We start from the raw sequence: 288,358 nt of genomic DNA, 5'->3' as shown, positions 1-288,358 counted from the left end.
TAAATTAAATGTTTAAATTACCTATATTAGCTTTAATTGTATAATTATAGAGTCAACGAGAAATAAATTTATAAAGGGGAAACTCTAATCTAAAAAAGGACTTGCCCTCACTTCGAAGTGGTGAACACGCCAGTGGAAATGGTACAGACTGTAACCTTTGTAGGAAAGCCAGCTCATTCCAAGCTTTCCTCAGCTATAGTCATGTAACAGAAATGATACCAGATTGTGTAGTCATCGAGGGCAAACATTCTCATATTATTTCAGTGTTTTGCAGTCATGTCCAGAAGAAAACAACAGCTTCCTGGGTATGCGCTGGGATGGGAAGATAGGAAAAGCCTTCCTCTGAGGCACATGTAGACTGCAGGCAGAGGTCAGGAGAGATGAACAATGAATAGGAAAATTTTAGTACTACTAGGAATGTCTTAAAATAGGTTTGAATTGTTTTCAATGTGAACAGTCTAATTAGAAGCTTAATTTAATGTAATTAAATTTAATTAAGTTTCATTAACTTAGCTTTAACTTGGTTTAACTATGCCCTTTCACAATGCCAACAGCAGTCTCACGTATCTCCATTTACCTGCAAATTGTCTCTGTGAATAATGGCAATTGGGAAGAAGAGTTTTGTCCGGTTTCATAGCACCTTGGCATTCACTTTTAGGGGACTGAGCGTGGGGTCAAGACTAAACCTGTCTCCCTGTGTATAGGGCTCTAGGTGCAGGTGCACCCCAGGGAACGACGGGGAAGTTACACATCGGCAAAGGCAACTTGCAGAGGGTAACAGGAGCTCAGTCCTTTGCCTTTGTACTTTTCTCCCTGCAGTTCAAGACCACCTGGCAGAACGATAGGAGCTGTCAGAGCCCTGTGTCTCCAGCCGTACTGTGGAGCTCAGGAGCGAGTGGGCAAGAGTGACGTGCCCTGTGAGAGCCGACGGCAGTACCTACCAGTATTTGTCTTCAGTTTTCTCCTGTTACACTAGGGACCTACTGCAGCTGGCCTCCATGTCTGAGTGGTTAATAAAGTTGATTTACACTGTTTATTTCTGTCAGGAGTCCATCAGGCATATTTTATTTTGCCTCTGGTAGGTCCCCGATTTGTTACTCTATAGTCTGCATCCCCAGACTCATCGATTCCATAAAAAGAAAAACATCTTTACAACATACAGCTGAACTAGCCGTTCACGGAGGAAAGAAGGGTATTTAATATTAGCACTTACTAATACTTAACTCTGTTTCTGTGGCCACTACCCTTTCGTTGCTAAAATATACATGGAAGGTATGTGTAATGTGAGGCTCATGCCGATTACAGTGATTTTGACTGTGGGGTGCCATATCTTGGTTTGCCAGTCAGTTTAACTAAAAATTGTGTTAAGGAGGTAAAAAGGCCTCCTTCCCTTTCCCATGAATTCTTTTCACCATCAGTTAAAATTTGTCATTAAAGGGTTTCCTTTTTTCCCTTAGCTCTGCTGCAGATTTTTGCTGATGATCCTCCCTGGTGCCCTGTTCCCACCCTCCAGGAAGAGTGGAAAAAACAGGGGAGAAGAGTAACTTCTTGCACCTGCAAAGCTGGGAATCACAGTTGCGAAGACATCCTGTAGCAAAAGGGGAGAAGAAACCCTGTTGTCTCCCCCGACCCAGCAGCTCCTGGGAACGAGGATCACACTTTTATAAAGACAAACTGTCGTTGCATCACATATACTGAAAAACAAATTGCAGGGAAGCTGGGGTATGAATTGATTCTCATTGATTAAATTCTCATCTCAGTGTGCTGGAATAGTGAGGAAGATCCAAAGGATCCTGTTGTGTGACAGGGCTACATAAATCCAAGGATTTATGTCAGCACTTTATAAAGCACCTTGGAAGGATCCAGTTTTGGGCTTTCTATTTGAATATAAAACTGGGGCTGGTTTTCAAAGGAAAAGTTAGTTAAAGCCTCAATTAAAACTGTAAATCAGTGGAAGCTGCCACTACTCTTACAAAAGTCTTGTCGGTGTCCAGAGTGATGTTTTTGGTAAATAAGATTATAAATGGAATAGGGAGAGTTAAAAAAAAGATTAATTTAGGTCTCAGAAAATGGAAAGCTGAGAAATTTGTCCACATAGCTTAAATGACCTATATGCAAAGGTCATCTAGATTTTTGAGGTGTTGGAGTGGTGTATAGGAGAATTCACCTGAAGAATATCTTTTCCACATAAATTCAGCTGTTATGTCCAGGTAACTCATGCCCTCTCCGCTTCAGACCAACAGCCAAACATCCAAAATAAAACACACACATATCCAAAGCCTACAACAAAGAATGCTGCAGAGACCTCCAACTGAGCTCTGATGGAAGCCAGTGAGTCCATACAGCACAACACCTTAAAACCCTATCACTTCAGGTCCAGAAGAATATAGCCCTCAGTGCAGGAGACTGAGCAATGCTGTGCCTTCATGCAAACTCTCACATCACCTATGGTGTCATTCTTCATGGAAGTCACTTGGCTCAAACACAGGAAGGCCGAGTTGCAAAACCTAAGTTGTTGCTTTTCAAGCTAAAGCTGTATTTTTCACAGTTGTTTTTGAGGATAGTTTACTACCGTCTGTGGGAGTGCAAAGATACTGATACGTATCAATACCAGGAAGACTTTGTCAGAGCTTTAGCCAGTGCTGCCCTTCATGTGGTGATGGATACTCACCATCCACCCTCATATTGCACTGTACAGTTCTTTTGTGCTGGGAAGCCAACAAACAAGGTTGACAACGTTCAAGCTGCTAATGGATGACTTGATTTGCTTTCAAACTGATCAACTACTACACGGCTCTTTTTTGTTGTCCATGACAGAATTAATGTTTTATCTACACTGTATGCTTCCTGGAGACTGCTGCTTCTTTTGTATGGCTCCTTGCATGCTGGAGTCCTGGGCTGGTTTTTTTTTCTGGTGCTATGTTATTACAAGGGGTGCAGTTGCTACATTATTACAAGAAATAAATGTCAGCAACAGTGAATAAATTCAAATGAAAAATAACGGAAAGCAGAATTAAAATTATATTCTAGAAAGCTGAAGGAACGAATGCTAACATGGTGCAGTTGACTAAACTTAACCAACAGTGAATGATTAAAGTGTATTTTTAGCAAGCTGAAGGTACACTTGTCACAGCTGTTTTTGAAGATAGTTTACTACCTTTTGTGGGACCTGGAAGGTACTGATATATGTCAATACCAGCAGGACATTGTAAAAACAAGAGCTGATTTTATTTTTTATGGAAAAATGTTGATTCCATAGCAATTGGAAAAAAGCCAAACAGAATGCTTGAACTTTTAATGTTCTAAAAAGATACAGGATAAAGACAGGAATGTTGTCTTTGACCTGTCACAGGTTCCAAGGCACTGTGATTTACCTAGTTTCTCAAGAAAATGTCAGTCTCATATGAATTATGAGTACTTTCTTGTTTAAAAAAGAATAGACCTGGAAGCATTCAATGAGCATTTTGTCTTTCACAATTAGCCACATATCAGCCGTTGGCAGTCAGATTTGCCACACATTTTCATGTTTGGTGGTGGTGTAATCGTTAGTGAAAAGAAGGGATGCTTTTGTTCTGGAAAAATTTCTTGACACATTAATTTTTTTGTGTTGTGTGACAAAGAACTAACTTTATTGTATGTTAAGTTTTTGTGTTTTGAGTTCTGTTGCAAACAGAACGGTTTGCAGTCTTGGAAAGGTTCAGTATGTGAGTTAAAGTCATTTCAGAACAGCTCTAACTTGCATGATTGCTCACATAACCAATCACGAAAGGCCTTCTTGATGCTGACCTCTTCACAAAAGGTAGATTTTCCAACTCAGATTGGCCTTTATTGAATTAGTTTATTAATGAATTTGGCTTAAATAAATTAAAAAATAATCATGGACTTAATAAAAAATGAAAGACTAGTTAATTTTTTTTCAAAAACTTTTCAAAAACTATATATATATAAAATGGAAGACACTTTTATTTTTAATAAATTAAAAGGTCACATGAACTCTGTTCTATGAAAAGGCTTAAATTCAAATTTTAAAAATTCTTACATCTGATAACCCAAATATATCAGTTTGGACATGTCACCAGTGTGCTCCATTACTGCTCAGTTTCAGATGTCCCACCTGAGCCCTAGGGTTGGGCTTTCTGGCTTTAGTATGTCTTTCACAGTACATGATACCTGGGAGCTCCCATGATACACTGCCTTCTTTTGCTTGGGAGAGAGCTCCTGGTGCATCACATCCCATGTGAGGACAAGTTTATAATGGGAAACACAATCAGGGAATTTTTATAGCATAAAATAACTCTTCTGCTTTCAGTTGGACTAATTTGGGGTTTTGATCAAAGTCTTATCTTCCATTTTTCACCAGCATTGAAGTGTTGACCTGCTTTAGCAAACAAACACCTTTTGATTAACTGTCAGAAATGGATGTCTTGTCTTTACCTGATTTCTAAAAATGACATACTGATTGTAGTCAATCCTGGATCAGCCTAACTTCTAGATCATATTTTTGTGGTACCCTTTATATGGAGCAATGTACAAGAATTTGTTTCATATCTTTCATTTTGACAAATTCCTTCATGATTCCACTGCTGCAACCACATAGACAGTATTTCTGGATCCTTTTATAAACAGTTTTTTTCTTTTCCTCTGGGACATTTGTTATTCACAGTTTAATACATAAAAATACAGAATGTGCCCATTTTCTTTTGCTCTTATTCCTATATTCACATTTGCATCATAAGACAGGACAGATTACATTGCATGAATTTGCTATGAACAACACAGATGGTGCAGATGGGGAGTTTAAATTCCTTTCAAAAAAAAAGGAACAGGTTTGGAAGAGTCCAGGATGCTGGAGGGAGAACAAAAGCAAAGGAGAACTTGTTTGCAGCATGGAGGGAGATTCTGTGAACAGGAAAAAGATGGACATAAGGGATTTCCATGGACAAGAAATAGATGATCACCAGAGGGAGCAAAGCTGGAGGGCAGGTTAGTGTACTAATGAGTGGCTGTGTGAGAAGTCCATAAGTGAAAGGCAAAGAAAGGGGGAGCGTGAGACAGGATATTGAGGAAAGTAAAACAGGTGGATGACACGCACATATCAAAACTCCTCTAGGAAAACCACCCTGATTTGCCCATTTTTCCCTTTCCCAAAGCACTCAACATTGCATATTGCCAGTTTCAAACCTGGGAAAATTTGACTGGCTGACAAGGAGATGCTGGAAGACTTTCACAGAGCTAATATTAATTCTGCTTAATAGCTGCTGCTGCGAAAGTGCACCAGTCAACCAACCTAAAATTCAAATCAGTCTCCAAAATGACACTTTCCCATTTCAAAAAGGAACACCTGAACAGGTTATGACTTCTATTACCATGTTGTCTATGCACAGAAAGCAGACCAGAGAAATGCTTATGTAAAATTGTGTATCTAATGAATGTTCTGAGCAAGTAAGGGGAAAAAAGTAGAAGTTGTGCGTGATTTTGAATACATTCATTCTGGAATTGCCAAAGGAAGTGAGCTTAAAAAGAGATGATGTTGAAAAGAAATGTTGCCCCTCATGTCATCTTCACAAACCAGTCATGAAGATTTAGAAATCTGAGGTTAGGTAACTAAAATCTGAATCATTTACAGTCTCCATACACTTCTGAAAATCATAGCCAAAGTCTTTTCTTAAAAGTGAATTATCTTCACCAGCATAATAGGTACTTTGTGTTTTAGCATTTTTAGGAAACCTTATTGACAAAACCACGATGTTCTACCAGTGGTTAACATGACAGCATATACTAAGAAAAAATCCTTAAATGCAGACTAAATGGTCACTGTAGTTTTTGGCCCCGTGGAGGAGCAAAACTCTCTGCTCCCAACACAACAACTTCAGAAATGTGGAAGATTTTTTCCTCGTCTTCTCCAGAACCCCCCTGTTGTATAGTATTCCAAGTATCTAGGCTATTGCTTCAGCAATATTTAATTTCTTATCAAAGAATGGACCTGTCTGTGAATAGAAAGAGGGAGGAATGAAGTGCCCTTGTGCTAAGACACTTTGTGGGATTGTACCACATAATATCCATATAGTATAGGCTCCAAGGCTGTGGTGTCAAGCGGTTGTCCCTGCCTCTGCGTAAGTTTCCTGGGAGAGTTGAAAGGATACAAATTGCAAATGCAGAGAACACTATTTGATCAGAGTGGTGAGGGGCCTGGCAAAATCCTAAAGTCCTCCGTCAAAAAATAAATGTGAGCTGAATTACCTTTTTCTGTATTGAGCCTTTGCTAGAGACTTCATTAAAGCATGAGAAGTCAAGAAGAAACAACCTCAGATTTTACTATCTTCAGTTGTTGGGATAAATGTAAACATTAGTGTTTCTCCACTTGCTACTAACTCATATCATGGAAGTGTCACAAGGGCATGCTACTTCATCAGTCAAGTCTTTTGGATGAGGACATGAAGACAGACTTACGCATATGCATGGAAACCATCACTACTGATTAATGGCATGCAAATCCTCTACAGTTTATCTCATATTTGTACCCACGGCAGCAGGATTGGAGTGGCACATGCAAATACTTTATTTTTAAAGAGGAAGAAGTGAGAGGAGCAGCCAGCCTGTGTCTAATCGACATTGGTCAGTAATGACCACTGGTCAAACTTTTGGAATGCAGGAACGCAAGATATTTGCCACATTGGTAATCTCACATTCTGTCAATTCAAAGCACAAGGGAACAAATGATAGAGGTCCCAGATGGACTAAACCAGGAAGCCAAAGACAAAGGGAGGAGTATTTCTCAAGCTAACTTATCTTACTAATATGCTTTGCTTTGCTGCAGCGTTCTATGTCTTTGGTAGGAAAAATGCACAACAGAGTGAGGAGGGAGTTTTGTATGCATAGTACTTGTCTGTTTTATTCAGTTATTACTTTTCTTCATCTTCTTTGTCTTTCAAAAATGTTTGATTTATGCTTTTACAGAAAAGATGACAATTAATCTATGTGGTACACAGATTGAAAGTAGAAGTGAAGATACTGCTATGATTTACAGGACACAAATTGTCTTGGCTACTGTCTGAGCAATATTTGGTTTACTCTAGAAGAATAGACCCATCTTTGAAGACTAATAGTGAGAAAGGAAGTGTCCTTATCTTAAGAGACTTTTTAGTTTAAATACTAGAGAGGAACTATAAATGCAAAGAAAATAGCAAGCATAAAATCAAGTAGATGAAGACAGGTTCAAATAAGAATTTGCCATTAGCAGAAATGCTTATGGCTAGATTTAGGCAACTATTGGGATATGAAGAAAACTGTTTTTGCTATAGGGCAAGAAAGTAGGCTACCTGATTCCTCTTGAAACTAATATCTAAATATTTATGAAGATGTAGTTAAGACTCTGTGAAAATATAATAAGGTAATGGAACTCATTTGGGTGGCTTTGGCAAAAAGATTGTTCATTAATGTTATTGATGTACACTGGAAGACATCTGATGTGAAGTTCATAATTGAAATGTTACAAACACTTCAGCATATGGATCCTTCACATTCACTTAATTGCCAGTTTAGTAATAATTTTATGTAATGAGGAATTATTAATAATACGTGAAATACTAAATTGACGTAATCACCAAAAAACGTAATATGACATCCACTGTGCAAAGGACGTTATAATTCCAGGTGTCTTTGTTATATTTTAAACAAGGAATATAACTGGCCACATTAATCTTTCAAAACTATTGACGCTATAAAGTTTTGATAATTTTTTATATAATTGTGTTTAAAGGTAAGGCTATTAATCAGATGTTCTTTTTCCTCATTCTTAATATCCCTTATTAGCATCCAGTTATGACAAAAAACTTGACAAATGATCATTAACAAACTGCCTTACAGTTTTGTAACACAAATCCCACTGTGAAATAAATCTCTATATGCTGCCTCTTTGATTATGTAGGCAGATACCAATACCCTGTTCAGATAGGTGAGGAATGGGGACCAAATTTGTCTCTTTCCCAGTTGCAGTTTAATCATTGTGGAATATTGTGGTATTGGGACAAGAGATCTTTTATCTCCAGCCACCAATAAAAATCTTCCCTAAGTTTGCAATTACTGAAAGTCAATAGCCTATTGGTATGAGAAATGTACTCTTCGAGGACAAATGTCCACAACACAGTTATCACCCCTACTGCCACACAGAACAGATTGAGCGGGCACGGAGAATGTCAGGCACCTCCCCAGGTAATCCTCATCACAGCAGGATCGGCACACACTGATGTGGGGACCAGTGAAGTGTGCAAGGCCACTCATTCTCTGGGAGCCTTGTCTAGTCTACGACTTCATTTTCCTGAGCCATTATTCTGACATATCTCATGGGCAACATCTTCAGTGAAAGGGAAGAGCCAATATGAGTTTTTACTTATACTGGTATAAATCAAGAGAAACCCTACTGAAGACAATGACTTTCTATACAAAATCATAAAAGCAAGAGGTAAACTGAAGCTATTAATGAACAGCAAAATAGAAAGCAAAGTCTTCAATTCCATCTGACCTCACTTCAGGTTTAAGTTAGAGACATGGGAATTCAAGTTCTCTGCTTCACCTGATCTGGGAGCCGGAATTTTGAGACTTACACTTCAGCATATAAAATACATTGCATTGCACACATCCAGTTAAACAAATCACATATCTGAGTGACCTTATCCAGAATTGCTACATATGCTTTTAGCTCTTCTGGTCCTTTTTCATAACATTAAAGTCAGCGATGAACTCCAGATTAAATTGAAAGGATGAAGACTGGTATATTTACTGGAAGAAGGCATTTTCCAAATATCATTTAAAGAAACAAGATGACAACCATGAAAATGTAAATTAGAGGTCAATTTTGTTTCAGTTTTAGGTGGACACTGCTCTCAAAAAGTAATAATCCTTTGATAAAGGAGATGCCACTTAGTACCTAAGGAATGTTCCACTCTAGATGTTAGTCACTCTGACCAATCGGTGAGTCTTCACAGGGCAACGGCTGTATGCAGAAAGTCTCAGGACTGGAATTTATTCATTATTTCATGCTTACTTGAACATATTTTAATCAAATATTATAATAAAATATGAGTATTAGTACTTCCATTACCTTTTAAAATACTAAATTATGGGACCTGAAGAGTTGCTTTCTGATCTTCTCCTTGGAATAGTTTATCTAGGAATTACGTGAACTATATTCAATAGCAAATAGCACACAGCCTTTAGAGAGATCATACATATATGTTTCATATGGGAGATAAAATGAGTTATTTGTAAGTCACACTGTAACAAAGTGAAGGATTTTTTAGGCTATGTAAAAAGTCTGTGCTCTTTGGGTGATATAATTTCAATGCTAGTACATATGCTATGATTTGATGAATTGCAATAATTACTATGTGCATTGTACTCTTTCCTTCTTGTTTTCACATTTGCAGATTTTTTCTGTGAGGCTCACTAATGGTTTGTGTTTTAACCAATTTAATACCTCTTTTCTTAAAGTATTTAGAAGCATTTGTTTATATAAAGAAATTGCTGTTGAACAGGCAAAAAGGATCTATTATAATATTTTAGAAATCAGCAAAATAGTACTGAAGAAAAACAAAGCATTACATATTCTAAGAAATGGTACAATAGAGTATCTTATTTCTTGTAAAACATATTAAGCAATAGCAATCATTTTAGGCAAATGTTTATTTTATATTTGATCACTAAGCAAGAGAGAGTTTAATTCATCTTCATTTTTGCATTTTTAAGTCCACATAATTTAGTTGACACTGGAGCACAAAGCTGAATGTTAATAATTTTTCTTTGTGTATTGTATTAAGTGAAAGACAAAGTATTTTTCTCTCTCTTTTTTTTTTTGTTTTGTTTTGCTTTTTCTTCTGACTCAGGAAGTGAGTGAAATACTAAAATGAAGCAGTCAACAAGCTGGAAAGCGGGGAATTCTGAAAACTTGTTTTCAGATATGGTTTGATTCCTGGTAGTCTAGGATTACAATTAATATTACTTATTTTGTTCAGCTCTTCTCCTTTCTCTGTACTTAGCTGTAGGATTTGTATTCTAATGAAAATCAGAGGATGATACTCTTTGCTTATATTAAATAGTCTTTTGAACGCTAAGGAGACCCACTGAAATAAAACACCAACTCATACCGAGTTATGACACCACAATCCTGCAAATTCCCTGCAGCCTTTTTTATCTTAAGTACAATTCTATAGAATACAGTAATGAAGTGTACGAAGTAAAAAATATGCACAATTAAAAACATAAATAAATGCTGTACATTTCACCCAGCTCGTCAAGAGAAAAATCCCTAAGATGACACAAGCGGGAGAGTAGGCACAGTTTCCTGAGGGTGTAACCTATAATAACCATAACAGAAAAATACAAGCTATCAAGAATTAGTGATTAGGATCCAGTCCTGAGGATACCTAGCAATCCCAAATTTTATTGAAGTCTATGGGAGCTCTGGGTGCTTGAATCTCTATGAAGCATGTCCTAGATGACAAGCTGAGGATTTAATCTTATAAGAAAAGAGAAACAACAAATATTATCCTTACAGAAATGACAGTGACACTGGGAGGTTTTTTACATTAGGGCTGAGTGAACATTTTATTTGCTGAAAATAATTCCACCGATGTTACCTTTATTTCTCTTTGTAAACTGCCCACAAAGAGATAGTAACATCGTCAAATTCTCAGAAGTACTTCTTATTCAAAATTAGTCACACACTTCTTCAGTGAATTTTCCCTTCAAAATCTGCTTTTGGTGAATATTTGAGCTTGCATTCACTTTTTCATGAGTTATTCATACTAATAAAGCTTGAGCACTCAAGTGTTCCTGGAAAGCAAACGTGAAAGCATTGCAAACATGGTCTAATTGAAATCCACTTTCCACTTTGAGCAAATATTCGCGGAACATTTTTCCTACTATTCACTTCGTTTTAGTTGACATTATGGGCTAAAATCTCACTGATGTGCACTAAAGAGAGACGTCACAGCAGAACCCTTTTCAATAATGCAGGTGCAATATTCCTGGAACAGTCAGGTCTCTTGAACAGGCGTAGCATGATTTAACCTGCTCTGTCATTTTATTTCGTTCAGAGGGCAGCCTGAAAGTAGGCTGTTCAATGGCTACGCGAACCCTCCTTGGTGTTTCAGCCACACATCAAAATATAAGACCCCGTGCTGTACCTTGCTCTAAGCTCCCCTTCAGAGCCAATCAATAAAGTTATTCATCTAGTTGCTTTCATAATTACCAGTGATCAGCTTACCGCTCGTGTAAGATAGGCTTCTTCAGGACATGTTATTTGTTGCTGACATGAGAGGTCACCATACAAGTAGTGACCAGCAGTGTAACTTCTTTTATATTCATATGGTAGATAGATAGGTAGGTAGGTAGGTAGGTAGGTAGGTAGGTAGGTAGGTAGATAGATAGATAGATAGATAGATAGATAGATAGATAGATAGATAGATGGTAGGTAGGTAGGTAGGTAGGTAGGTAGGTAGGTAGGTAGGTAGGTAGGTATGTAGATAGACAGACGGACAGACAGACAGACAGAGCGAGCTATTGCACCTGAAATATCTTGCTCTTTGGAAACAGGCAAAAGTGGCCAATCAGGATCCACCCAACCTTCCTGTAGACACTCACCTCAAACATTTCTCAGTGCATTAGGAACCAGAGTGTCCAGAGAGCAGCCCTGATCTTGGGTAGTCAGACCTACTTCCTGGATGTGCCCATCTTTCCCCATCAAGGAGAAGAGGGCCCTACAGTAACAAAACACTCAATGGAAGTGCCTCAGAAAAGTGTCTGTGTTGAGAGGGAGAAATCAAGACACTGTTTTCTCCAGTGACAGATTTGTAAGAATTTCCACAGTTCTGCTATCAAACCCTCTTGTAAAACCATCATCTTCCTTGTGTCCTCCTTGAGATGTGGAAAAGTCTAGTGAGCATCACTCTCATGTCAACAGTTCCCTGCTACTTTGATTGCCTTTTAAGCTCATGTCCTCTTATTTACTCATTCATTACAGACTGTTAAGGAAAGCACGGAAAGGGATAAGAGGTATAACAGCTTCTCTCAGAGGAAGAAAACTTCAAAAAAGTTTGTTACAAGTTTTCCTTATATTTCTCAGTGCGAACACTGCATTGCTAATGTCACAAAACATACTGACAGATTGTTTTTTTTCTTAAAACCAGGCTCGTAAGGGTTCTCCTGCAACCTGGTGAACATAAACTTTTCATTACTTCATGCGTGGCCCCTCAGGGTCACTGCTCAGCCACTTAGATGAGTGACCTTATGTCCCTCCAGATTTGTAATACACACAAAATCAAGCTACTGGCTGCTATGAAAAAAAAAAAAGTAGTTTTCTCATAATCCTCAACATAATATATACAAAACAGTTTATGGCAACACACCCTTCCTGTTGTACAACTTTGTGGGTACCAAACATTTTTATTGGTACATACATGCTATCGCTCCAAATATATCTGTTGAATACATGCAGATAAAAAATTTTCACTATGATAAATCTTCCTTCAATACGACATATCTCGTTGCAAGGAATTTTCTTCAACAAGGCTGTGAGATATGAAATAATGTCTCTCTAGCTGTTTTTTTCTTTTCATTTCTAACTACTCAGGACTTACTTAAAAATAGTTTTTTTCATACTAAATTGTGGCACCCGGTCATTTTCATATAGTTAAAATAAAGCACTACAGCTTGGATTTTAGGTCCAATGGTCACACCATAAGAATACAATTCATTCACTAATTAAATGCCCACTACCTCCGTCACTAGCGCCTGCCAACTCCAAATTTATATTGCAAAGAACTTCCATTTTATATGATGCATATAAAAGAAGAAGGGGGGAAAAAAGACCAAGAATATTAATAGGTAAGAAATTACTTCCTTAAGGTCAGGAACACCTCAGACTGTACCACAGATAGAGCCACTAGAAACAGAAAGGAAACTCCTAGATTTGCGACAATATAGTAACTATATAAATAATAGCTCTGACTTTATCTATATATTACAAATAGCTAGTTGACATGCTTTTGATGCTACTCTGCTACTACTGGTTTATTGCCCTATTGGATGGGGGCAGAAAGGCATGTCATTTTTATGTGGCTTATTGTCTAAGTGTTCATAAAGCTAGATTAGGCTGCGTTCTCATTATGTTTGCTCCTCCCTTGCAGCACAGCTACATACTATTGTTCCTAGACATAAGTGTGAAAAATAATAGGAATATTTATTTTAAGACCACTTTGCAGTTTCCCTCTACCTCTACTATCTCCACATATTCATACACACACCTTATTTAGTGACATTTTTTAGAGTCTGTGTTTATATTTTTAATTGTTTGGTAGACTTAGGATATGTAACAATGGATAACCGTGCAATACATTAAATACTTATGGGTATGTTGTGCCTTCTGTTATAATATAAAATCCATCTATTCTGGTTGATGGGTTTTAACCTCACACAGAATACTTTAAACTCCATTTGGACTTGTGCCTACAATCACCTTAGCAAAGTCTCTTAAGTAACTGCGCACAGCCTAATTAGTATGCATTATCAATTAACAAACTTAATAGCCGGCAGATTGATTAGATCCTCTGTTGCAGGGGCAGAGCTGAAGCGAAACAGAATGAAAAATCATTGCATGCATACACTGCTGCTTTGTTATTTTCTCAGATCCCCTCCTCCTCCTCCACATTCCTTTAATTAATGCATACATATGGTTCTGAATATCTTGTAAACTAGAGCTTGCTCTAACTCTTTAATAAAACTCACTCGTAGATGAGAAAGCCATAGTCCATGCCTTATTTATTTCTGGCTGAAAACATAAACCATTTGTTTTCACCCAGGTCTTTCCCCTCTAAATGGTGCAAGTTTTAGAGATCTGCTGTCTCCAAGCTGCTTGTTTTCCCAGTGACTGATAGGGGAAAACCAGGTAAGTTGGAGCTGTGTGCACTACTCCGGATGACCCGTAGCTGAGAAGATGGTTCAGGTATCACATGGATGGTATGTTGACACCTATCACAAGGTCAATTCCACAATTATTGTTAAAATAAAATAAGAACACAAAACATGAAATGTCATTTTATATATTCTGTTATATTGATGAGCTGGAAAATAAGAGTACAGGAAAAAAACCCCCTTCCTATTTGGAAAGCAGAAAATCAGACTAAAAATGCGTACAGTAAATTTTAAATAAAATGCTGGTATTGGACAGGATTTGCACCTTTAACAATAACTTGATGCAACCCCCTTGAAGACTACTGAAAACAACATTGGAGACTATCAGTTGCTGCCTTGCAGTGGTGGCAAGGTCTAAGTTTGGCCAAAGCCTCTTAGCCTTTATACATTGGGAAAGAAAGTGGTGCTTATCATGGTGATGTGAGCACTAGCAGCAAGTTGCAGAGTTAATAACTATTTAGCATTTATATAGCATTTACATATGCAAATCACTAAAGAAATATTAGCTAATTAATCCACACAACAGAGTGGTGGGGCAGGTCCTGTAAAAATATCCATGATTGTTGATATGGTTAAATCCGATAAAGGTGCAAAATTACTTTCCCAAAGGTGTAAAATATGCTATTGTCAAGGCCTGGATCAGTGCTAAGGGCTCCCTGATTCACTCATCTGCATCCCTTCATGAGAGTGACCTTCCACAATTGTTGTTATTTTCACAGAAAAACACAACCCAGTGATTGAGGTTTGAAGGGACCTCTGGAGGTCATCCGGTCCAAGGCCCCTGCTCAGGTGACATCAGTTGCCTGAAAGGAGAGTAGTGGTATCAAAATGCCTTGAAGAATGAGTGCTCTTCCGAGCAGTCATATCTGAAGAAGCTGATGGTTATAGCCTCGTCTTCATAACAAGGCACTGAAGGACTTAATTCTCTAGTTGAGAAAATGGCAACAATTAAGGGTGATGTGCCAAACTGTATTTGTCTTTCCCAAATGAGAAGTTAAGCACACTGATACAAACTCAGTGAGATACTTTGACAGTACATTTCTAAGAGGAAAAGTGGTGCTTATCACTGGATTGAGACAACCCTGCTTCCAAAAAAACAGGAGCTCACAGACCCTGCTGAGTTCAGGACTTTCTCTGGGCCAAGAGACATTGCCTTTCTCGAACTTTGGCACTTAGAGTTCCTGCTACTCCACTGTCCCATTGCAAGCCATTCAAGGTGTTTCCATGGGTGTTTTTCACTCCAATGTCATAGATTTCTCTAGATCATCATTTTTTGCATTGTAAGCATGTTCTCCTAAATAAGCAGACTAAAAGAGGCATAAAGCATGTGGAAGAAATCTCTGCTCTGTACTGCTTCTGTAGTCTATTATATGCTTTGGCATGGCTTTTTTTTTCCATCCCCAAAAGGCAAACACAAAGAGGTGAAAACTCTGAGGTGAAAACAAACCTATATGATTTAGATAAAAACAACTCAACTGAATTTAGAGACTATCCTTCTCCCAGGTCCTGCTGATGTCACTTGGGTTTTATATAAGGGTCACATACAGTCTTATTCAGCTCTACCATATTGTCAAACTCAACTAATTCAGACTTTTTCCATTGCTATGTAGATTTTTCCTTCTTTTCCTCTAACAGTGGCCTGATACTGCTGAAATAGAAGTGATTTTCCAAAAAAAAATACAACAAACATTGTTCTATATTTTGATTTAAAGAATTAGAAGAACCACAGAGATTCAGAAATGAAATTTAAAATGGTTTACATAAAAAAACCTTCTTTGGATTCTAAAGAGATCTGAAATACTGCTAGAAGAAACAATAATATCTAAAATATCAAGGATATAACTTTCCCCTGAAAAAGGCTTCCCTTGTTAAAAAAAATTCTTTAAGTAATAAGAAGACTGAAATTCCTTTGAGTCTAGGTAAGGATGGAGCATTAATTAGCTGCCAGAAAATGGTCTCTCAACACTGCAGTAAGAAATATGCCTCTAATTCTCATTATGTGACCCAAGAGAGGGGCATTAGGTCTGTAACCAGTGAAACTAAAATGTGAAAACTTTTTTTTTTAATGATTGGACCACTCAGAGAGCAAGAGGTGAATAATCATCTGCTGTCAAAGTATTCTCTTCTCTGGATTAGCAGTGGCTCCATACAGCCCCTTTCTCCTCACCTAAAACTGATTGTACCCTGTTTAAGGTAGATCACTTCATTCAACATGCAATTTCTGAAAAAGTAAAGAGATCATAAAAAATACAACAAATAGGTTAATATAAAAAAAGTCAAAAGGCAATGCAGTGACTTTATATTACCTTGCTGGGTATTGTTACAGTTGTTCTACACTCCTACAGCTGTTCTGTAACACTCTGTGGTTGTTTAAATTACAGTTGTATTATTCAATACCTTTAATTTACTTTCCATGTAACACCAGGTCCTTTAAAGACTCTCATTTTAGATTGGTATTCCTTCTTCTTCAATTCAAGTCTAACTCCAACAGTTCTAAAATAATTAACGCCCCATATACTTCAAAGTGTTTTCTTTTTGCCAGAAATTCTTTTTCAAATAATTAGGAAACATGTGTGATTTTTGCTGCCCTATGCTGTACTTTGCCCTTTGCTGCATATGCTTTTGACAGGTGTCTGAAACTGAGCACAGTGTTCCAGTAGTCTCTGTGCCATGCTGGCGGCATGAACTGGTACCCAATTCAGTTTTAGTACCCAGTTCCTTTGATCCAAAATATATTTTGTAACTTCTCTTCCCAGTGCCACTCTAGAAAATATAGCAATGAATGTAAAAATATTTATACATTTATCTTTCTTGTTATACTCCTTACTAGACTGATGTTAAGTGATGTATCGCTTCATTGTTAAGATTTGGCCCTGTTAGGGGCTGGTTGTGCTACCTGCTCTTTATCTCCTTCTTTATACTAGGTACCACCATGTACCACATCTTATTTTCAACTATTTTTTCTTATATGTAATGATGTTACTGTTCATATTCCTAGGCAAGATTACATGACTCGTATCTTCTTATATTTTTAAGGATTTATCATGCAAAAGAAGCAACTGGACGTCCTTTAATATGAACATTACCAAACTTGACAGGATAAACAACAACATGCTCTCACATATCTGGGAGCAGACGCATAGCATATTGCAAAATGATTTATCTACATTTTGAAGACACTTTACTACATTTGTATTAGTTTATGTCCAATGTTTAAAAAATTGCAGTTGGATTACTCATCTGCCATAGCCTTAACGATAGTAGTATTTTAAGCGTAATTTTTCAAAGCGACTAGTAATGCCGGCTACTTAACATTTGGAAGGAGCCCAAATTTAAAAGGGTAGATGTTCAGCACTTTCTGAAAATCAGTCCGTTTTATATGTCAAATGAAATTATTCCTGCATTTCTTGTGGAGAATTTGGTCTACCTCTTATATCAGCAAATGGACCTTGAGGGGAAGAGTGGAAGAGATGGTAGAACAGGGCACAGAGAAAACTAGCAATAACCACCAGCAGACAATATTAGACAAACTCCACAACTGGCTTATTGTTTGTTGCTACTCCAGAATTTTTTGCTCAGAAACTTGTAATATGTGTTTCACCTGTTCTGGAAAACAACCTGCAACTTCAGACAATCCAGTTAGACTGGGTGCATCAATTTTTGTTTTCCTTTCAGAGGGCACTATCAGGCAGGGGCAATGACGTTAAAGGATTAACCTTCAGTTAAAGAAGTGTCCACCTCCAAAACTGAAGAGACACCATGATCTGGTTTTCAATGCTGTGCTAAAACGAGAGCATTTGAAGAAAATCCCAAGATCATTATTTAAATCACAGTTCAGAGTCATGTTCTTACCTGTCAACATAGGCTCCTGATACTTTTTCAGCACTGACTACAACAGGAGCACAACAAATTCAAGTAGCCAACTGAGCAGAGGTAATTCAGTGCCCAGTGCGAGAAGTGCCGTTTTCTCCTCTCCTTCCCCAAGACTACAAACTGTAAACCAGCTAGAATGGGGCCTCAACACTCTCCATGCAGCTGACTTTTCAGACCTCTGAGAAGCACAGACCTCTCCACCACCTTGGCTTTTGACTACTGCTCCATCAACAGGAAGCTATTTGCAAGAAACGCCCTCACATAGGTCAATGAGCCTTATGACTACGACGGGTTAACCTTCACAGGACCTTGAGCCCACAGGCAAGATCACATCTAGCTTGCTCACTTTGGAGAACTCAAATCTGGGATAGTTGCATTTTTGCCCCCCTGTGGTGATGAGGCTGTAGGAAGCCCTTTTTAGGCTGCACAGGGACCTCGGGTGCTGAAGCACTGAAAGAACCTGGGCTTGGAATATGCTGTGCAGACGTGGCCCTGCTGTAGCAAAAGGGGAAATACAGCAGACATCTGGAGGTTTAACTACTGTTGTTGCACCAAAAAAGACTTGAAAAGAAACTTAAAGCTGCGGCCTATCTAATTCTAACCAGACGGGAAAATGTTGTGCACATATAAGTAGCTGTTGTACGCTCTTGTTATTGCCATTGTTATGACGTGTAAAACATTAGAAAGTTCTATATATCAGAACTTCCTAGTCCAAAACACCTTACACCAAAAGCGTGTTTAGGCCATATGATCATGACTGAAAAGGCTACAACAAAGAGTTCCTCTGTAAATCTAATCTATCTTCTTTATAGTAATACATTATGAGAGATATTAATTACAAAATAACATACTTATTTCTACAGGAACCAGGTCTCATTCAATATACTGGATGCATGGCTATTCATTATTTCTTTTATTCTCACCATTCAGTCTGTGACTTCTTATATTATTTACTATAAACCATTCCAACCAAGTACTAATTCATTCTGAGCTTTTTAACAATGCTCCTGCAGTGTTTTCATTGGGATTTACAAACACAGCTGAGTTTATCTTCACAAAACCCCTGTGAGGTGAAGTGTGCTGACTTGTATGTTATAGATAGGAAACACGCCACATAGTTGAAAGAAAGACATAAAGTAATTCTGGGTACCCAATTTGAAAAACTTGGGGTCTAATTCTTCAGAATAAAAAAATATATCAAAAATACTCTATCTGTTCATAAGAAAGTTCCTGTTGTTCTGGGGTTCAATTATAAATGCTGACTGTTCCTTCAGATCAGAAGGCTTATTCTGCATACCCAGAAAGTTGAGGATCATGCGTATAATCCCCTCAGTCATGTAAGAGGAGACATGATCTCTGAGTATATGACCTAATGCAGTAGATGGAGCTGAGACTAGAGTCATGGTCCTCATCCCTGTTTCATTGTCTTCTGTGACATCGTGAATGTATAAATTGGAGGCAGACAACAACCTCACTCCTTCCCATTGCCCTGTATGAAGTGGGTCCCTGCAGATAAAAGTATTAAGTAGCAAAGCAATCGTAAAAAGTGAAACAAATTCATACTGGACATGCAACCTTCTAGAGACGTTTTTAGAATATTTTGTGTGCTCAATTTTGTGAGAATGGTAATGTAGTATTTATTTCACAATATGTTTTGTTCCACTAGACATAACAGCAGCCTTTGGTAGCAGATTTTTATTGCTATAACCTTTTTTCTTTCCCCAGACAGATTCCACTCTTCTGTTATTTCCCTCCTGCCTTGTGCAAGTTCTTTGATGCAGAATATGCTTTGCTTCCTTTTAACATAGTTGCATACAGAGCACACTTCTGAGTTGCGAATAATTCACATCAAGGAATCCCTGTTAGAGCATTTGTACCCAGTATCTGCAGAAGACACAGGAAATCACATCATTATGACCTCTTGATAGAAGAACTGCTTTAGAAATTATTGAGTTATTCTGACCATAACCTAAATGCACTGACTTTTTCCCATAAGGAACTAGGAAATGCCACCCATTTAATTTTTTTTAATACAGAGGCGCAATCAATATTCTTCTCTCTCTTTCTGTGGAAGACCCTTTATTCATGATTCCAAGCCTAGCTAAATAATAGGTAGGACAATGATTTATTTTTAATATGAAAATCTTCTTATCTATCGAATACTTTAGCCCCACAAATGTCAAGTCATTTATTCAATTGTTAAGGTGACTGCTCATTTTCCATATTTTCAATGGAATTATTTCCACTTCAGTGCTAAAATATACTAAGCTTGAAGTAAATCAATTCCCTCCTTGTGCTAAAAATTAGCATAGCACAAACTAATCAATGCTATCAAACACTAGTGCAAAAGCTGTGACAATAACCGTATCAGTGAGGAAGTAAATTGCTTATTATGCCAAACTGGGAAAAAAGCCTCATCAGTCACAAACCATCTGATTCACAAAAATACAGGCTGTGGGTCTATTGTTCTTAGAGGTGGGCAAGTTTGTTCTCCACGTTACTCGAAATACACCTCCTGTAATAACGCAGGGCCCTGCAACTTTGCAGCAGCACCTTCCCCATGCACCAGTACAAATGCTTAGAAATATTTACTGAGCAAACACTATACAGGCATACAGCAGGCTGCAGTTGCGCATCCTGCATTACGCGCCAGCTCTCCTTTGGTGGAACCCTCGCTGTCGCTCCGACGAGCCGGGGAGGTGGCATTGCAGCGAGGGTTGAATCAGGAGAGCGGGACCTAGTGCTCACCTTTGTCTCCAACTTCCCGCATGACTAAGTACAGCTGCTCTATACCTCTGCTCCTCCATCTGCAGGCAGGGGGAAATATGTCCCTGCTGACCGCTGGTGTTGTGAGGACAATATGACTAATATCTGCAAGGCATTTGGGTGCTTGAGCGTAGGGGTATAATAGAAAACCTGTATAATAGTTCATTAAGGCAGGGCTGCTTCCACGCCTGTCTAACAAGACTGTCAGCAAGGATGGCAATTAGTGCCAGTGACTGGACCAAGACCACCAACTCGTTTCCTCTGGGCCCCCAAGCAGCCATCTGATGATAATAATTTTGGGTCTTTACCAGGCAGGGATGGACATGAACGGATGAGCTAGAAGGGAGAGGTTCTATGTTCCATTACTAATATCCTGAGCCATCCAGTCCTACTATAAAAATTCACTTTTATTAAAAGGTTATTTCTGTCACTTGCTATAGTATCGCTATCATTCTCTGGGAGAGGAATGATGAAATATCATTTTAAATGTTATAAATGCAATATTTAAACAGCTTTTTTTTCCCTCAGAGAAAGTGCTTTGAAAAGACATCCCTTCCAGCATGTGTTAGTTCTTAACGGGGGCCAGCCTTTTTTAATCTCACAGTTCCTTGCACATTGTAGGGAGAAGAAAAAGAACAAATCTGCAGTATGCTCTGCTAGGTTAAAGGTTGTACTTCTCACGGTCTGAAGGGACACTTCTTTATTTATCCTTAATAAATTGTCACACACAAACAGAAGTTACTGAAGTATGTGGATATTGATTTCCAGTAATACAGTGACATTGACATAAAATGGATGTAATTTTAATAATAATATAATACACTTATAATAACACTTTTTGTCCCAGAAGGAAAACAAAATGCTTTCCGGGGATCACCTCGTTCTTGGCTGTTGTGCAATGGCTGCATTATGGGTTAGCATTTGTTTTCTTCATAAAGACAACTCTCTATGACACGTTTTAGCCATTCACAGCTAGAAGTGACTACCATTGCCCAGATGAAATTGTAGACAAGAAGTAAATGTACACATTACAATTTTTAAGACCCTGGAGCTGACACTCATACACTTCAACCCAATCTTCTCAGCAAGTAATGCTTCCCTCCCTTTCTGCCTGCGGAAGTGAAGGATGCGAGCTAGCAGGTCGTGGCTTTACGCTCTTCTGCAGACAGGACTTCCCCTAACAACACGCATGGATTTCCATTACGTTCTGATTCAGCAGAAAATCGCATCATCAGCACCACTTGTGCAGCCAAGATTATCAGAGTAGTCCAGGGGATTGAAACACACGGCTTCCGTTAAAATTAATTAAATACTTTAAAAATTCTGCCAAAGCGCTTCCTGGAAATGGACCTTCAAGTCACTGGCCCAGTCCAGTTCTCTGTAAGAGACAGTATGTACTTCGGGGAAGAAGGAGTGATGGAGTACAAAGAGGACAACCATAAAACAGATTGCAGCAAGTCAGGAGTTCCCTGCAGGAGAAAGAACCTTACCTTATGACAAGAATATTCCAAAACACTGGATCGTACAAAACCACTATATTTTGTAGTGTAATTACTCAATGTCTGCCTTTGCTGTATTTCACATGCTGTGGTGTGGAGACTGTTTAATGTTCTCCATTTATGCGGAACGCAAGGGTACTGATTATTTTCAGGCCTTCTGCTAAAAGATAACATAACAGCATAAAAATTAATAATGTTATTTTTTAAGAAAGTTTTAAATAAAAAGTTTCTCAGGCCAACTATAGCCATTGCTGAGGAAAACACAGTTTTGCAATTACAAAAGTTGCTAAGAAGGAGGGTAAAATCCTTGAGATGTGAATCTAACTTGCTGCAGTGCTCTAAGATATAGTTAAATCACCCTGGTAATGAATATGCTAATGTATGTTTTTTTAGATGAACTTAAACTGATGACTTTGATTGTGAAAGAATAAAATTGTTCTCTTCAGGAAAAATGATAGCAGCACTAAATCAAGTGTCTAATACAAAACTATAATTCTACAGACCTTTCCAATATAAATGTCTTTAGATATGATGTGCAAAGTGCAGCAGACTCCTTAAGGCTCACTCTTGTAATGCTGAAGGCACTGGGAGGTTTGCTATTAGCTTGGTTCAGAGTGCTGTGACAAGAGATACAGGGAAGGAAACGCTATCCATTCGGGTGTCATGAGTATGCATGCAAATGCTTCCGCTGTTATGCACATCCATACCAAAATTTGATCCATACCAAAATTTTGCTATTTTCAGTAATACTCACAGCTTATCGGAGTACAGCTATCTAGACAGTATATCCATAAATATTTCTTTGCAGCACAAACTTCCTGTTTCTGTCAAAAAACCCAAGCCCACATCTGCAGCAAGGTGAGCTTTTTTCAGCAGGATCCGCAAAAACTTTTTTTTAGTGCACGTGCCTAGGTGGCAATACCATCAGTGCCTTGACTGCCCCAGTAGGCTTTACTTGTCCTAACCAGCTTCCTGTGGGACCTCCACCCATGCACCCTGTGCCCATGGGGTCAGGGAGCTCCACTAAAGCTCAGACCTCAGGATCCACTTGGATCCTTGTTGAGTAATGCCATAGCTATATCTGTGTCCAGCTCTGTCTGCTGCTGACCTGACCTACTGGCTGCTCTTCTTGCATAGACCTCAGACCTACCCTGTGATTGTGTCCCCTAGGTGGACCTCAGGTTCATGTTGTCCAGCCCCATCTCTAGCTGCTCCTGGCAGGACCCCAGAGCTGACACGCTGCCTCACTTTGTCCAAGACTGCCAAACAGCTCAGCCCTGCTTGAGGACAGTGGAACGGTGCCTGTTGGCAAGGATGCTGCCTATGCTGGGGTCAGCATCAGCTCTGTCTTGTCTTCCCTCATGGAGCAGCCCTGGTACTGACATTCATCGACTTTCCAGCACTTCTTACACCACAAGAAGTGGTAGGGTTTTGAAGTAAAAAAACATAGACTCATGTTAGAGACTCAAAACTGAGCCGTGTGAAAATCCAGTAACTCAGTAAATAGTCTTAAAACATCAGAACATCCTCACATGGGAAAGGTTTACCCACGTGAATAAAGACACATGAGAACAGGCAACGGCTCGTCTGTGGCCTGTCGGGCGCTGTGCACATTTGCAGTCCAAGAGGTGAAGCAAAATTTGATTAACCCTTTGTTTTTTCATAGGTAGATCCTGCTGTCATGAGAACAATGAACAGAATACAGCACAAGGGAGCCTGACAGTCTCATAGAGAGCAAGAGTGAAGCAGTAGGGTGGATACCGCTCTCCAAACCATCCTTCTTCTCTGCACATGCAAAAGATACCTGCTTATGGTGCAATCTGCCTGGTGCCTATCACAGACCCTAAACTCAGTCCCCAGGGAGGAGAATATTAACATTTATGTGGTTATTTATGCGACAGACAAGAGTACAGTACAGGTAAGTATGACAGAAAGAGTTACCGAGTGAACATGCAGCTAATCAATGTGTGTGAACAGATCTACCATGCTTATTCATAAATGTGTAAATGTTGTAAGTAATGAACACACAAAATATGAACACACTCATTTGTCTATTTATGAAGAATCAATTATTTCCTTATCACTTTCTCTATTCCAGCCCATACTGCAGAGGATCATTTTGTCTTACTTCACTGAAAATATAATAAATCTTCAATACATTACTAAATCTAATAAATTACTACAAATCTTGCAGAATTCTTTATTTTCTTATCTAAAAAGGACATTTGCAAGACCAAACCTCCAAAGCAACCCATCTCTTGCTTCTTAGTTCAAGTCCATTTAATTTTATAAATTCATTACTCCTTGCACGTAAAATTACTTCTCTTGATGTTTTAAAATAATTTTTTTCTGATTTCACTGCATTCATACAAATATTTTCACAGGTGTAGGATAGTAAACCCAAATCTGCTCCCTGTTAAATAAGATCTAGATGTCTAATTTAATTTATTAGTACTAGGACTGAGGTACCTGTAGTGCTTCACGTAGTGTTAAACTTGATCTCCTGTGTTTTTCCATGTGTTTGAAGAGCTTTTGCCCCGCAAATCTATCTGTAAGTCTAAATCACTAATTAATCTAAATCAGAAGCATACAGTGAAACCATACAAAATATGGAGCCTACTTTGTCTGTTTCAGGAGGATTTTAAAAGATGATTCCCAAAGTTCTCAAGAAAACAGGAAAAATTTTAAGAATTTGGTACAATAGACTAATATTTCTTAATGAAGAGTTGCATTTTGAAATTAAATTGATAATAATGAAAGTCACACACCTAGCTAAATTCATGGTCATCTCTTTGGTACCTGTACATCTATCCATACATCTGCTCTTATAACACAGGAAAATATCATTACCTTTTTGCTTGTGTTTCCTCTGTGTTGCAGGGACTTTCTCATTTATTTATGATTTTGCATATGCAGTATGGTTCCTGGGAGAATGTCCTGGTAGAGCTCAACCAAAGAAATGGGTTTCATATTTTGATCTACAAACTCTTTGTCTATCTCTTCTAGAGTCATGAGCAAGTGGCTACACCACCGTTGTTTTCCACATAATGTGTTTTTTTCTTTGAAGGTAACATTTCCAGGAGAAAGAAATTTCCAGCGGAGCTTGCAGCAGGATGCCTAGCATTGAGGCTGAGCTCACAAACATCACCACATCGCATATCACATTGCAGAAGTAAACGTTATACTCAGAAGTATGTGCAGGAGGGTCATCTGAGCCAAGAATGAGCCTTTGGGTCTGTTCAGAACTCGTATGGTTGGCATGGATTTTGGACAGGTACTGTCCCATCCTGATACCTGTTCAGATGATTGCACATGGCTGTGTCTACACATGTGGAAGTGTAATCAGTTCATACTCTGAAGAGACTGTGGATTTCTGCTCTTCCACAGAACTCTTGCTTTAGCAATGAAGGCAAATTAAGAAGTGGGACCTGCTCCTGCCATTGGCTGCTTGTCCCCACCTCTTATGTCACAATTTGCCCTCCCAGCAGCTGTACCAACAGCTCAATAAAGTATAAAACAAGAAGGGAAAAAATAAGTTTAAGAAGTTTAAAACAAAATAAGCAATAAACCTAGAAATGTGTGTTAAATTTACCTGAGCATGAAGTGTTTATTCTTTCCTTTCAGTATTTTGTTATCATCACCTACACAAACATAATTTCCAAGAGTTTCCCTTTATGATTGACCTTGGGATGTCTGCTGAGTTCCCTACTGTCAAGTGTCTCCTCTCTTGGAGTTTTGTGCCATGCTGCAAAAACGTTCAGCTACTCATGAAGTATCTGCTGAATCTCCATAGTTTACCATCTGGTATTCCAAGGGAAACAGGCACAGGTTTTAATTTCCCTTGATAAGGCGGGCTGTAATTCACAGGATATCAGGAGCTGATATACAAGCTGCAAAGTGGGTTGTGGAGACACAGGAGCAATTCCAGCAACACCAGGATTAGAGTCCTTGGGCACAAACAGTAGGCTTGTAAAGATAAAGGCAATTATTCAGCTGTTAGAGAAGCAAGTCTACCTAGGCAAATTATAAGTAACTTTACAGTTAAAAAAGCACCCTATTTTTACATGATTTATATAATTTTCCTTCAAAATAAAGAATACTGTTCTCACCCTAAACTGTATATAAATTTTAGATAAATCCATATAGAATTCATTCTGTGTAAATTCATAAGCAAAATGGCATTATATTAATTAGAATAATCTAAAATGTAGTCTGAAGGTATGTCTGCTTTTGCCTTCAGGTTTATCAAGCACCAACAATATGACTGTATGAAGTTCTGTGCAGCCAGGTTCTACTCTCATTAATTTGAGTAAGAATAACACGAAAGACAAACCACCATGGGCTTCAGGCTAAACTAGGAACTAACCAGCCTACACTAAAAACTTTGCAATGGAGTCTTCAGCACAGCTGTTTCCTGAAATATGCAAGAGGAAACTAGTGCTGATATACTGACCAGTATCTTAGTGTAATTAGTCATCCCATGACAATCACATAGGCATCTTCTTAAGAACAGTTTGCATGTATAGTATCATGTAATGTCAAAGAAATGATGCTTGCTTACTGAATCCAACTCTAGATCTTGCACCATGGTTTTTTAAATTGGATCACTAAGAGAATATACGCACAATACTTTTGGCCAATAATAACCTCATTTCTAATGAGAAAAAGGAAGAAGAAAATTATGCATAATTCTTACGATAATGGTGAAAGAAGTCAAAGAAGGCAATTCATGAACACAAGAAAAGCATAAACTTTTTTTAAATGTCCCAACAAACTCTAAATTAACTAGATCACTGGAAAGAAAACCAAGCTTTAAACAACTTTAAATTTCACCTTTATGAGAATGCAGAATAAATCAAGTCTGCTAAATGTTCTCTCAGTTATTCTCTCACTTCTTTCTTTTTTATTTTCTATATGTGAATAAGTACATATACAAAGATGCATTCTCCATCATACAATTGCCATGATTATAAACTGCCATTTTCTATTTGTACAACACACTGTACAAAGAAGCATGAACCATTAATATGCCTTCTGCAGTCTACAAAATGGATAAATGCATGAACTCACATTTCAATGTGTTTTGTCCAAAAATATAAAGAAACTGAAACCATATAGAAATATAACACTTCACTAGTAATTTTCATCCACAAAATCTCCCCAATAAATTTATTTTCAACATACTGCACTGGAATTTTTTTCTATATACACGCAAGTTGCTATTTGCCCTGGTCAATCTCAGTTTCTTCCCTCACAACCTGTCTGTCAGAAAATCCAGACACACAGAGCAAGTAATTCTGAAGGAAGCACTCAGAGATTCGGGAAGCACACCCTACCTCCCTTCAATCAGTTGTCATTCTCTCCTCACGCTGAGATTGTTGTCATCACTTTGGACTTAAGTTAGTTTGACACTAGATGCATTTGTGCATGTTGGTCTTCAAATTTTCTGGTTAAAGTCTGGGCCTTGAGTCTTGGCTTATTTTGATCTGATACTCACAAGAGATAGAAAATTTGCAAACAAAGCCTAGCTTCACCAGTACCTAGAGTGCCAACAGAAGACCCAGGCTCTTGATCATCTCAAATTGATAGGAAGATGGTGAATGGCTGCAAGAAGTTCATAGATTTTGCACCGTTTTGCTTAACAGTGCTGAATTTCATACCAATGAGCAGATGTTAAATCTTTCTCTTTGTGCACACTATAATATGAATCATATTATTTTATGTACTTAAGAGGCCATTGTAAACTTTTTTTTTTTTAACTCACCAACAGAATCTGGCAAACTCCATTTTCCTGTCAGGTTTAAGGAACAGAACTTCTTCACTGGCTTGACCTGTTCATTTCCATTCAGTAATACTGCTGTCAACTGTCATCCGCAGTGTCTGAGCCCGCACGAGCTTCAGCCACTTGCATTACCAGTGCTAGAAACCACAGACTCAGCAATAAGGATGTCATCAGCATACTTGAGATTACAACATCTCCTTCTGCCAATGTTAATACCACTATGGCAACCATCAACAGCAATACACATTATTATTTCACTATAAATATTGAACAGATGTGACAGCCTTGTCAAACTCCTTTCCTGGTGTCCAACCACTCCGTTATACCTTTTGCTGCTTTGACTACTCTTCTCTGGCCGTCAAAAGAGATGGCACAAGTTGACCATCTGTGCAGGAAAGCACTTCTGCAACACCCAGTACTGGTCCATATTTCTGTATGACATACTAAACTAACACTTTTAAAAACAGTTGCTGAAGTATAACTGCAACACATTAATGCATTTGTTTTTTTTTTTATAATAACTTTGTGATTAAAATCAATGCAGATTATGCAGCTTTTCACCAGTTTCACCAAGATCAGGATGTAGCCCAACTACTATAGGGCTCTATTATAGCAAATAGGTTTCTTACTATGTTTTGGCCATTTTTTCCTGAGATGATCCAGTTTCTTGAAAGATAAATAAAAAATGAAAATTGTGTTACAGTTCGTATTTAACACTTTATGTACATTCACTTCCTTAATCTTTCAGCTTAATTTTAAATGCCCTAAAAATGTTCTTGCAGTTTAGTCAGAAGAAACTAAGTTCACACAGACTAGGAAATCGAATGTTACTTGTTGTTCTTTTTAAGGGTTTGCAGTATCTCACCTAGGGAATATGGCTGGGGAACTATGAACTAGAAGAGGGAGTTAACTTATCCCAAGATCAGGTCGGTAGGTGAATGAGAAATAGGCAGGAACAACTTAATCCAATTTTCCATCCATTTTCCTGCTCAACCACATACCATTAAAAAAAAAACACCAAAAGGTTATTCAACATCTAATTTTGTAGCCATTAGCCTTTAAATCAGAGCAAAGCAACTCACAGAACCTGGGGAACGACCTGCTGAGTTCTGCTTCACCTCCACAGGCATAGGTTTTCTCTCTGAGGGCTTCAGAAGAAACAACACAATGGTTATGTGATAGCATGACTTTATCTTGTAAAATGTACGCAGTATGTGTCAGAAAAGGGAGTCTGACAATTTTCTAGGTGTGACCATCCTGAAGAAGCCAATGTTTCAGCCAACAGTTCTGATTTCTTTTTTTTTTCCTTCTGAGTTGACTGGGGTGGCTGCTGGAATTGTCACCTTATGATAGAGATGTGCAAAGCTGGGCAGACTTGGTGGGGTTGGATCCTCCACAGGCAGGGGAAGGTGAGAGCTGAATCCAACAGCTAGATATAGATGTTCTATCCTGAGCTAAGGATTACGCATTGCTGAAGCTAATATAAATGTTTTATGTGGAAGAAGAGGTAGGCAGACACTATACCCTCTCCATTGTTAGATCAATAATGTTGTGGTGTGCTGCCAAAATCCAGCTGCATGTCTGCTCTTTTTTTTCACCTCTAAGTCTAATCAATAAAGAAAAGGTGAAGAGGAAAGGCACAAACAATAGTTGGAAGCAGCTTTGATTCTCACTGATGATATTCTCTTTAATTTGGGTGGCATCAAACTTAGGATAAAATTCTGGAGATATTTGCTGGCAACCATAAGACTCAGCTCTTTTCTGCAAAGGATTCAACCTTCATGTTCTCCTCCTCTCCATCCATAAAAGCAACGACAAAGCCTCTGGATTGATGCAAAAAGTTATCTTTGGTTTGTTGTAATTATTGTTATTGGTATGTATTATGCAAGTATTTGACAAATATATTTGGTTTCCCTTGAAGAAAGCTCCAAGGAATTGTTTACTGGAAGTAGGAGATAGGTGTGATAGCTTCAAGATTGATGAGTCATCACATGGTGGTGCTCAATACAAAAGACAAAACCAAACCATAAGAGTACAACAATGTTTGAGCAGTCATATTCTAGCACCAGCTGAAAAGGAAATGGGATTGTTTTGCTATTTTTAAAGGATAGCCAGTGTTTTATTGCTTTGTCTTGCATTTTTTTCCTTAAGTGACTCCTAAACACTTACAGAACTCATTGACTATACACTGCTTAATCTTAAATGCATTCAGAAAGACACATAAATAGATGCATATAAAATGTCAATGAAGGAATAAAACAAAAAGAATGCATCCTAAATTTAAAAATGTACACAGCCATTTATTTTTTGGGAAAAAAATCTTATTACAGATGAAGATATGATAAAGACAGGGGCTTTGAACATATGTGACAATCTCATTTTGGACAGAAATGTCTAAACTTGCTACTTCAGTTGTAGCTTTGCATAACTAAAGACAATGCAGGCATGACCAGGTTAATTTCTGCATTTGGACAGGTCTTTGGCATAGTACAACACAGGAGAGCAAACGGCTTCCTCATTTTCCAACTGTTCCACCTAAGACCAACAATAATAACCATCACAGTGCTGCATCCTAGCATCCTCCCTTCAGGCCAATGTCCTCACAGTGCTTCATGAAGAGAAATTAATCATGCCTCAGAAAGGTACCTGAGCTGCAAGTATTTATCACTTATTTCAGCCCATCCCGGATTTACATGTCTTGCAAATCCCACTTACTGTATTCTACTATATTACTATATTACACTATGTTCTTATGTGACCAGGAGTGACCAGAGACGACATTATCCAACAAACCACAGGTCCTGGTTAATGTTAAGAAAAAGTAGTTGCACTGAACCTAGTGGGACCCCTCACATCCTCAGAAACAATACAACAGGTGTTCTCAGTGTCACGTTCATTGAGAGCCCCTGAATGGGTTGGACAATAGACTGGGGACCACACAAAGAAATTAATTTACTGTGTAACATGTTCAAAAGATGCCACATGAAGAATGGTCCCTTGTGGGTCACATGCGAAACCTTTCTAGGACACAGGTGGCTGTGGGTTCCACTCTGGGAGACCTTGATACAGCAGAAACTAAACCACTTAGCTGTTGACATAGAATAATTAAGTACTACCACAGAATAAAGGTTGATCTATATGCAACTTTTAAGGTAATACAGGCTTGGGTTGGTTGAAACTAGTAAAGATGCAGATTTTGTGAATCTCTAAGGTTGATATTTTAGGTTCACAAAACCAATTTGAAGTCTTTCAGAGTTTCCATTCCTGATGCTTGATGCTATTTTCCCCCCGCCTGAGAGATATTAGATTAAAAGAGAAAGTACACCACCTTACTCTCCAGCCAAGAGGAAGTCTATGCTATTTATCAAGCTCAGGGAATGAAGCCATTGTTGCATTTGAATGAAAGGAAAACTCCCAGTTGTTTTCAGTATAGGCCAGGATTTCACCTTCTAAGGAAATGAACACTTTGGTAGCTCAGGGGTATTACTAATTACGATGCGTTATATAGGGTATATATCACCTTCAGGTTTTCACTACAGATTATGTCTATACCCTTTTCTTACTTCCCTTCTGAATTTTGTTTTTTCCCATTCCTTCTTTGTCCTTTCCCCCCCTTCCTCCTTCTCCTCCCTCCTTCTCTCCCCTTCCCACGGCCCCTGCTTTTCTTTCGGTTTCTTCCACTCTCCCTCCTACTCCTTTCACAGCATCCGCAATGTGGAATGCAAACCCATAAAATTAACATTCCAGTTAAACTTTCAAGCTCTCAGCATCTGAATGGGTTTGAATAGAGGCAATGCCACTAAGCCACCCCTTTTGCAGACGTGGTATAAAATGGTGGTATCAGGACCAGCAGGACAATTCCCCCCACAGCAGGGTGTGCAGGAGATTATAAAACTTATGTTTGGCTTCTGCTATCTTTTTATTTTTGTTGTCTATAACAAAATATGAGAGGAACTTCCTTAATTTTCACGTCAATGTTTGCAGCTCAGGACTCCATTAATGCACCCCTCTCCCCGCTGCTGTTCTGTGCCCTAGTTTGCAGTCAGTTCATTCTGCACTGATGTATATTTCATTGCCCAAGGCTTAATTTTGATTTATTGTCCATCCATAAATTAGAAAAATATGCTCTGGAATTCCATCCCGCTGAAAAGCTGTGCCTGATGTCAGGGGACTGGGTGATATTTAAGATGTCAGAAATACATATTGGATTAGTGTGCTTTGTTTCCCCACAACAGCAGGTGTTTAATCATAGCTGATGGCTGAAGTTAAATGCATTAGGACAGGATCAGCCAAGAAGATGGAGTTTTTCTAAACCGTACAAACTCCAGATAAATAGCTCAAAACTAATTGTGTGTCCACATCTTAGATACATTTTTATTTACTTTAATACATTAAACAATGAAAATAGCCCCTGGCACTTAACTCCTCATTTAAGATCTGTACAAGCCTTTGATGCTAACGAGTGTGTGGCTTTTGCACCGTATTACACTGTCCCTTCTTGGGCCTTCAGTGGCTTAAAAATATTTTCTAAAGGAAAGATAACTAAGAAATAAATAAAAAAGAGTGAAGCAGCTATAGAGATGGTACATAATTTTTTGAGGCTGGGGGGTTCTTCCCGTACAAAATTCAACACCTGAACGTAAAAAAAGATTGTTTACTATACACGGGATCCTGAATAACACAGACCACGTTCTGTGTCCAAGGGTTCTCCCGAATTTTCTTTTTCTACTGCTGATTTTTGTTTGTTGCAGTTAAGCTTGCTGCTCTGTTTATGTTAATGAGAAGTCTCTGTGTATAGAAAAATGATCAGGCCTGGTCTTGAGCAATTTAGCTGGAGGCCGGAGAGAAGACGCTTAGGAGAGCAAACATTTTCAAGGTCAGCCGGTGAACTGTAACAAGCCAGTGAGATTCATGGCGAGAATTGTATATTTTGACACAACAGCGATTTGATTAAAAGAGAAAGTAATGGGTTTAAACAGTCGCTATGAGGATGTAGCCAGACTTTGTTAGCTTTTCGCAAATTACTTAACAGAGCAGTGATGGAACTGGAAATAGGGCTGTTTTGTGTAAGGTAAAGAAAAGACAGTTACATTCGAAACAGGAATAATAAAGGATGTTAATGTTTGGTGTTAAATGCATTTCACTTCATTCATCTTTCAATGATTTCTAGGAATTTCGGAACATTATAAATGTTATGGACAGCTATAATAAAGCTGACGAGTTTTAAGTTTTCTGATATTCAAAACACAGTTGCTGTTACCATATTTATAAAACCTCAGCCCTCTATGAATAAATAATACTCTGTGCGAGTAGGACCCTTCTCACAGAGATACCAAATCAGTGCAAAGGCAGGCAGTGGGAGCCACTGTTCACTTTATATGCTGCACAGAGAAACTGAGGCAGGGAGCCTTTGGCTTGCAGAAAATGGGTGAGTCAGAGGGAAATGTATGATACAGGGCCCCATTTCCCAGTCTTAAGGTTTATGGCCTGATTGCACATAATATTTAAGCGTAAGCTTGTAGTCTAATATCTAGTTACCCCAAAATAAAGTTAGGCACATCTTTCAAACCCTTGCTGTATCTGTATCCCATCTACAGAGGGAACACTAACCCAAAAAGGAGGTATTATACTGACATTGTGCCTCTCTTGCCTTCCCGTTTTAAAAGTATTTTTAACAGCATTTTGAAACCACGGGCTGAATTTAACACTTATCTCACAGTTTACACGTGCCCCAGAAAAGACTCTCTTCTGCAGGCAGATTCCACCCCACCTCAAAGCAGGGACTTCCCAGACTCTGAACCTCAAGAAGAACAGTAAAATTTTATGTGCATTATGAACATTTTATCAGGCTGGATGTTCTGAGAGACTCATACTCCAACAAAAAACTATCCCTTTACTTTTCCTCTTAGCTCTGCATCTACTGTTGTTGTTGACTTTGCTTCTTTCCACACACACAGGTTATGTGACTGCTTCAGGGCAGGTCTGTTTAAAAACAGCTCAGTGGCTTTAAGAAAAAACAGAAAATTTCCTGTTAATGATGAAAGACTGCTGCCTTACAACAACAGAGTTGGGGTAAGTGCTGGAATCTTCCCGGGCGTAGAGGCTGGAAGAGAGGACCATGAAAGCAGGGAGTCAGAAATGATTAAATGTGACCATAAAAACCAGAATCATCACCTCTGTGGCTGTAGGTTGCATTTCATAAACAACTTGTTCTAAAAAAATTGTTATATTTTCTTGATTGGTGTTGCTTAAGCTCCCAGCATTCAGTGTATGGTATCAAGCTGTGAGGTAAAGCTTCACAGCTGGATTAAGCCCATCTCAGGCCAGGCTGCCATCAAAAAGGGGTAGTCCTGCCTTACTGAGTACATTGTGCCAGTGTTATCTAGAGTGGGACCACGCAAAGAGAAAAACCAGTTCTCTAACCTGCTTGAAACTCTTGATGGTCAGCTGGGACACTGAGTTGATCCAATTCACCATGTGATGACATGATCACTACCAGTTACCCTCAGGAAGTGGTGGGAACATGTCGCTGGGTCTTAGACAGGGAGCAGGACTGAAAAGCAGCAGGCTGACCTCTGACCAGCTTTTCTAAAATTACCTTTGATTTTGGTTCTGTCACTCCAGCACGGCTTCAAGATTTGTTCTTCTTTGTCTCAACGCACAAGAAGAAGATGAGGAAAATCTGTTAAAGATTAAGGCTCGGATGGGAATCGTCAAATAATATGGCTTCAGTTTGCTTTAAAACTGTCTGTTTAGAATTAGTGTGATGTTGTAGCTGCGCTCAGCAGACAGAATTTGCTAATAAATCCCCTCCTTACTAAGGCTGAATTAGGTTGAATTCATACTCCTTGCAAGGATTCTGTAGAGGGAGAAGATGTTTTTTATTTTGAGGAAAATATAAACATTAAATTCCCAATTCTATGCCATTTATTCAGCCAAAATTTCCACTGAATTGCTCCCAGTAAGTAAGAGCTTAAGGATATAGCCCTAATTCAGATTTCCTGGGAGAATTAGAGAATGTAGTTCACAAATTAATGCAAAACTAACTTATCTAAGGAGTGGTAATTCTGACTGGAGACTGGAAGGCAAAGGCTGATGGGAAACCATGTATAAAAATACATAAATATTAAATCACAGCTTATCTCTAGGGGAAAAAATCCAACATGGCAATCAACATCTTTCAAATACTGGTTAGTTTAAGTGAAAAAATATTAACAACAATAAAACTGAATACCAGTAAGAAGTGTCCAAGGAAGATTCCAGACTACTCCTCTATGCAAGAGCAAACTACATCTAGCTTCACTTGATCTTCAGATTCAACCTTTCACAATTTAATGCCAGTTGAAACAGCTTCCAGTTAATAAGTCCTTTAACCTCTACATCCCAGAATATTCTACCCCTTAGTATATGTAGCAGATTCCTCCAATTGTCACCAGTCTTGAAAAATATTTTCCAGTGGAAGATTTTGGGTTGAGCGGGGTATTTATCAGGAGTCACAATTCCTGATTTCTCAGCTCTTCCACAGACTCCTTGTGTGACCTTGAGTAAGTCACCACACTTCCATTTCCATCTCTGAACAAAGGGTATCCTACTTACTTATCTCCCAGGGGCCTTGTGTGTCTTAATCAATCAATATTTTTCATGACATTTTGAGATCCACAGATAATTAGAGATTCTATGACAATAAAAAATAAGTATTGTACATAGCTTATGGGCTGTTGTCCCCCGCCGCCGCAGTGTCTTGTAAGTCCAGTGGGACTGATGAATATCTGTACATGTTTTTAGTGTACATTGAAAGGAAATAACTTACTAAAAAAGAAAGCCCAAACAAGTCCCAAATGTATCTCCTGTTTCATTATCCAAGATGTCCTATGAAGGAAAATAGAAATTTTGATGAGCTCTGACCTCTAACTCTACCTGTAGAGTTACAATAGCAAAAGGAAAGTGACTTATCAATTTGAAAAGGAAGCACAGAAATTTTGATCATGCTGGAAGTCTAATGATAAGCTTAAAGTTGATTGAACAGGTTCTCAGCAAAACTGTCAATTAGATTATCCCAAGCAGTAGTACCATACAACATTCCTTTGGGGGTATACACAGGGAGGGTCCCACACTGTTTGTGTGGTCAGACACTACGTGTTTCAGTGAGATCTGTAATTAAATGATAAATGATATTGTGGTCTGCTATGTTTCCACTTGCTATAGTAATAAATCATTGGGACATTGAAACGTCCTAGATTTTGCTGCTACCAGGCCTGCTTCTCCTTTCATGTATATGGCAGAACTTTGAACTATGAATTTTCTCATCTGCATCAAACGCTGTACATTTCACATGCAAGAACAAAGGGCAGAGTTTCATATGCAAACTTACCCAGGCACTATTTATCCTGTAGAATTGTGGTTACATACTTTATGCTGTAGGGTCAGCATGGTACAGAGGTTTTGGACAATTGATAGAGAAAACAAGCAAAACATTTCTGACTAGTCACATGTTACATTATATCATAGTGCCAGACTTAATTAGAAGTGAAAATATGCGTCAGAAAGACAAACTATTATCAAAGTTTTTTTCCTTTCTGGAGTGCTACCTATCTAGAGATTGCAGCAATAATCATTGCTTCCAAAATAACAAAAAGAATCTGGATCCCAGCTAAACTGAGGTGATAAAAATAAAATTTTTGTTCTAGCCCTAAGCAAAGCCATGTTCTTCATTGTTAACTGGGCAATTTCTCTATCTGGAATAACTGAATTTAATAAGAATAACAATGACGATAATAAAGGCATACCTATTATTCCAGACTGAAGACAAAGAAATGACTACAGATAATGAAAAGTAAGATGCATATTTTTTCTCTATTGGTTTGAAAATTATAGTAATAATGAGCTGTTTAAATTATCAAAGGAAGCTCATCACTTTCTGGATATGCTTCTAGTCACATTTACAAGCTTCTAAATGTTTAGTAACTAATTGGTCTTTCACATTGCCTAGTGGCACAAGTGCTTCTTTAAATTTTATTTTAAACCGTTCCCGCTGATACAGACATGACAGCATTAAGATGAGACATTTCAGAAGTATCCATATCATCCATTCCAAAATGCAAGTGCCTAAAATGTAGTCCTCTCAGAAAAGTCAATTAGGAAAATCAGACATTGACGGTTAATTGATTTATTCATTTAAAAATACTAAACAGACCCAAAACTGGAATGGTTTATAATTTAATTTATTATTTAATGCTCTAGTTGCATATGTACAAGTATGGTCAAGTTGCTAGTCCCATATTTTTTAAAGTAGGGCCTTTGTTCCACCAAAATTCTGCTGACAACAGGCACAGACTACAACTATCTCTGCAGCAGTTTAGTTGTCTCTTTGCAGACAGAACGCATTTGGCCTGATGGATGGAAATCTTTCAGGATTTCAGTCGAAATAGGATTAAATCTGACTACTTTGAGATTTTGTCACAAGTCCAAAACTCAGACCAAATTTATGGATGTTGTAAGTATTAAACTTGAGCCAAAAAAATGTTTTTGAATAGAAAACTCATATCAGTAAGTTTTGATCAAAATCAAGCTAAACTTTCCAAGGCTGGAAGGTGATTTTGCTAGTCTAAAATTTGGCAAAATCTGCTGGGTTACAGTTGAATTTTATTTTGACATTGTTACTACTCTCTAGAACAGAGATTCAAACCATGTCCAAAACAGAGGTTCAAACCTTCTAAGGAAATGGAAATCCTTGCAAACAGAAATGGATAATAAATTAAAAACATAGTGTTTCATGCACCTCTGCTTTTACCTGACAGAGTGTAACAATTTCAAAGGAGTATTTATACTTATTCTACTAAAGATTACAGACAAAACAATGTTCTTACCCCCTGGAACTAGTAAGACCCCTAATTATTTCCTCTACATGCTGCACAAAACCAACCTTCATTTCTAAGCTTTGTGAGGGAGGAGTATGTTTTCTTTCAGGGTTAGGCAGCTCTGTAGTAAGTTGGGAGTGGAGAAAATGAGGAGTACAGATTAGTGTACAGAATTTGAGTAACACCTATAGCTCCTCCTTCTTCTTGGAGATTTTATTAATCAAACCCAAAACTTCTATGTGGCAAAAATGTCAATGTACAGTCCCCACACATCTACTTCATTGTATTAGACTCATCTATTTATGCTTAGTACATGTTGCTTATCAAAGGACCATGACTCACTCCTGTCTTTGTACTGGCTGTTTTAATTTCTACAATTTCACTTCAAGTGCATGTTTTGAAGAACCTCAGGTACTGATGAGGGCAAAAGTGGTGGTCATATGCATGGAGCAGCTTCCAGACAAAGACATTTCAGCTCGGAAAAGAGACAACTGAGGCAGGAGATGGTGGAGACAGGTAAAATCAGGAGCTGATGAACTGATAAATACAGAATCACAACCAGAGTCAGGCAAGTAAAAGATTGGACAGTAGGTTTGAAACAAATTACAGAGCATGAACATGACCTGCAAAGAAGCAGTTGAGGAATCCCCAAGAATATCTATGTCTAAAAGGGGATTAGACACATTCATAACAGGTAGGGCTACCAAAGGTAAATAAATTGGTGTTGAGTGGTGTCCCTCAGGGGTCCGTACTGGGACCAGTACTGTTTAACATCTTCATCAGTGACATAGACAGTGGGATTGAGTGCACCCTCAGCAAGCTTGCAGATGACGCCAAGCTGAGTGATGTGGTTGACACACCTGAGTGCCATCCAGAGGGACCTGGACAAGCTCGAGGAATGGGCCCAGGTGAACCTCAGGAGGTTTAGTAAGGCCAAGTGCAGAGTCCTGCACTTGGATCAGGGCAACCCCCGGTATTGGTACAGGCTGGGGGATGAAGGGTATGAGAGCAGCCCTGCCAAGAAGGACTTCAGGGTAGTGGTGGATGAAAAACTGGACAGGAACTGACAGTGTGCAGTCCAGCCCAGAAGGCCAACCATACCCAGGGCTGCATGCAAAGCAGCGTGGCCAGCAGGTCAAGGGAGGTGATTCTGTCCCTCTACTCCCCTCTGATGAGACCTGACCTGGAGTCCTGCGTCCAGCTCTGGATCCCTCAACAAAGGAAAGGCAGTGACCTGTTGGAGAGAGTCCGGAGGAGGCCACAACAATGATCAGGGGATGGAACACCTCTCCTGTGAGGACAGGCTGAGAGAGTTGGGGTTGTTTAGCCTGGAGAAGAGAAGGCTCCAGGGAGACCTTATGGTATCATTGCAGTAATTAAAGGGGGCTTATAAGAAAGATGTGGAGAGACTTTTTAGCAGGACCTGTTGTGACAGGACAAGGGGTAATGGTTTTAAACCAAAAGAGAGTAGTTTTAGACTAGATCTAAGGAAGAAATTTTTCACACTAAGGGTGGTGAAACACTGGCACAAGTTGCCCAGAGAGGTGGCAGATGCCCCATCCCTGGAAGCCTTCAAGGTCAGGTTGGATGGGGCTCTGAGCAACCTGATCTAGTGGAAGATGTCCCTGCTCATTGCAGGGGGCTTGGACTAGATGACCTTTAAAGGTCCCTTCCAACCAAAAGATTCTATGATTCTATGAAATACCTGGTTCCAACACTAAATGGCTGATTACCAAAAATAAGAGGGATGACAATATTGCCTTTAAACTTCCCATAAGCAGGTGCATCTGGCCACTGTTGGAGAGTAAACTACACCAGACAGATCTTTCACAGAGTTTTTCTCATGTATTTTACATTAACTAATGTAGTTTGGTGTATAAACTGAAAACATCCCTAATCTGCTAAAAAAAAAAAATCCCTAACAAGCTTTTGCAAAATGCCAAGTCCTGCAAAGTTCTTTTCATAAGACTATGATCTAATACGCTCCACCAGACTACAGAAGCAAATGGGAGCTGAGACATCTCATCTGGGAGTGCTCTGCTCATGCTGTTCAGGCAAACACGCTACAGGTGATCACTCTGCTGCTGCATCTCACACACAAAGTTAATGAACAGTGAAGGTAAAATAAGTCTGACCTTCATACCAGGACGTGTTTCAGGGCTCTTCTCCCTGTAGCTCTTCTGGATCTGCTGTAAACCTGATTTGCAGCCCTGTGAATGTTGTCCTCCTCCCATCAACCTGAGGTCTAACTCTGAGGTCATCCATACCTGCCGTGCTCTGCTGATGTCATGGAAACAGTGAGAATTTCCATGGCATGAAAGTCTGGCCCTGGGTGCTTTTTCAGCTCTGTGACCAACCTTGCACCATCAACCTGCATTATGGCTCTTCACAGGGAAGAAACAAAGTGTTGGTAGAAGAACAACTGCAGAACTCTGATTAGAGAATAAAGAGGCCTGAAACTTATCCTACATTAGGGAAATGCTTATTTCTACGTGCAGCCCTTTTCTTGGCAAAATACTCTTACTACTGCTTAATGCTCTCCTTCTCCTTTTATTGTTACTAATTATCACCCCTAGAGCTGGGTGTATCAAGAAGAGAGGAATGAACTCGAATCAATCTTGTGCCCCCCTCCCAAAAATGGACCCTACACACCTCTCTGGTGGTGCCAGGAAAGCTGAAGGGAAGGGTAACATGGGCATGGTCCCTGCAAGTCAGGGGCATGGTAACAGGGCATGGGGCCACAGAGCCCACAGCTCAGTGCTGCTGCATTCTCCTTATTTATGTTTTCTATCATTACTCAGTTCAGCCACACAAGGCAAATTGTGTTTAATAAATTAGCCTAATGGATTCCGCAAGTGGTTTGTGAGCGGGGTGCTTCCTCCGGTTAAGGAAAACATTTATATTCCCTCTCCCTCTGCTTTTCACAACCGTGAGGGTAAGCAGAGGGCAGGGGACAGTGGGGAGGGGGGGAGCGAGCCCGCCTCTTGTCCCCGGGGCCAGGGGGACCATGGGGGCCAGCCCCAGAGGAGGCACGGGAGCCCGGGGGCGCCGGTGGCCTTTGTCTCTCCGCCGGCGGCCGGGCAGCCCGGGGCGGCCGTACCTACCACAGCTTCCTCCCTCCCCTTCCCCGCGCCGCACATTACACTCTTCCAAAGGGGCCTCTTTAACAGCTCCCCATGAAATAATAATTCATTATGTCACCAGGAGGGAAGAAAGGGAGTGTAAGTGTCTTGATGGGATTAGCGGAAACCCCCGCAGAGATGATTTAGGAGCCGTGATAATTCATTTAATAGGGGCCTGAGGTAAATTGCTAGACAGGGAAATGTAACTGAACCAGCTTAGAAAGGGCGCATTACAGGTCTGTATATGATAACTGGCTTCATTAGCAATATTTAAGAGATTTCATTTAAGAATGAGTCATAAAATGCAGAACTATTTCATCCACCTGGTTTGGTGGCCTTTAGCTTTACTCTGTCTGAATATTAAATTGGAAATGGCACTACAGCAACACATTTTGGAAACTGTTCTTTTGGCTGTTATTTGTATGGTTGGTTTAGCTTCTCGTTTGTTAACCTTTTAAAATGAGTATCATCGAAGCGGCTAACGGTACATCCAGAACTCAGAGAGATGAGGAAGGCTTCAACGGCTGGGAACACACTGCTGCGAAACTTAGCGAAAACTCCAGGTTCCCATTGCGGCACGCACACGGCTCCAGAAAGTGTCGGCAAATGGCAGATGATTTCCGCGAAGCTCCGTAAGCTCTCCCCTTTCCCGCTGAACATGTCTGATTATGCAACAGCTTGGATGAGTGGAACAACAAGCACACACAGAGAAATAATCAGCTGGACTTGGGAAGCCTACCATCCTGTACCAAGGAGCTGGAGCTTGCCTCAGGTCCTATTATTAGTAAACAATGAGTTTGGTTTTGGAAAGATAGATACAGTATTTTTCTCCCGCTTAGCAACATTTTAAAATCAGTAATCCTGGAAAAATTCAGCTTTTTTTAAAGCATGATCCAAATGATATTTTAAGCATGGCCCAAATAACTGACTACAGATTCCTACTCAGTATACATGGGTAAATATTAAAATTTATCAGTTGAGGTTAGAGACATAAAGAACCAAATTCTTTAGGGCCTTGCAACTTCATTAACTCCTCTGGGACTGTGAGACATAAACAATGACAGAACTTGGCCTGGCACTTGTGTGGTTTGGATGTCTGTGTGGTGATGTTCGTTATTCATGGAAAAGGATAAAAGCTATTATAAAGTGTTTTATTCATCCTTACTATTGTGCTTTTATGCTTGTCAAGTAACATTTCAGTAATACTTGTCACCTGTACTTGTGAGTTAAAAACTTTGGCTTTTTAAAATCATCATTTAAAATATGATTTTAAACCTTTGTCCCCTTGGATGCATTTTAGGAGACAAGATGCACTTCAAGATTCAGGCACATGTTTAACAAATGCTAAAAAGTGGGTCATAAGCCTACAAGTTTTTCAATGCCCCCTTCTCATTTATCACTGGTTCATTTTTTTTTATCACTGAAAACAAAGAAAATGCACTCATAAGAAAACACCATCAAATAAATTATTAAAGCAATTCTGTCATAAACATGTGCTGCTTATTCTTCTCCTGAAATATCAAAATGAAACAGTGATATTTTAACATCCATGATTAAGATTAGAGAAAGATTTGCTGATCATATTTTATCTGGGGATTTTGCCAGCTACATTGTATCGTAATTCACTCTGCAAGCTGCTATCACAGAAAAACAAATAACTGAATTCTTTTTAGCCCTCACACGAAGTGTGGACACGTTAATAAACTCTTCTAATCAAGAAAGACAAGTAATTATACATAAAATGATGCTATTACACATATAGGGTCATACAACTAAAGGATGAAGCAGATTTTCTTTATATTATTAAAATTTAGAAAAACCTCCTGTTCTGTCTGTGTACCACATAAAGCCTGGTAATATTACCATCCTTTTTTTTCCGACTTTGAAATACCAGAATGAAGAGGTTGTACTTGATATAATATTGTAAACTGTTTTGAAATACGGCAAGCAGTATCTTTATCAAAGATAGCTAAAGATATTAATAACCACAACTGTCAATTGTAGGAATAAGACAAGTGTTTTAATAAATCTTCAGTAATACTCCATACAAATATAAAAGAATGACTAGCTTTCTCTCCATCACTTTCCCTAGTGACCACTGCCCGTTATGACTTTGAATGATTCCCTCTAATGGAAGACAGCCAATACTGTCCATTATTCCAGATGGTCAGCTCGACTGCAAAGTTCTGCTAGTGCTTCTCGGCATTCAGACACATCTCGCCAGCATTTTTTTTTTTTTTTTTTTTTTTTCCATGATAATCCGGTCCAAGATCAGCCATCTAATAGTTGGCAGGCAAAATCTGGGCTACCTTGCCGATCAGGCACAAAACACGTTTTGGTATGCATGTTAGAAAGTGCACAGTGGTTTCCCGCTCAGCTTGTGTTAAAAGGAAGTCAAAACAGACAAACAGCTCTATAATAGCCAGTAAGTAACACATTTGCTTGCTGTTGCACAGCTAAGAGGTGGCAGGAGAAAATAGGAGCAGATTTTGTGTCCACATTCTGAACTGGGCTGTACCTGCATCATAACCCTCGCTGTTACCACGGTGTGCGCAGAACACAAGCAGGATTTGGTCCAGTATCTTCCATGTAGCAGGCATTGCTTTTTCATGTACTGGGGATATTCGACATGCTCCGTCCTGATTTCTGTAAAAGCAATTCAAATCATGCAAATATTTCATGCTCTAATCAGCAGAAAGTAGATAAGTACTGGCCTGTGCATGCAATTTACCAAAGTTCAACTAATTTTTCAGTTAGTAGATAATGGCTGGGTATTATAAAGTAATGCTCATCACTTCACACGAGCAGCATTTGCTTATTGCTGTTCTCTGTTAATACAAAGAGGCATTAGCAGACACTTGTAAATTTTCCTATGTACAGCTTACATAAAAACTAATGACAACAACAACAAATGACAACAACCGCTCCCATTTAAAGGCACTGCACCTAGAATAAATATTGTAGGTGTCCTTGGGGATAAATATTTCAAGTGCTTAGAATTCTTTCTGGTATGCCTTTTAGCATCTTGTCATCCAAAAGAGCATGCTACGGAAAGTGGGCTTACACACTAGTGACATGATTTTCTGTAATGGGAAGCCTACAATGCTGCATTTCTGGCCTGAAAATTAAAATGATTCAATTAATTTTGCAAACCCAGAATAGGTCTAGTAAAAACAGACTGGTGATTTTGACACTGAATTGCATGGAATTGCTCCAGGTTTTTACCCTTGCGCAGAATACAAATTGGGCTGATAATTGTGTATTTCATTGTAATAATATCCATTGTTTAATTGATACATTTTATTTCAGGCAATCCGATATTTCAAAATACTCAGAGGCCGTTCAGGTACAAGGCACCAGTATTTGATTTTTTCAAATGAAATTATTTTCAAGAGAAAACTAAATATACATTTGACCTCCTGACTTTTTCAGAAATTATTATCCCTATAGCACTTTCAGTACTTTCAATAAAATCAAGTTTAACTTGTGTTTGAAACACACATTACAAATAGATGTATAGATGGACGAGATATTGAGAAAAGGAATAGTACAGATTATGAATATTAAGATTTATATTAATCTATAAGCCTATTAAAGTACAGTAAAACCTGTCCTTCAGACCACCTTTTTAAAGATATCACCTCCCTGATGGGACCACTAAATTTCGGGCCAAATTATTTTCCCATAAAGAACAATGAAAAGAAAATGATTATATTAAGACTACTTCTACTATGGTTTCTTTTCATTGTTCCGCCAAAAATGATTCCAAACAGTAAAATAACATTGATTTTGACCTTGTTAATGAACCTGAAGAACTTTAAGGCATACTTGACCATAGATTTCCCTTTAAACAGGAAGAAACTGACATGTAGCCATCATAATTTCATCAACCTTTGCGGAAGATATGTAATTTCACTGATATTTTGGATAGGCAGCTTGTCTTGATATTGTTAACGTTCCACAGGGACAGAAGCTCGGGCTTTTTCTTCATACCAACACTCCTAAATGATTCTGTAATTTATATAACATTGATTAAGTCTTCTGAGAGTTAGGAATATTTTAAAAAGCTGTGTTGTACAGATTTATATACTATTACAGGATTAATTTAATTTTTCCAAGATGTCCACCTTCCCTATGGTAGGAACTTTCCAGAGGTGTCTTACTGGGACTTCCTCGCTCCCTTTAGGAGAGCTACACCCAGTCAGTGTAAAACTTAGATGATCACAGTTTCTCTCTTATTAATGTGAAGGGTCCCAGAGACTGCAAGTCCCAGAGTGCAACGTCCCACCTTGACTTGAGCACTCTTCCCTCAGCTGGCACCTCCAGACAAGACCCTTGTCTGGCCTCGGAGAGTTTAGAATACGGGTTGCACAAGGCATGTTGGTCCACAGCATATTATCACTGCCAGCCACTGCCTTTTTTATTTTTACCTTGCTGTCTCTATGCGTAGACAAAATCTGGTGTGTTTCCCACATGTCTTTTCTATATATTTTTGTGTGTGTTTGTATTTACATCCTTACATCATTACTTTATGTGGAGGATCAGCATCCTAACCACTGCTGTCACTGGGAAGCTTATATTTTGGGCTTTACAGATATTATACCAATAGCCTATTATGTTCTAGATGGATTTTTCCTAAGGCAGTGAAAATATACAGTTAAAAAACAAACAAGCAACCTCTTCCAATATCAGAATACACTAGAACAGTAATTTTTCTTCTGCATATAACTGCAGTTTTCCTGGAACTAAAATAAACATTTCTAATGCTAAAAAGCAAATCCAAATTTAGATCATTGGGACTATTACGCTAGCACTTAGAGCACTGCATGTTTTTGTCACTATTTGAAGTCCCTGTCTTGCTTCTAAGGTACTCAGGGATTTGGTGATGCTCACAGATATAAGCAGGCAGGAGAGATCTCACACAGATTTAGAGAAGAGGCAGACTTTGCCCTCATCAGAATTTCTTTGGCCTCTCAGTAGTGGGACATGCTCTTCCCAGGTAGCTACTGCTTTCCTATTCAGAAGAGAACACATAACTGAATGGTTTGAGACCTGACATGGGATAGTTTAAGACAAAAGCACTGTATGCCTCAGCTGTTTCAAGGGACTAACCCACTCACCTGAACCTGAGGTTCTCAGAGGACCCTGTCCTGGTGCTCTGTTCAGTCAAAATTGTCCCACTGCGGTTAGCAATGCCAAAGAGCAGGATGGTTTCTACACCTTGGCTTATTTTCACTTTTCAACATGAGTTTCAATTAAATTATTATTCTGCTAGACGAGGCACAGTCTACCAAGCTGCCACTTATCTTTAATCCAATGCCTTTACTGGACTTGTTGTGCCCTATTGCCTCCAATTCACAAACTACTCATTGTGAATGCTAATAGTATTGGTAGTAACTTTGCATTTGCCATTGGTGGTCGTGGGGCAGGCATGCTTCAAGTTGATGCTGTCACCAGACACTTCGTACAACAAAATCACAACCCAGGGCTGCAGTTGTAGGAGTAGCTGCGCCTATCTCATGGTTTGTTGATTCCCAAAGATGCAGATCTTGATTCCCCTCCCTGCTAGTCCTTTCTTCTCTCCCTACCCCTCTCTCTCCTGCTCTTGGCCACATGGTCCCACCACCTGCCTTGTACCATCTACTTTGCTCATCAGAACCTCCCTCCTTTTCTTTCAGCTCATTCACCCAGCACAAAATCACCCCCTCTTTTGCTGCATTATTTTTCTGCCAGGTTGGCAAGCTGAATCAGCTCTCAGAGGAGCCCGGGGAGGGTTAGCGTGCTGGGCGAGTGGCAGAAGTGCCTGGCTGGGAGCAGGGGGAGAGGGGAAGGGGAAACGGAGCAGGAGCAGGACCTCCCCATGTTGGTGGCTGTGGACTGGCTGGTTGATTGGCTCATCCCATCGTGCTGAAGCAGCCCAAAACGTCAGGGCACTTTACAGGATGCAGTAATTGAATTGATAGATTTCTCACATTTCTTTAACGGATGTTCAACCTCACTGGCAAATTCTGCTTCGTTAACTCACATTATTAACCCTTCCAACTGCAGTGGCATTGCTTTTGTTAGTAAAGAGAATTGTTGCAACTTACAGTTAATAGGCTGGCACTCAAAAAACAGAGTGGTAAGAAAGTCTAAAGATTAATAAGAAAGCTGATTCACTGAAATGAGACTCTGCAATTTAGGTCTTCCATGCTGAGATATTGATTTATGCCACATTACTTTGTTGTGTAGAAACAGACAACAGGGCCAAGCCTGTGTTCCTGCTTCGGCCCACCTTTCCGTAATGAGAGTTTTGGCAGAGTAATTTGGCAGCCCTACAGTACTCAAAAGGCTGTTTTTTTTCTCATGCTTTTCACACACCAGTCCCCCTTTTTGTTAAAATGAGGTTTTCCTGAACGCTGTCATAATTTAAACCAACCCTCAATTTATATTTGTCCAAACACATATTTTAATGTGTTGTTTAAAATGTTTGTGTAGGCGTGTTAACACCCCTCGTATATTTGTTCTAAAAGGCAAACAATTATTTTCATTTTGTTTCGTTTCTAGTATTTGACACGTGACACAATTTCACGACCAGTAATGAGCGAACGACAGAGTGGCACAACTATGTCTGTTGCAGAGCAATCAGTGTCTCAGTAAGAATTTGTTAAAGCCAGGGTTTTATTGTTTTTCCTTCCTCCACAGTTCAGTGAACTAAACGCAATTTATTGTCTTCTCACTTTTTTCTCATTTCTCCCGAAACTTCCCAGTGTTTTCCTTGCAGCATCTGTATTGGGAGCCATGAGCAACTCTTTATTGTTATCATCCACACAACATGAGAGATGCACTTGGATGATTTATAAATAAACAAAATGAAAAGTCTTTGCCCAGAGGAGCCTACAATCTAGCGCCTGGATGCTGCAATTGCTGTCACGTGGGTGGCATTGCTGTGTCCATGTGTTATCAACTTGAAAATTGTGGCTGAAAGCTTTAATTCTGCAGTCGGCTCTGCTAGTCAGGAACAGATTCAGGCCCCAGTCCTGCAGTCGGCTGCGCTGGCCGGGAGCCCAGCGCCTGCGCGGAGCCTGGCAGCGGGCTTCACCAGCAGACAGGATGACACAGTGAGGTCCTTCACTACTGGATTTAGCTTGTTACAGCTGCGAATCAACCGACTTTATTTTTTTTTCCCTCCTTCCACAGGAAAGGGCTCTAAATTCTCGCACTTAATGTCCTATTCAAGTTGGTGGGGGAAATGTGGGCATTTTCTTTCGGGCGGCACTAGTGGGAGCTCCCCGGTGCAAAACGCTCCGACGGGCGTGCTTCGCTGGTAATTGTGCAGTCCCTGTTCGGGCAAAATTCCTGTTCTCTCCAGTGGGCATTTTGCCCAAGTAAGGAAACGGGCCCCATTTTACAACAGTCTGTATAAACGAGCGTCTTCTAGCTCTAAGCTGTTTCAAATAGCGCATTGGGTACAAACGGACGTATGTGGATCTATAAGGCTGAGACATATTAGCTGGCAGGTTTTATGTAATTAAAATGTAAAATATCAACATTACATACAGTTAAGAAAAACTATCTCTTGATTTATGAATCTTCACTGATGTATTGAACAGTATGGCCATTTTGTGATATATATCTGTAGTAATTATATATTACAGGGTTGTATAGCTTTTTGAAACAGCAAAATGTAAAATGTATATTTAAAGCCGTTGGTCATCTATTGGGAGTGCTGTTAATTATGATTTGTGAATTATTTTCTGCATGAAATCACTATCTTTACAATAACAATATATAGATTATGAACTTCTCAGAAAGCCTAATGCCTGTGGGTGATATTTTGGTTGTTTAAGTACTGTCATTCTGGCAGAGCATTAATTTAGATTTTCATGCTCTAGTCAGCACCTTGGATGTCCTTAGAGTTTTACACTTGGATTAAAAATACATTGAATTCATCAAGCATATTGTTAGTAAAATGAACTTGGGACTTCCCTGTTGCAAACCAAGTTTTATGATTTTCTGACTCTAAATGAACTAAGAGAAAACCACAAATGTTTGCAATTTTGCAGTATAAACCTTTTTTCCCTACCCTTGCTCAGCTTTGAGTCTCTGAAATAAACTGTGCGTAAATAGCTATTGGACTAGTTTCAATATTGAAAATTGATCCCATTCCTTCTCCAAATATGCCAATAGCAAGACCACCACTTCCTGGAAATCATTAAGCAGGGTAGATCAGATATGCAGCTGGTTCAATCCCGGAGCCGGATATTTGAAACATTTCTAAATGAATCTACAGAAAGTTCAAAGCTGACATACCCAAGTACTGTCACACACAAAAAAATCCTACCTACAAGGCAGGAAAGACCAGGATGCAAGAGAAATAAGGAGAATTTGCACCAAAGTACATTATATTGTGGTACAAAAGAAATAAATCATATGTGTATGAAAACCATAAGCTTTAAGCTTTGGAGAGAGTTGTGCAATTGACAATCAAATGGAGCTTAAAGGAAATTACGAGGTTTTACACTAAAGTCCTGAAATAAAGAAAGTAATATTTTACAGCAAAAAATTGCAAATGTCAAGATTAAATCATAAGACTTTGCACCATTGAGCTACTAGCTAGCTCTATAGCTTCTTCAGTTCTTAACACAGGGAAAGACCAACTTTCATGGTCAATAAAACTTAAGAACTTTAGAAACACATTTAGAGACATAAATCACATATTTGTGACTTTTTCTCTTTCAATAGCTAATTATGGAAAAAAATGATTCAGTATGTGAACTCCTTGGCTGCTAACCTATTCTTGCATTTATTTTTAGGCTCATTTTTAATCTTTTTTGTTTGTTCCAAGGAAATAATGCTAATTTCTCGGCTTAAAAGAAGGTGGTTGCTGTAAATGAACAGTACAGGGTTTTTCTGTCTGTCTCACCTCCCAAGAATTTATCAGCAGTTGTGACATCTTGAGTAGAAATACCTGCAAGCAAACAAGCCAAACAAGATTCAGAAGTGGAAAAACCAGAGCTCAGATGCCCAGACTGCTTCCTCCAGTCCAAAGTTGGACAGGTGGTGACCCAGATTGAATCAGTTGTTGTGGGAATGACTTGATTCACAAACACGGTTATAAAATTTTATATGGAGATGCCAGTGAAAGTCGCAAGATCATAGAGTAAAAGACCTTATTCACATAAATCACTTGAATGGCTCTGAAGCATACAGGGAATAAATTGAACAATATTGCCCGTACTTAGTTTACAGACATAAGGTATGTAGCTTCACGTGACATATATGCTAACAACAGGCATATTTGTGAACCCCATATAATAACGGGGAAACATATCCCCTTTAATAATTCAAAGAATGAAACAGTTGCTTGTTCCGAGGCATGTGAATTCACACACATGGGTTGTGTATTTTACTACATAAGGAAGGGTTTTGGAGCTCAGATGCTTGCCCTTCTTTCCTCATGAAGTATCAGCCGGTGTAATAAAATATATTACCTTTCCTTACAAGCCTTACCTCTTTTATTACAGACACAGTCACATACACACCCTGGGCATCTTCATAAGGAATTAATTTTTGGGAGTCTGGGAGCATTCAAAAGGGGACATGGATTTCTGGAGGGGGAGCCTCTGCTGGTACCCGGCAGTACAACACACACTACACAGACAGTTTACACCTGCCATGAAACCGAATCCTTTTTTTTTTTCTCTTTTTTTATAGCTACCTCCACACCTGTACTGTATGTAAATACATACAACACATAAAACGGTGAAATAGTTCCAGCCCTGCCTACCCGGCTGATGCATTGATCTCAGTGGATTCTGAGATATAAACTTCAATTTGGCCCCCAGTCACTTAGTGGACACTGCCACCAGCAGCTCTGACACCGGGTTATTTGTTGTTGCTGTTTGCTGTCCCTGTTTGCACATTAATCCAGTGACAATTAGGTGTCAGCGAGCGTTGTTTCTGCTCGCTGATAGCCTTGGGCTCTGCGCTTGAAGCCCTAATCAGGAGTGTAAACTCTGCTATATTTCAATTTGGAGAAGCGCTCTTCCGCTAAGAGGCCCCTGGCACTGCGATAAATAAAACGCCTATTTACTCTATTGCCACACTTAGACATCTAATGCACTTACTACCAGCCCCCTAATCATGGCCCACAGTTAAATCCGCCTATAAATCACTCCATTCTCATCCTGCAGATTAGCGAGGCCATTTTCCCCAAACCCCACAATGAGCACTGTTTCCTTTTCTTGTTAGTCAAAAGCGAGATGATTTTTATTAGGTTAAAGACGAGCTCACAGATGGTAAATCGCGTGCAGGGAAATGAGATGGAGAGTCCCACGGCCCGGTGGGGTGGCAGGTGGGACGGGGGGGGCAGAGACCCCGGTAGGCCCCCCTGGCAGAACATCATCCCGTGGCACCGTACCCGGGCGACACCTCTCTGCGCCGCGCACAAAAAGCCGTGGCCCACAGGTGCAATGACTGTGTCTGGCCTCAGCTGCCAGCAGCACAAGCAGAGGAGAAAAGCGGGGCGTGTGGGGTCTTCCCATTTTGTACCCACTGCGGGGTGGGTTTATCTGCGGGAGCCTCTGGATGTGCGCAAATGGGGCCGGCACAGGGAAAGGTCTGGAGAAACACCCACGTACCATCCATACGGTCCCATCAGGAACAACCCAGCTTTATCCTTGCAGCAGTGGCTACACACGGTGGGAGCAAACACCGCACAAACACCACACCGATGTGGAACGTTTCATACAAGCGCAGTGCAGCTTGGATCTCCTTAAAAATAGGACCCTCTCTCAAACCTTCTTTATATACCTTTGGATAAGCAGCACTACCTTGTATACAGCTGTTTTAAGCAGGGCTGGGCACATAATGTAACATTGCAATGAACAATATGACACATTTTGCATTTTTATTCTCAGTGGCTGCTAAGGAAGAGATTCTGATTTCTTAAAAGATAGGTTCATTATTCTCAACCGTTCACTGAGTAGTTTCTGTGAACAATTCCCAGCCTTGTTCAGGTGAAGTTTGTTGCAAATATCCAATATTTTAAATTCTACCTGGGTTAATTAGTTGCGTAGGTCACGCGTTTGCCAGCATATCCTTGATTGAAGGAGCACAGTGCTGAGATACCAGATTTCCTGTGCAAAACTATAATAAATTCAAAATTCATTATCCATAAATATTCTGCAACATTTGCTTAAAATTTTGGCACAGACTCCTGCCAGCAGATCCCTGTATTAGGAGGGCCACAGAAAGCAAGCACAAAACAGAAGCAAAGCACAGCCTGATGAAAAGCCTTTAAATGATTCAAAGAAATCATTGAGGGATCTTTTTATTTTTACAGCATTTGTCCATTACCCCTGATATGTGGCAGAATCATGTCCCCCTTCTTGGTAGGGAAGCTTTCACATTACATAGGTAAAAGCCAGCCAAAGGGATGTCAGAGATTTATATCACCCGCGGAACATGATTTACATCATACGTGAACATGCACCCATATGGGACATTGAAGGGAAAGCGGCAGCTGTCATCGCAGTGTCACGGGAAGCCCACACCGCCGCGGCCTCTGCAGATTGACCCCCCGCCACCGAGTCCCTGCTGCATCCCGACAGCCGCCCAGGCAAGCTGCAGCCCCTTTTCTCAGCCTCCTCTCCCTGCTCCTTACTTTTCAGGCTCTAAACGGGGCGGATTGCAGTGAAGAGCTCCCCGTAATCTCTGTTTAACCGTTTCCATATGACAACTGCTTTGGATCCCTGCAGCCCGATGAAAAGGCCAGAATCCCTGGCTCTGCTGGGGGGGTCCCTGGGGGAAGATATGTAAACAAAGCCAGCTCCGTAGCCTTTTGCACCTCACTCTCTTTTCCCATTCTTGCTTGGATCTCAGGTGGAATTAAAGGGATTAAAGCTGAGCGTAAATGAGGCGAGTGTGTAAAATGACTCCTTTCTGAACCAAACGGCATGTTCCGTGCTGAGGAAATGAGATGCCCATTTAAATCTCATCCATCCACCGCCTGTGGCCACCACCATGTACCTGCCTACTTAGCCCAAGGGTTAATTAATTGAGGCTTCAATGCACTATTGCAAGAGCATTATTGCATTTGATACTCTACATCTGTGATTTAAAACTCTTTCAGTCCCTTGTCAGCAAGGGAGGGTTTTAACTAGGAAATTAGCATTCAGATAAGGGTACGCTCTATTTGCTTCTGAAAGGAAGGAAATATTAAGGATGCTAGTGCACAAACCAAGCTGTAATATCCTGTCCCGTCCTAGAAAGGGCTCTTGGGCCCCGCTTCCCAAGGGGACACTCTGTACAAGCGGAATGGGACATAGAAAAAGGAATTACAATCTCCAGTGGAAATGCCATATAGTAGAAACCAGACAACTGAACGTGTTTTATTTTTCAGAAACTTTTTGTATTCCATGATAATTATAGGTTTCCTGTCTTGACACCTGGCTCATTTTAAATACCCGATCACCGAGCCAGGTTATTTCCATACTATATTTCAGGCTTCTCATGGAGTTCAAATATTAATATTACTCCCCATCTAGTTATTGAGATGTTAATAATCACTTTTATTTTCTCTAGATAAGCAGAAAAATAATCATTCCTTACATTCACATAATGTCCTTGCATTACACTCAATGGCATGTGTGTGTAATCCCCAATCGCTGAAATGAAACACACATTTTCCAGCAATAAAACACAATAGTTTGGGATATGAAGTGACAAAGGAAGTATCCAACTGAAACAGCAGGAGGAATTAAAGGTAGAAAGAATGTAATTTCCCCAGCCTTGAGTCTAGCTACCAAACCTCGAAACTGTGAGAGAAGTGGAAGCCACGCATGAGCTGTGCTGATTCACACAGCGGGTCACCTTGCTGCAAATCTCTACTTGTAAGAAAGAGGACCATGTCGTTCACATGGAGCTTCACTCCCATCTGCCTCCAAAAGAGCTGCTTCCATGAGAAGGGGATTCAGAATTAGATCCCAATGGGCTTTATCTAGAACCACGCCAAAATCATTGCATGCTCTTGCTCTGCCTCTCCGGTCCAGAGCTAAAAACCTAGGACTGGGCTTGGCCAAACAGAAGGTCTTCAGTGGGATGGGCAGCCACAATCATCTGCTCCTGGGGATGGTCCATAAAGTGTTGTGCCTTGGACAGATGGAGTTACGTGGCTCAGCAGGATACCCCACCGAATAACTGCTACTACCATTTGCTGGTGTTGCAATCGTTGGTTGGTTTTGAAGAGTGCATTCCCTCTCCATGTCACATCATTTGGTTGGAAATGCAGGGTACAACTGTGCCATCCTCCTCCACCCTCCTTGGAGCATCAGTGTGGCCATACGCTGTTCAGTCCATCTGTACCAACTGTTACTGGAGCAGGGCCACCCCGGAAGAAGGGCAGCGGCTGTGTGTCCAAGCACAGCAACAGTTGCACAGCCGCCTAAAACAGGAAGTGCAGATTAACTTGTCCAGTTGAAACTACAGAGGGAATTTAGGAAGACAGAATGCAATCAGCCAGGACACTGAGGTTAACACAGTTAATCTTGTGGAAAGTGCAATGGGACCTTTAATAACTGCAACTGGTCAAGGCCTCAGTTTTATGTCTCATCCCAAAGATGGCACTTGCCGCTGTGCGGTGGCAGCGTTGTGGCTGGAGGAGGGGAACAGTGCCACCTACCGCAACACCGGCACCGCTCCCAACACCTGGGCTCACCTGCAAGGTGTCACCAGCAAGCTGGATTGTCTGAAAAATCAGAGCGCTAGGTTTTTACCTGGTTTTCATTTATACATGGTTTGTTCTTCTTCAGGATCCTTTCTGTCTGTTGGTTATGATGTCTGACCTCGGCAAGCAGAGCTGTTATTCTGGGGGATGGCCAAGCACTGCCTCTGAGGGCTAATCCATTATCCCACCGGGCCTGGGGATGGGGGCAACCAGTGCTCTTTTTGACCATGTCATGTCACTTTTGTTTGAGCTTCTTGACAGACAGCTCTTGAGTACTTTGCAGGGTTAATTGTCGTTGGCTTACGAGCTTGTTAGATGTTTGCAGAAAGGTTTTTATCCTTTTAACTATTAATCTTTGAACTACAGAGCTTAATAAGGCACTATGAACTCCACCGCGGTATTTTAACAATGCATCGAGACTGCTATATGCAGTTCAGGTTTATGAACAATGACCCAGGACTTTATTTAACAGGAGGCAGTCTATCCACTGTAAATCAAATATCTCTAAGCCAGCCTCAGAACAGTGGTGGGCATAAATCAATGTGTTGTCAAGTAGGCCATATCTAGTCTTAAAGACATATGTCTGTTCCGTATCTTTCTTTGGTCCATGGGATATTTACACTGTTTTACTATAAGGAGCACTTTATGAGTCTAAGTCCCTTAGAGTAATCATTGTGTTCCTGGAACAGCTCTTCAAAGCAGGACTGCCTTTTAAGCACTGTAAATACATGCATATTTTCTGATGCCCACTGATCTTTAAAGGCAGTGCAGAGGATAAATACACAAAAGCTTCAATGTGAGGAATACTGCAGAAAACTTAAAACCAACAGGAACATTGTATATTCACTCCCCTCAGATGCCAAGAAGATACCAACTCCTGTGTGTGCATCACATATTTATTGCAGAGGTTAAAAAGAAGACATCATGCTTGAAAAACAGTGGCGTGATTTAAAAAATGAGGAGCTAAGACCTGGTCCCACAAGGGCTTAAATACTCTCTCAATTCCAACTGAAAAAGAGAGAAAATGGAAGAAGCTCAGCATGCTATATGATTGGGTCCTTAGATAGGGTATAATTAACAGAGAAGAAATGGACAGAGGTTATCAGATGAAGATCCACAGCCTGGGGCTTTATCAAGCATGAGGCACAGTGGAAAGTATCTAATACTCCAGAGATGAAATGGTTTCACAAGAGCCACACCCCCGAAGTTGCCTTTTTAGCAAGTGTAATAGGACTTTTTCAGTTTCATAAAGTATCTTGATAACTGGAAAGTGCCAGTTAATGGTACAATGTTCCAACTATGAATTTTACAAAGATTAATATACCCCTTTAGGATCCAAAGGAGCCAATCAAAGGCCGCCCAGTCTTCAATGTTTTACAGTCTCTGAGGGCGAAAAGCTCAGCTGAAACTACCGTTCAACATCCTAAACTGTCATCTTCATCTTCTTCTAGCATAAAAATACATATTTTTCCCCATAATAAAGATTTTTTATAATAGCAATAAAGTAACTCTAGAGAACATGGTTGTCTTGAGATAGCTTAACTGTGTCTGGTACCTCATAACGCCCTGGGGACCCAGCCACCTCATAATAATCTCTTTCCCTGCGATGCCTTGCTTAATTAAGGAGTGAAGCCAAAAGGTCAATGCAGGAAAAAAATGCAAATCTCAAAGTTTTCATCTGGACCCTAACTCCATATCATAAAACATATATAGTGTTCTCATCACAAAGCTTGGTACATTAGCAGGTAGAAAGTGGAACATGCTTTATATGCTCAAAATTTGAGAGTTTTAGTGAGACAACAAATAAAAGCTTTAGCTCCTTATGTATAAAATTATGTCTTTCTCCTCCAAAGGATAATTACTAAGTTATTAATTTATTTGCTACGTAAAGAAACTTCTTTAGCCTTGTTCCTCTCTTTTGTAAATATGATATATACGAAAAACACGATAGTTTTAGAGTATTTGGGTGGACCTAACATTTCTTTTATTTTGCCTATCAATGTTGTGTGTGCTACTCTAGAGAGACAGACAATATGGTATTACAGTCTTCTCATTTTTATTCCAGGTCTCCAATGAAAGCAAACATAATTTTAATTCCAAATCTTATTACTACATTGGAATATTGATGTCATAATGGGCAACATGTTTTGGCAGCTGTTTATCTTGTTGGTTCCTCAATCATTTGCCGTGCTGCTTTCCAGCCTCCACCTGATGTTAAAAATACACCTGCATTCAAACTATGCATGCTTCTGACACGGTTAGATATACATTTAAAGTCAAGTCTGAGCTCCTAACCTGTTTTTATCATAAGTGGTGGTTGCAGAACAAGAAATAGTTATTTAGCTTTGGGTAACGGAGCATTCAGATTTCATTCATGGCTTCAATAATCAATCTAATAGTATGATTGTGTTAAGGGAACCAATTATGTGTTCTCTCCCTTCTCTGATTCTAGGTAAATAAGTGGACAAGACATATGTTGTCCTGACTGACATTTTATCAGTGGATCTGGATTTAGATCAGATAGAGAATATAAGATGTACAATGATTTTTCCCCTCAGTAGAAATGAGGCTCTTAATCTCCCTTCTCCTTTAGAATAGCAACATTACTCTAACAATGCTCATTTACTCTGGCAATACATGTACATTCCTTTTTGGTTGGATATTCGGTTGTGAAACATTTTTTATTTTTTATTTTTTATTTTTCTATGGAATCATTGCTATCAGTGACACACTTACAAATCTGTACCAAGGCCCCAAAGACTTTTCATTAGGCAGTATATTGAAGTACGTACAACTGTAGCTGCTTCACGGATTGGCTCTAAAATAAGAGAATGTACTTCCCCTTTTGGTTCAGTTCCCTTTTAGGGACTAAACAGCAACCTTTACAGTTTTTATATAGGTTTTCCTGACAGACAAAGTTAAGTGAATGTAGCACTCTGTCTGGATGTTTACATGCTTGTTTCATCTATTATTCAGATACATCACTTACATAATGCTTTCCATAACAAGTTGCAGCTGAGATGTTTGTACACCACTTTTGTACAATCAGTCAAAGTCAAAGATAATAAGGAGACTAAAGGGACAGAAACCTGATTTTTATTTACTTATTATTGTATCTTTCTTTCCTGTTTGATCTGCAATAGATTACCTGCTGGACACCCCAAGGTTGGAATCACACAGAAACACAGAATCACTGAGGTTGGAAAGGACCTTCAAGATCATCAAGTCCAACCATTAATCCAGCGCCACCATGTCCCCTAAAACATGTCCTGAAGCGCCACATCCACATGTTTTTTGAACACTTCCAGTGACGGTGACTCCACCACCTCCCTGGGCAGCCTGTTCCAATGCTTGACCACCCTCTCAGTGAAAAAATTTTTCCTAATATCCAATCTAAACCTCCCCTGGCGCAACTTGAGGCCATTTCCTCTTGTCCTATCACTAGTTACTTGGGAGAAGAGGCCAACACCCTCGTCGCCACAACCCCCTTTCAGGTAGTTGTAGAGAGCCATAAGGTCTCCTCTCAGCCTCCTCTTCTCCAGACTGAACAACCCCAATTCCCTCAGCCGCTCCCCATAAGACTTGTGCTCCAGACCGCTCACCAGCTTCGTTGCCCTTCTCTCAACATGCTCCAGCACCTCAGCATCCTTCTGGTAGTGAGGGGCCCAAAACTGAACACAGTATTCAAGATGTGGCCTCACCAGTGCTGAGTACAGGGGCACAATCACTTCCCTACTCCTGCTGGCCACACTAGTTCTGATACAGGCCAGGATGCTGTTGGCTTTCTTGGCCACCTGGGCACACCGCTGGCTCATATTCAGCTGGCTGTCAACCAGCACCGCCAGGTCCCTTTCCACCGGGCAGCTCTCCAGCCACTCCTCCCCAAGCCTGTAGCGTTGCATGGGGTTGTTGTGGTCGAAGTGCAGGACCCAGCACTTGGCCTTATTAAACCTCATACAGTTGTCCTCATCCCATCGATCCAGCCTGTCCAGATCCCTCTGCAGAGGCCTCCTACCCTCCAGCAGATCAACACTCCCACCCAGCTTGGTGTCATCTGCAAACTTACTGAGGGAGCACTCAATTCCCTCATCCAGATCATCGATAAAGATGTTGAACAAGACCAGCCCCAGAACTGAGCCCCGGGGAACACCGCTTGTGACCGGCTGCCAGCCGAATTTAACGCCATTCACCACAACTCTCTGGGCTCGTTCATCCAGCCAGTTCTTCACCCAGTGAAGAGTAAACCTCTCTAAGCCATGAGCCACCAGTTTCTCCAGGATAGTGCTGTGGGAGACAGTGTCAAAGGTTTTACTAAAGTCCAGGTAGACAACATCCACAGCCTTTCTCTCATCTACTAGGCGGGACACCTGGTCATAGAATGAAATCAGGTTGGTCAAGCAGGACCTGCCTTTCATGAACCCATGCTGGCTGGCCTGATCCCTTGGTTGTCCTGCACATGCCCTGTGAGCAGTCTCAAGATGAACCGCTCCATGATCTTCCCCGGTACCGAGGTCAGGCTGACAGGCCTGTAGTTCCCGGGTTCCTCCTTCCGGCCTTTCTTGTAGATGGGAGTCACATTGGCAAGCCTCCAGCTGCCTGGGACCTCCCCTGTTAACCAGGACTGCTGATAAATGATGGAGAGTGACTTGGCAAGCTCCTCCACCAGCTCTCTCAGTACTCTCGGGTGGATCCCATCAGGCCCCATAGACTTGTGGGTGTCCAGATGGCTTAACAGGTCCTTAACTGCTTCCTCCTGGATTATGGGTGGGTTATTGTGCTCTCCATCCCCATCTTCCAGTTCAGGGGGCTGAATACCCCGCAGATACCTGGAGTGGCTATTAAAGACTGAGGCAAAGAAGGCATTAAGTACCTCAGCCTTGTCCTCGTCCTTGGAGACAATGTTCCCCGCCATATCCAGTAGGGGATGGAGATTCTCCTTGCCTCTCTTTTTGTTGTTAATATATTTGTAGAAGCATTTTTTATTATCCTTTACAACTGTGGCCAGATTGAGTTCTAGCTGGGCTTTTGCCTTTCTAATTTTGTCCCTGCTTGACCTAACGAGATCCTTGTACTCTTTGTGAGTTACCTGCCCCTTCTTTCAGAGGTTATAAACTCTCCTCTTTTCCCTGAGTCCCAGCAAAATCTCCCTGTTCAGCCAGGCCGGTCATCTTCCCCATGAAGATTTGTCTTCTGCAGTTGTTGGTGTTGATTTCACTGTGAGAATTACTAAAGGTCCATAAAGTTCAGAGCATGTTCATAGCACCTCCCTGCTATGTGAGGTGCTGCCAAGATACCCACAAGGACTTCAGGGGTTATGAGATTACCAGATGTGCTCAGGCAAGTGCAAACTGATTCCTAATTTAAGGTAGATTTAATGCTTTCTAGCATTGTCAAATCCATCCTTTTGAGATGCAGACCATATAGAAGTAACGAAAAATATTCTAGTGAGCATTATAAGGGGCAGTTCAAGAATTTACTCCCCAAATGTTAGCTGCCTTGCCATGACCAGTCTGAAAGTTCCGTCAATACAATATTTCTAGATGCTTCATGATCAAATTCCTATTTGTATTCACAAGCACATTAGACTGCAATCACAAAAGTGCCCCTAATGGACTTCAGCTCTGAACTGAAGGAGGCCACATTCTGTTCAGTCTCCCCATTCCTATGCCCGTTCAGTCCCTTCTCTAAATCGTTATGCAGTGTGGTGATTGTTTCTTATAGAGACAATTGCTCCAGTGAAAACTGAAACAGTATTTCAAATGGTTTAGAAGGGGCCACCAAGCCTCTTTATCAGCTGTGGGGTCGTCAGCAGCACAGAAGGCTAGCAATTCCCTGCTAGAAGGCTGGGAGTGTCCCAGACTCTTTGGAGCTCTCCATTCAACCCACAGAATATTTCAGCCCTTGCCTGCAGTTTTAACATTGAGAAATTTTTAACCTGTAAATCATGTACCCTCTGTTCTGCTGGCTTTGCGTTCTGATGTGCTGACAAGCAGAAACATTCTAGCAAAGCTAGGAAGAGGTTAAGAAAGATATCAGTAATTAAAGCAGGCTTGTAGAAGACAGCTGAAAGGAAGAATTCCTTCTGTTCCCCAAACAGCAAAAGACAATAATGCTGCTGGAAAAATAAAGCATCTAAAAATTTATCACAAAAACCCCTGAGCTACTTCAAACACACGTGCACATCCATATGCATTTCTTGAAAGAATCTTTAAAAATGGTGTGAATATCCCCATGGATTTCAGCTCAGGGCAAACTGATCCAGAGGTTGACAAGATATTAGCCCACTAAATTATTTTCCTGTAATTTTATACTCATCTCTTTTTCTAGAAAGACCAAAAACAACCAATAAATTGTAAAGCAAAACAGAAACAAATTAAAGAAAACCCAACACTAACACCAACATCCCTCCTCCCCACTCTGTTTTCAGGTATTAAAAAAAAATTATTTTCATTATGCTAAGTGGGTAAAAATGTAACAGAGAGATCAAATAATAGAGGTATACTTTGTGCATTTTTGCTTACCTATACAAGATCGAGAAGTCCTGAAGCATTAGGACCTGGTAGTCTGGTACTAGCAGGGTTACAACAGCACTTCTTCTAATGGCAGATTTAACTTTTTTGGTACCTGTTCAGGTGATGGTCCATTGGTGCCTCAAGTTTGCCATATTGTCCCTCAAGTAAAGCAAAGCAGAGCAAAACTTGAACTCCAAACAGTTCCTAGTGATTCAGTGCATCTCCAAAAGAGAAAACACATGGGCACAGTTGTATTTGTTCCCCCCTTTTCAAGAGATGCACATTTGAAATCAAACCATTATCTTCACAACCCAAAGTATAAAGCCTATCAGATAGTTACTGTATGATGGCAGGTCATATTCCTAACTCTAGTCAGCAGTGGCTCGTTAGAAATTGTTTTCCGGAAGTTAATTACTCTTAGGCGTGGTTGAGAAATTAGGATTCCAGTTGCATTTAATGGGCAATGGGAACAGTGTCTCTTGGTTAATTAAAATCCTTTTTTGTAATGCTGAGCATAAGAATCAAATAGGCCTCTGATTTGATTTAAAGGCCACTGATTTCTTGTGTGAGGATCTGATAGGTAGTTGTTGTATGCTTAGTAGCATATTCATCAGGTACAGGAGATGAATTTGCGTAAAACTTGCTTAAATTAAATGTGTGCACTCTGGGGTACCTACGTGTTTGAGAACAAAGAGCTGAAAGAAAGTGAAAATACCCTATTAAACCCCATTTAAGAACCGCTTTAGCATTTGTGAAGTGTAAGGCCTCATTAAAGCCGCCATTCCTGGAATCCAGGCAAAACACTTTGCACAATTCAATTGTTGTTTCTACAACTAATTATTTTTATTTTCTAATAAATGACCTGAGCCATGAGCAAAGAGCAGATTTTTTTTCCCTTCCATTTAGCACAGCTTCAAATGCTTACAATAAAGGTGAGTGCATTTTACTGCTCTTTGGCTTCAGCTAATTTTGTTCTATAACAAAATCAATTAGACTGGTGTAGTCCCAATTTTTTTCCCCTCATTTCCAGCTGCTGAACTTGAATCTCTTTCAAAAGTACTTTCTCCCTTAACCACAATATTTTTTTTAATGTCATAATAAATTGATTGTTGTTTGGTTTAAATGGAAGAGATGAGAAAGCAACCAAACAGGCAGCTTCAGAACAAAAATTGGAACATGAAGAGACACTTCAAGTCTTTGCTTTTCTACTGATGCGGCATTCCCTATTTATGAAAAATAAATTAATTCCCTGCTTACATTTGCTGTTTTCCTAGTTATATGTATTTTCACCATTAATTAATGGAGAGATGAGAGACTGCAGCACAACAAGCCCTAAGCAATATGAATGGATGCTTGGGCTGACTGAATAGCTTTTCTCCTGCAAGCATTGTTTTAGGTGGTGGCTGCATCAAGGAAAAGACTCTTTCTCCCTTTTTGTGATGCATCCTGAGCAGCCGCTAGAGACCTGGCCATGCATCTGAATAAAGGGTAAGAATCTTGCCAACATGCAAATCATTAGCAGGGCAGATAATATAATGTTCTGCATGGAAAAAGATAACAAATCCTCTTTTTGCTTATTCTAATAAAAAAATTCTCTGTGGAGACTGTGGGAGAGAGGCAAGTCCTTTCTGGCTGTTCAGCTCCAATGTGCATTTACTGCAAATGGTTATGTTTGAGTACTGGCCTGTATTATGAACCATCTTGAAAGTCCTGCTCTGTAGGCCTTTTGTCTGGTTTAGATATTCATTTCTTATTAAAAACAGATGCTGAGACCTTGTCTCATCTTAAAAGTAAAAGGGGACAGAAACACAGCAACTAGCTTTTTACTATCCATGTGCACACTGCAGGCTAATTACTTATTAGAGGATTAAACTACATTTTTGGTAGGTACCAAGCGAACTTCATCCTTCTGTTTGGTTAGGATCTGGCTAAAATGAGTAAGAAGATACAGCATCTTCAGATTTTCTGAGAAATCTGAGTGCAATAACTGGAGGGGGGAAAATCCTCCATGCTGCTATACATCATGAGCTCCGTGCTAAAAACTTGTCCGATTTTGAAGAATGTTCCACATCATGAGGCCTAAAACACAACTGAGAGCTTTAGGAATGACAGCAGTATGTCTGAAAAACTAATATTAATAATGATAAGAAAATATTCAAGCAGTAGAACAAAGGGAGTTGTGAGCTGTTAGAGAAAGTTCCTTAAAAATGTGAGACTACTTTGATCCGCACAAGCTTGTCACGGAGCTATGTAATAAAGCTAAGTCATGTGAATTTGTGGTTAAAAGATGAACCAATTAGAGACTGAATAATTTGTGATATAACTGATAACAGGTCAAAGCAAGGTTATTGCAGGAAATGGACTTGACTTTGCAAAGAACATTGGATATTTGCAGGGCTAGTGAAAACTGCTTCTCAAATTAAAGTGTTAGTAAGCAGTGAAAGAACAGAAGTGCATCTCATTAAAAATAAATATCAGGGTATACAGTCAGAATACTAGACTACTGAAAACAGACAGTGAGACAAAAACAATACAATGAGGAATGCGATATTATATATATATGATCTGAAGAAAACCGTATGTTTATTTTGCAATAAAATGTGGACTTTTCTTAAATAAAGGGAGATGTTTTCAAATGCCTTTAGTATTTAAATAACAAAAAAACCATCAGAAAAAAATGTGTCTCACATTCACAAAACGTTCAAAGCTATCAATGATATGAGACAGAAAGTCATACTAAATCACGTCCAGCAGAACAAGAGCAATCTCCCCTGGTGGGCTTCCAGAAAAATAGACCTCCCCATGACAAGACAAAATTAAAATCTCTGTGGTTTTCTTTGTTTGTTTTTTATAAGAAGTGAAGAGCAATGCATCTCCAAAAATTGTATAGACAAAGTGGTGGGTGAGTCAAAGTTTTCCTACCCCTAAAGCAGCTCTCTGAATGCATCTGCCATGAGAAATGTGTGTCCATAAAAAAGGATCTCCACCTTCTTGTGGAACTGATCTTCTACACATGTGAGGAAAGAACCCCACCACAAGTCTCCCATCTGCATATTTTATACACAGTACAGGACACAAACCCTACTGCACATGAGGTGACACAAGGGAGGTATAATGTAAATAGACCCTGTATCATATGCATAAAACATCATATTTTTTATTTAAAAATCCACAAAAGCACTATCAAAACCTAAAATATATACGTATATTCAAATATGTCAAAGTACACTTAACATCTTGGCTGTAAATACAAATGGAGAAACCTTCCTTCCCCATAGTTAGGGTTGTGCCATATGAGAAACACAGAGGGCTGTAAATACACTGCAGAGATCTAAATAACACATACTGTTTTTCCTTTAAAAAATAAAGGCAGTGATAGCATTTAATTTCTGATTTAGATTTGTTTAGTGACCACTGATCATTTTTCTCACACTTTTGAGCCATCGGTCCTAGAATTGCCTATTTTCTTTGCTGTGTTTTGGGTACTGTGCCATCACAATATCCCCTTGGCCTCTTTGGCTCTCCCATACCTGCACTAGCATGAATGCAGGCAAAATAACAGTTATTTCACATGGGAGAAAGCCAAGAAAATGTATGAATCTACAGTGGGTGTTCAGGTGCATGAGAAAAAGTAAGAGCTTGTCAGCCTAACTGTATTGGGTTTGTGTGGCAAGGTTTTGGTAGCATGGGGGCTACAGGGGTGGCTTCTGCGAGAAAATGCCAGAAGCTTCCCCCTGTCCCATAGTGACAGTTGCAGCCGGCTCCAAGATGGACCTGCTGCTGGCCAAGGCTGAGCCCATCAGCGACGGTGGTAGCACCTCTGGGATAACATATTTAAGAAGGCAGAAAAAAAGCTGCTGCAAAACAGCAGCCGAAGAGTGACCATATGTGAGAGAAACAGCTCTGCAAGACACCAAGGTCAAGTGAAGAAGGAGGGGGAGGAGGTGCTCCAGGTGCTGGAGCAGAGATTACCCTGCAGCCTGTGTTGAAAGACCGTGGTGAAGCAGGCTGTCCTCCTGCAGCCCATGGAGGTCCATGGTGGAGCAGATATCCACCTGCAGCCCGGGGAGGACCCAATACCAGAGCAGGCGGATGTGCCCTTAAGGAATTGGTCACCCTGTGGAGAGCCCACACTGGAGCAGGCTCCTGGCAGGACCTGGGGCCCAGTGGGGGACCCACACTGGAGCAGTCTGTTCCTGAAGGACGGCACCCCGTGGAAAGGACCTGTGCTGGAGCAGTTTGTGCAGAACTGCAGCCCATGGGACGACCCACATTGGCGAAGTTTTGGAGGACTGTCTCCCTTGGGATGGACACCACGCCCAAGCAGGGGAAGAGAGTGAGGAATAAGGAGTGGCAAAGACAACGTGTGATGTACTGACCACCACCCCCAATTCCCCGTCCCTATGCGCTGCTTGGAGGGGAGGAGGTGGAGAAAAACAGGAGTGAAGTTGAGCCTGGGAATAAGGGAGGAGTGGGGCGAAGCTGTTTTTAAGATTTGGTTTTACTTCTCATTATCCTACTCTGATCTGATTGGTAATAAATTAAATTAATTTTCCCCAAGTGGAGTCTGTTTTGCCCATGATAATTGCTGAGCGATATCTTGACCCATGAGCCTTTGTTATATTTTCTCTCCCCTCTCCAGCTGAGGAGGGGGAGTGATAGAATGGCTTGGTGGGCACCTAGCGTCCAGCCAAGATCAACCCACCACATAAACCCACTAACTAACTGCAGCTGAAACAAAGCATCAAATGGGAAGAACCATACAGCAACTTTCACTTCAAAGCACATGAAAAAGGACATGTTTTCAATAATGCAACTGCCCCAAACCCTCAGGAAGTGAACGCAGATACCGCAGCACCCTACCAGCCACACCAGGGCTCACTATGGTTTTTATGTTCAGATACTGGCAAGCACCACATTTCCAGTGAGAAGGCTGCTGGAAGCATTGCGCTGGCAACAGCTTTTCTCTTTCCCTTGTGCTCTGCAACTCAGTCAGAGGAGTTGCCTTCAGAAGCGGAGCAATGAACTGAGACTTCCTTGAAAACTCTGCTTACAGCTATTAAAACTCCAGAAGGAAAAAATGGTAAGAGAAGATGGATGAATGTGCTCCACACATTATGAAAATTGAAGGCAAGCATGAAGTCTTGGAGGAAAATATGCAATAAAAACCCAACAACATTAAAGGAACACTGGAAATTCAGTCCCAAACTTTCTGCACAGTTGGCTTTGAAAAAAACCCAACATAAATGACAAATGTCTGCCTGAGTCTTTAAAAAGAACAGGTTTTTACTTATCGTTTACTTTAAACATACCAAGTACTTGGAAAACAAACTGCAACTTTTTGAGTGGAAAGATGCACAGAAAAGCTGACACAATCAATATGAGTGCCAAGCTATAAAGAACTGCTTTACCAATAGGGCCCTGAGAAAGGAAGATAGCACAGAGATGTTGTTGAGAAAGTTATGATGGAATGTAGCAACAGTGAAATATACGTGCTTACAGAAAATTAGTAGTAGAGACTGTGTTATGCTACTGCTTAATTCTTCGTTACAAAGCTTTTACACCTCCTGAGAAGCATAGAGTTGTGGACAGCAAAACAGGCAGATATTGTGCTATGGAGATCCACCACAGAATTGCTTTGTTCCTCTGAAAAGACAGAAGCCAACAGTACTTAGTGGTATAAAAATCAGTGGCTGGTGGCTACCACTTTGTAGCAACTATCTGAGTACAGGAAGGTAGGTAATCTTAATGCAAAATATATGCAATCCCACATCGAATTGTGTGTTTGACCACTTCACAGACCAGAGAAAAAGAAAGGCAGAAACTTGGCCAGAAGATGGAAGCATGGGAAAGAGCAAAGCAGAAAGCAACTGAGCAAAAAAGTTTTTTGTTTCCTAGTGACATTGTCCAAGTACATAAATCAAAGCAAGCAGTATGTAGGATGAAAAGTCAACTAAATTTTGAATATTCCTTAGATATTTACAGGAAAAAAAGGACTGGAAATAATCTCATCTCTGTCCTAAAGTTGGATCAGCTGTACTATACGTCATTCCTGGCAGATATTTGCTTAACTTGTAATAATTTCTAGTTCTGGAGCCTCCACAACCTCTCCAGCTAGCCTGCTCTGTGGCTGCACTGTCCCTAGTATGCGATAGCTTTCCTGTGCCTAAACTGAACCTTGCTACATTACTTGCTATCCATCACAGGCATGGGGATCAAGCTATTCCTTCATCTTCCCACGGGTCTTTTAGGTATTGCAACAACTGTTTGCATGTTAACTAAAGTCTATTACATTATTCTCCATGTAGGAATGATATAGCCTCTGTATCACAAAGCTGGACTTTTGTGATACCATATATACAAGGAAAGTAATATTTTCCCTGGAGAGCAGAGCATACAGGCCTAGTAAGCTACAACGCTGCATGCTGACTGTGAAACTGTCCTCTTGCTCATGGTGCACTGCTGTATGTGCATTTGTATGCATGTGCATGCAGTCAGATCTGCTCCCTAGATGACAAATCCAGAACTGTTCTTTGGCTGTTATCCACAAAATTTCTAAATTGCATAGCCAAAGAGAAAATCTACCCTGGACTTGTTCAACTCCAAAGAAAATAAATTATTTACATCTTCTCATTTCCACTGAATTTGTATGAGGCATAAGCAGTAAAGCACAATATGCATGGCTCCATGGCAAGTCAAGGTGATACAAATGGAGCTGCCACGATTTTACCTAGGGCAGATAACATCTGCTTGAGACAGCGGCATTCCTGACCAAGCTTGCAGTTAGATGACTTCCCTATCTGCAAGATTTTGGGTACAGAAGGATGCAGACTTTCCATTTTTCTCTGCTTTTAAGGTGTCCAGCTGAAGATGTCCAAGGGATTTGCTTCTCAGAGGACTATTAATTGAACTGAGAAAATCAGGTGCTGTCTATAATCACCAATGACATGGGATGCATTTAAAATTACTCATCACTTCTGAAAATGTACCCCATAAACTTCTTCTACATAAATGTCTATTCTCTGTTTGTCGGTTCTTCCTCCTGATACCATGTTAGATGCACATCTGTCACGTCTTCTAAATTACCTGTAAAAGAATGGGGGCTTACTTTTAAAAGCAAAGCAGCAGCTGACCCCTCTGGATTAGGATTTACTGTTTTTCTTCATTCATCCCTGCTGTCCCTGATAATATTGTGCAAGAAGCTGTTGCAGGATGGTTGCCACATAAAATACTATTACACTGATATCAAAGATGGTGATGTTTTGGTTTCTAGAACACAATGTTTCATTTTTTTCAAAATGTTTTGAAAATTTTCCACTTTTTCTGGAAGAGCCACTTGCCCCCTGTTTTGTTGTTGGGTGTCACGTTATGTTGACTTGCCATAATACCACCATTGGCTTTAATTTCAAAGTTATCAGCATATCCTTAACAGCCATTTCTAGATGTGTTTTTGGTGAAGGAAGAGCAGCCTCTGGTTGATTGTCTTCAAGCAACTAAACAATGTAAAGGCCTTCTTTTTTTTTCAATTTGAGCTGAAGGCAGACTGATAAAACGCAGTCCCTGCAATTCATTGAATTATTAAACCACACAGAAATTATTAATAATTCTAAACATGAGAACTCATGGGTTTCTTCTCTTGGTCTCACTCAACTTCAACTGTCCTCTTTGAACTAATCCCTGAAGACAATTATTATTTATATTACAGCAACACCTAGAGGCTCCTACTGAAATCAGAGCGCTATAGCACAAAGTATGGTACACACCGACAGAAAGGCACCATCCTGCCTTATATTCTGTAGTCCAAATTGCTCAGCAAAAGAGAGATGAGCAGAGGAAGCAGAAGGGGCTGAGGCAAGAGGATGCACCCATGCTCACACAGGTCATAGCGCTGGGATGCACCTTTGGCACCTAAATGTGAACCCAACCGTTTCACCATTGTGCTCTCAGAGATTGCAGCCAAAACCGAATGGACATCCCCGCTGCGCTGCTGCCCGAAGCCCAAGCTGCAGGAAAGAGAGCTGGGGCAGTTCCCACAGTCACCGGTGGAAGAAAAGCGCCTATTAGGGCAAATATGCCCAAGACCCAGTGCTATCACATCTCAGAAGGATTTTTGGGTCAAGACCAGTGGTTGGAAGGAGTGTGAGGAAGGACAGTGGTTTGGCAGTGGTTTTGCTTACCAAAACATATTGCAACAGCTCTGCTTCTGCTATTTAGTCCTGTGGTATCTGTTTCGGAACTGACCAATGAAAAATCTCTGTGCTCGCTTTCTCCCATGCCACTTGGGGTTAAAGAGGGCTACAAAATGTAACAAGGTCTGGAAATCACCCAGCAGTGTTCATTCATTGTTGGCTCCAGCCTTTATTAGTAGAGAGAGCTTCAGATTTGAGGCTAAATCACTGGTTGGAGAGGACAGGAGCAGGCAAAAGGCAAGGGGTACCACATCCGACCTGCAAGTTGGATGTGTAACAAGAAGCATTTGGAAATGCTGCAAAGAGCAAACTGATCCTGGTGGTAGTGTCAATAGCCTCCCCTGTGAGCTCTAATTATATTATTACGAAAACAGACTAACAGAAAACTAAAGTACAGAAACATACATTTAAGATCTGGCCGGATGCCAGTGTGATCAAGCCACATTCTTCATACCAGCTGAAATATGATACCATGTTATTTGTTTTCCTGGAGTGCTCAGGAGCACTAATCATCAACCCGCCTCCTGCCATGGTCCATGCCATAAAAATACAGAAGGCCAACACACCACCCGCCCCCAAAGAGCTCACACTGCACATATGAGATCAGAGTGGTACAGACAGCCTAAGATGGTGCAGCCCAGCAAGATGAGTATTTGTCTCCAGGTACCCATGGTCCAGCTATTGTCAAGGCAGAGACTTTTGAAAGAGGGTTTTGAGGGAGAACAGTGTGACTTTACTGATGTTTCCAGTGAGATTGTCATTAAGGAGGAATATAGATTTTTTAGTTATTTCCCCTTCTGCCTGCAAAACTCTTACTCCATACCTACCAGGTGAAATGTTCCAAAACAAATATATTGCAATCTGTTATAAAGAAACAGGTCACCTAGACAAGCATCAATAGTTGCTTGGGCGTAAATAAGAACATTACAAACAATACATCAGGCCTTTGCTTGATGTTTCCAGTTTAAATAATAGCACCTTCCATTTCCTGGGTTGCAAATAGCAAGTATTTGCTAATGATACCTTAGCAATTCACAAAACAAGGAGGAAGGGGAGAACCCCCATTTTGTTTTTGGCAGATCAGATGATGATGAAGAACATGTCTGTGCATGTGAGGGGAGTGGGGGGCATGGGGCCAGAGCTACATGGAGGGGATTTGTATGCAATGGGAATAAATCTGTGAAAATGTGTAAGTCGAGCTGCAGAAGGAAATCTGCAGCCGCCTGAGCCAGCCGGTTGAATGGCAGAGAGGATGGAGGCTATTTGAATACTGATGTGGCCCTCACTTTCTTCCATTTCCATTAATGACATGCTCATCAAGGGCAAACAATGGGACCGGCTGCCTGCGCCTGTCACACTGTGTGGGTGCTGGGAATGCCAGGCTGTCATCCTGGGGCTGCATTTAGAGACCTGCACACTAATAAGAAGTGCTCTGTGCCGTCAATGCAGACAGGTGCTTCCGAGGCTGGGACATGCTCCATTCCCTTCTCCTGAAACCCTCCTCTCCCGGCCCCCTGACAGACACCATGAAATGCACAAATTAACAGCCCCATCATGTTGGGCTGCTGCTGCCTGCGGTGAAAGCAGAAAATCAAGTTGTCACCCAGGGTGCAGTGATAAAGCCACAGCCTCATTTCTCTGTTGGTGCCCTATAATAGCAAATGCCAGACAGCTGGATGGATTGGGAGGTTTTAGATTAGGGTCCTGATGCACTTTGGCCACTGAATTAGCAGTTGCTGTTTTCATGCAGATTATTTGTGTGCAAAGCAAACATCTGGAGAATGCAAAGGCTCCAGGGTCACATATTCAATGCTTCTTTCCTCTAATGAAGCAGAAATAACAGAAATTGTACAGTGCCTTTGAAAAAAATTCTCCCTCCCCTGAGTGAAGAAGCAAAAACCCTCCTGGATTTGCCTTTAGAGACCTTCCCAGCAAACGCACAAGAGACTGTTTTGCAAGCATTAGCCCATGGCCAAACTGAACAAGACTCTCAAACCAAGATGAGCTTGTAATTTTACAATGAAGGTAGCTGAAGAAAAGTCACAGCAAATTTTTATGGAAAGGCAAAGGGGAGGATGAACTCTCCAAAGGCACTTTATTTCCATAGCGCAGCATTCCTCTTTGGCAGCAGGCTCTTCCCACAGACACCCAGGATCCACTGCAGTAAGAAGGTTTAGCTGTTTTCATGCGTGAGTAGCTCAGCCACAGGTGAGAACTGATGTCCAGAGCTCGGAATCGAAAGCGGGGCCAGAGCTACCCTGAAACTCCCCTTGCCTCCTCACAAAGGCAGGTACCTGGGCTTCTGAATGAAAACACAAAGCCAAAATGGAACTGAAAAAAGGCATCGTCAAGGAAGGTGATGGTGACAGAGACTGTCCACGCAGACATTTGCCCTACAGCAGGCACCGCACCAGTGATAAGGAACAGAGAGGCCTGAGCCCTTCAGACTCCAAGGAGTTTAATGACATAACGGCCTGAGAACTTCAACATAAAACAGGAAGAGCAACTAACGAAACTTACAACATAAAACCCCCCTCCTGTCATTTTTATAGTAATAGTAAAACACTTTATTGAATTTATGAGCTACATAATGACTATGAAGAATGTAACTTGAATTAGAACCAACTCAGAAGTATAATATCAACTATAAACCCTTTTCTATTACCCCATCCCTTTATCATCATCCTATCTGGCTCTTTTTAAACCTAGGAGTATTGCGTTCTTCAGAATTTAGTCTGAGATCCATCTCCTAACTCCTCAATAAATCAAGCAAACCCCAAGTGTCTGTAAATGGACACAGGGCCAAAAAACCAAGGCACAGACTAGGAACAGATTTTATAGCTAGAGTTAAGAAATCATTAAAAAACCAAAAAGCAAACAACATTTCTGTGAAGGCTGTGCCTGGGAAGGCACAGGGGAATTTCCTGAGGGTTTTGGTTGTGAAGCCACGTAGCAAGGTGCAGCACGACATTATTAGACAGTTCAGAGCCCAAAATACAAGTCATCAGCACAGACCAAAACAAAAACACAACCCCACAACGCATCCCTGGGCAGGTGGGAAGTCCATTTAGGAGCAGACGCATTAGCAGGACTTTGAAGCACCCTCTCCGGAGCCCTTTTAGTCCCAAGGTTTTGACATGAACGATAAAATCTGTGCAAAGCCAGAGAATGCATTGAGGGGCTGTTTATATCCAGATCCATTATTTTTGTGGAGGAGTTTGTAAATGAATGATTGCGGGGGAGGGAAATGTACATAACACAGCTAAAGCAGCATGTTTTACTGTGTTTTCTGATTCCATTTTACTCCTTTAGTCTCTCTGGTCCCCAAGGATTTTTCTGAAGGGGTGATAAAATAAAATGGGTGAAACAAAGCCATAAGCCAGTTAAGTCTGAAAGACATGTCATCTCATCTAAAAAGAAGAAACGGACCATTTCCATGCCTAGGGCTGACAGCAACGCCTGAGCTAGCAATAGCACTATTCCATTTGATTTATAGAATAATGGGGTGACAAATGATGACAAAAATAAACTTTTACTGCACTGAACTGCTCCTTTATTTATGAAATTTGGCCAAGTAGTGAAATCTTTTATCTGCAAGTTGTAACATGGAGTGGAAACGAGCGATTATGGTGTGGTAATAGTAATCCAGTGATGGAGGCCGAGTCAGTTGGAAATGGATTGAGGTAAAATAACTACCGCACCATGATAAATGTGAACAGCGCTTTGCTGACAGATGATCTAACAGGTGTTCATAACAACTATATAAGAGGATTTATTTATGACTAGCCACAGCCGCAGCACTGTAAATCAACTCCAGCAGCTGCACACCGCTGAAACCAAGTCTCTGATGGAGAAACAGTGCAAGAACCCAAAAGAACACAATTCACTCCAGAATCTTAATTATCAAATAACATGTTTTTTTAAGCAATTACACCACAGCGCAGAAATCAGTATGACTTTCAGTTATGTGAAGCTGAGCCACCAACTAACTTTGCCCAAACCCAGGCATTGGTAGAGGCTTGCAGATCCAGCTGGAGCAGAACAGTTTCTTTTGGACCCGGTGTCAGAGGTGCCCTTTTTTTTCCCTCTGATAGAAGCAGCCACTTTGGTGCTGCTCTGGCATGGTGTCAAGATGGTAAAGGCAAGAGGAATGAAAGGGGCTCCTCTCTACCTCACCAGCCTGTACTCCCTCTTAGCTGTGCTGAATCCAAATGCCTGGAGGGCTGAGCTCCAACCCCTGTCAGTGAAATCATCTGACCACCAAAACCAACCCCAAACCCCACCAACACACTGCAGCTTCACAGAAAAGATTATAAGGTCTTTAAACCCAAATCATCTTGCTGGTGCGCTTTAGAGCACAGATCTGAAAACATTTGTGGAAAGGCAGCTGAGGGAGGAATCAACAGTACCAAGTGGGACGGATACTTGCTTTTTGCCAAAATTGGAAAAGAACGGTCTAAAAAAATAATTGAATTGGTAATTCTTTCATCTCTTCTACCTCCCTCACAACTGATGTTTTAGAGTCATAAGGAATACCATCTACTTTCCAAATGGGGTTCAGCAAGTGCTGGTACGCTGTGCGTTGCTGGTGCATATGCAAAGTGCAACTAAATGCCTAAACAACCTCACACAAATATACAAAATCAGGGCAAACCAAAATGAAAATGATAGGAAATAATAAATACTGTGGGATCAAACTATTCTGCATGTGAAACAGCATCTGCTAAGAGAGGAAAGTGTCCTCTGCAGCAAGGTACATTAGGTACAAGCCTCCAGGCACCATTTAGGAGAAAATTAGGGGGTCTGCAGTGCCTCAGGCAGAGCCAGCCACCCGTCGCGAAGCTGCAGCCCTTGTGTGCACTCACACAGGTCTGCTCAGGGTTGCCGAGAGTGGAGGCTGTCATGACAAGGGAGGCCGTCACGACAAGGGAGGCCTCACACCCAGGTAAAGCCTCCTGGGGACAGCACTAGGCTGCTCAGCTCACACTTCCCCTCTGCTTGGGATTGATTTAATGACAAACCTCCATTAAAGCTGCAGCCCTTTCTGGAGGCCAGTATCCCACGCAACTCCCCACTCTGCAGCCCAGGAACAGGGGCTTGCTGCCTCTCCTCCGGCCTACCCGCCTTCCTCCTTCCCCAGGCAGGCTGCCAGCACCTGGGGGCCTCTCTGGCACCCCAGCCAGGCCAGGTGTGCCTGGGTGGCTGCAGGGTGGGCAGAGGCTGCTCCACCGTCCCCGTGAAGCCACAGCTACCAGGCCTCAGCTCGAGGGCACCTGTGGCGACCACCACCTACCAGCCTCCCTGGCTGCCTAGGCTGCCCTTGTGAACGCGGATGGCCCGTGGCCGCCGGTGGTGCGTGGAGGTGATGAGGGGCAACTATTTTGGTCAGATGTGATGCGTTGCAGAAGAAGAGCCAACGCTGACCCTCCCAAGGCTCCTGCCCTCCCTACGCCTCCCTTGGCTGCTCTACTCCAGCTGCCAAACTCAGCGTGCTGCCGTAAGCCCGAGCTGGTGGGTGTCCCATGGTTCGAGACAAGTCTGGAGGTCTGCAGCCTGGCAGCTGCAGGGCGCTCTCTCTCTTTTACCGGCCATCTCCCTCACCCACCTGCCATTCGCCATGGCTAGCGACTTTCCACTTTCACCACCTTTCCACTACCCCCCAGCAATTTTACAGGGTGGGAGAGTGAGAAGGACCTGAGCGCACCAACAGCTCTTGCTCTTTCTTGAAGGTCAGCTGTTTTTGCAAGGCTTAGTCCAAATCTTTCCCATCAAGGCGAAGAACCAGGTCCGAGCCAGAGGAGGACATGGAGGTGCGAATGCTGACTCACAACATACACGCTGTTAGATTGCGCTAAGGGCAGAGCTGCTGTCCCCTTTCCCCCAAAAGCCATGCCTGGGAAAGGAGGCCAAAGGAGGAGGCATGTTGCCAGGAACAGGGTGAGAACAGGCTGGGACCTGGAGAGGACTGAAAAAGCAGTGGTGGAAGCCAGCAGACATAATTTTTGCTCTCTCTCCTGTATGTGCACAATGGTAAAAAGGAGTTTAGAGTAACGCTATTTGTAAAGTATGTGTATATGCACCAGAACGTACACAGGGATTTAAGTAGATCAAGATTTGGGGCAGTACAGTCAGGGTTACTAACCCCTGAAGAGTAGTTCACCTTGTACCTTCTGAAGCAAAATCAGGTAGCTGTGGGACTGGAAATGCAGTGGTGTTCACCATCTCTTTCTCTTCGAAACAGGTTCACTGGACTGTGCTACATAAAGTCCTAGTATATCAAATAAGAGGAAAATAACCTGGACAGAAGCATTGCTTGCATCAGGGTTGTGCACAAAGTCTCCTATCAGCAATGAAACCACACTATGCAAACACAGCAAAGCCTGGTGTCTGCACCACAAAACATTTAATATAACACATAAGTGTTATCAAATACACATACTTTATGACAAAAGAAACAAAATTATAGGGAAAGGGAGGAAGACAAGCAGATAATAAAGGGAACAGAGTCCAATCCTCACATGCTTGTTTCAGGCACACACTGAAAGTCAGATGAGGTCTTGGGAGGATTCAACTTACCCATACATTGCATACCAGAATCCTTGTTAGGGCATTTAAGTGCGAAGTTAAAATTAATTCAAGCATATAAGATATTGTATGCAAAACTAGACAGTTCAGTAATTGAATATTTTTAACAAAGAACCGTAATGGACTATTGCAAAACAAAGTGTGCAGAAGGATTTCATCCTATCACCAAATATCAGTTATCAGCCAAAGCCTCAGATCAAGAAGATCTAGCGCCCTTATGTGTTTTTGTATCCTATCCAATACATATCTCTATATTCCTTTGCTAATGTGCGTTTCCAGTCTTGTTCCACTTTTAGTAAGCACTGTATTATCTTGTGACAGTGGATGACCAGAGCTTAAGTACATGTTGTGTTTAAAGACAGGGGAAAAAAAAGTTAATTTCTTCCTCCTATTTACATATATTGCTTTAGAAATGTTACAGAATGCCATCTTGTTCCTGAGTTAGAAAATATCATTGCCATCTTGTTCCTGAGTTAGAAAATATCATCAGGAAAGCCCAATTTGTCTTTTCTATGCCATTCATTATTTCATATACCGTATCATGTCCATGCTCTAAAAACACTTTAATTATTTCCACTATCCTTTCACACGGTATTCTATTTATATCTTCCATTATTTGTTCCTAGCTCTAGACCCATTTCTATTTCTGGTATTTTTCTTTAGAAATTAATTACTGGAATTAAAGCACGGTATGCAGGAAAAAAGATACTATCCATTTATGAAAGATCATAAAATGTGAAAGGAAAATAAGAGGAAAAAAATTGTTATTTTGACTGTCATGCATCAAGCCTATGTTTATATTCTGCCCTGTACCCTATTCTTTACAAATGGTTTGAGTTATTTTGGAATAACTACATCTGAAAATTATTATTTAAAATAAAAAAAGGAAAAAAAACCCAAACCCTTCCTCTTCACAAGGGGGAATATATGGGTGTGTGGAAACAACCAGCAAGCAAAGTAGAGGTAAACTGTCAATCTCTCACTATGCTGAAACTTTCTCATATGTTTGCCCTTGATATGCAATTCTTCAACCCATAATTACTGGCATCAGTTTTATAGCCTGAACTAGATCACAATACTCTTGGAGTCTCTTTGAGTTTCACTTCCTTGGGCATAAGTGAATTAAACAGTTAATAAAATTATACCCAAATTTCCTATTTACAATAACATATTTCAGTTCGTAGTTGTTACTGGTTTTCCCGTATTTCTGGAGGTTCCATTGTGGTTGAATCCTTCACAATTTAAGTAATTAACCCTTACCTCCTGGTTCCTAAACTACACCGCGACACAATTCCCTAACCGTTTTAGCAAAACTCACCTCACCAGTACTGCAATACTATGCTTCAGCTTTGCTCCTGGCATGCCAAGTTGTACATGCAGGAATGTTCCAAGGGTGCCCAGGTCTAGATTCTTGCTGAAGCCAGGTGGTTCTCAGTGTGTGGCTCCTGACTGAAAAGCCCATAGAGGTAGCAGCTGCTGCTACCTAGTACAAGCAAGTCACTCTGAAGTGAATTCTAGATTGCAATTTAGACTAGTCATTCTACTTCATATCCTAATAACCTTTAAGATGCCTCTATAAATAATGAAAAGTATCAAAGAAAGTGAATAAAAATGATACATAGCAAAACCAAGAAACTATTGTTAACTATTGCTAACTAGATCAATTATGATCAAGTGCAACTTCCACTATTAATGTAAGATACTTACATGTGCTCAGGTTTAGGTTCCTGAAGAGATGAGCTTTATTACATGCAGAGGCATTTAATGATTTAAATATCTGTCTTTAAAGAAATCTTCTCCCCAAATTACTACATAATAATTAAAAATAATAATTTTAAAAATTTTAAATAATAGTTTTCTATTACTATTTGGGGAAGGCAGCATAAATTTTCAAATAAAAATAAATTTTCAAAATCTGTCAGTCCAGATGCCTGTACCAAGAGTTATTGAACCACTGGACCAAGTCACACAGTGTTGCAAAATGTTAATTAATACCAGAAACTCCCAAATATCCTTACTATACACAAGTTTCTGGGCTTCACTATTAAAATGTATAAAGTACTCTAGGGGGGCAGAAATTACTCAGCAACATATGTGACTTACATAGCATTAATATACTTTCCTTTGATTTATACTGTGGCACAAGAAACAATTCTTGTTTGTTTTTTCTTGTACAAACATGGCTGAAGGTTTTGCAGTTCAGTCGTTTCTCAGGAACTCACCACCTTCTCACTGAGCCTTAATATCAAATACCATCTAGACCAACCTGCATTTTCTCTGTTCTGAAGTGAATAATTTTCCATCTGTTTGAATAACTTTTACATCACACTTGAAAACTGTAATTCAAGAAAAAACTTATTGCAGCATTAGGACTTCATAAAATACTGTAAATGTTGATTAAAAACATGTACATTTCTGTTGAGGCCATAAGATCCTTGTTTCTTTGTCTGAGAAGTACCAGCATATTTTGTGTGCTAGCAAAACCTAGAACTACATTTCTTACAGAAGTGCAACTTAAATAAGTAAAAAAATTAACCCCTCTTTAAAATTTGCCAATAAACACTGCTACACATTGGACCTACCTTTTAGTTCTACCAAATTTTAGTACAAAATTTTAGAAGACTTTTCCAGTGTGCAGTAATGCAACATTTCTGATGAAGCAGTATTTCCTATCATCCAGAAAGCTAAACCAAAACAGCACCACTTAGCATCAAAGGACCACAAGGGTCCTGGTGACAGAGCAAGGGTAGAGTTATCCGAGTTACCTTCTCCGCATCACGAAAATACCTGCAGCAGAGGCATGAACTACTAGGAAAAGCCACATTGGAAGTGAGGAGAACTGATATGAAATGACAAAGCTCGGCATCTTCAGTCCTATCATGTAACCAGAATGTGATGGGAAGGTCAAAATGAGTGACACGCAGACTACAGGCAGAAAACTGGGTGCAACAAAGGTTGCACAGCTGTTGGCAGTCTTAGCCCTAGTTCTGTAGATATGGTTATGAATTTCTCTTTGCCTTGAGCCCTGGTTTATGCATAGGTGGGACACATTTTAATCTCAGTTTACAATAGAAATTTGAAGCAAAGATCTGAAGAATTTATTAAGCTAGATGACAGTATTTGCCACAGTAGTCTAATAATCAGTGTTTAATATAATACTGATTTCTAATAATTCAATCATTATTTTATGAATGGGCCAATTTGAAAATAGGCAGTTACTGGCTTTGTTTATTAACAAAAATGTAACCGCATAGCAGAAAATTACAATAAGAGCACAAATGCTGGCTACTCTCACAAGAACAGTGTGCTGATGCATATGTAGTGTCCAACCTTGTTAGTATTTACTTTAATTAACCAGTTATATACAATAGTGGCGATCATCATTTTCAGTTGTCTATGAAAACAAGAAAGAGGAAGCCTCTGCTCATAGCACTACTTTATTGGCATCTTAACAGAATATTTGAGAAAATGGCAGTAGGTGGGAACAATATTCTTAATAGACAAGTTCAGGTTTACAAGCACTTCCAGAAAGCAAACACCATTTTGCTGTACCTATTGCATTTTTACACTTAGGCAACAAAACCTCTCTGTAGTTATTGTATATGTTGCTGGAACCTACATGCCATTTTAACTCACTTTTCAAGCACTGTGATTTCCCTTGAACTTTATTATCTAGTATTTGTCCACTACAGTGGGGAAAACTGATGGGGGAGAAAGGTAGTGGGGGAAGGGAGCAGAGAGGGAAAGACTAGGGTAGAACAAATGGGAAATACATTTAAAAGCGCAGATAACTGACAGTAAAATATATGTTCTTTGGTTAGCAAGCAGGAAAAAAAAGGAAAGGACTTGCATACATGATAGATACACACTAGCATTCTAAAGCAGAAGACAAGAATGTCAAGAGTGTATTCTTCCCCCACTGCCAGATGGAAGGGCTATTATTATAAATGAAAGGCAGCAGTAGTGGATGCCAGGCACTTTTGTTGTGTGCCAGATTCTGAAGTCCAGATGTAAGCAGGTTACCCCTGGGACAGGACAGGCTTCAGCTCCCGCAGCAGAACAGAACCAATCACGGTTTTCTCAGTGTTTATGATGAGCTGTGCTGTAGAGCTCTCCTTCAGCTCCACTGTGACTAGCATCAGTGACCCACTGTGCACAGTTTTAGCTGCAAATCTGGAGGAGGAAGGAAAAATAAAAAAGAAAAAAGAAAAATCACTGAGGATCTTAAGGTCAAAGACTACTAATATCTCTTTCTGCAAAAGTTAAATGAGCTCAAATATAATAAAATGCCTCCAATTTCATTAATGCATTTTGGGGGATAAACCATAAAAACCTCCATAAATTCTTCAGAAAGAATTAGTTCAGCATTGCGTAAATATTTTTGCATTTAAGGACAAAAAAGTATTATGCAAAATTGTGTATTTAATAGTGCAAACAATAAAATCTATTTAAATCAATTTTTATGTAAATTCTGATTCTTCAGTTCATCTACAATACTCAAGAACTATTGTAGTGCACACTGGCAACTTGAATTCAGCTGTGTGGAGTTTTCCATGGATAACTATCATTATTTGGTGCCCCAAAGAAAATGCAACTATGCTAAATGTAGTAGAACATTCCAAACGTTCCAAAAAGTCAAATTGTTTTACTTTCAGAAAAGTGTATCCTCCTGTCATCTTGGGCATTAATTCCAACTAAAAATACTCAAAATTATAAAGATCCAACATGATAATTTGAAATGATGGTAACAGCAAGACATCAAATCATTCCGTCTGTGAATTTATCTCCAGAATATATAATAATAGAAATGTGGCCAGTATTTATAAATATTTTATAATTACTAAAAACCCTAGAAAGCAAGCAAACCCCTCCCTCCAGCCAACCAGATAAGCAAAAGTTAGGACTAATGCACCATTACTAAATTCCAAGACATGAAGAACCCACTAATTACATGGAATTAAAAGCAAAACTAGCCTTTTAAGCACCACAATTGACTGAAAAGCCATTTTAGGCACAATGAACTTCTGTCAATCCTGTTAATTCATTCTGCATGCACAGGCAGGCCCAAGAGACGGGAAAGAAGAGGATGGCAACAGAAGAGGATGGCAACAGCCTCGTCTTCCATCTTCCACAAGGAGCACACCATGCTTTTTTGCCCCCCTTTCCCTTTTTCCCCCCTCCCATGGTGACTTGACAACAACAAAGTTGCTGCACATGGGCTTTTGAAAACACTAACAAGTGTAGAGCAGGTCTGTGACCCAGTCTGACCCCACTTTGCAGGGCCAATCTCCTCTCCTCTTTCTGAATGACACGTGTCTGAATCAGAGCCATCTGCCTCAATTTGCGCAACATCTTCAGCCACAATAGGACCCAGTTAGCCCTGACAACAGCTCACAATACAGAAAAATCAAACTGCTGGGCTGACAGCACGCTGTCGGCTATTCAAGAGCAAACCAACTGGTCAGTGTCTCATGTCTGACAATTAGCATGGGCCTCGCAAAGCACCTACCCAAGCCCTTGGGGATCTGTTTAATTACCATCAACATAAAGGAGGGAGTTTATCAGGAGATACTCAAAAAACTTCAGTCCAGACTTAATTAAAATATTAGCCACTTAAGCAGGAAGCAGGTTCTCTTTAAACGAGAAGTAATTTCTGTCTTTTTTCTTTTTAAACTAAGCATATCAAAATCTCATAACACATTATACTAATTAAGGAAACATGGGACACTTCTCTAATGTCACCCATCACAGGTCAATCTATTTCTTTTGTCCGGATTATAGATACCTTCAAAGACCTCTCCCTGTAATAGGAGGTTCTAAAACAACGTTACTACTACAAAAATTAGCTACTTAGCTAGTTACAGCAATGATTTCATCTATTTGCTCTGTGATGTAGAAGATCGCTATTTCTCTTGTTGATTTTGACAGGGGGATAATTATAGAAACAATAGTCTTATTAGTCACTTTATTTACTTAACAGTTGTGTCTTGGGACAACATAGAAGCAGATTATGTCTGAGTATGCACATAAATAGGTTGGTAGTTGGCACTCCTGCTGTGTTTCGTAGCCCCGAGGCTTGATTTTACTCTCTTTTATTAAAACCTGAAAGTGATACAAGGTCAGTTCTGTGAAAGCCAAGGCCGCCCAAAGCACCAGTGATGAGTTTTGCTCTGATATTTTACATGTGGATTTGCAAAATCACATAGGGGATCAATAACACTTTTCTATACCTCTGAAGAAAACACATAAAATCAATAAAATTTGGGTTTGTATGTGGTTAGCAAGACGCAAAGGGTCTGATACTTGGGTAATTTTACACAAAGTGTTAGTATGCATAACTAGCAGTAGCTAATCGGTTTATATCAATGGTGACCTATCTGGAATCGCTTAGTGAAAAAAGGATTGGAACAGAACAGGATGACTTAGTTCACCATTAAATTAGGGTGCAACCACACAACGTGTTTACCACTGATTTTGAACTTCAGAAATTGAAATCTGTTCCTTAAAGCAGGGAATATAATTTTGTTTCTAATGAGAGCTGTAATATAAATATGCTTATACAATCTTTGAAATTGAATACAGCTATATAAGGGTGAAGCAGTTGACTTCTGCTTAGAAGACACTATCAGTAAAACTGACTTGCTAATTAGATGTTTTAAATATACTGTCATTGAAGGATTTAGGTAATAGGTGTTCTCCGACTAAGTACATGTTATTGCATTTATATGCTTACCCTTATCATAAGCCCATGTGGATTTTCCAAAATGTGTTTTGTGCTCCACTGAATACTTAGACCAGAGAGCCATTAAAAAACCCCTTTCAGCAGCAAAAATTAATCACTCTCTATAGTAGGTATTTATTCTTTGTGAGAAACTTATTTTTCCCACAAGGTCAGTAATTATTTTTTACTTTTTCTGAAATTTGATACTGCCTTAAGGTTAGAATTTGAATACAAAAAAAAATTTAAAAGAGATTAAAAAAACCAATCAGAATTGATAGACTGAAATAAGCCTTAGAAACTGCACTATATTAGATTAAAATCTAGCTTCTAAATTGGTTGGTTGTAGGTCCAAAAGAAATAATTTTTTGTATGGACAACTCTTAACATAAGACATTATATTATTAGCATGGTTTTGCTGCAACAAAGGATGCATTAGCGAATATGAAAAAATAGGAAGGTAAATGACAATACCATTCAGAAAACAGAACCAAATATTTACTAACAATTTCAGGATGGTTGTTTCTGCTACACTGCAGTTATTTTATAGTTTTCTTTCTGTGATAATATTAATTCTAAAACTGTTCTAACACAATTAAAAATATTCAGGAAGATTTGCAGCCGTTAATACTTTTCCCATTTAAAAAATCAAGACAGATTAGAAACATAACAATGAGATATATTTGCATATTCTGAATTTTTCCAAATTTTTTTTTCTTTAAAAGAATGTTAAATATTCTAAGGCTATGTGACATGGAAAAAAAGAGAAGGAGTTAATAGATTATTTTTACATAAATGTAGTACCTGTGACAAGGTAAGGAAAAACATACTAAGAATCAAATTCTAAATCAACATCAATAAAGTACTGTATAATTTTAGAAAGTCATTCAGTCTTTCAAGAGTTAAAAATCAAGTACATATTCTTGGTCACTTACCATGAAAATAAGATTTGTTAATGATTATCACACAAAAATATTTGATTTATAGTTGATATCAAGGGAAAACACAGAGCATCAGACACTGCAATGTGACAGCATTTGCCAAACACTGGCTTTGTAACGATGACTAGAAGCTATTTTCCCTTTATTTGTAGATAGCCACAATAAACAGGAGAAGGATTTTTATGGGGAAAGGTTATGAAAATTCCATGCCAGTGAAGAGAGAGCAACAGAGTAACTCACTCAAAATCTGCTCTTTAAGATTCAGCATTTGAGAAAGTAAATTTACACCTGAATCCTCACTATCGGGACATGTGTTTACAGCAGAGCAGGCTTTGTTACGCATAATTCAACAGCACTAAAACATACGTTCTCTCCTGTCGGGTGCTCTCCTTCCTCTTTGCTTTTTCTATTCAAGCTGAATTTTCTTCTTTTTCTGTTCTATTGCTTACCAGAAACAGTGAAAATGGCCCATGAAGGCAAAAACTTTTTTTTTCTCCACCCTTTCTTTAAATCTTGTACATGAAGCCTTCAATTACTGCCTGCTGAAGCAGACAGAATCCTATTAGTAAGAAAGACGATCAGAAGATGCAATGCCCTGCCCTAGCTGTAGAAAAATAATTAGTGCAAAGTTGACAAATGTGTAATCAAGTTATGCAATGAATATATTCAAAGGGGAAAGAAATACTGCTGTGAATTAGTCTTCAGTTTGTAAATATAAGAATGAAAAACTATGAAGTATCTTCTAGTGTACCAACTGGGCAACAGAAATGTTTATAGTTTCAGTCCTCTGAATCTTCATCTTACTCTGATAAATTCTATCTATGTACAGGCTTAACTTTATAATTAACATTTCAACTAAAAATTGGCTAAATTACTAATTACTTTTATTCGTTCTCTGAGTAAGCCTTAGCACATGAAAAAGAAGTATTCAGAATAGCATTACTATGTATTGGTTCTGACCTGGGGATAGAGTAATCTTAATACTCAAACATAAGCAGAAATACACTCACAAAAAGAAGGATCTTTTTCTTAATCTGATGATTTTAATCTCTCAGCAAAGAAACTTCGTTTAACGTTGGCTACTACTAATAAAATTTAGTTAATATTTACCTCAAGAATCATATTACAAAAATTTGATATTTTCTTTTTCCAGTACATTTCATACTATTTTAACACTATCTTACAATAAAAAATTGTTCAAAATACCCAATTTGTTGCCATAAACTATTTTGGGGTTTAATGAAATAATAAAATTGTAAAATAAATTGTAATCAAATCTGTACTATATTTTTACCATTTTTAGTTCTATTGACAAAAGAGATTTTGAGTTTTTCCTCAGTTGCAAGTGAGCAGTTGCACTGTACCTCTAACAAAAATGCAGGAATACTAGTGAGTCTTCTGAACTTATAGTCTAATACATAGCACTACTCCACATGTTCAAAAAGATGCTGCATGAATTTTTATCATCCTCCAAATTTACCTTTAGTACAAAATTTTCAGCATTTTTATACGTAGGTATTTATATCTCCTCCCCCAAATGTCAATAAGCTAAAAGCTTGACTCAAAATATTTGGTCCTCACATCTAGAAAATTATATTTGTAATACTTGATCTATTTTGTTTTCTTATTGAGTCTGTTCTTTTTATTTTACTTAAAGAATCAGATGTTTAATATAAGTATTAGAGAATTACAGAATTACAGTCCATTTTAAAAAGAGGCTATGAATTTTAATTTGCAGAAAAATTATTTAATTCCAAGAAAAGAGGTTACCTTACAGAAATATATTAAAATGTTAAACTTGCTCAGAGATCTTTCAAATCAAAGATATTCTTCTGTTTGGTTAGTTTTTAAAATGTTAAATGTTTTCTGTTTAAACAACTGGTTCAGAAGGTTCCTGTTTGTTTTTCAAAGAAAACGCTGCACGTATTTTTCACTTTACAGCATTCAGATACAAAAGCAGTGCTGTCCTCTAGTGGACAGCAAATAAGCTAGACGAGAACAATTTATTTTGATTAACCTCATACCTAAAATTACTCACTCATATACTTTTAATGTTAAGCTCAAATTTAATTTCTTCAAGTTATTTTTAAATTCCCCAATCCACATGCAAGCTCCTTAAATAAAGTAACATATTTAAAAAGCTAAGGGCCTTAAAATGTTGTTGTTGAAAGGCATTCTCTTGATCAAGTATTTTGTACCAATTAATCAAAATCTTCATATGCTGATAATACATGAAAATTGTATTAATACATACAGGGCCCTTTTGTTAGCAGGGTGAAAATTGCAAGGTTTTGGAACATTAGGATTTGGTTAACAGATTAAGGAATATCCAGTAGAAACTACTGAATGAGTACTTTCATATTTAAAAACCACAGTTTTCATTTTCTCTAGGAATAAAAATATTTACTTAAGAATAGTGGCTAACCAGAAAGACTTTTAGTCTTTGGCTGACAAAATAAATATAAATGGTTAGTCTAGCTTTTTTTTTTTTTAATAGAATTACCTCTATCCTAAATCAAGAAAACATTAAGAGTTTACAACTTCTAGCTACAATGGAAGCTGAAATACTGTGGCCATGAATATACTATTCCATTTAAAATTCTGTCTCCTATGGATAAAGGCTACCAGAGAAACTGTTTTGCCGAGGGTATTTAGCTCTAATTAATTCCTACTTGAGAAATTAGGAAACAAAATGAAGGATGCATGTCTATTACAAGTTTATTTACTCAGCTACCCATTACAGCTCTCTAGAAGAGTACAAAAAGATGACTGAGCACCACAGCTAAGGAAAGACAGAAACAGAACAGTCCACATAACTGCATCAAAGGAGCTATTGCCAGAGGTAGATTTCACTTCATTTGAGCGCTCCGACAGGCCAATTGCTTAGTAAAAAAATCTTAGGAAAGATTTCTGTGTGGACACAGAGCAGAAAAGGTCTTTAAAAAAGCCTTCCTGGATTTATAAGACCTGTTTGTCAGCTACTGAGAACACATTTGGATTCAAATGGAATAACTATAAACAATTTATATTTCTCAGAATTTTCTACACTGTGTTTATCCACAATAGATGGGTGATAGCCCTTCCTTTCTGGCATGCTGGTAGCAGATGCAGTTGTTAGTTATGGTAAGCTGATGAGATCTGATCACCAACTTTCTGCCTGAGAATTCTTCCAAATGTAGTACAAATTGGAAGATGACATACACAAGAGAAATTTTCCAGGTGGCCCCCTTTAATTGGGGTTTTGTTCAATACAAACCTACCTACATACATGCACAATTGCATACGTTTTCTTCCCACATTAAGTGTTGATGGATTAAAAAGATGTGGGGAGGATAACTGATTACTAAGCACACCATTCTCTGATAATCAGAATTGTCTGTAAACAAAACCCTCTTTCCTTTGAGAATCAGTCTGCCAATATACTATAAATGGGACATGACAGGTTGCAAAATGATAAAAAGGGGTGAATACAACCAGACTGTCAGGCTGATGCATGGGATGGGGAATAAAAGCTAGTGAAAAACATGTGTTGATCCTCGCATTTCTCTTTTTTAAGCATTTTATGCATGTTTCTCTATTCCATCTAGTTGCTTTCCATTCTTCAGGATTTCAATGCTCACCCATTGCTGTGTACTTACTGTTATATTACATGATTTACATAGTATGTTTTTGATCTTGCTAAAGGATAATGCTGCAAGCCTCCAAAAGACAGGTGGACGATATTTTACATGTTGTTCAATACTTGCTTATTCACAAAATCACATAGGTCATGGGTACGCTAAACAATGATGTACTACACACATCAAGCTCTGAAAATCGGGGGTATCTATATGGTGCAGTGAAGTGTCCTTAAAAATATAGGTCCTAGAAGCAGCATAGTCATTGCATACGATGCTGTGCTTGAGCTAGTTAGACCTGCCCCAGCAATCAGCAGAAGTGCTGTTTTGCACTTTTTGTTTAAAAGCTAGCTTGTTGGCTGCTAATTCAGGTGTCTACTAGGACAACATGCTAAGACATGAGAATTCTTTCTCTGCAAGTTCTGGTGATCTCTAGAACGGACAGGTGGCTATTAGAATGACCACTTTCATGATTGTAACGGAGAAGGACATTAAACTCATTGTTTCAAAATGTGAAATGGCTGTTCTGAAACAGATTAAGGCTTCAGTGTTGAAAGAAGCTGAGATTTGATTTTCTCCAAAACCTCAGATTGTCCCGTACTGAGTTGCTGAAATTACAGACTTGACCATCTCAAATTAGACGACTGAAATTAATGATGGCATGTGTCTCAGGGTGCTGGTCAATGGTTAAGGCCATCCTGATGAACTGCAGAATAGAGATATGTAGATGACACCATGCTCACTTTCCAACCCAACTATTTCCTCTTACTAATTGCGGATTCCTTCCAAAATACAACAGAGGCAGCAGACTAATTCAATGAACTATTAAATGAGTTGAGGTTGACTAAAATTTGTTCTTCATATCCAGCCTGTTGGGTTCAGACTTTTTTCTCACTGACTGATTGGGCAATATGCAAGTAAAATCTTCAAGAATGAAAAATGTGGAAAAGGTGCTCTGCCTCGCACTGTTTTGTAGAGCCACAGTCATTGAGGGAAACAATCTACTAGAGTACAATGCATCCTGTTTAAGAAATGCTTCAGCAAGAGGAAGGCAGAGAAGTAGGCAGTTCAAGATGGCCTGATTCTCCATCCTGTTACACATTATATTCTGATGTCAATGGAATCACATAAACATAAAACAAAGTGAAAAAGTGAAGAAGCAAATCCAGTTTGTGATCCCAACTCTGAACAGACTTTTCTGCTGTATGCTACTGCCAACACATTAAAAGCTTTTGCACCGTATTTTGTAGGTAGTGGAAAGAAATACTTTCTATGAGTACAAAAAGCCAACTTTCTAAGCCAACTGAAACACCTCTCCTTCACACAGAGGATCTTACATAATAGTAGACAATATTTTGACACTTTCAAGAGGATCACAAGAGCATTCAAGTCTTTCTAAGACAAAAGTGAAGTCTGCATGTACTATTTTCCTTCTGTCACCATCTATTGCCTTTTGCTACATTCAAAGTGAAGAAAATGAATATTTCCCATCCTGGTAGGAGGTTATGGAGCTGAAAATGAATAAAGGAGGAAGATACCTGAGGAACTTTTAGCATATTAATCTGAGATGAATAAGCAACACATCTTGAAAGTAACACTAGCATGAAGAGCATTTCTGGATAAATAAGGCTCGTGTTAGTTAAAAAGAAAACTACTGAAAATCTTGAGTTGAATCGTGTCTTCATCTCACAACATTTTGAAATAGAAGAGAACAGCCTAGAATTTATTTTTTATATATAAAGCAATGAACGTTATTGCCCAAACAGAGACAGGAACTGAAGTGATGGTCCATAGAAAAAACAACTTCGAGGGAAGAAATGTCCTCAGTTATGTATCCTCTTATCTTGAAGACGGAAAAATTCCTGGTAAGACTTTCCCCACTGACAACAAACAGCTGACATACTTCAGCTGAAAAGCACTTGGTCCCTAAATGTAGTTATTCAGGCTGATTTCATTCCCTGCAGGAACAAATATTTTTCTTCCACCATCTTTGTCTTTAGATATTCAAATGATGCCCACAGATGTGGTCTGAATCACAAGACAGAAGCTTGATGCCTTAGCTGATTCCTTTTGAAATCACTTTGTCAACATCTATGCACTCCTCAACCCACTTCCAACCCTTCATTTCTTAAGTATTTTTAACAAAAAACAGTTCTCAGAACATTGAAAGAGCTATGTATATTGCAACAATTGCCTTAATCACTCTTGTGAAATAGTATTTTAAGAAAAATAATACATGTTTTTTTCCTGAACTTCTCCCATTTAACGAGACATTTCCTGCTCAAAAAAATTATCTTTTGAAATACACTTCACATTCTTCTTTTTAGTAGAAGCCTTTAAAATTGAAATAATGTTTCCCCTTGATAACAAAAGCAAGAAAGATCAATACATAAAATAGTTAAATCCTGTGAAGAACATGAGAATTCACCATATGCAGCCTTACAAGGCTCAGTAATCTAAGAGCTTGTATAAACTCATTTGAAGAGCAGGTAACTACATTTAAACCACACTTATTTAACTACAGTTATTTTATGTACTTAAGTAAAATAGTACAACAAATTTATTTTGCAAATGTATGAATATAAATCTGCACCTTTGTGTTCTGATATATATATGTATAGGCTATTGAGTTCAAAATTTTTGCAGCTATCACTTCAAATAAAACAGGTCAGAAAAGAGAATTTAAAATAAAATCAACTGTATTATCTGGCACTTTGTTCTACACTCAGTTGACAGTCAAATTATTACATTTCCAGTAAATAGAAAAGTTCAGTAGCCATATGTAAAGACAGAAAAAGTGCATGTAAGAAAGTGTTGCTATACTGTGATATAGACTGATCTATAGCTGATGTATTTGACAGGTTTACATTTATTCCATTTTTTATTGGTGACTGCATGCTATTTTGTTAATATTTGTTTAAAGTATTTATTTTCAGGTCTTCATTATATTTGCTCTATGTGTTGTTACTTGGTGCAAAAATACAATTCTAAATAGTGTTATGAATTTAAGGTGCAGTACTTGGGTCCCACGAGCATGACATCTTCGTCATGAGTGCATATGTGTTTAGACTGAAAAAAAACCCAAAGAAACACGCACCTGTTCATGTCCATTAGATACACTTGTATTAAACTATACAATTTCATTTTGAATTCGTATCTTGCATTAACAGGCAATATAAAATTCTTGGCATCAGCCATAATTAAGTAGCAATATTCAAGCTGGGGATGACCAACTAAAGAGGTTAATGTAATTCATCCTGCACAGCGCAGAATGTCAGTTTAAAAATAGTGCTTCTTTTCCTGTGTAAAAGGGTATGTACTAAGCACTTCCGAGAAGTGAACTCAAGTAATCCTCACAGAATAGCACGATGAGCTGAAACAAGTTTTTGTATATAATTTTTTCCCCAAATACCACTTGCAATAAAACAAGACAAATGACAATACTATAGGGGAAAAAAAAACAACTTTAAAGATGTTTTTATTGAATCGATAACTGCTTTGTCAAGGTAGTTTTATTTTATTATCCTGCAATGGTGTACGTGTCACATAAATAAAACATGGCACACTTCTTGCATCCATGAGATTTTGCAAGAAGAGACTCCATTTTTGTTTACTCTTATGGCAGAGTTTATTTAATCCAAATAAATGTATGCATTTTTTATATATATTAAAAAATAATCATTTTAGGAATTTGTTTCAAGAGTTTTGAAACTGTTCATTATCTAAGCTCTATCTCAAATATTCATTCATATAAATCTAGGACTTTTTTTAATGATAATGTAGTGCTATTTAAAACATGAACAGGTTCATCACAGTATCAATTAGTTAATGTTCCCATTCCTGTTCTCAGTAAAAACTAGGTGCAATTATGATTACACACTATCTGTGAACTCCAGTTACTTAAGGTGAAGCAAAAGAAGGGCTATTTTCTAAATGCTTATCATTGCTGGGCATTTCTGGTAGGCCATTTAAGTTGTTATAAACTTTTTTTTTCCTGATGGATGTTATAAATGCAAACTATTCTCTAACTTCTGTGAATACAATCTATTTTGAATCAAAAAAAAGAAAAGAAGATTTCGAGATGCTCTAAAGCACTCTGCATACTTCAGCCTTCAACCACTGTCTCTGAAGGAGTGTATCCAACAGGAAAGTACACCTTCAATTTATTTACGTTTGGTCATAGACTCTGTTTTGTGGAAAACCTCCTTTAAAAAACAAAAGAGCAAGAGAAAGCAAGATCCCATTAGAAACTTACCTACAATCAGGAAACCTGTGGCTGAGCTAGGAACTAAGCTATTATTTTAGGGAGCCTTTCAGAGACTCAGTCACAACACAATCCATCCCTATGCAATAAGTCTCATGTGATGCATAGGGTAAAGATGAAGAACAACCTGTACACTGCAGACACTTCAGTCTCTCTTGATTGACATTCTCACCCAGTCTTTGAATTGATGTTGAGAACCCAGGCTGTATAGATCCCTCAGGGATGCAACAAATGAGGACTTTTTCATGGAGGAGCAGGTGTCAATAGTGACAATCATTTCAGTGCAATCGCAGTAGCTGTACCATGTTTTTATGATGAAACAGAATTTTATCATTGACCGTATCAAATACATAGGAAAATCCAGCTGGGTTAATGTTAATGCAATGCAATACAAATGCCCAGCGATGCAAAAAAACCTAAATCCAACAAAGAGAAATATCGGGTTATTAGTCCTCTGTAGGCTACAGGGTTCTCACCGTTAGAAGCAGCCATCTCGGTCAGTAAAACTTCAAATAAAAACATTGTTCTTTGCTTTAAAAGAAGATACTTTGCTGTTATTGAAATAGCAAAAATCAGGGGGCTAAAGAGGTAATTCACACTCTGGAAAAGTTTTAGTAGATGCTAGGAGAGGTGTATGCATTTTCTTATTCCCAAAACACTTTAACAGTTTCCAATTACATCTTGCTGCTATTTGTGTCCACTCGGTTTTCCACACATGGCAATTTTCCTGTTTGTTTCTGTCACAAGTGAGATGCTATACAGATTCACAGGACTAAATATTTTGAGTCAATCACATTAAAAGCTGTCATTAACCAACAATCATATAAATTCCACTGACATTCTGTACCACAGCTTTTGTATGAAATGGATTTATCTACAAGTAACAGCTGGAATTTAGACAGGGCCAATGACTTTCTTGGCTGATCACTGTTTTTCCTTGCATATATATAGGAAGGACAAGGAGAAGTCCACTTTAATGCTCAATCTGCATTTTAAAAGATCTTCACCTGACTGAAAAAAAAAAAATCAGGTTCTAGGCTTAACCAGCTGGATATCGTAGATAAAAAATTAGTGTGGGAAAAACAAGCTGCTGCTTCTGATAAACCTGAATAAGGCTGCTTACTTTCAGAACAGAAACAAAGTCAGTAAAACATATAGATGCTCTTGGAAGTACTGTGCTTTAAAACGCTACCTTTTCCCTTTGAAACAAAACCAGGAAAGGACAACTCCCTCGAAGTGTGTACAGTAAAGTTTAGATATTCGATTGTTTTGTATCTATTCAAATAAAGAGCTGAGGAGTGCTTAGGCTCAAATTAATATCTGCTTAGGATCCTATGTTACAGTATAATTGGGTACTTTATTTGTTAAAGGTGTGGATAATAAAATTTTCCCTAATATTATCAAATGTTGATGAATTCTGAACTAACAGGTTCATATTAAAAGATGGTTCCACTATCAATGACATGTAATCTTACCTGTGTATGCTGTCTTGACCAGAAGGGACTACACCCAGGTTTGCTGCTTTCACTACCCTCTCAATTATTACAAGTCTAGTAGAGTTCTGTGGAGCAACAGCTATTGTAGCAGATGTCTCGTTCATTCCTGTCAACATCCCTGAAACATTAAGTATTTCATTATTAATACTTTAAGGTTTGCTCACTTATTAAGCATAAAACCAGAATAAGACACTTCTAAACAAAAAGCCACATTTGCATTAAAAGTTAAATCATTCATCGAGAAAACAATTTTACAAGAAATTACATAATTACATTAGTTTAATGCATTACTTGCAATGACCTATTATTAGAAACAAGTTAACTAATAACTGAACAACGGTATGTGTGATACTAATGCAACTGTGAAACCAAGGTGGTTCTTTTTCAGAAAAAGCATAACTTAAAAGAATCTAAACACAGAAATGATCAGTAAGACTGACTTGGAAAAGTCCAGCTTAAGTACGATCACATACAAAGACACTTTCTACTCTTTCAATCATAACACCATTGCATTTTGTTATTATTTCATATGCTAAAAATAATCTTGAAATTCAGGTAGTAGTCATTGGTTCAATTTAGCTCATGAAGATAAAGTAATCTCTACTTTTCATTAGAAACTGGGAAATTCAGCTAGTACTCATCTTTCTTAAAATGTAATGATAAAGTACGATAAAAATAATTTGAATATCAATACAGAATGGAACAGAAATGTCAAGATTATATACAAACATATGACAAAAAAAAAGTAAAGAAAGAAATGTTGTTCGAGGACATTTTAACAACCACCCCACTTTTCTATCAACATCCATTGTTTGGAAAAATGATTTGCTGGATGCTCATGTTGATTAAAACCCAACAGTAACTACAACTTAACATTGGGTGTGTATTTTTACAAGAGAGACCAACAATGGAGCACTGTACTTTCGGCAGAAATATGAAGCATCTGAAATCTGTGGTAACATTAACAATGAAAACAATGCAAAAGTCTCAAAAGGCTAATATTTTAGGGCTGCACATACAGTTCTAACCCAGAGCAAATGGCATCAAGCTGCTTAATAGGGCAATTAAAAAAATAAATCCAACATTTTAATGCACTAGAATGTGCATTAGCTGCTGTCACAAAATAAGAAATATTGAAGTAAAAATGGAACAGCTCATAAGTAAATAACAGGATATTTTTGAACATGATCTGCTCTTGAGGAGAACAAAAATAAGCATACAACTTCTATAAAGATCAGCTTTATCTTGGGAATAGAACATTCTGTTTCAAATTGTTTAACTTCACTATTAGGCAAAAGCTTTAAAAACTACATACGCAGACTAAAACTGCTTTTAAGCAGAGCACAGGGACTGACATAACACTGCTGAGAGATGTGTGTACTCATTTAGGATTTAAACCTTCTCCATTAAGCTCTATTGAAGAGCAAATGCTGAATAAATGAATGCAACTATGTTTATGTTAAAAGCCTGTTTCCCGCAGCATGTAATTAAAGGAAATGTACAAAGCCAGTACTTTTGTCAAGCTCCTGTAAATGGAAAGATGGATAGCACTCAGAGAAGTGAATGCATTGCTTCATATTTAACCTTAACACTCTTGTCATTAATGGTTTGTCTAACTTGTTCTATAAAAGACAAGGTACTGCTCCATTGAAGTAAAATTAAAAAAATCAACTAAACCATGCTTTTCAGAACAGAAGATTCATTATCGTCGACTAATGTATTGGCATAAAGCAAAGTAACATCCTATCAAGTAAGGCACACATTCAATCTGCCTTTTCACCCCCCTTTATTTTTAACTCATGCTGTTTTATTGTTATAGGCAATTTGTACCACTCAGCATGACAGTGTAAACTGAATCAAGATTAATTTACATGCAAAAGAACACTTAGGAGAGCAGCATGGTAAGCAAATGTATTGTCTCGATTGCTGAGGTGGAAAAGAACCTGGAAAGAAAAAAGGGTGCTCTAATTAAGGGGCATCAAATATGATTGCTCGTGGTAGTGAAGGGCCAGAAAATAGTAAATGTCCAACCATTTAAAGAATTAGCATCTTGTTTGTTAGGAAGACAAGGTGGATATATAAATCTTAATAAAATTAGGTGAACAATTTGTTTACTTAAGCAGGGTGTTTTTTTTTTTAAATGTGAATCAGGTATACACTTTTTAAAAAAAATTGACAAAACTATTTCAATACATATCCATTTGGGGGGGGAGGGGAAAGTCTTTATATTATAAAGTAGTTTTAACTGGCTATTTTAAAAACACCTTCATAAAAATTCTGATTAATATCCAGCTATACCAATCGTATGCCACCTTTAATATTGCTTGAAACATGAGAACCTAGAAAACTCTAGTCAGAGCACAGAGCAGCCATTAATCTGGGCTAACTAACTGATACAATGCAATAACTGTATGCATTTTTAATAATAAAAGGAAATGAGATTGGAAAAATTACACTGGTAAGTAACAAGGTATATTGGCTACCTGACTAGCCCTATTCTGAACCAAGACAAGGGGAGTTTTGCTACTGATTTTTAAAAACAGCAGACAAGTAAAAATTTGGATATAAAGTTCCCAACAGTACATGTCTCACTCATGCAGAATTCCTGCTACAGAAACTGGACTTTTCACGGGGATGTGATGTAAAATAAGGTATAAAATCCTGAGGCCTGAAGATCAGTAAAAATTTTCAACCAGAGAGGTAAAGAGTAGTTTGGCAATACCAGTTTTATCCACTGCTTCCAAATTGTCAATCACAACACCAACCGCTAAGTCACAGCTCCTGCTCTGGGGAGTTACCTCACCGGAGGATTCCCCAGCTCAGGAGGGAAGGGAAGACAGTGTAGCAAGGTTAAGTGTATCATGCACTGCATGTGGATAAATAGAGCTTTTGAGGTTCTGCTGCTACCACTAGATAACCTTCACAGCCATGAATATTCAACAATCTGTCTGTTTCCCTTTCCTTATACCGGAAACATGGAAGAAAACGGATATATACAAATGTAACAGACAATGCAAAACAGCAAGAGTGTAATTGAGTAAACATGTGTAGCAATGAATTGTCTTCTACATAGCAGTATAATACCAGCTATTTCCTCTTTAGCATTCTTATTAGGTTACACATGCAATTTAGATGTAAAAGTCCTTAGAACCCAGACATACTCTCATTCTCCCCCAATATAATCTTGCATTTCTAATATTTTCCTTACTCCTTCACTATTTTTTACCTATTTGCTTCGGTTGCAAGTAAAATACCTCCAGGTCCAAGACTTCAAAAATCTTATGTACAAAATGAAAAAAAAAAAAAAGAAGGAAAAAGAAAAAGCATGACAAGTGAAAAACAAGTTATATAAATCAGATTAATTTGGAGAATACAGACAAATTGAAGTTAAACACAAAATAGAATAATATATACCAACTTCTAAATTGCCCTGCATTTATTACTGTAATTTGGATTTTTCATTTAGCAAGATCACATAGTAATTCCCCCCAAATGCTAGCTGCTCCTAGATCTTTGTAATAAATACTTATGTAAAATTTAGAACTGAGACCTCTATTACCACAAATATTCTGAAACAGCTGATATCTATACGGAAAAAAGATGCAATAGAAAAGGTTTCTAAACCTGTAGCAAATTTGCCAGCATCAAGTCCTGCATCAAAGAATGAATTCAGGAAGACAGAGAGAGCGATACAGAAATGCCAAGAGACCTTCATGGATTTACAAATACTTCATATAAACAAATTTTCAAATAGCTTTATTCAGAGTAGCCTTTCTGCTCTATTAAACATAGCAAACAGCTGCCAGATTTATTCAGACAAATAATCAACAACCATAGAAGTAACATGGCAGAAGAAAAAGGAATTTTGGCAACAACTCCACAGAGGACCACAGCTATTCTCCAAGTACACTTCTTCTGTGTGCTCATGGTTCTGTATGGCCAGTCAGGAGGAAAAAAAACGCTCAGTCACAGTAAAACATACAAAAACTCTATCAAAGTATCACAAAGCAAGCAAATATAAAAATGACGGGGGAAGAAACACAGTAGCCTGCCTTCCTTTCACTACAACCTTCTCTACAATTTTTAGAAGGGAACAGTTTAAAATACCTGGGCCACAGCTTTGTTCAATCACTCACCTTGGTTTGCTGAGCAGGTATAAAGCAGAGAGGCAGGCTTTAGCCAGCAAAGGGTAAGAACAGCAAATAAGTATCAATCGGTTAAGAAAACAAAGCACAATCCTAACTTTTCATTGCAGCCATAACCTTAACTGTAAATGATCTAGGCAATATTTAAACTACTTTCTTAATAATTCAAAAATACAAACACAAGAAATGCTCAAAAGCAATAATTAATAATACATAGCATTACTCATTGGTGTTCTTGACTGCTTGATGGATATACTGAGTTTGAGACTTACACAGCAATGAGACAGGCTCCCATGGGTATATTCTCATCTCAATGTGAAGAGATTTACACATTTAAATCCCCATACATTGAGATACGTCAGTAAACACTATTACATTTGAATGCATCCAAAATGTAATCATTTATATTTTAAAATATCCAAGAATCATATCCAAATTAAGGATAGCAGTATGGACTGTTCCATTTAACACACGGTCAAAGCCAAGTACAATTTTCTCTAATTATTTTGTATAAAATATTCAAGTCCCTAAAAGCTCTTACAGAGGTTTGTGTTTGGACCAGCATCAGTTCTTTAAAGGTGGAGCATTAGAAGAATGCAGAAGTATATAAAAAATGTCACACTTCTAAAACAATATTCCAACAAGATTTTTTTTTATATGAAGTGTTTAAAGGAAAAAGCTTAAAATAATCTTCAAACTAGCTGGGGAACAGGTACACTAATAGAATTTAAAAGTAGCCTTCGAATAAAGACTAGTAGAGATGGACATCATTTCAGTGTGTATTTGGTTTATGTCCCTGAGCTGGTTTATGAGGTGTTCCAACTTTCTGCTAGTAGGAAAACATTCACACTTCATGACAGGAAGCCAAAACTCTCTGAGCCAAAAGACTGTTTCCAGGTAAAGGGTGGGCTTTGTGCTTTTAAAGGCACACTGAAAAGCTGTCAAATACCACTGCTCATCCTTTTTAGGATATTTTTAAATTAAATCATTAGTATCAGACTGAATACTAACAGAGACTAACAGAAACAGCTACATGGGAAAGCACTTGCTGGACACAGCCCTCTTCTCATCCAAATACATTTATTGAAGCTGCTGAAATATTTCTCACCTTGCTCCTTCTTGAAGTCTTTCTCTGACATAGTGACAGGCAAAAGCAATTCTCCAACAGGGGGTTGAATGTTAACACTGAAATGATCATCCTTTGTGCTGGGAAAAGAGAAATTACAGTGAATCAACCAAGTGCTTCAACACAGATTAATATATGCATATCAGCTCCAAATTTACTATGGGATCTATAAAGAGTGTAAGAACTACCTGCATAATTTCTACCTTGTTAATCCAAAAGCCTGCTAATTTCTTCTATCAGTAAAGCTGATCCATTTTCTCCAGTACAAGTGCAGTATTAATAAAATATATGCACGCTCTTGTATTTCTGAAAACGTAACTTTTACTCATATTAATGTTTATTTGTAATTTATAAGGCATCTCATTCAAACTAAATGCTTGCAAAGGGTAAATTATTATGCATTTTACAATTCCCTTAAAAGAACTGTTATTCACATATTCTGTCATCAGCAACAGTACCAGAAATAGGACTAAACCTAGGAAAGGTATAATTTCAGACAAAAAGGATTATTATTGTCTGAAAAAAACCCAATCAAACCAAACATTAAATTTGTGAGTAAAAAAGAAGTATCTTTGATCACTTTGACATCACAACATTTTGTATATTCAAACACAAACACACAGCATACTGGTTAATGTAAATGCACACTGGAAAATCACAGAATTTGTGGCAGTTTTCATAATGGCAGAGTTAAAAAAATTACTATCAGTAGTAGCATATTATTATCAAATGCGATCGATTCCTTCTTAAGAAATAAATACCATACAGTTAACTTGCTCTCCCTAACCATTCAGTTTTTCTGAGTTTCCAGCTATCTTGTCTTGGAGTTCTCCAAGTCTACAGAAACTCAAGATACATTCACTCTGCTATGTTTGATTGACTAACGATATCGTAAGGGTTTCGGCTAGCAATTCAGGATCAGTACCTCCAAGTCAGAATCTTTGTTAATGCTTTGAGGCATAAGAAATTTTAAGACAAGAACACTTTTTGTCCCCCGATGTACCAAATAGTGAATACATATTGATTGCTGATATGCCTCAGACACCCTACTTAAATACGATACAAACGTTAGAATGGAAAATATATTTAATCAATTAATACCCATGGTATTTAAATTAACCTCAAACATGTGTTACTGATTTTTTATAACTCTTCAACTTCAAAATTCTGAAATAAGATAGACTGATGGAAAAAACAGCACTAGATCAGTAATATAGAAAACATATGTGTCTCCTTGCTAAAGATGCAAGATAAGCCACCTGAAAACAGGAAAGCATTTTATGGTCCTATTACTTAAAATTTTAATACTTACCGTAATTACCCAATTTCACAAGCAAATGCTTAAGAACTAGTACATTTTCTTACTTTCTGACTTATGATGTGTTATAATGATGCTTATGGATGCAATCTCAAGTACAGGCTTTTCAAATAGAATTCAGCATTAATGCTAACTTTGGTGAAAATTATTATTTAGTAAACATACAGTGAAACAAACCCTTCAAACCTGGCTAGTATTTCCTTTACAAAGAATCATTTATGAAGTACTGCTTTTAAAAATTTGCTTAGATGCAAATTTTCACTTTTTTCCCCCTATACTACTTTAACTGTATGAGGTTTAATAAGGCCAAGTGCTGGGTCCTGCACTTTGGCCACAACAACCCCATGCAATGCTACAGGCTTGGGGAGGAGTGGCTAGAGAGATGCCCAGCGGAAAGGGACCTGGGGGTGCTGGTTGACAGCCGGCTGAATATGAGCCAACAGTGTGCCCAGGTGGCCAAGAAGGCCAACAGCGTCCTGGCCTGCATCAGCAATAGTGTGGCCAGCAGGAGTAGGGAAGGGATCGTGCCCCTGTACTCGGCACTGGTGAGGCCGCACCTTGAATCCTGTGTTCAGTTTTGGGCCCCTCACTACAAGAAGGATGTTGAGGTGCTGGAGCGTGTCCAGAGAAGGGCAATGAAGCTGGTGAGGGGGCTGGAGCACAAGTCTTATGAGGAGCGGCTGAGGGAACTGGGGTTGTTTAGTCTGGAGAAAAGGAGGCTGAGGGGAGACCTTATGGCTCTCTACAACTACCTGAAAGGGGGTTGCGGCCACGAGGGTGTTGGTCTCTTCTCCCAAGTAACTAGTGATAGGACAAGAGGAAATGGCCTCAAGTTGTGCCAGGGGAGGTTTAGATTGGATATTAGGAAAAATTTCTTTATGGAGAGAGTGGTCAAGCATTGGAACAGGCTGCCCAGGGAGGTGGTGGAGTCGCCATCTCTGGAAGTGTTCAAAAAACGTGTGGATGTGGCGCTTCAGGACATGGTTTAGGGGACATGATGGCGCTGGATTAATGGTTGGACTTGATGATCTTGAAGGTCCTTTCCAACCTAGTGATTCTGTGATTCTGAAATACCATCCATCTTTAAAGTCATTAGCATACTAAAAGAACAGGGATTGTTTGACTGGCTGGCCTGATCAGCTGCACTGTAAAATAAGAAAGTAACATTTTTTTCTTTAATTTTTCCTTTGAAAACCCATCAAGTACTCCATCAGCTAAGAGCTGAAGGAAGGGTCTTTAATCAACTGCCCCATAAATTTTTGCTTTTATATATACTACTTGGACTATATGACTAGAACTTTTAACAATACCTTCATTGGTATTGTTCGACTGATTGTTCAACTGATGTTATCTTTCATATTTAAGCAAGATGTGCAATACACAATTCAGCATAAAACAGATAAACAGTTTTGTGTACAATGATTCATGTCCTACATTGACTGGACATAAACTTTGTACATAAACTTGACTAATAACATCAATGACTAGTTTGGTTTGAAACGCTTATAACAATCTTTTCACACCAAGAAGGAATAAAAGTATGAGCATAGCTTGGGTTCTATATGGCTGTAACTGCTTGAGAGGACCACTCAACATCTCTGCTGTTAACAAACATTCCACTTCCCTTTCCCCTAATGATTAAAAAGCTAATAGATATTCTGTGATAAACCATGAAGTTTAGTCTGCAAGCAGAAATTCTGACTGCTAGCTGTTCTTCAAAACCACTTTGTTCTTAATTTCACTTTAGCCAGGTTTACTTTGCATTATTTAATTTCAGCGTACTTCAGTAAATTTATTTTTCAGCCAGAGAAAATCACCCTCCCTTGTATCATTCTCTTTATCACACACTTTACAGGTTAAATACACATCTTTGGCTTATTGATCTGCATCTCTTTTATTACATCTTTATATTAGAGATCCAGTAATATCTAATTTAGCAAAAGTAATTTCATAGTTCCATAGAACAATTCAGTTTGGAAGGGTAGTCTGGAAAACACCTGGTCCTACCTCCTGCTCAACCCAGGGCCACGTTAGTACATGTTGCTCAGGGCCTTGTCCATTTGAGCTCTGAATATCTCCAACGATGGTGGTTTCATCAGATATTCTGATGGATAAGCTTAATAATAAAATTGAGTCTTGCAGTACAACTACATAATTTCCTCCAATATGTAGTAAACTAAATTCCAGTGTATTTAACCTATTTATTTATACTTTGCATATATAATTAGTATAAATGATGTTTAAACAAAAAACTGCAGAAATTGTTTGAAGCTTGAACATTAACATTTAAGTGTCTGGCAGACAACTTGTTCAAGCTGCACTGAAACTTCTCTCAGGTGGTGTTGCTCTAACTTGCTTGGAAGATCGAGTTCAAGAAGTTTATCAGAAAAAAAGCAAAGTTTCTCAAGCCAACAAAACATAACTGGTTTTAGATGTCAAAAATTAAAGATTGTGTTTTCTGGTATTAGGAAGTGCGATTGACAAATTACATCCTCAGTGGAACATGTACGTTAATGAGAAGTCTGCAGAAGGAGGCTTGAGAAGAATCAAACAAATATGGATGTCTGAAAAGAGTACCTTGCCACTAGTTCTCAAAATCTGTTTTGTATGTAATTGTGAACTTAGGGGCAAATAATGTTAGATGTCATTACTCTTACTGTTGCCTTAATAACTGTTAAACTGTACATATTATATTTTTAAAAGACTTAGACCACTTTTGTGATCTAATTCCAAGGATCACATGACTTTATCTTCTGATGTACCCAATTAAGATGAACAAATGAGAGATGAAAATGCTCCCACAGGAACACAGGGAGACTTACAATCTCCATGATAAATGACACTGCAAGACTAACATTCAATCCTTTAGAAGACACATAGTTTTAACTTCTCTTCAGATGGCTGCAGTGAGAACAGCTAGCATTTGAAACCAGTGTCCATCTTCCTTATTCCCTCTCTTTTCCTTCAAGTTTTTTTAAAGGATTGGCTCAAAAGGTTTCCTGGGAAAGAAATGCTTTGCCATAAAAAAAAAGGACTTCAGGACAATGATGGCAACATCTTCTTTAAAACTAATACAAATAATATTATCGCTTGTGAATGAGTTCTTATAAGATTCCACAATGGCAGTCTTTAAGGTCTTAATTTTCAAAGCTTTTAAAAAATTATTATTCTAGTAAGAGGCTGGGAAATATTCTTCTTGCTGTTTATACTTTCCTTTTTTGTTTAACTCCTAGTAGCTCCTTGACCCAGAATACATCTATCTAAGACCAGCTCACTATTTTTGTCTTGTATTCAAAAGATCTCCATGGATGATCAAAAAAAGAATAGAAGAGGAAAAGCAAGACACTAAGTTCCTGCAAAACACAGAATGGACAAGTCTAGGAGACATTGCTCATAGTCTTGCTGAGGAAAGGAAAAGACAGTATCCTGCTTTTACAAGAAAAAAGGCCAGGGTGATAGAAGAAATGAGATTAGTTGTTCGTGCTCAGCCTTGCTTTTTCCAGGTCAGTTATCTACCTCGATATAATTGCTTTCTGGAAGTGGGCCAACTGACTACTTTAGAGTAATGAAGTAAAAGGAAGAGTACCAGATTGCTTGTCTTACTATCCAACATCTGTAAACAACTTAGTGGTCTGCTGACAAAGCACTAGGCAAGGAAACGGCATGAAACAAGTGAAAATGCAAGTGACAGTCATGTGAAGACAGACCTGCATCTCTAACGTTAGCTTTTAATATATTCCATAACATATTCAATGACATAATTTTAATCAGATGCTTTTGTGTAAGCATCTACACCTGAATGCATACTTGCACTCAATACAAATACTGACTGCTACTCAACTGATCCTCTTCATTGGGAAGAATCTTGGGAAGATTCCTACATCAACGTAGTGAGGTAAGAGAATTTCATGCTACAAAAAATCTCTGCCTTGGAAAACAAAATTCAGAGCAAAAGCTTTTACAATAAGGTGGAACCTGCAGACAGCAGATTGAACAAGGTTTTCAAATGTCATTAATAGAATTTACTTCATTTAAGAAAATGCTGGATTCTTCCTGCTACACTAACTTCTTTTGGAGTAATCAAGAAAATGCTCTCTTTATACAGTCCAGGGCAGATGAGGTGAACAGACAGCTTTCTTTTCTATTCGTATAACAACAGTAGAAGAGTATGTACAAAGTCCCAGCTCTTCTAATAACACTGGGACACAGGAAATGCCAATATAAGGTAACCAGGCCATGCTTGTAAAAACCTCTGTCACATGTCACGTTATTTTCCCCATGATCTCATTATTCTGACCAAGAAGGAAGGCACAGATGTTGCTTTCATTCCATTTCTCTTTCTTCTTTGGAGCTCTGATTGTACTCTTTGCACTTAAACCTTGAGAAAACTAGGGGAAGACATGCACAGCATGTACATGTTCCCTGTGCAAAGCTGTTTCAAAGAGAGCTAAACAACATCTTGCATGCTTTTCAAAAGAATGCAGAGAAGAAAACAGGTTCTCCATAAATTAATTTTATCTTCAAAGCTGTGGTTCTTTCATGGCTTTGGGAACAGCTAAGAGAATTTGGAAAAAGGGGATGAAAAGAACAGCAAAGAATGGGCACGGAGGAGCTTCCTTTTCCAGCTCTCAATGTTGTAAAGAGGATATCTCGCTTTCACCCTTCGTCACTTACCAGATACCTACAAGAAGCTGGAGATTTGTGTACTGGGTTTTACAAATGCAGACAGAAATCCAAAATGCTATATACATGTACATGAAATACGATAAGGGCATGTATATGCTATAACCCTCTGTCTCTATAACCTTCTTCGTCCTTCTTCTGTAGGGATTCAAATGTCTTCACTCCAAGGATCCAAGGCCAAATTATTACATGGAAAAGCTCCCAGAGCTTTGTTCAGACATGTAAGGAAACTAGTAAGCTGTGAGAAAGACCTGAGAATATCTGAAAAGATGAGACATGCAAGATAATAAAGGGAAAATACGAGACAGTGGTAGGATTATTAAGATCACAGAATCATTAAGGTTGGAAAGGGCCTTCAAGATCATAAAGTCCAACTGTTAACCCAACACCACCATGTCCACTAAACAATGTCCCAAAGCGCCACATCCACATGTTTTTTGAACACTTCCAGTGACGGTGACTCCACCACCTCCCTGGGCAGCCTCCTCCAATGCTTGACCACCCTCTCGGTGAAAAAATTTTTCCTAATATCCAATCTAAACCTCCCCTGGCGCAACTTGAGGCCATTTCCTCTTGTCCTATCGCTAGTTACTTGGGAGAAGAGACCAACACCCCCGTGGCCACAACCCCCTTTCAGGTAGTTGTAGAGAGCGGTAAGATCTCCTCTCAGCCTCCTCTTCTCCAGACTAAACAACCCCAGTTCCCTCAGCCGCTCCTCATAAGACTTGTGCTCCAGCCCCCTCACCAGCTTCATTGCCCTTCTCTGGTCACACTCAAGCACCTCAACGTCCTTCTTGTAGTGAGGGGCCCAAAACTGAACACAGGATTTGAGGTGTGGCCTCACCAGTGCCGAGTACAGGGGCACAATCACTTCCCTACTCCTGCTGGCCACACTGTTTCTGATACAGGCCAGGATGCTGTTGGCCTTCTTGGCCACCTGGGCACACTGCCGGCTCATGTTCAGCCTTTCTGCCAGAAAAGGTGATGGTGATTACTGGGAGCTCAAGGATTCAAGAGAAAACACACCAATGTGGAAATATATAAAAACTGACAAGGAAAAAAAAAAAAAAAAAAATTCCAGTCAGTGGAGTACTGCAGTCAGTCTGTAACATCAAGAATCTGTTCCAACCTTTCCTCTGCTCAGTGATGCCTACCTTCCCAGCAAAGACTGAGGTCTCTTACTGGGATGGTGAATATACTAATGCTTAACCAGGATTCAACAAGCTACCAGATTACCTTGCAACTGAGTTAGCCATTAACAAATTGCTTTATACTTCTAAGTTGTGTATATCTTGCTTGCAGAATCTGAACAAAGTAACCCAAAAAGAAACAGTAACACTTACAAAAATCTTTTAAAAGATTTCTTAAAAATCTTTTAAAAGTTCCTCCATTTACTACTCTTTAACTTTCTGCTTGAGAAGCATTATTGCACAGAACACCAATGTGGCTTAAGTAGTGTGCCTCTGCAAGGAGATGGCACAAGAAAAATACCAATTAAGAGATTTCTCCTGATGAGTATATAGTGTGAGCATCCTAAATACACATTCAAAATAAACGCATTAGGCAGAGTTTTCAAGTTAAGGTGTTTCACCTCTTTTTAATTAGATGTGTAATCTTGCTAAGCTTTACTTAATAAAAATAGTATTGACATGGGAGGTTTTTCAAAGCTCAGCCCTTTGAAGCTCTATAATGCAGTTTCTCCCTCATTGTCCTTGATTTGTACAACAAATTCAAAAAGAGATCTAAATATTTTATTAGTTGTTAGGTTTTTTTCTTTAAACTGTTTGTATTTATTGAACCACTAGTACAACAGCATATCCCCCAGCAGAAAGGTAGTGTTTGCTATGCAAAACACACAGTCATGATTGGCATCTAAGACCAATTGATCTACCCATTACCACTATCTCCCTACCCCCACAAGCTTTACTACAAAGCTATTGATTTAAACACTGCCGATCGGTTTCCATTTTCAGATTTTGGGCAGGCCAATTAAGAAAGTGAGTAATTGTGATTACACTGCTTCAGAATCAATTACATTTGATGCAAGACAAAGTGCTCCTCTTAGAGCAACGTAAAGAAAATTATTATGATCAGGAACACTTTACAGCTGAACATGCTTCCAACAAAATGTAAAATAACTGACAATGTCTTTCATAAAGATGTATCATCAGGAAATACAAGAATATCGACACCTTTGTATGCACAGTATTTCAACTACACTTTGACAAATGTCATTTTTCCTTTTGGATAAAGGCTTTTTAAGAACTATGACAAGTTAGAAAGGTTGCAGCTGAATTCTCTTAGACATCACCCCCAAAACATAACACTGCACAATTTCTTCAATGATACTGAAGAGCAGTAGGATTTTGAACACTACATGCTTTAACAGAAAAATAGCAAATTTAATGCAGAGAACATTTTGCTTATTTTTATACTATTTTCTAAGAACTAGTGTCAAAGAGACAAGGCCTTATCAATTAGCAAAGGAACAAAGTAAGCAATTCCTATTCTTAATTTAATTTTAAACTTAGCTTGAGCTTTGTCATTGGACTCACATTGTCCAAATCATTAAAATGAATACACCGCTGAGGTCTGAGGCAAATCTATTTACAGTGATGTTACTCATAGTCTGGTCGGTGTTCAGGAATATTGATCTGTCTTGTTTGTCTAATAGGAAAATAATAAACAATTACTAGGCAATGTTGGAGAAAGTAATCAGTTTTTATATATCACTAATACAGCAGACCTCCCAAAACATAAAGGTGATGATCTGCATAAAATCAATGTGTTATGCTACATTGCTTATCCTCATCACTGTTAAGATTCTTAGCAATCAATGGTAGAAGTTTGGAATCAAATCATTAGTATACTAAAAATGTACTTGAAAGAAAAATATCTGCTCTATTAAAAAAAAAAGTTCCTGCTTGATAAACTGAGCATATTTTATTAAAAAAAAAAAAGTATATTTAGGGAAAGAGAGCCTATAATTTTGAAACAATTATGAAATTGCATTGCCCAGAAGCAAACTTCCCTTCCCAAACAAACCTAGCATCAGGCAACAGTCTAAAGCTGTTTCCAAATTCCAGCAACAGCATACAGACCAGCTACAACAACGTGATGCACATAAACTACATGCTGCAGACATCTTGCTGTAGGTACTAATATCTTTAAAATGACTACGTATGAGCATCCATTGTACAAGAAAAGATTTGAGTACTGGAAAAAAAAAAAAAAAAAATCAATAGTAAAACCTCCTTGCCCCTAGAAAAAGAAATTTTATTTTAGTAGTGGTTCTTTTTGGAGTCTCTTGGGAACATCTCTATTACTAAGATTTTCCTGCTATCTGTAATAACCTGTAAGTTGTGCAAAATGTGCTTAGTAGTAGTACACTAAAATTTCTAAAGTATTCCAGAAAGGGGTTCAAAACTTTCTCAAAGGGCTTTCTCTAAACTGGAGTGCAGCAAGGTGAATATCTATTCAACATCCTTTTTCTATGCAAAATATAAAAAGTAGTGCTTTCTTGCAACAAAATGTCAAAACCAATTATTTCAAAACATGTGCAGATCTATTTAGACCCTTTGCATAGTTTCAAAGACTATATAAATCTGAATAGCTCTAAAAAGAAGGTGTCTAGCTTTCTCCCATCCATTCATTCCTGATGTTTGGACACTGTTACTATAAATTTTCGCTGGTTTCAAATGCTAGTTAATAAGAAGAGTTCGCATTGGGTGAACAGGTTACCTGCTACCCTAGAATGCAACAGAATCCATACAAAAGATGATCTTAAAGTGTGCCAATAAGGACCATAAAAAGCGTAAATCAAGTATATAAGACAAAATCTAGTTGGCCAGCCAGTTAACTTATTTTCATTCTCTGTCTAATCATTTAAAAGAATCCACAGAATAAGGAATAAGCTTCTTTGGCCAGCAAATTTTGGGATTGGTTTCATGTAGTCATGTTACATAGATCACAAACACCCGTAATAAGCACGTGAGATAGTAAAATTGCTCACATTATGAGCTTTTTTGATTTGTGACTTCTTACAAGGATGAACACACACAAAACACTCCAGCAGACTAGTCAGACCTGGCTCCTCCCTTCAAGGTGGTGTTACGAAGAAGAATCCCAAGAAAAGGGGGAAAAAATAAAACTAAATCTGAGGAACAGAGAAGTTATTCTAAACCAGAAAAGGAGTTCACGCTTCTACTTGGTATCATTTACACCAAGGGGAAAACAGGACCTCCCAAACATAACCTGTGAAAGAGTTTTTGAATTTATACATGTGATTTCAAAACTAGATTTGAGCTTAACACCAAATCTATGTTTTAGAAGCAAGTGCTAAGAAGTTTGGAAGACTGAAGAAAACTGATAATCCTAATAGTAAAACTGAAGACTAATTATGTCTTAATTCTCTAAAAACATTGTGGGTATACGTCATGTTGTAAACTGTTGTTAATTCTTTAAGTATTTAATAAACCGCAAGTCTGCTACTGCCAAGTAAACTTCCAAGATACACTACTTTTGCCTTCCAAGAGAAAAAAATTATCCCCCCCCAGCCCCAAGAACTCACCATAACTGGAAACTGGCCGTCTGAGTAGAATCACAGAAGTCGATACCCATTGAAACAGTAAGGGATCCTGCAGGCTCAAGGCACTCTACATGAAAACATTTTGTACAGGTCAAGTACACACGCAAAGCAACAGAAGACCCCAGTTGCAAACCTCCAAACTGCACATAATTAAAAAACCTGTATTAAAAAAAGAGCTCCATAAAAAGGAATCATAGAATCACAGAATAGTTTGGGCTGGAAGGGACCTTTAAAGGTCATCAAGTCCAAGCCCCCTGCAATGAGCAGGGACATCTTCAACTAGATCAGGTTGCTCAGAGCCCTGTCCAAGCTGACTTTGAAGGTTTCCAGGGATGGGGCATCTACTACCTCTCTGGGCAACCTGTGCCAGTGTTTCACTACCCTCACTGTGAAAAATTTCTTCCTTATATCTAGTCTAAATCCAGCCTCTTTCAGTTTTAAATGAATACCCCTTGTCCTATCACTATAGGCCCTGCTAAAAAGTCTCTCCCCATCTTTCCTACAAGCCCCCTTTAAGTACTGGAAGGCTGCAAGAAGGTCTCCCTGGAATCTCTCTTCTCCAGGCTGAAAAGCCCCAACCTTCTCAGCCTGTTCTCACAGGAGAGGTGTTCCATCCCCATGACCACTTTTGTGGCCCTCCTCTGGACGCTATCCAAAAAGAGCCAATACTTGCAGCTTCATTTCAAGTCGGTATAACCCAAATATCACACTTGGGAGTTTAAGTGTCTTGGATTCCCCGCCCCACAGTTAGTGCACATGAAATATTGCCATTTCAATATTACAGCCCTGCTGCCAACAAAATAAGGATTTGAATTAGAAAAGCTAGGAAAATTATTTACAGAAAATAATATTTTGAAGTTATATCCTTTTACTTGCATACAGATCCAGCAGTGAGATTTCATTTTCAAACAACATCAGTTTGCAAATTTAGTTAATAAATAATAAAACACAACAAATATTAATAAAATTTACATTACTACACACAGGAATGGAAAAAGAGCCGAACTTAAAATATTTCATAATAAGTGTGGTTTACTAATTTCTCAATATTCCGCCTGCATTAGTTACGGAAGGGAGTAGAAAGGTTATGAGTCCAAAATGGAACATAATGTGCTTTACAAATGGTGGAGACTAAGGCAATTCTCAAATTAAGGTATCAAAAGACATGTTAATTCTTGGTTTCTTGGCTATATCATTGTACTCCTTCCTCAGTGTTGTAGGGATAAGGCTTTGTTTTCATAGGAAGAAAAGCTCTTTCTTCACATAAGTAGGAGGTATTAAAAACAAGCATTGGAGCAGAGTTTGACTTTTCAAGATTACAAGAAAGAAAATATAAAGGCATTGTTAAAAGAGAGGAATTAAAATAAAAATGATTGGGCAGGCAGAAAAATGTCTAATTTCCATTTTATTTATTAATGTATCTGGTGCTTTTAATGAACTGAAGAGTAGGCAGCTGCTCCATGACAAAAGGAAACAAAATTTAACTATATTGAGATTAAGTTCTGAAAAATATGGAAAACATGGAGGTGATGCAGTTAGGCAAAGGCTAAACTAATGCTAGGGACTGAATGAAAAACAAAGGATTTCAAGAAAACAAGTCTGTATAAAGCATTGAAGGATTACAGTTCAAATTCAGACTAAACTTTGCCAATGTCTTTGAGCTTAATGTTTTTATATGGGGTTTCAAAGGCACCTAGCCAAGCAGAAAACACCGTGCACAGAGACTTAGATGAAATAATTTGGCCCATTTCTACTGGCAAAATCAGGACAATTGCCAACAGTAACTGCAGTGATGGAGGCAAAACTAGACTTACACTCCGGTAGGAATACCTGTCTACACTGACACTTCCGTTGGTTCTGCTGAGCAAATTATGGGACATGTTTTCCAAATGCTGGAAACACAAAAGGTAATAAAAAGAACAGGGCATATAAATTGAGTTCTAGATAAAGTGACAAAGAATACAGAAAATTTGCATTCAAACAAGAAAAGCAACATTTCTGGAAGGAACTAGAAGTTATATATAACTTATTTTGTGCAGAAGAAACCAAGAGCTTCACAGGACAGATACCACAGTAATTCTTTCTTGGGGAAATAAAAACTTTAAAGGGTAGAATTATGTTGTGGAACTCAAGCAACTTGAACTGGATAACTTATTAATTCCAGATTTTTTCACGTTTTTTACGCAAGAGAGGTGAATGCTACTGTTTACTGACTGTTACTGTGAGTACAGTATCTCCTGTCTGATTTATAGTATTACTAGTGTCCTGGTTTCAGCTGGGATAGAATTAATCCCAGACAGAAAGCAAGCGGCTGTGTGGTGCTTGTTGCTGGCTGGGGTTAAACCACAACAACTAAGCTTCTACTTGTAAGCCTTTGTGACTTTATTTTATGTTTAAAGGGAGAAATATAAAATTAGGTTGATGGTCAAAACTAACTTGAAATCAGAACTCTGCACTGGATGCCTTACCTCAAGGAATATTAACACAAAAATTAATCTTTCCTAAAAGTAACTGTCTTGATCAAGTACGTATAATTATCAAAATGCAATTGGTTCCAAAATTTTAACTCTGAAATAAACTGTAGCATTATACAATTGCTTTTGTAGCTATTTGGTGCAAATCTGTATAGCCTTTCAAATGTTAAAAAAATATTTCAATAGCATACAACAATTTAATACCAAACATCTTTTTAACTACTGAAATCTTTACGTCACTGTTGTACTTTAAGGACTTGTTTCTGTATTATTCTAACATGATATGGATTCACATAGTAATGTAGCCGTTAAAAAAGAAGAGGAAGTACGGGAGCTTGTGTCAAAAAGGAGCATGTCTGTCCTTTCCATTTATATTATGCAACAGAGACACTTTTGTTCCTTCTTACTATACCACAATGTCCTCAAACAGAGAACTGCTGAGAAAAGAAAGCAGATCGTGTGCACAGGTACCACCCTTGAATAAAAGTTGCTAAGACCTGTGTTGTTCTTTCTCAGGTTTTCTACTCTTTTTCACTAACAGAAATTTAGCAAAAAAAAATCCTGATCAGAAGGTAGAAAGTAAAACAATTCAGGTTAGGACTGACTACAGCATTGCTTTCTACCTAGTCTAAGAAGCCACACTTTGCAGAAGTATGGTAGGTGCAAACTAGACTAAAACACACCTTTCCATTCCACTGCCAAAAGCTCACAAGAGAAACAATGAGAAAGCTCTGAGCCACCAAACTAAATAATACATCTACAAATGTTCTTTAAAAATTGGAAAGAAAATAACTGTGAATATATAAACCAAAACCTCATTCTTAATAGTAGTCTGTTATAGCCATTCTGGACTAAGGCTGGAAGAGAATTAAAGTCTGTGGGGAGGCAGAAAAATTTTATATATCAACTGGAATTGATATAATATAACTGATATTTGAACAAGCATGTAAGCTTTCAGGCATGGAAATTCTGATCTAAAGAGTTATTTTCAAAGTCAAATACGAGTAGGGCAAATCTGAATTAATTTTTTGTTAAAATCAGATTATCTAGGAGAAGATAGTTGTGTGTGTGTGTATACATACATAGGTATAGATGTGTTTACGTACATATATATGAGTACACCTATGACTATGCAAAACCACTTTCTGATATTGGAAACTTTGCAAATGGTTAAGATTCTGTATTTTTAAAGATAGGACACAATTACCTATTGGATTAAACTCATGCATCCTCATGCCTGGAGGTAATTTCTTCTCCCCGATGTGAATATTCTCTATCTTCTGATCAGTTGTATTTGTCACTGTCACTTGCACAGATACCATACGATCACCAAAAATGCCTGGCTGTCTTGAGAAGTGATAATGAGCTGCTAATCCTTTTCCACTCATTCGATGAAGCAGTTCACGTGTTTTTGTTGGCACAGAGACTTGGGTAGTGACCTGTTAAGTACAAAACAACAGTTGCTGGTGTAAGCAAAGAACAGATAAAATGAGAATTAAATATTGCACTTTCCACTCAGCTAGAGGTGCCTGTTTTCTAGTGGTAATCTTAGTGAACTAGAAACATGTAAGGACATATTCAGATCTATAAAGAAATCACAGTAATAGATATCAGATAACAGAGCCTAAAAAGAACATCTTTGGTGCTGAGAAACAGCAGCTTTAACTTTGTTGTATTTGCCTCACTTTCCATTATAAATCTGTTTTCAATATTTTAACTCTACAATTTTCCATTAAGTTATTGGAAGTTCTTTTAAGAGTCACAGTTAAAACAATTATGTTGTTTCTAATAAGAAGTTACTCTTCATTCTATGCACCTGAACTCAAGGGTGACGCCAAGCCCATTGTGTACTGTGAAAGTATAGTAAGAAATTGTCTTCTCCTTCTCTTGTTAAACCGCAAAAAATGTTGCCTAACAATTACACCAGTCAAATACTAAAACCACAGTTGCATAGAGCAGAAGGATGTTGCCACTTCTTGAATAGTCTTGCTGTCATGAGCAGTAAGAAATCCCAAGGATATTTGGGTCCATTCTACCCAAAGAAGTAGCATGAACAAAAGACATTCAGCATGCAAATTCCCAGAAGATACTGACGATAAGGAAATCTGTAATCATGAGCTCAAAAGCGCAAAAGTAAGGAATATACAGAAAACCACTGAAAACTGAATTTGAATTCTTTAAACAAGTTTAAGGAAAGGCTAGGAAATTACAGGAAAAGTAACACCACACAAACAGAATGTGAAGGTTGAAAAAGCCAAATGGTCAGCATGAAAATCCCATTTATCTGATCAATGCACTTTGAGCTACTGAAATTTACACTAAATGTTAGATGTATCTGTTTATCTGTTTCCACTGATAGGTGTCCATTTTTTCTTGCCCTACACATAGCACTGAATGTGTAACTAAGTGAAAGAGAGAGCTGCAAATAGCAGGATGTTCAAGACTCCAAGCAGCTAAGCAAGGAAAATGGGCTTTTATCTTGCCTTCCATACAAAACTTACAGGTTGCTATATTTTCCTGACCGCCACATTTAACATTGAGATGCTGATCTGAAGACTTAGTGAACTCTTCCAGTAATAGCAGAAGCTGGTAAGAGCTGGGATTTAAACCTACAAGATGTTACAGAAATGGGACAGTATCTGGAAAACAGAAGGCTGTAAAGAATCCCATTGAAAACTTCAGAAGTTGGTGAGCACATATCAAACTTGGTCTTCATCTCCAAGCACCAGTTTCTGAACTGGAAAGCCAGGCTAGTTGTATGCATACCCATTTGAGGTGATCTGTAAAGAATAACTAATAAATGTTTAGAAGCGTGGGCACTACTTTGATGAAAGCTCAAGAGAACTACATGAGGAACTGAATGATTTTGTATTCAGAGGTGGGTTTGGAAGGTGCATTAAGTTTCACACATACCATACTGAATGAAGAAGAAATAATGAAAGAAAAAAGGCAGAAAGGCTTCCCATCCCCTCAAAACTCAACCACTATGTGACTGTAATTAGAACAACACATACAGGATGTGATTGAGCAAACACCTCTGCAAATTTCGTATTTCAGTTTCAAATTTTTACCTAGTGTTTCTTTCTCTGATACACAAACACTCTGGTGTCAGTTTTTTTAGAAATGTGATCCAGCAGTAACCTTCAGTATGAAGACTAAAGGCAGCTTCAGAATATATCTGAACTGAGGAAACTCCACAACCCCAACTTCAAATTTGTACAATTTATTTATACTTTTAAAGTAAACCAGTGAAGCTCAGACATTTTCTTCTCCCTAAAAAGATAATGCAATTATCATATAGGACATTTTTCCTATACGATCAGAAGAAAATACAAGTGTTTTCAATAGAACCCATAGCCAAATAATTACATTTCTGTCCCTCTTCAAATAATAATACCAATTGAAGAATATAGGCACCATATTTTTAAATGGCGTCAATTTTTTCAGTCCAATTACTGATATCTGACAAGCACAAAAATATCTAATACTTTTGTCCAAGAACACAATTCAGTGAAATTTTACAAAACCCATAATGACCAGGTATCTTTTTACTCCAATGCCACTTTATATGCATAAATACCTAATAAGATTAGCGTTATTTTTATGTAGCTTATATATTGAGATTCTATTTTTAGAATCATGACTCCTCTGACATCACGTGACCAGATTTTCAGCTAATGTAAAATAAATGGAAAAAGTACCAGTTGTACAGACCTTCACGGTTATTCAAAATTCAAAACATCTTTGAATACTAAACCCAAACTTTAATAGATTTGTACTCTGCTTAGATTTCTAGAAATAATTGACAAGGTCAAACTCTCGAAAAACAACTCAGTTGTCAGTAAACAAGAAAGTAGGTACTTCAGATAGTAAGTATCTCACTGGTACATAGGAAGAGATAATAGCAGTAACAGGTTATTAGCAGAGTCACACTAGCATCTGTTACTTAAGCCATTGCTGAAATAATGAATAAAACTTAAGTTTTAAGATGTAATTTAAATCTTACTTTTGTGTTTAAGGTTAGTTTTTAACTTCTAACATTTAACTCAATTTGAGCTGGACATGCATAATACAAAAGTTATTTCATTAAATGGTTCACCCATTTTTCATTAACAAGCTTAGGAAATACATTTTATTAATGTTTAAAAAGTACTTTTAAAAAAATAATTTTAAGTTCTTTAATTTCTTAAAAACTAACTTCTATGCTAACAGATAGCTGTTTTTATTAATACTATTCGATAATAGGAATGAAAACATAAAAAATTAGTAGTCAGAAGTCCAACATGTAGATACATATGCATACACATACAACAAAAATCCCTCACTATACTTAAATTGTAACACTGACACAAATTTTACTGAAACCTTCCGTGATTTTTAGAGATTTTAATCTATGCTCCTTTCAGCATTACTTCTCATGTTTCAGTCATAATTTCACTCATACGCCCATTCACTTTTGTTTTCAATATACTATATAGAGTAACACACACAAGACAGCCAGAATAATGACATTATGTTTTAACCATCTTCCTTCCTGTAGAACATTAATTTCCAGTTGCATTTAATGTGGCAGTACTAAAAATAAATAAAATGTATATGCGCTGAACAAAGGTATTTAGTTCTGGAAAATGAGAATTCTCAAGCCCCCTCCTTGCTAGCAAGGGTTTTGAGCTGGCAAAGGTTGGTTTGATTGTAATGCAGACTATTTAGCAGTTGCATCAGTCTAATAAACAGAGTTTTTTTGTTTTAATTTTTTTAATGCATACAATTGCAACACTTAAAGAAACCCATAGGGAAGATACCTGCAATCACTCTGGGGTTAAAATAATATTCCAAAGAGTTAATAGAACAAGAAGCATCTAGCAACCAAGAGACAATCCCCTACAAATCTTACATAGCATATGTTTAAATAATAGAAGTCGTTTGTGTACCTTTGGATGGTTTATGAAAATAACCAATCAATTCTGCAGACACAACATTATTTCTAAAGGAAATCTATGTGACTCATGATGCCTGCAGATACACAGAGACAAACCACACATATTTTATCAGTTTATTACAGTAAGCAAATAAGCGTGGAATGAGAGTGCACATAACTGTCTACTTAACGCTTACTGAAACATTTATAAGAGCTGTTATCTCCCTAATAACAGACAGACAGTGTGCAATTTTAGAGAGGAGAAAAGCTTCATATTTTTTAACACTTCACTAAAAAGTAACTGAAGAGTGTAAAATGAAAAATACTCTGTGCAGTTAGCTGGTAATGGACCATATTATCAACTCAAGTTAGATTTATAGGATACAAACTAGTCACTAATAGTTATTTTATGACACAGCATGTCTGCTTTTTTTGGGTGAAGATTATTAAGATTAAACTTGCAAAACTTTTTTTTTTCCCATGCATCTGTTTAGAATGACGGAAATAAAAAAATTATAATATAGACTGTCCTCCCACCTCATTTTGACCGACAGCCACCATGAATTAAAAGTCAGTGTAGGGACTCCAACAGCGGTATCATACAGGAACACTATACTGGTACAAGTCAGACTGGCCCCCACGCTAACTGCACATGTTGAAAGGTGATCTGTCACCTTAAAAGAAGCTGCAAATATTTTTAAACTATTTTTTATATAAGAACAAGAAGGGCAACAGCAGTATTTTGCCTTAAAAGCGCCCCCCCTCATTAACCATGTAAAGGGGAAAGTGTAAGATCACTGACAGTAGTTTTGGCTTTCTTTATCACAACAGAGCTGACTAGTTACAAACCACTGAATCCTTTGCACATGAACATGCTTCTTTTTGCCAGCTCAGTAAGTCCTTAATAACTAAGTTTAAGTTAATACAAAAAACTATTTTCCATAATAATTTAAAATAAAAAGCACTACAGGGTTTATTAAATCTACTACAGAAAACAGAGCTGGACAGACCTTCCTATATGAAGAAGTATTATTATTATTAAGCACAAAATTATGTCTGCTGTTTTTTTCTTTTGTATTTGTTCCTTAGCTAAATAATGCTGTAATAATAAATGCAGATTAATTTTAGATCCTAATTCAGAAATGTATATATGTTTGGATAAAACATTGGAAAAAAATAGTTGCTTCCAAGAATGATGATAATTATAGTTCTATTCCTCTAAATGACATTCTGTTAAAGCAGTGGACTGAATCATTTAATCTAAGTAGCCCTTCTACTGCCCTCCTATTGGCAATATCCATGACATAATCCAAGAATGACCTACTGAGCTGTGAGAGCTATATCCTCTCTTACACTCACTGTAAGGCTATGCTCCAGTAACTCCGCAACAGCTAAGAGGAGAAAGGGCTATCACATAGCCCAGCCACATTTACATGATCTTTCAACTGAAGCTGTAAGAGCAACTTATCTATAATTTTATAGTATTAGGAGAAAGATGGAAAACCAGGCAAGCAGAGGAAAGACAACTACTGGAAGGAAACAGTATATTCATGATCTTTTGCTCCATTACCAGTTACATATTACTCATAGTCACAAGCAAATGTCTTCCTTACACAGCTCTTACAAAAATAAAGAATTAATAATTCATAAAAAGATGTAATAAAGAGCAAACAAAGAACTGCAGGGAGAACAGGGTGTCAACACCCTACTCTGCATTACTTCAAGAGGCTGTAGCAAATACCAACATTAGAAGCGTACTTAAGTCATGCTAATATGGATTGCCAAACTAAGGACAGCATACCTCTGATGAGGGGCCAGGAAAAAAGCAAGCCAGCAAGCTCTTATTTTCTGCAGCTTAGAAAAGTAACAGGATACCATGATTCAATTTGGGCTAATTTACCTAGACATAGAGACACTTGAGGACATCATCTCAAATTCTAGAAAATACTTAAAATAACTTTTCAGCAAAGGCACATTTAACTGTTCTATATCCTCTAAACCCCTTCTAAAAGCCATGTCTACTAGGAAGTCCTTCAATCTCTAACACATCCTAACTCCCTCCTTTCTGCACTGCCACTAACTTTTAGGCTCTACACTTCCCTAAATGATTAATATGTCAATGATGCTAATTGGAAATTAGCATATTAATGCTCATATCTTTAAACCAGTATTGGTTTTAGACAGTTTCAGATATTAGAAAGTGAGTTCCAAAAATTCTTACTGAATTCCAACAATGATAGAATAACAATTTTGTCTCTAAAAACTTGCAAGGAAAATAAAAATTAAAAAACCACAAATAACTCCCACTGATTTTTAAATCACATGGAGATGAATCTCAAACAAAAGAGAACTTTTATTATACTGCCCATAGTCTGCCTCTGTAAGGCTGCCAAAATTAATCCTTTTCTCTGCCTTTTTTTTACTCTAATATTAGTATGGTCTCAGATATAAAATCATCCTTTCAGAGAGTAGTGTGTTAAGGTAATCTGTGAATCTAGAGATGATCAAAATCTTCTGTGATATTAAATTATCCCTTTTCTAATATTTTTAAGTCCCTTAGATTTTTCAATGGTTGTCTTAAAATATAACCCACTAGACAGATTTCCAGTAACTCTGTATCAATAAAAAGTATTGCTCTTAGAGCATAAAAATGACTACACAATATAAAGCAAGTAGAATTAGGCCTTAACCTGGAGTTCATGAACAGCAGAAAACTCTATGAATCCCATACCAGATTAATCAAGCACTTTAAAACTGTGTGTACTTGTTTTGTATTTTGTATGTAACAGGGGGCCAGTGAAACAGACTGCATGTATAAGAGAACTTAAGGCTTTATATTACAATAACACATGGTTTTGCTTGAGATTTGGCAGCTTTGAGTTTTTCATTCTGTGGAGCATAACGAATCATATTAATAATCCAATGAAAATATTAGTGAAATCTTTTAAAAAGCCACGTGAGAAAGAATTTCAGTAACAACAAAATGGGAATAGTCTCATGATGAAGTCAGGGTTATGACACAAACATGAAAGAAAGGGCTGAACTCAGTGTCATAATTATGGGCCACAAACCTCAGCATAAATTCAGAAGTGCACACTCTTACCCATAGGGTACCTGGCAACACTACTGGACTACGAAAAGGACTTAAACAGATACTAAGGGAGAATTTTCTTTTAAATGCATTTGCAGAAAATTCCTACACTCAAGCACTTAAACTGTATCCCAGTCCAGGTATCAACTTCTGAAATACCAATGACAAATCATATGGTGAAACTTGTATCTGGGAAACCTCAAGATTTACTATTATTTTGTCCTATGTACAATTCTATGAAGTGAAAAGCTGATGGTGGCTGATGCATGTGTGTGACTTTCACCAAACAACATGGTATTTTAAACTCCTTTGCAATAGTTATAAGGTGTTTCAAGGAAAAGGCATTCTCCCAATATGCAAACAAGTGATTTGTGTCAGTTTAGTATTTGACCCTTCCACTAACCACCTAACTGGAAAGTCTGAGGACTACCTGAAGTAGTTTAAGAGTCAGAAAAATAGAATAAGGTGGCAGCCTTACCTTGTATCCTAATTGTGAATTTGAAATACTGGATGCTGCCGAGGGGGATTAATATAGATTTTGGCATTGAGTCTAAATGACTTCAAAGAAATTCCTACTAATGGTTTCTAGTATATTATTTTGATTTTGGCAAACAGCCAGTACTCTAGAGACCTCTAAAGTGAAAACATACTGAACCCTACTGGCTATAATGTATAATTTTACAGTTAGGGTTATATTATAACATCTCCTGCATATTGGTTTCTTCCAACAAAAGCACCTAGTTCAAACTTTCCACCAGAAAAGGACCTCTTGTGTCAGCATAAGTGTATAAAGTAAGTTAAAACATTTACTATACAGTATTACCTACATGCCAAAGTGAACTCAGCCTACAATATGCTACATTTGAAATCTAGCACAGATATTTATGAATGCTAAAATGTAAGTTACATCTTTGTTGGCCTAATACTACTATAATTCAGGCTTAGTCACTAAATTTTTGTTGAAGAATACAACATGTTATTTTGACTTTTATCAGAGTGATCTCAATGCACAGTAACCCACCTGCAAGGACAAAAATCCGAAATCAGCACTGAATCTGCTGCACATTTATTCTATAGTAGCACTTCCTCAATGTGGATGTAGAAACTCCGCATATAGTGGAATTATATATGATATTGATATGCCAATTTTTCCCAAGTTTTATTTCACTATACACATAATGTTTTAACCTAAAAAAATCCATATCCTTAGTTTGTGAAAATTACAGTTGACCTAGCTGAGAACATTGCTAAAATGCAGCTTGTCCATGTTTTGTTTTCCTTAAGCTTCACTTTTTGGCCTTAAAAAGAAAGAAAAAAATAATCTGATACAGTTCGTTGTCTATTAAGAGACTAGGACATTTATTTATAACAGTTATCTTCAGTTACTTTTTTAAATTCAAAAGCACCCTTCTTTGTTTTGGACTCAGAAACAAACCTCATGGCATCAAATAACTTCAGCCTCCATGCAGACACTTCTTTTCACACCTGTTAAGAAGAAATGCCACTCAAACCTATCCACACACACCTCAGAGTAATGTAAGCAACAACTTGCACAGCGTATGCAAATAAAACCCCTCAACTTATGGATATCTCCAATAAGGGCTCTACTGTACAGACAGAGATCCTATGGCTCTCAGTTGATGACTGAAGGCAAATGAGGTAGATAGTTTTTTCTCATCTACTTTTGAAATTACCTTAGCACTAACCAATATACTGTTGTCTAAATCCTCCAAAGATTGTTAGTCAACTGAGCACAAATGCAGCAGCAGGAAGACTGTGACAATGGCCATTTATTAAAACTTCTTCCATTTTAAAGCAACTTTTAATATGCAAAAGCATGTAATAATAGTTGAAACTCAGGATTTCTGGAGTAAGCATATGTTCTAATGCTGCTGGTGTTACAGAGCTCCTTCAGTGGAAATGGTAGAATGATTTTTGTACATTTTTCATAAAAACATTCCAAATTAATAATAGTAAAAATTTGTACACAAACATTCTTTTACAGCCATGAATCCCTAAATTCCACTATATAATTAAAAGATCTATTTTACAGCTCTTACAAATGTACCTTTCCCCAATTCTTCTGGCATCTTCAAATCAAGAACACTGTTGCTGGGGACTAGAAACACGAAGCAACACTGTACGCAGCCATATAAAAATGGAAATGTTTTCTAATCCAAGTGAACAAAAGTTTAAAATGAAAACTTTCATCAACTGCACAGCAACCAAAACTAATTCAGGAAGATTCTAGAACTGCTTTTTTTAAGTCTTAGTATGTCACGGCACTGTTCACCAAGTCATTGGAATAAAAGCATGAAAAAAATAAGGTGAAAGTCTGCCACTAAAGTGAGCTTTTTAAAACCTGTATCTCTGATGATACCATATTTAATCACAGCATCATCCAACCAGCTTTTAAAGTGTCATCTGTCTCTCCAATATCCTCTAGAGTCTATGGCATAGGAGGACAGAAAACATTTCTAAATTATGCTGCTGTGAGAAAACTGTGGCACATCACTTACCAACTTCTTCAAAAGCAACCTTAACACGGGTTTGGAGGGGGACAATGGAGGGTATCCCACCTTCCTGCAACTGTTAGCAAGAACTTTTAGAGCACATTAAAATACATCTATATTGACATAATTTAAAAGATTCCAAGTCACCTTACTTTAACAACTATAATGTTCTTTCCTTTCACTTATTTTGTACTGCTAGCCCCCAAGTCATGTGGCAACATACTGCTGGTCCGTGACAGGAATGATATGTCCTATCAGCAGTAACACCTCTCAACAAGTTGAGATAGTCCCATGCATAGCTTTTACTTTCAATGACAAAATAGTTTCCCAAACAAGTTTCAAGTTATTCTTAATATTTTGGGATAAAATCTCAGTATTATAATTTGAATATCAAGTGTTTCATTCCATGTGATGATGACTCTTCAAGTCAAATTGCTTCAAGTTACTTACATCAAGTAAAAGTGACAAGATGGAGTCTTAGATGCATCAACCAAGGCTTGGTTATTTACTTTTTCAAACATGCTAAGCTAAAAAACTATCACTAATGAAGTTTCAGAAATCAAGACACTGATTAGTTAGTTATAAAGCATTTATTCCTATTTTCATCTGTATTTGACAAGTATTTAATTGCAAGGCTTACAGACTCTCAGGATGGTTAGATATATGTCGAACTGTATATATGTAAGCTATAGCGAAAACTCTGATCCAGATCAGCAAAGAATCTTCCAGTGAATTCTTAGGCTTCCCTTTATATTGCTCTGAAGTTCTTGTGCAATCCAAGCTTCAGTTAAGCACAGATCAATCAAGAAAAGTTGCTTTTGCAACTTATGCCCATTATAACATCCTTATACGTGAAATAATTAGCTGTATTCACAAGCAGTGATTCATATACTTAGAAGAGCTTTGAAACCTCACCATCACTGCTAACTGAAATTCAGAAGCTGTCCCACTCAGAGCGAAGCGGAGCTTCAATAAGGAGTTTTCAGCAGATTCTCTATAAATTCTGCATGAAGAAATAAAAAAATCTGTTTCTTCATTTGGGATTAGCAGAACATGCCAATAAACATTCTGATAAAGATAGGGCATGACATAATTTAGAATTATAAAGGTCCTCTATGATTTTTAGGTGTCATTCCTCAGTACAAAAATAGAAAAACCCAAGACAGTAATCAGTCACACAAAAAACATCTGTAGATGTATGTGAAGGTAGGAGGCTTCTAAAAATTGTATGCTACAATAGCATGAATCTTTGAATGCAGAGAATATGAAAAGTTGTATTTTTATTCATTTCTAGCTAAGAGCACCAAATTTTTCTTCCTACTCTGATGTATAGTCCTCCGAATACTCATCATAGTCTCACAATGCTGTGCGGCAGATGACAAATGCAAAAGTTTTAACATTACAAAACTCAGTTTTCTAATTTTTCGGTTGTATATGTAATACTGGGCAAATGAATATGAAATATTGTAACTTGTTAAATGGCTATTGCATAGATAGGTTTAAAAAAAAAAAGTAATTCTTGCTGCAACCAAAAAAAGTAATGTATTAGGTCTACAGTTGTTATGAAGTTTAACCGATTGTTAGGTACAGTTAATGCATGTTATGCAAGAAAATGGTATCAACAGCCTTCTAGGTTCTGTATAAATTCATATTCTATTGCTATTATAATTCTGCTTTTGCAGTTAAACATACTTTGTCATACGATCATCATTTACTGTGACTCTGAAAATAAAGTGAACACTGATTAGCACATTTTCTGGCACATGTCGTGTCTGTGTCACTAAACAATGTCTTAATTTTAAATTCTTGTTCAGAATCACTGCTTTGACAACCACTGTCACTGTTCAAGGTCTGCACAAAGCTTCAAACTGCATATTATCACCCATTGACAAACTCGACATTTTATGAAGAGCCCCTTCTCACACTGACTTATCCTCCTTACCCTGTGTAAATACGTAACAATTCATTTTATAACCTTGACTTTAAAGCCCAGCCCTTCCACCCTCTTCTTTCTTCTTCCTAAACAAGTGACAAAGAACAAGGAAGCTGATTGAAGGGGTCCATTATGTATCAACTTAAAGAAAGGCAAAGTGATTGATGAAACTAGCAGTCACCTTCACTGCTAGCTACTGCACCTGTATCCTTTTTGTCAAATGACCTGAAAATCCTGCTGACAGTTTAACATTCACCACAAGGATACACTCTCTAGTACCGTAGTTTTGAATATTTTTATTTTCTCAGAAATGCATGGGAACATTTTTTTAAGATAGAAGTAGACATTTAAAATTAGTAGCAATTTGTATTTTCTTCCCATGTATCTTGTGCTTTCTAACAGCTTACTTGGCAAAACTATTAAATACTTGCCAGTAAGCTGGCAAACCACAGCTCCTCTGCAGGCGTCACACAGTTAAATCATTACATTACCATCATCATTTCAGTAAAATTTGCCAACGGTGATAAGAGAACCTCAGTTATTTTCCTTATCACAGAAGAAAAGCAGTTTCCAAATTTCAGATGAAGTTTCAGATCTTTTCAGCAACAATAATTTAAAAAAACACTTTTTTTTGTTATTTTCAGTTTCTAAATAATATCTAGCTACTATAATAGAATTCTGGGTTAGCAGATCAAGTAAAACTTTCTTTCAGGCTTAAAAAGATGATTAAAAATGCCAATCCCATACCATTCCTATGGTCCTGGAGCTGGTCTACTACTCTCTGTATGAAGTAAAATTTTCACTGGGAACGAGACAATTCAGAGCCAGGAAAATCTCAAAAATAATAATAATAAAAAAAAGCTGCTTTACTCTGTGTGGGACACAGCACCATTTCCTTTGGGCATTTATTACCTGTTAAAAACCAATCTTTTGGTGAGTGGCAGTTCAGGGTTTTTGAGAGCAAGCTGCAATATTTCTTCGGGTCTGCAGAGTCATAATTAAAGCTGAACTGAGTGGAATTGGAGAGGGAAGGTCAGCGAGGTGCCGTATGAGAGATGAGGCTGGGCTGATGGGCACCAAATGAACAAATTATGATGGGCCCCACTCAATGTGATGAGGTCAAATGCTTGTTTCTACCCACTGACAGTTCAATTTCCCTGAAATGTCTCTCGGTTCTCTATGAGCTAATTATGAATGAAAAGTTATCAACTGCCCTCACCAAAAAGAGCTTTCTTGGAGCTTTTAACGTCAAAATATTGTTAGAAATGCATGCTGGACCAGCTTTTTAGCCAAACAATACCCAGAATAATCTAAATACCAGTGTTATATTATATACTTTTTACCTGCAGCATAGATTTAAAACATTCGTCAACTGCCATTAAATAAAACACATAAATAAGTTTTATAGAGGAAACCCATATTACTATTACCATTTATTATAAAAAAGTACTATGCTCATAGTTTTGTATAACATAAACTGCATAACTTTCAAATATATACATATAACTATTAATTTCCAAGAAAATATTGCTGGATTTTTAGTTTGAAAGTACCAGTCCTCAGCCATACTCCAGCATCCAGATGGTATTTCAGCAGAACTCTAAAGCGACTGATAAAAATGCATAGTTCTTTCATGGAGCCTCAGTTTTCAGAGTAGTCTCCTAATTGCTTTTGTGAAATACTACCTTTTGAAAATTCAAGCACATGTTTGCATATACTTCCAAAGTTTTAGATAAGCAATAAATATAGAAATTTTTAAACAGACTATTACAGAAGTTGGATCTTTGAAGTTAAAGGGGAATAGAGAATTGAACGAACTTTAAAACTAGCAATTGAGAACAGGAGTATCTGGGAAATTCCAGGTGACTTACGTGCATAGAGAGGTAATTCAAGGCCCCTTGAAGCTGTTTCTCTTTGATATGTTTACTTACAAGTCAGAAATTTTAAAGCAAACTCCTAAGACGAGATGATCAGAACTTTGCAATGTATTTTTACATTTACACATGTACTACCCATATATTTGGCACTGCACAAGATGGGAGTGAGTGAAAGCATGAATTATACCAATTTTTAAATTATACCAACTAATGCAACTGCAGCACACATAGTTACAATAGGATGTTAAAGTCAGAGTACATCTGTATGTATGTATTGATTTATAAACTAATATTATTTTTCATATGTTAAGAATATCACATAAAATGAGTGGGGATAATGTAAAGGGAAACTTAAGTGAGTGTTTTCTAAAAATTAAATATAATTTTAAGGTTGTTTATAGAAACTGGCTAAAATAAGTAACTGCAAAAGAGTAACAGAAATAAATCTTAAATGACAAAGTTCTAAGCAGTCATCTATGTGGCTAGCATATAAAGCTATAATATAAAAGTAAGCCTGAAGGTTTTCAGTCCAGCACAGTATTAAATTTATCAACATAACAGTTGCTGTCATTGTAGTTGACATACTATCTTATTAGACACACTGTTGATCAAGTGTTATTACAACAAAAAAGGAAAAAAAAAAAGTGCTGCACACAGTCTTCGTGTTTAAGTACCACAATTAAGAACAGAGAAATGCAGTTCATTCATTACAGAACCTTTTCAGGAAGTTGATTTTTTCTAATTCGTATTGTAATTGCATTGTTCTAATCCTGTATTATAAAGGCAGTTGCTTGCCTATCATTTGTACTTTCCTCGTTAATCCTGACTCAGTGAATTAACCTTTAATTACAGCCGTTAAAATTGAAATGAGCCTCTTGTCTGGCTGGGGCTGCCCCCTTCCAGTGCATGAGACTGATGAAAATTTTTAGGGTCAATGAATATGTCCCATGTCATGTCTGATAGATGCTAAAGATGTGAGAAGGTAAATGTTACCTTAGAAAGATGTGGTTGAAATTTTTAAGACCGAGGTTTTATTGACAAAATAAAACAAAAATACAGCTTAAGTTACCTCTCTCTTCTGTCTGTGTTACGCAGCGTAACACACAGACAGACACACTCTGTTTTACACACATTATTTAAAGAATAACTTATGGAATCATCGTAATGCATTACATTTGTTTGTTTTTAAACACCTAGCACCAACTCTGTTGACAGCAGTCCTATTTTAAGGACCATAATATATGTATTCTTCATGTTGGAAAGAAAAAGAATCATTACTTTAAATTCTCTCATAGATCTAAGCATTTAATTCTCAAAAAAGTTGGATTAATTTTATGAGAGTACCAACATTTAACAGAGGGTAAAAAAAGATCAAGGGTCTCCTCACAGTAACTTATCTAAAGGATTTTCTTTTTTGCAATAAACTCCCCCTCAATGTGATTTCTATTTTATAAGTAGGATTTAACATTGTAATTGTACTTTACTTTGCAATTTTAGCACTTTTGTGTTTAAATACAATATTTGAATACTGGTTTAATAATTTTCACTCCAAGATAACAAAATGGTAAAATAGCATTGAATCAGGAGCATTACTGTTAATCAAAGACCTGGTTATTTAGAATATAATTTGATTAATATACAAGTTGCTAACCATTATACATTATATTTATATAATTATACATAGCATATAATTATATAATGCATATATTATATATAAAAGCATAAATAAAAGACCCAATCTGGAGAATAGGTAGTACTAAAACACACAGTAATCAACTAAATCAATGAGATTATACATAGTAATAACATAATATAATATGTTATATTTGGCATATAACAGATATGGGCATACTATTATTTGGGCCAGTGTCTTGTATCAGAAACTTGTTTGTGACTCAGAAGAAAGATCACATTCTAACTTTCAAATTAAATTCTCTTATTTATTTAAAAGAAAAGAAGTTGAAGGTTCTTAATTCTTAAGTGTAGAGCTTGTAAAGTATTAATGTATTTAATAAACATAAGTTGAGGATTTTTAGAGCTTCAACACTAATAAACATCAAAAATATTGATAAAAGTATTTCTAATTAAAGAATAAAGGTGAAATGACACTTCAAAAATAGTGTCATAGCAGGGTTTTGTTTTTTTTGTCCCCAGGCTATCATTTCTAAAAGTATGTGGAAGCAATTTCTGAAAGGACATTGTAACTTTTAAATATTTGATGCAACATATATACTATGTTGCCAATTTAAGAACACCCTCTTATACAGCAATTTAATAAAAACACAGAAAAATAAAATTAAGTATGCAGGAAGTCTTTGTTTCATTCCTTCTTCTGTCTTGGCAATGGTTAATATCAGCAGATGAGCAGCTACACTCATTTGTAGATCTCCAAGAGCTCTACCAAGGTGAGTAAGCATCATTATCTTCATTTTTTAGATGGAAAACTAAAAGATTAAGTTACTCCTTCCAGATCACATAGCAAGTAGTAAGCCAAAAATAGAACTAATTTTCCATACGTAAAACCCAGTTCCATATCCACTGGACCACGCTGCCTTCCCACCAGCACCAGTCACACCTAATCAGGTGCATAGCTGAATTTTGGGCGGCACTAGGAGAAAGTTCCTTTTTAACTTTTAAATTTAAGATTATGCCTTTTCACTTGCTTCATAGGTACAAACTTTCCCAGGCATCCTATTAACATATGGTATTTGTAAAAAGTGTTTTCAATTAAACCTTATGCTAGTTACAAATCTTGTAGAGCAGAGTAGCGGGAAAATGGAGACAATGCACATACTTTAAACTGTTCCAGAGTGGAAAAAGCACCATCTTAAAAAACGAAGCTGGAGAAAAGTACACGGAACTCCAAAAATGTCTCTGCTCAATGTGCAGGTGTGACCAACAATGCAAACAAGTTATAAGCACACACATATAGGATACATGTAGACTACCTTGTGGCACGCTTCCCTCTTCAGCTCTGCCCAACAAACCTTCCCGATTTCAATATTTAAATAAAAAGGTGGGGTTCAGAAGAAGTGTAATGAAAACATTTAATGCATAGGAAAAAGCTCCCCTGTGATGAGACACCAAAAGGATATGACATTTCTCATAGGAAGCTAAAAAACAAGAAAGCAACTGTTAAACTACACAAAAATCATAACATTATATAAAGACTACAATAAGCCTGTGTCACTCTAACACAAAACCACAAAAACATCAGATAGAAGAGAAGATGTGTCTAAACATTGAAAACCAATTTAGAAGAAACATCCTTTGTCTGAGTTAAAAATATTAGAAGCATCCTAAACGGGACTGGATATATTTACAGAAATATAAAACTAATTACTTAAAATAATTTGTAAAAATCTGAGAACGTAGGGCAGAAGCGTACCAAGAATGTAGTCAAACCATTGCACATGGTCTGCTGCTATCACGAGTGATTGCACTACATCTCTTTCATGACATTAACAAGTTAATGTTTCTTCTGCAGCCACTCCTGAGGTAAGAACTCAGAGCACAGCTTATATGAATGATAAATGTATTAGTTATAGAATAATTACTACTGACAAAGCTGTGAAAAAATAAAACTCATGAAGTTGAGTGCATGCCAATAACTTTTTGGAAGAACTACTATTCATTTACCTACTGTAGGATTTTTGCGAATTCCTAAGCACCTCATCCTAACTTTTCCTGGAAGCTACATACCAGACTAGAGCCGTGATATAATCCGTATTGCAATCCTTGTGCTCCTGGTACTTCTAAGAAGAGATCCTTCACACAGGTAAAGAATATACTTCAGAAGTCAGTCTTAACACTTGCTATAGTGGACAAAGCAACCTAAATTATATGAAAGTCTTCCCCTGTAAAGATTACCTCAACAACTTAAAAATTAAAATACTGTTTAAGGTGTTCTACTCTGAAAAAATCTCCAGTTGAATATTGAGGCTCTAGTTGAATATTGAGGGAGTTCATATTTACTATTTCTCAAGAAATTCTGTAAGTGTGCTCAATTTAAAATTAAATGTATTTATCACCTGGTTTGACAGGTCTGCAGCTCGACCTTGACTTTTATCAAAAGCTATTATTTCTGCTCTATGCATCACCACTCTAAAGAAGTTCTCAAAGTGGATCTCAGTCAAAAGTTCTGTAGAAGACATGAGACAGAAAACAAGATGATTTACTCCTCCTTTCCTAAAGAGTTTCTGTAGAACTCCGAGTAGCAGGAAACAATAAAAACAAAACATTATTAATAACTACTACCAAGAGAATACACTGAACATGCCAAATAAAACCTTGGTAAGTAAAGCTGTACCACTTCTACAATTATACCATAATTCCATATGCACAATAATTAATGGCAACACTAAATTGTTGCATCAAATATTTTTAAAAGAACCTCCCTACTACAAGAAGAGTTTTCCCCTCTTTTGCTACATGCTTTCGTCATGAACTTCTCTTATCCACCCTTGACTTTTTCCCCAAATTATCCTCTATTTGGGGCAGGGGAAATAATCTTCTCCCCTCAAATCCTACTCAACTCGGTCTGTATTTCCACACACTTTTTGCCCCATCCAACTGGTGTTATCATCACAGCTCATATTCAGCTGTCACTTCCGCCTTGCACTAACACTGTTCTGAATGATAACAAATATCTTGCTACCAATGCAGTATTTCTTTCTCACTAATTTTATTTTTAAAAGTATGTGTCATTTTTACCAGTTAATGATCACATGCAACATAGTCAGGGTTCCACACATTTAGGAGAGCAGCTGCTTGTACATTTTTACTATCTAAAATCCTAATAAGAAAAGAAAAGGTGGTCTAGCTTTTTTTGCCCATCAGCTGTGTGATGGGTAGGAACAGATGATCACTCCCCTCTTCAGCTTTTCTCTGACGCCGTAGCTCTCCGCTTCCTCCTCTCACCATTCCTGCTCAAAATATTATTTCCTGCAGCAGGTTATAACCCTCCATGTCCTTATGTCATTCATGAATTTTGTTTTCAATTCCCCTATTTTCTCACTTTATAACCTCCCTTTAGGGGACAACACCCATTTCTGGTGTTTTCAGATGACTGTTTTCCACTGACAGCTTGCAGCTGTCTCTCATCTCCTGTTTTTCATTGGTATCATATCTTCAAGTATTTTTCAAGCCTGTAAATCTATCCATCTAAAGCTCAGTTGACTCCAAATGCAGAGTTTCCCCAAGCACTTAGGTCTGACCTCTCTTGCGTGCATACTCTGAAAAGCCCCATAGTAGCCTCTGGCAATCTCAGTTACCTGGTTCAGTTGAGCCACCTGAAGACGGACTACATGTACCAGGGCAGAACCATAGACAAGGATTTACTATGTTTTGCTTCCATGTGTAAGAAAGTTATCCATAAATTACGAGAAAATTTTGTTTTTCCTGGAACAAACTACAGTATGCATGTGTGCGTTTATATGGGGAGAAATGTGCTATATGTAAACACGAATCATAAAAACAAATGAGCCACACGACAAAGCATCAGGTTGTGCACTGTAGTTTCTATTCAAGGATATTTTAGTTTTGTAAGTTTAAAGAGACCCATACCATTATTGTAAAACCATTCTTGTATTTATGCTTTCTATAATGTTCAGCAGCTATGAATTTGGAGTTATAAGTTTTCTAAAAGCTGTATCCAATTACAGTGCTGAATGATTTGAATAATAGACTGCCTGACATATTCCAAGATAAGTGGCTGCTACATTTCTTTGATATTAGGGTCATATACTGTACTTATCTATTTTTACTCCATGCTCTCCATTGCCTAGTAATAAATTAATTTCTCAGTGTTAGTTTGGCATGTGCCCTACAGTTAAATTCATTTTCTCTCCCATTGAAGGAAGAAAAAGTTTTCTGAAGTATGACAACTTTAGAATTAGCCATCAAAGATTAAATTCAAGATACTATTTTAAGCGGGACATTCCCACAGTCTTAAAACCTGTTTTTATATTTTCATCTTTAGAAAAATACTTGATGGCGCTGAACAACATGTGACAATAGTTATTTAACTACTTGCACACAAGACTTTTTACAATATATGGATACCATCTGAAAGAACAGTCTTTAACCTTCACATTTAATTTTTGTTGCTTCCTGGTGCATAGAACTCTGAGCAGAGGACCTCCTGTACATCTGCAATTACTACAAATGGCAATGAGAGCTGAGCTTAGATCTGAAAACAGAATGCAGCCCAAAACATGTAATCACTATCTAGGCAGCAACAATTACCTCTTATGTGATTTGAGTTGTTTCCAGAGCTGGGAGTATGAGGAAATGTTCCAGCTTCTTTGCTGGTTACCTGTTTTACCAGGAACTCAGCAGTACCAAGAAAGATGCATTTTGCAGAATCAACCCTTTCATGCATAACTTCTGCTGTTTAGCCTACACCTTCTAGCTCTAACACCTCTATTTCATTGCAGCTACCTTCTCAAGAATGGGGAGAAGCAATTTAGCAAATGAATAGTGGCAATCATGAGGAAAGCAAGCAGGAATGTGGGAGAGGAACATGTGTTCATGTACTGTAGATGATGAAAGGACTAAAGACATTGGCAAATCCGTCATTACTGATTACTAATTTTAACTTGCCCTCAAAGATGATAATTCTGAAGTAAAGCAAAGACACCAGAGTCATTCTTAAGCTAATTCAAAGCCAGGAAAACAGATGATTGCCTGTGTTTTGAGCTGTCAAAGCCATAAAGGATGACAAAGAAGCAATTGTGGGATTGTAATCATAGCAATAACAACATGGTTGTAGTTAAACTCAGGCTTGCCACCTCATGCTGCATACTGCAGGGCAAAATAACATGGAAGATAATTTCTGGCATTTTCAGACTGTGGCACACGAAAGACCACGCATGAGGTAAAATGACTGCATGTCCGTAGATGATTACTGCTCTGCTTGAATTTAAATCTCATCACAGTTTTCTTAGATAAGGCTAATATTCAACACACTATCTGAAATTTTACGTTTTCAACACCAAATTTTAAAGCCTGTAAGCATGAAACTGAATCATCAGCTAAGATCTTTTATTCCCTGAGAAAAATCATTCATGTACCTTCTTTATGTAAGAAGTATTTGATTTTGCAAGTCTGTTGCTCCCAAAGCACAAAGTACTTTACCAGCAATTATTAAAGTTGCACTGCAAGTTCTATATGCCAGCCTTATTAGAAACAAGGCTAGGCTAAAAACCGCCAAAGCCTCTTGTATTTTTTCTGGTCATGCCCATTTACTTTCACAAGGATAAGTATCCTATGTTGTACTGCTGCAATTCCTTATTAAACTGCAAATTTAAATTGGACACACAAAATGACTAAAAAAAACCAACGAAAAAAGTAGAACACAAACTACTATGCCTACCCCAACAAAGGAATGCCCTCTACCTCCATGACTTTGCTAACCTTAATTATATCTATAGTTTTGAGATTCCCTAATGGAAAGTGCTACAAAGCAGAAAGCACTAACAGAATGAATCATGACACATACTGATACACCACTGATTGTAAATCTATACCCTTTTTATTTGCACCCAGGGGCAATGCTTCTTATACCCATGAAAAATTACTTCCAAGTAGCAAAATGTCGTAATTGGAGGCATGTATGGTAAACAAACAGGCTGAGGATTAGAAGGTATGTGATTTTCTTGTAGGTTTTCTTTTTGTTAGTGTAGCAACTAGATGATTTGAAAGATTTGTATAATTTGGATACTTAATTTGTGAATTAAAGTTTCCCTGAGGCAGAGAAAAAGACAGATTGAAAGAGAAGTTTAAAAATCCTTGAAGGCATCCTTCTCAGACATGCAATATTGATACTTTTCTCCACATTTCAGAATGTAATTATTACAGATCAAAAAAAGCTGCCAGACTTGCATGTAAACCAGAATTTCATACAAGATCTTTATAAGTGAAAGTACTTAAGAAAAATAACTTCAATGATTGCTTCAAAAACATGTGAAATGTTAAAGACACACAGTTCTACACCCACTTTTTAAAAGCTACTTACATCAATGACTGGTGAACTCAACAGACTTAATCCCTCTAGGTCTGCTTTTAAACTTGGGGACAAAACAGCTGCTGTAGAAACTGCCACAGGAGTTGTCACAGGACAGACTAGAAGTAAAAAGGCAATTTATACTTAAATTAAAAAAAAGAATTAAAATATTAGGAAGGACAATGAGCTATTTTCATTAAGTGTAAAAAGATTTTACAACTTGATCTAATTATTTTATCCATGTATATGTATTTCTTAATAGCAGATTATTTTTTCATATAGCCCCAATACTCAAAATAAACAATGAAAATAGAAAACTGATACATGTATATGCCATGTTATTTGCACTAAAAATATTTTGTCCTCCTTTCCCATTTTGTCCTTCAGTCTGATCCATACTATGCAGCACATCCTCATTTACAAGTTATATGCAAAGTACATACTAATGCAATTCTAAATGTGTTGCACCTATAGAAGGAGACTTGAAGAATGGCACTACAAAGCATAGTGAAAAACCAGTGCCAGCTCTACTCTACCCTTCCAAGATTGCATTTAAATCTGTTCTTTAAAACTGTGATTTTTATTGTCTTATGATAGTACAACAATTGGTTCATAGGTTGCACAGATGTCGTACACGTAACATGCACTGGCACCTGAGAAAATAAGCTCACTTTAACAGAAAACAAGTTCAGACATACAAAAATTCTCAAAATAGATGTTTTACATACCAATATATTCTAAATTTTAAAACTATTTCTTAGTTCTAAAAGAAACAAAATCACATATTGTAATAATTATGTTTAAAAGTAAGTTGATAGCTTAAGCAATTTCTTTTTTTTTGGTCAGGAATCTAATACAATAAATGAACAGAATCAATGTTTCAGACATTTAAAACTCACTGAATTAACTGAATTGAATGTATGCCATAGGGAAAATAAGGCTTCAGTCAAGATACTTACAATCATCTAAATCTAAGAGAAACACGCCTTGTTTATTTGGAGCTTTTCTCTCTTGTACTGGTTTTTCTTCTTTCTGTCAAAACACATGAATATTTAATCTTTTACCATCTCAGAAAAAGAAAAGTCTTTAATACTTCTATGAAGTGAAGTGTGTTTTCTCTGCTGTAAAAGAAAAATGTATCATTTTCAGGCCTTGACACTCAGAGAATTCACATAGTGAGAAAGATTTCTTTGTACAGGTAAACTGAACATAAATTCCACATTTGAGTTACATTTACTCCTCTGAAGCCTATGTTTTTATTTAATATTAATAATTGCTCCTTAAAGAAAACTTTTGGTGACAGATCAGACACTTCTGTTGAGACCATCAAAATACAGATAGAAGCATTTTTTTATAAGACAAAAGACTTGCTTACTAACATTTCTGCTTCCATATGAAAAACAGGACAAAATCCATTCAATAAGAAAGTAGCCTTATTTGCACTTATCTAGGAGTATGGAATCCTGTCCCATCATCTACTGGGATTCTACTTAATTGCGGGACAAATAACAAAAAGTTGATTTTTGTTACAAAAAAGTTTAAATTTTAAGCCTTAAGATGAGTTCTATTAATAAGGATTGTCAGTACTTTAAGTAAAGAGTAGAGCAGTAACAGGGCAATCTCAGTGACTTGGCAAACAATATTTCAACAAAATTTCTTTCAATACAGCTAAACAAAATGTTTTAAACAATCTAATAAGAGTGAGTGTTGGTCATACCTACAGAACACATCTAGACAGTGATGATTCAGGACAGAATTTACTGTGTCACAGCTCAATATGGACTCCCAATAGGGTGGTTTAGTTAAAAGTAGTGATTTTTGGATGTAGCCAGAACCTGGACACACTACCACTGGATGCACGAGACACTTTTTTGTGATGCTGTTCCTATCCACTCTTAAGAATCCTTTGTCTGGATCAGCTGAAGAACTCCTTCTGCCTTTGCTTTCTCTGGCTTACTCATCAGACAAAGTTTTGTCATTCCTTCAGAGAATTTGTCAACTGCCTTTAGACCTTAAGATATTGCTCACTACCCAAAGTATTGCAAGTAATTTAAACATAGTCTTTCCAGGAGTCATACTTCTGTGAACCTTCAGGTTTACCAACTTCCTCTTCAAAAGCACGACACAGACAAATGCATATATGTATATTATTCTTTTACCTTTTCTTATAAATGAACAGGTCTAAATAAATCAGTAAAATTCTGTATGCCCATCCAGGCCTCCATTTCTTAAGCACTTCTTGCAAGCTGTGACAGTCTCTTCAGGTACTCAGGATACAAATTCCTAAAGGAGTTTGAAGTCCTCTCAGCAGCTAGAATAATTTTCTTTGACTATCACCCTAGAATAAAATGACCCCTCTTTTCTAAAGATGCATTCCCTTTCTTCTAGTCTCTCAACCTCATAGTCAGTTGCAAACTAATAACGAAGTCGAGTCCATTTTTTTCCAAATTTCAGCAAAATTCCATGGTTCCCTCCAAAGAACATGGAAGAAACTAGCTCATGTTCTTGCTATTTGAAGCTGTTGATGTTAGGGACTATCAGGCTTGACCTGAGCCAAAATGACATTGCTCATGATTTTCTTCCAATAAACTCACAGCTCAAACAGACAGTAGTCACTTATGTAATCATTACAGATGTGCTTTAGCTATTCTGGGAGGAGAAGAATCTTGTGGACAGAGAAGAATGTAAGCCACTATTTATTAAAATTATTTTTAAATCAACGTACTTCAATGGTCTCTATCACTATGGTATTTGAGTGTTCTACTATTGCTGACTTACCTGAAACACAAACTCCTCCGGACAAAGGAAACATTACAAAATATTTTTTAAATGGTGCTATTGTTATTCCATTCCTTATATGCCTTGTTCAGAATTAGTGTGGGACTCTGCTGCAGAACCCACGCTCTTGAGTTCCATTCTGGTCACAATTACCAGATTTCACTTTTCTCTTCCAGTGTGATTACTGGCAAGTCATTAAGCTTCTTTTGGCTATTTTTTTTTTTTTTTAAATGTGTGAAATAAGGATAAATAGTATACTTCATAAGCTACAAGTTCTACTTGAATTACTCATGTCTATGAAGTGTCAGAGAAACAGTTTCATGACAATTCTTTCAATGAATTTCAAGCCTTTTTATAGCACCATTTGGTGAATACTTAGACCTGAATGAGGGGTTTAGCTGTTATCTGCAGCACTTTTACTATAAACTAAGTATCACAACTTTTTTTGCTAAACTACAAACTCTTCAGACACCAGAACATACTAAAAGAGAACATGGTTAAACAAAATGCAAATATATTTAAGAAAAAAAACAAACAAAAAGCCCCTCTAATTTCCAAACTCTTTCACTCCCTGCCCCCACTTATCCACAAGGTACAGTTCTATCTTCAACTATGATTAAGGTTCAAAACTTGTTTTTAGCTAGAGTTCTATATTTGTTAATTATTCCAGTAGAGATGGTATTTCTCTATTCCCTTTTATTATGCAGTCAATTAAAGTCTATAAAAAAGTGGCTCATGCACATGTAAGGCTATAGCACAAGGATGAGAATTTTGAGTATGCTTCAGTTCTACCAATGGCAGCATTGCTAGGTGAAGATGTTTAAAAATTAGGAGTCAGAGCCAAGAAATCCTCTTACTGTTAATCTGTTTACTGAAGACAATTAAGATAGGACAGTCTATGTCACAAATAACACCAACAGTATGCTTCAGTTTGTTTTTTCTCTTATTTATTTTGCCATTCTAAAGTAGCTACTAAGTACACATCACAAAGCTTGATATGCAATTTTTTCAGACAAAAATGCATTTCTGCACTGGTAGTATTTTGAATCTATTATGTAATTCATCTTTAAAAATGGGAAAAAAAAATCATTCAAGAGAATTTATTTTTATACTTCAAAATAAAATAAAATCATCCTAAGGTAAGGCACAAGTACAGAATCATTATATCAAGCTAATGTATGGTAAGAAAAACTTCCATTGCATACTTTATCAGAATACTATACCTAAGTACATCAGTTTACTGCAAAAAAACCCACCAACCCTCCACTCCCAAAACAACCCTACCATCTGGGAAATGTAAAATCAGAAGCTAGCTAAATCAAGATAAAGCTATTGTTAAAATGTGATCACATCTTATTTTCTACTTCAGTCAAGTGTGTCAAGGTTAAGTAAACACTCAGTTACTTGTGCGTGTGTGTAAAAACAAATATTTTTGTGTCTATATTTATATATATGGGTATATATTAATTGTGTGCAATTCTGTACAAAACACTGAGGAAACCTATTTACATGGGTCTTGCCTACTACAAACATTAATTTGGTTTTTCCAAGAAACAAAAATTGATTGGCTTTCTAGGAATAATAAATAGCCAATGACTGCAACAAACACTACCAACAGATATTTCTATTGAATGATAAAAGCTTTGCATTCCAAATCAAGACAATAAAAAGGCTCTGACGTGTCTGGCATCTCTCTGTAACATAATTTTTCATCTTTTTTCTTAAAACTAAGTCTATGGTATAACCCAAACGGTTTCCTGCCAACACAAACCACTATGGGAAAAGCAGAATACTAAACAAAGAAGTTAAGCTATATTCCATCAAACATTTTTTCCATTTGCAATTCATCTTGGTAATAGAGATAGAACCTGGCAAATGCATATAGGACTTGAAGCAGGAGATTTCTCTTGCCCAATGCATAATTCATGTGCTCCGCCTGCAAAGTGTGTAAAATGAGAATTTCACACCGCAGCATGAGCCATGGAGCTGCAGAGAAAAGGCAGATGAAATCATATTTTGCTGTGCGAATTTTATTTCTTATCCTCCCAATATTTATACAAAACCATCATTGACAATCCAAATGCATTGACAGATCACCCACTGTTTCCATTGTGTTAGCACTTGAAAAGAGATCAGGCAGAAAGATAGACAATTTGTTTTTGTATATTTTTTAAATAGTGGATCAGTTTTTTAACAGCTGAGTGACTGTATTATACTTGTATAAGGAGGTCAACAGTAGCCCATTTTAAAATCCCACTGTGAGACACCTACTTATACATGCATCATCCTCAAATCTGCATTTTAGTTCTACTGTATTTATGCTTACAATATAATATGTTTCTGAACACTCAAACTATCCATATTTCAAAATTATATAAATGCAGTACAAGAGTGACTTTTCTATTCACTGCAGCTCAATTACAGTGAACACAACAGCTTTTTCAAAATGATTCTTCAAGAGAAAAAAATATGAAAGCATTTAATAACACATTCAGAAAAAATAATCTGAAGTTTTAATGCTAGTAAATGCATGGATGTATGCACAAATTAAACTTCCATGTTGAGTGTAATCAAATCTTTTCATAAAAAGTCTGCTGAACATGGCAATGCTACCAAGAAAACATATACAATGGTAAACAACACTGAAAACATCAGCTATGTAACATAGTTCATAGTGTGGCAAACCGAGAAACTATAAAAATACAGCCTATTAACTACTCCTCTAATATGTATTTCAGAAAATCCTTCCAGTTTTATTTAAAAGGAAAGGAAATCCTAATGAATCATCTCCTCATATACACTGACCAAATTAAGAATACCCTGTAGCAGAATAATATAAGCAATGGCTTTTCCAATAAAAATCTGTCAGAATAAACATGCATTTCTGAGAGCCTGGCTGAAACAGTCTCCTTCCTGGGTGCCCTGAAAAGAAGTCAGGTATAAGGCAGAAAAATTCAAAGATTTTCCTACAAATAAAATAAACATGGATGGTTCTTATAAAATGTACCCCCACACAAGGGCTCTATACAAGACTTTCTCTATAATGTTCTTTGAAGTTTGTTAACAATTGCTTCTCTTTCCAGCTTGGAAGAGCTTATCATCAGTTAGCTCCATCTATCATGACAGGGCTCAAAACAGGTCTCTCTCCAAAAAAAAAAAAACACCCAATCATCAAGCATACCAATCACCTTTGACACAAAATACCTGTGATTCTCTCCACCACACCCGCATCCAATTACACTTCTAAGTATAAGCAAGTATCAGAAACACCTCACATATAAATGCAGGCGTCCAACATGGCTTACATGGAAACTAAACTAACTTCATGGTCCTAGAGATTAACATAGTACACTGAAACAGTCCTCTACATTCAAGAGCGTTAAATTAACTTTTCCCCTGCCCCCTTCATATATGACCATTGCTGCTCACAGCCCATCAGCCATAGCTTGTTGCCCTTACATTAATTGTACTAATTTCTTAGTGAAAAGGAGTTAAGGAACATAGATATTTAGCTTATTCATAGTGAGCTCTATGCTATCTTTTCTTTTCAATAATCTCTTTGCTTCTTTTCTTGCTGCTATGCATATAAACCCATTGCTATTTGTTCTAATGTTTTTTGTAATGTTCAAAAGCTCTGCAATTTTTCAGTTCTACCCTTTGACTGTGAAGTAAGACTTCAGGACTACTGCAATGTTCTTTCTTTTCTCTTAAAATCCAAGGGCTTGACAACTTTCCATTGACTTTAACAAAACAATGCCAAGCTTCTTGGACATTCTGGTTCTCATATTATTCAGTATATTTGACTTCACACATTCTCAACTGCTGTTTTAAAATACAAAAATCTTCTTTATGCTAATAGTCCTCATATAACCTGTGAAAGAACCAGAACAGTTTAAGTAACTGTAGTAAAAGAAATCACGAACAATGGTGCTGATACCCTGAGAAAAATGCATAAATGCAGCAGAGAAAAGACACTACTGTTTGAATATGGTTTTGCTGTGGCTGCTCATAACTAAGCAGGTCACAGTAGCTATTACTTTCTGATCAAAAAATACTGTGCTAATATGAGAAGCTGCAAACTGTTAGAATTAATTCACGTGCTGTTTATTCTGAGAGGATTTAGGTTACATTTGTTGTGCTACCATTGGCAAGATCCATTTTAGCTCCTCTACTAGAAAAAACCTGGACATAGCTGTGTTACCCAGTGCGGTATTTGGGCAGGAAACAATGATCAAACCATGGAAACACACCTCCATTTCTCAAATGCTACAGTCTCACTTATCTTTTGTTCTGCTTGGTAGAAGGGAATAGATTAAAAGTTAAGGTTACAACTCAGAGTTCCTAGGCGGACCTATAAAGTTATAAAACAAAGACCATGTACAACATAAATTCAAGATTTGGAGAAACAGAGAACCCTGCCTCCTCAATTAAAGGAAATACACACTGAAACAGCTGAATAAAGTTAGAGCCTTCCCTCTTAACTGTTCAAAACACACCTTTCCACCAGATTCTACAATTGCATCAAATACAACAAATGATATCTCTTCTGACTATTGAGAAATCTATACAGGAGTCCTGACCGAAATGTCTTGTCTTAATTTAAAATGCATCAGAGTATCAGTTAATTTTCAAAACCACCTATCAGTATTGAAATGGAAACTTCTGAGCTACAATTATACCCTTCAATTTTTTATAAAACATACAGAAAGAAATGCACAGGAAATATTTGATAACAGAAAAATAGGTTTCAGAAATTCCTTTACTTTTCTATCTTAACAAATTTAGCATAAATTTCCTCATTTATTTATTTTTCTAAATGAAAGTAGAGAAACAGAAACCAATTCATGCTGTTTAGCTTTAGCTCTCTAATGCTAGCCTGATTATAATAAACTTTTAACCTCTTTTTCTTCACTAGGGTAAGCAATTAAAACCTAACAGACACACAAATGGCTCTGTTGAACACTTTTGCATCTTCACACATTTCCAAATTCCATTTAAAAAAAGACGTATTTGAAAGTTTGCCTCTTCATAAATGTTGTAAGAAAGCCAATACAATTTGAGGTAATGCAACCCTTTATAAGCTTTAATCCTATCAAACACAGAGAGCAATAAAAAGTTGATTACTCATTAAGAATATTAGTTCTACTAATCTATGTATACACCTCAAATATAGATGCATTAACTGCACCATTGTCAGTTTTAACAGGAAATTTTAAAACAAAGTTAGTGGTTCTACTAAAATGTCTTCAAACTCTTAAGAAAAAAATGTACTAACATTTGTTTCTTGACTTTGCTTCCTGTCAGACCCAGGACCTGTAGCAGATACATCCCATTTAATATAATCATATAATAATCATCCCAAATCAGGATATTTTTGCGAACTACTCATGTACTATGCTTTCACCAGTTCAACAGTAATCTAAAAAAATAATCAGGTTCTGTAATTCTTCACCTATCTGGAGTAAAAAAATAACAATTAAAACCAAAATATGTTTTTCATTATAGAAGATTCTTACTTGCTTTAAACTTTTAAGTTTGGGATTGGTCTTTTTATAAGCGGTCACAAACTTTTTTTTTCAGAAATTCTCATTTTTTAGATATCGGTAAAACCACTACCCATCTCCACTCTCACATAGGGTTTTTTTAAAAAAAGTATTTTACCTTACTAGAGGTAGCACTTCTAGATTCTCCATAGTCAGAGTCACTTTTAGAGTCTGATTCTGACTTGGAGTCTGAAGAACTTTCTTCTGATGAAGCGGACTCTGTATCAGAGGAACTGGATGTCCTTCTTTTTTTGGAGGTTCCCTTTGCTTTCTTTTTAAGATGCTCCAAATCACTACATATTGAAAAAAAAATTGAAAGACATGTAAAATCACCAAAGGAGTTTGCTTAGGCAGTATCCTATGTTAACATTTCTAAGTTTTATTACATGAGTTTTAAGTCCGTATTTCTTCATGATAAAAAACTTGGCTAAGATGGCAGAAGTAGTAGCTTATTTAAGGGTATACAAAATTGTTCTATCACATTACACAATAAATCTTCACAAATAATCTAAACCAGCAAAACAGCCAAACAAAAATGTGAACATACTAAATATTAAAAGTATTATGTGCATGCATCAGGCTCGTGACATTTCAGAAGGAAGTGCAGACACTCTTTTATACAAAGAAACTTGCAGACTATTCCACCTATGATTAACAGAATCTTGATGGGTTATAAGATGTTTTTGCAAAGTAAAATTGCTTTAAAAAAATAAATCAATGCATTGAATTTATTCCTTTGTTAATTCTCTTCTAAATCAAACCACCTAGGAATAAGACCTATAATACCTAGAAATATTTCAACCCATTAAAGAGTCTATACAGAAGAGCTATTACATTCTGACACCTTTGATCATATCGAGTACCTTACAGCTAATAAACTTCAGAGACACTATTCTTCACACAGTAAAGTTCTGTTCACCCTGGCAATGTTGGATTATGTTGTTCAGTGCTAAAAGCTACTGAATATTATTAAGATCGGCCTTGTTTACTTCTAATAATACTATAACTACCAATCAGTAGATTACCCTTTTGTCTCAGGGGGAGTTACTAACTAGAAACGAAAATTGTTTTCTAATATCTATCATGGAGCACATAAATTAATACTGCATATAGAAGAAAACCTTCTGTTCTTGGATCTGCAGGTAACCATTTTGTACTTCCAAATCAGGTGTTTCATACATCACCTGATTCAGCTTCCTTCCTAAGACAATAAATTGGTTACTAAAGTGCTTGAAGGACAACAAGGTCAACAAGAATTGAACAAATGCAGACCACTCAACTATTAAGAATCCCTCTGGACTCAAATTAAGTTGCTATACATTTTTGCTTAGCTTTAGGAGCAGTACAAAAGAATGTACTATGCTGCATTACTGTTTGAGATAGCAATGTTTTTATAGGGGAAAAATACAGAGAAGGGGAATTGAAAAATATACAAGGACAGAAAGGAAAATAATTAAGGCAATGCCTTCCTCCTCCCCAAAAATTCCCAGGACTGAGTTGCTTAAAGAAAATTTAATAAAAATTATTAAAAATTAATATTAACATTTAAGCCATGCTGATAATGCCTAACCATATAGCTGAAGTTGAAATCAACCCCCCAAATTTTAGCCAAAAGCATGTTTTTTGGAAAGCAACAAACCTGAAGCTTGCAAAGCTACAAATGAAAGTGTATTGAAGAGTATATATATACTCTTTTTTATATACATATACTTCATATATATATGAAGAGTACCCATACAAAAACAGTCCAGTGTAGCATATCTGATTGTTAAAATCATGGTGAAAATATAGGTACTATCAAAATAAATTTCAATATGACAACATGTAAAAACCCATGTGAGGTCAATGAGCTAAACTTACAGATTCAATAGCATATACTGTTGAAAATTTCTCTTTCATGATGTATAACACAGGTACTGACAAAATTATCTACATTTCCTTCATTGCCATTGAACAGAAGCTGTAGTTGCATCAACAAATAAGTTATTGTGAACCCATTATATAAATGAAGTTGTTTTTCAACAATTTATCTTTAGCTTATCTTTAAAACTAGATTTGAAGATTAAAAATGTTACTTCATCATACATCAGCCAGTTTTGATGGGTAATCATTGTTTACCTTACTGCTTAAAATTTCAGATGTTATTCTAATGAAAAGAATTTACTGGTAACTAGCTTTTTAACTTTGTGATGATGAAAAGCCTGTATTAATTTAACCTACAGATTTCATTTGTTCTGAACAGGAAAAACAATATAAATCACTTTTAAAATCATTAAATCCTGACTTAAATTAATAAAGTCATAATTAGGGCATTATGCTGTGTTTGTTATGGAAGTGGCAAGGCGAGCTGCTTTAATTACTGTCTGTAATAAAAGGAGCAGAGTGCGTACTGCGCCCCAATCAGCGCTGTCAGCCACGACTGAGCTGAGCTGCAAACTCATCAAGTGAGCTGGCAGCAAACTACAGAGTAAAGGGCGATCATGTCTGCAGAGGCCACTCACTGACAGCAGTGGAAGAAACAGATTCATACAATCCAAGGTATTAGCCCCAATTACTCAAAATTTTAATGATACTTTAATACATGATAATGCTGTTGATAATGGGCAATCTTAAAAAGCGCTAACACTTAAATATCCTATGACCGTTTCCCTTCACAGCCCTTGCCTCTAATATTTGGATCATAATCTTTTTAATATAACATTATTTAGAAAAATCAATTGTCTTAGTTACATAATGGCAAAATGTTGAAGGACTTAATTTTAGCTCTCAGCAAAATTGCTGCAAAAGGTAATTAAGTGTTTCATACAACTGTTTGATCACTTATTCAGCCTCCCAAGGTTACATCAGTTTTCAAAAAGCCACCCAAGATTTTACTGAAGTCAGAAACTAATTCCAAACATAACAGTAGTCTGATTAATGAAAATATGAAACAAGTTCACACACTGAATATTAGTGGCATACACTTGCACAAGAGACATGTCTCCTTGGCAAATACACCACAAAAAAAGCCTACTTAAAGGCTTAGCAGACTGTTTACAGGAAAAGTGCTTTAAAAGCTAGTATCACAAAAAATTAAAATCATACAAATGTATACCTACCTCTCATCAGCAGCTCTAGATGTTTTCTTTGCACTACTTTCTTTGTTGTCTGATTCACTGTCACTTGTTTCTTCATTGGAAGAGGAACTCCCACTACTCTCATCACTGCTGTCTTCCTCCTTATCTTCCTTCTCACTTTCACTGCCAGACTTGCTCTCTGAAATAAAAAAAACCCTCTTCAATTTTTTTTCTAAGTATCTTACATAATTAGTATTTTAGGAATCCAAGTTTGTTTTAAATAAAACAATGCTTTAGTATTTTAAGATCCAACTGCAAGCTTTAGCATTATTTACCCTGTGTCAAAAGCAGGCAAGAAAATAATTTTCTCCTAATATTTACAAAATTTTGTTGGTTGAAGACCTGTCCTCTTCAGCCAACAGTATTATACCTTAGCAAATGAGAAGGCTCAATAATAGATTAGTTGCATGAGGATTCTTCAAAATTACACAACCTTATCAGGAGCTGGAGATGACCTCAAATCCTCTAATCTATACATTCACTTAACTACAAGATTATCTTTTCAACCAATTGCTTAATTAGGTAATCTTTTCTTGAATACTGATAGTGATGATGATCAGATCACTGATTTAAACAAATTATTCATCCTCTAATTAATCACATAGTTGCCAAATATTCAAATGTCTGAAGTGAATATATTCTTTTCTTGCTTCAGAGATCATTAATTTGAGTGATACAATTCTCAAGCACTTCTGCATATTTCCTATCTTAGGAATGAGGGAAGAAGCTCCACATTCAGATTATAAGGTGCCCCTCTTTCATTCACCTACATGATGATAATTCTTTTAAGTCTCTAAAGCTAAACATTTTCTGTGTCTAAAGTCTGGACCTCGGAGAATGATGTTCGCTGCATCAGAACTGTATTAACATCTACTGAAACAGCTGACTTCGGGAACTGCCTATCTGGCATTAAGTGGGAGACTGGTCAAAAGAACCTTTGCTCATTGAACTTGATAGGCGGCTGTCAGTTATCTTCTCCACCATCACCCCCATTATAATAAATAGAAAATGTCGTGTAGAACTTGAGAGCAATACTATAACACAATTTACTGAATAAACCCCACGAAAGACTACAGCGTTAAATAAGATTGGCCATTTATCAACACAGCACCACATGCTATCAAAATAGTACTTCATCAACAATGAATTCCAAAAAACATTCAAGACTTGACAGTCCCAAACAACGAAGCATATGTGCACTCCTCCTGCAAAGTTAGGTGCCTTTAGTTTTAATTGGAGTTTCAAACTCTCACTAGCCTTACTAGACTCAAAGCAGGATTGAAACAGCATGCCAGCTTTTTTAACTGGGAAACAAAGCAAAGTTTAACTCACTTAATAAACACACAAGCCATATCTGTGGAATTAGCAATTATTGCACAGCTACAGTAAATATAAAATTTTCCCCTTGATTTCCTGATTTTATACTTAGCTCTGGCTTTTTAAAAATTAACACTTTTTAAGTAGTGGCCAGTTCTGAAGACAGAGTTCTCCAGGCAGCGGAGACGCACGTTGCTTTCCAAACACCTACCTGATGCACTGGTACTGGCAGATTCATCTTCCTCCTCTTCTGATTCAGAGTAGAACTTTTCAGTAGGTTTCTCTTTCTTTGTCTTACCTAGAATTCCAGTCCATTCCTTTGCCTGTAAATAAATTTCAACTTAAGTTTACTTTTACAACCTGCGATACAAAAATAGATGCACAACATGGCAAAGAAAAAACACTCGCAGTAGTAGTATTAAGAAGTTTCTAAATAAATCCTGCAAGCAAGTCAAGAGAAACTATTAAACTTCTTTTATTTTACACAATTAGGAGAACTAAAAGTTTGGTACATACCTATAAAGGGTGAGATATGTCTGTTAGAGAGTCTAGAAAAAGATTTACTAAGGCAGATTAAAAGCATCAGTAACCATAAATAAATTTCTATGCCAAAAGAACCTGAAGTCTGAGAGTTTTATCTCTAGATCCAGCCGAGTTTAGCCTATGACTAGAATGAAGGGTAAATACGGCTAGCCACCACCTTTATCATCCTGGGTTTTAAGAGGAAAACAGATGTGGAACCAGTAAGCAGCAGAAGTTCCAGCAGCCACAGGGAAATTATATTTCATTTCCTTTGCAATTCTCCAAATAAAAGCAATTCTTATCACCAAAAGAACACCAGAATGTGTCAGTACTTTAGCCAGACTTTTTTTCTTTCCGTATCCCCCTATACTACTACAGAAACAGAAGAAAAACTCAGGCCAGGAAAAAAAAAAAACAGGCAGACAACTATAGAGTGATACAGGTCTGCCCCAGTGACCACTCTGATCTGGAGTAAGACTAACTTTTTAAAGAGCTCCAAGAGTGACCTGCGATGGTGTATGGCTCTAGAGACACACTGGCTTCCTCTTAAACACCAAAAGTTGCTAAAGCTTTGTAATGCTCCACCCAGCAACTGGTATTTTAAAAAGCCAATATTCTTTTGGATATAAATCACAATTTCACTATGGATTGCAGCTTAACAACTCAGCTTCACTCACATATGTTGTGTAGACACATGCAGTATTAGAGGAACCATAAAATTAATGACAATGAGACACTCTCCAAAAAAATACTTGCAAAAAATATGGGGAAAGGATTTTCATGTTTGTTTTGAGAATTAAATGGTTGGAGGGAGATGTTTTCTATCATGTTGTAGGTGAATGTTACTCCATTTGATCAATTACCTGCAATACCTTTTGGTTTTATGGACAAAGGCACCTGCACACATTCTTTCATGCCAACCCTATCATTTATAATCCCCCACTTGAGCTGATTGCCTTCAGATTCTCCTCATAAGAGCTTTCAGAAGTTTGTACACAAATACCTCTTTTCCTGAAATGTATGTAAGAAGGTAGACAACTAATATTAAAATACTAAGGAAAAAAGCTTGTTCTACCACAACGTTGTTCACTGGCTTCTGCAAGTCATACCTATCTTTTAGAATTGTCTCTATCCACTCTACGCCTAACATCTTATCTGCAAATTAATTCATGTGCAATTTACTGTAGAAGTTTGACATGACAAGGACCATGTTCTTTTCTGGGTATACATGTTACAATGACATACCTCGGGAGTACCATCAGCACTATATCCCAATACATTTATATTTCTGTTACTGTTCAATAGCTTTCACTGACTTTTATTAGGACTTTGTTACCTGATGCATAAATCACAACGCTGGTACCAGAACATAACTTTGCCTCAAAGTTTACAATCCAGTAAGAAAAAGCCATTGGTAGTAGTAGATCAGGCCTGTAATGTCAACAACTGACTAGTGTACTAATAGATGACATTTTCCTATTATGAACTTTCCTAATTCTCTCACATGATCTGAAATGTAAACCCTGGTCTCTTCCAAACTTTGCACTTTGAAACGTATGTAATTTCCCCACCTGCTGCTGCCTTTTGTTTATATTACCTATTTTTTTTCCTCTTTAGGCTTGGATTTGTACACGAACAAACCTCTGCTCACCTCTTACTTTGGTACTCCAGCTACACTCATCATTAACAGCAACTAACATACTACAGCACAGCTAATACAGGAGGTATGAAATCAAAAGTGAGATGGAAGTGGAAAAAGCCCATTTAATCCAAGAGCAAAATAGAAGTGGCCAACAGTTGATCCTTTCTCTCACTGAGAAGGAAAGAGCAAGCATCGTGTGCAGGTTTCTGTTTCCAGCTAAAATAAGCAACACGGATGTTCACATCCATCAACAATTTTCAGTATAGCATATGGATAGTATTTAAAAATTTGTATTTTAGGCTAACATTCTATATTGACAAGTGCTTCAGCAAAATTACTTTTAATGATGCTGACGTACCGACTCAGCTACGTCGACATTTCGGACAGAGGGGTCAGGCGCCACCTCTGGCCAGTCAGACAGCTCCAGGTAGCCGGTGGCTCGGCTGTTCAGCGTGTGAGACAAGGTGCCAAGCTGGAAATGGTCCCGATCTATTAAACAAAAAGGGGGGAGGGGAACAAATACACAAACATCATGAGCTCTACCACAAAGAGCAATCTTAATCAGGGCTAAAGGTAATTGCCATTGTATTACCTCAAATGTCATGGAATAAATATAAACTAGGAAGCTCTTCATAGGTCAAAAAACTGATTTCAGTCCATAGATTACAATAATCTCCCCCATAATGGTCAATAAAAAAGCTAATCAGTCAGTGTGTTTAGAGGTGTTGCTCTGAAATGTAGCTTCTCTAAAAATTACTTTACTGTGAATATTAAGAATGACAGCACAGTTAAACAATCCATATACATGTCTTGGCACAAACACATCCAGAATTTTAATAGTTTTTCTTCAAAATGGAGCTCCTTTTAGAGCTTCAAAACTGGGACTAAGTAAGTATGAAAATTAAAATTGCAAATTGTCATAATAACAAAGCATTTTTAATTAAGATAACCTGATAACCTTTTAATTTGAGAAGACAGATAATGGTACTTCCTTGTAAAAAGACAGGGAAAGTGCACCGGGAAAATTATGACTTTGGAGAAAAATAGTAAAAGCCTAATCTACTAAGATTAATTTCCTTTCAGATTCATAAAACATTTGCAATACTCACATTAACAATCTTCTATTAAAGTCTAGAAAAAAGCCTAGAGCTATTTTCCTAAATTGAAGAATGGTTTTCCTCAAAAGACACACCTTCTGTTATTTAAATCAAATTTAAAATCCACATTAATAGAAATGGATCAGTTTGTCAGGGTTTATCATCAGAGAAATGCACTGTGTTTGCCATGCAAACCTTGATTGCTGAAAAGCACGTAAGCAGAGTGAATACCCTTGCATATTAATCATTTGTATTTGCTAAAGTGACACAATTTGTGAGCATATTTAAAATAGAATAGGCTGCCACATTCCTTTACACAATGAACATTTACCAAATGATTTTGGCACTTATACCTTTAAAGGGAGACTCAAGCAATGGGGCAGGTTTCTGTGCCAGAAATATTTTTTTGGCATATTTGCTTAAAGCTCCACTCTTCTCATTCGGAACAATAAGCTGCCTAATAAATCTTGTACGGTCTCTGATGTCGTAGCTTTGATCATACTTGCCGAGATTTAATACGTACTGGGTAAGCAATTTTGTCTGTGCAAAAAAACAGGACAAGAACAGAATACAAGTTATTTATGATTATTGATAACTCTGGATAAACATATTTAAAGAGGTAATAAAAATGAATGGTTATGTCAAACAAATGTTTTCCACAGGGAATATGCATTTCTAAAGCTGCAAATGGAATTCTGAAGCCAAAGCACATGTCCTCTTCTGTACTGGGGAGGTGAATGCTGAGTACTGAGAAGCAGCCATGTGCTAGATTATTAAACTGCTGAAGTGGAAAGAAAGGCATCATTAAAAAAATAATCATATATGGCAAACCTGCTGAAGGGTCTACGTGAGGATAATGAATGTGGAAATACAACTAAAAACATGGCACTCAAAACTTAATCGGAAAAATATGCAGGACATCAAAACATCAGAGGGTATTAGGGGGCTGGCAAACTGCTTCTGCTGAGGTGTGTTTTATGAAGAGATACTGTCCCTGGCATAAGCAGTGTCTGCACTCTGACTGCACTCAGTTACTTTATCCTGAATTATGACCCATTAAAGCAGACACATGAATCACTGAACTGGATTACTGCAAATTATTTGCAGTGCATTTAGCTGTTACTTTTTCATAAAAGCAAGCTGCTGATGCCCTCTAAAAACCAGGATAAAAGACTTCTTCCATTTTTTTCTTGAAGCTTAAAGCCTCCAGTAATATTGGCCATTTATTTATTTATGTAAGACAGCAACTTGTATTATCACAGCTTTTCACATCACAATAGGACTTCCTAATTTGATGTCTGAGAATATTAACATGTACTAAGTAATTTTAATAATCCAGTTAAATTTTTAAAATAAAACAAACAAACAAAAAAATCAGGGAGACTTTCCCAGTAGCTTAGAAATAATGTAGTGTAACCAGAACAATAGTGATGAACATACTTGTATCCATTAGATACATTTGAAAGAAGTATGCCGCTTTCTTTATATACAAGCAAACAGGAAAAAGAACAAAAATAATATACCATCACAAGGAAGTAATTTTTTAGTATTTCAGCTCAGAATGGATTAATAACACAAGTTTAAAAATGTATTGTCAAGGAGGATTTATTCTCTTTATACAAAGAAACACCTTGCATATATATCTTGTTTATCACACTATTGTTATAACAGTTTCAATCACGTAAGCAGAAGAATATGTAAAAAAACCCAGGCAATTTTGTTACGTGCAATTTTCTAAGAAAAGTTCAGTTTAGTAACTTCCACCTTTAATGCAAGTTAAAGTTTTTTTCTAAAGATACAAAGATACTTTTTCAGCATATTGACTAACTTTCATAAGTGAAATACACAGTAAACAAAAAATGGTTTTAATGTTGATCACATGCAATGCAATGTATGCAAGCATTTCAGAAAATACCTTACAGTACCAAAGATTTGAAAAAATTAGTCATATTGCATTAGAATAATAGTAAAACCATAGTCAGAAAAACCCTTCAGTGAAACATTTTTTGTTTCTTTTTTACTCTCTGATACCCAAGAATGGTTCTGTGAAAATATATTTCTTCCCCCAAAGTACTGTCTTATCTCTGGGAAAGGTAAAACTTTCCCATATATTTTTCACAGCTTATTGGCAGCTATTTCTATATCAGGGTATAAAATTTTAAACAACTGCATCAGACAGAACATATGTAATCTGCACTCATGCAGGACTTGCACTGTTCAATCTAAATGGAATTGGAAGGGAGGGTTCCCAGGTAGCATGAATTAAACTAAATGAGGGATACCTCCTGCAGTCTTTGCCATCACTCCTTTGTAAAACAAAACAAGACTCTTCATGTCATGGCAGAAAGCTCAGCAGAATGGATCATAAAACATAGTGGTCTTTGCTTGTGAGTTGCTATAGGGATGAGAAAAGTTGTGGGCCTTGCTATCATGGTGGGCACTTGCGTTGATTGAATTAGATAAAGAGTTGATCCTAAAAGACTGCATTTTCTTCAATGGTATCATTTTCTCCATGATCCTTTCCCTTTTCCTCCTCCCTTTCCTCTCCCTTAAAATATCTTTTCCATATCATCCAATACAGATAAAGACACAAGAAATTTATATTGAAGCATGTTCCATATCTACAAGAAGTCTTCTTGCAAGCATCGTATATAGTATAAGTAGTTTTAATAAAAACAGCAAGAAAACACAATTTTTTTTTCTCATTTTATGGCAATGCAACCAAACAAGTAGTGAAGCTTTTCTACATGGAGGTGGCTAATAGAAACAATTAATTTTAATTAAAAACAAAAAGTAAACTAATGAATATATGTCAGTTTTTACAACAAAGGAATAGCCATAAGAAGGTGAAAATTATTTGAGCAAGCATGTTAATTTGGTGAAATATGACAGAATCTGCACACCATGCCTGCTTCATAGAACAGTAAGACCAAATATTCTGATGTATGATGTAATACATTTATTATCACATGTCAACATTGTCTGTTATCTGGACGTGGTCATTATATAGGCATAATATAATTTCTTTTATCCCCATGCTGTTAGAATCTATTAGTATTTTTTTCATATTTTGGTTTGGCTAACATGAAGAGCATACTTCAGCTCATCCTTCAGCAATATTTCTAGAGTGGCAATAGTTCTATTCAAGAGTTTAACACGTATCCTGTATTAGCGGCAATTAACCTTTCGGTAGATCCCGACTTGAAAAATTTTATAATACAAGTAGCACCAACAGATGAGGCTCTAGAGTGGGAGAGACACAGCTATCTAGCCACTCTTTGATGTCATTAGCTTGCAGTAACTTGATTTGCTAGATGCAGAGGATAAGGCTATTGTGCTAAACCATGTTTTACCTATCTATTTACACATTAGGAGTACTCTTTCTGGTGGGACTCCTACCGTGTTACACAACAGAAACCCATTAAAATCTCTTTATTCTTCCTGTTATATGCAAGAAACAGCTGAGGCAATCATATGACATTTTCTGCATCATACTTTTTCTTATATAAGCTCCATTTAGACAGCTATCTAGCACATTCATAAGGATTTTTATGTCCCTAAGTGATGAAAAAAGGAAGCAAGTTTACCAAACAACATAGATAATCAGGGGAAAGCCTGTTCTTATTACATACTTAACCAGACAAGATTGAACCTGAAACTCTTCCTTAAATTAAAAACAGCCTTTGAAAATTCATGAGGTGATCACAGGATTTAAAGGATACTGGAAATTCTTATTAAAAATTCTGAATCTTAAAAAGCATTCCTATGTGCTGCATTAAGTGTTTGAACATATGCCTAGGGAAATTATCAGCAAATAAGATCATACATTTACAGAAAGGGAAAAAATAACAAAGTCTTACTTCCTCCAGAATTTTGTACTTTTCTCCAAACAAGACTTAGCAGGTAAAACTCATCTGTCTTTTTGTCAGCCAGGGAAAGAGGTCTTCTCATCTGTTGGGTTGGTGTTGAGTCTCTCTTGGATATCCTACCACTACTTTGCAATAAAGTGACATTGTATATTTGGGATTTTCACAACTCCATTGGCTTGGGATGAAACTGATGAAGGATTCAAAAAAGTATTATGTGGTGGTATAAGATACAGAAGGAGAAAACATGGGGATGAGGAGAGATGGACAGACTGACAACTGAGCAGTCAAGTGTACAAGATTTGCCATAAAGTTTGAAAAATTACACTTAAAAATGGCTGGACTTTTTAGACACTGAAGTCATTCCAAGGAGAAATGTTTTACTACTGAGTGGGTAAAGTAGAGTTACTCCTGGGAATAAGGATGTAGACATAGGAAGAGTGTTGCCAGCTCCTAAAGGCAAAACCATCATATTCTAGTTTGGAAGGAGCTTTGAATCAGAGTTATCAACCCACTCTCTTAGAATTTTGTATATGAATAGCGTGGCCACTTGAGAAGACAACTTATTTTTCCACAACCTAAAACTAAAAGAGGAAAACACCCTTTGATGAAATTAATCATTTAGTGTGCACCTCGGGAGACAGTTTCTTCTGCTTGATCATCATTACAGTATTTGAACAAAAGGTTATGCACACTTAGAATGAGTTTAAAACGTATTAAGACTTTGAACTGGAAAAAGATCATCACAGGAATCATGATCTCCTTGTAGGCAATCGATTTTTGGCCAAATATGGTGTGGAAAGTGTAAAATTACAAAAATTGTATAGAAAATTAGCAAATATTATGTAATGGGCCAAAAGTAGACTGTTTAGATAATCAAACCAATTTTTCCTTAGCTCAGTCAGCATTTTCATTAAGATAAGCACTGACAGACAGAAGTCACCTTTTGTTACTGCTCCACTTTAGACTGTATAAGCAAAGGACAAGCATTCATTCTTATCTAAATGCATGGCAAGACAGTTCATCTCCCACATACCCTACAAAAGAAAGTCTCAGGCAGATCAAGTCTGCTGTTGGATATAGCTATCAAAGAATGAGAAAACACCACAATTGCAGAGGTACAAGATCCTGTGCTGTCCAAGCTGTTAGAAAATAGAGGTCTAGCAGTCCAGGAAAGTGTATACATCTCAAACAAGGTGTTTCTTCTACATTTGAAAAAAAAAAATCGTTGATTTCAAAACCTTTTACAGTAATAATTGGAATTAGTGAAAAATGAGTGTCAAGAAGCCATATTCCATAGCCAGAGAGTAACATAGTTCACAGTGTTGTCATTGAAAAGAATGACACAACTGGTACCTCTCATATGTATTGTTTTCAGCTGCCTGGATATCTAAGTTCACCCTTCTGTACTATCTGATTTTTAGAGTATCTTTATTACTAGACATGATCAAAACCCTCCCTCTCCATGACTCTACATATGTATGCTTATGAGTTTAAGCTTACCTGCTTTGAGTTTGTTAAATAGAGTTTTGCACCCAAATTTAAGATCTGCAACTTTACAAGGTCGTCTTCGTTAGTGAAGCTCTTGGCTGTCTTTCTCAAAACATCAGGTGCAATTTTTGGAACACGTTCACAGTACTCACCGATGAGCCAGAGAATGCTGGCTCTGGCTACCGGGACCTGAGAAAACAATGAGCACTCTAAGAACATATTCACAAAGAATTCTTGTGTACTTCTACATGTCTATGTTCAGTAACAAGTTAAATAAAATACTGTTTAAAGACAATTGCCATGCAAGAAATACAGACCCAAACTAAATACCGTTCAATATGGCCACTGTGGTAGACTGAATATTCATATAAATGTAAGATACAAATCCTGCCCAAAAAAACATGCATTATGAGTTGACAAGACAAACAGCAGGAATGGAAACAGAGGCACACAGAAGCAATGTGTTCACGTTCACAGTACAAGCTGGTAGCAGCTGGGAAGAGAATCCAAGCCTTTGAGGTGTGGCTCGGAATTCTTGCCACCACGTTATGCTAAACACCATGTTAAAACAAAACAGTGCTTTTTTGTGACTATATTCGTACAGAAGTAGTTTCCAACAATACAGCTTCCTCAGATCCTGCCTACCTATTTTTAAAAGCACAAGAATTTCTTTAAGACTATTCTTATGTTTCCTTCATTTTTATTTAAAGTTTTATGACAGCAAGATTTCTATTTTTGCAAATGTCCAAGGCCAGATGAACACAGAATTTTGAAGTAACAGGAGTTCAAAATTAGGGTTCTCAATTTCTGAATAGGATCTAACCCCTTAACTGAAAACACTTTGACCAGAAACTTCACACAGGTCTTATTGTTTTGGACCTACTTGACTGTTTCACTGAAATAATGGGCAGTAGCAGTTTTTAGATGAACTCCCAGCATATGGCACTGACTCCAATAGCACAGTACTGTCACAGACAGAGGGGAAGCAAAATGGAAAAGCACAGAAGGAAAGCTTATGCTCCACACAATTTTAGCTGGAAGTAGTTATGTAATATAAATGAAATAATATACACACACTCATCTCCAAGGTGAGCTAGCCTATATTACCTGGTAGTCAAATTAAAAGTTGCACCTGTGTTACACACCTCCCTGAAAACATTGTTCTCCTTCCTATTGAGGAAGGAAGAAAGTATGTGATGAGAAATTTTTTCTAGGCAGACGCATGTCTTTGAATAGCATTTACAGACTGTGGTGCACTCACATTCTGTACAGACTCGTTCAACAAACGCTGAAATATTAAGGAAAATACGTAACTGTTCTAGCCTATCAAATGACTGCCCATAGTTTAGAAAAAAAGGAAAGCTTCCAACTGCAACTGCAATTTCAGCTACTTTTACTGCTTTTTCTAAAAAAGTAAAAAACATTTGTACTAATACTTTCCATTACTCCCTACACTATATAGTGATCTTTTTTAATAAGCTTACACTTAAGCCAGAGTTTAAGTTCTGCCTTAGGTAAGATTCACAGGAAAAACAAGCTTTAGAAATTCAGCACTGTGGTTCTCAAAGCACTAATTCTTAGCATTTTTATGTAAGTTTTAATTACTTTTCCAGCACATGTCAGTTATTCATATATGAATATCTATTTCTCAGACTTACAATGGGAACCAACTATTAAGTTTCCTACCCTGTATACACCTAAAATTTGAATCCAGTTACATTCATAAAAGGTAACAAATGCAAGTAAACTACCGAGCTTCAGGATAGCAATTCCCAAATTACGATCCACCATCCCTAATAAATGGCCCACTAAGTGATACTAAAGAAATACTAATTGTGTTCACAAAACATTTAAATATTTAAACATGCTATACTGCACTGAAAAGTTTCAGAACAGCTTTGAAAAAAGTCACCTGACAGTATCTGCTTCTATACTTCACATTGTTGCAAATACACATGCCATCAAAATATAAACAGGCATGTCATGGGAAAACAGGACTGCCTCTGCTGAAAGAGAAAGCAACCAGATCATGGAAAGGCAGAATACAGGAGTCCAACAACAAGAAGAACAAAATCCCCTCAAGACATAAATGCCAATTCTAAGCATGGAATAGATATTTAACGTAGAGGTAACATCATGTATTGAGAGTGGTATAGCACAGTGATTTAACATACAGAAGTATTTGTAAATACTGATTGAGATACAGGTTTTCGGTTTGGTTTTTTTTTGCAAATTGACAGGAAATTTAAATGGTTTGGAACTTACACTGTGAGAGGGGAACAAGCTACTGAACAACTGCTAAATATAAAAACTTTAAATGCAGTTGGAGTATGTTCGCCTGCGAAACAGTAAGACTGATGCCATGACTGTACACTGATTTCAGAAGGGAAAGAGGTTATTTCTAATGTTCCAAAGGTTACACTGCATTAAGACCTCACTCCCAATCTATTATTTTAAATTGCGCTAAAGAACAGTAATTGAGTGGTACATTAAATTTTCCAGTATTGGAGCAGTTCAAGTTGCCTGCTGTACAGATAGATACCTTTAAATAAGAATATATAGGCAACCTCAGATTTCAGTTATGCTAGATTTATTTTTCTAAAATATTTCATTACAGATTTGTTAAAATATTAGAATTCTACAAGAGATGACCGAGTACTACAGTTTGGGCAGCAGCCTATTAGAAATATCCCTTTTCCTACTATTGTCTTTTCATAAAGCAAAAACAGCTCACAGAGCAGACCAATTTCAGTAATACTACTAATTATGAAAGACAAATATCAGCATTGTACTTCTCCTAGGCAAACCCAGGACTACACTTTAAAACCACAATGAAATATATGTAATTATACTTAAACAGTGTGCATTTAAGCACAATGTTTTACTCTTTAAAGGTTTTTTTTCCCAGTTTGTAAAATGTAATTATTAGCGTAATAAACTAGTTTTAGAATGTAAAATTAATGGACTAAACAAAGCCTAATTTGAAAAATAGAGACAATGGAAGACAGATGAAATTTCTCGTGAGACTCTGCCTTTTTACCAGGTGGTTAGCTTACTGTGTAAATACTGTATATATTAAACACAATATTGTGCAACAAGAATCAATATCAATTAGAGACTTTTTGAATCAAACCCTGAGTGGAAGCCATTTTAATGAAAAGTGTATGTTGAATTGATGAACCCAATGTTTCTGTGTCACTGCGTTCATTTGGGGTCAAAATCACACAATGTTTTCAGACCTCTTTTCCCCTGTTTAAGTCTTCCAGTCCTCAACCATGTAGCATCAAATGCATGATCCTGCTGCTGTTGTTTCCAGGCATTCAAAACAGCAAACAAGAAATGAAGCCACTTCTAGACCTTCATTGCCTTTTCCAGTATAGCTTAAGTAGGGACCTTGCATTGACAAAAATGCAGGAAATAATACTTTCATTATTCAGCCCTGCTCTGCATTATCCTCAAAGGCAAACAGGACTGTAAATTACTGTGCCTGATGTTTCACTCCATATGCCCTGAGCAAGTGGTTAAGTGCACTTTTTAAGCGTTAGTACCAGAAGGCAGTTTCTACTGCCATTGTAACCCATTACCTGTCTGGAGGAAAACAAATAAATGGTTACAAAATAAAAAAATAAAAACCAGCCAGACCTTCTCCCCTCAAAGCAAAACTCTGGTTACTTACAGCAGTTAGAGAATGACATTATAAAGATTGTAGAGATCACTCTAAGCAGCACAATTAAAAAACTGCTGTGGTTTGGCTCTAACCTTACTACACAACATACTAGGCTAAAGAACAACTTAAATTTGCCAATTTTGGTTATCCATACTTTTCACAAAACGAGGAGATACTGAAATTGCAAATGAGGTCCAATTCTCTGTATCCAGAAAAAAACATGCACAGCTAGCAATTTTTTAAATTTTACTTGGAATCAGAAACAGAAACAGGGACAAAGTTGATGTGAAATGTCTGACTGGCAGCAAGAAGGTACACAGGAAAGAACAGGAGTAAAAAAAAGTGTTGTTTTTTTGTTTTCAAATGGTAGACCTTCAAGGATTCCTCCATTATTTGAATCTCTACACATAAAATTCCTGTAAAAAAGTATCTCCACTGATGACTGCCACCTCTTATACAGTGTACAGGTTTTGTTTAAATTGTGTTTTATTCAAACTGAGTATTTGTTTCAAGTTCAGTGTACAGTGTCCCTGGACACAGTGTCCCAAAGGCCACATATTCCTCTCAAATTCTAAAACATTACATAGATATTAGAGCAAATAAAAAAATGATCAAATCATGAGAATTGTTCATTAAGGCACTACTTACCTAAAGGCTTAAAAATACGTTATTAAAATGTATCCTAGGGAAAAGAATACGGCTTGAATTTGAAGCTTGCAAAACTGAAATACATATGAATGTCATAACTTGTGATACCTTCTCAACACTGGGGGAAAGGAGAACTTAATTAAAGAAAGCAAGCCACCCCTGCTATGAAGCCATCTCAGAAACATAGCAATAAGCAGTATTTATGTAGGAATACTGCAGAGGAACTTAAGTTTGTTATTGTTGGATGAATGGGCAAAGCAGTGTCAAAAACTCCTAGTCACCTACTCTAGTACTAAGAATCCCAACCCAAACCAGTAATTAGTAATTCTTAATGACTTCCATAAGTGACCTTTTTCCCCACATATTAAGCTCTTCGAAGTTACAAGGATCTATCTTATTTTTCCTCAAAATTTGAAACTCTCATCCTGTCTTTATCCCATCAAAAAGGGTTCACCCTCCTCTTCTCTAGATTAGAAAACACTTCAGATGTCTCTTATTTCTCATTCATATTCTAGAAGGAACTAGGAATAAGTTGGTAATGAAAACCAAGGATGTCAGAATTCACCAGCTATCAAAAGAAAAAAAACCTGCCTTAGTAGTACTATAAGGGAAAGTCTGGAGAAAAACCACACCAGAACTACAAGATTCGTAGGACCCAGAAAGCAATTACTACTGGTCACTATGTACCATCATAAATTATTTTTCTCAAACGAAAAGGCAGAAACTGATTTGGAGACTACTGCAGCTTGTTTATATGAGGAAATACACAAATGTAGAACACCACCAACACATTCTTGCTCAGAGCTAATTCTTGCTAGGTTGATTCACATTCATTCATTGCTAAAACTAATTAAGATAAATCAAAAGAGGCATACTTTGCATGTGAACAAAAATGTCTCACATTAATCCAGTTTAATCAATGCAGCCTAACCAATCCACTTTAAAACTTAATTCAGATTAAATCTGCAAGTATTTACACTTAGGCAAATTCTGGACCATACGTGTTTTGAAGGAAAGATTTTCTAAAAGAATAGATTATACAACTATATAACTATATAATTCTATATAGAGAATATTCTAAGAGCCCCTCAACAACATCTTTGAAAATGTAATCCTTTACAGGGTGGAAAGACACTTTCATGAATAAAAAAAGACTAGATAATAGAAAAGACAAAAACCTAGTTACAAAGGAAGGCAATCATCAGATGTCCCACAGGGACCTATACAGGAAAATGTGCTGTTCAACAGATTTGCAATTAACCTAGAAGAGCGCTATCTAGTGAGAAGACAGTCTGCTGACACAAAATTATTGAAGGTAATCTAAACTAAAACAGAGCCTGAAGTGTTGAAGATGACTTGTTAGTGATACTTAAAAATAGGGCCAAAGTGATGCAGCTGGCATTAAAACATTAATATCAGGACTTAAAAAAGAATTCTACATATACTGAGGACCCCAAACTATTTCTAGGGAAAACTATCTTGGAATCATGAATATTTTCAGAGAATTGTAGAATTGTTAAGTCAATGTTCTACAGAATTCTAAAGGTAGACAACCCCAGAAAAGTGAGATAAAAATGCAAAACAAGTAATATCATTATGTGCATAGAATTTCTCCTCACACTCTGACTACTGTGCTCACTTCTGGTCACCCTGCTTCAAAAACCACACAAATATCAGGAAAGACAAAGGGAAAAGGGAAAGGCTCATCAGAGATATGCAATATCAGGAATGATTAGAGTTTTTTGACTAGTAAGCATGATGATGTGGATAGCAAACTCAAGCTTCCTGTCAGTGGCTGAGAATTAATTAACTTGCTCTTATCCTTAAATCCCTCTCCCTAAAGCACCAGTTTTCAGTGGTGCTGAAGATGAGACTACTCTATTAAGAGGACTTTTGGGCTAAGCCAACATAATCCGTCTTTAAATGGCCCTTTCCCACATGCATATTTGTTAAACTCCTGTCACTCTAAAAACTATACACACAAAACTAATTAGGCCTACCTCAGAATGAACTCCTAGCACAAACTAGCACTGCTTAGATCTCTGGCCCACAACTTATCAAGTCATTAAATTGTAAAGCATGATGATGTTATTAACACATTAGCAGCCAAATGGAATAATTTTTATAATTTAAAAAACCAGAAGTTCAAAGAGATCCAAATATTCTCTTGTTTAATACCTTCAGAACACCATCAGACACGAATTTCTCTGTTATAACTTTTGAAGTGTGTGGAGGAAAGGAGCTGGGATACAGCTAGATTGAGCTGTACTATGCACAGGTCTAAGGTACCCAACAAATGAGACACAAAACAGATCTCACAGATCTTGCCTGGGCACACCCGAGATAAAAGTGTAAGGTACAAATGATAACATACAAAGCAAAGGAAGAAAAATAAGCACTCTTTTCAGACACGTAAGAAACAATCAAAGGGCAAACTGAAATGCACTTAGTCCTAAACTTTACTCTAAATGAGAGACAATGGTCTACAAGAGCTCAGTAGTTTTTAATTGAACTTCCTAATATTTCCTATAGTTGGTCAGATATGTTTACCTTACTATCCATCCTACCACTTTCTAAATGGCTTCTGTAGATGAAGAAGATGAAAACAAGAATGAAAACAAGATGAAGATTAAAACAAGAGTGAGTAAATTTCAGATTGGATGTCCTGAAAGAAAGATTGCTACAAAAGATTTTAAGCACCTCATCACTGACAATCACGATCTCAGGCTAACACAAGTGAAATTTATAACAACATGAATGAAATAAATTCAGGCACCAACTCAAAAACATATTCCACCAAATTTACACTGATTTTAGTGGCTAAGTGCTCACCATTTGCCTAAACTAAATCATGACAGAACAGTCAAATAGTTTATTTTAACTGTGTTTTTCTATTTAACTGTATTTAATTCTGTTCATGCTTTCAGTTGTGTTTTAGATAGTATTAAATGAATTTCACCTCTAAGAAGCACCACAGAATTTCTTTGCCCACACTTCCCCACCCTCCACTTACTTTCAAGTTCATTCATGACCATATCATTTGGCTGCTTCTCATATACCCAAATGCAAGATTCTGTAAAGACAGTGGTACGCTCTTGTATAATGGAATAGTGTAGGTCCCTTAAGTTTCAATTTCAATTTAAAAATGAGCCCAGAAATACTTTCCCCAAACAGAAGGTCAGAGAACAAAAAAATCTGTGTAAAATACATGTGTACAAAACTGTGTGTGTATGTATGTATACAGTAATTGCATAAACCAAATACCATCTTCCTAAATGTGTAAAAATATGCTTATCCTTTTCAGAAGTGTCTCAAAGGATTGAGGGATTGAGCTAGATGACCTTTAAAGGTACCTTACAACCCAAACAATTCCGTGAAGGAATACATCCATTTTCAAACATAACAGGTGCAAGTTATTTCAGGATAATGATACGGCATTCAAATTTTAAATATTAACAAATTTTTTCTTTAATCCAAACGTCCTAAACATACTGAGGAAGACAAATTTCTGGAAGTTTTTATTAAAAAATTACAGGGAAAAACATAAAACAAGATGTAAAACAATCACCCTGGAGAACCTACAGCATCACTATCGCTACTTCCTTCTGGAATAAGAAGGATGATTCAGAGTCAGACTTTGGTTTTTAGTTTATTCCTATGACTGCTCTGTTCCACAGACTGTTCTCTTAACCACTTACTATTTTCTGATATTCTGTACAACCTCATTATTGGAGAACATTACTATGTCAAAGTAGTTCAAGTACTGTATGTCTTTTTTTTCCACCCTTATTCAACTTAAAAAAGAATTTTCCAAAAAAATTCTCTGTATTTAAAACTTGAAAGTCTTACTCAGAAGTATTAATTATATAAAATAGCTACTAAATGCTAAACAGAGTATGTAGAAAACAATTATTTTCTCTTGTACAATATGTGGAAATAAGATGACAAACTCATCTGGTGAAGTTCTAGAAGATGTATATAAGAAGATTATATACAATTCAGGAAATTGTAATTATCAATTAAAATATTGCACACATTTTCTGAAAATACAGGTAGTTATAAAATTACACATTATAAAATAGGTAATACTTATTGATGTGTAATTAGGAGCAGTATCTCACAGCCTCTTTTGATTCTGGACATGAGCAATCCAGTAGAATTGTATTTTGTTTACATCACCATATTTGAGAAGTGTGGCAGTCCACTGAAGTTCCCACTGACTGGAAAAGGGGAAACATAACCCTCATTTTTAAAAGGGGAAAAAAGGAAGACCCAGGGAACCACAGGCCAGTCAGTCTCATATCTGTGCCTGGCAAGATCAAGGAGCAGTTCCTCCTGGAAACCACGCTAAGGCATGTGGAAAATAAGGAGATGATTGGTGAACAGCCAACATGACTTCACTAAGGGCAAATCATGCCTGACAAATTTTTTGGCCTTCTATGATGGGGTTACAGCATTGGTGGATAAGGGAAGAGCAACTGATGTCAACTACCTGGACTTATGCAAAGCATTTGACACTCTCACATGACATCTTTGTCTCTAAATTGGAGACATGGATTTGATGGAAGGACTACTTGGTGGATAAGGAATTGGCTAGGTGGTCTCACTCAAAGAGTTGCAGTCAAGAGTTGGAGACATGGACAGTGGGATTGAGTGCACTCTAACCAAGTTTGCTGACAACACCAAGCTGTCTGGTGCAGTTGACATGCTGGAGGGAAGGGATGCCATCCAGAGGAACCTTGACAGGTTTGAGAGGTGGGCCTATGCAAATCTCATGAAGTTCAATAAGGCCAAGTGTAACGTGCTGCATATGCATCAGAGTAATCTGAAGCACAGTTACAGGCTGGGTGGAGAATGCATTGAAAGCAGCCCTGAGAAGGACTTGGGGGTGCCGGTTGATGAGAGGCTCAACATGACTCAGAAACATGTGCTTGCAGCCCAGAAAGCCAACTGTATCCTGAGCTGCATCAAAAGAAGTGTGGCCATCAGGTCAAAAGAGGTCATTCTCCCCCTCTACTCAGCTCTCTTGAGACTCCACCTGGAGCACTGTGTCCAGCTCTGGAGCCCTCAGCACATGAACATCGACCTGTGGACTGGGTCCAGAAGAGGGCCATGAAGATGATCAGAGGGATGGAGCACCCCTCCTATGAAGACAGGCTAAGAGAGTTGGGGTTCTTCAGCCTGGAGAAAAGAAGGCTCTGGGGAGACCTTCTTGCAGCCTTCCACTACTGAAAAGTGGGCCTACAAGAAAGCTGGATAGGGACGTTTTACAAGGGCATGTAGTGATAGGACAAGGGGTCATGGCTTTAAACTGAAAGAGGGTAGATTTCAACTAAATATAAGGAAAAAATTCTTCACTATGAGAGTGGTGAGGCACTGTCACAAGTTGCCCAGAGAAGTTGTGGATGCCTCATCTCTGGGGTGTTCAAGTCCAGGCTGGATGGGGCTTTGAGCAACCTGGTCTAGTGGAAAGCGTCCCTACCCATGGCAGGGGGGTTGGAATGAGGTGATCATTAAGGTCCCTTCCAACACAAACTATTCTATGATTCTATGTTCAGTACGCATGAACTGAGAAGGCCACATTTCCTTTTTCCTTCAATATTCCAAATATTGCCAAATTGAACTATGAAAAATAGAAGAGTCACTGATTTAGAAACTATCTACTGCTGTACCATCAATAAATGTGTAATCATATCAAACTGAACAGTCCTATTGATAGTATCTACAGAAAAATAATTATTGACAGAGGAAAATCTGTCACCTTTAGGGTATGATGCAATAGGAAGCTAATGGTTTTCAGCCCTACACTATAATGTAGGATAGACCACTAAATGTTTTATCAATAACTGGGACTGTGAGGAGAGTTTGGGAAGTCAATATTGACATACCTAAATGTCAGTTTAAGCTAAGGACACATAATAGGTAATAATGCAAATTTTACTGTTAAATGCCACATAATCTTAAATACCGGGAAGATAAAAATGTGACTTCAAGAAACATTGCAACATACTCACAGCAGTGTATCTGGTACCATGGAAAAGTCAGGTGATTTGGGGATAGGGCAAAAGACTTGGAATAAATTTTTTGAACTCCACCCCAGATCAGTACGACAACAGGCTGAAAATCCTCAAGTTAAGTGCTGCTTTGCCCTTATTTTCATTTCCACTTACCCACTCCGTGTTCTAAACCTGCTATTCATCTTGGCCTAATGGTACTAGCAATACTCAACATTTCCAGGGATCTCTTTCAAAATAGCTTTCCAGATTGTGCTGGTTTTGGCTGGGGTAGAGTTAATTATTCTCATAGTAGCTACTATGGGGCTATGCTTTGGATTTGTGTTGGAGACAGTGTTGATAATACAGGCATGTTTTTTTTATTGCTGAGTACTCCTTACTCAGAGTCAAGGACTTTTCTGCTTCTCACACCACCCCACCAGTGAGTAGGTTGCGGATGCACAAGAAGTTGGGAGGTGACACAGCTGGCACTGCTGACCCCAAGAGGCCAAAAGGGCTATTCCATACCATATGACATCATGCTCAGCAATGAAACTAGGGAGAAGGTTGGCAGGGTAGCCGCTGGTCAGGGACTGGCTGGGCATCAGTCGGTGATGAGCAATTGTTTTCATTTGCATCACTTGTACTTCTTGGGTTTTATTTCTCTCTGTTATTTTTCCTTTTCATTACAATTTTATTATTTATTATGATGATGAGGATATTCTTATTCTTATTCTTCTTATTATAAACTGTTCTTATCTCAACCCACAAATTTTCTCACTTTTCTCATTTTTCCCTTCCAATTCTCTTACCCCCATCCCACTGCGGGGAGAGTGAGCGAGAGGCTCTGTGCTGCTTCGTGACCAGCTGGGGTTAAACCATGACACAGATCTAAGGCACAAATTAATACCATCTGATAGCTTTTATTTCCTCTTCCTTAAGATCATGAAAAATGATATTTTACATGAAAACCAAAAACATTATGTTGTATTTCTCTAATATATCAATTTCCATTTATGGACCAAATTCAAAGGAGATGTGTGATTTTTATCAGTCAACAAAGAAAATAGGGCACTATGGACAAATACTCACCGTAATGTTATCCAAGAGTTTGGCCATATGCTTAATAATTTCACCATGGTGTGCCGGTTGGGTTTGCAGCAGTTTCTTGATGACAACAACGCTTTCAGCAACTACAATTTCTGTTTAAGACAAAACAAATCATTAATTTTGAAAGCATTTATGCAACCCCCCCCCCCCCAAAATAATTGATTGTAAAAGATGTTATCAGCTTTCAAAATACGCTTTGCAGAAGTGAATTCTATTTACTTGGTAACAAAATGTAAACCATCCTACTACAAGTTCAGCTTCCAGAAACAAGTTATAAGCAGCAACAAGAGGACAGAGAAATGTCCTAAACGTAAAAATATAATCCTATTACATACTTTTTTTGAAATTGCCTTTTAGTAAAGCTGTGTTTTGTATTTTTCCTTTTTAAATTGAGGAACACCATGAAAAAACATCTGTTTTTCATTGAAATTATTTATATTCATAAGTAATTTGCTGTCTGCATTAAAAATACAAACTCTTTAATTTTCAAAGAAATATGTAATGTTAAAGGTAACAGCTCATTCATAAACAAGAGAAGTATCTAAACATTTCCTTTGCACTTTTTCACCTTCTAAATGTTCTCTCTCAGGTCTGTAACCTAATGTCTAGTACCTTCAGATGAAGATTCTAAATAGCAAGCTGTTGTGAGATTTATGCCAAAGTCATGCATTGGAGTGCTTAACTACTGTAACAAGTAACATTCACAGCCTGATCAACTTGTATGAAATGTACAATTCTTGAAGCTGAAAAAACCCACTGGTGCAGAGGTAAGCTTCTATGCAAGAGTAAACTCATGCTGTAAGGAAAGATGAAGGAGAGTCAAATACAGCCAAAGCTGAAAGCAAAACAAAGACTACTGTAAGAGTTCAACGGAATTCTAATTATCATTCATATTACAAAACAGGAGTAACTATTTCTCCTAAACTATTAACGTTTAAAACAAAGAAAAGCCTAACTATCATTTGTTAAACATCACAGAGGTATTCCTACATTCCAAGAGTTAATCTGACACATGGACCATTCATTCAGCAATCAAGCAAGCTGAAGTTTCAAAAGAACAGTATGGGGAAGAGATCTCTCATTTTTTTTTTTTTTTAAAGCAAACTTTTTTATGCAGAAAGGCTTTTCAAAAACTCTTGAGTATGCATCATTATGCCATAAGCCTCTGAAAAGCTTAAATCTTAGCTTGCAGCTTTTTGTGTCATCCTTTATTTGACATGACATGTCTGTCATTTTTCTAGACTAATTTCTTGAAGCAAGGTTAACATGTTTACTTCACATATCTCAAGGTCTTGCACAATCCTACATATCAATTTAATTTAGATCGTGTTTTGCCAGATATCAAAACAAGATGACAATTCTCAAAATTTTAAAAATACAGTCTGAAATATTTAGAGTAGGGGACATTGCAATGACAAAGTTCATCACTGAGTGTTTTCTGATACTACTCAACATAGAGGTTAAGCAAAATAAAACTGAACCCAAAAAACTGAGTGGACATCAAGTCATTAAAAACCTGTGTTGACAATGTAGAAGTGATCATGACAAAATGAAGTATACTAGATGAAGTGTCACTATAGGAACTACTTTAATGCAATCGGTGGGAGCAAATTTAAAGAACTGAACCAGAATTGTAATGAAGTAAACTAAACAAAAGCAAAATGAATTTGTATTAGAATAAGGACAGACATATTCCAGAAAAAAAAAAGAGGTTCTTTGAGGCTTGCTTTGTGCATATGAAGAATCCCAAAAATGAGCATGAAATAAAAGACAGACATTTAGGTTTAAAGACAAAAGAAAAAAACACACCAAAAGGGGGAGATAAAATTGGCATTCTGAATGAGCAGTAAGAAAATTTTAAAAAGTAACTCTGCTAGATTTAGCAAAGAAAAACCACACACAAGGCAACGATAAATGAATGCAAGAATTTCAAAACAGAGTGTAAATTTACAGTGTATCTAAAGGGTCATAAAAAGTAAATCAAATTCTTAAAATAAAGACTAAATATCACAGAAAATCTGATCAGGAATTATTTTACCAATAAAGGAGACTACAAGAGGTATCACCAATTTCAATTTTCACAAGTGATAGTAAAAATCTTAGTATAATGTTCACTGCTGATTTTTTTTCAGCAATATGGAAATGACTACTCTGAGTAGGATAATCTCTGAAGACCCTGGAGCATGACAACTTCTCAAAAACCTAAAATATATTCAGTCATATAATGTTCCACTTTGCCAAATCATGATGTACATAAAAAATAACAATCTAGTTGACAGTAACTTGTGGGGACTGAATTACAGACTTTTTCATAATTGAGAATTTGGCCACATTAGAACAGAAACCCAGAAAAAGACCTTAAAAAGGAGTGTATTACAAGAGAACATACAAAAGCTGCATTCTAAATTCTAAATTGGAGAGATACGGATTTGATGGGTGGACTGTTCAGTGGATGAGGAATTGGTTGGATGGCTGCATCCAGAGGGTAGCGGTCAACAGCTCAATGTCAAGATGGAGATCTGCGATGACTGCTGTCCCTCGGGGATCCGTATTGGGACCAGTACTGTTTAAGATCTTCATCAATGACATAGACGGTGGGATCGAGCGCACCCTCAGCAAGTTTGCAGATGACATCAAGCTGAGTAGTGTGGTTGACACACCTGAGGGACAGGATGCCATCCAGAGGGACCTGGATAAACTCAAAAAGTGGGCCTGTGTGAACCTCATGAGGTTCAACAAGGCCAAGTGCAGGGTCCTGCATCTGTTTTGGGACAACTCCTGGTATCAGTACAGGCTGGGGGATGAAATGATCGAGAGCAGTCCTGCCCAGAAGGGTTTGGGGGTATTGGTGGATGAAGAGCTGGACATGAGCCAGCAATGGGCACTCACAAACCAGGAGGCCAACCGTACCTTGGGCTGCACCAAAAGAAAAGTGGTCAGCAGGTCGAGGAAGGGGATTCTGCCCCTCTATCCCACTCTTGTGAGACCCCACCTGGAGTCCTGCATCCAGCTCTGGAGACTTCAGCACAGGAAAGACATGGACCTGTTGGAGTGGGTCCAGAGGAGGGCCAGAAAAATGATCAGAGGGATGGAACACCTCTCCTATGAGGACAGGCTGAGAAGGTTAGGGTTGTTCAGCCTGGAGAAGAGGAGGCTCCAGGAAGACCTTATGGCAGCCTGCCAGGACTTAAAGGGGGCTTATGAGAAAGATGGGGACAGACTTTTTAGCAGGGCCTGTTGTGACAGGACAAGGGGTAAACAAAAAGAGGGCAGATTAGGACAAGAAGGAAGATATTTTTCACACTGAGGGTGGTGAAACACTGGCACAGGTTGCCCAGAGAAGTGGTACATGCCCCATCCCTGGAAACATTCCAGGTCAGGTTGGACAGGGCTCTGAGCAACCTGATCTAGTGGAAGATGTCCCTGCTTATTGCAGGGGGGTTGGACCAGATGACCATTAAAGGTCATCTTGTCCCTTCCAACCCAAACCGTTCTATGATTATTTGGGTTATTAGAAGGTTATGCCAATGGTTAAAACTGAAGTCAAAAGGCAATTATTAGAGCTAAATATCCAGACAAACATTACGTTTCGGCTTTTCACAACTGCCTGAAATCTAAGCTTTTCCCTGGTTAATTTTTCCATCCTTATAAATAACAGAATTCTGAAACCACATTAATACATATAAACTGAATGCTACAAGGAGTTTGTTTTCTTTTGTGTCATTCTAACAGTAATTCCAATAGATAGGTAGTAGTTACCTGATACATTAACTGTTCCAGTGATTTTATGACTTGCCTGTTCAAATTTGTATAGATTGGTAAGACAAAAAATGTTTTAGCTATGCATCCTACAATTGTTTTTACATTCTCTATTATCCATAACCTGCAATGTTCAACAGAAAATGAAAGTCACCCATCTGAGAATAACCTGCAGGATCTCTAATATATGCAGTATAGACAGACAAAAGAGACTTCCTATAATCCCATCTGTCTCACATCTAAAAACTACTTTTATGTCGTAGTGGGGCCAGTGGTCAGCAGACAAGGAAGGAAAATAATTCTCAGCTCTCAATATGGCTGCCAGAAAAAAGGCTCTGGTGAAGTGAAGAACTGCTCTTGAAATTTTCTTTGCATATTTGAGTGCTTTGTTTAAAGTCAAATTTCCCCTACTCAGGGAAGCTGGGGGCTATGGTTAAAAAAAACCAACACATTTGAATCACAGAAGTACATACAGAAACTAGAAAGTTCAATGATGAGACATTAAACTCTGTGAAGAGTTACCCCAGCTAGAGCTGACTGACTCCTGACTCTACCTCTCAGCACCCGCGTTCCAGATGGCACAGCTCCTTTGCCAGATACAGACAAGATATCATGGCTGTTGGGTTTTATCTACAGTACTGTATCTACAGTCCCTTCCAGAACAAGAGCATAGAACTAGAAGGCAGTTTTGACACAAGCTCCTTCTTCAGAATTCTATTTTGATTTGGTAGAATTAATTTTGTCACCTCTCTTTGGCACTCAGGCAAATTCTCCATAATAAGAAAATAGTGCAGAGAAGGCAGAGCTGACTTTGCTTTCAGGGACCTCAGAACCTGCTGGACATACCAGCTGGAGCTTCACACTAGGCAAAGGCAACAGAACTGCTTCCAGGCTTTGAACAATCATGGAAGAACTAGCAAACAGATTGCTTGCACACTTTAAAGGTGAAAGTTGGAGGAAAGTAAGATTAACCAAAACTCTTAAAACTATTCTCCTACACATGCTAAATCTCTTTCTTTCTCCCTTACCATGCCCAAAACTCTTTTTATGTTCAGTAAGCTGTGACTATAGGTAATTTCCTGCCACCTGGGGAAAGGTACCATGAAAATTATGCCATCCTATTCATTCCTTGAAAGAAAGAATAAAGACACTGCAGTGATGGTAAAGCAATTTGCCAGCTGCCAGGTTTAAAAGATCGTCAATATATCCTCTGCAGTCTTTCAGAACAGTAAGCACAAAAAGACAGTTTTATTTGCTAGACAACTACTTAGAAACAGTCAAGAAAACTAATCTTGTTGAGACAAACCTTTGTATACATGCACGTGTGTGTGTGTATATATATATGGAATTACTTTGAAGAAAGTATTAAATTCAGAAGCTATGATAAAAATCCTTTTTATCTTATCTTGGTTCCTTCTTAGCAAAAGGAAAAAAATGCAAGAAAACGGAAAGAAATATTATTAAGTAACAAACTCAATATTCTGAAGTGATAGTTTTATTTTTTTGTTTAAGACAGGAAAAAAATGGGTATTTGTACATGCTGAAAGGAGCCTACTGACCTAGAGGAAGATTGCCAGTAGAATGAAGCAAAATGAAGAACAAGCTTTGAAGCTTCTATTTTTAATATGGTCATCGCTGAATGTAATACAAAAAGGTGCACTGTGCACCCATGGCCTTGTAACACAATATGGGTAAATATTTTAAACACAGTTGATAACCAGAAAAGCATAAAGGGACACAAGGTCTCCAGCACTAGGAAATGAAAGCTACATATACCAAAAATGCCAGGCTATACACTAAGGCCTCTCAGGAATTTCTGATACAAGGTGAAGTGGGAAGGACTTGTAGTTCATAAACCAAATAAGAGAAAGCTCTGAGTGTATCAATGGGTCATAGGATAACTATGTGCTGCCAAAGTGATGTCACTAATAAAGGCCTTCTTAGGATTACCATGAAAAATATGTCCAATAGACGTAGAGATGAATTAATACCACTTTTCAAAGCTTAGAGTAATCTCATCTGTGTTGTCTAAACAATTCTAATTACTCCAGGCCATCCCAAACCCATACTTTTTCCACTTTATTGTTTTTAACTACATTTTTCTTAACTCTATTTCCAACATTTAACCATATTGATGTAGACGGTACATTATGTAATAATCTTCTGATTCTCTTATTGATTCTTCTGTGTAATATTCATTGGTATCTGGTAAGAATATACAATATTATCCAGTATTGATTTACAGTGTTGCTATATCCTATTTGACTTTATCTGTTCCTTCTTGTGTTCCTTAGTGACTTGCAACTCCATTTCACTATGTAAAAGTAACAGACGGCTAGGTTGAAAAAATGAAGCTGAATTCGGGGCCATTTATGCTAACACTATTTAATGTTTTTTTTTCTTTCAGTTAGGCATTGATGCACTAAAAAAAAAAACCAAAAACCGCACCCCACATTCCAAGCTTTCAGCACCCTCTACAGGCTAACTGTTTTGATGCAACTAAACATAAAACAGTAAAACTGTCATCTGTGATAATCACAGCAGCACATTAACAATTATGGCATTTTGAGAAATGGTAAACATTTTTGAGAAACAGGTAAACATGTAATTGCAGGCCACAAGGAATTAATTTCACTAACGAAAGAGAAAATAAGTAGCCAGTGATTATGAGAGCCTTTTGAAGTGCTTCAAACAAGAAGTAGCAGAATCACTATTTTTATCCACTCATATCAGCTAAATTCTTATAAGAAGTCAACTCCCATATACTTTTTAACATGGTGGTTCTCATTAAGAAAAGGTTTCATGCCATCAGCTACTCAGAAAACAAACAGAACATTTAGCTTACCATCCCTGTTGGACAGCAAACATACAAGGCCATTAAGGCACGTGTCAGTCACTTCGGTGATGTTAGTTGCGCATCTGCCTATAGCCTGAATCGTAGCTGCAGCAAACTGTTTATCTTGGCTTTTCACGTAAGTCTAAGGAAACAGGATTTTCATTAGTCAATACATAAGTCTTGTCAACCAAAGACTTACCATATTATTCTCATAAGACAGACACACTGCATAATATTCAATCTAGAAAGCTACATTGCACATGAGAATTTATACTTTTTTCACCTCATTGTCACTTTTCGAAGACATTTTCTTGACAGCTTTCATCACCCATGGCCATGCAAACCTCTGATTTCAAGTAAACTTGGGGCAGGGGGCAATTACGCAAAAACAGCAATTAGTTTGTGTGCAAGGTTGGAGGAGTTGATGAGCTCTCTCTTCAGAGAGGTTTCAGTTCATTTAACCAGGAGCATCTGTGAAACTGTGAATAACCTACCTGCTTGAGAACCAGTACCTTTCAGAGAAATCCAGCCAGAGAACTGAAGCAATGAAAATAGATGTCATAAGCAAAAAGGAAAGAAAGAAGGACAGACACTGCTTCACACTGTAGGCAAAACAGCTTGCTCATACATATACAGATATTGGAGATAATACTACTTCATCAAATGACTTACAGAAATGAGGTTTGGCAATAAATGCTAATAGCCAAATATTCATAAAATTATGGCCCTATCATCTAGTGACCAGCGTCAGTCAAGTTAGCAGAATTTGTTTTAAAGAATTTGGAATGATTGTGTTTATCCCATCACTTCTTTTTGTTGTTGGTAGCTGGAAGGAGAGTGATAAACAAAACATTGAAACTCCTTTCCACATAGAAAACGCTCCATTATCCATTATGATAAGAGACAGTTTCACGCCCATTCTGAGAACACTTTATCCTGGGAAATACTTTTAACTTGAAAAATTTAAGACTAAGAATCTAGATGAAACATCCAATAACGGCAATTGGCCAGAGAGTGTTTCATAGAAAAAGAACACACTTCTGCACAAACCTGAAATTCTCGAAGCAGAGTTGATATGTTGGCTTCATTTGCTAAATTTGTCAAGATTTCAAGCTACAAGGAAAAATACAGAGATTTTCATCAAAAGCTGAAGTAAAACATCACGAACAGTACCACATATACACTACACCTCTATTGTATATAAAAAAGAGATAATACTACTAAAAATACCACTTAGAATTCAATAGAGTATACCAGATTTCAGTACAAACTGGTAGCAGCATGGCACTCAGGAGGAATATTCACCTTGCAAGTACACGCAAGGTTTTCAAAGCAGGACTCTAGGGTTCAGTGATGCATTTTGTACACACTCTAGCTTTAGTGTTGCACTGCATATCAAACGGGCTTGAAATACTTTTGGCAGTGTGGTTTCCAATGTTATACCACAGGCCTTAATGTATAAGAACCATGTGACACCGTAAGAAGAAATAACAGAAATCACAACAGCAGCTGGGGAGAAATAAAGTTGTCCATTATATTCAGATGAACTGCAATAAAAGACCTTTAAACTCAGGAAAAAGTTGCAGCTATGAGACTCCTCAGATCTTAATCAACATCAGACCCTGAAAGGCCTCTTCTTTGTTCCTGGTGAACAAGAGGATGATATACAAAACTTGGCATATATTGTTAAGATGCTTCTATGTCGTTTTAATTTTGAAGAGAGAATTTCAATACAATCTGAATGAGGTAAACTGAACAAAAAGACAACTCTGTCTCTGTAAAGGGAAGCCATACCTCAGAAATCTGTTGGTATTTTTGAGTTGCATGCACACAGACAAGGACACTTAGTTGATACAGTCTACCTGTACTTCAGAAGCAATTTGATAAGACCTGTCACCAAAGGCTCTTAAAGATACATATCCAGCATAGCATACAAAGCAAATGGATAAATGAAAGAGAGGAATAGGCAGGGAAAAAAGAGACTATTTGTACAGGAAGGCTATCAGTGGAATCCCACAAATACCTTTGTTGGTCTTTCGTATTTCAACATATTCATATATGATATATAAAAGTAATAAGAAGACAGGTGACAAAGTTTTCATCTGATGCTACAGTTGTCATAGAAATGATGACAAAGGCTGACTAAGAAAAGCTGCATAAAAACTTCAAATATTAGGTGACTGGTTGATAAAAAAAAATCAACACAGATAAATGTAAAGTAATGTTCATAGTTGGGGAAAGAACTTAACTTTAGAGAAAATGACAGGGTCTGAGATGATTACTAACTATAACTGAGATTTTGTGGTTAAAATTGGTAACTCCATGAAAACATAAGCTCAATGCTAAGCAGTGATCAAAAAACCAAACTTGCTGTGGGGAAAGAAAGAGAGAACAAAACAGAAATCTAAACAGTGCAGCAGATGAATTCCAGAGTGCTCCTGCATCTTAAATACTGCCATAGGTCTCATCCTCCTATCTCAAAGGAGATAGGATGGAACTGTGGGGGTAAAGGGTGGAGAAAAGCACAGGATTTTCTTATGTGTGTAACACTGTAGGTTGTCCTCAATTTTTCAGTCATGAAAAAATGAACTGTGACAATGAAAGGAAAAAACACAATTTCTACTTCTCTACCTCTTCACTGTTGTATTATAAATTAATACGGGAATTTAAATATATCAACAAATTATTTCAGGAGTGACTTTTCCTGGATAACACTATATCTTAGTAGTATTCCCGACAGCTTTCATAATCATTAAATGCGGGGAAGATCTTTTTGCCTCCAAGTGCCTCATATTTACTTAGATTTAATGTTAGACTAATAAAAATATAATGGGTTGGGCATAGTTTTCTTGGACTCCACCACTCTGCACATGTAATGAGGGTGCAACATATACGTAAAATGAAAATAAGGAGAAAACAATGTTTCTTTTAAAAACCTGTACCTTTCACTCCTAAAGACAAGTGCCTATGGCAATCTAAAGCAAAACAAGACAAAAGGCACATAATAGTAGACAATTTTTATGCTATTGTTTTGTCTTCTGTTAAAGACAAAGAACATAGAAAACAGGAACAACACAGCCTAAAACATGCACTGAGATGTGGCCTTGAGGAAACTCTGAAGTACTTATGTCAAAGGCTGACTTCAAAGGGAATTTGGGACTCTAACAGTGTCCCACTTTGTTCAGGGAAACAGATTTAAACTCCTTTTAAGGTAAAAGTATCAAAGACTGTGTGATTTAATTTCTCTTGATTTGAGAAGATTTTTCCTACCATAAAAGCAGTCAAACTCTAAATGTTTGAATGGCTGGTTAGATAAAATATTAACATTCTGTATCACTGAAAGGTACCAAAAGCTGTAATGCAAAATATAGCCTATCTGCCACCTACTACATGGTAATAAGAGAATTTTCAGATAGCCTGACAAGCCTGAAGGACACTCACAGACTTAACTAAAAGCCACAACTCTACACTTCTTAGCGAAAAAAGGAACAGCACAGAATGATGTGTGTCACATCAGAGCAAGAAAGTTGTACCTTCCTGTTGCAAACAGATTTGTCCAGCAGTATATAGATGAATTAACTTTTAAACTCACCTTCAGTGTTTTGATCATTGTTGGATCAGTTGACCTAACATAGAAACTCTTCAGATAAGGTTCAAACATGCCCTGAAAAGCAGAACATACTTAAGTAGCTTGCCTGTGTTTCACATAAAATGTGATTTAGAAAATTCTAAATAGTGTATACCTTTCTCTGAATTGACATAGTGGCAATATTCTGCAGAACAATATACTGCACCTCCCTAGAATTTGAAAAGAAAATCAAGAGTTACTCTGCAAAATTACAGACATATAGAACAATGCAACATGGCAAAGAAAGTCTATTTGAATCCAAAGTTAGTTATACATTTGTCTTGGCGCAAACATAGAAGGAAAAAGCTTACTGCCAACTGCTACAAGTTTATCATCTTCACTGGAAGATGCATGATGAAATCAGGCTCTTTTTTCTTTCTCCCCCCCACCCCCACCCCGAACAGAAATTCACAATTTTTTTTCTGATTTTTTTTCCCCCAGAAATTTTAATATGCAAAAAATCACTGGCACCAGTGCAATGGCGCAATGCTGCTTGTAGGCCTTTGGTCTTTGATTAAACAAAAAATTCATTTAAAACATCACCATTCTGGCATGTCTAAAAGTAGCTCACAAAAATCCTACACTTTGTCCACCATGTTGAATTTGAAATATTTCAGGATGACGCAGCTGAGAACAAAAACACATGGGCTTTCTCAACAGTGTGGAAACAGCATTAGTTACAAGAACAACTAATTGTTCTAGCAAGAATTGCTATGACTTTTTTGGTCTTAAAAAAAATTCCCTAATAATTCTCAAAAAGGGCCAGCGTCTCCTGTCACTTAAGAGTATACATTGGCAGGCATATACACCTATCAAAAAGCAGCACTTTAACATAATAGGCTTTGTCAAGATATAGACAACAATTATGTAACATTCTAAACACAGAAACATTAACCATGTTTGGAGGATATTCTCATCATTAATGTATTAGTTTAAAAGCCTCAGCAGGAGCGAGTGAAAAGAAATCCGGGTACTAGTCTAAAGCTTTTAAATCACAGAGTTTCTGTCACCAATTGCTTAAAAACTAAGTAATAATTTCCATTATTATTTCTGTATTTCTGAACCATGAATGCTCAAATTCTTCCATGATGCAAATCGCATCCTAATAGAGAAATCATCACATCCATTATCTCCTCTTATTCAAAACTGTCTAATAGCCCTGTGGTAATTACAGCTCTTGCTTACAAAGAAAAGTAATAACAGTAAGTACTTAGTATCTTTTAAACCTATTTTTATGTAATTCTTACATAGGTACATGGAAATAGTCAGCTGCACATGATGAACCAAGACTAGAAATTGCTATGAAATGCTATTCCAGGCTCTTTCACCCTAACTAGATTATAGCATATTTGACATTAATTTAAAGGCCATAGGCACATAACTTCAAGGGCAAACAGCAAAAGCTTACTTCAAAGTGGCTGTAATAGCAAAAGTGTCATACAGACTGGTAACAGAGAACAGACAAGCCATTCAACATAGAAAAATCAGAAGACTAGCACCATTTCAGGCACTACCTGAGGTACAGGAAAGATGTGACTTCTCTTTTGATGAAATTTGAGTATAAAGACAAGAAACAACATGCAAAAATAATCCTCTCAACCTGTGAGTATGCGTTTAGTTCTATATGTTACATGTATATATGCCAAGCTGCTTTAGCCACTTTACTTATCTTTGTATAAAGAGAATGGGAAGTATTTTGTAGTATAAAACCGAACACAAAAATAACAGTGATTCATTTTTATCTGAAATAAAAGCATGAATACTCTACCAAGTCCAATTTTACTTCTTTGCTAACTTTCAAGTGATAGAGACATTAGCCATGGGTGAGCTGTAGAAGTTTACAGAGAAGGAGCTCTATGATGACTGGGCTTACAAAAGTTAAAACCCATCTAAGATGAGTAATCTTGTCAGACACAAAAGTGTGGGTTTTTTTTTAAATGCTTTTTGTCTGTTTGATGTGACCAACATGAAATAATAATAGTTTTTACAGCAAAGTTCTAGCCAAAAATACCATGTTTAGTTAGAAAGTTATTCTGAAAACATTTTAATATTGTGTCTTCTATCACCCCTTCAAGGCTTTTCATACAGATACATACATGGAAGTTCAAAATCTAAAAACTGAGGGGAAAAGCCCCCGCTTCTATACAGCAAATACTGGAGCAATATACCAAAACCACCAAACAGTAAGAAAAAAAAGAATATTATCAACCTTATGAAACATGTGGCCAGTGAGACCCTTCATAGGAAAGTACACAAGGTCATACTGAAGATGATAAAAGTCAAAATTAGGTATCCTGAGTGAAATAAACTTATTCTTTAAAAGCATCCCAAGGATTAAGGAAACAAAGGGGATTCAGCAGCTTCAAGTGGTATTTTAACAAATATGTTCCTTAGTTTCTCTGTCAACAAGAAGTCTTCAATAGAAAGTGAAGGAAAAGAAAATACGCATCTGAAGACATTCTTTAGTGACTAGCAAGACCGTAAGGAACTCCAATATAATTAAATTTCCAATAACTTCCAATAATTTAAAAAAAATCAAGAAACTAAGCAAACTAGTTAGTAATGCCTCTATTTGTATGCTAACGGCAGCCATGAATCTTCTCAGAATGAAAGTCATAATTAAGAATGAAACACTTACAATACTGAATGATGACGGGATGTGATACTGAAAATGATGGCATTACTTTTAATGGACCTCATTTGTTGAGTACAAATTAGTATTACAGGACAATTTTTAAATGAAACTCTGATAATATTATATTCTTATAACTATGGCTAAATAAGTATGTACGAAACACTCTTGCAAAAATAGTAGACACAGCAATGTAAAGTATGGACTTCACCTACCTATTACTATGTAATAAACGCACCAATGACTTAGAAACAATACCAGCTTCAGATTTTGGTGCCAAATGCCAGTAAAGCTGTGCAACTGCCATTACCACCTAAAAGAAGAACATTCAGAACAGCATGTTAACTTCAAATTGTCATACATATCTACCACGTTTGCTTCAGACCTGCAGAACTACCAACTCACTCTCCTTCAGAAAGCAAAGTGCATAAAAACATTTTTTGAAATCAACAAAGCAGACTGGGGGAAAAACATTCCAAGAAAAATATTTTTATTTCTAAAATCAAAGCTAATTAAATACTTCTCATCCCTCCCAGTATTTATTGTCTACTATAATATATAGAAAGACAGAGGAAGAGGGACAAAGAGAGAAAAATGCACATAATTCAAACTGTAAACAGACTGATATCATCCTTAACAAGTCTGTATTGCTGACATCACCTGTACAAATTAATGATGAAATACTGTTTAAAATTCTACAAATGTTGTGCTTTTATTTTTACTAAATACAGGTTCAATATTACCTATTATTTAGTTTCCACTTAAAATCTTTCATTCCATTATTCTATTAGGCAATTTATAAAATGACAGCTGCCTTTACTGGCAACTTCTGAAGTCTTAAATCCAGCAGAAAGTAAAAACTACAGGGTTGTATACCAACATCCTGGCTAGCAAAAAGCAGAAGACTGAGATATAAGCAACTTAAATCCCCCCCCCCTTTTTTTTTTTCATTTTTTTCCGTAAGTAAAAGACAAATCATTAACTTTATGCTAATGAATAAGTCATGTCACAAACTTCCCTACAATACTGTCATGGTCAGCTTTCTGCTCAAAACAAAACAAACCATAGAAAGGAGACTCCAAGTAAGGCCATCATTACGACACTTGACTTGGTATCTTAAATCTTAGTACCAATAAAACAAAAATTATTATTAAACAATAAAAAGTGATTAAAAACATCTGAAAAGAGGAAATAACTGGAAGATCACTCTTAAATCTTTTACATTTTCTAGAAGCATACATATTTAGTAGTTTAACATTTTACATTTTAATCAAAAAGGAATTTGTCATACAGCAGCATTTCGGCTTTGAAGCAAGGGCTTTGTATTTCGTAACAGTAGCCTGTGATCTGGGTCCATAGTATAGGTGGCTTTCACTTTTCGATCCTTTTCTTTCTGTTCTTCATCAGATTCATAGAAATTATTTTCACTATATTCTTCTACCACTTCATCATCCTACCAGAAGACAAAATGACAAAAACACACACAGGATATTTGAATCAATCGGTTTCATTCATTAAGGAAGTAACATGAAACCCCACAATTCCATGCAAGATTTATACACTCTCTAAAAACTAGCTATTGGCTCTTCTACCCCAGTTCGGTCAAAGCAGTAAATGTACTGACACAAAAAATAGGCTCATAACATACTCAAAATTTCCTCAGAAATAAGACAAAGCGCTAAATGAAATATCTTCATTAATATTCTATAAACTGAAACTATGAATGCTGGTCTTTTTTGGACTTAGAGCCTATGATCCAAAATTCACATTTCTGAAAATGTTGTTTAAAATTCCCTCTTTTTTGAAAACTTAATGCAAATCATGTGCATTCTTCCCTCTCTAGCAATATATAAATTACCTGTCCCTCAAAAAAAGAACATGTTTTTTTTTTCCTTAAGAAATTAGATGCAAAAAGGTTACGTATCCTAAGCCTGGCCTTCTCTGATGAAGTACAAATCCTTGAGCTGTTTAAATAAAGTTTGATCTGTTTAAATAAAGTTATGAATTATCAGCATAATGTCACTTAAAAAACCAACACAACACATTGAAATAATTCATTAAAGCTTGAGATATTAGGAAATTAGGTCTTTCTTTTACTCCAGAAGACTAAACAAAAGAATATAAAGGAATATATCTGATTATGTAAACATGATAAATTAAAACAAATCTTAAGATTTCTGATGTGGATCAAAAAATAAGTAAAGAATAGATTTAAAGTGTTTCATTATGCTTATATTTAGTTAGCATAAGGAGTCCACAACCTTAAAGAAAATTAAGATGGAAACCATCGGGATTAGACCAAAACAGAATGTCAGATCGCAGAAGCTGTGGTCTGAATTATCAATATTGAAAGAACTCAACATTACAAAACTTTTTTTAAAAAATAAGCTACTGACTTCTCAACTTGTTATATCCAAGTGTGTGTCCTTGCTTTCCTAAAATTCCTCCATCTCACCTTGTCACCAGAACACCCAACTAAGACAAAGAGCATTACTGTGGCTAGCTGGAGCTATTCCCATTACAATGGGCTGGCTGGTACCAAACACCAACTTTACCAATAGCTCTGTTTGTCTTTCTCTCAAGTCTTTGTACAACTATTTTAAGGAAAAACCGTTGTGTAGAGTTGGATATTAAGATGATTATTTAAGATTTTTTAAAAGACATAATTGCTTTTGAGACAAATATAAGTTTTTAATTCTAGCTGTCAGTAGCAAAGCAATCAAAAGTGAATGGAAGAATAACTAAAAATGAAAATACAGACTAATTTAATAGGTCTTCAGAAAACTAGGCAAAAGGTAACTTCAAACATTTGTTGCATGCCTTGGTCAAAACTCAGGTTAGTGAAAGAGTCCATAAAAGTGTCTTCAGTAGAGGCAGCGATGCAAGGGAGGGAGGGAGGGAGGGAAGAAATACAATAAATACAAAAACAATAAATCAAAGTTGTAATTTTATTCTAGTTTTTTATTACAATTTGAAAGGACACTGAAAATAAAACTTCCCCTCACATTTCTTCTCATTTTTATTACTTGATGCCAACAGTGCCCTCTGTTTTACAGTATCCCTAGCAAGCTTATAGATTTCTTATGCAACAGCAACTGCAGTGATTTAGCTTGTTTAGTTCTTTGTCTACACATCTTTGTGGCAGTCACCCTTCTAAACTAAAAACTCAGCATGCTAAATAAGAGTATTAGTAGGACTGCAGGACAGAGGAAACTTGAAAGCAAAATTCCTGAGCCCAGTGCATCCCAACCCTGCACTGAAGAAGCTTCCTCTAACAGAAGGAGGATAATTCAGTTATCTTTGATTCAGTCTTCATATCCCTGCCTTGACTGCTAACAGGCACGCACATCAGCACTGCTGAACTCCACAGGAATAGAGACTTGGAAACTGTATTTAACTCATTAGTCACTGTTAGAAAGAAACAGCTTGAGCTCTCACATTTCTGACTTTTTTTTTAAATTGTTGGTTACAATCATACTTGGAGCAGACTTCCAAATAATTATAAAGGAACTTATTCCTCTTACAAAAACATTTTTAATTTTAATCCCATTAGAGTCTTTATATTGAATCACTTTCTTCATACCCACACAGCAGAAATATTAATGCGTTTTTTTTCTCATAATCATGTATTTTACTGCAATCTTAGAATATTCCTCTTCTCTCAAATCTGTTGAGATCTGGTATGAAATAACTATGTTCTAGACAAAGGATGATGACGACACACAGAGAAGTAAGTTTAATGAACTGAAATTCATTAAAACCAAGTTGATGAAATCCAAAATTATGTCAGAATTTGTAGTCACATGGACCCTACTAAGACAAAGAGAATACATAATACTTTAAGAATTTGCACATTACCATGGAAAGGAAAGCAAAGTATTACGTAAAAGAGCCAGGAGATTGATAGATAAAAACCAGCAGGCTTCTTGGTGTGCAAGAATTGTTGTTTCTAATTCTATTAATCATCCCAGATATGAACAGCAGTTGCCAGGAAACATGAAAACATTCAACCACCCACAACACCTTAAGCCTCAACTTGAACTGCTGACTATACTCATTGCCAAAGAGACAACTGTACATTTGGATTCATAGAATCATTTGGGTTGGAAAAGATCCTTAAGATCAAGTCCAACCATTTAGTTAACACTGCCAATTCCACACTAAACCATGTGCCTAAGCACCATATCTACACTTCTTTTAAATACCTCCAGGGATGGGTGACTTGACTGCTTCCCTAGGCAGCCTGTTCCAATGCTTGACAACCCTTTTGGTGAAGAAATTTTTCCCAATATCCAACCTAAACGTCCCCGACACATCTTGAGGCTGTTTCCTTTCATCCTATCAATTGACACCCACCTCGTTACAACCTCCTTTCAGGTAGTTGTTGAGAGCTATAAGGTCTCCCCTCAGCCTCCCCTTCTCCAGATTAAATAATCCCAGTTCCCTCAGCCTCCTTATGCTCCTCATAAGACGTGTCCTCCAGACCCTTCACCAGCTTTGTTGCCCTTCTCTCGACATGGTCCAGCAACTCAGTCTGTCTTGTAGTGCGGGGCCCAAAATTGAACACAGCATTCCAGGTTCAGTCTCACCAGTATCAAGCAAAAAGTGACAATCACTTCCCTACTCCTGCTGGCCACACTAGTTCTGATACAGGCCAGGATGCTGTTGGCCTTCTTGGCCACCTGGGCACACTGATGGCTCATGTGCAGCAGACTGTCAACCAGCACTCCCAGGTCCTTTTCCGCCGGGCAGCTTTCCAGCCACTCCTCCCCAAGTCTGTTGCATGGGCTTGTTGTGACCAAAGTGCAGGAACCGGCACTTGGCCTTGTTGAACCTCATACAACTGACCTCAGACCATCAATCCAGCCTGTCCAGATCCCTCTGCAGAGCCTTCCTGCCCTCAAGCAGATCAACACTCCCACCCAACTTGGCGTCGTCTGCAAACTTACTGAGGGAGCACTCAATCCCCTCATCCAGGTCACTAATAAACTTTAAACAGAACTGATCCCAATACTGAGCCCTGGACTCCATTCACCACAACTCTTTGGGCCTGGCCATCCAGTCAGTTTTTAACTCAAAAAGTATGCCCATCCAAGACCATGAGCAGCCAGTTTCTCCAGGAGAATGCTGTGGGAAACGGTGCCAAAGGCTTTACTAAAGTCCAGGTAGACAAAATCCACAGCCTTTCCCTCATCCACTAAATGGGTCGACTCGTCATAGAAGGAGATCAGGTTAGTCAAGCAGGAATAAACCCATGCTGACTGGGCCAAATCACTTGGTTGTCCTGTATGTGCCATGTGATGGCACAGGATGACCTTCTCCATAACCTGCCCTGGCACCAAGGTCAGACTGACAGGCCTGTAGTTCCACAGATCCTCCTTCTGGCCCTTCTTGTAGATGGGCATCACACTTGCAAGCCTCCAGTCGTCTGGGACCTCTCCTGTTAACCAGGACTGCTGTATAGTGATGGAAAGTGGCTCAGTGAGCACTTCCGCCAGCCCCCTTTGTACCCTTGGGTGGATCCCATCCATTCCCATAGAATTATGTGTGTCTAAGTGGTATAGCAGGTTGCTAACCATTTCCCCTTGGACTATGGGGGCTTCATGCTGCTCCCTGTCCCTGTCTTCCAGTGCAGGGGGCTGGGTACCCTGAGAACAACTGGTCTTATCATTAAAGACTGAGGCAAAGAAGGCATTAGGTACCTCTGCCTCTTCTTCATCATTTGTCACCATGTTTTGCCCCTCATCCAATAAAGGATGGAGATTCACCTTAGCTGTCCCTTTTTTGGTAATCTATTTATAGAAACATTTTTACTGTCTTTTATAGCAGTAGCCAGACTAAGTTCTAACTGGGCTTTGGCCCTTCTAATTTCCACCCTGCATAACCTCATGACATACTTGTACTCTTCCTGAGTTGCCTGCCCCTTCTTTCAAAGGTCATAAACTCTTTTTTTTTTCCCTGAGTTCCAGCCAAAAATGTCTGTTCAGCCAGGTCAGTCTTCTTCCTGCCAGCTCATCTTTTGGCACGAGGACAGCCTGCTCCTGTATCTTTAAGATGTCCTTCTTGAAGAATGCCCAGCCTTCCTGGAGTCTTTTGCCTTTCTGGACTTTGTCCCAAGGGACTCTGTCAATCAGGCTCCTACACAGGCCAAAATCTACACTCTAGAAGTCCAAGGTAGAAGTTCTGCTGGCCCCTTTCCTTACTTCTCCAAGAATCAAAAACTCTTATAATTTTGTGATTGCTATGCCCAAGACAGCCTCCCCTCATCACATCACCTACAAGTCCTTCTCTGTTCACAAACAACAGGTCCAGTCGGGCACCTTCCCTAGTTGGCTTACCATGTCAGGAAGTTATCTTCCACACACTCTAGGAAGTGCCTACACTACCTCCTCTCCACTGTATTTTACTTCCAGCAGAAACCTGGTAAGTTGAACTCCCCCATGACAAAAAAGGCTAGTGATCGTGAGCCTTCTTCCAGCTACTTATGGAGTATTTCATCTGCCTTTTCAATATTTCATCTGTCTCTTCAGATTTTTTTGTAAGTCTGCATTTACCCAAGTAATCAGGCCTGCTTTGGCATGCACCGAGTTACTTTTATAATTTCTGCTACCACAGACAAGACTTATTTCTTGACAGCACGGAGTACCAGTATTCCATAAGTAGTTTGGGGCCTAGGGAGAAAAGCCCAAACTGAACCCTTCAAGCTGACTTACAGCCAAGAATTCAGGCCACCAAGCCAAAACATCATCTTAGAGGCCTAGCTGAATTACTGCTCTGTCTCCGGATAAACTTCTGTGTGCAAGTTGTGAAGCCTAGGGACAACTACTAATTCTCCTATGAAGTGACACAGAGCTAGCTTCAAGGTGGCAATAACTGAAGACTCTTGGTATTGTAACAAAGCGGGAAAGCCTTGTGCAGAGATCCAAGCAACATCCTCCATGCTTCAGCAACAGTGCTAGTGGTGTCCAGATAAGAAGAGCAACCAGAACAGCATGCCCTTTATGCCACGTTGACCTGGACTCCAACCAGGAAAGTAAGTATGAATGGGATATAATGGAGAAAGCTAACTGCTGACACTCTAATGCCAGCACAGGTGTGAAAATAAGACTCTCACCTTTGAGAGACAAAGGTCTTCCCATTTTAACTATTAATGTTGAATCAACAACTGCCAGCTTCCGCAGATTTTTTCCTGCACATTTATTTGCCAATCCTCAGTATGTATATTGCACCCACCAAACTGTGGAAGATGCTTTTTCACATGTCCTTGAAGAAACACCAGATGTTGGTGGCACTCAAGTTTTACTTTCCCAAGCTCTATTTAGAGCTCAAACTGATGATAACTAGTACATACTAGCAGCTCTATCAGAGAAAAACCCAACACTTGATCCTTTTTGACAGAGGAAGAGACAGCATGAGAGTTCAGGGAGTAGATTCAAGTGTTCCTATGTTTTCTCTTGTCCTTTTAATCACTTTAGATGCAGTTTCACAGTTGATTTAAGACTAATTATGCCACCAAAAGTCTGATATTTTGTTTGCTTGGTTTTGAAAAGCATGTTTTATTTTCACTGGGATCAGTAAAATCATCTGTCTCAATTTGTGGTCACAGGATCACAAGAACTGCTGAATTTTCAAAAGCAGTAGGTAGTAAAGGGAAGGACAGAACAGAGGCATTCCCTTTCAGTGGCAGTCTTTAGTTAATCTGCATTAACTTCTTAACTACTCACTTAACAGTTTGTAGTAGCACACGATTTAATTGTGCAGTTAATAGCTTTCCTAAATTGTGAAATAACTTTTTAAAGTTAATTAAACTTTTTAAAGTTCAGAAGCCTGGGAGATTGAAGTGATTAAAAACTGAGAGACACCACTAGCATTCCAGGCTAGGAATTGCAAATGGACTCTGTGCATTCCTCATCTTCTGCAATTTATTCAATCCAGTAGAGAAGTGAATATTTTAGTGTGAAAGAACATGCGTATTTCTTTTTTACATTATTCCAGACATACAGTTTAGGGACATCTTTATAAAGTATTAACAGCTTAAATGAAGAAACTGCCAGATAACAAGTTCCATTAGTCTGTTTTTAAAGTCACTAAGTAAATATGCTAACATTTAACTGAGATCTTGCTTGAAATTACATTTAATATGGCATTAAAGTTGAGAATGTGCCTGCCATTTAGGGTAAAGCACCTTATGTGAATACTACAATTACCTCCAAACAGAGCTTCACACATCCATAAATTCAGAGTTAAAGTAAAACTTCACTGAAATCCAAAGTATGAACACATACTATTTGCCCACTCCACCAGCCTTAACTCCAATTCAAGTGTGATTCAAATTTTTGTATTCCTAGGTTGGGTGTAACTGATTTTAAAGCTATAGACTTCAGTTTCTCTCCTCAGACTCATAAGGAAATACACTCACAGCTTTTTTTATTCCTGCAGCAGAATCTTTGGCAGATAAGATTTTAGCTGTCTTCCAGAGCCTTTTCTAGTATTTTTAAGAATTGCTCTCCAAAGAGTTTTGGTTAAGCAAAGTTTTGAAGGTAAGAAGAGTTTTGGGACTGTTCACTAGTCAGTGAATCTGACTGCAATACCAAAACCACTTTAGCCAAGCAAGATCAGCAGTCTACTTGCTGTATCATGAACAGCATCATTGGAAGAGGAAAATGGTTGAAAATGTATAGAACAGTTCCCTGCTTAAAGAATTATCCAAGATAATGTAATAGTATCCAAGATACTACTATATACCAGTATCCAAAATCTTAAATTTTGATGGTTTTTTGTGAAGATGGCTATTTAAATCCTTCCATGTGCTTCACAGATAGCCCTATCTTTGGTCTATCAGAGCAAACCAAAAAATATCCTCAAGACTGCTCAAAAAGCCAAGGAGATGAGCTGTGGTATGTTTCTGACAAATAAGCAGACCTCAACTAACCAAATTTGTTAATAACCACATGCTGGCAGAAGTATCCATCCTCTCCACAGTAAGAAGTCCTCGAATAAGATACAGGTATGTCAGTTTAGGTAAAGCTTGACATGAAGAATTGCTAGTGGTCTAAAAAAAGGCACAATCTGACATGGCAAAAATATTTGAGAGAGTGTAACCAACATAATCTACAGCCAGGCTGGAGAAAGGCCTTAGAAGGCACAAAGCCAAGTTTGCCACAGAGATCTTCAGGTAATAACTGAATGAAAGCAAATTATAACTTTTGTCTTATTAAGTCAAAGGGAGCTGAAGAGCCAAAGAATAAAGGGACAAGATCATCCACTCTATAAATAATGCCTTCCTTTCAAGTACTAACCAGCCATCAAAGTATACTCACTCTTAGGTAGGCTACCATTATAACCAGTTGTGTGATAAAGACTTGTGGACCTAATAATGGTCTGATGAGACACTCTGACGGCCATGTGAAAGTAGGGGAGAATTTCAAATGCCTAAGTAAGTATCTAGTGATGTCTTATACTCCCCCAAGTATCAGAAATATCTGCATGGGTCTGGCAGATCCTGAAGGTATGGAGTCTACAGGACATTTGTAAAAACTGAGGACTAGGGCGGGACATTTTGTGGCATTTAGAACAACACTAGACCCTTAGCATAACCTGGTTTCTCTAATGGTTAAAAGCTTCAGATACTTCCCCTTCTGTAGGACAAAATTATTGAAGCAAACCGTAAAACTCTTTTGCTATTTAAAAATAGATGTAGAATCATTTACTATTACATTGATGGAAAACAAGTTTCCTGCACCTAACAAAAACTCCTGCTGATGCTCTTGTGTGCAAAGTCACTGGAAAGGAACAGGCTGGGGGTTACAAGACAAGTGAGAAACAAACTGGATCACAGAACCAGGATGCATGTTACAGTAATGGTTACAAACTGTAGCTACTCCTGAATGGACAGAAAGCAGGAGGTGACTTTGCTGTCACCAGACCAGACCATCACATTCTGTATGGTCTCAGACACAACACATTTACGGCTTTCATGAACAAAGTTACTTAAAAATGAATGAGAATTTTACAAACTTAATTTCTCCCTTCTACCACACACAGAATATAAAAAGATTCTGGTAAGGAAGCAGTGGTCTGGGATACAACCTGTATTCTACCGGGAAAGAAGCGGTAAGGAGGCTTCCTAAAGAAATGTGCAGTGATAGGACCAGAAGGTATATATCCATTACTCCCTTCTAAATTAAGTCAAAATAGAGTGAACACTTTCAGTGCAAAAGTCAGCAAATGCAGAATGCAATGATTAGCTAGTGTGACATATAAATAATAATATATAGCCGATATTATTTATATAAAATACTAATACAAAATTATCACACTACCAAACACCACATTTCTATCACTTCACGAGCGACCAGGATTTTTGCTCCTACACAAAGCAAAAAGTACATATACATTTCCAGTTAAGTGAACCACAATGGAATGAAGAAACAATAAAGATCACAAAATCATCATGATACTACTCTGGTATGTTTGAATATCATATTTTTTACTTCAATTATAGCCACAGTCTATTCATCACCATTGGGATAAAGAGGTCAGAAAGAAAACCTGACCTATTCTCATTTATACAATACACTCAACCCCAGCACGGATGTACATGTTTGTTTCATTTTTTAAAAAAGCCCCACCATTTTCCCATATGGTATGAATATGTCAACTCATTTGTTACATGAAAGACTCTTCAAAAACTCTTTAATCCAGTCTCACAATGCTTTTAAAAAACTCACTTAACCAATAACATAGTTTTGAATACAAACTCAAAAATGTAATGAATTAAAAGACTTAGTGAAAAACTAAAGATAAAAATAAAAAAAACCCCAAGATGTTCTTCAGAAAGCCTGTACTTATAGAAGTTTTATAAAACTTCTACAACCCTGAGAAAAGAGCAACGCACAGGTGGAAGCATGGGTTTGAGGACCACTGAACATTAAAGTTTTCCCAATATATCACAATTACAGGAGCATCTGTGCTAAGTAACTTCATACCAAACTAATGTGAAAACTCAAGAAGTGTTCAAAAACTCATTTTCATTTCTGTAAGAAGGAGCAACTAAGTTTAGGACTGCTGTCTAAAAATAGGGTCCGAGTTAAACATGCTGCAGTAATCAACATCTTTCTGTAACAATGCCAAATTCCCAATTATTGTTGTGACAAAGTCTCACGATATTTGTGGCTAGAATTAAAACAATCAACTATGATTTTTAGATCACTTTCATGTATTCAAAACAGTTGCATTCTCCTCAAAACAGAAGTGAGGCATAAAAGAGCTTCCTCTTACAACAAAAAAACCCTCATTTCAATAGTGTGTGGAAAAGGTACGATAATGAGAGTGCACAGACAGATTTGCAAAGCAAAGAACCAAAAAAATGTTCAGAGCATAAGAAGAGAAGAAGAACAGACAATACAGGGAAGAACAAGAAGGCATAAAATACGCAATGCAAAAATAAAATGGAGAAGAAGCAAAGGTGAAGGGATATATTAAAGGGAAAAGATACCATCTGCTTCTGGTTAAAAGTTCCTCATTTTTTGTTCCCTCAAGTCCAAAAATTGAAGTGGAATTTGGAATTTGTATTCAGAAGTCTGGTTAAATGCTTGAGCAGTTTTTAGGCTTTTTATGATGGTGAAGGTTTAATCTCCATTTAGGCATCTGCAAAGGTAGTATAAGCCATCCCATCAAGATAGCAAGCACTTATGAACAAACTTCTCAGCAAAAGCATTCTTCCACAAGGTTGCACAGTAAGTGAACCATGACGAAAACCAGGTAATTATTAGTTACTTTGGTGCTGCAACTAAGAGAAGAATACTACATGCTCTAGAAGTAATAGTCACCACCTGTCATGAATTATAAACAAAGAGGGATTTAGCAGATCTTCAGCCTGTACAGAACCATAATAGTTCAGATTGCCCCTCCTTTTCTAGTGTTCCTAATATATCCTCTAGTTACAAAAATCATGTATACTTACTCCTTAAAACAACTCAACTCCTTTCCTTCTGGAAAAAGCGTAGATTTTAAAAGTAAAATCAAAAGGATCTTCCCCATTTCCCACACATGCAAACACATTCATATTTTTATTTTTAAGTTTTGTTTATATAACTTTAGGATTGTTTACAGTTACTAAAATGTTTATCCAAAATTTAAGCCATATCTGGGCTGGTGCCCTAGCTCTAGGTGTTAGTCAGAAGCCTCAAATTTTCAAAGCACAAAATTACCTGAAATCTTAGAAGAATGCTAATTGTACCTGTACTTAGCAGTCTGAAAGATGAAAATCTTCTATCCTCATCAGAAAGTCTGCCCTACTAATCTAAGCATCATCAATGGACATTAAATCTTGTATTACAGTATTTTTTTCCTTCATCCTAACGCATAAGTAAGCAAAGGAGCTGAAAGCACCTTAAAACTTATGTTGATTCACTTCAGCGAAATTCTCACACCAACAACCGGTGCTATATTTATTCTGATGGTAAAAGCTATGATGGAAAAGCACATGTTGCTACCACTCAGGCCTAAGTTAACCCCAGTCTTCTTATCTGGCATTTTTCCAACCACAAACTGTAACAAACTTATAGATACACTGTCAAAGAGATGGATGATCCAAGATAATGTGAAATTTTTTATATTTACTTTTCCCCATAGTGCTTTGGAGATATGCCATAATCAGTCAGGAATTCTACCTGATATTACAAACAGAAGAACTGTAAAGGCTCAGACTCAGGAGACTAAAGCTTCCTCAGAGCAGAGGTCTGACCTCACATAGTCTTCCTCAAACAGAGAAAAAATTAAACACGGGTTTACTTTAGCAAAGAAGGAGCTAAGGAAGCTTATTTTGCAGCTATTCTAATTATCCAGAGAAAATCCTGGTATAACAATGAAAAGGCCGCACAAGTTGCTAGACAGAGAATAATAACCCACAGACAGATGTGCAGAACAGAATTTATGAATGTTCTGGCATCCTGAAATATCCTAAGACAGCATTCATTCCATATTGCTAACACAATTTTCTATGATTAAATATCGTTGCAGTGGCCAAAATTAAAGCTTTAAACTTTGGTAGCTCACAGGCTGATGGGAGTCTGTAACATCTGATATTGAAATAAAAATGATTTGGAGTTAGCTAATATTTAGATTTCTACAAAAATATTTCAGTGTTTCCCAAGCCAATGATCTAGACAGAGATAAACACAACTTTAACAACATACTTCCAACAGATGTCTAGAATGCCTCTTATCCTATATAAAAATAATAAAACCCCTTCATCCATTACCAGTCAAAAAGGTAAGACTACAGGATTGGATGGAGTACACAGAAACTTTGCTGGTCAAATTTAAGGGAGAAGTAGGGGTTGCTTTCTTAATTTGAGTTGAGACACATGTCCTAGAGAACTTGCCTACACAGATTCTACCCACTGCTGCTATTCAATTGCAAGTCTGTCATGGGGCTAATGGAAACCACAGCAATACACTTTGCTGCAAAGGTAAATGGCATTTTCATCTACAGACTATATTTCTCTTTTGCCAGCGGTAAGTGCTTGGCAGCCACAAAGCAAACTAAATCAGGAAATTCATGTGGCTAAAATTTAACCCTCCCTGTCCTTTCAGTTATTCTGCCGGATCAACTCCTTTAGCTAGTGGTGTTCTCCAGGGATCAGTACTGGGTCCGGTTTTGTTCAACGTCTTCATCAATGACCTAGATGAAGGGTTGGAATGTACCCTCAGCAAGTTTGCTGATGATACAAAACTGAGAGGAGTGGCTGATACACCAGGAGGCTGTGCTGCCATTCAACGGGATCTGGACAGACTGGAGAGTTGGATGGAAGGGAACCTCATGAAATTTAACAAGGACAAGTGTAGAGTTCTGCACCTGGCGAGGAACAACCCCATGCACCAGTACAGGTTAGGGGCTGACCTGCTGGAAAGCAGCTTCATGGAGAGGGGCCTTGGAGTCCTGGTAGACAGTAAGTTATCCATGGGACAGCAACATGCCCTGGTGGCCAAGAGGGCCAGTGGTATCCTGGGGTGCATTAAGACGAGTGCGACCAGCAGGTTGAGAGAGGTTATCCTCCCCGTCTACTCTGTGCTGGTGAGGCCTCATCTGGAGTATTGTGTCCAGTTCTGGGCTCCCCAGTTCAAGAGAGACAGGGTTTGGAGAGAGTCCAATGGAGGGCTACAAGGCTAAGGGACTGGAACACGTCTCATAGGAAGAAAGGCTGAGAGACCTGGGACTGCTTAGTCTGGAGAAGAGAAGGCTGAGAGGGGACCATATCAATGTCTATAAATATCTGAAGGGTGGTTGTCAGGAGGATGGAGACAGTTTATTTTCACTAGTGCTCAGTGACAGGACGAGGGGCAATGGGCACAAACTGCAGCACAGGAAGTTTCACCTCAACATGAGGAAAAACTTCTTTACTGTGAGGGTGATGGAGCACTGGAACAGGCTGCCCAGAGAGTTTGTGAAGTCTCCTTCTCTGGAGACCTTCAAAACCCAACTGGACTTGTTCCTGTGCAACCTGCCCTAGGTGATCCTGCCTTGGCAGGGGCGTTGGACCAAATGATCTTCAGAGGTCCCTACCATTCCGTGATTCTGTGATTTATCCAGATTGCCATAGAAACACTACCCCTAACACAAGGGAAAGGAGGGAGAAGATGGAGGGGAAGGCACAATAGACAATAATGCTCCCTTTCATGGACAGAAGACACTATTATATAGTGATCATGAAAACAGTCTCATATTAGATCCATAATGACCAGAAAGTTTTGTTTAATGTTTCAAGTAATCAACTATCCACAATCAACCTGAGGCCATTCTTTGTTATAAATCTATGCTCTAAGTTATTCTCATCTTATTAAGTAGTATACCTGGTAGGGAAAAATAAAACTGGTATTACTGTAGTATAGCTATCCAGTCCATTTTATGCCCCAAATGTTTCACCAAATAACTTCAAGTAAGTCAACTTGTATTAAACATTAATCCCTCCTCATATATATCTGAATGAACCTGGTCAGTGAGTATTGGACTCACAAAAAGGACAACAGTAACTGAATCCAGAATCCTCCAATTCAGACTGAGGATTCGGACAGGTATACTAAGAATGGAAGAAATAAGTAGTATAACGCATAACTTCACCATACACTAGTTTTCCTAAATTTAATCTTTTGATCTTATCAGCCAAATCAGACTCAAATAAATCTACTGATCTATGTAAGTGTGAAACCACATCTGCAGAGGACAGTTTAATGGAAGTTGAAAGTGAGATGACTGCTTTTGATCTCTGGGGAAGAAAATTTTCTGGCCTCATAATCTTTTAGGGCAAAGGGAAAGAAAAAAAAAAAATCAACAAAACTACCATCTGGTAGAACCACATGGCACTTACATCTACTAATACATAACATATCTTGATTAATTTTATCCTAAAAGATTGAATGTTATTCTCAATATTTCTTAAATGTGTTCGACTATGTATGTCTCCTTACTCATCTCCTAATCACAGGAGAGCATAATAAAACTTCTAAAACCTCTACTGAGAGGCTAAGAACAGAAAAAGGGAAGGGTGTTTCCCTCCCTGAATTCAGGTTTATTCATTACCATTCATTCATTTTCATCTTGAGAGTGCTCAAAGGGCATGTACAACCAATGGGTCAGGTCCAGCCAGCATGGGTTCATGAAAGGCAGGTCCTGCTTGACCAACCTGATTTCATTCTATGACCAGGTGACCCGCAGTGGATGAGGGAAAGGCTGTGGATGTTGTCTACCTGGACTTTAGGAATGCTCTCTCCCAGAGCATTCTCCTGGAGAAACTGGCAGCTCATGGCTTAGACAGGTTTACTCTTCGCTGGGTAAAAAACTGGCTGGATGGCCAAATCCAAAGAGTTGTGGTGAATGGAGTTAAATCCATCTGGCGGCCGGTCGCAAGCAGCGTTCCCCAGGGCTCAGTTCTGGGGCTGGTCTTGTTTCATATACTTATCAATTATCTGAATGAGGGGATTGAGTGCTTCCGCAGTAAGTTTGCAGATGACACCAAATCGGGTGGGAGCGTTGAACTGCTGGAGGGTAGGAGGGCTCTGCAGAGGGATCTGGACAGGCTGGATTGATGGGCAGAGGTCAACTGTATGAGGTTTAATACGGCCAAGTGCCGGGTCCTGCACTTCGACCACAACAACCCCATGCAACGCTACAGGCTTGAGGAGGAGTGGCTGGAGAGCTGCCCAGTGGAGAGGGACCTGGGGGTGGTGGTCGACAGCCGGCTGAACATGAGCCAGCAGTGTGCCCAGGTGGCCAAGAAGGCCAACAGTGTCCTGGCCTGTACCAGAAATGGTGTGGCCAGCAGGACTAGGGAAGTGACTCGGCGCTGGTGAGGCCGCACCTCAAATCCTGTGTTCAGTTTTGGGCCCCTCACTACAAGAAGGATGCCGAGGTGCTTGAGCATGTTGAGAGAAGGGCAATGAATGTGGTGAGGGGTCTGGAGCACAAGTGTTATGGGAAGCGGCTGAGGGAACTGGGTTTGTTCAGTCTGGAGAAGAGGAGGTTGATGGGGAGACCTTATCAACAACTCAACAACTACCTGAAAGGGGGTTGTGGCGACATGGGTGTTGGTCTCTTCTCCCAAGTAACTAGTGATAGGACAAGAGGAAATGAGCTCAAGGTGCAGCAGGAAAGGTTTAGATTGGATACTAGGAAAAATTTCTTCACCAAGAGGGTGGTCAAGCATTGAAAGAGGCTGCCCAGGTAGGTGGTGGAGTCACCATCTCTGGAAGTGTTCAAAAAAATGAGTGGATATGGCACTTTAGGACATGGTTTAGAGAACATGGTGGTGTTGGGCTGATGGTTGGACTTTATGATCTTGAAGGTCCTTTCCAACCTTAGTGAATCTGTGATTATTGAATTAATGATTTACACACAGAATAGTTTAAAATTACTTTAGGTTGTTTCATTTTCACCACTTTATCTAGGTAATTTACCTAGTTAACAGGAGGCCAGCAACCTGAATATACCTTTCCCTTCTTCTATTCTCAGCCTCTCAGTATAGGCTTTAGAAGTTCTATTACGTTCTCTTGCAATAAACCAGCAGAACTGATTCAGGATACTCTTTACAGAGTTAAGTTCTACAAAAGTTAAGGATAGACAGTAGCCCTTGTATGCTGTGCTTGAAGCTTTACAAATTTCCAATTATAGTTCACTCAATGCACACCCCAACACAGGGAACAAAAAGTAACTAATTAGAGCAGTACTAGACACTGCTGAGCCATTTTAAGCAGCCATTACACACTAGATTCCATCACCCCTAACAATGACCTTTATGGAATACACTAAGAATTCATAGCTATAAATACTACAAGAGCAGGAAACATTTTAAAGCATTTAACAAAAGACTAGAGATGACAGAACAGCTGAGGTCAGAATGGACATCAATACTTTGTCAGAGCTAGCAATCAAAATAAATATTTCCAATGTGTTTCTTCCTCTAATGCCTCCAGCCAGGCTACTTTCCATGATTCATGGTTTTAGGTACATACATTCAAAGACTTGCTGCTTTTCTCCTGAAAGTCTTTATTCCTTTGGATCATTTTCTTCAGGATTAATTTCTGCACACACACACCCCCCCATCAGTTACGTCAAATTCTGAGCATTTAATTTGAGTGATACTTCCATAATTAATCCTAAAAGTGTAAGCTTGAGATATGCTTTGCATAAGTCCTTGTTTATAAATAACTTTGTTATGACTGAAGCCCATGATGAATCTGAACTAATTTTTTTTTTTTTCCAATCACAACTGAAGACCAAGAAAGTTTATTGCTGTAACCTGAAATTGTAAGAAACTAAGCTAGGCAGCCCCAACAGTCACTCTTTTTTCACAAGACTACAGCTCCCAGCTCCGATTTGCTCTCTACAATGACTGTCGAAACTTCTGACCAAGTCAGCTGTTTTTAGAAGACACCCTCCCAGATGGCACACACATTTGGTGGTGGATCTATATACCAGGATAGGTGAAGCAGTCACTACCTCCTGTGATCCTCATCTCCTTGCAGAAAACCCAGACGGATGAACAGCTTGAAAATCAGTTTCTGAGCTGCTAGACTGCAACTCAATGCATTCATGGAAACCAATGGGAACTTTATTTTAAACATCTTCATGTATCAGACTGCAAGCTGTAATGGTTCAGGGGTTGTTCACAAACAACCTGACAACTCCTGCAACAAAGGCAGGGCAAAACATTAAGCTGGGATGCATTACAGTGTTATCTGCCATAAAAAAATGCCACTTCCCTGAAAATTGTTGAAATGGTTCTTCCCAGTTAGTCCTGAGCAGGGATTTTCACACCAGAATATGAATGTCTTGCTCTGATTCCAGTTAATACATGTTAAAGCTGAGTACAGTTCATATGGAAAAAAGGTTGTATTGAAACTGCTATTCACACATAACAACTTCAAAAACACCCTCTAAGTATTTCAAGACAAATATGATAAACCCAGAACATTCTTCCTCACAGTGTTCATGATCAGAATTAAACATGCCACCTTTCAGAGAACCTAAAAATAGCAATATAAAACTAAGTATTATTGGTTAATGGGTAATTCGATTGAAGTTTTCCAGCAATTTTAAGCATATTGCTCAAAAAAGAATTTTTCTCCATGACTGGAAAGTCTTCCAAATTTTTCCTTATGTTTCTAAATGCACAAGAAATCTTTTCAAACTGTTACAGCATTACTTGTTGGGCATTAGCTCAGTGCACAAGAAACCAGGTCAAAACATTACACCACTGCATGTTGGGAATTAGCTCAACTTGAACAAAAGCAGCATACGTTTCTGAAAACATAAGGTAAATTTTAGTGAATAAAAATGCAAATATGCATTTTAGCAGCCTTGAATTTATTAATCTGATAGGTTTAATTTCCATTTTCCTGCATCAGCTTTATTTATAAAGTGTCGTGCCCTATAAATATGCTGTTATTTTCTATAGTCAAGCACCCTCTTAACAAATCTTCTCATTAATATGTAAATTCAAAGTCAATCGGTCTTGTCCCTGACAGCACCATGAATTCCTAGTGCACTGTATAATCGGCTTTGACTTGGCATCCACTATTTATCATCAAAGATGTCAGTTAGAAAAATTATGGAAAATGCACTGCAATTGATATGACTGCAATCTACTTTGTCAACACTTAATTGTTCCTCAAATCATACATTTACATATAAACAGCCTAAATACTGATCCATAATGATGCAAATAAACTAAATTAAAAATCTCTTCTACTGCACAAGATACCCTGTTGTATGATGAGTTCATTTAAGAACCTATTGACAAAGGCATGCATTTCAACTAGCCCCAGAAAAAATTTCTGTTAATTTAATTGCTGAGTAGGTAGGCAAACTAAATTTTGCACTGAAGCTCACAAAAGTGCAAACAAAGCATTATTAATACTATATCACTGATGACCAATTTTAGGTTGACACAGGCAGTATTGTTACACAAACCTTCTACATTCCTAGAGCAGAAGCCACAGCAACTGTCACTCATCTGGTTTCAGTGAAGAAAGTACATTAGAGTCTTAAAGAAACCTAATCCCATCAAAACCTCCAGCCTCTCAGTCCAAGACAGGAGGGTCATCCTCCGCTTCCACTCTTCCTTTGTCCAATCACAGACTAACACTGGCTTAAACTAATTGTGAAACTGTAGCTTCAGGCAAAGCAAATTACCAATTTCAATTCTTTCTAAAGGTCAGAGAGAAGAATGCAAGTTACTTTCTTTCAATAAGCAACATGTAATAAACACTTTGCCTCAAGGACATTAGGAAAATATATTACTTAAGCATCTCATTATGTAAAAATAATTTCCTTATTTTAAGTAATTTTCTGGAAAGATGTATTCTTGCAAACAATTTAATTTTCATGTGAAATGAAAAAGGGGAGTTCCAGAACACAACTAGTAGTGCAAAAATATGATTATACTTCAGACATTTTTGCTATGTTTATAGTCTTCTAATCACTATAACCCTTGCTTATTTAAGAAGTGAATATAACTAAGCTAAATCAGGCTGAAATTAGCTCTTTGTCCAAATACATCTCCTTATAATTATTTTCACATAAAATATTATACATATATTAACATAGAATGCCACTGCATTTCTGTCTGATTCCCAGGCAAAGGGTATTAAAAGACAAGTTTCAAAGAATTCAGTGATATCTGAAAAAAAAAACCACCTTTAAAAAATTGTTAATATGCTACTTACAAACCACAATAATCTGCACTCAAATAACAATGCCTGAACAGAAGTGTTAAGACACATTAGCTGAGCTATAGTTCAACTACTTCAGCCTAAAGAAATACAGAAAAATTAAAAAAAAAAAAAAAATCAAATTACAAAACTTTCTCTAATGTTCTGGGATCCCCTTATATTCATTACAAGTAGGTACCCCAAACATCCTTTTATGCAACTGTACGAAGTCCATCTCTGACTACTGCTATAAAACTGTTTTTGTATCAATGAAGGTGTACATCTTTTAACATGAATTAGTTTCAAATTAAATGGTAAAACTTAACAGTAGCAACACCGACAATAACACACGGTAACAAAAGCAAACAACTGGAGCTGTGTAGCAGTTTTATGGAGTTCCTTCCAGAAGTATCTGTCTTTTAATTTAAATTGTTATTCAGAGTTAGATCCCTATAGAAACCAATATAAAGAGCATCAATTTCTTGAGCTGTCTACATTTTTGTTGTTAGAAGCAATAGGATTTATATCTTGAATATCTCTTTTTATACATTTTTAGTAAGAGTATACTCATATTTACATAACATAAATGATAATACCACAGCATTTTTTACATTGCATATTTCCAAAACATATATTCAAGTCTCCCCACAGTCCCTCAGCACATTAACAAGCCTGGACAAGTAACATAATGTTCACCATGCTGCGTTATTGAGTATTCGTATCTACAAAAAAGTAGATTCTACCTAGTTTCAGGACAGAATGGCAAACCTTTCTAGCTCTGACTCACATAAAATCTCCTAGAGGAAAGACCCATGTTGCTCAAAGAACCACAGAAAAGGGATTCTCTCAGCTGCCCATGGATGTGGCTGGGGTAAATCAGAACAGGTTATAGCCTGGAAATTCTCATTGTCTGAAGAAAGGTGGATATCTTGTGTTAGTGAAGCCTTAGACAGCTAGGACTTATGCATTTGATTTCTCTTTTTGTTAAAGTCTTCATAAAAACACATGTTAAAAGACTAAGTATGTCCAACAATGGAAATAACACAGAATGCAAGCACATAATAATTTAAAAAGTCACAAACTTACCTTCCATGGGCTTACAAACTGCGTACGTGCATATCGAGTTAGCATGTGGATTATAACAACTTGACCCCACTCTTCCACATCAACCAACAAGTTACAGAGCTTTCGGTAGTTCTTGTGAATCAGATCTATTCTATCTGGACACACTTCCTCAAATGCCATCACAACGCTCCCAGCTACCAGCTAGAAAATAAAATATAAACCAGGTCAGTGTTCCTTTATAGTTATCCACAACTGAGAATCAGAATTAATACTAGCAATTCTCAGCAATTTCAAATTGTTTCTATTTAGTGAAAAGAAACCACAACAAAAAAACACTAAGCCTACAGAAATGGTATCTTATTTAAAACACAATTGGGGTAAGTTTATTAGAATGGAGAAAACAATTGCTGTTTCTATTACACACATAAATCTTAGCTCCCAGCCCTGAAGACACACTGCAATGTAAGCATAAAATTTTTTCTTACAGTTATAGTTTCCAAGTAAATTATCAGAGAACTTGCAATTAACTCAGAAATAACAGGAAATAACAAGAAGTGTAAGACAGCGATACTACATACAAGGTCTGTTGGGATTCTCTTATGAACACTGGCATGATTTAAACTGAAGAGGAACTGGGGTAAGTTTCCCAGCACTACTAGGATCCAAACTTCTCTCTCAATATGGCCAAATTAACCATCATATGAAATGTTATATTTAGAGTTTCATGAATACACTTTGCAAAAAAGGCATGGAAATCAGCAATACAATAGAGATATATTAATACTTTTCCTCAAAGAACACAAGCAGAATTTTTGCATGTTGTTCAGCACTTCCCTACCAGTTCCAAAATTACAGGAATGGATCATCTATGCCCTGCTATGTCCTCACACAATTTTTTGCCTCCAGAAGAAATAAATCTTTATATATATACACAAAAATCCTCATGCTGACTATAACTATAAAAATAGCTTTGCTTCCATGAGAAAATCAAATAAATTCTCAACATTCTAACTCCTCAAGGCTTACTGAAAACTTCTGACAGGGTATTTTCTTTTAAAAATAAAGAAAGGAAACATATATTGGGGCTCCTGTTAAAATTCAGGCAGCAGGTTACTTCAACTGTGGGAAAAACCTCAAAAGCTGACCATGCATTATAAGGACATGTCATTGTGTGCCTGGAATTAGTGTTCTTTCTTTTCTAATTGCCTTAATTAAGAATTGTTTTGTGTCAGAGTACATGTTAAGTCAAATAACTAAAATTATGAGACTTTATATGAAGCAGCTGATATGTATGCAGTTAGCATGCACGCAGTATAGCCTTCTGGCAGCAAATTAATGTCATATTCTATCTGAGCACTGGGGATCTGCATTTCAACCTCTAAAATTTCCCCAATGACTTAAAGTAAGCAATTAAATAGAAGTGCAGTTTATTGAAATGGTACTTTTTGAGAAATATTAAATACAATGATATTCATATGTTACATTTTTCTCCCCGTATTTGGCTGACATTTGGTTTATTAGTATGCGCCCAACATTACAATTGAAAGAAAACAGCTCAGAATATAGTCTTGCTATTATGCTAAACAAGTTTCAGGCTCTGTGGGGATTTTATGAATTACCAATAAGAATAAACGTGGAGTTGCATTTATTGTCTCCAGCCCCATCCACATACTGGTACCTGCTGGTCCCAGCAAGTATACAACTCATTCCAGGGAGCAAAATTTGATTATTTGATAGAGCTAAATAAAACACATTTTACGTCTAAACTAATTTGCTATTTTTTGCTGTATCACAAAAACAATAGCTTTTTTTTTTATAATGTTGCTGTACTAAACTTTCTTCTTAATAACGTGCTGCAATAAGCTATTCTGCAATTAAAAACTGCTGCAAGTTGATGCTTAGGTGTTGAAGCTCAGCAGGAGATAGCGCTTAACTCCAGGCAAACCACTATCAGTTCTGAGTAGATATTCAGTTAAGGCCAGATATGCTGAGGATGGAAGAGAGGACGGGTGGGAAGAGTTATATCTTAGAACCTGCCTGCAGCAAAGCAGTTTTATCAGGATGCAATTCTGAACTACGGTTAAGGCCAGCTTGCAGAGGACAGTGTGATGGACCTGAAGTTTTAGAAGAAAAGGATGACACTTTTAGACCACAGAGACTTCTTTTAGGTCACTGTCCCACAGACTTTATTATGGATATTCTACTCCTCCCCACTACAAGACAACATAGCGTCTCTTGACAGGTTTGACATACAAGAGGAGAAAAGGACAGAAGGAGGGGGAGAGAGACTGACACATAGATCGATTTACGACTATGAAGAACAGTTGCAGCCTAGTATTTAAGAATATCCGTATAGGTTCATGGGTGAAGGACAAGACAGATGCTGGTGTCCAACTGTCGTTCTGGAGTGGATACACTTGCCTTTTACCGATACTAGTACTGCACACACATTCTGCAGTACTTATCTTCCATTTGGATATAATATAGTTTGAAAGCTGACATGAAATACATACAACACCAGTTCACATCTTTAAAACAGAGCACATATCCTATGAGCAGCGATGGCTTTTTAGAAGTTCAGTTACTGTGAGTAAAACAACCATTTGATACAAAGAAACAGTCATACTGAAATACAGGAATTCTAAGTATTTATTTATTTCAATTCACATCAGTCACCTACCCAAGTTTACAACGAGAATGCTGTCACTTGTGAATGCTTAAAAAATATTAAAAATTTGAACATACACTATGAAATGCAAGAGGGGCACCGAACGAACAAGCATTTTATTCCTGTGGTGAGTCCCTAGATTTACAAGTTAATACAGTGCCACACATCATGAACCTTAAGATAATGCCCTTCTCCCCATTATTGCATTTTCCAAAATTAGGCTTTTCATTTGAAAGACTAATAAAAAAGTGAGAATGTAAAACAGATTGAAAATGCACTTCTAACAGGAGGATTTGTCTGAGAAAATTTCCTAATGCTTTCTTAATAAGAGATTATTTTCTACCTGACATTGTTTCCCCTATAGTATGATCCTACTATACATCTAAACATCAGAGGAACAGCTAATAATCTTTGTTTATTAAATGCTCAACATTCCATAAAAGTATTTAGAATTAAAACAAAATGATCTAATCAGAATATAAAACCAAAAGATATTGGTTTCCAAAAAACAGTCAGTTAATTTCCATCTCACTGTGTCAATAGTAGCTTTTTGTATAAGGAGAAAATATAAATCACTCCAACAAAACTAGCAATGAGCTCATCAAATTCAAATGCTGCTTTCCATTTATGTATTTTTTATATTAAAGCAATAAACATGGTTCATTTGTCTTCCACTGGTTGCCACGTTTTTCTGTGCTGTTGCTATGAACTTCAGCCATTAGTTGTGCTCCAAGGTAAACTACATGAACCATCAACAAAAGTGACACCCAATCTATGGAGTTCATATTTTCTCCAGATTATCTATGCTAGTTGACAAGCTGGTAATGAAAAAAATCACACTAAGCAAATGGTTCCTCTAATAACAATAAATTTTCTATAAAATTATGAAGGGTACAAAACGTTTCCTTGCATCTGTTTTGTCATGAATTCTAATTAACGCTGCAAAAACCTGAGAGTGCTGGGTCATCACAAGAAGTGCATCGAGGTTTGATTGATAATACAGTGCAAGTTGGCCTATGCTGCCAAGATTCCTCTCTCTTAAATTAATGGCCACCCCACCTGCCCTAATCATACAGCCCAAATGATATTCCCCTTCTTATTTCAATTTTCTGGAGGCAAGGAAACTGGAAAAGATCAGTCATTTATCTTATAATAGCTGGATAATAGATCTATCACAATAAAACATCTGCACAAACTCAGTAATTTTTTTCCACCAAAGTGAAGCTTTTACAATATTAAATCAATAAGTTAAGAAAACATTGTTGTATCCACACATTTGGGTTCTAAACTAAAACACTAACTTATTAAGAGAAGCCTACAGTTAAAAAGTATAGAGCCCAGCTTTCTTTCCCTATTATCCCCAAATACAGTGCTTTAGTTTAAAAGATCAAGACCTTTATCGCAAAGCCATCACCAATTCCAAGGATCATTTTTTAATCTAAGGGGTCTCACTTCACAAGAATCTGCACTTCATCCAGTAACCATGCAGTCTGCAAAAGAAACCTCAACACTCATGCGTTTGTATAGTCTTTTCACCCCCAAAACAGAATTCATACTAAGTTCCATCTGTTATATTTAGGAGTAAATTACCACACCAGAACAGAATAATAAATTTATTTAAATATTATAAGTAGTTCAATGTGATTAAACTACTCTCATTAAAGGAAAAAATAATATTTAAGCAGAAGCTAAAGGAAAATTCAGCCTTTAGAAAACAGTGTAAATCTTAATTAGCAATAAGCATTCCATGCAATAAGCAAATTTACTGTCAGTCTTGACCCAAAACTTGACTCTGTCCCTTCCCGTATTACTTCACAACAGAGGTTTCTGGGGACACAACATTAGGAGTACATACCTGGGAATCAATGAGCATCTGCAAGTCTGGCCAACATGTTTTGAAATTTCTCTCTAACATTCTTCTGTCTTAGAAGAGTTCAAAAGCAGTGCCTGCACTCTGTATACTACCTGGTCCCAGAACAGAGCTGTAATAGCAACAGCTATAATATAGCACAAAGCACATGTGGCCACATACTAACCCAGATCTCTGTACAGGGCTGAAAAAAATTCATTTTATCATGCAGCACATTCATTTATATTTCCACATAAACATCATAAACCTTCCTTAGAGCAGAGGTATCTGTCCCAAAATCAGATCAAAATTAAAGACGGAAACATGCATATATAAATTTGGACATTTTTAGTATGCCCATCATCCATACAACTACATCCCAGCTACAGGTTTACATTCTGCCTTTGCTTTTTAGAAGCAGCTTTAGATACACTTTGGGATACTTTAGTTTGGACTGAGGAATCCTGGTCACAAATTCTTTTCATTTTACAGGTTTGGATGTAGGACATGTTTCCTTTTCAATATCAACATGGATTTTTTTTAACTGATGTAACTTGGGTATCATTAATGAACTTGATTTTTATTGTTGTTGACACAGAGTTGTAAAATACACAGGGTACAAACACAATGCAGTTCTACAGTCCTTCACAGTGCGCCAAAACCAACTTACACAACAAATCCTACCTTAAACCCTGTGCCCTAAAGCTAGACCATCAGGCTTGTTAAGTGAATGAAAAAAAGAGAATTGGAGTGAAGTGATACAGAATCAACCAAAAAGAAAAAGGGAACTAGTTTCCTCTAAAATACCCAGTTATATCTTCACACATAACTACATGACTAGCTATATTACTTTCTGAGAAAATCATTTCAGCATAAAACACATACATGCTCTTATATTCCCTTCCACATAAAATCATGTCAGCTGCTCAATTATCTAGAATTACTAGAAAAATAAAAGGAGCAGGCATTCATGCTCTTGTATCTGCTTATCAAAGCCTGAGGTACGTTTTTCTGTAAAGCAAGGATAAAAACATAACTAGAAGTTTCTTAAGTCTCTACAGTAAAGATACTTGTAAGCATTGTATCTGTCTAAAAATGAAATACACTGACACAAAATCACAGCTTTGTTTATACACTCTAATTCCCAGTTAGCTACCCTTGAGAGTATGCTAACGATGGTTTGCACTAGATAATTTTGCATCTTAGATTAACTGAGAGCTTGGCTTTTAATTGAATCTTCATGTTAAGTCACTTAAGGAGGAGAGTGATCGTTCATTTATGTCACCAAAAATTTTAATGAAGTGCTGGGTTAAGGTTAGATCTCATCTTATTTTAAGTTTTGCTTACCTCAGCCTATATTAAAATTTACTACTGATTGAGACCTAAAAAATGAACACATTTTGTACAGTCTGATAAAATGGCTTAATTTTACTGTAGTAAAATTCCCATCCAGACAGTTTCTTGCCATTTCAAATGTAAAATGACTGACTGATTTAAATATATTGTGCCTTTTCTGTGCAACATGAATTGCATTACGATGACACAATAGCATGTTCTCTCTGGAAAAAAAATAATGGTTTACATAAATTTAGGTACATCTATGTTTAGTAGCTATTCTATCCCACCTTAGCGTAGAGATTATATCAGTAAATTTCAAAAACCCTGCCTAAGGTCAAGTAGTTATAGAAAATAAACAAATTAGGAGTAAAAATTTAGTTTTTGTTAAAGCAAAGTCTCAAACATCACTTGAACAACATTCAACTCTTATATACATTGTTAACATTAACAACTACACTCTCCCTCCAAACATGTCTAAAACAAATGGAATAAGAACAAAAAACAACCAACCAAAAAAACCCACAACAATCACATGGTGCACTCTCCCCACATCCAGTTATTCTAGACAATGCATTATGGCTTGTCTGAGGATTATCAGCCCTTAAGTACACAGAAATGCCAGAAGTAACCTGATATTTCCATCAAGGGAAAAAAGGTGGAGAACCACTGGTGTTCAACAATTCACAAGGTCACTAAGTTCCCACTCTGGAAAAGACACTATTTATTGCAAATGCCACCACTTTCTCCACAAGCTGATCTGCTGACGTTAGATTTAAACTATTGGATGACACCTAATTTATGTATGGGAACAGCTTCTGTGCATTTAAATTGAAGGAAATCAAAGATTAGTATCAAGTAAACCCTTGTGGTCTGAGTTCCACGTTATCACCCTACAAATTCCAGGCCATCTGACTGTCAAGCAGGCAACGGAAGCTGCAAAAACCTGAGAAATACCATTAATCAAAAAAACACACTTCATAAGGCTATGACAAAATGCTGTTGTTCTACAGCTTGGACCCATTTCTAGAATTGCTGTGGCAACAAACCCGACTTAACTTTCCTCACAAAGACTGCAAAATATTTTCTAAAAGCTGTTGGTTTCATGTACATAGAAGGAGCTTTTTCTTTTACATTAGGTATATGAAATTCAGCTTCCCAGAGAGAATACAAAAAGGTGGTTCGAATTCATATAAATTTCCCAAGAGGAGCTTAAATAACACTTAAAAAGTAGCCAGCCTCAGGTTATAAAAGCTACATATGTACACACCTATATGTAAGGACCACCATCCATAAGCAGCTGCATCTCCTCCGATTTTAAAAGCTAAAAGTAGCTACAAGTGGCACTCTCTTTCCTCCACTGTGAGCAAATTGCTATGTTCTCCAATTAGAGGCAAAGAATAAGCTTACTCAGATTGGAGTTATCTGCTAATAAAACACTTGTGCACTATCCACTTTCTGTTAGTAAATGTGGAGGCTTCCTGGGAACATTCAGTGGAACACAACAAAAGATAAGTACTTAAGAAGCTTTTCTGTGCTACAGTGGTCTTCCCAAAGCTATCAAGGATTAAAAAGAGACTGACCCACTTCAGATCACAAGCAGCTGTGGAGTCTGGGATGAAAGAGCACATATTAATACTTGATTTTGAGAGTGTCCTGAAGAGAGATTTATATAGTTCCTTTTTGGAATAATAATTCTTCATCTCCCTTCCTGAAAAAGTAAAACTTCTGAAGCTGGGAAGTCTCAGCCAGGCTGGAATCAGGTCTTGCTACGGAACAGACCAAGAAGAATAACAGGGAGGAAACAGTTGTGTCAGTTAATCATATTATATCTCCAAAAAGGTCCAAAAGACCCAGTTCTAGACAATCACTCTTAACTTCTTGAATGTGCTAACAAAATAGCATAACTGCCTATTGCTTCAGCTGGTATGTTCATAAATACAGTGTCTATTATTCAGTGTCACAGAGGCACTGGAATTGCGGCACACACTAAGCAATGAACATTAATCCCGTTATAAGTAACTCCAAGTGCCAATCCCCTCATAAGTAACTGCCAAGTGCTGGGGAAAAAGAAGATCCAAACCTACTCTATACTTTCCCCTCTAACATTTTGTTGAAGTAAATGTGTAAATGACTAGTTGTTGGATAACTTGCCATTTACCATAAGCAATAAGGACTAGGAAACAGTGAAAACTCGGGGATTTTATTCTCCTGCCATCAGCAATAAAAAGAAACAAAGTTGGCTTCTCAGCCCTTTATGCCTCCACAGGTATAAAGAATCTATCTCACATTCACAGATTGCATGCACACCAAGAGCATGAACCACGAGAAAAAAAAAAATACACAATGAACCACTGGGGGGGCAATCCACAGAAGCGCAAAGGCCTCTAACAAATGAGTACAGGTCAAGCATAGATGCAGTCAGAACTAATTTACTGATTTACTGTCTGCTGAGCCTTTAAGCTCTGACACTCTCCTTCAGTAACTCCTCAGTGGAAGTTGCAAGATGTCTTTTAGAGAACAGCACCATTTATGTCCTGAAAACCTGGACTGTGCTAGAACAACAGCTGATATATTCCTGTGTTTTACAGGAACACTTGACAAATAGGAGATGAAGCAACACAGTTATCTAGTACCTAGTAATACTTTCATTTCCTCAAAAAGGATAACATTCACTAAATTTGTAATCTGAACAGAAAGTACAAGAGAATGTTCTAATATACAACTCCGTCTTCTATTTGAAGTCTACCTTTGACTCCTTGCTCAAATCTTTCTGGTTTAGACTTGGGAAACTTATTTGTAGGGTACAGGAAGAAAAATAAACTGTATGACCATTGTGAGACATCCAGGAGTTCATACAGAAAACCCGTACCTATATAAAGCAGGCAAAATACAACAGTGAGTGTTAAAATTACAGAAAATGTCCCAGGTTTTACTTATCAGATTAGAAGTGGGGATATTTGCAAGAACAAACAAGTGCAGAGCAAGTATCATCATTTAGCAGTTGTACATACTTCAAGGCAGACTGACATCAACAGGCACACTGTGCATGGTACAGAAGCAACTTATTCTTACAGTATCACAAACAAATTGAAATCACCTAGCTAATTTCACAATGAAAAAATTGGGAAATAGACACTGTACTCTGATTCATAGCATATAACTTCCATATGAAAAAATAAGTTTAAAGAAGCATACATAAAAAACATGCTAACAAAAACACATTAAGAATACCTGTAATGCAAGTAACATTACCAGTCCTATTACAAGAGATGGTCACTATTATAGTCATAATATAATGCATAAATACACAGTGATACTTCTACCTAAAAACATATAAAACCACATCAGCAAGGGTTAGGAAAGAGTATTATGTACTGCTGAACGATAGCGTCAGGAGAAAATTCTTTAAAAATATGCGTGTATGTAATAGCATACTATTTCTTACCGTACTTCTATCCTTCAAAAGCTTTTCTATCACTTCAATTAACATTTCCTTTTGGTCTGGATCAAGACTAGAAGGAAAAATAAAAATTCTTTTTACTCATTTGGTCAACCATATCTGAAATTAAAAGAGGTTATGTTTGCTGACCTTTAGACACAACCTGGGAACAAAGAGCATTGAAGAAACCACTTCCAGTAAAATCAAACACTCCAAAACAACTAATTGTAAAATAACTTGACCAAAAATAAAGTTAATCATGGAATATAGAACTGAATTGAAGGAGTATAAAATTAAATTATAAATAGGATCTTTATGTTACACCATTTATGCATGTTCGATAAGAATCTTAAACACATAAAAATTTTAGGATTTAAGAAACATAAAGACAGGGCAACCCCCTTGACTGAGCTTCAGATGTTAAGTCACAAGGATCTCACTGCCTTTGCAGAGGGGAATTTCAGCATGAATGAATTCAGCACCTAATTTTCAATATAACGCTTCAAGTAAGACACTTTGTTAACTTCACTAATTCGAGTCAGAAGTATTGGAACTCAAAAATTTGGACACTGTATTCAAGTGTACCTACAGAAAGTTGGCATGCAAGCTGATGAAAAATGGCCTGCTTTAAGTCCTATATAAAGACGCAAAACAGAGGAAAAAGTTGCAAACAACAATCTCTATACCATCCGTTTCATATTCAAAGAGCAAAGAAAAATTTGCCAGAAATATCCATTATTGTCAAACTTGCTGCTTAGGTGTTAAGGATTAACTTTTCATTCCAGCTGCTGCTTCATCATGGATCTATAGAGCATGAAAGAATTCAAAGCCAAGGCAGAAGAAAATAGAAAGTAGGTACAAAGAGCCATAAAAACGTGTAGTTCTATGCCTTTAAAAAGATATTTCAATGTGGATACAATTCACAGAATCATTAAGGTTGGAAAAGACCTTCAAGATCATCAAGTCCAACCATCAACCCAACACAACCATCCCCACTAAAACATGTCCTGAAGTGCCATGTCCACACATTTTAATACTTCCAGTGATGGTGACTCCACCACCTACCTGGGCAGCCTCTTCCAATCTTTGACCTCTCCCTCAGTAAAGAAATTTTTCCTAATATCCAGTCTAAACCTCCCCTGGTGCAACTTGAGGCCATTTCCTTTCATTCTATTGCTAGTTACTTGGGAGAAGAGACCAACACCCATGTCGCCACAACCACGTTTCAGGTAGCTGTAAGAGAACGATGAAGTCTCCCCTCAGCCTCCTCTTCTCCAGACTGAACAACCCCAGTTTCCTCAACCACTCCTCGTAAAACTTGTGCTCCAGACCCCTCACGACATTCATTGCCCTTCTCTCAACATGCTCAAGAACCTCAGCATCTGTCTTGTAGTGAGGGGCCCAAAACTGAACACAGGATTCGAGGCACGGCCTCACCAGTACCAAGTACAGGGGCACGATCACTTCCCTGCTCCTGCTGGCCACATTATTTTTGATACAGGCCAGGATACTGTTGGCCACCTGGGCACATTGATGGCTCATGTTCAGCCGGCTGTCAACCAGCACCCAGGTCCCTTTCCACTGGGCAGCTCTCCAGCCACTCCTCCCCAAACCTGTAGTGTTACATAGGCTTGTTGTGACCCAAGTGCAAGACCCGGCACTTGGCCACGTTAAACCTCATACAGCTGGCCTCAGCCCTTCGATCCAGCCTGTCCAGATCCCTTTGCAGAATCTTCCTGCCCTTGAGCAGATCAACACTTCCACCCATCTTGATGTCATCTGCAGACTCACTGAGGGAGTGCTCAATCCCCTCATCCAGATCACTGATAAGGATAGGAAACAAGACTGGCCCCAAAACTGAGCCCTGGGGAACACCGCTTGTGACCGGCCGCCAGATGGATTTAACTCCATTCACCACAACTCTCTGGGCTCGGCCATCCAGCCAGTTCTTTACCCAGCAAATAGTACACCCGTCTAAGCTACAAGCTGCCAGCTTCTCCAAGGAGAATGCTGTGGGAGACAGCGTCAAAGGCTTTACTGAAGTCCAGGTAGACAACATCCACAGCCTTTCCCTCATCCACTAGGCGGGTTGCCTGGTCATAGAAGGAGGTCAGGTTGGTCAAGCAGGACCTGTCTTTATGAAACCACGCTGGCTGGGCCTGATCCCTTGGTTGTCCTGCAGATGCCTTCTGAGAGACCTCAAGATGAACCTCTCAATAATCTTCCCCGTTACCGAGGTCAGGCTGACAGGCCTGTAGTTCCCAGGATCCTCCTTCCAACCCTTCTTGTAGATGGGTGTCACACTGGCAAGCCTCCAGCTGTCTGGGACCTCCCCAGTTAACCAGGACTGTTGATAAATGATGGAGACTGGCTTGGCAAGCTCCTCCATCAGCTCCCTCAGTACTCTCCGGTGGATCCCATACAGCCCATAGACTTGTGGGTACCCAGGTGGCATAGCAGGTTGTTAACTGCTTCCTCCTGGATTATGGGGAGTTTATTCTGCTCTCCATCCCTGTCTTCCAGCTCAGGGGGCTGAATACCCTGAGGATACTTAATCTGGCTATTAAAGACTGAGGCAAAGAATGCATTAAGTACCTCAGCCTTTTCCTCACCCTTGGTGACAGTATCCCCCCCATCCAATAAAGGATGGAGATTCTCCTTAGCTCTTTTTTTGTTGTTAATATATTTGTAAAAACACCTTTTGTCATCTCTTACGACAGCGGCCAGATTAAGTTCTAGCTTGGCTTTTGCCTTTCTAATTTTCTCTTTGCATGACCTAATGAGAACCCTGTACTCTTTGTGAGTTGCCTGCCCCTTCTTCCAAAGGTGATAAACTCTTCTTTTTTCCCCCTGAGTCCCAGCAAAAGTTCTCCTTTCAGCCAGGCTGGTTGTCTTCCCCGTGAGCTCATCTTGTGGCACATGGGGACTGCCTGCTCCTATGCCTTTAAGACTTCCTTCTTGAAGAATGTCCAGCCTTCCTGGACCCTTTTGCCCTTCAGGACCATCTCCCAAGGGACTCTCTCAACCAGTGACCTGAACAGACTGAAGTCTGCCCTCCGGAAGTCCATGGTAGTGGTTTTGCTGACCCCTCTCCTTACTTCACCAAGAATCAAAAATTCTATCATGTCATTGTTGCTATGCCCAAGATGGCCTCTGACCACCACATCTCCCACCAGTCCTTCTCTGGTCATAGACAGCAAGTCAAGCAGGGCACCTCTCCTGGTAGGCTCACTTATCAGCTGTGTAGGTTACAGGTAAGCAAGGAAGTACTTGGTCATTAGTGTACACTTCAGTTTTAATGCTGAGGGATGAACTGCCCTAATGCACAATATATATCCTTTCCAGCTACAGATATCTAGCTGAATATTACTTCATTAAGGCTCTAATACCTAGCAATACTAGAACATGCTAAATGGATAACAAAACATTTTTAAAAGCTACCATCAGCATAAGCAAAGCAATAGCACAATGTTCCTTAAGTATTTTTATGATCGCCTTTTGTTCCAACTTCTATTTTGGTCAAAAAAAGGTTTACTGGATCTTCTGCCAAGGACCAATACTTTCAGAGGAAAAGCCAAAAGTCCTTCTAAAAGGCCTTATTTCAAACTTTCAAAACTGGTATAAAATTTATCGAGATAAAGAAGTGAGTACTTATTACTAAGAAACTTTGAGAAATACCGGTTTTGTTATGTGATCAAGAAAATCTTCAGTAAGGGCTCTAAGAACTTAATTCACATTCCTCCCTCTCTTCTTTCCTGATGTTTTAGCTAAGGAAGGCAGCATTCTTGGAGAGAAAATAAAAGAACAGGCTAAAGAGCTCAGAGTAATCTGCTCCCATTATGGTATCTACTAGTAATAGTATGGAATCTACGAACACTAGTGATGGGGCTTTAAAAAGTCCCTTTCCAAATCTTGCTGAAAGTAGGTGCAAGTACATGGTGGAGTTTTCTATTGATAGACAGAAGATACTAATAGCTTTGAAATGCACCCTGAGTGAAATAAGCAAGAGGTCTGACATTTTCAATGATAAAATTACTCCAATCTACCTTGTAATGTTGATTACATTGGGCACAAATGTTGCTGTTCACACTATGCCTGAAATCTTTTCTGTTTGATATGCAAACTTCCTGCTGTTAGGATTGATTGAACCACTAATGAACAAGGTCTTTTAGGTCAGACATCCATCCAAACACCATGACACTAACTGCAAGGAAGATTGGAGTATCGAACCTGCATCCAGAAGTCTGACTGGTACACTAACTGAACTACAGGACTATCAAACAGGTAGAGAAGTCATCGAAACCAAAAAGTAAATGGAGCATACAGGCACTATTAGAATAGACTGTTACTACTTCTTACTCAAATGCTCACAGAAGATGGAGTAATGAGATGTAGGAGAGTGTATAAACTGTTGACTGATCGTCACACCAAAAATCCATCCCTTCCAAAATTTTGATTTTGACTCACTTCAGAGCATGTCTTCTGAAGTTACTGCTCATTACAAACAGGCCAAAAGACAGCCTTGCCACCAGTATATGATCTGTATCACTGAATTGTGGAGCTACCAGTCATGATCCTTGCTGAAATATCTGCTGAGACTGCCTGCTAAAAACTTCTATTTGCAGGCAAGCCAACTGGGCCTGCCTGTGGACAGGTTGACAGTCTCTTCACCAGTTCCCTGTACTGCTGCTTCAAGTGATCCAGAAAACTATACTCTCTCCCTTGGTCCTGTGGTAAACCAGTGCTATCAGATATGACATCTGTACAAGTTAATTTTGAAAGCGTGACACTAGAAGGTCACATGCTTTCTATAAACAGTTCCCAAATCCTACTACCAAGGACACAACTGTTAGTTACAACTCCACTCATAAAACTATGAAGTTTATTCTAGTCCAGGTAAGGTGGAATTTGCAGCTACAGCAGCTTGAAAACTTGTGTTATGATGCCTAGGATGTTTGCATGAAGTGAAAACTTGTGAAGGATGTACAGGCCCTCTAAACCATTAAGGAAACCTTTGTAGAACATACATTTCATTAATTTTCCTTTGCTCTGTGAGGTAGATGTTCATTTTACAACTAGTCAGGAATTCACGGAAAATAGAAGAGAGTGAGGCCAGTTTTTCCAGATTGTGCTGCTGTATTTTTTACCCTAAAATAATAGCTTTTTATGGTATTTTTATGGTATTTGCAAGGTTGATTTCAAAATCTTGCCACTGATATCACATAAGCTGTATGGACCAGAGATAAGAAAAAATACAAGTTGTATCTGAAGGTGCAACATATCTGGACACTGGATGAAAGACGGGTAAAAGGTTTTCTATTAATCAAGTTAGGTTTCAGCATCTTCCAGTTTTGCACCGATCACCAATAAGCTCTTTAATCTGGACTAGTAAAATAAACCTTGCCCATCATGAAAAGACAAAATGGAAGCACCAGTTTAAGTTAAAATTACATGGAACAGCCTGCTGTCCAGATACTGCTGTGCCTTGCTGGCACTAACAGACCATTACTGCCAAACTCCTCCAAATAGTTTTGATACTAGCAGGAAATCAGAGGACATTCTGTGTATGGAGAAAATTTCAGGCCAAAAAGTCTTTTGTGTGCTGGAACCGGATGCTAACAAAACTAAACTAATCAAATAGCAGGAAGGGACTTAAAAGCCATTCTCTCTCGTTAGGTTACATGATAAAAGACTTGTCCACTCAGAGAGAGTACAGAGGTGAGGAAACTCCAATGACATCCTGACCCAGGTGCTCCCAGGGCCATCACATGAGAGCCCTCAGCTCATTAGAAAGAGAAAAAAAAAACAAACCACCAGAAGAAAGGAGACCCTACCCAGCTTTTTCAGGTAGTCGCCACAGAAAAGCCATCAGTCTTATGGTCCTGAAATGAACCTATCATGACTTAGAGAGGCTCTCCAAAGCACCTTTCAGACTTCAGGATGTTACTAGCTGCATAGTAAGTCTTGTAGCCTTCCAATGTCAGAAAGAACATTTTGGGATTGTACAAGACTTACTATGGGATGTTTACAGGAGAAATGAAAGGCAGGAAAAGGGAGGGATCTAGATGACTTTGGGAGGAACAACTGCAGGAAAATAGAGGGATGGGTACATAAAAGAAGCCAGCTGTATGTAAATGCCTTGCTGCTCAGCACACTTGCCTGGCCATGTCTGCATCTGATGATCACAGTCTGTTCTATCTTCTCATTAAACTCTATTTCTGTTTTCCTGGGTGAGGCAGTCTCTATTCTGTGTGCATGTGTGATATGGAGGTCTAAGCCCCAGCAACTGGAGTTACCATGGATTACAGGGACCCATATAACTGCAATACCAGCAACGGGAGGAAGTATGTACGTCAGTGTGTGATCGCTATAGAATATCAAGTCAGACTAGGTGGCTTGGGAAGCCAAGTATTGAAGTGGGGCCATAGGTCTGGGCTGGACACGTGTGTGTGTCTCCAAGTGAGAAAACTGGAGATTTTGGCTATCAGAGGGAGCAGACTGTAAGGTCTGGAGGTTGACTGAGACACCCACTCGTGTGTCACAGTCTCTCTTTCTCTCCTCTCTTCCTCTCCACCCTGTGGGAGACAACTGGAGACAAGGCATATAAGGGCCAGTTACTGCACAGTCTGAGTGTCTAAATCCAGATACTGTAGGATTCATAGTGTTTGAGTGAAAGGGTGGGGGCATGTGTGTGGGTCTGTAACGGCAAGTGCAGTGGGGTTGCAAGCATGGTGCGCTTCTATGTGCCAGTGTCAGTGACTAGGGATCCAAGGCCAGTTACTGGAAAGACTGAGCATCTAAGGATCCTTATTGGGTGAATCCATATTGTACATATATATAGGTCCACTAACGGGTCTCCATCCTGATCAGCCAGAGTGCGCAACAGAATAAGGCTTGATGCTGGGTTTGTCTGCACAAGTGCTCTTTTCTGTCTGTGCTGATCTGTTTATCTGGCTGCATGCATGTGTGGTCTGTATGTGCCTGTTAGGAACACTTGCTCAGCCCTGCTTCTGCTTGGTCTGAGGGTGCATGGAACCGCAGAAGTCTCAGGCTGCCTGATTCAAACCCCTAACATCTCTCACCCTCCTCTTTTGGGCATAGGCGAAATAAAAGGGAAATAAGTAGTAGAATAAATGCCTGCCTTTGTTTTGGAAGTATTTTTTTCAGTATTTGTCAGAATCACTTACCTGTACAGTTTTTGGATTGCATGGGCTGCATTCTTCCTCACATAAGGAGATAAATCAGAAGAGGCTTCCTTAATAGCAAGCATCATAATAGGAACAATAATTGGGACACGGATACTGGATAAAACTCTTAAAGCGCTTGCACGGATTAACTGATTAGGATCCTAAAGAATGGGAGAGAAGGGGAGAATAAAATAGTGCAGGCTTGCAAGCTAAGGCAACACTAATAAGAAAATGTGCCAAACTTCACACAAGAAACTTCCAACCACAAAAAGTAGTAAAAGAAAGAAAGAAAGAAAACATTGAAACATTATGAAAATCTGGAAATCTGGCAAAGGAAAACATTAACATAATCCACTTTCCCAAGCAAAATTATGGGAATGATAAATAAGAGACTAGTATTTTATTTAATGATCTGAAACATTTTCTGCAATCCAAGTAGAATTCAGCTATTCTGAAAAAAACACACGTAGCTCAGTTTTATTACTGAAATATAAGAACTGTCAAATGAAAACGTGGTTCTCAGTTGCGACACACCCACTCAAGTTCTTGACAACACATTCATTTTATACTTTACCACAAGATATAAACTGAAGTCAGTAACAAAATGAATTTTCTTAAGAAAATGTCAAAACATTAAGCTAAATGTTTTGTGACTTTCTTCTATTTCCTACCCTCCCTTCTTTCGTCCCAGTACTTGCTCCCCTTTTATAATGTTAGGGTTAGCTCGGAGATCCAACAATAGCACAACACATCTGTATTTGGAGGAACTATTATGTAAACCGTGTCCATTAATCATGGGCTTGGGACACATGGGAAAAACTTTGCTTAATCAAGTACTAAAGCCTCTAAAATCTAGCAAACTTAAATTATAGCAGTATTAATTCAGTGTACTGTCTGCAAGAAGGGTACTTTCCAAAGAACATTTTTCCAAAGCACTGAGAGTTGGCAACACGAGTTTTCAGACCGGTATCACTTAATGGTTAGTTCATCTAAGCTCTCAAAATTCCTACATCCTAGCAGCTTCTGAGTAGTAAGTATCTGGATGGTGAAAGTACTTACTTTGACAGGTTTTGGAAAAACAACTTGTTCTTATCAGAGTTTGCAAAGCTCATCTCCAATCATGCAAGTTTAAAATACCCTAAAAAGTTCTTTCTAAAGAGGGGGAAAAAAAAGTCTCCACACATAAAGCCAAATTATAAACTTCATTACAAAACCATCAATGTTACAAAAAATGAACAGAGAGAATTACATTTCCCTATCTTCTGTAGTGGGCTTAGTAATTTCCTTCATTGCTGAAAATCTCAGCTAGCTTTGAATGTATCTCCTTGCCACACCACCTCTTCTTTTTGAATTACTCACAGCCACAACATTTAAGTTATCCCCTCTCTTTTTGTTCCTAGTATCCACAGCTTTTTAAAAAGTTATGCCATGAGACGTGTTCACTGTGTATATATATCTCATTAAAAACAATGAATACAAAGTCAGTTGAATTTTAGCTTTTCACAGCAGTCACAGGTAGTAAAGGTAGTACACATGATGTTGAGATAAAATCTGGAAAAAATGTGCAGAGAGCTCTCTAGTCAATTATGGGACCCTGCTACAGTTGCACACCTGGTGCTCTGATTGCAACATTTTCCAAGAAGATGCAAGGTCTGCATCAAGGACATGACAGAAATTAATTACAAACCTAGAGTAGCCTTAGCAGAAGAATACAAGAAAAAAGAAAAACCCAACCCTCTCTTATAATAAGAACTGGCCAAATTTAAGGACAGAGACTTAATAAATCTTTCTTTATTCCATGGTCACACTTCGAAGGCAATCCTAACCTTTGTTCCCTAATCCCATGCCCTACTGTGATATAAATTTGAAATGAAACAGTACAAAATGCCGTTTCTTCAGTATTTTTAATAAAAAAAGTAGCATGTGCAACACATTGAATATTTCAATTTAGGTATTATCTTCCTTATGTTCCAGCTCTGTTGTACACCAGGATCTTTTAAGCAAACTAAAAAACAGGTGTTTCAGGCTAGAACAAGGTCTTCTTTCTACATACATAAACTACTTTGGAAAGAGAAAAAGGCATTCCAGAAATTAAGTGTTGGGCATTTGACTTTGAGAGCACCAAACTGCTGCTTTTCTTTAGTGAAGTAATTTTACTTCATGCAGGCTTAGCTGCTTGATGAGACTTGAGGTAGCACAAAAAACTTTGTCAATGGCATAACTTGAAACTACTTTATCAGATGCAGATATTTACATGCTTTAATTTACCAGACTACACTTATACAGATACTTTTATTTTCGTGATACCGGCTCAGAATTCTCTCTGAAATGTTAGTAGTCACTCACTTTTAAAGCACGCTGGAAAGTACTGATGGACAATAACGCTAGATCTTGCTGCTCCTCTGCATAACGCATCAGATAAACATATACAAGCTTTTTTATCTGCAAAGAAAGACACAATGAACATCATTATCAGAAAGTTTCCGTTTCTATAAAACTAAGCCCTACATTGCAAGTTTGCATCAACATTTTCTTCTTTGAGGAAGAGTTAATATATCACTGGAGTATTCACAGGGTTCTGAAATGTCTTAACGGTTTACTGTAACTCTTTTAACAGAAACTCCATGAGGTGCCGCAATACTACCCAAGTAATGATACAGTCAGATGAAGGTTAATAACACAACGTACTGCTTTACATTATCAACTAGTATATAAAAGCTTGACTAATCTAAGAAGTTGACATGTGGCAACCGATCACCTGAGCACCCCATGGTTTTTTTCTTATGGTAAATAGGTTCAACTGCAATAGCCAAGGATTTCAACAAGCCCATTTTACTTTACCCTGAAACTCAAAATCAATTGTTTTAACACATTTGAAAGAGAATACAACTTCCAGATGAAGTGTGGTAACTTAAACTATTTAAATCCAATTAAAAAGAGCACTTCTGACTATGTCTTGAACAAAAGCAAAGGGTATTAGATCCACCTTTACCTGACTACAAGCATTCAAAAGATGTAGCCAATACAAGCATACCACAAAGGATGCAGTGTTCAAAGATTAAGAAAACCTCAGTATGATTCTGGGGGAGGAGGGTATTCAATTTAGTTCACTTTACCCCCTCATGGCCACTGTATGCCCAGGAAGCAGTGAAAACATTTTTTACATTTGAGTTGTAAACTGACTGTTGGGGTTTATAATGGAAAATTCTGAACGACCCTCAACTACAGCTGTGCTGTAATTACTGTCACTATCAGAAGATGTATCCTTGTGCCAATTCTGGCAAAAAGCATAATATTAAATCACAGAAGGTTACACCACGCTAAATTATTTGTTGTTCAGCTATAGACAAGCAGCAATCAACATTGACCACAAGAGGCCTATGCACTGATGACTGCAGGTGTGCAAAGAAAGCCTCCTTTCCTTGAAACCACTCTGTGATTAGAAATGGAAGCACTTAGAGCTTCGTGACTACACTATTCTTTTACCATTTACCTTCATTCAATGTTAAAATGCACCTTTCTATAAAACCAATCATAACAGGGGCACATTAAGCTTGAGGAACACAGGCAGATTTGTTTAATTAGTTTATCAATATAAGCACATCAAACTCCATGAGTTATTGACCACGACTTATTTTTGTTGTATACCACCAATTGTTTATTAGGTCACTTTTTTGTATCCTTACCATCCATGACATGATGCACATAATCAAGTTGAGGTCAGTGTGTACTTACAAAAACAAAAATCACAAGGCACTTATGTAAACAATAAGATGCCCTTTGCTTCTCCTAAAACAAATGAACATGTTCGACTGCTGCTTCACCTCCATTTCCCTGTATCAGAGCATTCAGTGCTGATAAAAGAAAACCAACAAAACCAGCAGCCATTTCTGGGCAGCAAAGTCACTTGGATACACGCAGATGAACTGATGTATTCTATGCTACCACAGTGTAGCAATTTGTATGGACAGAGTAAGAATTCTTAAGAACGCGGAAAAATCTGGCAAAACAGTTTCAGAGAACAGTATCAGGATCAATGCACTAAGTATCTCACTTAACCCAGTAATTTCTCATCGTTTCAAAAGCAACATAAAAACTGGACCATGATAAAAGGTTTCTGAGACCCAGAAGTGCTAACTAGCCTGTAAGTATTGCTACATTATGACCTAAACTTGTCATCTAACTAACCTTGATAAAGAAGAGAAATTAGTCAGCTAGCTTTACTAAATGCCCTGACCTCTTTTCAGTTTAACAGTCTCTTCCCACACATATACGTTAGCACTGAATGATAGAAAGACAAGTAATGAGGGAATTTTAACTACAGCATAGAGGAAGACATGAATTCACATTAACTGTCTATTTGTTTTAAAATGTAAGAAAAGGCCCCATAAACAGTGAAAGGCTTCTGCTAATTAATGTTAGGTTATGTGAGAAAACCTTGTCTGCACACCCACAAAAGAGCAGATAGACAACAGGATTGGAGGGGTGTTTGCAAGTAATACCCTGCCCTAGCTACTCCCAAGCCCATGACAGGAACCATCAGCCCCGAGGTGCAGAGACACATAGTAGTAGAAGGGAACCCAAATTTAGGACTCACAGGAAAGGACACCCTGTCAGGCCCCTCCCAGGACCACCTCAGGAGAGCCTCAGCTCTCATGTCCAGGTGTTAAACCCATCAAGAGTCAACACCAGAGCACCTTTCAGACTGACGGGCTTTTCTGTGTACAGTTATGGGACGCAGATGAAGATTATTTTAGGATTGCACAAGATGGGATGTTTTCCGGGGAGGAACCAAAGTGAAGAAGCAGTAGGGAGAATGTATGTGATCTGGGGAGGAACAAGGTGCGGAAAAATCGAGGGATAAGCACATAAAAATGGCTAGACACATCTAAACAGTTTGCTGGTTGGTACATCTACCCTTCCATGCCCTGCACCTGATCACCACAGTCTCTTGTATTTTCTCACTAAATTCCATTTTGAATGATTTTCCTTGGTAAGGTACTCTCTGTTCAGTGTGAAGATGCATGTATGTGTCACCAACTACAGTCAGGCCAGAGGCTCAAGGGCTGATGAGTCCATGGGCACCAGCAACTAGAGAGACCAGACTGAGGGGACTCAAGCGCAACTCCAGCAACTGGAATGGGCCCTTGAGTCACAAGGGCCCCTACATCCATGGCGGTCAGCACCTGGAAGAAGTGACGGTGTGTCTGCCAGCCCTTGGGCTGGGACCACACACCAGAAGACCCATGAGAACAAGTGTCAGCAACTGAAGAGCCGGCAGTATGTGAAACCAAGCACAAGCGCATGTGTCTGCAGTGCCAGTGACTAGAATGGGTGCAGGTATACCAGTGGATCAAGCTGCACTAGCTGGCAAGTAGGTGAAGTGGCCTGGGAAGGAGGTAGATAAGGGTGTGGGCATCTAAGGGTGAGACCACAGGAGGAGCTGGCTATGGCATAGAACAGGGGAGCCTTATCCAGCTGCCAGAGAAACCAAATGGTCTGTGGGTCTCTAGAGGCAAGAACCACCTGTTTGCATGCATCTCTCTAAGGGCATTACCACAGAGGGTTAGCTAGTAGAGGACCAGGGCACTTCTGGCCAGGTCCAGTTGTGTGTGCACACATTCTGAGATTTGAATCTCAGATTTGAATTTCAAATCTCATTCTGAGATTTGAAAGCTAATTTTCTGTAATTATCTGGAATCACAGGCATTCACATTAATAAATCATTAAACAAATTCTCTAAATTAAATTATCAAAAGAACAAACATTTAAGTATTGTGGAAAAAATTATTTTAAACACACATCATTAGTAACATCACATTTTGTCCAACGACAAATTCATACAAAGACATGTTTATCTGAGTTGAAGTGATCTCATTCTGCAATCCTAATGCTGAGACACTCCTTTTATAAATACACTACACGATTAGAACACTGAAACCTATTTTACCCAGCCCTTACCTCTCAGCCTTGATCTGCAATAGATTTTCAAATACAATGTAGCACAATTGGTACTGAACATTCACAAGAAGGACACCTCCAATTACCTATAGTACCTTTTCTCAGAATTGCCACCACACAGTTCCACAAACTTTCCCTAATCAATCAATTTAAATGAAAGTAGATATTATTTCTCTCTCCAAATCACCCAGTAAGTTTCCTTTGTTTACACATTAATCTATTACCATAATGCTGTCATTGAAATTAAACCCCAAGAAATTCTATTAAAAAAATACTAGAGATTTTATGGTTTACGTTGAAGTTGGATACAATTAGATAAAATTTTCATAAACTGATCTTCCATAACAGTATGTTTAATGATCTGTAGGAATACCTCAATATTTTTACTGGCAACATTCTTCACAACAGCAGGAAACAGCTCAGAAGCATTTTTTCCCTTTGCAATCATCTAGGAGGGGAAAGAAAAAAAAAAGAAAAAAAAAAGACAAATCTTAGTAATGTAATAATATAATGTATTATAGTGGGTTTTGTTTTGTTTGTTTGTTTTTTTACAAACAAATGAACAAGACATTTATTCCAGATCTGTACTTCAAAGCTGAAATTTGAAAGGAGGAAGTTATAAGAAACCAAATACATTAGAAGGAATAAAATATTTCAATATACACTACAGCTGCACAACTCTCTTATTTGTTAGAGCTAATTCCAGTAGAATGTCTGCCAGTACTTCATGTCCAAGCTGCAAACCCTGAAATTTCATAACCATATTATATGAAGTTACAATGCTGCTGAATACAGACTCAAGAGCACACCCAGCTATGGTCAAGGGCAGGATGCAGGCAGTCAAATATCAAGCTAGTCAGAAAGCACAAGGGCTCACTAAGACAAGCAATTATGTAGGGATCCAACACAGGAACATGAGTTTTGCAACTGCAGTTACGGCTGTTCATAACCATCTTACACTCCCACCATTACTCAACCTTATACAGCTGATTAAACTTCATATTCTTAACTCACAGATATGTTTGTATATTTCATTGATAAAACACATTAAGGGCATAAACAATTAGCATGTCATGCAACAAAAGCAAGAAAACACAAAATCAGGCAGTACCTTGACAAACTGTATAGTTGGAGAAGGTTAAAAGAAAGACACTAGGAGAAGAAAGAAGGTAGTTGTGGTTCAAGATATTACTGAGTAGGCCTTTCAAGAGGGTTTAAGAGCAGCTGTCTAGCATGACATTTCAATTTAAGCAACATCATAAACTATTTCTTGCAGCTGTACTAAAGCACAGGAAGCGACCAAGTAAGCAGCAAGCACATTTTATGGGTTTCAAGGGGCTTTACCTAAGAATCTGAATTAAACCACTGCTGTCAGGACTGGGGCATCTTTGTAATAAATGCCAGATTCAGAATGACCAGAGTCAAGTAGAACTTAGTAGCAAGATGCGCTGCAGAGAAGTATCAGAGAACAAAATATTATCACCTCCTCTTGATGCCACAGAAGTTATTTTATTCAAAAACAGGGATGATCCTTAGACTTCCCTGACAGGCTGTAACACTATGACTCTATGTATTACTTGCATTATTTAACTGATCAACCATAATAGCTCCAGCGTACCATGTAAATATGTATTTAGGGTCTTTTAAAAGAGTGTATTTTGACTCATTAAGTCATAATGATTAGCGTAAATCCTCCTTAGCCCATGGATCATTAACCTGAAAAGAACATAATGGTTCTTTCCAAGACTAAGGTCTATCATGTCATTTTTGTTGCTGTGCCTAGACATTCTCTAGTTGTGTTGTCTTATATACCTGGAGTTCCTGCACAGGCAGAAACATCATTCTAGAATAAGTGCTATGTAATGTCAGGGTCTACTAAACCTTTGTTCTTCATGAGACACACGCACAGACACGTAACAAGAATATCTTGGTGGTTGTAGTATCAGTGTACGTTTTAAAAGAAGTATCACTTATTGTGTTTTCATACATACAGCAGAATAAAGTTGGTTTTGTATACACTTCAAATTTATTTCTAAATCAGCAGGGTTGCTCGTAATCTTCCAAAGATTGCAATTATTTTATGGCATGCATGCAAGAATGAAACATAAAAAATAACACACCGACTGAAAAAAAAAAAGACATCATTGATCATTAAAGTCACACATACTGAGTCTGTATTCAGCATAAGTAGGCTTAGACATCTTAATGTAAGAGGGGGAATGGAAATATCTGGACTACTCCTATGCTTGAAGTTATGTTGTTAAAAGCCACTCTCTGCAAGACAGATTTGTTTTTATTGGTAATGAATCTCCTCCCCCAGAGAAAGTTTGCAAACCACCTTTAAGGAGAAGAAGCAGCAAAAGGAGCCATAACCGGTGTTCTCCTGATACTTTTCCATCACAGCTGTACAGACAAATGAAGGCTTAGCCTCTTGAAGTCTACTAAAAGAGTAAGAAAACTATTGGTATGCACGGCTTTTTCTCCTATCTAAGATTAGTGGAAATGAGGATTCCCGCGAGACACATTAAACAATACTCTGACAACAGAGTTCCTTTTTCCTCTAATAATAAGGCTAGCAGAAGTCTTTCAACTCTGGAAAACACACCTCATCCCCAAGAACCCCAAATGTAAGCACATAACTGACAACACACAAGCATGTTTGTGCCCAGCAAGAACATTACCACCACTGCTACCAAGCCTTATGCTAATTGTGCAAGCTCTCAGTCCTGGCCTGTAAAGCTCATTGCTCCAGTTTGTTATGTAAACCAGAGGCTGGTACCAGGTGTCTGTTAGGAAACACAGTTTAAACACAGGATAATAGCAAATACCTTGAAAATATGGAGAAGACTGAAAACAGAGGATCCTGTAATTCAAGCAACTCATATGTGGTCAACCTTATGAACTAGAAGGCTCTTTCTGCTTTAAAAGAAGAATCAGCAGCTGAGCACAAGAAGCAGAAGTTGCCTGCTACCATCTGAGAAAGCAGCACTCTTCCAGCATTGTGCGCTGCCTAGAACAGGGACAGAAACCAAGTACTGGGAACTTACAAAAGGACAAAAATCTGCAATTGGGAAATCGGGGAGCAGAAGAATGTGCTCAATTCAGTTCTGCCTTCCCTTGCTGAAAAGCTCTTGAGCCTGGTCATGTCAGCCTAAGACCATCCAGGACCACAGCTATCAGTACTAACCACACACCTCCAGCTTCATGGTATCATACACTTCCATGAAACTAAAGAAACAGTTGTTAAGAACTGCTTTGAATATGTAGCAGCAGCCGGTATTTATAATGAATGCATTTGCTCATCGCACACTCGTTTATGACAGCATTGTTTGTAGGAAAAAAATGAAAAGAAAAAAAAATTTAGTAAAGTTTTGATTTAAAATTTAAAGCTGACCCAATTTAACAGTTTCTATTTCCCCCATACACATACATACACATACATTCAGTGGCAACAGCTTCCAAATACAGATAAAGATCTGGCCACCTTTTTGAAAAAGAAAACCAAGGGAGCAACAAGGCAACTCTCCCCAACCCTCCTGCTCACAGTAACAGCCGGAAGAAATAATATTTTCTGAGGGAAGCAGAAGAATGTAAGTTACTATAGAGGTTTGAAACCATGGCATTTCTAAAGGCCATGATTTCTTGCAACAGCATCTTGTACACCAGACTCTCACTGGTCAAACCCTGAGCAATCCCACATCATGCTGGACAAGATGAACCAAGAAACCTTTCACCAAAACAGAACAAGAGAAAGATGTTATGAAATAGTACTTGATAGGTTACCCAGATCTAATAGGTAACTGATGTCTGGCAGGACTAGGATCAAAGGCAAATGCAGAAGACAACCAGCTTGAGTCAAATCTTCATCACTAGCGAATAATGAAGGGGAAATCACAAGATCTAAAGTCAGAACACCATTGCATGATACAATCTGTTCCTACTCACTGCAGTATGTTTGGATAGGATTAACCCATGGAAAAAACAAGCAAAACAAAACAGCACATTCAGAGGAGACTGAAGGAACAGTGAGAGGCAGCAAATGCAGAAGTCCCCAAAAAAGAGTCAAGTGGACTCTGAACAGCTTTCCATAGCAAATTTTTCTAACACTTTTAAGAAGAAATAAAGGGACTTTATCGAGTTTATGGTGTTTAGTTTATAGGGTTTAAACACACAATGATGTTAAACATTATTTAATCACCTCCGTGGGTACACAGTTCACCTGAAATACTTCATCAAATATATAGGCAACATGCTCAGTTAAAAAAACCCAAATCCTTATACAATTGAAAAAAGTAAAAATAGTAAACACAATCTGTCATTACTCCTGCAAATTTCTGTTGTTTCCTGTCCGCTGAATTAAAACAGCAATTGAAACATCTCTGAAGGAACTATTCCCTATTTAAGATCTCAGCCCCATACTGAAATTAGTTATTTACAGGCATATTGGCACTCTTACATAAATATTTTTAAAGTATATGACTGCATGTATTTTGATATAGCAATTTCTACACATAATTCCAAAATAAGGACTTCACAGTAGCTTTTAAATATTTAGAGACTCAAATGCTGATTTGGTACAGGATCTGTAAAGCAAAAACAGTATTCACATTCAAGAAACAGAAATAATAATAATAAACCAGATACCCTAACAAATAAAAATAATACTAAAAAATCACATACCCCAACAATCCTTTTCATAGCATCCAGCTTTGCAGAATCTTTACTGCTTTCCAACATTTGTTTTAGGTCTTCATTTCTATGGTAGAAACATAGTAAAGCATCAATTAGAAAAAGCAAAAATAAAACCAGAACACCATTTTTATATTCTTGCATCAATTCAGCAACTTAAGGTGAAGTATTGCTCCTTCTTGACCACTTTTAAATTGTATTTGTTAACATGCTGGCCTAGTATAATGAAGTGTTTAGTAAAACAAGCTATGAGATTCCAACAATAATGCAAGCTAATCTGCTGTTAGCTGAACCTTGGCTGGAAGGTTGAAGTCCTGAGGCAAGAGCAGAGCTCAGTTTGCACTGACCACTCATTAGCTCCTCTCTCTCCAGTGAGGGCCAGATGTAATAGCCTGAGGTTGACATGTTTGTGCTAAACTATGGTATCAGCTTATATAAATCACTGAAAAGCCCAATAGCAGACTTCAGTATGGTCTGAATTTCAACAAGAGAATCAAGCATATAACCAAATGTTTTCACCTGCCTTTCTGGATTATGAATTGCTATCACCTATCCTCAGGATTAAAAGCCTCAGATCTGTAGTACATCTATTCTACACGCTGTAAGACGAAGATAGCATACAGCATCCAAGCACTTTTTACAGCTAAAATAAAATTTTCACATGAAAAATATTAAGTCAATAAGGATGTTCTCTCACAGATACAGCTTCCTATTAGCCGTCACTAATAAGAAACCTCACCCTGCTTGCCTTTTTAGATGCAAAGAGATCACAGTCTAACTGCATTTATAGACTCTGAAAGTTAACAAAAAAGATTCTTTGAAGAGAGAGCCTTTTGTAATGCCTAGATTGCTCGAGTACTAAAAAATACAAAGCAAACAATGGCTCAAGAAGAGACATTTGCAATATTCCAGAGAACTCTGAAAACATTGCAAGTTTACAAACCCTATGAGCTTTCACACAGTGAAGGGCAACACAGAAATCCAGACAAGATTTCAAAAGTGAATGTGAAACCTAGATATATTCTGATTTATCAATGCCCTTAGAATTTCAGATGGGGAGGAAAAAGAGGTTTAAGCCAGAGCCAGAATTAGTTGCAATGAGACAAAATGTTGTCACCCGTTCCTTCACAAACCTTTAAATAGCATTTTTGCTACTTGCAAGACAGTCATTCTAATAGTGAAGATTTTCCTCGTATTTTCAGACCCAGTACTGCACCCATTCTATGCCCCCCCAAGAAATACACACTGCCCACACACTTCAGTATACATCACAAAATTAAGAACCACAACCAGATGGGGGGAAAAAAACCAAACAATATTTTTCCTAATAATCCAGAACACCCAAAATTCAGGATGCAGATACCTACATGCAACTTCCAACTGAAGCCTAACTGCTTTTTCAAAACCAAGTGTTTCATAAAATGGTAGAGCAACCTAATACAGATGGTCTGTTGCAAATATTGGCTTCACTTGACATCTTAAGTATTACATTTAAAAGAAAAAAAGTAGAAGCATTTGATTTCCTCGTCTGCTTCGGCACCATTTCCCAAATATCACTATTTTTGTCTGCATCACACTCCAAGGTTTTTACTGTTTTTAGTTACTCCTGGAAGTGTTCAAAGGACTACATGGTCAGTCTTCTATTGCTACATCTATTTGTTTGCTTCGGTTGTTTAAATTACACTTCCTATTCAACTTTGTTCTATAGTTTTGCATACTGTTGACATCTGTTGAATACGTCTATAGTTGGCTGCCTTCTCCATGGCAAGTGGTAACATCCTGTGTACTACCTTCTTGTAACACCACCCCAAATAGACAGCTCTGTTAAAAATAACTAATGCTGTGATTTCACAGACCTTTTCCTATCACTCTCCTCCCAAATCCCTGGGATAAAGGCACACCTCCCTCTGCATTAAGCTCTCTGGTTTTCTGATTTCACTTCAAGCATGCTTATGTTCACCCCTATATCCTCACACTGCTTTTAACCACTCCATATTTTTCCCTCAGCTCTGTATTCTTATTTTTGATATCAGAAATCAAATATTTGTTGGCTTAGGGTTGTACCTAAAATACCTTTAATAATTTGACTTTTTTACCTCTCAATCTCTCAGTGTAGTTCCGTTTGTGATTAACTTTTTAGGTAGGCTAGCTTGATTTAACTCTTGGCAGCTCTCTATTCCCACCATTCTTGGCCAGAGATAGCTTATTTTGATGACCATTTCTGTCCACCTATTCCTCACAGGATACCAAGTAAGTCTCAGTTCTTTACTATCAGCTTGAATCACCCTGCCTGAGACTTTGCTCCCACTGCATCAGAAGTTTCATTCTTCTAATTCCTCCTGCTTAAATCTTAATCCTTACCTTTAAATCTTAGCTTGTGAAAGAATCTATACAACACGGTCACCAAAGTTACATAGCATAAGACTAGACTTGATTCATAAAATTGCTTCTAGTCACATGCACCTGCTTCCAGTTTCCTACTCTCATTTCACATAATCATGCACAAATTGAGATAAAGACATTAGTAAAAGCTAAAGCACAGGATAATATTACTAAATTATGATCACATAGTTCTCATATAATTGGTAGGAGGATGATTTGGTTCCTTGGCAAAACCAACAAAGCAACTACTTTTCAAAAAAACTGAAGAATCAAAAAGTCTTGCATGCTGCTTAAGATTCAAACCTGGGAATATGTTTACCTAATAAAAAAATTAACAAAAAAGTTAACATAAAAAATAAGAATATATCAACAACAATTGCAAGTGAGAAAGTACAAAATGTGGAAATAATAACTTGAACTTGAGGATCAAGTAGCAAAAATGGAGGAAGTTACAAAGCACAAGGCTCAAGTACATGCTGAAAACTACCTCCAGGAAGTTGGGAATGATAAAAGCAGGCAATAATCACAGGAGGATTATGAGTTACCAGTGTAACAAATACAGAGAAAAAAGGCAAAAGGTGTGAAGACAGAAGAAGGAAGTGTTTAATGATGAAAGTACGTCTAACTGCTTATAGAAAATACTCAATCATACGTTCAAATTAGAACATTCTGAAATGTTAACAGGGAAGATATAAAACAGAGAAATTAAGTCATGAAGACCTGCTTACAGCCAGCCTTGCTTTGCTAACAGAACAGCAGTGAGGGGAAAAAAAGAAAAATAGAAAAAACCCGCAAGTTCTTCATGAATCCATTTGGAAATTAATTGCTACATGAACTGATGTATTTTTTTAAATCTTGTCTAGCAAATTATAATCTGGGATTAGCAAACATTAGATACTTACAGAGTAAAATACTGCTCCATATATTCAGATGGATCAGCAGAAGCAAGCCTTTTTTCTTCTACAGTTAGATATGGTTTCAGTGTAACCTCAAAGTTTTGCCCTTTAAGAGCAGATTTAACAGTGCAAGAAACCTCAATTATTTTACCCAGAATTGTCGAATTTTGTTCCATTCCTTTAAGTACAGTATTTAAAAAAAAAAAAAAAGACCAACCACTGCACTCAACCAAGCTTGCCTGCTGAGACTGAGGTCTACTCAGAAAAAGAAAATCTTTTTAAGTGACAGGATACCCACTCCCTTACTGTTTTAACTTCTAGAAACAAATATCCTATGCAGATTTCAAAGGTCATTTCCCTCCAAAAACAACTCTTATCAGCAGCCTAAATGAACAATGGGAAAGGCAAATGCATTCCAGTCTTTCATAATATAGTTTATTGTACAGTACAAAAATATTTTCATCTTCTGAGCATTAAGATGACTTAAGGGAATTTCAATCCTTAAGTAAAATGCCTCAAAACAGAAAGCATAAATGCAAGCCTCACACTGCTGTTCATGTTTCTATACTCATTAGTTATTCTGAAGTGACAGTTCTTCAGTACACAATGTTAGACAAATAATTTCTTTATCACTTATGTCCACCTGCCAGGAGCTCAGGAAAATGCAAGCAACCCTCCAGCTGCATCAGTACCTTTGCCTCTCCCCACTAAAACTTTGAGAGTAATTCTAGCCTTACAGAGTTAGATACTTATTACAGATGACTGAAATATAAGCTTTATTACTTCAGCAGCAAAACCAGGTTTAAAGAAGCCTAATCTGATAGTTTACGAATGATATGTAGCTATATAAAGCAGGACAGTAATGATCCCACAACAGTAGGTACAAAAAACACCATCGCAACAGTAAATATATTGTCCCTGAGAAGAAAAGGTGAAATGACTTTCTGAGAGGGAAAGAGAAAAAAAAAAACAAAAACACTTCCACCTGTTTGCCCGCTGCCATATCTAAGAATGCAACAAGATTTCCCCAAGTTCCTGAGTTTTAGTCTAGTGTCTTAATCTCTATATAATACAACCCCATTGTCCTAAAAAGTTGCCAGTTTAAAGCACTGGTATGGACTATTAATTAGAAATATTACATCCATATACAACATGAACAGGCTATGTAATACAATTTTTATTATTTGCATAGCGCCTACCAGAAAAGGCAATGAGCCAATCATTAATATATTAAGGAATCAGTACTCAACTTCCTTTACAATCTTTACCGACACAGGCCTGTATTCCTCAAGACAAGAATCTGAAAGCTAAGGGAGTGCAAATTCATCATCTAACTTTCTCTCATAGCACACATCACACGACAGATCTACGATGACACAACATGATGGACACCACAAAACACATCCAGAATAACACATTCTCGTTAAATCACTGGTCAAATGTTAAGCAGAGGAAGACTATTTCTAACATTCTTCTATGTTTTTGTATTTTGTGATTGCAGCCTTTAAGATAGACACTACTTGTGCCTTTCTACCTCAAAGCACACGCCTCTTCATTTGCCTTTGCACCATTTCACATACAACAGGGGTATGGATATGATAGGACCTATGATAGGCCTACCGGTTAGGATTAATCTTATAGATGTTACTGTAAGAAAGTAAACAAAAAACACCAGCTATATTTTTCTAGTTCTCATTCTCTTTCATGCTCCCTTTCATTAAAAAGAAAAAAACCAAACCTTACAGAAACCCCAGCCCAACACGCCAAAATAGAGAAAACAACCCCAAAAACCCAAAACACCCACCCCCCCAAAACAAAACAAAAAACAAAAAAAAAACACAAAAAAACAAAACCCCAAAAAACAAAAAAAATAGACCTTCACAGTTAAGAGAATATACTGCCAAAGTATTTAAACAGCCTGGAGTCTTAAGCCAGAAAGGACCCTGACCATTACTCTCCATACTGATTACAGCAAACAGTAACTAAAGAACAACTGTGAATATGCTATACTCTTGTTAGCACACACTTGGTCACTAAAATTGGCATCTTGCTCAGATTAAGACTAGGATTTCAGTTTCCGTTGAGCAACGTTACCCATTTTTACAGAAAACAAAAGAGGGTGGGCACAACTGTATGTTACTGAGGTTTAAACCAGCTATGCCAGCGATAAATCTGGGCCTCTCTCTGAGTTACTTTGTCTTCTCGTAGGAACTATCACAAAGCTTTAACTGCACGAAAATACTAATCCATAACCTGTGGCACATTATTTGCTACTGCACCTACGTATTCTGAACAACTGTTATTCAGAGAATACTTACTCCATCTTGGGAAGATATACATTTATTATAACTCATATCCTTTTTAGCAACACTCTAATATGAAACTCAAATTTTCAGCATTTGCTACGGTTCTAATGCACCCAGTTACACAAAGAAGTCATCCACTAACCATAAGGCTTTCTTTGTAAAAAACAAAAGTTTGATCAGCATCAAAACTGCAACTGAAGCTCAGCTGGCAATGCAACAATAATTCTTTAGCTATAAAATCTTTACTCCTGGAAGTTTATAAGCCTGCTGTTTTATGAAATAAGAATTTAATTATTATTTCCCATGCCATCTGTAGGCCCCAAAACCTGGGTACAGTTTTAAACATCTCTAAGAAAGGGGAAAGGATTTTAAACATATAAACTCGTGGTGAGACAGAGGATCTTTATATACAAAGACAGCACTGTGTTACTGCAAGATAAGATATAGGAAGTGGCAAAGAAATCCACTGCAGGGAGGAAGCAAGCTTTACCAGTTCTGATATTATGGAACTACCTGTTATAGAACAAGAACAAAAGTTACAAAAGTCCCATTCAACAGACTTTTAATAATTAATTTCTTGTTTTAAGTTCTCCATCCACTGCATACTTTCAGTTACATGGTACCAGCTGCATTGTTCTTGTGCTCAAAGCCTCTACTTCAGTCTGGATGACATACTTTTAACCACAGCATACTAAGATTTTTACTTTTTTTAGCCTGCAGCACAGCAAAACCTTCCAACATGAAGTTTGAAATACCGTGAATGTTACCAGCTTTGAAGCACAAAACCCACACTGACAGAGCAGGTTAATCTTTTGTCTTGGCACCTGAGTAGTAATGAAGTTCTACAGAAGATCCCATGTTCCCCCACAAAATTAAAAAATAAAGTTGTTGGTTTTTTTTAAAATCAGCTTTTATCATTTTACTAGCACTGCAAAATCCTTAAAATAAATTGGCTTATTCTAGCTCAGGCTATTGTGTAAATGCTAAACAAGTTTGAATTTAACACTTAAAGAAGAACTGTAAATTGATTTTAGAGCCGTATAACACGGAAGCTAAAACAGCAGTAAATACATGCTGCAATTTGAGTTTATTTTGCTGTTGATTTGGAGTCTTCATCTTGCAGGAAATTAAGAAATCCAAGTTTCACTGTGTTTCATTCTATACCATAAACTGTCTGAATGACATCTTGTGGTGCTATTAAGTATTGCCATCCTCTGCCATTATAACACTGCTTATATTTATTGCCAATCAACACCACCAACATAAAATTCAGCTATTATTTCAAGGGAGACTTAAATCATTTGGCTATGAGTGTAGCCGTACTGTGGTTTAAAAAGAAACTGAGATAACAAATAATCTATTTACTTTTCACCCACCCCTAATTTTTCAATCTGAAAAGCAAACATACTACCCAAAAAGCAAACTTAATAGTTTTAAATGATAGACAGCAGAGATGTGAGAAAAACCAGGATAACTGTAGTGTCCTGTAAGGCTGAGCCACAGAGAACAAGACAACTGGTTATAGTCTGACCAGCAACATAATTTAACTGATTTAATGATTGCTTTGCCACTAGTTTCTCAAAACACTTGCCATTAGGTACAGTCTCACCCTTCTCAGTGAGGAAACGTATAGAAAAGCGTAAAGTTAAAACTGAATAGAGCATCTTCCCAGTTCCCTGTCGTGAAACTACAGTACCTGAAAAATGTTTGAGCAACTCAGTACATGTAAGTTGCCACTACCCCCACCATCGATGTAGATCTGTAAACAACCTACATTTTCAGAAGCTCTAACCAGATGGCAGCTAGTATGACAAAGCATTTTGAAACCCTTTCTAGAGAGGACGGTGATTTAATCTACAATTATCTGTTGTCAGAGTAGTTATAGACACTACTTCACCCAGCAACAAGAAATGTTGCCTGAAAGTTTGAGAAGCACCAGTCTTGCAACCCCACTGCATATGACCTCTTCTGATAGTACCCACACCTCCGAAGCTGCAGGGAAACTTCTGCAAGAGAAAAATCTTCCTTGGTGGCAGAGATCAGTTTCCTGAAGGCTGAAAAAGTGGCATTTGAGGTGGTGCTGCCACTTAAGTGGCTGTGTCAATTTACAGGCTGTCTTGAGGCCAGTGACCAGAATTTGCAGACATTTGCAAATCACTTTGCAGCATTTAATAGTTGTGAAGGGATTATAGGAGAGGGAGAAGCAGTAAGTATTTCTAGCTTTCCTGAAAATGGTGGGAAAAGGCTTCTTTTAAAGATACCATCACAAAGGTGGTGCTGTCACTGCCAGAACCTATAACAGTGTTAGTATATTTACATATACGCCCACAATGTCTCAGAAATACTGTTAAGGACCCTTACAATGCTGTTCATCTTCTAGCAGGATGCAAAAAAAAAAAAAAGTCTTTATATGTCAAAAGAATCCTGGTTTTCTCAAAGTAAGAAAACTACCGCAGGGTGGCATAGACAAGGATAGTCTTCAGAAAAGCAGAACTAAGAAAAACTGGAATTTATTGCAAGTATCAGCCTTGTTTTATAGCAGTGTTATGAAATATATTTTTAATGCCTTTCAGGATGCAGATCATAGCAAGCATCCAAGGCAAATATACGAACATAAGAAGTAAGCAGAAACCACAGTGAAGACCTTAAACTAGAAAACTTGCCTTTCTGAAGAAATAAAAAAGCCTCAAAAATTTTAAATACTACATTACAAAGACTAACAGTAAATCAACAGTTCATTGCTGGCACCCTCACACATGCCAAGTGCATGGCAATAAGAATATATTCACTGTGTGTCACTTCTCATCAGATTTGACCAATTTCAGCCAGCGAAGTGCTCTGCAGTAGTACGCCCATGTTCATATACTGCATTTAGTTCCTGTCCTGGTACTAACTACAGGGTTCAGATTTTATCTTGAAGAGTCATCAGTTCATCCAAACCTTTCATCTTTGCTGTCTTGTACATCCTACCTAAACTGGCATATCACCACATTAGTGGGCATAGCTCCATTATAACAGATGGGGAAAGAAAGTAGTTGTGCCAATGAGCTAGTGGATGCACCAAGTTTGAATATTAGGGCTGGAGCCTCCTCCAAGAATTTTACAAATGGCAGTCTATGTACACGCTTTCCATGACTGGTTGAACAGGATATGCCAAGGCAAAACTAGATCAATTTAAGACTCCAAGAACATCTCTGGCAGCTGTTGAAAGCAAGTTTTTAGCTCTGATGAATTTGGAAAAGTCTTCTGCACGGAGACTTGGGGAATGAGCATCTTAATGAAATCGCCACCTTAGATCAGCTCTCTGAAAAACAGGCTTGCAAATCTCAGCAAAAAAAAAAAAAAGGTTTGCAGCCCTGCCGAGTTTTCTGATGAATAGCTCAACAGAATGCATAAGCCAGATCTGCAGGAAAAGTCTAATAAATTACAAATGTATTTTGCTTGGCAGGAATACAGTTTAAAGATGCAAATCAGTAAAGCTGAAAATGCATGTTATAAATTTTGCCATCTGCTTCAATACTGTACTTATCAATTGATATCTACTGACGTTACTCATGTGGTTCACCTGTAAGTTTTTACATTTCGTTTAGATATAGCAATAGCTAGTTTTATTGTTGAAATTGTATCATTTCCAACAACCAAACATTATTATATTTTATTATTACTTGCAGGTAATTTTTGTTTAAAATGCAGTTAATAGAGATGAAAATCCTCTGTTCACCTGCAGTAACTGCTGGCAGTAATGGCTGCACCCTAATGTATGCAATTAACATGGATTCTGTGTTACTAATTATCTATCCAGGCTTTCTTAAAAGTTGGAAGGTGGTTAGACTTTTCAGCCCTCCACATAGAGCACATAATGTATATAGTGTAACTATAAAAATATGCTATTAACTTAGGTTAGTATCTATCCTATCTTAGGTATCTCTCCACACTATACAGATAATTTTGACAGTCTTCCAAGTAGGCAGTGCTTATTTCATGGGTTCCATCAATCTAAACAGTGGAGAAATAGCTTGAGGTCCACAGGCTGGATTCAGTTTGTCCCTAAGATTTACATAACCCCTTGAATCTTACCGATTTTCTCCTGAAAACTCCTGTTATGGGTAAAGGCTTGTCTGCAGACCATTTTCATTATTCTGGTGGCCCACAACCTGACCCTTTTACTTCTTTTTCAAAGATGCTGGGCATGTGAATGACGTATATCTGGAACACCCAGAGCGACCTATGCCTGGAACATAACCAGTTCACAGACAAGTGTCAGAGCACCTACCTGGACACATGAATAAATTCTTAAAATGTTAAGTATGCAAGTTGTATAAAGGAATAAGGGAATACCATACAGGTCAGCTCATGTGACAGGCGTGGAAGAGGGAGAGGACAAGGAGAGCAACAGGCATCTCCGGCCATGCAGTGGGGCCCATTCCACACAAGAAGGTTTAGACTGACTCATCTCAGGCATAGAAGAACTTTTAACTATTCAGTTATTGAGATATTTAACAGAATGAACACAAAAGTTTCCATCCTCTGAACACAACATACACCTCTGATGTATCTGAAGTCATCTAACTAATCAAAAGGTTTTTTAAAAGCAATACATACCAAATAGGCAAGTTATATTTGCCTCTTCAGTCAGGATTCAATACTCACCGAAAGAGATAGGCCCATGTTCGTATATTTATTGTGAAATCTTATTCAACAACAGTTTCAGTTTAGTCAAAAACAGTAAGAAAAGTTTCTTATGTACATGTTGTACTCAATAACAGTTTATGTAATAGAGTTTAGAAAAACCTCCTCCTTCCCTCACTTCTTTTGTCCTGAGCATCTTCACAGTTACCTGGTAGTAAGATGACCAAAGTTGTATTTTTACAATCTCTATTTTTTTTTTCCACTGCATTGCATACATACAATATATTAATTAATGAGAAACATACTATTTGCATACAGTGCATGCAGCCTGTTGCACCTTGTTTATATTAAGATAACTGCTTATTTCAATGGTTATTTCATCTTTATTGGTCTTTCAACAGTCAAATTTTCCACTTACTCAGGTTTAAGATGTCACCACAACAGAAGTTTCAAGGCACTGAGATATTTTCAATACTTATAGCATGTGTCTCAACCAAACCACAACACTAACATGTCGAGAAAATACTACATTCATTAACCTAATGGAAGATTCTATTTGTAATTGAAAGATAATGAAGAAATCATAGAATCGCTAAAGGTAAAAAAGGCAGCTTTAGCAGAAGAATACGGCACATGGGCTTTTGACACCAAGAGATGCTCATAACTTTTACGTAAGTACTTCAGTACTGAGTATTTCTACTGAAAAGTTAGAAACGAAACAGTTAGGACAAATAATTTATATTAGGTCAACTTTAGACTTCAGATTTAAGTCTGCTGATACTCCTTGGTGCCTGTGTACAACTTGTCATAGGCTGTTCTATATAACAAATGCTGCAAGATTGCAGACAGTCTATCCTATAGTAAATAGTTTGTTTATTTCAGAAGCATTTTGGCTTACTTCCTCTTCATGACAAACAGAAGACAGACAACATAAAGAAAAGAGTCTGGGCTTTTTTAAAGAAAGTGTTTACAAGAATATCTTTATATTTATACTTTAACCACATTAAATTGTTCAGATTAACTGACAACAGGCAAGTGCAGGCCTCTGGTCCAACAGTTACCGCAGCAACACTCTGGGCCATGTTATTATATATCTGCACCTCTGCTGAGAAGGAGTACTTCTTGTATCATCAGTAGGTCTAAGGAAGACTCCCCCTTCTTCAGCAACAAAAAAAGTTTGCCAAGCACTGAAACACCACAAGGATATGGGACATAAGCATATCTAAGATCACATTCAGCAGTGTTGAGTGACAATCAAGTGAGATCAGCAAACAAACTCTGAAAAGCCATTAGCAGTAATTCTATTTTCACCAGTGGAATACCCCACTATCCCCACACTTCAATATGCAAGATGCAGAGACACATTTTGCACTTCTCTGTATGCCCAGTAGGGAGCGATCAGGTCTGCCCAGTTTAAAAAACAAAAAAACAAACCACCAAAAGATATGATGTCCTTCAGCTGGGCTACTGTCCCTGTTCTAAGAAGATTTCCATTTCAGCTCTAAGGAAAAGAAATTTTGTTTGCTTCTCAATAAGGAATTTTTGGGCTACTACCAGTGTGGACTGTATGACATACATGCTATATGCTTCATAGATGACTACTGCAATTTCCAGACTGCAATGCAGTCTGCTTTTCTGACAATAACCCTCACTTGTAGTCCAGTGGCTTTTTAAACACTACACAAATTTCATAATCTTCACTGCACACTGTCTGTTCCTTAACTATCCATTCCATACTCAGAGCTTACCCACACAGGTTTGAATCATGGATAACTTCCAATCTCAACAGGAACTTATTTGTCAGCTACAAAAGACCACAGAGATCAATGCCTGCTCTCCTCTCAAGCCCTTCCTTTAGAGGTTGGATCTTCTCGCTCTTCCTGTAAGTGTTAAGAGCAAGCCTGGAAGAACACTTAATTAATACGGCATGCATACATATCACAAGCTATTCTGGTTCTTTCATACTGAAAGACAATCATATATATACATGTGTACAAAACATCTCAGGACCCCAGAGCTACATTTCCCCCCGACCATTCAGCGGCCTCAGGCAGAATTAGTCACTTCAGCTTCTGCATCTCACAAACCAGAGAGAGCTATCCTTCACCTGCAAAACAGTTTGAAGTCTAGGATTAAATGAGTTATGTAGAGAATTATGGTCATGACCAATGATTGGGGTACCCCGCTCTGTGAAAAAGAAGCAGCAAAACAGTGGTTAAGAAATAAAGTGCAAAGTTGTTTCAATAGAAGGGTGCGAACAACATTTGTACATCGGGTACAACACACAAGTCAGCAGAGGGGCATCCATGCTAGAGCAGCAAAAAATTTTAACTGGAACAGAATGAAAAAGCAAAGTATTTAGTGAAATAGCAGGGGAAGAGAAGTGTGACTTGTCTGGCAAACTGTGGAGGTCTGTGAGATGCTGTCTCACAGAGCTAAGCCTCAGAGTTACAGCAGCTTCACATTGCTGTGATTTACTTTGGTGTGGCACAACAATAAACAAATCAGTAGAGGTTTCTAGAGCATGGATGTTCTCTTTGTGCAGAACAATCAAACTGAAGAAGTGATTGATTTTTCTAATGTACATGAGACCTTAGTTTATGGTGCTTTTTATTGGTTGCTCTCAGAATAGATTTCCAATTTGTTGTAGGATACAATTCCAGCTTAGCAAACCTCTTGATCCTTCCAGTTAGACACATTTTTTTCCTCTCCAATTCACTTTTCCTTTAAGGAGCTGAAGGCTTTGTATGCCAGTGCACTTTGTCTGAGTTTTTTTTCCCTCTTGCATTTCCTCATTTACACTTCTGATCAAGACACAACACTGTTAACAACCACTTCAAGCTGGCCACCTCGCCATGTTCAACTACAACTCCCACAAACACTTCTAAGCACTTTAAAAAAAACAACACACATTTGAAGGCAAAATTAAACTAACGCCAGTGCGGATAGCTATCAGAGAAAAAACGACAAACAAGTTTTCAAACAGACCGACAAAAAAAACTTTACCGATAACCCATTCCGCTATGAACACCTTAAAGGCAAGCCAACGAACTTTTCCACGGAGTCACGAGGGGGTAAAGGCGGGCAAGCGAGGCACCGCTTCCCCGCCACGGTCCCCCGGGGCTGCCCCTGCCCAGGAGAAGCTCCGAGGCCGCACTCCTCCCCCGCCGCCCGGCCCCGCGGCCGAAAGGCAGGGTCCCGTCAATCCAGCACCGCCCCAACGCCCTCGGAATCGGTCACGGCTCACCCGCCCAACAACCCCGAGCGGGGCCTGCCCGGCCCCCGAGGGACGGGCCACCGCGGGACGGGACAGGCCGCCGCCGCCGCCTGGTCCGGCCCGGCCGGCCCCCTTACTTCTTGGTGTCGCTGCTGAAGAGCCCGAAGGCCGCGGGAGCCGAAGGGGTCGTGGTGGGCGCCGCCTCCTGGGCCGGCTCGGGCGCCACCTCTCCCCCCTGCTCGCTGTAGCTGAGCCCGTTACCAGACATGCCGCCGCTGCTCCCCGTCCGCTCCGCCAAAGTTACCGGCACGGCACACCCGAGCCCTCCCCCCGGAAGCAGCGGGCACGCGCCAGCACGGCGGGGCGGGCAGGTCACGCGGCGGGAGGCGGGGCAACCGGTCGGAGCGGAACTCGCCCTGTCCCGACGTGCTGCTGTTGCTACGGCAACGCGGCCCGGCGGTGACGCGAGAGGGGCGCGAGGAGCCGGCATGGCCCGGACGTTGCCGCTTGCCGTCCCGCCCATGGCGGGGCCCGGGCCGGTGTCGCAGCGCAGCGGGCTCTACCGCCCGGCCTCGAGGCGAGGGCAGCCGTGGGGCCCGCAGGAGGCAGGCAGTTGCCTCCCCGCCGCCTCCGGACTGCTGCTGTTTCCAGCCTCACCTCTTACCTTTTCCCTCAGCTGCCATCCGGAGTCCGCGCAGGCCGCGCAACCGGACGAGCGGGCCCCGCGGAGCCCGGCCCCGGGGAGCCCAGCCTCGGTCGGCGTCCCTCCGGGGTAGCTCTGGGAGAAGCTGTGGCTCCATGCCCCATGTCAGCGTCCAGGGGCAGCGGCCAGGCTGCGACAGGAGCCCCGGGGTCTGGCTCGCCCTGAGCTAGAGATATGCACGCTGCTTGGGAGGCAAGCTTTGCCTTCCAGCCCTCTGCTGTGCAGCTGTTTAAAATACAAACTATGGCCTATAACATCTGCTCGTTTGTTGTTTCTAGTAATCCGTATTACAAATTTACTCGTTTTGCAGTAAACACTGGTACCTCATGCCAACCTCCACACTCGCAGTAGTAGTGGAGTAGCTTAGACTAACAGCAGCAGTTTTACATATGGGAGGCCATAAAATGTAAAAGGATAATTAGAAGTTGTCTGAGGAAAGTTTCTCCTGATTTCTTTTCACAATCTTATTTTCCTATGTGCATCATTCCCTCCTCCCACCAGTGTCTGAGGAATAATCTGTGTTCATTAAAATGCTCCTCTATCCATCTGACATAACTTACATTAGTGGAGTCCAACCTTTTCATCTTGAGAACTGAACTCATTTACAAAAGGTTACTGTTAACAATCAATACTTTTTATCTTGCAGAAAAAAAAAAATAGGGGGGAATATTGTATTGTCGTAATATTTTTCTGAAGCAGCTTTTTGACTCACTTGTCTTTCAGCAACTTGCACATTTCTGATTGAAACTAAGTCATTACCAAGAAAATAAACTTGACAAAAGGACTTGCCAATACAGGATTTATTAAGAGTGCAGGACAGGCAGCTGTCCTTAATAGTTGCCCTCTATGGATGCCAGCATTTTCTTTTTGTTTTATGACCTCTCACAGCTTTCTTCTTTGTAGCACTGTCTCTTGAAAGTCATGGCTTTGAGCGTAGAAGTCCCAGCATGAGTATTCTTGACCACCGCCATTTTACCTGTTGGTTCTTTAGACTTCCATTTTTGTCCTGCCCTTTGCATTGTTTACAGCAACAGCCATCCCCATTTTCTTTCCCTGTGTATGGAAGTATCTCATTATAATTTATGCAATTGATATAATTATATGATATAAAAGGTCACAGTAACTGTTGAGACTCTTCCAATAATGTGACTTGTGCTGGACTCCTCTCAATCATACCAAGTCTGACAGCATCCTACATCCTGAGTTTTAACAGATCAAAAACCACAACAGACTGCTGGAGAATTGGGTCCAAACTAGTAAAAAATGGACACTTACTTACCTCGTAAATATTTAAGAGAGAGATCTGAGAATTCCTATCAGCAGTCCTTAGGAATTGTCTCTCTTTGTTTTTCAAAACATGGATTAATTTCAAAATCTAACAGTGAGAGCACTTGAAATTTGGTATCAAACATGGTTATGTTTACATGAAGAAGCACCTGGCTCTTTTATTTGTGTATAAGGCACATACAGTGTAGGAAGGAACACAGCACTATACCAGCTACTAGGAATAAAATCAACAATATCCCAGCTGAAACCAGGACAGTAACTTATACTAGGCCAAGTCCATAGTTTGTCAGGTAGATCTATTCTAGTTTAAGACTACCTGCCCACTCTCTGAAGCAAGAGGTTTAAACTCCTTGCTTCTTTGTATAAATACATAAAATAAGTATTTATCATTAGCAACGAGAAACATCTTAAGTACAAACTAATTCTTTTATCATTATGTATATCACTTAAAAAGTAATCTTAGATGAAGGACTAAGAAAAAGAGAACAGTAGACTTGTAGAGTATTTCAGAGAAATTTGTGGGAGTACAAACTTGGGGAAAAGCAGACAAATGGGCCATTGAGGAGCATGATCATGGGACTGTGATATGAGAAGAGGAGCAGATAACAGTGAAGCAGAGCTTGGGAGAGCTTTGAAACTGAGAACAGAAAGCAAATATTTTATGAAGATTTATTAAGTATCATTAAACAGTCCTATCAGGAAGGCTAGCTGTAAGCTTCTGCTATCAGTTCTTGCTATCTAGCTTTAGCCTGAAATGTGCCACAACTGTTCAATGCATAGCTTTTTCCTGGCTCTATTAACTCTTCAAAATCACCATACAGTGATAATGTATTTGCACATTGATTTTATACCTGTACAAAATTATGTCAAAATTACTGAATTATGAAACACAAAATACTACCAAATATAAATTCTCCACTTATATTCACTGGCTACGGTATTCTATATTTCAAGTTTTTGTGCAGCAAGAAAACTAACAGACAGGGCTTAAAACAGGGTGCACAGAAGGCTTTTGCTTCTCAGTTTTCCACTTAACCATGTTTCTTTCCGGAACCATTTCACCTACATGATTCATACCACCTTAACAACTGCTATTTCTATAGTATCTGGTAAACTGCATAGTCTCTTACTCTTCAATTCATAGATGTAAACAACTATACAATAATATGTGATGTAGGGACAGAGATTTTAAAAATTAATTGCACTGAGCAATAACTTCCAAGATTCTGTAGAGGGAGGATGGATTTATATGGATAAATACATACATATTTTCATCAAAACTCATGTTGTATACACATATGAACTTAAGGAAAAAAAAATTAATGTGATTCAACAAAGTGTAATTTTGTATTTCAAACAAACATTAACTTTTCTCAGCCTTCTGAGGCATTTACAGAAGATATTTTGCAATGTTTTTTGTCCATTCTGTGTTTTGGTTTTTTTTTTTAAAAACAAACAAAACCTGAGCTGGGCTGCCGTATGCTTATTTGGTGCCCTCTTGTGGCTCAGGTTATTAATATGCTATTTGTCATGAAAAAGGAGATGCACTGCTAAAGAAATTAATTTTTAATGGAATTCAAGCTCGTATAACAGAAATGTCATGACTATGAAATGCTTTGCTCATATTTTCTATATTGCTGGTAGTTTCTGATATACCTAAAATGTGCTGGTATTGGAGATGCTACACAAATATGTAAGAGTTTTGACTTAAACTTTGTTTAGTAAATGTCATTGATGAAAGATAAGTAATTATACACCACAAACTTCTGAATATTAAGATTTTTCATTCAGTAATGATTTAGAAATCTGATGTATAACCAGTTACTTTAAGCACTGAGAAATCATTCCTTAACCTGGAATAACAGGTTTTTGGTCTGAGGCATAAATTCAGCTGAGGGTATTCCTGAGTAGTTCAGGAAAACTCTTATGTAAATGTGAAAAGGAATGGGTCTGAAAAAAGCTTTGATCTGCCTCTCTCCACTTGAATCTAGATTTCAGACTGTAATAAAAGCAAACCAGAGTTCGTTCAAAAGTACTTGTTCTCCCTTCCTTCTTAGCAAACTGTCTACCATATTACCTACAGGATTTGCTCACATAGGCACTGTTAAAACCAGGAGACTCCAAATTCTCTTTTGTTCCTACAGCTCTCCTATATTCTCTAAAATTACACAATATGTGTCCTCTGGCTTCATCAATTAATATTACTTCAAAAAGGTTATGAAGATTTTGGTTAAATGATGACAGACTCACAGAATCATTGAGGTTGGAAAAGATCTTTAAGATCACTGAGTCCAACCATCAACCCAACACCATCATGCCCACTAAACCATGTCCTGAAGTGCCACGTCCAAACGTTTTTTGAATGCTTCTAGTAATGGTGATTCCGCCACCACCCTGAGCAGCCTGTTCCAATGTTTGACCACTCTCTCAGTGAAGAAGTTTTTCCTAATATCCGGTCTAAACCTCCCCTGGTGCAACTTGAGGCCATTTCCTCTTGTCCTATTGCTAGTTACTTGGGAGAAGAGACCAACACCCACCTCACTACAACCCCCTTTCAAGTAGTTGTAGGGAGCAATGAGGTCTCCCCTCAGCCTCCTCTTCTCCAAACTAAACCACCCCAGTTCCCCTAGCCGCTCCTCATCAGATTTGTTCTCCAGCTTTGTTGCTCTTCTCTGGACCTACTCCAGGAACTCAAAGTCTTTCTTGTAGTGAGGGGCCCAAAACTGAACACAGCATTCGAGGTTCAGTCTCATCAGTATCAAGCAAAAAGTGACAATCACTTCCTTACTCCTGCTGGCCACACTAGTTCTGATACAGGCCAGGATGCTGTTGGCCTTCTTGTCCACCTGGCACACTGCCGGCTCATGTGCAGCAGACTGTCAACCAGCACTCCCAGGTCCTTTTCTGCCGGGCAGCTCTCCAGCTACTCCTCCCCAAGCCTGTAGCGTTGCATGGGCTTGTTGTGACCCAAGTGCAGGACCCGGCACTTGGCCATGTTAAACCTCATACAACTGGCCTCAGCCCTTCGATCCAGCCTGTCCAGATCCCTCTGCAGAACCTTCCTGCCCTTGAGCATGTCAATACTCCCACCCAACTTGGTGTCATCTGCAGACTCACTGAGGGAGCGTTCAATCCCCTCATCCAGATCATTGATAAAGATATTGAATAAGACCGGCCCCAAACTGAGCCCTGGGGAACACCACTTGTGACTTGCCACCAACTGAATTTAACTCCATTCACCACAACTCTTTGGATTTGGCCATCCAGCCAGTTCTTTACCCAGTGAAGAGTAAACCTGTGTAAGCCACAAGCTGCCAGTTTCTCCAGGAGAATGCTGTGGGGGACAGTGTCAAAGGCTTTACTAAAGTCCAGGTAGACAACATCCACAGCCTTTCCCTCATCCACTAGGCGGGTTGCCTGGTCATAGAAGGAGGTCAGGTTGGTCAAGCAGGACCTGCCTTTATGAAACCATGCTGGCTGGGCCTCATCCCTTGGTTGTCCTGTACATGACTTGCGAGAGACCTCAAGATGAACCTCTCTATAAACCTCCCCAGTACCGAGGTTCAGGCTGACAGGCCTGTAGTTCCCGGGATCCTCCTTCCAGCCCTTCTTTGTAGATGGGTGTCACACTGGCAAGCCTCCAGCTGACTGGGACCTCCCCTGTTAACCAGGACTGTTGATAAATGATGGAGACTGGCTTGGCAAGCTCCTCCATCAGCTCCCTCAGTACTCTCGGGTGGATCCAGCCCATAGACTTGTGGGTACCCAGGTGGCATAGCAGGTTGTTAACTGCTTCCTCCTGGATTATGGGGAGTTTATTCTGCTCTCCATCCCTGTCTTCCAGCTCAGGGGGCTGAATACCCTGAGGATACTTAATCTGGCTATTAAAGACTGAGGCAAAGAATGCATTAAGTACCTCAGCCTTTTCCTCATCCTTCATGACGATATTCCCCCACTCCCCTCCAACAAAGTATGGAGATTCTCCTTGGCTCTCTTTTTGTTGTTAATATATTTGTAAAAACATTTTTTTTACGTCTTACGACAGTGGCCAGATTGAGTTCTAGCTTGGCTTTTGCCTTTCTAATTTTCTCTTTGCATGACCTAATGAGAACCCTGTACTCTTTGTGAGTTGCCTGCCCCTTCTTCCAAAGGTGATAAACTCTTCTTTTTTCCCCTGAGTCCCAGCAAAAGTTCTCCGTTCAGCCAGGCTGGTTGTCTTCCCCGTGAGCTCATCTTGTGGCACATGGGGACTGCCTGCTCCTATGCCTTTAAGACTTCCTTCTTGAAGAATGTCCAGCCTTCCTGGACCCTTTTGCCCTTCAGGACCATCTCCTGAGGGACTCTACCAGTGATCTGAACAGACTGAAGTCTGCCCTCTGGAAGTCCATGGTAGTGGTTTTGCTGACCCCTCTCCTTACTTCACCAAGAATCAAAAATTCTGTCATGTCATTGTCGCTAAGCCCAAGACGGCCTCTGACCACCACATCTCCCACCAGTCCTTCTGTATTCATAAACAGCAAGTCAAGTGGGGCACCTCCCCTGGAGGGGTCACTTACCAGCTGTGTCAGGGAGTTATCTTCTACACAGTCCAGGAACCTTCTAGACTGTTTCCTCTCTGCTGTGTTATACTTCCAGCAGATGTCTGGTAAGTTGAAGTCCCCTACAAGAACAAGGACTAGCGATTGTAAGACTTCTGTCAGCTGCTTGTAGAATGCTTAACCTGATGAATAGGAAAAGTAGAAAGCAAAAAGCAAAAATGTAGAATGCAAAAGAGAAAATGTTTGAAAAATAAAACAATTCTTCAATTATATTGTAATTTCTTCAAGCATAAACATGCAAAATAGGTATTACTAATATTAGAATTAGAACATTCATGTATATATAAAATTAGATTTTACTTCTAGATAAAGAATATCTTGGAATTAAAAGGATTAAAATTATATTAAATACTGTTACAGAAATGCAAAAACCTCCAAATACAAATAAAACCAATGGAATAAGTACTCTTATACTCTTGTTCTGATATCATATCTGGTGTGTTTAATAATTCAAATCCATGTAGGATCCAAGGTGAATTAGTCTTCAAAACTTTGAGTATAATTGAAAAGATTATTTGTTAGTTCTTCATTATTTAATCTTCCTAGATATTTAAATATCATACCATAAAATACCATATCAAAGTAGGAAACCTAAATTAACTTGCAACAAATTTCCAGTCATACGTAATACTCATAGAACCCAAGTACTGATTGAAAAATGTTCAGAACAATGTTCAAATATTTACTGCACTGTATCCTAATTTAAAAAAAAAGACATACTCCTATAGAACAAAAAAAGTTTCTTGTATCTCAGAAGATTTATCTTAACTAGGAGAAGAAATTCAGGGTGTGGTGGGTTGTCTCAAATACCCCAGCTAGCCACAGCTACCTTTCTAACGCAGTCGCAAGTTATAGATTGGCTCTTGATCTACCTTGTTCATGCTAATTCTAGTTTTCCCCCTAGATCTATTGGCATATCAACAATAGGCATGGGTTTGCCAACTTATCTTATGCTTTTCTTAGTCTAACAAGCACAGGATCTAGCTAAGTTAGAACATCATAGTTAACTGTTTTAAGGTATGCAGCTTAAATAACTTTTTAAAACCTTGTGCCTATGTGAACAATTGGTACTGTAACGAATCTGCCTGGATAAGGTTACTGGGTTGAGGTCAACTCCAGACTTCTTCAGGGATTTGCTTAGGTTGACAGACTAAAACAGAGGTCTTCTGGCCTTTGTTAGTACTTCACAGTTTGCTAATTAAAGTTTGTAAGATGACACATTTATTTAAAGATTTTTTTAAGCTAGTTTGGATTAAAGGTGGAGGTACATGTACATGGTTCATGTTTATTATAACATCTCTTTTTCACTGTGCTGTCTCCTAGCCATTTTCTAGAAACTCCACTAGACTGCGTTAGGCTGCCTTTGAAATACATGCCTTGACAGTTGGAAATAGTCCAACTGTCTTACGGGGTCCTGAGTTTTAAAAGAAAATCAAGCTGCACTTACTAATGACTTCAACCTTCATGCTCCTTGTGTACCTGCCCATCCTCCATGTTCTACCTTCAGACTCTACTGGAACAGATAATACACGTTTGTGTTTATGTTTGCTTTCTACTGGTGCTGCGAGTTGTTTGGCAGAAATAAAGGGACGAATATTCATAGAAAGAATGGCAGGGTGACTAAACCTTCTCAGAGTGTGTCTGTACCTTTCAGTCAGCGTACAGAAATATACATCTGTCCTGGAAAACCTCTACTCAGTTCTTGAGTTTTGAATTCAGTTTACTGCAGAGTAAACAGCAATTACAATACGTACAACAATGAAAAGATAAATTAGGCAATTTTAAGCAACTGGTCCATAAGCAGGGAGAAGGCTAGATGTAAGCACATTGTGACTTCCTTGGCATGGGCTCAAAGCATAGCATCCAAATGCTTTCCACTTTAGCTGGAGCACAATGTCCTGCAAATGTACTACCTTCCTACTGCTGAGCATTCAGCATGCATCCTGTCCCTTGGGGTGAGAAAAGAGCATACAACAAAAATCCTTGTCCAAGGAGATTTAACATCTTCCCTAGCATTTTTGTGCAATTTGAGGACACAAACTAATGAGACTGTAACAGAAACAGACCCATAATGTAAAAATAAGATATAAAGTGGAGCCTGGAATTAAATAATAGAGAAAAGGAGAAAGTTCTTTTTAGAAATGAGAATGAGCAAAAATGAGAAATGAAGGCTCAGAAAAACACGATGTCTCTTTCTTATGGTAGTAATCACAGAACATTAAATTCTTCACCAGAATGTAATAGGATTTGGGGGAGAAACATAGGAGAAACTTCTACTGGAAGAGTAACAAAGGCATGATGCCAAGAAATGGTTACTGCTCACATTTTCCTAAGGGTGACACACTTACATTACTTATCCTACAGGATTTTTTTAATGTATGGTCATTTATAAATGGTTTCTGGAAAGAACATAATGAAGTGGCTGAGAATCAGGTCTGTAAGCAATTGCTACACTTAAGTGCACTTGTATATGAAAGGGGTGAAAAGGCCAATAATTATTTTCCTGGCAGATTAAGAATGAGGAAGTTGAAAGATTTGTCTTGGAAATAACACTGGATACACAGAAGATAATTTCCGACAAGGAAAAAAAGCCCCAGCTTGTTTTTGTCAGAGACTCTCCTTGCAGTCATGTCTAAATAGTGACCATTCCTAACCTGGAACTCCAAAGGCTGTGGAAACGTGTTCTTGTTGAACAATATCTCTGGCTTGTCTTGGAATGAGTTAAGGGTTTCTCAGCACCCTACAACTGTGATTCTAAAGCTAGCTCACTTATTTAGTTAATTAAATCTGAAGGTTTTTTCCTATAATTAAGTGTTCTCTCTCACACAAGACCTATGTCTTGTTTCTTAAAAAAAATGTAGGGAATCCAAAGTAAAGAGAATGTATGTGAATATTCTCCTTTTAAAATAAATTTATTTTTATAAGTTTTATAATAAATTAAAATTAAATTTATAATTATATTAAATTACTTTAATATTAAAATGTAACATATTTAAAAGTATGGTGATGTAATTACATTACAAATTGAATTATGAATTTATATTTTAAAAAATTAAAATAATTTTACATTAAAATTTTTGTGAAAATATTAGACTGTGTCTCTGATATTTATTATTTTTACTCATTAGGCACTCCATTCCACTTATTCAGTGCTACTGAATCACTGTAAAATACATCATTTTTTCACACTTTTAAGAAGGAACCTTCTGAAAAGTTATGTGAAGAAAAGTAGATTTCTCTCATTTATTATTTTAAAGACTAAAATAAAGGAAATATAGTGTATATTTATAAACTACTATTGTTAAAGCTATTTTGCATTTGAATTCACAACCCCTTTTTGTAATGTAGACTGTATTTAAATACAGAATATTTGTAGTCAGTCCTGATCAGTACATCTCATGATGTACTTAACAAAACTTGAAATGATACGGAGAGATCGAGATAAAGAATGAATTACATATGAAAAAAAATACTAAATAGACTTGAACTCTCTAGAAAAGAGATATTTGATAGAGATGTATCTGTTTTAATATAGAGATCTATAAAGTCATGAATCACACAGAAAACATGATTCATTTTCTCATCTGCTAGGTGGCATCAAATGAACCTGGTAGATTGTAGGTCTGAAATAAAGGGATTTTTTTTTCCTACAGCACAACTGACATGTGTATTTTAATAGTTGCCATGGGATATTGTTGATGGCAAAAGTTTTTCATTAGTTCAAAGAACAAGATGACAAATTCATGGAAGGAAAGGTTATTAATACTAAGATAACATCTCAGGCTCAGGAAGCTCCTGAGTTTTCCTGACACCATTCTCATCAGAAGTTTATTACAGAGAAGTACCGCTACATACTCTCCTTGTTCTGATACTCTTCCATAAGAATCTGGGACTAGTCATACTTAAAATATAAGTATAGGGGCTAGATGGATCTTTTCAGGTGCAACTGTTCTTACGTGATATAATTCAGTTCACTATTTGTATTGCAGCTACGTAAATGTGTGGATATCCTGCTGTCTTACAACACAGTTCAGCAGCTGAAAAAGGAGAAGCTGCAAGTGATAAGCCCATTTTGTACAAACCACTCAGAAGTGCCTTGTGGAGCACCAACAGCCCATATACTGTAACTAGGAATTTCAATACAGTATGAAAGAAATAATAAGAATAATGAAAGAAATTAGCACATATATTATCTAATGACATGATTTAACTTCTACCAAGGACTTGTAGTCTAGTAGAATGGGAATTAAAGTCATGCTACCTTTCTGTTTCTGTTTCCTCTTCCAAGAAGTGGGAACACACGTCTACCCTATCTGTAGTTTAAGAATGCCACGTATGAGGCAAGTCAGGCTACATGTCCCATTCTGATTACAAAAACTGAAACATTAGCGAGATTTCCTGTTTTATTTCAGAGAAAAACCAAAACATCCTTTGGTTTTGGTCTTATTATCCCCTCAGGTCTTGTTTGCCATTTCTGCCTTTGAAGTTGTGAAAGACAATTTGTGTTCACTCCTGCCAAACCACTGTGATCAGTCTTTAAAAATGCTACATTTTTATAGGGCTATTATGGCTGTCTTTACTTGAGATCTGTACTTGAGATGTTATATCTAGGATGACCCATCTGTTCTGCTCTCAGGGACACCAAGTTCCAGCTTGCTTGTTGTCTAGTCCTTCAACAGTAACGCTGTAAGTGCTGCACAGTTATTAGATCCAGTGCTCCACAAAGCAGTTTGCTCCTTCTACTTGCTTCAGTCAGAACAGCCAATATGACTTACAAAGAAATTCTTTTTTCTCTGTAGCAGTAAACTACAATCCAGGTTTTTGTTTCTACATTCCAAGCTACTTTAGTCATTCATTTTCCTATGAAAGAAATATGAAATAAGATGATGATGATGAAGAGGCAAAATCCTATTTTGCCTTCTATACCTCTGTGTTTCATAACTGAACTCAAAAGAGAAAAGCCTCCTTACAAAAGTTCATTGGAAAGGAAAGAGTATCTTTGGAGATAGGAGTATTGCTCAAGCATCAGACAAGCAGCTGGCAGCTAAGAAGGGCAGAGGTCCTAGACATAATGTTCTTCCTTGCAAACCTTGATAAAGTGTTTAAAGATTTGCCATAAAATGTCATAAAAACCTTCTGACACCATTCTTATCAGAAAATTCTGCTTCTATGGCCTTTGATGTCTGCATATCTTCCTTATTTTTATCATTAGTTACTGGGTAATTAAATGCTAGTAAAAGAAAGCAGCTGCATTTCCATTACCCCTTTTTACTGGTTGTTCATCAGGGAAAGATAATTGGTTGTAACTGGTCTGAGTTGCTACCTGTCCTGGTTTTGGCTGGGATAGAGTTAATTTTCTTCCTCATAGCTGGTATAATGCTGTGTTTTGGCTTTGGGATTAAAATAATGTTGATAACATACTATATGTTTTTAGTTGTTGCTAAGCAGTCAACGACTGTTCAGCTTCTCATGCTGGCCTGCCAGCAAGAAGGTGAGAGGTGCACAGGAAGCTGGGAGGGGACACAGCCAGGACAGCTGACCCAAGCTGGCCAAAGGGGTAGTCCATACCACACAACGTCATGCCGACTCTACAAACCAGGGCAGTTGGCCAGGGAGGCACCACAGTTCAGGAACTAACTGGGCATTGGTCAGTGGGTGGTATGCAACTGTGCTGTGCATCACTTTATTATTGGTGTTGTTGTTATTATTATCTTTCTGTCTTATTAAACTTCCTGTCTGTCAAGTTCTCACAAGTTATAACTGTTCTCTGTTCTCACAAGTTCTAACTTTTTTCTCTCCCCCATCTTGCTGGGTGGCTGTGTGTGAAGAGCTGTGTGGTTGTTTTAGCTACTTGATAGGTTAAACCACAACACTACCCAAAAATCAAGGCTTTTCATGCTTTCTTTATTAAAAGAAGAAATTGATGGAATAAACAAAATCAAAGTAATGCCCAGTGTTGTACAAAAGGAACAGCTCTACAGGGACGTTCAAAAGGAGTGTCCAAGAGGATGAGGCACTCTATAGATAGATACGAGCAGCCTCACATTCACCAGCCTTGGTCCTCATGGGGAACTTCAATCACCTCAGTATCTGTTGGAGGGACAGCACAGCAGGGCATAAGCAATCCAGGAGTTTCCTGGAATGTGTTGGTGATAACTTCCTTCTCCAAGTGATAGAGGAGCCAATGAAGAGAAGTGCTATGCTGGACCTTGTTCTCACCAACAAAAAGGGGCTGGTGAGGAATGTGACACTCAAGGGCAGCCTTGGCTGCAGTGACCATGAAATGTTGGAGTTCAAGATCCTTAGGGCAGTGAGGAGGGCACACAGCGATCTCACTACCCTGGATTTCAGGAGAGCAGACTTTGGCCTCTTCAGGGGTCTGCTTGGTAGAGTACCATGGGATAAAGACCTGGAGGGAAGAGGGGCCTAAGAAAGCTGGTTAATATTCAAGCATCACCCCCTCCAAGCTCAGGAGTGATGAATCCCAACAAAGAAGTCAGGCAAAAATGCCAGGATGGACAAGGAGCTCCTGGACAAACTCAAACCCAAAAAGGAAGCCTACAGAGGGTGGAAGCAAGGACAGGTAGCCTGGGAGAAACACAGAGAAATCACCTGAGCAGCCAGGGATCAGGTTAGGAAAGCTAAAGCCCTGGTAGAATTAAATCTGGCCAGGAACATCAAGGGCAACAAGAAAAGCTTCTATAGGTATAGTGGTGATAAATGGAAGACTAGGCAAAATGTGGGCCCGCTCTAGCAGGAAATGGGAGATCTGGATACCTGAGATATGGAGAAGGATGAGGTACTTGACTTTTTTGCCTCCATCTTCACTGGCAGGTGCTCAAGCCACACCACTCAAGTTGCATAAGCCAAAGGCAAGGTCTGGGGGAATGAAGAACCACCCACTGTAGGAAAAGATCAGGTTCGAGACCATCTAAGGAACCTGAAGGTGCACAAGTCCATGGGACCTGATGAGATACATCCATGGGACCTGATGAGATGCATCCACAGGTCCTGAGGGAACTGGCAGAGGAAGTTGCTTAGCCAGTCTCCATCATATTTGAGAAGCTCTGGCAGTCCACTGAAGTTCCCACTGATTCGGAAAGGGGAAATGTAACCCTCATTTTTAAAAAGGAAAAAAGGAAGACCCAGGGAACTACAGGCGAGTAAGTTTCACATCTGTGCCCGGCAACATTACAGAGCAGATCCTCCTGGAAACTATGCGAAGGCACATGGAAAATAAGAAGGTGATTGGTGATAGCCAACATGGCTTCACTAAGGGCAAATTGTGCCCAACAAATTTGGTGGCCTTCTATGATGGGGTTACAGCATTGGAAGATAAGCGAAGAGCAACTGACGTCACCTACCTGAACTTGTGCAAAGCATCTGACACTGTCCCACATGACATCCTTGTCTCTAAATTGGAGAGACATGGATTTGACAGATGGACCACGTGGTGCTTGATGGAATTGGCTAGATGGTCACACTCAAAGAGTTGCGGTCAATGCAGTCAATGTCCAAGTGCAGACCAGTGATGAGTGGTGCTCCTCAGGGGTCGGTACTGGGACCAAGGCTTTGTTGGTGACATGGAGAGTGGGATCAAGTGCACCCTCAGCAACCAGGCTGGGTGGTGCAGTTGACATGCTCGAGGGAAGGGATGCCATCCAGAGGAACCTTGACAGGCTTGAGAGATGGGCCTGTGTGAACCTCATGAAGTTCAACAAGACCAAGTGCAGGGTCCTGCACCTGAGTCGGGGCAGTCCCAAGCACAAATACAGGCTGGGCAGGGAATGTATTGAGAAGAGCCCTGAGAAGGACTTGGGGGTGTTGGTTGACGAGAAGCTCAACATGACCTGGCAATGTATGCTTGCAGCCCAGAAAGCCAACTGTATCCTGGACTGCATGAAAAGAAGGGTGGCCAGCAGGTCAAGGGAGGGGATTCTGCCCCTCTACTCTGCTCTGGTGAGACCCCACCTGGAGTCCTGCGTCCAGCTCTGGAGCGCTCAGCACAGGAAAGACATGGACCTGTTAGAGCAGGTCCAGAGGAGGTCCACAAAAATGATCACAGGGATGGAACACTTCTATGAAGACAGGCTGAAAGAGTTGGAGTTCTTCAGCCTGGAGAAGAGAAGGCTTCCAGTACCTGAAAGGGTCTTACAAGAAAGCTGGAGAAGGACTTCTTACGAGGACATGAAGTGATAGGATGAGGGGTCATGGCTTTAAACTGAAAGAGGGTAGACTTACATTAAATATAAGAAAGAAATTCTTCACTATAAGGGTGGTGAAACACTAGCACAGGTTGCCCAGGGAAGTTGTGGTTGCCTCATCCCTGGAATTATTCAAAGCCAGGTTGGATGGGGCTCTGAGCAACCTGATCTGGTTGAAGATGTCCCTGCCCATGGCAGGGGGGTTGGAACTAGATGATCTTTAAAGTACCTTCCAACCCAAACTGTTCTATGATTCTATGATCTATTCTGATACTGCAAAACTGAGCATGCAGCATAGATGAACCTGGCACACTAGTATGGATAGTGGGAGTATGGGAGTGGGATGAGGAATGCAGTTGGGACAACAGGGAATACCACACCTATGCGATGTCCAGGGTGGTCTGCATCTGATTCTCTTCAGCAAAGCTTTGTGTATTAGGCTTTCCCTCTGGGGCGGAAGATAACACTGAGAGTTGAAGAGCACTACCCCACCCATGCATATATTCACTCAGATGTGGGCTTGGGGGAACCAGGGAAGATGAAAAGACCAGAGTTTTCACCCTTGACACCAAATAGCCTTCATTCTGCTTTGAGAAAAGCATTTCTTTGATGCAGCTTTGTATACAATGTCCTATTCCTTGAAAAAAAAGAAAGACCAAATAGCAGTTTCTTTCTGCACACTTCCCAAGTCACATTTTCAGCAAATCTGGGGCCCTAGAAGTCCTCTTTCTATATTCCCTCAGGTTCCCATTCACACTTGCTTCTGATGGCTGACAACTTTCTGCCTCTTATCTGCATTTTACCCATCTAGTTGCTTAAGTGCTTGATTTTCAAAAAAGATGAGGACTTACATCTTTTTCAGCAAAAATTAATTTAAGCACATTTAGTACCTCTAAAAGAATGCTACTTTTACCCAAGCCCTTGCTAATGAATTAAAGTGTCTAAATTCAGGCACTCTCATTTTAAGGGGTAGGCAGTTACAAACAGTGCAACAGAGTACAGCAGCAAAACACTTCTAAACAGATATGAACTTTCACGCTTCCTGAAACAGCAATAGGTTTAAGCTTTAAGCTACATAGGAACTGAATAGTTTGTCTACCTAAGGACATCCTTTCTCCCGTACTTTGGACTTTTCTCAATACTGATCTTAATTTGTTCCTGTACATCGTTTGCTCTTTTTTTAGTCTCTCTGAGTGGCACTCAACTTCCCATATGACAGAAATGCAGAGAAAATTTGATGCCAAACACGGAGAAAATCTGGGGGAGCTCTCAAAAATATTTTTGCCCTACTCTTACTCTCCTTTGGAGAAAGGAGACTAAGAGATGACCTCCTGTTTTGACCCAATATGGCCTTTCTTACATTCTTGTAGTTGAGATTGTGACGTGGAAGTAGTACATGAAAATCTCATCTATGGCAGTAAGGGGAAAAGTAGTGCAAAAGCTGCATGGAACAGAAAATGGGAACTCAGAGATAAAATTACCTAGAAAACACAGTTTTAGAAGTGTTGGAGGAATACATAATAGAAAACCTTTCCATTCTCTCAACAACACGTAGGTTAAAGACACCAAATCCAATTCTCTAAAGATTTTTATATTGTTTATTCATTTCTACCCATATAAAGTAAATTAAAATTGTAAAACTCCAAGCAGCAAAATAAAAATTTATATTCATCAGGCACTTTTTTTTTTCACTCAAGTTACTTTGAGATTTTTGAAGTAAATTTAGCTTTGGCATCTAACTTAGTTGCATTAGAAATCAGTGCTTTTGAAGCTTCTTTTATATGGACAGATTTCCTGGCCTGGCCTCGTCCTGTGGGAGACCCAGCCCTCTCTGCGCCCTTATTTGTAAATCCATAGACAGAAAAGGACTGTCCATAGATCCACATTCTCTTTACAATATAAAGAGCTCTATTAGGTGGCAGAGGGAAAAAATATATATTCAGTTTTAGTCTATATTAGTTAATGAAAATTAGCCTTGTCTGTCGCAGTTCCAACTTTGGGCACAAGAGGTAGATGTTTTCACATGAAATTTCCAGCAAACACTCAAAATTACTGAACAACTCCCTGTTACACTCCAAGGTAAGCAATGATAAGGAATTGTTTGTTTCCTCTTCTATGTCTTATGTAGGAATACATCTACAAAAACTGAGATTAATTGTAAAGATGTTCTGTGGAGAACAGGGGTAGCCATGAATTAACCGTGGTTAACCATTAACCATTAACCAATTAAGCCATGAATAAGGAACTACTGTGGGTTATTTATAATTGGACTTCAGAGGCAATGCAGTGTCTTGTTAATATTTTGTTCTCCAGACAAAATATTATTATCATAGAATAGAATCATAGAATGGTTTGAGTCAGAAGGGACCTTAAAGATCATCTAGTTCCAACCCCCCTGCCATGGGCAGGGTCATCTTCAACTAGATCAGGTTGCTCAAAGCCCCAACCTGGCCTTGAACACTTCCAGGGATTGGGCATCCACAACTTCTCTGGGCAACCTCTGCCAGTGTTTCACCACCCTCATTGTGAAAAATCTCTTCTTTATTTCTAATGTAAATCTGCCCTCTTTCAGTTTAAAGCCATTACCCCTCATCCTATTGCTACAGGCCCTGATAAAAAGTCTCTCCCCATCTTTCTTAGAAGCCCCATTTAAGGACTGAAAGGCCGCAATAAGGTCTCCCTGGAGCCTTCTCTTCTCCAGGCTGAACAACCCCAACTCTCTCAGCCTGTCCTCATAGAAGAGGTGTTTCATCCCTGTGATCATTTTTGTGGCCCTCCTCTGGACCCACTGCAACAGGGCTATGTCTTTCTTGTGCATTATATGCACTTACATGCACTTATGAGACCAGAGTATATTCAATGAAGCTGATCTTGTGGGAGATGGAGTCATCATCATCACTGGCGTTCACCTGACCTGCACTGAATCTGATTATTTTCTTTGTAGTTTGGGATTGCTTTGTGAGTTATTTCTTGCTCTCTGCAAGCTAAGCAATTAATGATTAAAAGCCAAGATTAGCTGTAGCCTCAGACACTATTAAGTTGTAAACAGTGTTATGTTTACATTATGTGTAATTTTTTTTTAGTAGGAAGTCATAGGGAAGAAAAGCTTGAGTCTATTAAAATATTTGAATTGTTAATATTCTGAGAATTTTTCCATTCCTAAATATCATGAAGAAAAAATGACACATTACGTCTATTTATTTTCCATAGGGACACACACACATTCCGTGGTTAACTGCCATGTAGAAGAGGGATTATCAGTGATGATTTTTTAAAAGCGGACTATGAAAGATCTTTATATATAAATGCAAACATGAGCATTGCTTTACATAGGGACCTAAGTCAGATGATTATGTTCAAAATATAATGTTGCGGAGGGAAGTCCAAAAGTGATCAAAAGGAGCTTCAGGGCACTGGGGTGATTGGTTGAAAGATCAGGAGCACAGGAGTGTTTTCCTCAATCCCTTCAGTGGCAGGGAGGAACACTGAAAGGAACAGGAAAACACACCTGGTTAACACGTGGCTCAGAGATTGGTGCCATTGGTGGAATTCTGGTTTTTTTGATCCCAGCTCAAGTGCCTCTACACCAATGCACGCAGCATGGGCAGCAAACAGGAGGAGCTGGAAGCCGTTGTGTAGCGGGACAGCTATGACTTAGTCACCATCACAGAAACATGGTGGGATGACTCATGACTGGAGTGCTGCAATGGATGGCTCTAAGCTCTTCAGAAGGGATTGGCACAGAAGGAGAGGCGGTGGGGTGGCTCTGTATGTTATGGAGTGTTTTCATTGTATGGAGCTCAAAGACTCTGATGACAAGGTCGAGTGCTTATGGCTAAGGATGGGGTGGAAGGCCAACAAGGCAGATATCCTGCTGGGAGTCTGTTATAGACCACCCAACAAGGACAAAGAGGCAGATGAAGCATTCTACCAGTAGCTAGCAGAAGTCTCGCAATCAGTGGCCCTTGTTCTTGTAGGGAAGTTTAACTTACTGGATGTCTGCTGGAAGTATAACACGGCAGAGAGGAAACAGTCTAGAAGGTTCCTGGAGTGTGTGGAGGGTAACTCCCTGACACAGTTGGTAAGTGAGCCCACCAGGGGAGGAGCCTCACTTGACCTGTTGTTTCCAGAGAAGGACTGGTGGGAGATGTGGTGGTGGGAGGACATCTTGGGCTTAGCAACCATGAAATTATAGATTTTCAAGTAAAAAAAACTGAACTCATGCTATCTTTCCCATGCAGAATTTGCACTTACATTACATACTGTCTTCATGTACTGATGTGAAATAGTAGGATAAAATCTCAGAGGTTGCTGAGAGTATTGTCACTGACTTATGGACTTGACGATCTTAGAAGTCTTTTCCAACCTTAATGATTCTATGATTCTATCATAAAATATTATCTGTATTTCAATCTTCTAACAGTTATCTAAAACTGATTTTTGATTTTTTAAAAGGCAGCAGTGTAGGCTTTAAACATAACTCTTCACAGACCTGTGTGTTACACAGACTCACAGTATCCAATGTAAAAACTAATCTTTTTCATTCTACACCTCTTTTTATCATCTGAGATAACCCATATCATGGGGTCTGGCTTTGAGTGTATGTTCATTAGCAATTTTATTAACTTTAATGTAGTTATTTATGTGAGTGAGGATTGCTTGCATGAATAAAAGTTTCAGAAGGGGAACTTATTTTATCATAAGTTGTGGCCTGGAAAGCTTTTGCAGGAACTGCAGTCAATGGCAGACTTCACGTTTTTTCAAATCGCCATTTCTGCATGTTATCTGAAGGTTATACTTGTGTGGTCAGGAAGAAAATTATGGTATGGAGAATAATATTTACTTCAAAGGAGTCTGAAATTTTAAGTAATTACTTGCCATTAATTTTCCAAAATCCTATGGATAAGTTCCTTTGTTCTGTTTCATTTATGTGATGAACCTAACTTTTCTGTGATGGAGCCTTCCAGTATTTAGAGTGTCAGCTTATACAGTTATTTTGTGATGATCTGTGCTCACTGTGAAAATTGACCAGTGCAGATTCCTGTATCCACTATACTCACTTTCTTCAGGTGTCTTCGTACTGAATCATGTCAGTTCAATTTTGCTCACAGGTTTGATGCTGCAAGTACATAATCCCTGCCACAGCAGATGACCTGTAACAGGTCTTGCAGACTGCAAAACACCAAACAAAATAAAATTAGCCTTTTGTTGGTCCTTGTACCATTCCGTGTATAAGCCATTCACTGTATTGCAATGGGTGTTCAGGTTTTTATAGTTGAAAGTGAAGAACTGATTTGAAGTAACGTATTTGACACTACACTCAGCAATCTCTGAGATTTTATCCTACTATTTCACATCAGTAAATGAAAACAGCATGTAATGAAAGTGCAAATTCTGCATGGGAAAGATAGCATGAGTTCAGGGTTTTTTACTTGAAAATTTTCACTATACACATTATGACACTAGGTATTTAGGTTATGTTAATTTAATAACTTTCTTCACACACATATAGCACTTTCCATGTAAAAGAATCACATTTTCTCATAAATATTAAATCAGTTGTGGAATGCTAACAGAAGAAAACCCCAGTTAATGCAGTGTTATACTTCCAAATTCACTTCTTTCTTAGGAGAAACCCTTAACATGGAAAGATCCAAATAGATTCTATTAATGCAATGTTAATAATTCAGGAATTTAAGTAGAAAAAACAGAATGAGACAGATTTACACAGTAAAGCATTATCACTGGTTGCCTTGGGGTGTTTCTAGAAACTTCTGTCACCACTAATTACACACTTGGTAGGTAAAGACACCATACTAAGCAAAACCAGTCCAGCCTGCAGGAGCTGAATGTGACTTTAAGTGAATCTTTAAATCTACCAAAAATGGCTGTTTCATGCAGAGAGACCGTGGGACATACCTACCCTGTCACCCAGGGAGCAATAAGCCAGAAGCAGCGAATCTGCAGTGCTACAGCGAAACGTATTTCAGGTCGCAGGCTGCTTCTCTGAGCACAGGTCAGCTACCACAAAACAGTGGTTTTGCAGTGGTTCCTTTTTTTGGCTTTGCATCCTGACTGACCCACTTGATATATTCTTAGTAACAAGGTTCAGAGCACAGCTGGCATCCTGTGTCTTTACTACGTGGAGCAAGAGCAGCCTAAGGGAAGGCTGAGTTATGCCATAATACAGTAGTACATAGAGCAATACATAAACTGTGGCTTATGAACATATAACTAGCTTTTGCATATACAAGCTTGCCTATGATGTGTGATTAGCTTTTGTGAAGCAAAAAATTGCAATACACTTAACGCAACAAATGACAAAGATGGAGTTGCACCAGGACACTGAAGCACAATGAGGTCACAAAACCAGGCAAGTTTGGGCTTCTGGGCTGGACTGGGTTTCTTCTTTGGGTACCCAAAATGTATCAGACAAGAAGGTAAATGAAGCTTGCAGAACCAGTGGGAAATAATGGGATGATGAATTTTGATAGCTACTTCAAACTCAACATCTGCTACCTTAAGGTAAGGTGTGTGATATTTAATACTATGCACTTTACAGTTTTTAATGATTTAGAACAACAATGTATGGAAAAAAGCTAACACTGCAGAACTTAGTTCAGACATTGGACACTGAGAAATATTACAGAACAGTGCTAACCTTGAGAAACAATTCCAACTACTAGTTTCACGAACTTACTTTTAAACTATATTCTTCATATTTTTCAGAAATTTAATCTCATTAAGTGAGGGTTTAAAACAGGATATTAGCAGTGAAAATATACACTAATAGTGGAGTACTGCTAACAGTAGCTCTCCAGTGACTATGTAGACAGCTGTGAAAACTTAATAAACCAGTAATTCCTTATATATATTACTATTTTAGCATCATGTAGACTCAGATGTTTAATTAAAATAATTACTTATATGGCCCCCATTAGTCTTTTTATCATGAAATGGAGATTTAATGTGGCCTTCTACCTACTCTTTAGTTTAATTGAGCTGAGCTGTAAATCTTTGGTTTTGTTGGATTGGTTTTTTTTTTCATTGGTGGCTCCATTTAAGCTATTGTCCTTCCTCCCTTCCAAAGTAATTATCTTATAGGTATCCCAGTCATTGTTCAACAACCTAGTCATACCAGCATGGCCTGAGTACCACATACACAATTTAGACATTTGTAGAATGAACTCATGTTTCCTCATCTGATCCCCTTCATAGACCAAGTCATAGAATATGCATTGACTCCTATTTCAGATGAAAAGTATTCTGTACTGCGACTACCACTTAGGAGAACAGGGTATCCTCACTGTATTGACAAATGATGTATTAATTTGACACAGAATCTGATTACTCTTCTTAAAATTCAGTGTATTTGAACATGAATTTATGTAATTCAGCTTTAGCATCCATTTTTCTATCTTTATTTGCTAGATTTAGCAATCATGTGTTCCCTGTGCATATACTACTAAGCATAGTTTAGGGCTACCTTGTCATAGTATTTCCAGTTTTCTTAAAGAAGCCTATGTGGACAGCATAGAATAAGCAACATTATTCATGTTACTCATGCCTCATAAATACATCTGGATATAAACATCTTTATTTGGATTTCATACTTTCCTCTGAGATTTCCAAGGGAAGTACTAGTAACGGCATGGTCTACTTCACTGAGAGGCAGACAGCCTGAAAACCCCCTGGTTTGTGCTTATCAGATCCAACTGGAAAGTGCACAAGGCTTTTTATATAGAACTGGAAAGAATTAATGAAACTGCAACTTTCATTTGAGGAAAGCTGATGAATACTTGGATACGGGAAAAATATCAATAAATAATTTATGCCATTTTGCACAGGGAAAATCAAACCGTTGTCAAAATGGGGCTTGTGAAGATTTTTGGTAACAACCCCAACTGCTAATAGTGTTGGTAATTCTGTGCAGAACTCAGTTTCCAGAAATTTCTTATAGATTACCAGACATCTATTTTTATATTAAAATGGTAACTAAATTGAGGCTAGAACTAATCAACCTGCAGTGAAAAGAGACCTCTTCTCTCAGTTAATAGCAAAAATTTAGATTATGCCAGGACCTAGATTATGAAAGTGTGGAATAAGCTAGCTAAACTATTTTAGCAGCTTTATCTGGGAGAGTAAAAAGCACTCAGAAGTTTTGGCTATTAATTTTAAAACACGGCCTCCAAACAAATCACTGAAATTAACATTGCGCTCTTTGTTGTCACAAAATGTGAAATTCAAGGAGCTGGTTATATTTTGCAAGAACTTAAGAGGCCCATGTGACACATATTTAAATTTCCCTGTCTCTTCCATCCTACTGTTTAACTTGCACTAATCTAAAATTCTCAGATGTGTTTCTTGGAGGATGAAGCTCATTTCTGCTCTTCCAGGACCACCCTTCTGCAATTCACTTCTGACAAATTGTGCGTAAGCATAATTTTGTCCTACTTAAAAAGAGGTGAAAGCTAAATCCTATTGTCCAAGCTTTTACAACTAATTATACATGGTTCAATAAGTGGCAGGATCCCATTTAAGCTGTTGCCTAAAAGGAGAAATATGAGGTTATTTTGCTTTTCTTACTTAACTGAATAATTAAGGGAAGGAAATAAGGGTAGGTTCTGCAGAGGGATCTGGACAGGCTGGATGGATGGGCTGAGGTCAACTGTATGAGGTTTAACACGGCCAAGTGCAGGGTCCTGCACTTTGGCCACAACAACCCCATGCAACGCTACAGGCTTGGGGAGGAGTGGCTGGAGAGCAGCCCGGCGGAAAGGGACCTGGGGGTGCTGGTTGACAGCCGGCTGAACATGAGCCGGCAGTGTGCCCAGGTGGCCAAGAAGGCCAACAGCATCCTGGTCTGTATCAGAACTAGTGTGGCCAGCAGGAGTAGGGAAGTGACCGTGCCCCTGTAATCAGCACTGGGGAGGCCGCACCTTGAATCCTGTGTTCAGTTTTGGGCCCCTCACTACAAGAAGGAAATGGAGTTACTGGAGCAGGTTGAGAGAAGGGCAACAAAGCTGGTGAGGGGTCTGGAGCACAAGACTTATGAGGAGCGGCTGAGAGAACTGGGGTTGTTTAGTCTGCAGAAGAGGAGGCTGAGAGGAGACCTCATTGCTCTCTACAACTACCTGAAAAGGGGTTGTGGCGAGGTGAGTTTTGGTTTCTTCTCCCAAGTAACTAGCAACAGGATGAGAGGAAATGGCCTCAAGTTGCACCAGGGGAGGTTTAGATTGGATATTAGGAAAAATTTCTTCACTGAGAGAGTGATCAAATATTGGAACAGGCTGTCCAGGGAGGCTGTGGAGTCACCATCACTGGAAGTGTTCAAAAATCGTGTGGATGTGGCACTTCACGACATGGTTTAGTGGGCGTGGTTGTGTTGGGTTGATGGTTGGACTTGATGATCTTAGAAGTTTTTTCCAACCTTAATGATTCTGTGAACTCGATTGTGCAAATTCTCTGCCAAATTGTTTCTTTGTTTCTTGTTTTAACTTATCTTAAAATTACCAGACATACTGTAGTAATTTGCTTCATATAAATGCATGTAATAACAATTACTGATCTCTTTAGGAATGGAAGCTAGCTTTGGAAAAATGTATTTCTATTTAACAAGGAGAATATTGCTACTTTCACCACCCTTAGTATCTCCCTATTGTAAATCCTGAAAAACAGTAGCCACTATATAATTCAGAAATCAAAAATGCATGAATGCTTTCACTGATAAGAGTATATGAACATATTTTTCATATTTGTATTTGAATAGCAAGGGACTAAACAAACAGCTATTCTTTGCTCAGCCTGGCTAAACATTTGGAAAGATACTACCTAATTTTAAAATACCCTGCAGAAAGATGCTCAATGCACAGAAGTGTGTGCCAAATGATGATGCTTTTGGAAACAGTTTTGCAGCAAATGAGACAGCTACCAAATAACAAAATATTAAAAAGAAAATCTATCCCTGAGACAGCAGTAATTTTTGTTTAAGTGGTTTTGGAAAAAACCTCAGCACCAGCAAAAGGACACAAAAATTTAAAACAGATATTATTCTTAATTTTAAGGCAGATTTGCAGATTTCCATTGTTACCCCAGAAGATCTGTAAAGTGTTCTAGAAAAAGCCTAGTAATCATCAGCAATTATTTCTTATCAGGAAGAATGGCAAAGGTATCAATGACACTTAAGATGGAACAGAAATATAAGGAATAGGATTTGTTACTGGAGATCAAAGAATTTCATTCTAAAGTAGACACCTATGCTTGGTCAGATGTATCACACTCTATTCCGATTTCGATTTCGATTTCTTTCTTCCTATTAGCTACAAACAGTGTCTTCGATAAGTAGATCAGATGTGGAGGGATACATTGTAAAAGACAGGTTCATTTAGTCAAATGAATCCCATCCAAGAAGAAATTAAAAACTGGGCAAGGTTTTGGAGCTGTAAGGCAAGTTTCTCCTCATGGTATGTATTTGACCTGAAGACCTGTTAGAATACGCAAGTCATTGTAGACTTCAGGAACCTTGAAAACAAGAAGAAAGGCAGGTAAATTTACTGGAAAGCATTCTAGTCCCATGAGCAAAGGAAAACAGAGACAGAGAAGGCAAATAATTTGTTATATAACTAGCATGAAAATGGTAAGTTCTGTGGACCTTTAGGCTATGTTCCAAGAAAGTAGTAGTAGTTACAGGACTATAATGTAGTTCTGCTATCATTATAAAAAAATACTGATTAACTGGAAAGGGTATGAAAAAGACCAAAAAAACCTTTTTCACAACTTGGAAAAGAAAGAAAGCCTTATAGAAACTTATAACTTTATCAGTTCAATTTGACTGGTTTATTAAAAGAAAGATGAAAGATGACTTTATTAGTACATACTTGTATCTCATAGGGGCAAAATAGAAGTTAACAAAGAAGGAAGTCATCCAAGACAAACACAATAGCAATGATTTGAAACTAAAGCCATAAAATACAAAATAAGCTACTTATTGATAAAAATTAAAGTGGTTCGTCATTGGAACAAAAAAGCATATTCAGATGAGGACCAAATGTTTATTTCTTTCAGCAGACTCCACTTGTTTGGCTCAAGCCTAGATTAACCATATAAAGCTTTATGGCCCATGTTACATGGGAGATCTAAATCAATGAACTCATGATTATACCTGACCTTTAACAATTGTCATTTTGTGATTGTCACGTTTTAGAAAACACACACTTATACTAAGTGACATAGAAGAATTTGAAGAAACCATGATACACTTTTTGTCCTATTGTCCCTGTTCTGCATCCTAAAACAAACACTGCAAAATAAAATTAATCTGAATGTAACTTAAATCTGAAGGGAACATGTAGACCTACATGCAAAGTGAGTAAGGCAGTTGTGTATACAGAACACCAGTATAATAGCCTAACATTTTAATACTCTACCAGCCAAGTTAATACCTATATCCTTCATAACACTAAAAGATACCTATCCTGGGATTTTTGAGTAGTTATCACTATCCTCTCCCTCCTCTCTGGTATCATATATACGTACCGTATGTAAAGGACTCAACCCTAGCCCTGGAAAGGAGTCACTGTATGATCTGCCTGAGCAATTAATGTGGGTGGCTAATAAGTAATAATGAAGATACTGAAAGACAATTTAGTAAGCTGATGAATGTAATGAATGGCTACTTAATTGCACAGGAGAAAGTTAATTCACTACTGAAGTGTCATTATTTAAGTAATGCTTGTCTGTTCAACAGGCATCTACTTAATAGAGATGTTATTAAAGTTATATTACAGCAAAGCTGTGAGACATCTCCATCTAAACAAGACAGGCAAGTCAAAATGAGTGATGAGATACTTACGTTAGTAATTTTCAGTTTAGCCATTTATTGTAATTAGTATTGGATGCTATATCTTTCATTTGTCAACATGTTTGGAGCCACCTGATTTGTATTTTTGTTGTTATAAGTATATAAGTGATACAAAGTAGCATAGAATTTCTTTTCTAAATTGAACAATTATTTAGTTGAAGAAGTGATATGAAGCAACAGAAATTAGGATTTAATATGAACTACAATAACCTCAACCGCTAGATGAAAATGGGCACATGGGAAAATCAACTTTAAATTTTTAGTTTCTCATGGTTGCAACAGAAAAGCTTTAAAATGTAATTAAAGTGTTACCTGCAAGATATAAAATTAGAATAGATATTAAAATCTCTCTGTTGCTGTTATTTAAATCTGATTGTCTTTAAGGCAAGCTTTTGTTCTGGAGCATAGAGAGGAATTAAATAATAAAGTAAATAACAGACTGCCGTAATACAGATCTTGATTATTAAACTTTTTCATGAATGAGTGGTTGGGACGCTTAAAGAATCACCACCAAAGAATGATTTTAATATAAATTTGTAAAAGGGTACGATTTAAGAGAATTCGATGGCAAGGTTCACTCTGTCACTTACTTAACATGAAAAAGTTATACAGAGACACAGCAAGTTACAACTAGATTGGAATGATTTGCTTGTGGATTGAATCAGGTTAATGTGGCTTACATGTATATTGATGAGTGAAAGTAGGGGAGACCAGGTTCAGAGTGGACTGAAATCCACCCCTAGTCCCAGACTTGGTCAATGGTTTATGTCTAAGGATGTGGAAAGGGAAAGAAAATGAGGGAGACCCTCCTGCTGAGTCACAAGGTTCAGAGTGGACCGAAGTCCACCCTTAGTCCCAGACTTGGTCAACAGTTTATGGCTAAGGTTAGGTAATGAAAGTAAAGGAATGCCCTCCTGTTGAGTCATGAGGTTCACAGTGGACTCCTTTGCTTTATAAACTCCTTCTCAGAGAGGAGTCTAGGTGCAGCTGAATCCACTCCTAGTCCCAGACTTGGTCAACAGTTTATGGCTAAAGGAATAGGGTATTGGGGATTCTGGTGTAGTGCTTGGTGTAACTTTAAAATAACAGCAATCAAATTCACTAACACTATTGAGATAAATCACAATATCAAATCATATAAAATTTAGTAACATAATTAGCCTAAAACTTACTAAGATTAATGATACTGAGATAAATCATAGTATTAAATCATAGCAACATGCTAAGATGAGACACATAAAGAGATATAGGGAAAACAGACAGGTATGTACAAAGGTACCTTTAAACACACCCCTCAAATCCAGTCAAATACTCACAACGAATTCTTTGCATCACTTAACAGGTGATCAGACGAGCTTCTGAGTTGATCGCGAACTTGAGGGTTCACGGACTCCAAGAGGTAGTTGCTAGTTGCAGCCTGCTGTGGCCCGGAAGAGCTCAAACGTTTTGACTTGGGACGACTACTTATAGGATTGCAAGATGATTGACTTTAGGCATCAGTAAATGTCCACCCTTGCCACAAATCATTTGTTGGTAATTGCTAGAATTCAACATCCCAGTGACGCTGGTACTGGTCCACTCGAGTCACAGGTAGATAAGATATATTACAAGGCTGCCTGGGGATGAGTTATTCCCATCTATGCAAAAATGCTTGGTACAGTCAAGGGGCCCTTGACCGCCAAACTCTCTGCTCCAAGGCCAAGGCTTATCAAGCAAGGACGGGGGCAGGGGGAGAAATGGACCGCCACAAACCTGTATTAAAACAACACCTAATCCACCCAAAGCCTTAAAAACACAGACCAAAGAAACTGAGGAGAGAGACAATTCCTCTAATGCACTCTCATGCATTTCTTTTTAATGTCATGTTTTTAGTAGCCCCCAAAATACCAATAATACAATATAATGATTCGAAAGGCTTTCACTACCAATTAGCAATAGAAGCTAAATGCAACATGTACCCACATCTCTGCAATATTTGGATGGTAATACAAAATTGAAACTCTTCTTTTCTACTTTTATGTCCATTATATCAAAAGATCAATATAAGGAGGCAGCCTCACAAATTCTGTTACTGTCAGAAGTTATTCTGCACTAACATAGATGGGGATACAATCCAAAAGTTGACTTTTCCTAGTTTAATAAAGGGACACTAAGTTTGTTTTCCTAGTAATCTTGAGATTCTTTGTACAGAATCTTCTCTGTTCGAGCAGGTAGAACGGGACAATTAAATTTTTTTTTTATCTTAATACATTAAAAAATTTGTATGTTTATTTTTTTCTTGAAATTTAATTCAACCCAGTCAACTGTCTTTTACATTAATGTGTTCATCTGTTTTGCTTCCTTGGTTCTCAAGATATATCACAATGGTGTAATAACTTGGATGAAACAAAAAAGACCACTGATGTTTAAACAAGTTGTTTCAACTGCGTTTTGCATTTATACATTTTCTTTCAATGTTAGAGTTTGTAAAATAATTTAATTCAAAGTTTATTCTTCATGTATAACATTAGCCTTTTAAATTCCGTAGTGAATTTATTCTCTTAAAATATTCTTTTAGTAATGCTAAGAATTATTTAGTAATACTTAGTAATATTTAAAATATAATGACTACTGATATGATATGTTTTTTCATTTAATTGATTAAGATTTTGCATTGAAAAACTTTGTTTTCTCCACCTTCAAAGAGTGGATAAACAATAAATGATGTTTATTTACTCATGAGTCACATTGTGGTTTTACATTAGATTTTAATGTATTTTGTTGCCCAGTCCACCTTAAAATATGGAAAAGTGATCTGCATTGTGATTTCCCTTCTCCTCCTAAATGGCTGAAGGTTCAGACTAAGGGCCTGACTTGTCATACTTTATTTGTGTGAGAACCTTTTCATCATTTCAGTAGTTCTTCTGTCTTAGTTGAGTATTCATACAAATAAAGGATGTTTCATTTAAGTGTAAAGTGTGTCGTTCAGCTTTAATCACTTAGGGTTGGATTATTTTCATTTTCACTTATGAATATTTGGTATCTTAATCTTTCTTTCATTTGATCCATCAGTTTCAGAAGTTGTAGCTTCCCATCTTTTTTCAAGAAGTCTGGAGGAAATGTTGCTGAATACATAGATTCATGTTGCACAATTTTAGTGCAGTATTAAAGGAAATTGTTAAAAAGTCAAGTTCAATTATTCCAGTCTGTCACTGAAGACAAAGTGTGTTTTGTTTACACAGGTCTGACCTCTAAAGCATGCCAGAGGTTGTGGAATGAGCTGTATAATAACTGAAATAGATGTTTATTCTTCACAAAGTTATGTGTGTTCCTCAGAAAAGAGGTCCTTTAAACCAATGACTTTTTCCCTTTTCTCTCATCTGTCCATTTCTACATGAATTGGCTTTTTATTATTATCATATTGAGTGCCTTTCTTCCTCCCTGGCAAGTAGGAAAAAGGCTTTATTAATCAGAGCATGAAGTAAGTACTCTATATAGTAATTTCTGCTTCAAAAATAACAACTTAAGAGTAAGTTACAGGCAACATATAGTTTCACTTACACAAGGCATCACCTGATACAGTGGAGAAAGTATCAGTAATTCTTTCTCTCTTCTCAGTATTTTATGGCATCTTTGAGAATTTGGTTTAACTATGTCCTTTTATTTATTGATAACTACCCATTCAAATTAGCACAGTGTTAGTAACTTTCTCAGTTGGCTATTTTGAAACGTGTTTGCTCTTAGACTTAAACAGCTAGTCAGAACTCTTTTCCAGTTAACATTGTCTTGCTCATTAGGCTTAGAAGGTGGGTTTCTTATTAACCAGCATTGGTTTGACCTCTTTTTGCGAACACTTTAGAATATTCTGTCAATATTTAAAAATATTCTGAAGATAGGAAAATTGTCCAAAGCAAGCCTTGTGGGAGCCACAGCTTACTTCTGAGAATCAACCTGGTGAGAAGTCAGGCTGAGAAATCTATAGAGACTTCTTCTCCACTCACCAACTCACCTCTTCATAAGATCATCTTTGTTGTATAATTACCCAGACTCGGAGTTCTTACTGGTCAGCACCAACAAAGACTGTAACATGCCCATAGTTATGGAACAGAAGTACAATAGTGAAAGCCATGAGCTCTAGCATAATTTCTGATGGTGATCTCTAATGATTTGTCCACTTCATAGTTTTTAAGTCTTCTAGAAAGTACTAACGTGCCTTCCTTTACAAATAAACTTGCTGAGTAACATCCCAGGAAGAGGGGAAGTTAGACACCGTATTTCCAGCATGGGAGGCCAAAGGTTTGTCAGCTGAGCAGAAAAGCCTTTCAAATTCACAGGTATTCAGTATATACATCATCTGTACCTGCAACGTAATTCCTCTCTTAAATGCTTGCTCTATCAGGCAGTACTTACTGGATGCTCTTACAGAACAGGAAAGTATATGAAAGTGCTATCTTTCAGTTGTTCCACATCTGATGTATTAATGCAGTGGCATGTTATTTCTGTTGACCAATATGATGGATGTGACAACCAGATTGGCTGATACAAGCAATTACATACACTGCATTTAATAAATTAAAGCAAAGCTTTCTGTGTTGTTTTGGTTTTTTTCCAGTTTAGTGCCTAACAGCTTTAATATTTCCAATATATGATACTTGGTTTCAACTTAGAAAAAGGAATGAAAATAGGCATTTAGGACACCATAAAGAGATTTTCTCTTGCTGTACAGTGTTGTGTAAATGCATTTTAAAACTCTTTCAGAATGTTTTCTAGCTTGCATCAGGCATTGACCAAACAGCTCTTATTGCTTGGACTGGAAATAGTATGATTATACTTTGTAAACTTTGAAAATTGGCATGATATATAAATATACATAATATGAGATTTAAACTATTGTTTACTTCTGTTGTTTTTCATTTTAAAACTCTTGCAAGAGATTTCTATATTGATATTATATATTACACATTATATTTTAAATACTACTAATAATGTGTATTTTTATTATAAAATGTTTTAATGTTGTATAGAATATAACAATAATAATGTTGTGTAGTAATATTATATAATATTAATGCTTTGGTGTGATAAATAATTTGATATATTTTATACACTATACATTGTACATTATATATATTACATCTTAATATATATTCAACTGAGTTCATGACATACAGCTATATTTGAAATCAGAAGGGAAATGCACAGGTCACACGCAGAACTATAAATTATCTAGTTCTTCATCACTGGAATTTTGAAATAATAATTCTGTTTTAGCCACACATTCTTACCCCATTTACCTCTAAGCTGTTGCAAATGCCACTCCTCAACAGTTTCACCTGTCCTGGCTTTAGGATCCATTTGGACAATCCAGAATATTTACCCTAAAGTCCAATATTCTTAAAAAAAGGGAAAAAGTACAGTGCTTTCCTGGCATTTAGGAAGAATGTAAATTCTACAGGATAAATAATAATACCAGTAAGAATATCACCGGGTGTAATGAGAGACATAAGGATTCACAGAATACTAACAGGACACAGGAGCTTCCATACACGGCCTCATACGTGCCTTGGCTGCTCCTTCTACGTCAAGCTCGTATCACTCAGGAGATGTCTAAACACAGAAGTAGGTAGGACTGAAGCTGCAGTGGAATGGATGCTTCGGCCAGTGTTCGCTGCTGGGTTGTGCTTCTGTGTGGAAAGTAGCCTTGGTGTTCAGGGCATCCTCCTCCTGTTGTACAGAAACACGCAGGTGGTAGCTACTGCAAGGGCTGCAGAAGACTAGTAGGAGGGTGACACCAGGAAGATACCGGCCAGGAGGGGAATGAAGTGCAGGGAAGGCTGTGTGTCTTCTCTGTAGTTCTGTTAGGTGTGTTCGCGTTGAAATACATGGGATGCCGAGTTAGACAAAGAGCCGATACCACATTATCTTAACTGCAGAACTAGAAGAACTCACTGCAGCCAGCTTTCCTTTGGCTTTGACATTAGCAATAGATTTCAAGTCGTTTAAAGAAAAATGAACTCCAAAGCTTCCTCTACAATCGGAGGCATTCATAATCCTCCCTTTATAAATTTTCCATTGCCTAATGATGTAGTTTAGTTAATGCTGCAAGTTTTCCCTCATTTGGGGCACTAATATGGTCTCTCACCTATACACCTGTTCCTTGAAACTTGGAGGAACGTGATATTTTTAAGGGATATTAATGCACACACACACACTGTGACTGAATAACGGCAATTCCTTAGGAAATATTTAATGCAGAATTCCTGTCTTTCTGCCAGTCCCCTCTCAGAAGCTAATGATCCTCTAACAAAACTGAGATTCATCTAAGAGACTAACATGAAGAGAATTACTTTTTAACACTAATAGCTTTAAAATTTGTTTTACTCTTTATGTTCCAAATATGCCAAACCAGCACATTATACTGCTTTCTTGCCAAACATTAGACAAACAAATCTCACTTCATTCCCAACTTGCTTGTTGCACACAAAATAACAAACTAATGTGGTTAGGTTTCATAAAAACATCCTACTACAAAATAAGTACTTTGTATACTCTGCAAGTCTAAAATTTCACTTAAATCAATAAATGGCTGGAAAAGCAATATCGTTTTATACAATGCAAACCACACAGCTACATGAAGAACAAAGAATCTTGAAGTGATAAAGTGGATTTTTTATTTCTAATATGAGATAATTTCAAATGAGGCATATCCCAAAAATTTACAGATGAAACTGACATTTTCTGCCTAATAATTTTAGTGACACTATTAATATACTAATAGGTGACCTTTAGAATATATTTGTATTTTAACTGCAATTCACTTAAAGTGTCACAATGTACCAAACTTCTGACCAGCATTCAAATATGTTCAATATTCAAACATTTTAGTATGTGCACGAGCCAGACCTTCCCTGACCTCTTACCATTTGCCAAGCCTTAAGCTCCCGCCCCAAGATACACAGGAATTAACATAGTTTAATGGTATTTTTCAAATATATCCCTGCAGAGACTAGAGGTCTGGAAGCCAGCATACTTCAGAGCCTGGAAATGCCTGTTTTGATATGTAATAAAAGAGAGGGAATAGAGGATCCAATAACAGAAAAGAAATAGACGAATCTCATAATTAAAAACCACAGAAGTATCCTCAAATCGGATGGCTACATCTTTAGATACTGTCTTTTAATGTACGTAAATATATGGACTCTGGTCTTGAAATGCAATGACATCCTTAGTAGGCTTCTTCCATAAGACAACCACAGCTTTGATAAACAAATCAGGTGAAGATTTCTTAGATACAACAATCTGTAAGCATTTTTCCTTTAAGGAATATTTTAAAGAAACATTTTCATCAAAATGTTGACATTCAGATAAAAAAATGATCATAACTAATGTTTACTAAAAGTAAACTAGCTTTAGAAAAGAAAGAAGGCCCGTATGCAAGAAAAATATTTACATGAGAGAAAGAATTCTGGAACTACTATCGGAGAGACCTATTACTTTAACTAAGAAAAAGGAAAAGTACTTGAAATTGACAGCATATCCTTTTTTATTCAGAATATAAAAGAAAGCTGTTTTGGGGAACACTTTCAGAAATGAACTTAAAGTAATGCCTCTTCGGTGGTTTAGAAAACAGTAGCAAGAACCAGAAACAATAACATTATACAGAAGAAAAAGACTGGGGCATTTCTTACCATACTTACCACTTGTTTTAATTATAGAGCCATTTAGGACAATGAGTGGGGACACAGAAGAAGCTGGAGGAATTTACTTATCGGAAGCAGAAATTAAGATTTCATTACATGATTATGACTTTATATTCTTCATACTATATATAATAAAGGTGAGAAGGATTATAAGAAATAAAGCTTTTTTTCAGCAATGAGGATATGAATTAAGATACTGTAAACCACAGATACAGCGTTGTGGCTTAGAAGAGTAGAGGATGACAAATGACTTCTAAAATATATAGATAATAAAATTGGGTATTTTGGCACTAATGTTTCAAAGAAAGAGGACCTGTTTCAATGAAATATGTAATGGCAATTACTTACTGTGATGTAAATGTGAAAATATTATTACCGGTGAAACCATCTGGTGAATTCCAGGGCTTAAAATGAATAGTTGGACCTTAGTATCTCTTTTCCCTGAATCTTCCTTAATCCACAGGAGAATCTTAAAGAACTATACAAAAATAATTAAACAACTACTAGAAGTTAAACTGTAAGTTAATATGCAGAGTGGAACAACTGAAAATGCTGTGGCAGGACAAACCAGGGCAGTGCTGCCACAGAATTCCTGCAGGAAATGCTTCTTCAGAAACACCGATAGAATAGAACTTGGTGACCTCGATCCTGTAATGTAGCTCAGCCCAAAACCTTCAGTATAAAAATTCCAGCATGCATGAGACAGTCTCTGGAATTCAAAAGCATGAGTGGCACTATATGGCACTTTGGGCAATATGGAATTATCCAATATAAATATAAATATAACAAGCCAATATAAAAATAACATATACATACACATACATATTTACAGAGGAGGGAGAGGAGAGATGTTTTCATCACTCAGACTCAAATTAAAAACTGCACACGTCTTGAAACAAGGGGAAGTACTTATTCATGGCATACCACCTTAAGTAACATTATATTTATAATAGATGTATTGAAAGATAACTATCTGTGATAGGAATTTTTAAAAGAAGTCCTTTATAAAAAATCATAGAATCATAGAGTCTTTGGGTTGGAAGGGACCTTTGAACGGTGTCTAGTCCAAGCCCCCTGCAATGGGCAGGGACATCTTCAATTAGAACAGGTTGCTCAGAGCCCCACCCAACATGACCTTGAACGTTTCCAGGGTTGGGGAATCTACCAACTCTCTGGGCAACCTGTGCCAGTGGTTCACCACCCTCACTGTGAAAAATTTTTCTAGATAAAAATCTAGTCTAAAACTACACTTTAGCTTAAAACAATTACTCCTTGTCCTATCACTACAGGCCCCGCTAAAAAGTCTGTCCCCATCTTTCTTAGAAGCCCCCTTTAAGCATTGAAAGGCTGCAATAAGGTCTCCCCAGAGCATTCTGCTCCAGGCTGAATGCTGCAGAACCCTGAACCCCAAATCTCTCAGCCTGTCCTCATAGAAGAGGTATTCCATTCCTCTGGTCATTTTTGTCATCCTCCTCTGGACCCTCTCCAACAGGTCCACGGCTTTCCTGTGCTGAGGTCTCCAGAGCTGGATGCAGGACTCCAGGTGGGGTCTCACAAGAGTCGAGTAGAGGGGCAGAATCCCCTCCCTTGACCTGCTGGCCATGCTGCTTTGGATGCAGCCCAGGATACAGTTGGCCTTGTGGGCTGTGACCGCACATTGCCAGCTCATGTTCAGCTTTTCATCCACCACTAGCCCCAAGTCCTTCTCAGCAGGGCTGCTTTCAATCCCTTCATCCCCTAGCCTGTACTGATACCAGGGGTTGCCCTGACCCAGGTGCAGGACCCTGCACTTGGCCTTATTAAACCTCATGAGGTTCACCCGGGCCCATTCCTTGAGCTTGTCCAGGTCCCTCTGGATGGCAACCCATCCCTAAGGTGTGTCGATAGCACCACTCAGCTTGGTGCTGCCAGCAAACTTGCTGAGGATGCACTCGATCCCACTGTGTCATTGATGAAGACATTACAGAGTACTGGTCCCAATATGGAACCCTGAGGGACACCACTCGTCACCGATCTCCATCTGGACATTTAGCTGTTAACCACTCCCCTCTGCATGTGACCATCCAACCAATTCCTGATCCACCCAACAGTCCACCCATCAAATTAATCTCTCTCCAATTTAAGAGAGAAGGATGTTGTGGGGAACAGTTCCCGCCTTGCAGTCCATCCACTCAAGAGGTGTGGGAAGAGAAACTGCCAGTGAAAACTAAGGCAGTCTTCTTCATCAGGGCAGGGGGGAGGTTTGCTTTCTCTGACCTTCTCCTTCTGGCTGACATACCTGTAGAAGCCCTTCTTATTACTCTTTGCATCCCTTGCAAGTTCAGCTCCAGCTGCACCTTGGCCTTCTTGACCCCATCCCTACACAACCAGGCAGCATCCCTGTACTCATCCCAGGATACCTGTCCCTGCTTCCACTGCCTGTGCATTTCCTTCTTGCCCTTTAGTTCACCCAGCAGGTCTCCACTCAGCCATGCTGGTCTCTTGCTTTCCTTTCCTGATTTCTTACACCTGGGATCAAGAGCTCTCACACTCTATGGAAAGTGTCCTTAGTGATCTGCCAGCTCTGTTCTGTTCCCTTGTCCTTGAGGGCAGTTTGCCACGGGGTCCTATTGACTAACCCCCTGAAGAGCTGGAAGTTTGCTTTCCTCAAATTCAGGGTCCTGACTTTACTCTTTGCCTGCCCCATATCCCTCAGGGCTGCAAACTCCACCAGTGCATGACCAATGCAGCACAGGCTGCCTCCAGTCTTGGTGTCATCAATTAGCTCATACGTGTTGGTAACCAACAGGTCCAGTATGGCATCCCCTCTGGCAGGGCTGTCTATTGCCTGGCACAGGAAGTTACCCGCCATGCACTCCAGGGGTCTCCTGGATTGCCTGCAGCTTGCTCTGCTACTTTTCCAGCAGATGTCAGGGTGGTTGAAGTACCCCAGCAGGACGAGAGCCTGCGAGTGTGATGCCTCCTGTAGCTGGAGTAAGGAGGATTCATCAATAGACTCCCCTTCATCAGGCAGCCTGTAGTAGGCACCAACCACAAGGTTCCCTTTGTTGCCTTGGTCAATGATTCTTACCCATAAGCTTTTGACCTGCTTGTGGCTATTCTTCAGAGACAGCTCTTCACACTCTATCCATTTCTTGATGTAGATGTAGGCTTCTGCCTTTCATTCCTTGCCTGTCCCTTCTGAACAACCTGTAGCCACTGATAGCCACCATCCAGTCATGGGATTTGTACTACCAAATTTCAGTGATGGCAACCAGGTCATAGCTTTCTAGCAGCACGGTGGCTTCCAACTCCTCCTGTTTGTTGCCCATGCTGCGTGCATTAGTGTAGAGGCACTTCAGCTGGGCTATCAGCCATGTTACCCTCTTAGAGGAACAGCCCTTCGTTCCTTTGAGGTCTTTTGCTGGTGTTTCCCTGTTGGCTCCTATTACATCAGGAGCCCCTGGCTATTCTCCATAAGACTTCAGTGTGCTGCAGTGTAGCCAGCAGATCTTAGAGCAACAGGTTGAGGGCCCTTTCTAGCCCCCCTATCCCTCTATCCTTGGCATGTCATCTCACATCTTGTGGGTAAGCCTGATATTATCCCTGTCCTGCTTTGAGTCTAGTTTAAAGCCCTGTCAATAAGCCCCGTGATCTTGCAAGCAAAGACGCACTTCCCCCTTTGAGAAAGGTGAATCCCATCTGATGCCAGCAAGACTGGTGCCGTGTAGGCCATCCCACTATCAAAAAACCCAAAACTGTGGCAGTGACACCAGTCATGGAGCAATGCACGAATAGACTGGGCCTGTCTGTTTCTTCCAGTGTCGCTGCCCACGACTGGAATGACAGAGGAAAAAACCACCTGTGCTCCAGGTTCCCTTAGCAACCGTCCAAAGGCCCTGAAGTCTCTTTTGATCACGCTTGGACTACAAGTTGCAGCCTCATCGCCACCCACACTGAAGAGCAGTAGTGGGTAACAGTCCAAGGGCTGCACCAGGCTAGGGAGGTTCCTAGTGATGTCCTTAACCTGGGCCCCAGGGAGGCAGCAGACTGCCCTAAGAGAAGGGTCTCTCTGGCATATTGGACCCTCTGTTCCTCTCAGAAGGGAGTCGCCTACAACTGTAACCCATCTTTTCTTTCTCTGGGGGTGGTCATGATACGCTTGCTCTTAGAAAGCAAGCTTATAAAGCTAGATACCTTATGAAATTTCATACATAAATCTGAAACATGCAAAGGCAATGGCAATTTTTTTGTAATGTATTATTTCAAGGCTATGCTTTTAAAAGACAAAATTCAAAGTCTGTAAATTCCAAAAGACCATCCAAGATCTAGCTGCACTGCCAGCATGATGCCAATAGCTTATGCTGGAGGCAAAGATGCCAGGCCAGGTGGGATAGTGCTGGAAGCCTGGGCTAGGCAATGGGGTCTCTAGGCTGATCAGCTGCTGACCTACCCCTGACTTTTGTCAGTGGGGCTGGGGACAGGGACAGCTAGTTGTTCCGCTCCAGAGGGGTCCCAGTGCTCAGGCAGCATGTAGGGCCCTGGCTGGGGTGGAAGAAGGATGATGCAAAGCAACAGTAATTGTCATTTAAGTATCAAAACCAGAACGTCCATCATTAAAATAACAAGCTTCATCAATGCTTAGCAAGCACTATGCAGTAATACAATCACTGAGTTTGCTTAACAAGGTGGTACCATGTTTGAAAGTGAGCTTCTTTACACCGATCGGATGATATACCTTCTGGTGACCTTTTTTAATTGATCTTAGTGAAAGTAGCACCTCATCTATGAAACCAGACACACCTATCAAATGCTAACATTGAAAAAATGGAGAAGAGGTTAGGGTTTTCATGGCAAATGTGCTTTGAGAACTAAAATAGTAGTTTATTATCCCATCTTTTGCTGGCCACTTAGAGTACTTAAACCATGCTGGTAGTCTGTAGATATTGATAGTCTAGAATATTGATAGTACACTAGCAGATGAAAAAATAATTCTTAATTTCTTCTAAAAATGCCCATGAGACTTATCAAAGGGTAGTATCTAGCACTTTATAATACCTGGTTATGTGCTGCCCTCTAGCACTTCCAGTATCTGGAGAGGTTTCAAGATTCTATGACAGATTCATGAATCAATTAGTCTTTACAAAAGGACATATCAAATTTTCTAAGGGGAAAATTTTATTTGCATTGATTCACAGCATTCTAATGGTACACAAATACCTCTACATTTTTTTCTTTCGATAAGCACAAAATATTTGGCTGGAGCAGAGCACTCCACATGCACTACAGTTCTACCACACAGTAATAATGATACCATAATATATTTGAAATGGTTTGGCAACTCAGTTTAATAGAACTGCACTAAGTATGTACTCTATCCATCACTCTTTATTCCACATAAATGTTAACAACATTCTCTACTTCATCTGCAATGCTTATGAAAGACTGAAACAAGAATACACTTGGCAAAACATTAACTTTGTCAGTGGCCAAACTCTTTCACGAGGGACCTCCATGTTTTCTCGCCAACACTTCAGATCTCTGTTTACTGAAATGATGATTTGACATTTACAACTTCTAAGTTATTCTGAGCTTTGATTTTTCAATCAGCCTATAGAACTTTCTGCACGCTTGTATTCAGGTATTTCAAAGAGAATATTGATTTGACTTTAGCATGCTTACTATTAGCAGTTCAGAGTTGGCATCACTGCCTCTAAGGCAAAGCATTTTTATTAAGTCCTGGATTTCCTTAGCTATTCATTTTTAGATAAGGTTAAAGTTTATCAGTATATGAAACTATTTTGTGATGTAATTTTTAATTATCTTATCAACCACATAGAAGGCTATGTGGTCATGGAAGGCAATAGGTCGCAATGGATATTAAGGGACATTCTTGGTTGATTCTGCAATTTCATTCGAATAGTTACTTTTGAAACTATAGCAAAAGCAGTTACCTTTTTTAAATGGGGGATAAGGGGATATGACCCTAATAAAAAATTTCTTGCTTATGATTTGAAGACTTTCTTAGCATATTATTCCTGAATAACTTTAAGCTTTTGAGGCAATAGTGCAGTTTTGCTTCCCTTTTATGCAGTGCTTCAGAGATCCAGAGTGTTTTTCAAAGACAGCAAGATATATGTTTTTTCCACCACCTTTGATATGTTTCCAGTGAGGCTTGATTCAATCATTGAATGAACTAACTTTTGGTAACTGTTAACATTTTAAAGATTGAAATTACAACACTTTTGCAAACAGCAGATCAGGGGTCACAACAAAATGGTTTATCTGGTTCCCTTTTTGTACTACTTTCCAGCAGTTAGATTTAGTGATATGCCTGCTTTCTCTTCTTTTATTCCCCTTTTAAAAAATAAATCCGTCCTAATAAGGAATCAGTAAAAAATGGAATAATCAATGTTGAAATCCTTTCCTCCAGAGATCTCTAGTGGTTTAAAGAAACAATACTTTTTGTCTTGAAAGCATGCACTAAGCTACTGTTATTAGGAAAAAAAGAGCAATTACTGCACTTTTAAGACAAAGTATCCTTCTTTTCTAATTGACTTTAAATCCGAAGAGGCACAACTTTAACAAACATTTATGTTTCTTCTTCTTCAGAGGAAGCCTAATCTGCATGCTGAAATCTCCTCTGAAAAATCATTTTTCATAGCCATAATTTTCCCCTTCTGAAAATAAGCCTCTCAAATAATGAGTGGGTGGGTTTTTTTAGTTCTGACAAAATGTTTTTCCTTTTAAGGATCTGATTAATAACGTCTTATGAATGTCAAAGGGGAAATTCAAAAGAAGGAGTTATTTATTAAAAAATTGAAAGTTTTTTTTTAATATCAACCCTTGTGCCATAAATATCTGTCATTTCAAACTATGGTGTCTCTACAGCTATGTGCATGAGTAGCTGTCAGAAACTTCCAGAGTTCTTTTCTGCAGCCATCCCCACTTTTCCAGTCCCCACCCCTTTCCTGCATACCTTTTTAAGTATGCAAGTAAGATCCCAAAGATTTTTCAAAACTCAGCCCTTAAATGGATGTGCTCTCCTGAACTCTACATACAACACCCATGAGAGCATAAACTCCTCAAAAGGAGAACACAAACTCCATATCATACATGCTGTCAGCAATAGACCACCACCTGATTTTTTGTTGGTTTTGTTCACAGAAGGAAAGTTTGCAAAGATTCCTGAAAGCTGTTTTTCCTGTGGATTATTTCATAAAGGGATGCCATATAATAGAACATACATCCTCTGCTTTAGGTCATATGACTACTACATGTATAGTAGTCACTGTGTCTGGTTCTGTCATTACCCTAACAAAACTCTCAGGAATAAAGTTCGAGCAGAGAAGAACAGAGAAAATCCTGCATACCATTTAAAGAAGACAGTCGTACCCAAACTGGGATATCTGGTTACCTAACTTACGGTTTACTATGACCTCTGCTCCTTCCAGTTGCTGACATTTCTGGGAATCACTCCTTCTTCTTTATATAAAAAGCAGACATCAGCACATAAGAAACATGCCTATCCAAATTAAACCAAAATCTGCCTTCTTTTCCTTCAACACCGTACCTTTCCTATTTAATGTTTAAATCATACCAATAGTCATCCTGTCAGCTTCACTTCATGTCTGCTATTGCAGCCTTCAGAATATCTTTACCCTGTATTTCCCCAGCAGTGTGGTAATCTGCAAGACTAATTTCACCATCTGATACTTAGATTTAATCTTGGAATTATCTTTTTTTATCTCCAAGATTTAGCTTCAGACTGTAGGTGACTGCCTTAAATCTCCCTCGCTGCCTAAAGCTGTGGTTCCATATTTGTGGTTGTCCATTGTCATATTACCTTGGAGTACTGGTTTGAGTCAGTTCAGACACAAGGGCACTTTTCCAAAAGCACCGTTCACTTAGCAAGAGCTAATGGTAGAGGTTTTTGGATGGTGAGAAGCCTGATGCTCTGACTGCTGCGTATGCAGCTGTTCACTTGTCCATCCTGTTTCACTGTGGGGCTCCCTGTGGACTGGCATCTTTGGAAGAGCTGGCCTTCTGTTCATAGGATCAGACTTTCCCTATGTTGCTGGCCAGAAACAACTGCCCTTAAAGCACTGCTTCACTGCCAGGACACCATTCAGCACTGCAAAAGCGATACACAATTTTTGCTTTCAACCAAGCAGTGACTGCAGCAGCAGACACATGGATCCTCGCCTGGTGCAGCTGTATTGGGACCCTCTGTACCAGGTATGAGCCTTCTTGTCCACTAATGGTCACATACAGGGAGAATAGGTACACGCAGAGATAGAACGACACCAGGCCAGGCTGCCCCAAGCGTAACAATTCTTAAGATATTGTTGGTCTTTGTGTAAAGGTTAGTAACTATGTGCATCTGCGCATCAGAATCTGGAGAGTCAAACTGTGAAGGATGCACCCTGAGCTCTTTTATGCAAAATCCCACATTTGTTCTGCAAAACTGTGTATAGTTGAATTGAAACCAAGAAACCATCATTCCCAAAACCTTTTGTTCTTAATCTTTTTTCCTTGTCTTATTTGTTGCAGAACAGAACTCCTGACATTTGACTCACTCCTTATGCATATACAGATTCCTCTCTGAATTGTTTTCCAGCAATTAACTTGCTTTATAATTGGAATTTAATCGCTTAATAATTACAACTTAATAATCAGTCAGTGAAGAAAATATGAGTGATTAAAAGACAATGCAAAATGTAAAACAATCAAAATGCAGACAACTATTTATATTCAACTATTTATGTACAGTTTTAAATTGGAATGGATGAGAGACACACTGAAATGTTATTTGCCAGAATCATTGGCTGGATGTGATCATAGCACAAGTCCTGTTACTGTATAGACTATTCCTACTGAAGTCCACCAGTGTACCTCTTCTTGAGGGGTACATATATGAGAAGAGGTTGAGGAGGTGTACGAAAAGGGCTGCAGAAGTCAGGCATCTGCACTGTAACATACCAAGAGATAATACAGTGGGAGGAGGACACAAGTGAGACTGAGGTGTGCTCACTACCTGAAGTAGCTTTTTTATCACCTGCCTTAGCTTTGGCTCTTCTTCCCACTCTTGAGTTGGTACAGGAACATATGCATGCAGCACACGCTGCTGGTGCTGCTTGGCATAGCTCCATAGCTGCCTGGAATGCTCTCTCCACTCCCAAATAGCATGTGTTCACTTTACTGTATCTTCCCTCATGACTGTAGCTTACTATTCATCACTCCCACAGCTGGTTAGCCATCCTCTTAAAGGCAGTGTTTGTGGCAGAGTGTGTCTTCATCCACAGGTGTTGCAATGCTTTAGACAAGAGGGGGAAAATTGCTACTGTCCCCAGCTAGATGGATACATAAGTCTTCTTCCAGAAGGAATTACACTTCTTATATGATTACATCCTGCTGTCTTGGCAAGTGGTAATGATTGCTGAGCTCCGTAAGTGTGCTTATGCCTACCTTTGCTGCCTGTGGGATGGGAAACAGGCAGACAAGTATGACTGGGAAGAAAAATTAAGGCACTTTGCTGGTGATAGCCAATGCTATGCCTGCAAGATCCTAAAATACAGGCATCCCCTGTCATGGGAGAAGGGCTCTACTCCTTGAAGACCAGCAGCTGGTCCACAGGGAAAAGCAGAAGAGGAAAGGACGGCTTGCTGACTATCTACTCTTTGTAGAGTCCCAGAACAGATGGAGCAGGATAGGACTAGAGAGGAATATGAAGAGCAGCAGAAAGTAATGGCTCCACTGGCGACAGCTTTTACTTTTCAGATCTAACCTTCGTTTTGAATGACATGACATTGAGCCATGTCATTCTAGGTCAGCAAAAATGATTCTTTGCTCAAGCCAAGAATGACCCAATTTTGTTATGGCACAGCATGCCCTTAGAGCACCTGGACATTAGTGAAACTGGTTACTCCAAGTAGCAAATATGAGATGTTGGTTCTCTGCTGTGAACTGAAGTTCAGTTCTGATTCCCCTGAGGGGTATGAGGAACAGCTGCTGGACACACATGTCCTTACATCAGTGTGGGTCTGGGGTAGAGCATACAGGCCAAGGTCAGTCACAGCAAGAGAGTGGGACAGAGCACGGGCATGCAGGGCACAAGATCACTGGCAGTACTGGACTGACCTTGGCAAAATGACCATAACCTGGCTATGCATCAGTTACCCGCTCCCTGCTGCAATTCAACTATTGTCCTAGGAATCCTTCTCCTACCTCTGAAGAGGTGAGCTGTCCACAGAGAAGAATTCCAAATATCCTGCTACAGTTCAGGAACACAATGGGAAAATCTAAGTGTGGGGCTTCAGAAAGTAGTCAGGGCACTCATAAAAAGGGCAAGACACTCACCAGCCTGTGAGTATTCACTGTTGCACTTGTTAGGTGACCCCAGAGGTTTGGCTTGGTCACGCACGGCCTCCTGTAAGCCAGCTGAGCTGGTTCTACTCAGAAAAGGGTGCAAGTGCACCTTCTGACAGTAGAACTGGCAAAGCTGCCCCACTTGCACAAATACACTAATGCTACCTCTTCAGAATATTAAAAACTAGTTTATATTAGCTCAACACCTTGCATGATGGAAACACAGAGATTTTGATTCAGCAATCAGCACACTAAAACTGGATTTATTATCTTGTGGAATCAGGGCTTCATTGATTGTATGCAAGAGAGGTTAAATAGGAGTCCGCAGGTAGCAGATTTTTAGAGTTCTGCCCTTTCTCCTAACTTCTCCACACATTGCTCTTTTAAATTGAAGCAAAAGATTCTTATGACCTTCAAGTATTATACTGAAATGCCACACTTTTCTTCCTTGTCTCCTAAGTTACAATCTTTCCAACATATTTCAAGTAATATCTTGTACCAGGACTAGAAACTGTTAATTGCAAGTAGCTAATTCTTACAAAAAAATTAGATTCTACTATTTCTAAAGCACAGTGTAGGGAGCACTTGTTGAGGGGGGACATTCTTGGCTAATCATGTGTCTCTCCTAATTCTGAAGCTCCTTTGGAAGATGAGGAAAGTAATTTACACTGTCAACCCTCAGCACCAAAGGATGACCATTTATATCGCCCATGTTTTTTATGTATAGTACAAACTATTCAATTAGTTGGAAGCATAAATTAATTCTCATTTTCTATTAGCTGGCAGTCAGTTGGTATCTCCCAAAGTTAAACACTTTTAGTAGCAAGCAAAGATGCACTATCAAAGTTCTATCATTTAATTGTAAAATACTTATCCTTTCAAAAAACATCCTAATGCAGTTTCACTGTTGCCTTGAAACTCACATGAGATGATAGACTATTGCCCGTTAACAGTGCACAAATTATTATCAGAGAAATATTGCAATGGCCATGATTTGAAGCACCAGAAACTACACAGGAAGAGAGATTCTTTTCAGCCAAACCTTCATTCATTTATGTTCAGCTGAAAGAGGATAAAATATACAGTTGCCAGTGCACACAGCTTTTGCAGTATGAACACATATCATTGAGCTATGGTATATTGAGCCATGGGCAAATATTGGAAAACAACATAATTTAATTTGCTATCACCATAAGTGAGCTATATGAATGATTGTGACTAATACTGTAATGTACTTTTGTGATCGTACAACAGCTGCCTTTGTGTTTTTTGAAGCATGAAGTATTTTACACTTCATAGCAACAAAAAAGTTGAAAGTGTTTTCTTTAGAAGCTATGCTTTTATGATTTGCATACCATCTTATATCTGATAGTCCTTCACAAATAATTAAGAAACTTCTGCATAAATTAGAGCAAGCCTTGAAGCAATTATTGCTTTCTTTACTCATCCATGCAAAATCAATTCTCATGTACACATAGGATTTTTCGTGACTTGTTGATGGACCACCACCATTGTAATGACTTCCATCCTCATCGGGATCAGGGTAATGATATATGTAGAGTCATTAAAATACATACAAGTGTTAACATTCTGAGTCAGCCTTTAAAAAACCCTGCATAGTGTGCCCCACAGTTAGTCTATGATTATTACATGGGAAAGAAAAATCACATTTGAATACCAAAAAGTTAAATGGGTCTTACAACAAATTCTTTTAATCTGACCTGCCTCAAAACTCCCTTTTTTTTTTTTTTGCATTTAAATGAAAGTTTTAATCATTTCTTTAGAAAGCATGTAAAGAAATTCAGGATTCACTGGTTTTAAAAGTGTTGCATCAACACAGACGGTTTCATATCAAGTATATGGGACTTCAGGCTTCCACCATAGCTCTGAACCAAAGGTTCTTCAGTACTTCAAAGAGCTGCTTATATTTATTTAAATAATTTGGATCGGGTTCTTCAAGCTGCAGTGTCAGTATTTCTGAGGAAGTACTTGAAAAGCCTTTCAAAAAGTTAAAAATGGTTGAACAATTCCAAGAAGCCCTTTTAATGCGTCCACCCATGGAAGCAGGATTTTGTGACCGTGGTTCAAAGCCATACCCTCTCTACAGTCCTTGTTGAGCCTTTGTGCAAGACCTCTGAGAAGCCATACGCTTCGCAAGCTATTTATCATGCCAGCAGGAGAAGGCAACAAGAGAGCCAATTTGTGTTTTACCAAATAAGCCTCAAATTTGAAGGGTTTCTTGTTACCTCTGCACGTGCATTTCGCTTTCCAGAGGAGACGGGCTGTCCCGACCCTCTCTGCAAGAGGGCAAGTGTGGCGGAGAAGCCACGCACTTTCTCCCTTTGGGTACCGTCCGCACGGTACCGACTACCCCCGAAACACCGCTACCAAATGAGGGCTACGCTGGCCGAGCCGGCGTCTCGGAGCCGCCCGGCCGAGCACCGCTCTCTGAGGGGAGGCACCCCACCGCCGCCATGGCCGTTGGCAACGCCCGCAAACCCTTTCCAGCTGCTGCGCCGGGCCTCCTTCCCCCACGGCTCCCGGCTGGCGCTGACGAGCGAGGGTGGTGGAATAGAGGCCCGCCCCCTCCCAATCAAGCCCAGGTGGGACGGCGAGGGAGACGGACGGCCA

General features: G+C 38.2%; 1 protein-coding gene across 1 annotated transcript; it reads right to left on the bottom strand.

Moving 5' to 3' along the window:
* Positions 1–79,814: 79,814 nt before the first annotated feature.
* Positions 79,815–227,682, bottom strand: AP3B1 (adaptor related protein complex 3 subunit beta 1). The gene is made up of 26 exons (XM_082013612.1): positions 227,611–227,682; positions 223,304–223,378; positions 219,316–219,411; positions 216,970–217,130; positions 209,789–209,855; positions 200,510–200,689; positions 180,505–180,666; positions 179,429–179,526; positions 176,697–176,751; positions 176,546–176,617; positions 174,004–174,066; positions 172,963–173,095; positions 166,341–166,450; positions 154,953–155,129; positions 149,937–150,123; positions 148,845–148,975; positions 146,534–146,645; positions 144,988–145,144; positions 142,008–142,182; positions 134,528–134,600; positions 133,581–133,687; positions 112,439–112,670; positions 108,740–108,824; positions 98,151–98,248; positions 92,877–93,015; positions 79,815–80,034 (listed from the first exon to the last, which is right to left on the bottom strand). The coding sequence occupies exons 1-26, from the start codon at positions 227,665–227,667 to the stop codon at positions 79,881–79,883; spliced, it is 3,156 nt and encodes a 1,051-aa protein (XP_081869738.1). The 5' UTR covers positions 227,668–227,682; the 3' UTR covers positions 79,815–79,880.
* Positions 227,683–288,358: the final 60,676 nt, after the last annotated feature.

Source organism: Phaethon aethereus (genome assembly GCF_964289735.1).
Source record: "Phaethon aethereus genome assembly, chromosome: Z".
Lineage (NCBI taxonomy): Eukaryota > Metazoa > Chordata > Aves > Phaethontiformes > Phaethontidae > Phaethon > Phaethon aethereus.
Note: the sequence above shows the minus strand (reverse complement) of the source record. Positions and strands in the feature narration are given on the sequence as shown.

Bases quoted from the DNA above. Each gene is read 5' to 3' on its own strand.
- AP3B1 (XM_082013612.1), bottom strand. From the start codon at position 227,667: ATGTTGGAAAGCAGTAAAGATTCTGCAAAGCTGGATGCTATGAAAAGG. The intron at 166,451-172,962 runs GTAAGCTAAATG...TGTCTTAAACAG, and splicing joins TTTGCTGTCCAACAGGGATG to AAATTGTAGTTGCTGAAAGC. The intron at 150,124-154,952 runs GTAAGCTTAAAC...TTTTTTGCACAG, and splicing joins ATTTAACAAACTCAAAGCAG to ACAAAATTGCTTACCCAGTA.